Genomic DNA, 288,358 nt, shown 5'->3' on the forward strand with positions numbered 1-288,358 from the left:
TCCCCATAGCTCTGTGTGCTTTTATTGTAAAAAATAAATAAATTGATACATATGCAAATTAACCTGAGATGAGTCCTGTATGTGAGATGAGTCAGGGACAGGACTCATCTCAGGTTAATTTGCATATGTATAATTTTTTTTTTTTTTTTTTACAATAAAAGCACACAGAGCTATGGGGACTGGATATTGAGGATGTGCTAGCGGCCATCTAGCAACCCATGTCCTCAGCTCTATACCCAAAATCCCAGTGACAGGTTCCCTTTAAAGGAGTTCTCCAGGTTCAGAGCTGAACCCGGACATAATCCCTTCTTCGCTCATTCACCATGAATGAGTGGAGCATTAGAGCATTTTAATGCTGTTTTGTTTACATTGTCACACTGCTAGACGTTGGCTTCTGCCTAGCAGTGATCCTGGTGACATCACCAGCACTAATAGGCAGTCTATAGCACTATAGCAGGCTAGGGCAGCGCTAAAGACCACTCATTGGTGCCAGTGACATCATCGGGATCACTGCTAGGTGGAAGCCTCTGCCTTTTAAGTTGTGTGAGAGACTGAACTGGGACATGTGTTAGGTGCCTCCACCATTCACCATCTTTGATGGCCATTTAAACACCCTTTCTGGAGCAGAAGTGGTGGCCATGAATGTGTGTGACGCTTTGCTTTGAAGTGTAAGGATTAGTGATGAGCGAAGCAAGCTTCGGATGCTACATCCGAAGTTGCTTCGTTCAAAACTTCGGATTAATACTGTATGGCGATCTGTCTCCGTATAGTAGTAAAATGTCAGTTATTCACGAAGTCGTGTAAGACACAGATGAATAGCGTCAGTAGTGGATTTTTAAAGTGAAAAAAAAAACCACTTTAAAACTTGGAACCGAACTTGGCTTTGGTTCTGACTAGTACCTCTGAACCAAAGTAGAGTTCGGTTTCAAGTTTTAAATTGGTTTTCCACAGCCATGCCGTCAGGCTGTACCCTTGGGGTTATACCAAATTAATTTCCAGAATTGCACAAGTCATTGCCAGAGGCCCAAGGCAGACGTCCAGGACATCAGGGAAACAGGACGCAGGCAAAACAGACCAAGGACCCACAGAGAACTTATTTCAAGTGTAATAAAAGCACATAACAGTAGGCAGGTAGGCAATAGTGGTAGAACTCCCGCAGAACAGAAATCACACAGAAGGGTAGATGGTAAAAACCTCTGGGTCAGCAGCAAGAGGCTACACCTGGCAAGACACAGGACAGAAGATAGACTGACCTCCTGGGTGAGCAGCAAGGCCCTACACCCAGCAAGACACAAGAGACTGACCAAAAGCCCCACAGCTCACAGGTAGAAATTGCTGCTTAATGAGGGCACCTGATAAGTGACACCCAGGTACAGATCAGGTAAAGTTAACCCCATCAGAACAGGAGTACAGAACCACAAAACACACAGGCTGCAGTACAGGACGTTGCCCCTGGCAACCAGCATACACGGAGACGACTGCAGCCAGTAAGCCAGAGCACAAACAACCCTGACAAACAAAGAAGCATCACGGGGAGAGCAAACATTCACAGGCAGCAGTTGACAGAAGACACCGCAGCCAGCACGCAGCCCCAAGCAACCATCCTGCACAGGAGGCAGCCTGCAGCCAGTACGCAAGAGGGCATGCAGCCAGCCTACATGGACACAACTGTCACAGTAAACCGCACTGTGACACTATTGAATTTTTGCAAGCAGAAATTGTAAAAACTGCGAAAAATTGATGCATTATAATTATAAAAAGTTTTCATTACAATGAACACCTTTTTCTGCTAAAACTGGAACACCATTAAAAGTACACTTGTTATTTTATCAACTCAGCATCCATAGGAAAAAAAAAATACTATAATACTATACCATTGAAAATGAAAATGTTGTCCTTCTGTAGCAGTCATCACAAATAATAAGATCTTCTATATAGGTAGATAATTTGCTGTCAGTTTGCTGCTGCTGTAAGAAGAAGATGGTATTTGTTAATAGTAGATACGCATAATAGTAGATGTGTAAAATTAGGATAGCAATATGACAGCTTTATTGTTTTCTTGATAGGCCAAAATAAAAATGCCCACAGAAGAGCAGTACACTTATCAGTGTAATGTGATGCTCCAACCGAGTCACTCTCCCCACTCCCCTTCCCTCTCTGGTCGCAGTGAATGGTCTGACTGAGAAAGTCAGGCAAGGTTGTTTGCCATGCTAAAAGTCCAAAGGAGGAAGTTAGGAGCCAAGACAGGAAGTAGAATACATCATGGGGCGACAAACAAAAAAATATATATTACATAAAATATTCATACATACACTGGTAATGTGTAATAAAAATATTTGGATGGTAGTGTCCTGTTAAAGAGGTTATCCGAAGCTGGAAATGCCCCTGCCCCATATGCCCGGGCCCATCACATTGAATATACATACCCGCACCGCTCCTGGTCCCCACATGGCCGATGCTACTTCTCCCCATGAACAGGATGAAAAGATCCGGTGTTGGAGGGGAGGAGCCAATGGCAGGCGGTGACAGGCATGAGCTTCCCTAGCATCACCCGCGATGCTAGGGAGGCTCGTCACTGCCTACCACTGGCTCCCCCCTCCGACACCGGATGTTTTCATACGCGTATGGAGAGAAGCAGCGGCGGCCGTAGCGGGACCAGGAGCGATGTGGGGAGCCAGGTATGTAGAATCAGTGTGAGGGGCCCGGGCATATGGGGGGTCTGGCATTTCCAGACTCAGATAACCCCTTTAAAGATGAGCTGCCTGTCAACAGGGTGCTTGTAAGCCAGACTGAACCAATAACGAGGGCCGAAAATAAAATTTAAAGGTGCATTAACCACTGAAATATTGTACTTATGGCATATTGAACACACATTATATACCATTAATGTCCAGGACTCCCATCTAATGGGAGAAATACATGAAAGATACATGTGAGCAGCCACAAGACATAGACATACATGTCTATTACCAGATGGTTGGGGGCCGCACAGAATGGTATCAAGGGCCGCATGTGGCCCCCGGGCCGCAGGTTGTGCACCCCTGTTGTAAGCACTCATCTAACAGTATTTTTCCTGGTGGAATAACAGAGGAATAGTACAACACACAGTTCTCAGAAGAGATACTTTAGTATTATACTTTTACGGGAAATTTAACTGTTTACTGAAACTGACATGTCAGGAGAGCTAGTAAGGACGACGACTGCCAGCGCACTTCTCCACCGCCTTACTGAAAACCGTATCCTTGAACTGTAACTGCCAGTGCAGAAAATGCTGACCGCCTTCATGTTATGTGTTGCCATGTTATCAGTCATGTACAATGTAATATGCCACATTAAATGGGTTGTACTGGACAGGGAATTGTATGAGAATTACAATGTATTGCAGGCACTGTATTTTGTGTCTGCTGTACAGTTTACACTGGAGTGGTCGGCACATGCGTTGGCCTGTGATTGGCACAAAGGGATAACCGCCTGTGCAGTATAGAGACTGTCCTGTTACTAGAGGTAACTGCCTGTGGAGTATAGAGACTGTTCTACTACTGACGGCAACCTATTGTGTCGTTACATAGCATACCGCACATAGTGACTGTTCCATTGCTATCAGTAACCGCCAAGCCATGTTCCTCCCATTTACAGATGTAGCCGCTAAACTTTATGGTTAACGCATTAAAGGGGTTGTCTCACCGCAGACATTGGGGGCATATCACTAGGACATGCCCCTAATGTCTGATAGGTTCAGGTTCTACATCTGGGACCAGCACCTACTGTATCTTTAGAACAGAGCCGTCAAAGTGCCTGCTCTCCATTCATTACTATGAGAGCGCTTGATCAGCTATTTCTGGCAGTCACATTGAAACAATGGGAAGTGCACAATGCAAGCCTGGCCACCACTTCATTCACTTCTATGGGGCTGATGTGCAGTGAGCCCTTTTGGGACTAATGCACACTGGCGCAATACTAGACATAGTCAATAGTTTTTGTTTGTGACGCCAATTGCAATGTGCACAGGCGATAGTATCAGGGCCCTTTAAGGTGTTGCAACTCACGTACCAGGTGAGGAATGCCAGAGGGGGATAATGTCTCTATGTAGTAGATATGGTAGTGTCAATGGTGTCTCCTACCTTGGTACGACTCGACTCCTGGATCCTGGCTCACTTGCAATAAAATAAGTGCTTTGCTAGTAGGAGTAATTGAGGAACTTGGAAGCAGTAAATTAGATCCAGACTTGTGATATAATCCAACTTGTCTTTACTTTACTTAATGCAGCTTAAATCCAAACGAGTTACATAAGTAGTCATCTAGGTCCCAGCAGGTATTGGCAATATGTGGCAGGGATCAATATCTCTTCTGCTTCAGATGATATGCCTGGAGAATATGGCAGGTATCTATCTTCTGCTTGTAATGGGCCTGACTAGCTGAGGAGGAATTTGGGCTTCTCCTGGACTCTGGATATGTACTCACAGCTTGGCTCACAGGCAATGCTTCTTCCTGGAGGCTGGAGGTGGCTGCTTGCTTGTCAACCAGCTGAGGCTGATGGCTCAGACTGGGAATGTTCTCTGGTCTCAACCGAGACAAGGTCCTGATTTGGGATCCCTATAACTGGGAGCTCCAACTAACACAACCTTCCCCTAGCTGGAGTGGCTGGTACACTCACTAAACTTCCTTCTCCTTACAATGAGGCAGGATGTGGGAACATTCCACACCTCCTCAAAGAGGGGGGAACTAGCCTGGAATGTACTATTCCAGTCTAGCAATACTAAACTGGCTATGGTCCTGCTACATACTGCTGCCACCTACTGGTGCACATAGAAATTACAGCATAATACATAAAACAGGCCTAGAAAATACATAAAATGACATTAATGACAATATAATTAGATAGTCGGACAGTAACATTACACTTAACATGTTGTAGCAGGGAAAGAGAGTTTAGTAACATACTTCGGGATGTTACAGATGGACATAGCCTAGCCAGTGCCTCGGCTATTTCCGGATCCCATAAGAATGAATGAAGGGCGGTCATGCATGTGCGGTACGCCCTCTTTCATTTTGCAGGCTCCGCTTAAAAAAAGATAGGTGAGGGTCCCAGGGGTGGGGGCTTTTTTATGCGCAAGTTTACAACTTACTAATTGTAAGTACAATAAATTCCTACCTTTGAAAATACCAAGGGTATTGCACCATTTGTCTCATTCCTTTTGAAGGTCCGGTGTTTGGATCGAGAGGTCGGATACTCAGTACGAGATTTGTGGACCAGCAGGAGGTGCTTGTGATCGGTCCGTCGTATAACCAACACGTCCCAGCAGCATTTGGTTTTTTCATCTGAGTTCGGACCTGGTCATAGCTGTGTGAGATTTAGTATGCTACGTATGGATTAGTAGCAGGAGAAACTTTGTCATTTACATATGAACAGCCTGGTTTATTGAATTCCATCTTTGATAACTGGACGAGTTTCCCAATTGTTTCGTATTTGCAGGAGGTATTCACTGACATTCATTGTTAATTTTTATCTAGAGCGCGGCTCCCGCACCTTTTGACTTTATATACATAGGAGACTGAACCTACTCTTTTAAGGTCGCCGCTGCTGTTGTCCAGTATTTCCATACCAAATAATACTACATATCTTATGTCCCAGGGGTGGGACCTGCACCTATCAGGCATTGGGGGCATATCCTAACAATATGCCCGCAATGTCTGAGGTGAGACAACCCCATTAAGTAAACAATGGCAAGAGATAAACCTGTAATCGCCTGGCTCTCTGCCACAATACTATGTGTAACCATTATGTCTGGGTCTTTTCACCTTATGCTCTTTGAATCATTCTGAGTAAACCACTGTTTAAGAGAAACCTTGCCGAGTCCGTGTGAGTCACTGCGCTATCCTTGAGTGGACATAGGCTTCACTCATAAGTTTCTGGTTTCCGAACCTAAGCTAACAGTATCTTTTAAGAAAAACATTTTGGATGGATTATCCCTTACCTACCACTCATCACTTAGATTGAAGGTGTAATGATAGTCCTAAACCCCATGGGACCTGCCACCAGAGCACAGACAAAATGCTGATGCCCAATTGATCCTCATGAGTGTCCTATATTTAGTGATCACGGGCAAAAGTCTCAGCAGAACCTACCTTTCAGGTTGGCCCTAGAGTTATATTTCGATACCATACTGTATTTTATTACTTTTAATTTCCAATATGACCCTCTTAGGTTATAGACGTGCCGCAAGCCTATAAAGAGCTGGTGTAGAGGATGGGAGTGGTAGTGGCCCTGATGAGATGTTATGTCATAGTGTACTCCATCTGGCCAATGCCCCTGGGGATTGTTGCAGTAGAAAGGTGGTTAGAAGAATCAGGCCAGAAGTATAAAAGCCTCTATTCACTTAAACTTCTTGCACATCCAGCAGTATTAAGTACTAAGTGCAGTTTCTGGAACCAGATGTGGAGGTATGGTGGCTGGTTAAAAGGCAACAGGTTGGCATTAGCAGGTACTTGTGGATATAAGTGTCCACTGTGTTACAGGCTTTATGTTAGTCTGGCCTGGAGGTGTTTTGGGTGATGGGTGTCTAGGCCATAGTCCCTCACCTTGCAGCAGTGTTTGTAAAGCGGTGATTCCTCTGATCACTCTGCTGTCTTGTCACACTGATGCTTTCTGGAAGCTTTGTCTGGAGTGTTGGTCTTACAGGAGAATTGGAAATGGTTCCTAGGAATAGGAGCTGTGACATGCCCCTTCCTCAACTCCCCCTCTTGGCAGGAAGTAGGACCGGCCCACTCCTATGAAGAGGGGAGGAACAGGGTGGTTAGCTATTCCTGACAACCATTCCTTCTCTGGTGGAATAGATGGTATAAACATGACAATACATATTTATGTATTTATTATACACATACAGTATAGCGCTACTATATTCTGCAGAGCTTTATAGACATTAGCATCACACTGTCCCCAGTGGGGCTCACAGTCTAAGGTCCCCATCATTATGTCTTTGGAGTGTGGGAGAAAACCGGAGAACCCGGAGGAAACCCACACAAACACGGGGAGAACATACAAACTCCATGCATATGTTGTCCTTGGTTGGATTACTACCTAGGACCCAGTGCTGCAAAGCATCAGTGCTAACCACTGAGCCACTGTATAAGACATATTTGCAGAAACCTCCATGTCTTGAGTACTGCAGAAGAACAAGATCCCTTCAATATGCATATTCTTATACATTTGGTACATTTCAGCTTTTCCATTATGAAAGAACATACTGTGCGTGTGCAGGACAAATGCTTACTTTGTCCATGATGGTAAAAGCAACCAACATGGAAATCCCCTTTAAGACTGTTCTGACTTGTATATGAAATTAATGCAGATTAGTCGCCATTCAGATGCTGGTTTTAATGTCCTTACCTGTACTAGAATGTAATTGGCTTCTCTGCACTTTCTTACAATTTTTATATATATGCCCAGATATTCATAACACGAAATACAGTTGTGTTCAAAATAATAGCAGTATGTTTAAAAAAGTGAATAGAGCTCAAAATCCTTCTAATAGCTTCTATTTCCATACACACAAATGTATTGGGAACACTACACATTCTATTCCAAATCAAAACATGAAGAAAAATATATCAAATTTGTGTTGTTCCTCTAAAAAAAATTAAGAAAAATGAATATTAGATTGCTCAAAAAATAGCAGTGTTTGTATTCTTCTTTACAAACTCAAACATTCGATATATAAACTGAAAAATGTTTGAAGATTTTGCTTTCCTTTGAATCACTTAAAGGGGTTGTCCGGGATCAAAATTATTTTTTCAAATATAGTTTACTCACTATTACTAGCCGAGTCAAGATTCCCCCAATGTTTTTAGGTATTTTTTAACCTGCTGCATGGCTCCTATGGTCCCCCACAAATTGTTGACATGGATGTTTATTTCTGTGATGACTTCCTGCCGCATTGCACTATGGGTCGCAGCGCAGCATCTCCTGGTTTCTACTGTCTTTCAACTCGTCCCTGCACCCGCCCCCTCATACATATTCTCCTGCCGCACATTGTCCACTCCCCCATCGACCCGCCCCCCTCATACATATCCCGCCTCCAGCAGTACATATTCCTCCCCCATATTTACAGCCATAAACTCCTCCTAGCTCTGTCTTCATTCTGCCTCCATTCAGTAGAAAGATCCATGCCCGGTGACATCATCGGACCGGAGAGGCGTAGCTTAACGTGATGTCTGCAAACCTAGTTACCGCCCCTCCGTGCGCTCTGCATAATGAGTTAGACTGACGGTGACGTCACCGGGCTCCCTGCGAAGCCGGAAGAAGAGGCTTTGCTTACCTGCAAGAGACCCGGTACGTCACTCATTCTACAAAATTAGTCAATTCCGGCCAATCATTTGCAGTATCAAAACGGGGCTTCAGAAATATGTGGTGTAGGTAGGACATGCATGTGTGACATATGTATGTCACTCTGGTACTAATACAACAATGTCGCCAATCCCGGACAACCCCTTTAACTAATATTTAGCTGTATAACCGCTGTTTCTGAGAACTGCTGGACATCTGTGTTGCATGGACTCAACCAACTTCTGGCCCCTGTGAGCAGGTATTCCAGCCCTGGATGATTGGACTACATTCCACAGTTCTTCTCTATTTCTTGGTTTTGCCTCAGAAATTGCATTTTTGATGTCACCACACAAGTTTTCTATTGGATTAAGATCCAGGGATTTTCCCCTCTCCAATCAACTTTTTAATCAAGGTACTCTGTTCTTCTGAACAATGTCTGGAACGACCCCTGTTCCTCAGAATTTCTGAGAGAAATGTACTGTAACAAGTATGTACAACATTGGCTGCCTTCCTTCCTTAAATAAGGGCAATAATTGCCACCTGTTTTTCAAAGAATGAATGACCTCACTCATTGAACTCCACACTGCTATTATTATGAACATGCCCCTTTCAATACACAGAATCAGCAGCATGGATGTCATGACTGTTGGGTCTGTTGGGTTTCTATTACTCTACTGCACCTGCTAGTAAATTATTTGCCTTTTAGAAATATAATTTCTACCACAAACAGGGATTGATCAGGTTAGTGATGTCTGACTGCTATTATTTTGAACACAACTGTATGTTCTTCTGATTTCTACTAAGGAAAGAACATTTGCTGCTTGACTTTCAGAAATGCATTTGCACATGTAAACCACACTGGTCAACCACAGCGCCGAGTGGTGAGAACACTCACCAGTACTTAAGTAAAACTAGGAAAGTAATGGTTACGTGACACATTTCTGCCAGCATCCTACCCCTCCATGCCCTCCCTGCCTCGCACATAGACTGGCACACACTCACCCACCTTCCTGCCTAGTCTAATCCTTCCTGCTATACATATACCATCATGCACATATTCTCTCTCATCTTCTCCCTCCACGTGACCCAATCAGGCAATGATCCCTGTCCTCATTCCGTCCCTCCCCATCGCTGTCCCTCTCACGCTCTTCTCTGCTTGTTGCTTTGCAGTGTAATGTGGAGTGCTGAGGGGAGGAATGGGCTCTGCTTCTTCTGGGGGTCATCATGCCACTTGCTTTTGCTGTCCTGGCCTGAGGAACATCGCCTGCAATGATTCATTCATCCCCAGGCTCTGCAGTCAGGTAGGTGTCCATTGATTGGTACTATGCATCTGCAGTACATGCAGACCTGATGCTGTGCCCAGGACGTATCAGGCAGATATATTTTGTGTGAGTTAATGCAATCTATAGGGTAGGAGCATTCATTAATGGGTACACAGGGCAGCATGCAGCTGTAGTCACTGATAAAGTAATGACTATGATATATAGAGGAAGACAGTATGCGGACGTGATAATACATTGGATGCACCGTTCCCTGGGGACAGTGCACTCTACAGGTTGTGATACAAGCCTCCTTTAATGTGGGTTTATATTTCCTGTACTTACACCTTTCTATAAGGTTACTATGATTTACCTTATCGTATGATTGTAGGGAGTTTTCTTTTGAGCTATAAACATAGATGTCAGCTTTTTTGTTTCTTTTGTACTTGTTACTTACATGGATCAGTGATAAAGTCCTTTAAAGGGTTATCCCCATTCTAGGCATGTATGTCATATCCACAGGACATACAACAAGTGTCTGATAGGTGAGGGTCCAACCTCTAGTTCCAGGACGCAGGACCCCTGTCCCTACAGATGAGGCAGCCATCGACCACATCCAGATCTAACGTGCCCTGCTAAAGTAAGCTCCAGCTCATCTGTACCTTTTTTTGTACCAGACGTATACGGTTTTAATCCACAAAGTAAAAACCATCACCGTTCTTAAAATCTGTGACGATCCTTTATTGAGTACAGCAAGCACATACATGTAGTTTGTCCGAAACGCGTTTACAGTCGGGTGCCGAGATTATTTGTATGTGCCTGCTGTACTCAAGAATAAAGGATCGTCACAGCTTTTAAGAATGGTGCTGGTTTTTACTTTGTGGAGAACGTGCTCTATCCATTCATTTCTATGGAAGTTCCAGAAACACCTGAGCAACTGTAGAAACTCTGCCTACTTTATATGTAGTACCTCACCCCTGGGGGTACTACCATTGTCAATGATTTGTTGTATAATGCAGTGTAATGTTATGCAATACACTTTGTGTTTGGCAACAGGAATGGGACGTACTTTCTCATTCCTCCCTTCCTGGTAGGAGCGGGCTGGTCCGACTTCCTGCCAAGGAAAAGGCAGAGCTAGTGCTCATGCACATGAACATGTGAAGGCCGGGCCCGTATTGCGGCCCGCAAACAGCGGGTCTGCAATATACGGGCACCAGCATTTGTGCACCGCTTCCGTAGGTTTTCTGTCCGTGCCTCCACACTGACAAAAAATAGAAGTTGATCTATTTTTTTGCGGTGCGAACGGATCACTGACCCATTCAAGTTGAATGGGTCTGCATCCGCCTGCGCCAGCCACACGGATGGTGCCCGCAGCACACTTTCATGTACACGCCGTGTGCCCGCTGCTGTACAATAATACACTCAGCAGGAATCCAGGACGGTATCTCACGGTCAGTGTTCCACGGACGTGAGTTAGTTGAGAGTTAAGAAAGGAAAATGAGGAGTGAGGGCACAAGCGATCCAGCTCCCGCTCCTCCAGGCCATGTGTACCACAGAGGCAGCTCATCTAAGAGGACATTATTGCTCCATAGACTGCAGGGACCTAGGCCAAGGAAGAATTGTAAACTATGCCGTATATATGTCAGCAGAGTGATTAAGCAATCGAGACTCCGCTGCAAGGTGTTGGGAAACACGTCAAGACACCACCACTGCAGTTCAGGACAGGGGTGTAGCTATAGTGAAAGCTGCTGCTATAGGGCGCAAACTCATTAGGAGGACTAAAAGATTTATTTTATTGTCAGGGCTCATCCTCACTATCATCCTCACTAGCCACAGGAGTGGGGGTTGCACAGAAGTTGCTGGGTGGGAGGAGACCCATTCAAAAATTTGCTGTAGGGACCAGTCATTCCTAGTTACACCACTGGCTAGAAGCCTACATTATACAGTGGACACCTACAGCCACAGGTGCCAGAGTAAAACCATAAGGAAGAGAATCCAGCAGACTTCTGAGTGTCATCCTCTGCCACATTGTCAGCCACCATACCTCATTATCCTGGAGGAGAGATTGCACTTTGTATGAACTGCTGCTGGGTCTGCTGCTATTTGTAATTTGCAATCTCTGCCTGGTTCCTCCTTCACTGCACTGATTTTTAGTGGCCTTTGCAGTCATGTGTGCCTCTGTCAGCAGATCTGTACCTATGACACTGGCTGACATGTTACATGTGCTCTTGGCAGCTGAAGACATCTGTGTTGGTCCCACGTTCATATGTGTCCGCATTGCTGAGAAAAAAGATGTTTTCATATATGCAAATGAGCCTCTAGGAGCAACGGGGGCGTTACCATTACACCTAGAGGCTCTGCTCTCTCTGCAACTTCCGCACCCTCTTCACTTTGATTGACCGGGGCAGGAAGTACAAACATGATCACGCTTGACCCTGTCTATTAAAGTGCGGAAGGCGTGGCAGTTGCAGAGAGAGCAGAGTCTGATTATTTTGTGTTGTTTGAATCCTTGTGTTATAGAGCACCCCCTCCTACACTACACTAGTCTTAACACCCACATGTCACTGCTGCAGCCAATCAGCGGACAGTGATTGCATCCGTATTTTTCGCGGCCCGTCTGCGGAATCATTCATTACAATGAGTCCGCAAAAAAAATGGAACTTTGTGTGCATTCCGTTTCCGTATGTCCTTTCCACAAAAAGATAGAACATGTGCTATCATTGTCCGCATAATGGGCAAGGATAGTACTGTTCTATTAGGGGCCAGATGTTCCATTCTGCAAAATACGGAATGCACGCGGACGTCATCCGTATTTTCTGAGGATCTGTGTTTTGCGTACCACAAAATACATATGGTCGTGTGCATGCGCCCTAACAGTTCACTAGTTATTGTAGATTAGTCTCTTACATCCAATTTAATAGACATTAGGAAATCCCAAACTGAATTTATGGGAGCACTGGGCCCCCTTACCCACTGGACCGCTGTGCAGAGGTTGCACATACAGTATGGTATGTTCACCCCGTGTTACATTATATTACCATGATATTCAAATACAGTAAGCCATAATAGGATCTGCCCATCCAGCTTGCTGATGGTTTCTAGGTAGAAACAGCAAACATGTTCTACACTTCTTGGGATATACTTGGTTTTACTTTAGTTACTTAGTTTATGTTTTTTTAAGATGAAAGTCCTTATGTTTAGTATGACAGTGGCATCCTATCATATGCTGTATATTTACGGATGAACCGTATCAGTAACACAAAAAGTAAAAAGTCGATTTTGAGAACTTTAATCAAATTTGACAATGAAGTAAAAAGACAAAGTAAAAAAATCATAGACTTGTATAACATTAAGCTCCAGCACGTTCCTCCTAAACCAGCCCTACGAAATATGCAGTTGATATGTGTTATTTCGGATTCTAAATGCGTCTGCTGCCCGGTGTTTGTGAACAGTCCATGTAATGTGATACAGTGTGAGCTGGGGCCGGCAGACAACCATTTCTGGTTTGATAGCCTCGGCAGTAGTTTATATATGAGATCAGGGGCCGCAGTGAGCAAAGGCGACGAGCTTCAATGGAAATGCACCTAGCGATCAGGTCAGAAATGTCCGCAGACTCCCATTTTTATAGTATAACATGGGAATATCCTTTATGGGGGGGGGGGGGGGGGGTGATGCCTGCTATTCTATATCCCTTCTGCAACTACAACTCTTGGGGGCACATTTATTAAGACTGGCGTTTTAGACACCGATCTTAATAAGCCCCTGCACTAGCGGTGGATCGCCAAAGTTATGAAGAGTACCGGCCTCCGCCAATTCTAAACGTAAGACAGCTTCCTAGCAGTCTTATGTTTAGACCATTTTCTATTCCTAACCCAGACATAGAAAATGATTAATGAGACGGACCCCGCCTTGTTCTCTTTTTTAGACCTGTGTGAGCGGGGAAGAAGTCGCAGATTCTGCCGCAACATGGCGTGTGACAGAATCTGCACCATATATATGCCACATAAGTGACCCCCTTAATGTTTATTAGTACTGTAGGGAATTACCTGTTTAGCATTTGCACTTCCACGGTCTCAGGCTTTACTCTGACCTTTTTCCATGAATTAGCGGCGACTAACATTCGTAGACTCGTTGATGATAACTGTCCTGTGTAAATGTGATCCCCTAACCAACGGGCAAACACTTGTTCCTCGGGAGATGGCTTCCTTCATGTGGCTCCTAAAATCATTAGACTTGTGTGCTGCCAACAAACAATTAGGGCTCATGCACACAAACGTATTATGTTTCTGTTTCATTTTATTTTATGCAGCCCCTATGTGGAACTATTCACTTCAATGGGGCCACATAAAAACGGAAATGACTCTGTGTGCATTCCGTTTCTGTATGTCTGTTCGGCAAAAAAATCGAACATGTCCTATTATTGTCCGCATAACGGACAAGGATAGGACTATTCTATTAGGGGCCAGCTGTTCTGTAAAATACGGAATGCACACGGACGTCATTCGTATTTTTAGCGGATCCGTGTTTTTGCGGACCACAAAATACATACGGTCGTGTGCCTGAGCCCTTATCTGTATGGGGATGAATAATCGCTGTAATGATCGTTCACCCCATACAGAGGGCATTGTTGCTGCATGTGAATGCAGCTGAACGGGCAGGTAATGATTGGTAACAGATGGTTTCCGATCATTGCCCTGTGCATGTAAATGGGCCCTTAGAGACTGCAGATTTTCAACTGTGGCCCCTGCAAAAAGGGTAAGACTAGGCTACTGCAAACAGAGAGTGGTCGCCGACTGGTGGAGCGAACCTGTGTAAGATGAAACCGTCAAGCCAGGGGACAATGCCAGATAATAAGAGAGGAACATCAGAGGCAGAGGGAATCCAAGGACTTAATAATGTGATTTATCAGTTTATACTGTACATATATGATATGTGAGTCATTCACCGTTCTCCATTCCTCCCATAGAAATCTCATCATAGTTGAAATTCAAAAACCACACCAGGTCCGACCATCCGTCTGAAAACTGCAAGGACTGGAGACACCACCGTTACTGCCTTCTCACCATGGATCCCATATCATTTACTGCCCCCACAACCCTGGCAGCGCCTGGCTTCGTTCTGGAGTACAGACTTCAGCTGATCGGCTCCTTGACTCTCAATGCCTTCACCACAATGCCCATGTTACCTTGGGTGGTGGCAGAGGTCAGGAGGAAAAGCTTAGAGAGGTCCAAGGACTCCCCACCTGTCCGGCTGTATGTGTCAGCCACCTGTATCTGCTGCGAGCCGGACCCCGGGGACAGCCAGCAGTGGGACCCTCTCATCTGCTCTAGCATCTTTGAACACAAGCCGCAGTTGGTCCAGAAACTGATACACAACAGTCAGGATCCCAATTATTTTGCCTGTCTCCTAAAGGAGGGAGACGTCCCACATCAGCAGAGCACATGCTATGTCTTCCGAGCTGCCGACCAAGACAAAGTAAGTGACCCTGTGCAAAGCTCCATGTAAGAGAGCACAGCGATGATCGGCAATCATGTTACGCCTCTCATTTTTAAAGTGGATATTCGCTATAAAAGTTACAATGACCATTCCTCTATTATTCCTACTAGAAGCTTATAGATGAATTGCTGGCAGTCTGCAATTGGGCATTATCGGTTGAGGGTGTGTCCCTGCACAGGCTGCACTGATTGGATAGTGTTTGACTGTGCAGGGGCATGCCCCAACTGGTAACACCCAGCTGGACATTTATTACAGACTGCTGGCAATTCCTTCTCGTAGGAACAACAGAGGAATGGCATAATACAGAATTGTTATTACATGGAGAATGCAAATAGTTACTAAAACAGACATGTCAGGAGAGGGGACAGGTCCCGTTTAATAAAAAAAACAAAGAACAAAGTTATAAGGTGACCAATATAGCTCAGTCTCCTTTCACTTGAAAAATGGCCGCTGCAACTAAATTATGCAGAGATACGTTTTTCTTTGTAACATATTTTCACTAGTGATTTTTTATATTTTTTTAGTGTATTGTTCTGTGTCCCTATTGTATGTAGAATAGTTGTTAACAGTCTTTTTCCATGAAGCTGATAACAAACGGAAAGGGTTGGGGGGGGGGGGGGGGCGTTCCTGTATGGAATGCGGACGGGGCTTAACATTTCCTGTGATTTGTTTGTGAAGTATGAAATTAGTTGTGGATCTGATTAATTCACTGACACCTTAAAGGGGTTTTCTGAGACTTTTATACTAATGATCTATCCTCCCGACACCCAGGACCCCCGCCGATCAGTTGTTTGAGAAAGCACCTGCCGCAGCCTTCTCTCTGCTTTTCCTAGGCCGAATGACAACACGGTCATTAGTCATGTGGTCTAGGAGCAGCTCAGCCCCCAAAAAGTGGATGGTGCTGAGCTGCAATACCAAGCACAGCCACTATACAATGTACGGCGCTGTGCTTGGTGAGCTGCAAGAAGGCAGCAGCGGTCACAGGAGTGCCAGTGCCTTCTCAGAACAGCTGATAGTCGGTGGTCCCGGGTGCTGGACCCCTACTGATCAGATACTGATGACGTATCCAGAGGATAGGTAGGTCAACAGTAAAAAAAAAAATGGAAAACCCCTTTAAATCCCTCTGCAGACCTGGCATAAATGTTCAAAATGCATAAATATCAATCTGCATTTATTCATTATTCAGACTTTTTGGATATATATCAGGCATTATTGTGTGAATAAGTCTACCTATCTTGGGTAAGTTAACTGGCATAAGTAAACTCAGTATAAACCATAATAAGATCAAGCAGCATCATCTGGCCTGCTTGATGATGGTTTCCATGGAACAACAGATTTTTCTGTACATTACACAAAATAAAATCAGACTACTACTCTATATAGCCTATGTAAACCTATGGTAGAGCAAAGGCTAGGAAGCCATTGTTTAAATTATTGATTTAACTTGTATTTTGGGCTAAGAAAAAAAACATTTTTGTAATAGTTTTCATTTATCAATTTTGCACTGTTTGGATTCTACAGCTTTTATGTATCCCAGTACATAGCCAGCTGCAGAAAGCTATCCTGTAATAAATCCAGCAGACTGGCTGTGCACGGCCCTTCTCTCTCCTCTCCTGAATGATTTTCTAAGGCGACTTGTGACCAAATCAAAGTTCAACTAACAAAGTTCAATCAGATCAATCAGCAGAGGAGAGAGAAGTTCTGGAGACTGAGCTAGGCTGACAGAGTTCACTATGAGCAGCATCCTGTTCTGCAGCTGCTGTATTCTGCAATACATAGAAGCTGCAGAAGCCAAACTGTGCAAAATGACACAGAAAATTACAAAAATGTTTTAGCCCAAAATACATGTAGATTAGTAAAAAAAAATAAAAAATACCTCCAACATTGTCCATAGGCTATAACTCTTAAAACTTACCTCCAGTTGTTGAAAAACTGAGTTTTAGCAAACCGACCCCAAAGAAAAGAACCATTGATGTATGTTTATGAAGCATAGGAAGTTTTCTATTACTGGAGGTACAGAAATGTACGTAATGTGAACACAACATTAGATATTACTATTAATAGCTTCCGTTCTGGGCAGTAGTCACATGACCATGTCCATGCAGCACCTCCTGTTTTCCTGTGATGTTATGTCCATATATGAGCAGTGATAGGGGAGTGTCTATGTAACTGGTGGGAGGAGCTATAAACTAGATGGGTGTTAGGGGCGGTGCTGGAGCTGTGGCAGAAAAAGAAGTGCATCATGGGTTTGGTTGGCTACATAAACAGAAAGTGCTACATACAGGATGGAAACCAAACAAAAAACAAAACAAACCCATCAGAGAGATAGCAAAAATATTAGGCATGGCCAAAACAACTATTTGGAACATTCTTAAAAAGAAGGAACGCATCGGTGAGCTCAGCAACACCAAAAGACCCGGAAGACCACGGAAAACAACTGTGGTGGATGACGAAGAATTCTTTCCCTGGTGCAGAAAACACCCTTCACAAAAGTTTGCCAGATCAGGAACACTCTCCAGGAGGTAGGTGTATGTGTGTCATAGTCAGCAATCAAGAGAAGACTTCACCAGAGTGAATACAGAGGGTTTACCAAAAGATGTAAACCATTGGTTAGCCTCAAAAACAGGAAGGCCAGATTAGAGTTTGCCAAACAACATCTAAAAGAGCCTTCACAGTTCTGGAACAACATCCTATGGACAGATGAGACCAAGATCAACGTGTACCAGAGTGATGGGAAGAGAAGAGTATGGAGAAGGAAAGGAACTGCTCATGATTCTAAGCATACCACCTCATCAGTGAAGCATGGTGGTGGTAGTGTCATGGCGTGGGCATGTATGGCTGCCAATGGAACTGGTTCTCTTGTATTTATTGATGATGTGACTGCTGACAAAAGCAGCAGGATGAATTCTAAAGTGTTTCGGGCAATATTATCTGCTCATATTCAGCCAAATGCTTCAGAACTCATTGGACGATGCTTTACAGTGCAGATGGACAATGACCAAAGCATACTGCAAAAGCAACCAAAGAGTTTTTTAAGGGAAAGAAGTGGAATGTTATGCAATGGCCAAGTCAATCACCTGACCTGAATCCGATTGAGCATGCATTTCACTTGCTGAAGACAAAACTGAAGGGAAAATGCCCCAAGAACAAGCAGGAACTGAAGACAGTTGCAGTAGAGGCCTGGCAGAGCATCACCAGGGATGAAACCCAGCGTCTGGTGATGTCTATGCGCTCCAGACTTCAGGCTGTAATTGACTGCAAAGGATTTGCAACCAAGTATTAAAAAGTGAAAGTTTGATTTATGATTATTATTCTGTCCCATTACTTTTGGTCCCTTAACAAGTGGGAGGCACATATGCAAACTGTTGTAATTCCTGCACCGTTCACCTGATTTGGATGTAAATAGCCTCAAATTAAAGCTGACAGTCTGCAGTTACATCACATCTTGTTTGTTTCATTTCAAATCCCTTGTGGTGGTGTATAGAGCCAAAAATGTTAGAATTGTGTCGATGTCCCAATATTTATGGACCTGACTGTACATGAGGTAATCAACGGCATGAGGGTATCTCTTAAAGAAATCATAGTAATCCAGTTGTGTCACTTCAGTAAGTGGCATTTATCATGTAGGAAAAGTTAATACAAGGCACTTACTAATGTATTATTATTGTCCATATTGCTTCCTTTGCTGGCTGGATTAATTTTTTCATCACATTATATATTGCTCGTTTCCATGTTTACAATCCATCAGTGCTCTTGATTGGACACTACAGGAAAAAATGCCAGCCTCTTTGGTGACCAGGACCGTGGGAGCTCACATAGGCTGGTGCTTTTTTTATATTGTGCAAGCACGGCCACCGCTGATGGATTGAAGGGTGGTTGTAACCATGGAACCGAGCAGTGTTTAATGTGATGGAAAAATTAATGCAGCCAGCAAAGAAAGCAATATAGAGAATAACAACACATTAGTAAGTGTATTGTATTAACTTTCTCTACATGATAAATGCCATTTGCCGAAGTAACACAGCCCCTTTAAGGTTTGGCTTAAATCCCATTTAGCCATTACAACTGTAGTCACCTGCGGACTGGCCAATGTCCTGAGATGTCAGGCTGGTCCACATATCCTGCAGGAAAGTACAGCTGGCCGTCCAGAGACAGAGACACTTCATTACTGTCTCCACCTTCCTGATTGGCGGTGCTCCAGGAGGGCTGTATAATCCCAAATTTGTAAACAAACAAAGAGGGACACATCGTGCAGCAGTCAAAGCGCGCCGTGGCAAGTTTTGTCCGCACTAGACCACGCCTTTAACTCTGCCCAAAACATAACTATGCACCTAATCCCAAACCAGTCCCCTTAATGACCCCACATAGTATTTATTCCCCCTTCATACCCCTGCACAGTATTTATGCCCACATTGTGCCCCCTGACAGAATTATGCCCAGCTGTGCCCCAGTAATATGCCCAGTTATGTGCCCCTTCATGGAATGATGCCCAGCTGTGCCCCCAGTAATATGCCCTGTTATGTGCCCCCAGTGATATGTTCAGCTATGCCCCCAGTGATATGCTCAGCTATGCCCCCAGTAATATGCCCTGTTATGTACTCCCAGTAATATGACCTGTTATGTGCCCCCAGTAATATGCCCAGCTGTGCCCCCAGTAATATGACCTGTTATGTACCCCCAGTGCTATGCCCAGCTGTGCCCCAGGTAGTATGCTCTGTTATGTAATATTCATGAATGGGTCCGCAAATCCGGAGATGCGGAATGGTGCGGAATGGAACCACGGAACGGAACCCTACGTAAGCACTACGGAGTGCTTCCGTGGGGTTTCGTCCCGTACTTCCGTTCTGCAAAAAGATAGGACATGTTCTATCTTTTTGTGGAACGGGCGGATCGCGGACCCATTGAAGTGAATGGGTCTGCGATCCGCTGCGGCTACCCCACGGACTGTGCTCGTGCATTTCGGCCCACATTTTGCGGGCCGCAGCACAACTACGGGCCGCACGCGCCAGTGTGAAAGAGGCCTAAGGTGGGTTCACACTAGCGTTAGGGATTCCGTTATGGCTTTCCGTTATAACAGAAAATAACGGAATCCATAAGACGGAAGGACGGATCCGTTCTTCTGCCCATAGACTTGTATTATGACGGAATGCAAAACGGAAGCCTTTAAAAGGCATTCCGTTTGCTTTCTGTCCTAAAAGAAGTCTATGGGAATCAAAACGGATCCGTCTGGGTCCTGTTATGCAAGACGGAAAACAAAATCCTGTCGACAGGTCTTTGTTTTCCTCCTTGCATAACGGGACTCAGACGGATCCGTTATGTTATAATGGAAAGCCATAACGGAATCCCTAACGCTAGTGTGAATCCACCCTAAGGGCTCATGCACACAAACATTTTCTTTCTGCTTACATTATGTTTTTTTTTGCGGAACCATTCACTTTAATGGGTCCGCAAAAACAATGGAAGGAACTCCATGTGCATTCTGTTTCTGTATTTCTGTTCTGTTAAGGGGAATATTAATTATTGATATTTTGGGTAATCTCAAAAATTAATATTCATAAATAGGCGTGAGTCGTCTAGTGATGACTCCGACCTATTTATACTATAAAAGAAACTGTCTCTGTTGCCTTACTCTACCCTGAACTAAACTACGTGCGACTTACTGCTACAATAAAAGAGTATACACTGTATGTTAGGAACAAATAAATATTTATTACACAATACAAATACAGTCTATTACGCTTTATCTATATATATTTATATATCAATGGTTTTATATATATATATATATATATATATACAGTACAGACCAAAAGTTTGGACACATCTTCTCATTCAAAGAGTTTTCTTTATTTTCATGACTATAAAAATAGTAGATTCACACTGAAGGCATCAAAACTATGAATTAACACATGTGGAATTATATACATAACAAAAAAGTGTGAAACAACTGAAAATATGTCATATTCTAGGTTCTTCAAAGTAGCCACCTTTCGCTTTGATTACTGCTTTGCACACCTGAAATGGTCTTCCAGCAGTCTTGAAGGAGTTCCTAGAGATGCTTAGCACTAGTTGGCCCTTTTTCCTTCACTCTGTGGTCCAGCTCACCCCAAACCATCTCGATTGGGTTCAGGTCCGGTGACTGTGGAGGCCAGGTCATCTGGCGCAGCACCCCATCACTCTCCTTCATGGTCAAATAGCCCTTACACAGCCTGGAGGTATGTTTGGGGTCATTGTCCTGTTGAAAAATAAATGATGGTCCAACTAAACGCAAACCGGATGGAATAGCATGCCGCTGCAAGATGCTGTGGTAGCCATGCTGGTTCACTATGCCTTCAATTTTGAATAAATCCCCAACAGTGTCACCAGCAAAGCACCCCCACACCATCACACCTCCTCCTCCATGCTTCACGGTGGGAACCAGGCATGTAGAGTCCATCCGTTCACCTTTTCTGCGTCGCACAAAGACACGGTGGTTGGAACCAAAGATCTCAAATTTGGACTCATCAGACCAAAGCACAGATTTCCACTGGTCTAATGTCCATTCCTTGTGTTCTTTAGCCCAAACAAGTCTCTTCTGCTTGTTGCCTGTCCTTAGCAGTGGTTTCCTAGCAGATATTCTACCATGAAGGCCTGATTCACACAGTCTCCTCTTAACAGTTTGTTCTAGAGATGTGTCTGCTGCTAGAACTCTGTGTGGCATTGACCTGGTCTCTAATCTGAGCTGCTGTTAACCTGCGATTTCTGAGGCTGGTGACTCGGATGAACTTATCCTCCGCAGCAGAGGTGACTCTTGGTCTTCCTTTCCTGGGGCTGTCCGCATGTGAGCCAGTTTCTTTGTAGCGCTTGATGGTTTTTGTGACTGCACTTGGGGACACTTTCAAAGTTTTCACAATTTTTCGGACTGACTGACCTTCACTTCTTAAAGTAATGATGGCCACTCGTTTTTCTTTACTTAATAATACATAATACAAATTCTAACAGTCTATTCAGCTGTGTATCCACCTGACTTCTCCACAACGCAACTGATGGTCCCAACCCCATTTATAAGGCAAGAAATCCCACTTATTAAACCTGACAGGGCACACCTGTGAAGTGAAAACCATTTCAGGTGACTACCTCTTGAAGCTCATCACGAGAATGCCAAGAGTGTGCAAAGCAGTAATCAAAGCAAAAGGTGGCTACTTTGAAGAACCTAGAATATGACATATTTTCAGTTGTTTCACACTTTTTTGTTATGTATATAATTCTACATGTGTTAATTTATAGTTTTGATGCCTTCAGTGTGAATCTACAATTTTCATAGTCATGAAAATAAAAAAAACTCTTTGAATGAGAAGGTGTGTCCAAACTTTTGGTCTGTACTGTATATCTCAATGGTTATATATTAGACGCACACACCACAGTATTAGCACTACAGCCTAACTATACTACACACAAAACAATACAATTCCACCCCACAAACTAGCTATACATTACACTTACACATCAGCAGCTGCCTACCAACCTGACTCTATACTGTCCCTATGGGGTTAAACACAAAAGGTGGTACTGCAAGGTTTAATATTTGCAGGCCAGGGATATAGTCAGGGATGTAGCCGTGGGTTACAGGTTAGTGTACAGTGACTGCTGCCGAGATATACAGGGAGGGTATAGGGGTTAGGGGTATAGCAGGGGTTAACTACAATCCCAAGAGTGGGATCAGGGCAGCAAAGATTAATGCTGGGGTACAGGAATAGGAGGCAGGGCAAGTAATGATACTTAGCCAGCTGGCTGTCCATCTTCCTTCCTCCTCTCCCGTCTCTCTCTTTAATGGGGCTGCAGGGGTTAATCCTTATTGAGTGCTTCCTGCGCTCTTCCTCTGCTTGGGAAGCAGGTCAGGGCACAGCGCAGCCTGCGCTCTTCCTTCCTCTTGGGGGGATGCAGGTAACTTTGCAGCGCTACCTGCACTGTCTGTGGTCTTCCATGATGGGGTGCGGGGGACGGTCTCCTTCTCTGGCTGCAGAGCAGCCTGCGCTACCTCTTGAGCAGCGCAATGCTGCCAGCACTCTTCCTTTCTAGCGCAGCGCAGCCTGTGCTCTCCTCTTCTGGGAGGTAGGGGTTCTGTTATTATAGCGCAGCGCTGCCGGGTTATTTAAATGCGTGTGCATGCACGCCTGCAGCCAAGTCCATGTGGGCCAGTGCGCTGATGTGACATCACCGCACCAAACCGCATGCCCTGGCGCACGCTTCCAGGCGGGGGATGATTTGAATCTCCCGCCTGTGAAGTGCCCGCATACCTCCTGCTGCTTTAATTACAGCATTGGAGTTATGCGACCTACAAGGTTCTTTGTTCCCCCACCTTTGTGCAAAACATGTTATCAAAGGACAGAGGATCTAAATTTATTCTCTGTCCTTTGAAGTGGCCCAAACTGGACATAATTGTCCAGATGTTGGCCTCTCCTCAGCTGGGGGGGGGGGGGGGGGCACCCGGAACTGGGGGGAATCTAAGTGTATATAAGTATATATACATATATATATATATATATATATATAATATAGATACTTGGGTCATATCTATATACATATATACAGTCAGAGCCATAAATATTGGGACAATTCTAACATTTTTGGCTTTATTCACCACCACAATGGGTTTGAAATGAAACAAACAAGATGTGCTTTAACTGCAGACTGTCAGCTTTAATTTGAGGGTATTTACATCCAAATCAGGTGAACGGTGCAGGAATTACAACAGTTTGCATATGTGCCTCTCACTTGTTAAGGGACCAAAAGTAATAGGACAATTGGCTTCTCAGCTGTTCCATGGCCAGGTGTGTGTTATTCCCTCATTATCCCAATTACAATGAGCAGATAAAAGGTCCAGAGTTCATTTCAAGTGTGCCATTTGCATTTGGAATCTGTTGCTGTCAACTCTCAAGATGAGATCCAAAGAGCTGTCACTATCAGTGAAGCAAGCCACCATTAGGCTGAAAAAACAAAACAAACCCATCAGAGAGATAGCAAAAATATTAGGCATGGCCAAAACAACTATTTGGAACATTCTTAAAAAGAAGGAACGCATCGGTGAGCTCAGCAACACCAAAAGACCCGGAAGACCACGGAAAACAACTGTGGTGGATGACCGAAGAATTCTTTCCCTGGTGAAGAAAACACCCTTCACAACAGTTGGCCAGATCAAGAACACTCTCCAGGAGGCAGGTGTATGTGTGTCAAAGTCAACAATCAAGAGAAGACTTCACCAGAGTGAATACAGAGGGTTCACCACAAGATGTAAACCATTGGTGAGCCTCAAAAACAGGAAGGCCAGATTAGAGTTTGCCAAACGACATCTAAAAAAGCCTTCACAGTTCTGGAACAACATCCTATGGACAGATGAGACCAAGATCAACTTGTACCAGAGTGATGGGAAGAGAAGAGTATGGAGAAGGAAAGGAACTGCTTATGATCCTAAGCATACCACCTCATCAGTGAAGCATGGTGGTAGTAGTGGCATGGTGTGGGCATGTATGGCTGCCAATGGAACTGGTTCTCTTGTATTTATTGATGATGTGACTGCTGACAAAAGCAGCAGGATGAATTCTAAAGTGTTTCGGGCAATATTATCTGCACATATTCAGCCAAATGCTTCAGAACTCATTGGACGGCTGTCACGGAAGGTGTACAGGAAACAAGACAATGCAAAATGAATATATGACTCACTGGATCCAAAACTAAGGAACAAAAGGGAGACCCCTGCATCAGACCTGGCTCTCTCCCTGTCTGCTCAGCCTATGCGAAAATCTCAATGGTGGATGATCGCATATCCACGTACCTCGACTATATACCACCTGAACACCCTACAATAGTGAGGGGACACGACCACCGGCTCCCTACACTAGACACGGAGGGAGTCAGGGTCACCTGGGATTCAGCAAACAGAAAATCACAAATAAATGTACAGCACTTATCTTGTAGAAGGCTGGAAGATAGGATCAGCATGCACACACACTCCAGGAAGTTGTATAAGCCGCACACTAATGCATTATGGGGAGGAATTTAAAGGGATGCAATCAGTCCAACTACATGACAGCTGAGAGAGGCTAACGAGATGAGGAACTGAAATTCAAAACAAAGAAAACTCAAGGAGGAGGTTCTGAAAGGCTTCTGTCAGAGCTTCTCAGCTGTCTGGTTGTGACAACGGCGCTTTACAGTGCAGATGGACAATTACCCAAAGCATACTGCAGAAGCAACCAAAGAGTTTTTTAAGGGAAATAAGTGGAATGTTATGCAATGGCCAAGTCAATCACCTGACCTGAATCCGATTGAGCATGCATTTCACTTGCTGAAGACAAAACTGAAGGGAAAATGCCCCAATAACAAGCAGTAACTGAAGACAGTTGCAATAGAGGCCTGGCAGAGCATCACCAGGGATGAAACCCGGCATCTGCTGATGTCTATGCGTTCCAGAATTCAGGATCTAATTGACTGCAAAGGATTTTTAACCAAGTATTAAAAAGTGAAAGTTTGATTTATGATTATTATTCTGTCCCATTACTTTTCCTACACCGTTCAGCTGATTTGGATGTAAATACCCTCAAATTAAAGCTGACAGTCTGCAGTTAAAGCACATCTTGTTTGTTTCATTTCAAACCCATTGTGGTGGTGAATAAAGCCAAAAATGTTAGAATTGTGTCAATGTCCCAATATTTATGGACCTGATTGTATACACACACACAAACATGGGGTCATTTAGGTCCACACAAGTACATATACATACATATAGATAATTTGGGGCATATATATATATATATATATATATATAGGAAAAGAAGAAGTAGGACTGCACTCCAGAATAGTGATAAAAAACTGTGGTTTATTCACCCATATTATGGCAAGTCTTGCGACGTTTCGGCTCACAAGAGCCTTTTTTTGAGAAAGGCTCTTGTGAGCCGAAACGTCGCAAGACTTGCCATAATATGGGTGAATAAACCACAGTTTTTTATCACTATTCTGGAGTGCAGTCCTACTTCTTCTTTTCCTGTACTATTGGGTATTGCCGTTACCCCATCTTGGACCCTGCACCCACGTTCTGGCTGGTGCTCCCACTGGACTTTTCTTTCTCTCTCTCTCTATATATATATATATATATATATATATATGTACACACACACACATAATACGCAATATTAGTATATACAGACATGTGCGTAAATATAAAGGCATACGCACACATCTATATATACATACAATACCAGCCCATATGCACATACATATACAGTACAGACCAAAGGTTTGGACACAACTTCTCATTCAAAGAGTTTTCTTTATTTTCATGACTATGAAAATTGTAGATTCACACTGAAGGCATCAAAACTATAAAATAACACATGTGGAATTATATACATAACAAAAAAGTGTGAAACAACTGAAAATATGTCATATTCTAGGTTCTTCAAAGTAGCCACCTTTTGCTTTGATTACTGCTTTGCACACTCTTGGCATTCTCTTGATGAGCTTCAAGAGGTAGTCACCTGAAATGGTTTTTACTTCACAGGTGTGCCCTGTCAGGTTTAATAAGTGGGATTTCTTGCCTTATAAATGGGGTTGGGACCATCAGTTGCGTTGTGGAGAAGTCAGGTGGATACACAGCAGTCACAAAAACCATTAAGTGCTACAAAGAAACTGGCTCACATGCGGACCGCCCCAGGAAAAGAAGACCAAGAGTCACCTCTGCTGCGAAGGATAAGTTCATCCGAGTCACCAGCCTCAGAAATCGCAGGTTAACAGCAGCTCAGATTAGAGACCAGTGCAATGCCACACAGAGTTCTAGCAGCAGACACATCTCTAGAACAACTGTTAAGAGGAGACTGTGTGAATCAGGCCTGCATGGTAGAATATCTGCTAGGAAACCACTGCTAAGAACAGGCAACAAGCAGAAGAGACTTGTTTGGGCTAAAGAACACAAGGAATGGACATTAGACCAGTGGAAATCTGTGCTTTGGTCTGATGAGTCCAAATTTGAGATCTTTGGTTCCAACCACCATGTCTTTGTGTGACGCAGAAAAGGTCAATGGATGGACTCTACATGCCTGGTTTCCACAGTGAAGCATGGAGGAGGAGGTGTGATGGTGTGGGGGTGCTTTGCTGGTGACACTGTTGGGGATTTATTCAAAATTGAAGCCATACTGAACCAGCATGGCTACCACAGCATCTTGCAGTGACATGCTATTCCATCCGGTTTGCGTTTAGTTGGACCATCATTTATTTTTTCAACAGGACAATGACCCCAAACCCACCTCCAGGCTGTGTAAGGGCTATTTGACCATTAAGGAGAGTGATGGGGTGCTGCGCCACATGACCTGGCCTCCACAGTCACCGGACCTGAACCCAATCGAGATGGTTTGGGGTGAGCTGGACCGCAGAGTGAAGGCAAAAGGGCCATCAAGTGCTAAGCATCTCTGGGAACTCCTTCAAGACTGTTGGAAGACCATTTCAGGTGACTACCTCTTGAAGCTCATCAAGAGAATGCCAAGAGTGTGCAAAGCAGTAATCAAAGCAAAAGGTGGCTACTTTGAAGAACCTAGAATATGACATATTTTCAGTTGTTTCACACTTTTTTGTTATGTATATAATTCCACATGTGTTAATTCATAGCTTTGATGCCTTCAGTGTGAATCTACAATTTTCATAGTCATGAAAATAAAGAAAACTCTTTGAATGAGAAGGTGTGTCCAAACTTTTGGTCTGTACTGTATGTATATACAGATGTGTGCAATATAAGGGGCATACACCCATCTCTATATCCACATATCCACAGGCCTAGGCCCATACTGGCCATGCAGGGCCAATATATATATATATATATATATATATGTATATATCAAAAGACATATATACATATATTTGCATAATACCACTTCCCGCCACACGTTCCACAAAAAAGTAGTGCATGTCCTATTAGTGTCCGCAAATCACGGTCCGAGGCCCCATTCAAGTCAATGGGTCCGCAAAAAATACGGAACGCACACGGAACATATCCATATGTCATCTGTATTTCACGGATCCATACTGTAGAAATGCTATGCCCAGCCCATATTGCTCCTGTGTTCAGTGATTAATAAGTTACTGTTTCCGTTTCCGATACTCAAAAAACGGATCGCATACGGAAACCATACAAATATTTTTGTGGAATAGCGGAACGGAAGAGGACTTAAATCAGGGGGTAAAAACCTCAGATACGGAACCACTGGATCTGTGAAAAACAGATTGCAAAACAACAATGGTCGTGTGCATGAGCCCTAAGGCTACATTCACTAGTAGTTTTATTCCGGCTACCTCTCGGCATGTTTGCCTGTGCTGCCGCAAGAACTCTGGCCCTCCCTCATTATAGTCAATGGAGCCGGAGCAGACCTAGGTAGGCACGCGTACATAGCGGCAGCACGTATCTGGAGGGTGAACAGCCTACCAGAGAAGGCTGCTGCTAGTGTGAAAGTAGTCTAAAGCCTCATGCACACGAGCGTTGTTTTGGTCCGCATCCGAGCCGCAGCTTTTGTGGCTCAGGTGCGGACCCATTCATTTCAATGGGGCCGCAACAGATGCAGACAGCACTCTGTGTGCTGTCCGCATTCGTTGCTCCGTTCTGTGGCCCCGCTAAAAAAATATAACTTGTCCTATTCTTGTCTGTTTTGCAGCCAAGAATAGGCAGTTACTGTATATCAATGGCTGTCCGTGCCGTTCCGCAAATTGCGGAAAGCACACGGACGCCATCCGTGTTTTGCGGATCCGCAATTTGCGGACCGCAAATCACACAACGGTCTTGTGCATGAGGCCTAAGTGATATAACGCATAGTTGCCAAGCGTCCCGGCTTTGGCTGGACTACTCCTGATTTTCAGAGACAGTCCCGGGAAATTCAGGCTGTCCTGTACCGAAATAGGGCAGAGCTAACATAAACCCAGCCCATAAGTGGGGTTTCCTGGCCAGGGACAGGTCGCTTCAAGGCGCGGGGCTTAGATGCCCCAATTATACCAACTAAACGATGGTAAGTATGTATAATGTCATAATAGAGCCATCTGTCAGGACATACATCTTCTGCGTAATGCTCCTTTATTGTATGACATTGCACCATTCCAAATCAATGTAGAAATCTGGTGTTCTATTTTATTTTGACATATGTTCCTGACGCCTACGTCCCGGTGCAGGGAGGACAGTGCTGTATCAGACAGTAGACGCGTCCATTGTTATTCCAGTGCAGTTGTTTATTAGCTTCTGAGCAATGTGAGAAGCATGGTCCTCTGCTATATGAGCCACTACAGACTTGGCATTCCTCTGGATGAATGTGATGTATTTTTAACTGGGGAACGTTCAATCCCCCCCCCCCCCCCCCCCTCTCCCTTCAGTGTCCTGGGAAAAATAAACCACAAGGGGCACAGAGGAGATCCCAAAGTTCATGTCAACATATATCAAGCTTGTATGCGACTTCAAGGCCTACTGACTCCATAACTACTCATAATCTCTATCCAGAGGAGGCGCTGATGAGCCTGTACCTTTCTCCACATACAAGCAGCTGATCTGGAGGAAGGGCGTAGTAGATAACTTATAACACCCCACTTTCTTATAGACTACTTTCTACTCTGGTGGGTCTAGAACATGAGTCAGCAACCTCCAGCACTCCAGCTGTTCTGAAACTACAACTCCTAGTATGCCAAACTGGCTTGGCTGTTCTTGGAACTCCCACAGAATTGAATGGAGCATGCTGGGAGTTGTACTTTCACAACAGCTGACGTGCCTGAGGTTGCTGACCCTTTGGTCTAGGAGACAGACACTGGGGTTTGGAAGTCTTAGTAATAGACATTACATTTTGGTGGGCAGGTAGTTGTCAGTAGCAAAGGTTATAATCCGTACTGCTACAGGGCCCAAGGGGGAGGAGGGGCTCTTCTTCTTTTCTGGACAAGAAAACACAGAATTTTCATGCAGCTACCACTAGAGGGAGCTCAGTGCAAATAGAATATTTCAGCTTCCATTCCAGTAAATGGTAACTGTATAGATTCCTATGCACTGAGCTCCCCTTAGTGGTGGCTATAGGCAGCCAGCTTTGTACTAGAAGGGAAACTGTGATTTGCCAATGTATTTATGCCAGTTGTGTGGTGTAAATATATAGAAAATTACAGAGTTTAGAATAAGTGTCCATATTTATAAACCACCTATTCCACTTTTTCTGACACAGAAGTCACAGTCACATAGAAGAGGTGGAGGATGATTTTTTAAATAATTTTTTTAAATGAAAATTTCTTCCACTTAATTAAAGGCTGTATACACCTCTCTGACCTAATAAACACTCATAGCTCAATTCTTATCTTACTAGTAAGAATGTGACTTATTTATTTATGCACTTATATAGCGCTACTATATTCTGCAGCGCTTTACAGACATTAGCATCCAACTGTCCCCAATGGGGCTCACAATCTAAGGTATATGGATTGGTGGGTTTAGACAGGGCGAGGAGCAGATGATTATCGGGAAGGAAGCGTTCCCTCTCAACAACTGGCTGCTCGTTCAGCGGAGGTGAAAAGCAATATTTACATGCACCTCCATGGTATGGGAATATTCTCGTGCAGCAGATTGCTATTTAGAAACAATAATCTGCTGCCAAGAAATGATAATTTACTTGCAAGCACTAACCACAGTTTCAATCAAATAAATAAGTAAGGCTACATTCACACTAGCGTTACTATTTTCTGGTATTGAAATCCGTCATAGGATCTCTAATGCCGGAGGAAAAAAATGCTTCCGTTTTGTCCCCATTCATTGACAATGGGGACAAAACGTAACTGAACAGAACAGAATGCCTGAAAATGCATGGAGGCAAATGACACCACTCCCCCTCAACCATATGTGATTAGATAAATAAAAACACTGACAACAATTTTCTTAGTGGAATAGAAATGGCCGAAGTGCTTTATTAAGGGTAACCAAGATTAAAACCAATAAATAATTTAATAAATTAATTAATAATTAAAACCATAAACCATAACAATAAATACCAATTTCAAACCATCCATATAGACCAAGATCCACTCAGCATCAGCTGAGTGATACAGCCCCTCTAATAAAGCACAGCGACATATAGCACAAAATTATTTTTTAGGGAGGGAGGGCGGGCGCTGTCCAGATCCGCGATGACTGCCCTGAGGTAGCGGCGAACCTGGAAATATGAAGGGGACAAATTTCCCGCCTTGCGAGCAGGAACAAATCACAGAGCTGGAAATCTCCCCCAGTAACAGGGCAGCAACCAATCAGCAGCTCCGCTTCAGTTGCAATCCAGAAGCTCAAACTTAAACAGAACCAGCTCCAACCGGATTCAGCTTCTTGAGGTAAATTCACCTAAAAAATAAGGCGGGAAGGGAAAGAAAAAGGGGGAGAGGGGGGGGGGGTAGAGAACACAAACTGCCTAATAATCTTGTCATAAAATATGGGGTCATTGCCCCCATGTGTCCCCCAAGCTAATCGCTCTGGTGGGCCCTTACATTCCGGGCATTTGGTTGCATACCCATACTGGAGAGCAAACCGCAGCAAGCTGTCGTTTTCTTTTCATCATGGGATGCGGAGCAAGACAGATCCGTCATGACCCACAATGCAAGTAAATGGGGACGGATCCGTTTAAATCTGATACTATCTGTCACGTTCGGGTGTGGGAGGGAAACACCTCACCGAACATAGGAGAGAAAGGGGTGAGGGAATAAGGTCTGGAAACTAGGGAAAGGAGATGGACACCTCCTAGTAAAACCCTAATCAAAGTCCTGACTAACTACCAGTATGAAGAGACCCCAGAGGTAGGTGATTTCGTACACAGGAATACCTAGTGTCCTAACTCACCCTATAGGACCCTGGTACTAATGTCAGGACTGAGACAACCTGTTCATCCAAAAGGAAGGACGAACAGGAGTCTCCCTCAGCCCTAATACAAATGACAGGAAAATGCAACACACAAAATAAGGGTCCATTCACACGTCCGTTTTTTCTTTCCTGATCTGTTCCTGTTTTTTGCGGAACAGATCTGGACCAGATCTGGACCCATTCATTTTCAATGGGTCCTGGAAAAAATCGGACAACACAATGTGTGCTGTCCGTTTCCGTTGTTCCGTTCCGCATGTCCGATTAAATATAAAACTTGTCCTATTCTTTTCTGCAAAAATCGGATCCTGGTACAAAACAAAGTCAATGGTTCCGCAAAAAACGGATGACATTCGTATGTCATTACGTATGTCATCCGTTTTATGCGGAATCCGTTCCTGGAAATTAAATCCTGCCCACAGAAATCACTTAATCACTTTTTTTTTTCAATTATTTTTTCAAAGAAATCCAAACAACTTTATTTGCTTTGTGAAATTTATACATGTTTCCGTTTTTTGCGGATCCGCAAAAAACGGATGACATACGGAAACATTTTCTGGAACAACGGAACCTCAAAAAATGGACCGAAATTTGGGATATAGAAAAATACTGACGTGTGAATGTAGCCTAACCCAAACAAAATACAAAAGGGAAAGAAAACACTTTCTATGGCAGCACCAGGAACTCAGCCGAGATCCACACACCAGCTATCCACAACTCCCAAAGAAGATATAAACCGCATAGCATAGTGGGAGAAGCAACAATACATAGAGAAGGTTAAGTGACTATAATAGCCACACCTGGGGAAAGAAGGTGCGGCGAGCACCAGAAACAACACAGGCGTCATTTGATCTAAACGGAAAACATGTCAGATCAAACCACGTGTTGCCAGTCTCACCGATCTCCTGCCATCTGTCGCGGGAACGTCGGTGACACTATCTGACACAATAGAAAACGGATCCGCCCCCACCGACTTTCAATGTAGTTCATGACGGATCCGTCTTGGCCATGTTAAAAATAATACAACCAGATCCGTTCATAACAGATGCAGACAGTTCAGTAACGAAAGCGTTTTTGCTGAGCCCTGCTGGATCCTGCAAAAACGCTAGTGTGAAAGTAGCCTATAATGCAATCATTAAAACAAAACTGCTCTGAAAAGTGTACATAGCCTTTAAGGACAAAAAAACCTAATTAATCAGAAACCTGGGGCATTGCACTGGGAGTGATTGTCGCACATGTACTGGGAAACTGGGTGGGGCAGAGGTCCTATAGTAAGTTTTATTATGGGGCCCTATGAGATCTGTGTATGCCTCTGGTTATAATTATAATTGATCAATAACTTTTTTTTTTAAATGTACTCCTGTTTGTCAAAATTTACTGTTTACTTGGGATACGAAGCAAGAGAAAATGATGTATTGTATAATGGGTAATCAGGGTAGCTTGACCACTTTTTGGAACGTCAACAAGAACTTGGTTTTAGGGATGAGTGAAGCTAGCTTTGGATCCTAGATCTGAAGTCACATTGCTCAAAACTTTGGTTTAATGTTGTACAGAGATCTGTCTCCATACAGCATTAAAATGTATGGTCTCCGACGAGGCAAAGTCAGTTGTTCCCGAAGTCACCGAAATCGGTTCTGACTGGTACCTCGAAACTGAAGCCAAGTTTGGATCCAAGTTTTAAAATTTCTTTTTTTTTTTTCAGTTTAAAAATCAAATACCGAAGTTATTCGCCGAAGTTCTGTGAGACTTCTGGAATAACTGACTTCGCCTCACCGGAGACCATACATTTTTATGCTGTACGGAGACAGATCTCGGTACAACATTAGACCAAAGTTTCGAGCGAAGCGACTTCGGATCTACGATTGATTTATAATATTTCATTATTTTTAGATATATTTTTCACTTAAAGAGGACCTGTCACCTCTCCTGACATGTCTATTTTTAGTAAATACTTGTATTTCCCATGTAAAAAAAATCTTTTATTAGAGCTAAACATTATGCCATTCCTCTATTTTTTCTCCTTGAAATGTATAAATATGTTAACAACTGTCTGTTACCCTTGTCAAAGGGATGTGTGCCTACACAATCTGATACTGTCCGCACTGACCGGACTACGAGAGACCGTGTTGCGACTGTTAACACCCAACTGTTAATATACTCATACAGTGTTAGGAGAAATAGGAGACAGAGGAATGGGACAACAAATAATTCTAAGAATCGTAACTAGAACTGACCGGGCCCCACAGCACATTTTTGAACGGGGTTCCCCCCTTGGTCCTCTTAAAACAGACCAGACAAAAAAAAAAAACACTCACCTCTCTTCTCCTGCTGCGGCAGCCTCTGTCACTGTATCTAGGCACTCTGTAATTGTGACCTGACGTCACACAGCATCAGGTCATAGTGCGCTCCTACGCACACCAAGTCTGTCCTGAAGATGTGCGCTGCCAGGACTTAGTGCAGTGCAGGCGCCTCGAAAAGGAAGACAGGGAGCAGGTGAGCAATACCAATGCTAGGACTAGAAGTACCATAGTCACGGCTCCTTGGGCCCTGAAAATAAATCCATTTGTCCTCCTCGGGGCCCCTTTCTAAGTTCAGGCCCCGTAGTAGCTGCAGCCCCTGATTCCATGGTAGCTACGTTCCTGCAAAAGCAGAGGAGAGGTGACAGGTTCTGTTGAAGACCTTTATTTTGCTTCAAAAACTGGTGCACAGTATTAATAAATGCCTACATTAAAACTAAACCAAGCCCACCTTCCAGCAGAACAGGCAAGTTATTCTTTTTGCCATAAATATGCAATAAATGTGTCCATGTGAAAACTAACCTTAGGAAAAATAGGCCTCTATTTCTACATGCTGATTTGCCTGTTGAGCAAAAGAGGGTGCAATGAGATTCGTTGCAGCAGAGATAATAGTTTTGGCACCGGAAGTCTCCATTTCATGATATTAGTCAGCAAGTACGTCTCATAGAACTGTTTATTATCTGCGGTAACACGCAATGTGACAGGCACTGAAACACTAAATGTGCAGGATAAGGGACTGATGACAGCTGAAGAAGTCACATCTCAGCCTGGCACTGGATCATCCATATCATGACCGGATCTCTAGTGGTTCTGCTGGACACAACTTAGATCATTATAGGGTTTTACTGTTTTCTAGTGATCAGTTCAGTAGGGCTGGGGGTTTAGGTGTTGTCAGCGTGATATGAAAATAGCCAGATTATGGGGGATCACTCTAAATATAGTAGGAGGTGATACTGGAAGGAGAGGAACCTTGGAAGTCATAGATATTATGTATTTTCCAAGTTGCTATTAGAAGAATTGTTCTAAGATTTTGTAGATTATACAAGTTGTTCTTGACATTTTGCTCCCTGGGGTTGCGCCAAGTTATCCCCTATCCACTGGAAGGTCAAAAGTCCAACCAGTGGGATCCCCACTGATCCTACGAATGGAGGTCCCATGTGAACACGGTCCAATAGACTTGTGATCAAATAGGAACTGACAATACCATAAATCACTATGATCCAGTAAGTTGGTCCAGGAGATGCAGCCAATACACGGACCATGTTTCCTGGACCATGCACGGTCACGTGAAACTAATAACGACTGTGTCTGTAGTTGGCGAGAGAAATAGAAATAATATTAACCTGCTGGACTGAATTTGTAAAAGTTTTTATATGATGATGAGTCAGTGTTTGTGGGCATATGTGCTCCGAGTAATTATACCGTTGTGGGATGCTCTCATGCAGTCAGTGCTAGGACTGGTGTCGGCGCGTGTATATTACTTATAATACCTGGCTATTATTGTGTCAGGAAAGAATATAAAAGATGTGGAGTGCACTACTAATCTGATTGTCTGATGGCGGGGGCGTACACAAAGGGTGAGCGTTATGTGGTTGAAGGGGTTGTATGAGACTGGTTAAAAGTTATCAGAGGCCTGGAAATGGTGTACAAAAAGATAAAAAAAAAGCCACTCAACTTGTAAAAAAGCTCTGGTTCCAGTGTCTGTCTCTACTGCTTCTGATCCCCACCGGAATCGTAAAATGCCATCTACATGCACCTAACCAATGCCGGCCAATCCATGGCTTCAGCTGTGTGTTTCTCTGTTGTGGGGTTTCGCTCTGGTAGATAGGGTAAGCAGACGCAGTACAGAGGCAAAAGACAACGCAAAACTTCAGTGTTTATTCACACTTGAGGCCAATGCACAAAACAATGCGTTACTTTGCAGTCTTGGTGTTTATTTCACACACAATAGAAAGTACATCTTGGTGTTACTTCACACAAATTGGAAAGTTCATATAAGACAAGTCACCTTGATGTCAGTTCTGCCTCCAGCAGTCCACGGCAGGCTTTAGGGGGCCTGTTCCCTCGGCCCATGGGTCTCAGCCCTCCAACCTGGCACCAAGCCTCAGATCCCAACACAGAGGTCCTGCTGCCGAGTCCAGCTGCCTAATTAAGGACAGCCAGGTGCTGCCAAAAACCTGAATTGGCAATTAAAATCCAGTCCGGTATTTGACCCCACCTGGCTGCAAGTCAGCCCAGCAGCACACGCTGGGGGGAAAATACCTGTTTTCCCAGACCATTCCCCTCACTGTGTCACACTGTATATACACAGCCTGCGTAAAATGTGTGAATTTGTTTCAATGGCACTCACTAATTCTCTATTAAATGTGTTGTCCACCTTTAAAAAAAAAAAAAATAACATATGGAGTGGCAGTTGCAGAGAGCAGAGTCTCTAGGTGTAACAGCAACGCCCCCGTTGCTCCTAGAGGCTCATTTGCATATATTAAAACTTCCCTTTTCTCAGCAATGCGGCACATATGAACATTGGACCAACACAGTCAAGTGCACATGTAACAGGTCAGCCAGTGTCATAGGTACAAAACTGCTGACAGATGCCCTTTAATGATGGGATCAGCTAGGAGTATGTGACCCTGTGATGATACTACAACTACTACAGTTCATTGATCCACTGAAATGAACCCCTTACTGTGTCCTGCAGTCGGCACATGGGGTGCATTTTCCTCCAGCTGTCCTTACCTGCATGTTCCCCATATAGGAGCTATATCATAAATCCTGAATCCTAGTCCTGGATGATCTCCTAATTACAGCAAATTCTGCTTCTGGTGTCACTGGTACGTCCTCCTGTAATACAAGGTTGGACCTCAGTGACATGTACGGTGTAAGGCTACTTTCACATTATTGTCAACCTTCTCCGGCAGGCTGTTCCGGTGGGTGACATGTCGTAGTTTTATTCCGTCTCTCGGCATTATAGTGAATGGGGCGGGAGCGGACTTCAGGCGGCACGCGTGTACTAGCGGCAGCACGGATCTGGCAGGCTGTTCACCCGCCGGAACAGCCTGCCACTAATGTAAAAGTAGCCTAAATAATATATTGTCGTATTATATGTCCGCTGCTGGGTGACGAATGCCGCAATACAAGATAGATTTACCCTGATTTAGCTCCACTCATCCAGTCTGCCCTGTGAAAAGATATATAGGTATGCCTAGTCTGAACCCTGTGGACACACAAATGGTAATGAACAGTAATACGGGTGGTTTTATCTGATTGTATTCAGTCAGACTGAGAAAAACGGAGTAGTAAATAGCGCCACCTAGTGTTCATACCAAGAAACCAACAAATAGAAACAAAATGATGACAGAAAAAGGTTCACATAGTCTAATTATGTATTTTGCTTACATAGTGGCAACATATTCTGCAGCACTGTACAGACATTATCATCACTTGTTGTCCCGTTCAGTGTAATGGGCAGTGGGTGTGGAACCCCTGTGTCAACCAAACGGTTTGACTTTGGGCTAGTCCTAAGGGCGTTATCCTGGCAATCCCCTAGTATTCACTCTTTAACCCCTATACAGGGATCTGAACTTTGCTGCAGGGAAACCACCAGGTCACTACCTCCTGGAGTAGCTGTGGTTGACAGCTGACCCATGAGGCTCAGATACATCGGTGCGGGGCAACAAGGCATCAGGCAAAACCGTAGTCAATGACAGGCTGAGGTCAGGCTGGGCAAATCTGTGAATGGCCATCTGTTAGAGGACTACAATCCGCTGGGGGTGCTGTGGAAATGCAGATATAGAGAGAGTGAGAGAAAGGTTGCACCCCTTGGCTGAATTGAGGGGATTGTACAAGTTATCTGGAGGGGGGGACTCAGAGGGGACTTTTATACTGGTTATGCTCCCTATACACAGCCTTGGAAAATCCGTCTATGCAACGTGTGTGATAAGAACTGCGCTGCCCCCTGCCTTCATGTGTATTTATGAACTGCTGAAGTTGCTAGTAAATTGTTCACCTGTTACCCCCTTTATTGCATGTCCCACTTCTGCATTGCCGATGACATCACTGCGCTCACTGCTAGGCTGAAGCCTCCATCTAGCAGAAGCCCGGTACATAGCCGTATATGAAGAAAAAGCCCTTACCCTGCGCTATGCAATGCAGGGCAAGGGAGAGCGTCGGAGCAAGAAATACTCAAATGCTCAACTCAGAGGGGCTGAGTGGGCGAAGAAGGGGATATCCACAAAAAAACAGAAGCAACACGGACGTCATCCATATTTTTTGTGTATCGCATTTTGTGGACTGCAAAATACATACAATTGTGTCACAAGAGCCCGTACAGAGGTGTTTTAGTCTGGCAACATTATTTATAGGTAAGAATACAGGGGGTCATTTACAAACAGATACACGCCACCTTTTGGCGTATATCTGATGCAGATTGTGCTGCAAAGGTTCGTTTTTCCCTTTTCCGACGCTCACGCCAGGTCAAAAAAAAAAGAGATGTGGTGTGGGCGGGGAAAAGAGCTGGCCGACAGGCCCATTCTCATTTATCTTTTTTTTTACACCTGTTTTAGACATAGAAAATGGTCTAAATCTACTCCAGCAAGTTTAAGACCCGCTTAAGTTATGTAGAGGCCGGCGTTTCTACATTCTACATAGCTTAGGCGGTTAAACTGCCAGCGCAGGAGGGACGAAGACTGTCATCTAAATCGCCGGTTTTCATAAATGTCCCCCACAGTGTCTGCACTTTACAGTCACTTTGCAGTGAATAAGGGAATTCGTGACAACAGACTTGGAGATCCAAAGAGTCACAATAATCTGGGGAAGGCGCGTGATGGTCGGGGGAGGAAGAATCGAACTGGGCACCTTTTTAAAGTGGTTCATAGATCCCCACTGATAACTGCAGTGACCGGGTCCGCAGGAGCAACACTTGAGCAGGGTGGGCCGATGGGGATAATAGTTAATTTACTCACGGTTAGCGGAGCCTCCCTGGGCCGGCGTGCTGTGATGGTAAGGACACCAGTTTCAACAGGGCACTCTGTTTGTCCAGGGAATCCCGCCAGATGGTGTTCGAGGTGCCCTAAGTGGAATGTTTTTTTTTGTTAAGGTGCCTTGGCAGCAGGGTCCCTGGTGTTAATGACGCCAGCACCGTTAGTTGCAAAAGAAAAGTAATAAATTGAGTCTAGACCTTGTGTGAAGTTCAATAGCAGCTTTACTTGAATTATTGTTTCTCCAACAGTTTACAGACTTTATCTTGGTTCCAGCAGCAGCAGCAGGCTTTAGCATGAACTCTGGCAGACAAACTAACTCAACTCTGCTACATCTGTTTCTCTCTGGCTCTGCTGTGCTGACAGGCTCAAATAGAATCTTTGCTTCTTACCTTATGCTGCAACTTTCCTCTCTGTAGTCTGTCTCTAGATTAAAGGGATTCTGTCACCAGGTTTGGGGCTATAGAGATACGGACATGCACGGCTAGATCGCCGCTAGCATGTCTGCAATATATGTGTCCTATAGGGCTGTGTGGTTTTAATTTCTTTAAAAAAGGATTTTATAGATATGTAAATGAGTGTTAAATGTGTCCAAGGGGCTGTACTAACCTTACTTGTGCCCAACCGTGCCCAGCCACGCCCGCCTGTGAAGGAGCCCAGCACCGCTTACGTCTCCTCCTTTCATCAACGATAGATACCTGTAATCTCGTGATGCGCGAGCATGCGCAGTTCTTTCCCTGAGGCTGATGCCAGCACAGGGAAGGAACACTACACCGGCACTGCGCATGCGCAAGCTCGCGCATCGCGAGATTACGGCTATCTATAGTTAATGAAAGGAGGAGACATAGGCGGTGCTGGGCTCCTTCACAGGTGGGCACGGCTGGGCACAAATAAGGTTAGTACAGCCCCTTGGACGGATTTAACACTCATTTACATATCTATAAAATCCTTTTTTAAAGAAATTAAAACCACACAGCCCTATAGGACACATATATTGCGGACTTGCTAGCGGCGATCTAGCCGTGCATGTCCGTATCTCTATAGCCCCAAACCTGGTGACAGAATCCCTTTAATACCAGGGAATCTATACCTCCCGCTTCAGAGGCTTCAGGATTTGGCTTCTGTGTCCAGCAGAGCTGAACGTGCTGTAGCTGGCTTAGGCAGGACACGTCCAGAAGGGAAGTGAACCTGCTTCCTTCCCCAAGCAGGGGGTACTCTCCACTGACCTCTAACTAACTAAACTCCTTCTTAGAGGGAGAGAAGAGAATGCAAAAAAAGTTCCATCCTCTGCAAATGTAGCTCTGCCATGTTTGCTGCCACCTTCTGGTGAACCAGCTACATTACATTTGAACATAATAGTTACAAACACAGGAATGCACATTGTTTAGGACCTGAAATAAATACACAGATGACAGGGAATTAGCCTATAGGAGATACTAGCGGGGTGCGGTAGTGGTAATGGCACTCCGGGTCATTACATAACATCTTCAGATTTTTCTCACTGACATGTCTGAACCTTTAAAGGCTTTTTCTGTATAGCGGCATTATTAGGTTGTACAGTATGGCAGAATTATTTATGTCGACTGTATAGTGACACATTGCTCATTTTATAATAAAATCACTCTTATTTGTGTTTGAAATTATATATATATATATATATATATATATATATATATATATATATATATGTATAGCCAGGGGCATTGCTAGGGTCTGAAAAGATCCGGGGCCCAAGCCCCAATGAACATGGCTCAGTTCTCTAAGTCGCCCCCCCCCCTCCCCCCACATTTTGCTGTACTTGCTATACAGTAGCACAAACCTGTCACATCCAGTGTGTCACGGTCCCTCCTGGGACAGAGGTTAGAAGATCTGAGAGACTGGCTGCATGTTATGTTATCTGACAGCCTATCTGTTTTCACTTGTTGCAGTGTTGTTGTTGGTAATGACCACACCTCTTGTCTCAGGTGTAACTTGTGGTCATTACTGCTCCTCTATTTAGTCTGGACGCACATTTCATACCATGTGGTTGATATTATCTGCCTGGAGTTGGAAGAGCTGGTGTGTGGTCCTCATCTGAGTTCCTGCTCATCCATTTTCTATTGAAGATAAGTGTACTTCCCTTTGTATTTTGTTGTTCCCATTTGCTAGTTGTTTACTGGGCCTCAGGGAGATGCTGGTTCGTTCATCTGGGAAGAAACCAGTGGTCTCAGACCCTGTCACTACTCCTAGGGATATTCGGGGTTTCTAGGGCCTAGGTTTCCGGTGTATGAATATTCCCACCTTCTGGGTATATTCATACTGACAGGAGTCAGGGCTAGGTTTAGGGTTTCCTAGGTGGTGACTGTTTCCCTTTTCCCTAGTCGTGAGGCCTAGTTTCTGGTAATTTTCCTTCTGTTGTCATCCTATGTAACTTCCCTCCCCCTACTTTGTGACACAGTGCCTCCCAGGTGACGTCTCCTCCGATGTAGATCTTCTCTGTCATCATCTTCTTCATTCAGTCCAGACAACTTCTCTCAGCTGCCTCATCTCTGCAGAGTTTGACACACAGACATCTTAGCTTCCTCACATTTCTATCATCAGCTCCCAACCTAGATTCCCAACTGTGTCATTCTGCTGCTCCCTGTGCTCCCAAATACCCTCAAATACTATCCTGAAGAAAAATTTGTGCCCTCATAGTTATAGTGCTTCTCATAGTCCCACCTTCCCTTCTAGAATGCCCTCATTAGTAATACTGCCCCCTACAGTGCCCCTAACTGTGATAACGCTTCCCTAAAATGCCTCCTTTAGTAGAAGAGCCCTCCAGTATTAATAATATCCTCACAGAGTCCCCAGTAGAAATAAGGCCCCCTATTGTTCCTCCAGTGGTAATAAAGCTATCTACAGACCCCTTAGTAGAGCCCCCAGTAGTAATAAGAACGCCTATAATTTCCCCTGGATTTATAATACCCCACACAGTGTCCCCAGTATTTATACTGCCCCTACTGTTATAATGCTCGCCCTGAAGTGCCCCCAGTATTTATAATTCCCCCTGCAGTGCCCCCTGTAGTTATATTCCTCCCTCCGCCATTGAGTCCCATGTAAATAACATCACACCATCTCTCCGGCCCCTCCAATATAAAATCTCGTGTAAATAATATCACCCCCTCCCCAGCCACCTCCAACATGCAATCCCATATAAACTTCACCCCCTCAACATTTAGTCCCATGTAAATAACATAATTCCTCCCCTCCAGTCACCTTCAACATACAGTCCCATGTAAATAACATCACTCCCTCCCTCAGACCTCTGTAACATTCAGTCCCATATAAATAACATCACTCCTTCCCACAGCCGCCATCAACATACAGTCCCATGTAAATAACATGACCCCCTCCCCAGCCACCTCCAACAAACCGTTCCATGTAAATAACATCCCTCCCTTCAGCCCAAAAATACAGTCCCAGTTAAATAACCAAATAAATAAAATAAATAACAGCATTACTCTGCCTCTCCCTTCACTTACCTCTCCTCATATAGCAGACCTTACTACAGCTTCTTCCCCCAGGACTTCTCTTCACTGGTCACATGGTGACATAATCGCAGGTCCTTCTCAACCACTGCCCGTTTTATTGGTCACATGACCTGTGGGCACAGACCCTAAATGTTTTAACCTAGCAATACCCCTGTACGTAGCTATATACAGTGGTCCCTCAAGTTACAATATTAATTGGTTCGGGAACAACCATTGTCATAGGCGTGCGCACGGGTGTGTTGGGGCACACCCTAATCAAGCCGACTTGAGGTTCTATCACCTTTGTGCTGCACTTCCGTCTCGTTTGTAAGTAGGGCTGGGAAGCGCTGAAAGCGCTATACTCACCTCTTCCTGGTCCTTGGCGCTCCATTGTGAAAGCTGCGCACAGTGTGAGGCCGTGCTGTGACCTCACACTGTGCACACCCACACAGCAGACTGTACAAGAGATTTACTGAGCGTGGGCAGTGAGGAGCGGCGGCGTCCGGAGCAGGAAAGGTAAGTGTTTATTTTATTTTATTTGGGGGCTGATGGAGGCACTGGGGGCTGAAGAGAGGCTGCTGTGGGGGCACTGGGGGCTAAAGAAAGCCTGCTGGGGGCTGAAGAGGGGCATTGGGGGCTGATATGAGGCACTGGGGCTCTTGAGGGGCATCTGAGGTATGACTGGGGGTCATTCGCATTGGGGGCTGAGCTGAAGTCTGATAGGGTGTCTGATCTGAGGGCTTATTGGGGTCTTATTAACATTGAGGGTCTTATCAGGGCTGTCAGCTGAGGTCTGATTAACATTGGGGGTCTGACCTCAGGTGTAATAAAAAATATTTTTTTCTTATTGTCCCCCTCTAAAACCTAGGTGCGTCTTATGGGCTGGAGCGTCTTATATGGCAAAAAATACAGTAAGTTTAAAAATGATTTCTTCTCCCTTTATTATATTGATAGTGCGGGTCTGTATGTATAAAAAAAATAGAGCAGCACTCCGGTATAGTGAAAAAAGAAAACTGTTTATTCACCCAGTGGTGACGCGACGTTTCGGCTCCAACATGAAGCCTTTCTCAAGTCTCATGTTGGAGCCGAAACGTTGCGTCACCACTGGGTGAATAAACAGCTTTCTTTTTTCACTATACCGGAGTGCTGCTCTATTTATTTTTTATTATTATCCTAGGACGCTTTTCCTATTGGAGCTTGCACCCAATCTTCAAATCTAAAGGTTGGTGCTGCCATTCTTTGCATTTTTTGTATATATAATATATATATATATATACATAAACGCACGGGGCGTCTGTGTTTGTGCTTTAGCGTGCACACCCTAATGCAACAGGCTGCGCACGCCTATGACCACTTTAAGTTGAAACCATTGTAAAGGCCTCTTTACACTGGCCAAGCATCACCCAAATAATCGTTAACAAGTGTCAGCGATTAGCTGCCAGTGTAAAGGTGCTGTCAATTACCCAATGAACGAGCAAAAAGCTTGTTTATCGGGTAATATCATTTGTGTAGGCACCAAAATCGTTTTTTTGCTGACAGCAGATTGTGTCACCTAAACAGCCTCTGCTGCCGGCAAACAATAATTCAGTATGGGGACAAGCGATGGCATTAGTGATCATCCCTCCCTATACTGTTATAAATCAGTGGGTGCAAACCCCCTGTCCAACGTGACCAACTCCCTCAGAGGGCAATGTCTAAGTACACCCCTTGTTCTTCACAATACCTCTGATGGTGAGGAGAGACTTTCCCGAGGGGTGTACCAGGTGCTACCTCCAAGGGAGGTTAGGACACGAGGGAATCGGGACCCGAGTGTGAACCCACTGGACTGACCTCCAGGTGGTACAGGATACAGAGGGTGCTGGAAGGTCAGAGGCTTATCAGGTGGAAGTGTAGTCAGGTCAAAGCAGGCAGCAATCAGGCACAAGCTCCGCTCAGAGCCAGGAGGGGGAATGCCGGCAGCAGGAGTGCTGACCACAGCTAAGAACCCCGCTGCCTGTGCCTGTCAGGGAGGAGTGAGGAAGCCTGGTTAAGGGTACTTTCACACTAGCGTTGGAAGAATCCAGCAGGCAGTTCTGTTGCAGGAACTGCCTGCCGGATCAGGAAATCCGTATGCAAACGGTTATCATTTGTTTCCGGATCCAGATGTGGATCCATCTGACAAATGCATTGAAATACCGGATCTGTCTCTCCAGTGTCATCCAGAAAAAGGGATCCGGTATTCATTTTTTTTCACATTTTTAAATTAAAGGTCTGCGCATGCGCAGAACGGAAAACTGGATCCGTCAATGCAGCAATTTCCTGAACACTCGGTACCGGATCCGTCAATAATACATTTCAATGGAAATTAATGTCGGATCCGCCAAGTGTTCCGGAATTGGAGTGAAGTCTTAAGAAAAATAAGCAGATGACTAAGACATATAAACCAAGTCCTTAAGTGAAACAGACAGGACTAGATGCTGGAAGCTGTAAATGACTTTCTATGGTGAGGCAGGAGCTTCTTCAGGGTCTTGCATAGTACATACATGGAGCAGCTCCTCCTGGCAGAGACAGGGGGCAGTGCAGGACATGTAGTACCGCAGAGGAGCTACTAGACAACCAGTAAAGATGTTCTACTATAGAAAGGGCCATGTTGATTAGTTGGAGTCTGAGACATTGTATGTTGGAGTGTGGTTTCTACTTACGATGGCCCAGAAAAGACGGGGCCAGCGGGAGGAGGAGAGCGCTCGCTGGCCCTGTCTATCAAGAGGAGATGGCGTGTGTCTAGAAGCGGCAGATGCGGCGGCTACCAGCAAGTACACGTCCAACTTGCTGGTAGTGAAGGAATTTGCATATGATTTTTACAAGAAATAAGCCACAGACAAAGGTAGGTCATGTATGATTGCACTCAGCTGACATTAGCAAATAGCTAATGGCGGCTAATGAAAATTGCACATTGGGGGGGTGACAGAAGCCGTTTAACACTAAAATAAATACACTACCACTTCTCAGTTGGAAAAAAATGGCTGCAATGCTTTATTAAGGGATGTAATAAATAATTTAATAAATAATTAAAATCATCAGCATTAATAAATTAATGAACCATCATAACCATTAAATAAATACCAACATCCACTCAGAAACACTGAGTGATATAGCCCCTCTAATAAATCAAAGCGGCATTGCAACATAAGGGGAGGGTGGGAAGGGCGACGAATCTGGTCTTCTTAAACTGGCTTTACGTTTACGATATTGATTTACACTATCATTTTATTGTAAAACAAAATTTGTTCTTTGAACTTGAAAAATTTGAATAAAGAAAGAATTTAACCACTTCAGCCCCGCTAGGTGAAACCCCCTTCATGACCAGAGCACTTTTTACACTTCGGCACTACACTCCTTTCATCGTGTATCGCTCGGTCATGCAACTTACCACCCAAATGAATTTTACCTCCTTTTCTTCTCACTAATGGAGCTTTCATTTGGTGGTATTTTATTGCTGCTGACATTTTTACTTTTTTTGTTATTAATCAAAATGTAACGATTTTTTTGCAAAAAAATGACATTTTTCACTTTCAGCTGTAAAATTTTGCAAAAAAAACGACATCCATATATAAATTTTTCGCCAAATTTATTGTTCTACATGTCTTTGATAAAAAAAAATGTTTGGGCAAAAAAAAAAATGGTTTGGGTAAAAGTTATAGCATTTACAAACTATGGTACAAAAATGTGAATTTCCGCTTTTTGAAACAGCTCTGACTTTCTGAGCACCTGTCATGATTCCTGAGGTTCTACAATGCCCAAACAGTAGAAAACCCCCACAAATGACCCCATTTCGGAAAGTAGACACCCTAAGGTATTCGCTGATGGGCATAGTGAGTTCATAGAACTTTTTATTTTTTGTCACAAGTTAGCGGAAAATGATGATGATTTTATTTTTTTATTTTTTTCTTACAAAGTCTCATATTCCACTAACTTGCGACAAAAAATAAAAAATTCTAGGAACTCGCCATGCCCCTCACGGAATACCTTGGGGTGTCTTCTTTCCAAAATGGGGTCACTTGTGGCGTAGTTATACTGCCCTGGCAATTTAGGGGCCCAAATGTGTGAGAAGAACTTTGCAATCAAAATCTGTAAAAAATGGCCTGCAAAATCTGAAAGGTGCACTTTGGAATATGTGCCCCTTTGCCCACCTTGGCTGCAAAAAAGTGTCACACATCTGGTATCGCCGTACTCAGGAGAAGTTGGGGAATGTGTTTTGGGGTGCCATTTTACATATAACCATGCTGGGTGAGAGAAATATCTTGGCAAAAGACAACTTTTCCCATTTTTTTATACAAAGTTGGCATTTGACCAAGATATTTTTCTCACCCAGCATGGGTATATGTAAAATGACACCCCAAAACACATTCCCCAACTTCTCCTGAGTACGGCGATACCAGATGTGTGACACTTTTTTGCAGCCTAGATGCGCAAAGGGGCCCAAATTCCTTTTAGGAGGGCATTTTTTGACATTTGGATCCCAGACTTCTTCTCACACTTTCGGGCCCCTAAAAAGCCAGGGCAGTATAAATACCCCACATGTGACCCCACTTTGGAAAGAAGACACCCCAAGGTATTCAATGAGGGGCCTGGCGAGTTCCTAGAAATTTTTTATTTTTTGCATAAGTTAGCGGAAATTGATTTTTTTGGTTTTTTTCTCACAAAGTCTCACTTTCCGCTAACTTAGGACAAAAATTTCAATCTTTCATGGACTCAATATGCCCCTCAGCAAATACCTTGGGGTGTCTTCTTTCCGAAATGGGGTCACATGTGGGGTATTTATACTGCCCTGGCTTTTTAGGGGCCCTAAAGCGTGAGAAGAAGTCTGGAATATAAATGTCTAAAAATGTTTACGCATTTGGATTCCGTGAGGGGTATGGTGAGTTCATGGGAGATTTTATTTTTTGACACAAGTTAGTAGAATATGAGACTTAGTAAGAAAAAACAAAAGCAAACAAAAAATTTCCGCTAACTTGTGCCAAAATAAATGTCTGAATGGAGCCTTACAGGGGGGGTGATCAATGACAGGGGGGGTGATCAATGACAGGGGGGTGATCAATGACAGGGGGGTAATCACCCATATAGACTCCCGGATCACCCCCCTGTCATTGATCACGCCCCTGGTAAGGCTCCATTCAGACGTCCGTATAATTTTTACGGATCCATGGATCGGATCCGCAAAACACATGCGGACGTCTGAATGGAGCCTTACAGGGGGGTTATCAATGACAGGGGGTGATCAGGGTGATCAGGGTGATCACCCCCCTGTCACTGATCACCCCCCCTGTAAGGCTCCATTCAGACATCCGCATGATTTTTTACGGATCCATGGATACATGGATCGGATCCACAAAACACATGCGGACGTCTGAATGGAGCCTTACAGGGGGGTTATCAATGACAGGGGGTGATCAGGGTGATCACCCCACTGTCACCCCCCCTGTAAGGCTCCATTCAGACATCCGCATGATTTTTTACGGATCCATGGATACATGGATCGGATCCACAAAACACATGCGGACGTCTGAATGGAGCCTTACAGGGGGGTTATCAATGACAGGGGGTGATCAGGGTGATCACCCCCCTGTCACTGATCACCCCCCCTGTAAGGCTCCATTCAGACATCCGCATGATTTTTTACGGATCCATGGATACATGGATCGGATCCACAAAACACATGCGGACGTCTGAATGGAGCCTTACAGGGGGGTTATCAATGACAGGGGGTGATCAGGGTGATCACCCCCCTGTCACTGATCACCCCCCCTGTAAGGCTCCATTCAGACATCCGCATGATTTTTTACGGATCCATGGATACATGGATCGGATCCACAAAACACATGCGGACGTCTGAATGGAGCCTTACAGGGGGGTTATCAATGACAGGGGGTGATCAGGGTGATCAGGGTGATCACCCCCCTGTCACTGATCACCCCCCCTGTAAGGCTCCATTCAGACATCCGCATGATTTTTTACGGATCCATGGATACATGGATCGGATCCACAAAACACATGCGGACGTCTGAATGGAGCCTTACAGGGGGGTGATCAGGGAGTGTATATGGGTGATCACCCGCCTGTCATTGATCACCCCCTGTAAGGCTCCATTCAGACGTCCGCATGTGTTTTGCGGATCCGATCCATGTATCCATGGATCCGTAAAAATCATGCGGACGTCTGAATGGAGCCTTACAGGGGGGTGATCAATGACAGGGGGGTGATCAATGACAGGGGGTGATCAGGGAGTGTATATGGGTGATCACCCCCCTGTAAGGCTCCATTCAGACGTCCACATGTGTTTTGCGGATCCGATCCATGTATCCATGGATCCGTAAAAATCATGCGGACGTCTGAATGGAGCCTTACAGGGGGGTGATCAATGACAGGGGGGTGATCAATGACAGGGGGTGATCAGGGAGTGTATATGGGTGATCACCCGCCTGTCATTGATCACCCCCCTGTAAGGCTCCATTTAGACGTCCGTATGCGTTTTGCGGATCCGATCCATTTATCCGTGGATCCGTAAAAATCATACGGACGTCTGAACGGAGCCTGACAGGGGGGTGATCAATGACAGGGCGGTGATCAATGACAGGGGGGTGATCAGGGAGTTTATATGGGGTGATCATGGGTGATCAGGGGTTTATAAGGGGTTAATAAGTGACGGGGGGGGGTGTAGTGTAGTGTAGTGTAGTGTGGTGTTTGGTGCGACTGTACTGACCTACCTGAGTCCTCTGGTGGTCGATCCTAACAAAAGGGACCACCAGAGGACCAGGTAGGAGGTATATTAGACGCTGTTATGAAAACAGCGTCTAATATACCTGTTAGGGGTTAAAAAATTCGGATCTCCAGCCTGCCAGCGAACGATCGCCGCTGGCATGCTGGAGATCCACTCGCTTACCTTCCGTTCCTGTGAGCGCGCGTGCCTGTGTGCGCTCGTTCACAGGAAATCTCGCGTCTCGCGAGATGACGCATATATGCGTGACTGTGCGCAGGGCTGCCACCTCCGGAACGCACATGTGCGTTAGGCGGTCCGGAGGTGGTTAAACAGAAGCGCTGCCAGACCCACAATTTAAAGGCAACAGTTTTCCTGCCGCAGGGCAGAAGACAAATCGGGGAGCAGTATTCTCCCCCAGCAACCGCTTCCACCAATCATCGCCAGGTCTTCAGCTGCTTCCAAACATCTTGCTGTAACCAGCTGTAACCGGTCCCAGGTAAGTTACCTCAGGTAATTCTGAAAGATGAAAACGAACAGGGGGGGAGAGAGAGACACACAAACACAAAAACCCTGCCTAGTTAAAACTAACGGTGCCATTGCCACCATGCTAAACGCTCTAGGGGGCCTAAACAATCTTTAGTTTCTTCACTTACCACTGTTTTCCTTGACTTTCCCCTTTAGTTATGGCTAATATCCTACATTATAAGGATCTTCTCAAAATGGCTCCTCTGCCAGTTCTCTGAGGCCAAAACTGCATTCCCTCAGGTCACATACAAACTTGCTGTAGCCAGCAGCTCCCTGCCAGCCAATCAGATTGGACTACTGAGAGACACGCCTCCCCACTCTGAAGCCTAATACAGGCCTAATGCAGTGTGCAGGACCGCCCCTCTGTCTTCCTAGCCGGAGACAGATGAGCCATAGCAACGGTCTTTTAAGGGAACAGTAGAAAGGGACAGGGGACAATAATGAAAACTGTTATTATAAGTAGTGATGAGCGGCATGTCCCATATTCGAATCCGCGATATTTGGCGAATATTCGAATTCGAGATTATTTTGCATTTGTGATTAATCATAAATGTAAAAAAATTGTGTAATGCGAATTTCATCAAAAAAGAACATATAGCATTAAATTTAGTGCTATATATTCCTTTGAAGAATATTCTCCATATTATAAAACATTAATATATACTAATATAGCGAATAGACCGTAAAAAAAAGATTCTACCACTATATTAGTTAAATTACTATATACCGTATATACTCAAGTATAAGCCGACCCGAATATAAGCCGAGGCCCCTAATTTTACCCCCAAAAAATGGGAAAAATTATTGACTCGAGTATAAAACTAGGGTGGGAAATGCAGCAGCTACTGGTAAATTTCAAAAATAAAAATAGATACCGTACCAATAAAATTACATTAATTGAGGCATCAGTAGGTTAAAGGTTTTTGAGTATTTATTTCAAAGAAAAACAATATGGTATCAACAATAACTTTAACAGTACAAAAACCAACTAAAGCGAATATTCGATTTTTGGGAAAATACCAGTTCATGCAAATTTTTATGCGAAAATTTGAATGCGATTTTTTTTTTCTCGAATTTTCGCAATCAAGACCTAGACTCGAGTATAAGACGAGGGGGCTTTTTGAGCACAAAAATATGTGCCAAAAAACTCGTCTTCTACTCAAGTATATTTGGTATTATAAATGCTATTTATATATAAATGTTAAGCTCTTTGCCTCTCTCTTTGCCGATATTCGCAGTGCAAATAAATTAGCATTACCAAGATTCGCGCTTCCATCACTTACTCGTCAATGTAAGTAAGATTGGAGCCTTTGGACTTTTTGGACACAATCAAGAATATGTGTACTGTGAGGTCCCTTTCACACGAGCGTGATTTCCGCGCGGGTGCCATGCGTGACGTGAACGCATAGCACCCGCACTGAATTCGGCACCATTCATTTCAATGGGGCTGTGTACATGAGTGTTTTTTTTCACGCAACACTTCTGCAATGCTTTGAAATCGCAGCATGTTCTATATTCTGCGTTTGTAACGCAGGACAGGCCCCATAGAAGTGAATGGGGCTGCGTGAAAAACGCATTGCATCCGCAAGCAAGTGCGGGTGCGATGCGTTTTTCACTGATGGTTGCTAAGAGACGTTGTTTGTAAACATTCAGTTTTTTATCACGCGCGTGAAAAACGCATCAAAACGCATTGCACCCGCGCGGAAAAAACTGAACAACTAAACGCAATCGCAGACAAAACTGACTTGTTTTAGTGCCAAAATCGACACATTTTCACTGAACGCACCCTGAACGCATCCGGATCAAATCCGTCACGCTCGTGTGAAACCAGCCTGAATCTGTGTATTAAAAAAAAACACTGAATATTCGTTTTTCGAAAATATATCACTTTATTCGAAATAATAGCGAAATCAAATATTCGCGACAAAAATTTGCTTTTCGAAGATTGGCGCTCAACACTAATTATAAGGTAATTGCAAATATTTTGGCAATCATTGACAGACTAAAGCCTCATGCACACGACCGTTGTTTAGGTCTCCATCCGAACCCATTCACTTCAATAGGGCCGCAAAAGATGTGGACAGCACTCTGTGTGCTGTCCGCATCCGTTGCTCCGTTCCATGGTCCGCAAAAAAAAATATACCGTAACCTGTCCTATTCTTGTCCGCAAAATGGACAAGAATAGGCAGTTATATAAATGGCTGTCCGTGCCGTTCCGCAAATTGCGGAACGCACACAGATGCCATCCGTATTTTGCGGACCGCAAAACACAAAACGGATGTGTGCATGTAGCCTAACTCAGGTATAAATGCCTAGCTCTAATAAACTAGCAAATAAAATAAAAAATGACAGTTACCCTTTAAGCCTCATTCACACGTCAGTGTTCGGTCAGTGATTTCCATCAGTGATTGTGAGCCAAAACCAGGATTAGAGCCTCCACAGACATAAGGTATAACGCTGGGTTCAGACCTGAGCGTTCGAAATGGAGCGCTCTGTATGCGCGATTGTATCGGCGTCTGCAATCGCGCATGCAGAGACAAGCGAACGCCCATTGTCGCGCATTCCCGGAAGTCTATGTACGGGAACGCGCGACAAGACGCCCCAAAGAAGCTCATGTACTTCTTGGGGCGTTGGGCATTTTACAGCGCGATCGTACGCGCTGTAAAACGCTCAGGTGAGAACCATTCCCATAGGGAATCATTGGTTCTTGCCTGTTGAGCGTTTTACAGCGCGTAGGAACGCACTGTAAAACGCTCAGGTCTGAACCCAGCCTAAGGCCCCTTTCACACGGGCGAGTTTTCCGTGCGGGTGCGATGCGTGCGGTGAACGCATTGCACCCGCACTGAATCCTGACCCATTCATTTCTATGGGGCTGTGCACACGAGCGGTGATTTTCACGCATCACTTATGCGTTGCGTGAAAATCGCAGCATGCTCCTCTTTGTGCGTTTTTCACGTAACGCAGGCCCTATAGAAATGAATGGGGTTGCGTGAAAATCGCATGCATCCGCAAGCAAGTGCGGATGCGGTGCGATTTTCACGCATGGGTTCTAGGTGACAGTCTATTCACTGTATTATTTTCCCTTATAACATGGTTATAAGGGAAAATAATAGCATTCTGACTACAGAATGCTTAGTATAATAGTGCTGGAAGGGTTAAAAATAATAAAAAAGTTAACTCACCTTCTCCTCTTGTTCGCGTAGAGGCCGGTCTGTTCTTTAGCTGTGGCTGAAGGACCTTTGATGACGTCAGATCACATGCTCCATCACCATGGTGATGGACCATGTGATTGGAGCATGTGATCTGACATCACCTCAGGTCATTCAGTCCACAGCTAAAGAACAGACCGGGATCTACGCTAACAAGAGGAGAAGGTGAGTTAACTTTTTTATTATTTTTAACCCTTCCAGCACTATTATACTAAGCATTCTGTAGTCAGAATGCTATTATTTTCCCTTATAACCATGTTATAAGGGAAAATAATACAATCTTCAGAACATCAATCCCAAGCCCGAACTTCTGTGAAGAAGTTCGGGTCTGGGTACCAAACATGCGTGATTTTTCTCACGCGAGTGCAAAACGCATTACAATGTTTTGCACTCGCGCGGAAAAATCGCGCATTTTCCCGCAACGCACCCGCCTCTTATCCGGGCAAAAAACATGACGCCCGTGTGAAAGAGGCCTAAGGCCTCATGCACACGGTCCGCAAAAACGGGGTCCGTAGGTCCGTGATCCGTGACCGTTTTTTCGTCCGTGGGTCTTCCTTGATTTTTGGAGGATCCACGGACATGAAAAAAAAGTTGTTTCGGTGTCCGCCTGGCCGTGCGGAGCCAAACGGATCCGTCCTGAATTACAATGCAAGTCAATGGGAACGGATCCGTTTGACGTTGACACAATATGGTGCCATTTCAAACGGATCCGTCCCCATTGACTTTCAATGTAAAGTCTGGAGTCCCTTTTATACCATCGGATCAGAGTTTTCTCCAATCCGATGGTATATTTTAACTTGAAGCGTCCCCATCACCATGGGAACGCCTCTATGTTAGAATATACTGTCGGATATGAGTTAGAGCGTGAAAACTCATTTCCGACAGTATATTCAAACACAGAGGCGTTCCCATGGTGATGGGGACGCTTCTAGTTAGAATATACTACAAACTGTGTACATGACTGCCCCCTGCTGCCTGGCAGCACCCGGTCTCTTACAGGGGGCCATGATCAGCACAATTACCGTAACTCTTCAGGTGCCGCGCCGGAAGGGGTTAATTGTACTATCATATCCCCCTGTAAGAGATCAGGGCTGCCAGGCAGCAGGGGGCAGACCCCCCCCCTCCCCAGTTTGAATATCATTGGTGGCCAGTGCGGCCCCCCCCTCCCTCCCTCTATTGTAATAAATCGTTGGTGGCACAGTGTGCACCCCCCATCGCCCCCCCCCTTCCTCCCTCTATTGTAATAAATCGTTGGTGGCACAGTGTGCGCCCCCCATCGGCCCCCCCTCCCTCTATAGCATTAACAACATTGGTGGCCAGTGTGCGGCCTCCCATCTCCCCCCCCCCCCCCCGAACATTGGTGGCAGTGGAGTTCCGATCGGAGTCCCAGTTTAATCACTGGGGCTCCGATCAGTAACCATGGCAACCAGGAAGCTACTGCAGCCCTGGTTGCCATGGTTACTTAGCAATAGTACAATAGTAGAAGATTCATACTTACCTTCTGGCTGCTGCGATGTTCGTGACCGGCCGGGAGCTCCACCTACTGGTAAGTGACAGTTCATTTAGCAATGCGCCGCACAGACCTGTCACTTACCAGTAGGTGGAGCTCCCGGCCGGACACGAACATTGCAGCAGCCAGCACTTAACTATGAATCTTCTACTATTGTACTATTGCTAAGTAACCATGGCAACCAGGGCTGCAGTAGCGTCCTGGTTGCCATGGTTACCGATCGGAGCCCCAGCGATTAAACTGGGACTCCGATCGGAACTCCGCTGCCACCAATGATCGGGGGGGGGAGATGGGAGGCCGCACACTGGCCACCAATGTTGTTAATGCTATAGAGGGAGGGGGGGCCGATGGGGGGCGCACACTGTGCCACCAACAATTTATTACAATAGAGGGAGGAAGGGGGGCGGGGGCGCACACTGTGCCACCAACAATTTATTACAATAGAGGGAGGAAGGGGGGGCGGGGGGGGGCACACACTGTGCCACCAACGATTTATTACAATAGAGGGAGGAAGGGGGGGGGGGGGCCGGGGGGCCGCACACTGTGCCACCAACCTATTATTACAATAGAGGGAGGGAGGGGGGGGCCGCACTGGCCACCAATGATATTCAAACTGGGGAGGGAGGGGGGGTCTGCCCCCTGCTGCCTGGCAGCCCTGAGCTCTTACAGGGGGATATGATAGTACAATTAACCCCTTCAGGTGCCGCACCTGAGGGGTTAATTGTGCGGATCACGGCCTCCTGTAAGAGATCGGTGCTGCCAGGCAGCAGGGGGCAGTCATGTACACAGTTTGTAGTGTATTCTAACTAGAAGCGTCCCCATCACCAACGGAACGCCTCTGTGTTAGAATATACTGTCGGATATGAGTTTTCACGAAGTGAAAACTTAGATCTGAAAAAGCTTTTATGCAGACGGATCTTTGGATCCGTCTGTATGAAAGTAACCTACGGCCACGGATCACGGACACTGATGCCAATCTTGTGTGCATCCGTGTTCTTTCACGGACCCATTGACTTGAATGGGTCCGTGAACCGTTGTCCGTCAAAAAAATAGGACAGGTCATATTTTTTTGACGGACAGGATACACGGATCACGGCCTCAGCTGCAAAACGGTGCATTTTCCAATTTTTCCACGGACCCATTGAAAGTCAATGGGTCCGCGAAAAAAAACGGAAAACGGCACAACGGCCACGGATGCACACAACGGTCGTGTGCATGAGGCCTTAGGGAGAGATCTGCTCCTGTTCTGTGTTTAGAGCCGCACCTGGTTTTGTCTCACAATCACTGAGGGAAATCACAGACCGAACACTGACGTGCAAATGCGGCATTATTCTGAATTGTCATTATGTAATGATTCATTTCCCCTGTAGTGGCACTGCAGGAGGATTGAACATTTACTTCCAGATTTCTCTACAGACAACGGGACACATTTACTCTAGTATTTGCACCTGTTTTTAGGAATAACAATGCTGGTTTAGGCTACATTCACGCGACTATAGTGTATTGCGGATCTGCAAAACACGGATACCGGCCTGTGTGCATTCTGCAATTTGCGAACCGTACATGGCCGCTGCTACCATAGAAAATGCCTATTCTTGTTGGGCCGCGGAACGGAACTACGTATGCGGAAAGCACACAATGTGCTGTACGCATCTTTTGCTGCCCCATTGAAATGAATGAAACAGTCTAATTTCTATTCTACTCCAGGATTGGCATACTTTTTCTTCATCAGTTTTGAGTGGTGAAGTGTGACTTTTTTTGCATTAAGGGGGACATGCAACTTTTCACAGCTCATTTGCTCCTTTTTTCATTTGCATACTAATTAGACCAGTCTGGGTGAATACGAACCCGTCTAAGTGCGGGTTAACATCATCGTTATGAATTCTGTTATTGCTTTCCATTATAACCGTGCTATAACGGAATTCGTAAGACAGAATTCAAAACAGAAACCTTTAATCATTTAAACATTTGATCCGTCATAATAGAGGACTATAGGTAAGCCTAACGGATCCGTCTGGTTGCCGTTATACAGGACGGAAAAGAAAGTTCTGTCGACAGAACGGAAAGAATAGGCATCTATATTAAAGGCTGTCCGTGCCGTTCCGCAAATTGCGGAACGCGCACGGACGCCATCCGAGTTTTGCAGATCCACGATTTGCGAACCGCTAAACACACCACGGTCGTGTGCATAAAGCCTAAGGCCGCTTTCACGCGACAGTTTTTTTCCCGTTTACGGGCCTTTTTTTGCGTTGCGTATACATTCCATATACGGATCCATTAATTTCAATGGTTCCGCAAAAAAAACCTGAATGTCCTCCGTATGCATTGCATTTCCGTATTTCCATTCTCTTGAAAGCTAGAACATGTCCTATTATTGCCCGCAAATCACGTTCCGTGGCTCCATTTATGTCAATAGGTCCGCAAAAAATGCATCCGTATGTCTTCCGTATCCGTTCCGTTTTTGCGGAACCATCTATTGAATATGTTATGCCCAGTCCAATTTTTTCTATGTAATTACTGTATATGCCATACGGAAAAACAGAACGGAAAAACAGAAACAGAACGGAAACAAAAAACGGACTGCAAAACACTGAAAAAGCCATACGGTCGTGTGAAAGAGGCCTAATAATAATATACCTAGTCTAATTCAGGAAGTGCTGTGCCCCAACATCTGATTGCTGGGAGACCCCGCATGTGTGACCTGCTTATAGTCAGGACAGTCGTCTAAGAACCCCTTTGAAGGTTCACTTTAAAATAGGACATTAAGGCCTCATGCACACGACCGTTGTGTGTTTTGCGGTCTGCAAATTGTGGACCCGCAAAACACGGATGGCGTCCGTGTGCGTTTCTCAATTTGCGGAATGGCACGGACAGCCATTGATATAACTGCCAGTCTTGTCCGCAAAACGGACAAGAATAGGACAGGTTATATTTTTTTTGCTGACCACGGAGTGATGTCCACATCTTTTGCGCCCCTATTGAAATGAATGGGTCCGCATCCGAGACTGCAGATCGGAAGCGGACCAAAACCACGCTCGTGTGCATGAGGCCTAAAGGTATCTCTTTTTGCTGTGCTGCTAAAGGGGTTGTCTTACCTCAGACATTGGTGGCATATTGTCAGGATATGCCACCAGTGTTAGATAGGCGCAGGTCCCACCTCTGGGACCCGCCCCTATCTCTAGAACAGGGCCCCCCGTCATGCGACGCCACCCTCCATTCCGTTCTATGGGGGTTCCGAAAATAGGGCTGGCTTGGCCCATAGCGGAGAATGGAGAAGTGGCTGTGCTTGTGCCTTCACACTCTCCATTAAAGGGGTTCTGCACTTTCAATTAACTGATGATCTATCCTCTGGATAGATCATCAGCTTCTGATCGGCGGGGGTCCGACACCCGAGATCCCCGCCGATCAGCTGTTTGAGAAGGCAGTGGCGCTCCAGCAGCGCCGCGGCCTTCTCACTGTTTACCGCCGGCCCAGTGACGTCACGACTAGTATCAACTACAGTGGGCGCGGCTAAGCTCTGTTCACTTGAACAGAGCTTAGCCGCGCCTACTCTATTTGATACAAGTCGTGGCGTCAGTGGGCGGACGGCCCGGCGGTAAACAGTGAGAAGGCCGCGGCGCTGCTGGAGCGCCGCTGCCTTCTCAAACAGCTGATCGGCGGGGGTCCCGGGTGTCGGACCCCCGCCGATCAGAAGCTGATGATCTATCCAGAGGATAGATCATCAGTTAATTGAAAGTGCAGAACCCCTTTAATTTCCATGGGACCCCCGAAAATAGATGAGTGCGCTTGTTTGGCCATAGAAGTGAATAAAGAGCATGCCTTGTATGCATGGTGTGATCTCGTTCACAGCCAGGGCCCTGTTCTTGGTGCGGGATCCTAGTGATACGCCATCAAAGTCTGAGATGACACAACCCCTTAGGCAACCATACTGGCCTAGTCAGAGGCTTTCTGGATTACTCACAGGAAATTTAGAAGCCCAGAAAAATCCCTGCCCCCATAATGACTACTTTATCTCGCATGTCCCCTACATACGTAGGTGAAGGATACCATACCCATATTTTTTATATAATATTCACCTTTTCTTAGATTAAGGATTTCTCTAAAATATTTGCCTCTTTGAGATGTTTGCTAACATTCTTGTAAACCCTGTGAGTGGATTCTGCTTTATCTTGCAGTCACTTTTATCTGTGCACACCAGGAATGTTCAGCCTTCTATGGTAACAATCTTCTGAGATCTCGGAGCTGTTATAAACCAGAGGTGCTCCAAGCTCACACGAGGCTTGGCACTACACCAATGGCCCACATGTTACAGGGCACAGGGAAATATTTTATATATGATTAACTCACAGCAGACATAATGTAACGGTGGAAATCGTAATTCCCTTGGGATTGATACTGAAGATCATGACTAAGGACTCTTTCACACGGGCATCATGGATTTGGGCTGGATAAGATGTGGGTGCGTCGCGGGAAAATGCACGATTTTTCAGCGCAATTGTAAAACATTTTAATGCGTTTTGCACACGCGTGAGAAAAATCGGCATGTTTGGTATCCTAACCCGAACTTCTTCACAGAAGTTCTGGTTTGGGTTAGGTGTTGTGTAGATTTTATTATTTTCCCTTATAACATGGTTATAAGGGAAAATAATAGCATTCTTAATGCAGAATGCTTAGTAAAATAGGGATGGAGGGGTTAAAAAAAATAATTTAACTCACCTCATCCACTTGTTCGCGCAGCCCGGCTTCTCTTCTTTCTTCTTTGCTGTGCAGGAGGAAAAGGACCTGTGGTGACGTCACTGCGCTCATCACATGGTCCGTCTCCATGGTGATGGATCATGTGATGGACCATGTGATGAGCACAGTGACGTCACCACAGGTCCTTTTCCTCCTGCACAGCAAAGAAGAAGATGGGCTGCGCGAACAAGTAGATGAGGTGAATTAATTATTTTTTAACCCCTCCAGCCCTATTTTACTAAGCATTCTGTATTCAGAATGCTATTATTTTCCCTTATAACCATGTTATAAGGGAAAATAATAATGATTGGGTCTCCATCCCGATCATCCCCTAGCAACCATGCGTGAAAATCGCACCGCATCCGCACTTGCTTGCGGATGCGATTTTCACGCAGCCCCATTCACTTCTATGGGGCCTGCATTGCGTGAAAAATGCACAAAATAGAACATGCTGTGATTTTCACACAACGCACAAGTGATGGGTGAAAATCATCGCTCATGTGCACAGCCCCATAGAAATGAATGGGTCCAGATTCAGTGCGGGTGCAATGCATTCACCGTACGCATTGCACCCACGCGGAAAACTCGCCCGTGTGAAAGGGGCTTAAGAGACGGCTGGCTCGAAACATGTCGGTCTGACCAGGGACATGGAGGGACCTCTTTCACTCCACCGTGTGTACGTTTGGAATATTCAATAAAGAACATGCAAGATTTTATCTCCTTTGTGCTGGAGATCTGTTAATTTGAATAAAGATCATGTAATGTTGTAGTAGACAATATCATACAGATACGTACTGAACACTAAAGCATTGTGCTCCATAAACCACAGAGTGAGGAGTGGTTACACCTGGAAATTCATACCTGTTCAGCTCCAAAAATTGCTCAAAATAAGGCTATGTTCACACGTGGGAGAAAAAAACTGTGGTAGAAGCGCAATTTTGGCAACCAAATACACACATATGGTTGCATTTTTTCCATTGACCTCAATGCAATGCTGTAGGCCATGTGTTTGCTGTGCATTATGTTGTGTGAAACGTCTATTTTACGTGATGACATTACGTGCCGACTTTTCTCGAACACCATATTATTTTTTTAAATCTAAAACCTAAAAAGGTTCAAAATTCTGTTGTCATTTCTTCACATATCTTAAAATGGCTTTATAATGTTTCCCTAATCCTGAGCTTTAGATAACCAACATAGACAAAGATCTCTTTCACACAATCGTGTTCAGTCCGGGAAACACGGTCAGTGTGATGAGCGCAAATCCCAGACCAAGCTCTGCTCCTCCAACCTGAACCAATGATTTATGATGCTATAAGTTCCTATCTGATAATGGGTCTACTATACTGTACTCACCTAATGCCATGAGTACAGTACAGTAGGCCCACAGTCGGGGTGGAATTCACAGCAGCATAAGTGAAGATGCCCGGCCGGTGAAGGCATGTGGTGGAGAGCCAGAGGATGGCAGAAGTGGTAGTAATTACTGATGGTGCAACTCACTGTGGCGGTGGTGCCGCTCCAGCGCTCCTCTGGGCCGTGCAGTGAGATGGGGGCCTACCTGTATCCCTCAGCGCACACCCTGGTTGTTGGAAGGTGGGATGCCCATAATGTTATATGTTGGTGAGGTGCTAGCCAGGAGCTGGCCAAGGAAGGAAATGGAAAATGGAGGCACAACAAATGGTGCAGTTGAACACATAACCAGGTTTTAGTGATGTACCAGCAGTTTTCCCCTTTACATCCTTCTTTAAATGTAGGCACATCAAACCCTGGCTGAACCCAGAGAATTAGCTCCATGTACCTCATCCACATGCACGTTCTTAAAGCCAGTTGTGCTTTACTCTAGAGCAGTCCGCGGGTGCAATGTTCACAAAACCTTTCTACAATGCCCACTGCTGGGTGTAGAGCCTAGGACAGGACTTCAATATCTGTCTCTTTGGCATGACTGACATTTAAATTCAGCCAAGGAGCTGTGGAGTTTAGTAGCCAAAATACAAGCGTTACCTCCACAGTTTCCTCGCACCGTCCGGTATGGCTGCTTAACCTTCAGAGTAATAGTCCTATTCCTCACTCAGTCTGGAAGGTTTCTGGGGTCCCTCTCTGGGCCACAAGATCTGGGGTTCTGGGGTCCCTCTCTGACCCCTACTCAGTAATGGTCGCTAAGAGCATGGAATCCACCCTCTGGTACAGCAAGGAGTAACATAACATTACTACAACACAGTCTTACCTAACTTTACATCAGCAACCATAACATTGGCAAACTATTATATTAGCAGGGACACTGCATGAGCCATTACGATGGGGTGAGTTCAGGTCAGAGGAGCAGTGTTCAGTGCAGGAAATGCGACACCAGGTTTCCAGGACCAAATGCTCTCATGTGAAAAAGACTGGACTCTTTAAGGGGTTGTCTCACTTCAGTAAAAGGGATTTATCATGTAGAGAAATGTTAATACAAGGCACTTACTAATGTATTGTGATACTGCTCGCGTCCATGGTTACGACCACCCTGAAATCCATCTGCAGTGGTCGTGCTTGAATACATTAGAAAAAAGCACCAGCCTATGTGTGCTCCCATTGCCTTGGCCATCAGAGAGGTGGGCGCTTTTTTCTTAGGCCTTTTTCAGACGGGCGTTGCGGGAAAATGGGCGGGTGCGTTGCGGGAACACCCGCGATTTTTCTGCGCAAGTGCAAAACATTGTAATGCATAGTAAAATAGCGCTGGAGGGGTTAAAAAAAATAATTTAACTCACCTTAGTCCACTTGCTCACGTAGCCGGCATCTCCTTCTGTCTTCATCTTAGCTTTGTGTAGCAACAGGACCTGTGATGACGTCACTCCGGTCATCACATGATCAATCACCGTGGTAAAAGATCATGTGATGACTGTGACATCACCAAAGGTCCTTGTTGCTACACAGAGCTAAGATCAAGACAGAAGGAGACGCCGGCTACACGAGCAAGTAGATTAAGGTGAGTTAATTTTTTACTTTGTTTTTTAACCCCTCCAGCGTTTTTTTACTATGCATTCTGTATTCAGAATGCTATTATTTTCCCTTATAACCATGTTATAAGGGAAAATAATAATGATCGGGTCTCCATCCCGATCGTCTCCTAGCAACCGTGCGTGAAAATCGCACCACATCCGCACTTGCTTGCGATTTTCACGCAACCCCATTCACTTCTATGAGGCCTGTGTTGCGTGAAAAACGCACAAAGAGGAGCATGCTGCGATTTTCACGCAACGCACAAGTGATGCGTGAAAATCCCAGCTCATGTGAACAGCCCCATAGAAATGAATGGGTCGGTATTCAGTGCGGGTGCAATGCGTTCAACTCGCGCATCGCATCCGCGTGGAATACTCGCCTGTGTGAAAGGGGCCTTAGTGTGCACGCGTGTCCACCGCTGCTGGATTGCAAGGTGGTCATAACCATGGAATCTAACAGGATGGAAAAATGAATCCAGCCAGCAAAGGAGGCAATATGGACCATCAGAATACATTAGTAAGCGGCCTCTAGTAACTTTCTCTACATGATAAATGCCACTTGCTGAAGTGAGACAACCCCTTTAATGATCAGTATTTCAGTCCTAAACGACTAGATGCTTTTTAGCTATATGTTGTCGTTTTTGCATATGTTTAACAGCCCTAACATAGTGATGTTCCGTGTTCATAAAAATGATTTCTTCTTCTGATATAATACTCCCCTGCAGGAGAAATATCTTTTACTTATTGCAGCCTCCCCCAGCAAAACCGGCACAGGAAGTGCGATCCGGGACGATTAGCCGATTGCCGCGGCGGCTGCAATTTATAAAGCCTGCTTTCTCCGTTATGTACTCTGTACTATTTCCATCTCATTCTTTCCCTTTGCCGCACTTAATAAATACCTTACTGCATTGGTCTCATTTATCTACAATTTCTTATCTTGCTTCCAATAACAGCAGTGTATTTACATTCAGATACCAGAGGCAAACATGACATCACAGACGGGTCATGTAATTAATACACCATAAGCAGTGTCCATTGTGTACAGGGTGAATCACTACTACAGGGCTACTTCCCCAGACATGTAGCAGAGCCGGCGTGACTATTGGTGTGCAGTATGTACTGAGCATTGAATGGATCCTGTTTGCAGAGTTGTCAAAAATGACAGCTTATAAAGCTGGTCGTAGAGGGACATAGCAGCTACAGAGCGCCAGCCAAGAATCTCAGCAGGTTTAAAGGAGTTGTCCAGATTCAGGTGGAAACCAGGTATCCCAGGGATATACCTGTAATACAGAAGTGATCATTACTTACCTGCCATCATGGTGTGGTGGCATCATGATGACAACACAGGAGTACTGAATCCAATCAGTGTCCTCATCTGTGCACCACTGAGGCCAGTGACTGGCTGCAGCGGTCACGTTTTGTCAATGTGACGTTGTTGCTGCAGCTGGGTAAACAGAGCCTGGCCAGGACAACCGGAGCATTGGCACTGGATCTGCCAGGGAATTAATGATCACTTCTTTATTGCAGGCTGATCCCTTTGTTGTCCAGTTTCCTCCTGAAACCAGAAAACCCCTTTAAGTCAACAACTTACATTCGGTGTGACATCTGCCCCGACCCCAAACCTCTGCAAAAACATAAGATAAAAGTCAGCAGGATCAATTGATCCTGACCATCCCCACTGGTAGAAGCCAGCAGGGGCGGATTGGCCATAGATCCTACAGGAAAATGTCCTGCAGGCCGATGCCTAGGGGGGTCACCCAAGCCCTCCTCACAGTCGCCAGCCGGGTGATCCGATTCTCTCTTAGGCACCTGGCCAGATGCCGGGGGTGCCCTCCTGAATTCAACTGTATCGACGTCCTCAAGACAGAGATGGCGCAGGTGGCAGTATTTTGTGCTGCACTAGCTGGGGCGGTACATTGCTCTGCACTATGGTATTGCTGACTCTGCCTACTTCTGTTGTCCCTGCCTAAATATGTTGCCCCGCCTGCAACATGGGCCAACTTTTACCTTTTTTCCAGGGCCACTTTTAGTTCCCAGGTATAAAAGAATAAGGCATGATGAATTTTTACTATAACCAAGAGTGCTTTTGCCCTCGAAACGCGTCAGCAGTGAAAATTTTTATTTTGTCTATGTGTCCAAAGATGAAGTAAAGGATTGAAGATTTTAATGAGTACTGGCCTTTTCTCTTTTGGATGTAGGGATCTCTGGGAGCCAGCGAGGATGCTCATGACAGCATGTCAGAATGCAGCTTTTTTTTTTCTGGACAAGTTATCCTAAAATCACTGACAAATTGAAACAATAATGAATAATAAAGATTATAAGTAACACAGTCTAGAGCCCAATACACTGCACCCATTACCTGCATTTACTGCGAGCTGTGAAATGACAAAATATTCTAGTCAAGTACCACCAGCCTCAAACGGACGCATCTATTTTTTTTCCCGGACACAGGAAAAAAGTTTCCTATTTTTACGAATTGTGCAGAAATTTCTGGACAGTTGGAAAGACCCTGGTTCATGACCGTAAGCTGATGGGACTTTGCTTTCCTTCCTATTAATGTTGGCTTGTAGTTGTCTGATCCTTGGTTCCCACTGGAGATAAGCGGCCACCAGTTCATTCTGACAGCAGCTTATCCCCTTCTCTCCACTGACAGAAACATGCATGCCCAGCAGCAGGTTCATGGTTGACTCGCTATCACATGTACATGGCCAGCTTGAGACTGACCACATGTCTGTCTGATTCCCCCAGTGATGAGCTGTGAATGTAATTCTACAGACAAGACCTGGAGCAACATTACAGCCATTGTTGGTTTGTGCATTCCTCCAGATGCCCCATGACTGTGCAGTTGCCAGTCTTTTTGATTTGTGGGTAATGGGAGGTCTGTTTGGGTGGCATGTGGCAGAGTCACGATGATATCTTTGAGACCTCCTGCACCTTAGCACTGCCTCATAGGCCTTAGGCTAGCACCTTCAGCCTATGAGGAACCATGGACCAGTACCAGATGATCCACGGTCTGGTGGTTGGGGACCACTGCATTAGCCAATAGCTTCCATGCCCTGCTGCTCACTTTCATAGGCCATAGGCGGGTGGTCGCCAAGCAGCTGCCTGGGCTAGGTCTCAGGTGGCACAATGACATCATCTTGCACGCCAACGCCAAGATGCAGACGGCTCATTAACTTCTATGTGACCACCTAGGTCCAAAAGCTGGCAACTCAAGCTACATGCCAGAAGACACCAGTGGCCTGCATTGCACATGGCTGTGGGAAGTCAGGTAAGTACTTTTTTTTTGCTAACTGACATTGGGGGCTCTGTAATTACTGGGGTCACTAAAAGGCTCATAACACCTACTGGGGACACTGTGTGTATGGCTCTGTAAATATTGGGGACACTATACCTACTAGGGGCACTGTGTGGGGGCATGATAACGATAGGGGGCACTATAAGTACTGGGGGCACTACAGGGATACAGTATACTTATTTTGGGCACTACAGGGGTATTATAACTACTGGGGCACTACAAGGGACACTATACCTACTGGAGACGTCATCTGTGATGTGATAGGTACGTGCTGCTGCATAGTCCTATATGTTTGGTAGTGTCCATCCAGCAAGTAAAATATGTCTTTCATGCTAGGCTGTGTGTGTAGGGAGGGTTACTTTAAGAATTTGGCAAAAATGCATTGGGGGTCATTTTAGTCAAAAAAGTTCGCAAGTCCCTTTTTTAACTGGCCGTGCGACAATCAATTCCAGATGAGCACTTCAACAAGTGTAAACGTACCCTTATAGCCAGGTTCAGCAACCTTCGCCGCTGCAGATATGGTGAAACTACAACTCCCAGCATTCTCTATTGGATTTATGAGAAAAGCTAAACAAGACTGTCTGCTGGGAGTTGTAGTTTCACACCAGCTGGAGTACAATGCTGCTAGATGAAATTAGACTCCTGCAGTCACATTGTCACCTGAGCTCACTTTCTGAAGTTTCCCTCCATTGTCCTAAGTGTCAAGTGGCAGAAAGTGCTGAAATATTCATTGGAGGAGTGAAACCTCCTGCCGGAGAGACCTGGGGGCTGAGGCAGTGCCCACAGGAGGAGAGGTGCTCCTCAGCAGCACAATGAAGGCTTTGAGGAACTGCCCGCACTTCCTAATCCAATGAAGAGAGTCAGCTTCTTCCAGCCCTTGAACACCATTGGTCGGAGCAGAGCAGTCTCAGCTTGAAAGCCTAAAGGAGCCGAAGCGCCTCAGAAGCATGTATAGGAAGTGGCAGTTAGATCCATGAGAAGTCCTGTCCGAGAACTGGAGCCCCCCCCCCAGACATGAAGGCCAGGCTGCAGAAGCTCATCTCCATCCACCTGGACTCAGGGCAGGAGAAGGAGAACAAGGTAGGTGGCCATGGCTGTCTGCAGCCCTGGGCATACCCTCTGGCTGTCCTGAGACTTGAGGTTCTCCAGCAGCAGTGTTTTCTTGTCAGGATCTTCTTGAACTTTGTTTCCTTCACGTGTTACTTATTTACCTTCTGGAGTATGTGGACTTGTGTTGGTTCTGATGTAGCAAAGCTGACGTTGTCACTGATATGGGCTGTTTACATCAAACGCTTGGAATAATTTGAGAAAACTTTTGTATTTTATATTGGGGCAGATTTCTTACCGCTGTTTTAGACTTCATAAAGTGAGAGACCATGGCACTGGGATTTTAGATATACAAATTGCTTGTTTATTTTAATCCATCCAAATGAAGTTCTAGCCACCGGCCAACGTTTCGGTCTAGTAGTCCTAGTCTCGAGTGGATGGATTCTTCTAACGCTAGTGTGAAAGTACCCCTAAGGCGTTGTTCACGTTTCCGTGTCCGTTTGACATCCATGAAAAAAAAAACGGTCCGAGTTTCATCCGTGAAGATGTCTGTGTTTTGCTGTGCGTGTGTCGTCTGTAATCCACGGAAACTGCGCAGCTGAAAGTTAATTTCAAGAGCATTTTCTAGAAGAAACTATCTGTGAAACACGGATTGCATCCATTTTGTGTCTGTGATTTTCACGAGCCCATAGTCTTTATTGAATGTGTCCGGTCCACATCACGGACCAAAGGTGGCACTGATGGGCAGGCTTTAGTGCTGCTCGAGCCAGTAAAGCGGCTAGGGCAGCGCTAAAGTCCGCCCATTGGAGACGGTGATGTCACCGCCCGGCAGTGTGGCATTGTAAACAAAACGGCATTTGCCCCGAACGATTTAGCGGAGAGCATCGGAGCATGAACTGCTCCGTGATTTTTTTTTTTTTTTTTTTCCACTGACCTCAACAGACACACTAAAATCAATGGCTACCTGTGGAAAATGTGGATAGCGTCGGTGAACAAGGTGGTTCACACCACTGCCATTGATTTGTTCTTATGCTCATTTTAGGATCAGATCAATGAAAATAACGAACGTGTAGGCACTTAAAGGGGTTGTCCGGGATTGGGGACATACATATTACATACATGCATGTCCTACCTTTTGCCACATATTTCTGAAGCCCCGTTTTCATATAGGAAATTCTTAGCCCGAAGTGACTGTTTTCTTAGACTCTGTAATGTACCGGGTCTCTTGCAGGCGAGTTGAAGCCTCTTCTTCCGGCTGCTCAGGAAGCCCGGTGACATCACCGGCACTGATGGGCAGGCTTTAGTGCTGCTCGAGCCAGTAAAGCGGCTAGGGCAGCGCTAAAGTCCGCCCATTGGAGACGGTGATGTCACCGCCCGGCAGTGTGGCATTGTAAACAAAACGGCATTTGCCCCGAACGATTTAGCGGAGAGCATCGGAGCATGAACTGCTCCGAGGCTGAAGTCAGGGGGGCTGCCTGGGTGAAAATGGGGGTTTGTCTGGGCTCAGCTCTGAACCCGGACAACCCCTTTAACTGATTACGACAGAGCCAGACAGATCCCGTTGACTATTATGGAGTTCGTTCTGTTACCGTTCGGGGGTCCACTTTATTATGAATGCAGGCTTTTTTTTTTTTTTTTGAGGAAATCTGCAACGGAAGCCCCAAACAGAGCCTCGAACGCCAAAGTGGACATGCCCTAAGGCCAGGGATACACGTGACGGAAGATGCATGCGGTTTTTACTGCATTTCCACAGCAAAAAATGTGCAAAAACTGCAACAAAAATGCAGTTTTTGCTGTGGAAAAGCACTCAGATTTCGCCCTCTCCATTGAGAAGAGTAAAATGTGCTGTATAAACTGATATACTGCAGTACTGTAGCTTTTCTGCTGCGTTCCCCCCCCCCCCCCCTCCCCACACTTTTCTTTCCCCCATGCAGTGTGTGGATGAGCATTCTGAAAATTCCCTTAAACTTTGCTGGTACTGTACAACGCTGCGGACCTGCTGCACGGAAATCTGCGACGGTAAATCTGCGGTTAATCAGTCACACATGACCCTGGCCTAAATGTGCCGGCTGTGGTTTGTCGGCAGCTTGTTGCACATGGGGGCATGCCGTTGACAAACCATTAAACTTTCCGTAGTGTGTGTTGTGCTAATAATGGTTCATACCGGACTACACCATTAGCGATCATTATTTGCAATGCCGCAGAATATCCAGAGGGATTTTGTTGTTGCCAGTTGGACACGACTTTTACTCCATTGACTTTAATGTAAGTTGTGTGCGACACACACCGCCAAATCGCAGTTCTGAAATAGTCACACTACAGCGAGTCGCACATATTTTTGTCTCTCAACTTTTCCGGATCTTGCTGTTGCTTGACACATCGCTGTGTGGCTGTACCCTTAGTATCGCTGATTGCTGCAGGGAATAAATGTCCCTTCCCTGTGATTGTCTGCTCTGTCGGCCCATGTAGAAGGGCCATTAGTTTACAATAATCATGGGATAACTCCTTTTAATCGGACATCATATAGTACATGACAACCCCTGTCTAACAAAGCTAGAACCAGCCCTGTGCCTCACGTGGATCCAGAGATCTCCCCATTAATTGCTCTGCTAGATTTATATCAAGCTGACAGCTCAAGGGGAGTGTCTTCTCTGCTGCAGCTCAGGGGGCGTGTCCATGTTCTGCCTATCACAGCTCAGGAGGCGTGTCCATGCTCTGCCTATCACAGCTCAGGAGACAGTTGAAGGTTAAAACTGAGCATGTGCGGCCTTCTCAGAGAGCAGGACAAAGAAATGAGAAAAAGCTAAACAGGAGGTGGCGCTATACAGATTGATTATAATACATTTTTTATTACATGAAATTGCAAAAGTATTCAGATCCAGGTTTGAAAACTATAGAATATTTTATTGTATTTTTTTTGTGGGACAACCCCTTTAGGTCATACTGTACTTGTAGTACACGCCAGGGAAATCCCCTAAAGTATACTCAGGGCTGGGTTTAGGTTAAATTGTGTGTAGTATCTTTAATGGACGCTCCCTCTTGTTAGGCCATGTGCAGGTTCAGCAGTGCAAGCCATCGGGACCATTGGTGCCCCCTTCAGTTAATAAGACGTAAGTGTCCTTAACGGGGTTGTCTCACTTTAGCAAATGGCATTTATCATGTAGAGAAAGTGAATACAAGGCTCTTACTAATGTATTGTGATTGTCCATATTGCTTCCTCTGCTGGCTGGATTCATTTTTCTATCACATTATACACTGCTCGTTTCCAGGAGTTACGGACACCACTGCAGCACAAATACGAGGTGGCCCACGCTCCCGGCCACCGGAAAGGACATTGCTTTTCTCCTACAGCGTGCCAGCACGTCCACGGCTGCAGGATTTGCAGGGTGGTCATAACTCCTTGATACAAGCAGTGTAAAATGAATCCAGCCAGCTAAGGAGACATACCTTATTACATACCGCCTGCATTGCTGAGTGAATGTGTGGGGTTGTGTCTGCAGGTCACACAAGGAGCTGTATATGGCAGGTGGTGCGGGGAGTGACAGGCCCAGGGCAGTGGTTTTGGCTCTGTGTATCCACCCCGAGCAGGAGCCATCGCTGGCCTGCACTGTTTATGTGGGAGAGGAAGAACCTGGCAATGTTAACTCCCGAGGAGCTCTCCGCTCCTTCTCTGGACAGGTGTTTCCTAGTCAAATGCTTGAATGGAAATGATAAAAGAGAAAAAATTGTGAACGGCAGCTGAAATGTGGGGGATTCTGGAAGACCATTTTCCGAAATATTAATTCTATTAAAAAAACGGACGTTCACACAGCATTTCATCTGTAGCCCTGGACTGGTGCGTTGGTTCATACATCAGCTCGGTATAGTGTTGTGCGAACTTGTGTTTTCAAGTTCGGCGTACAAGGTTCGGGTTATCTAAGAATTCTGTTATGTATTCCGCTACCATGGACCATAATGCTACCATATGCTCTGACCATATCCGCTACCACGGACCATAAAGTAGCGGAATCCATAACGGAATTCTTATATGACCAGAACCTTGTACACCGAACTTGAGAACACGAGCGCTGTGTATACTGGGGGGTTCGCATGCTCCATATTCATAGTCTCCTTTAGAGATTATTAGCCATTGTGATTAAATTAATTGCAGTTCCTGCTTGTCTAGTCTACTTCGCATTTCCGTTTTTCACTGACATGTGCTATCCACATTTGCTTCGGACAGCGTACCCATTGAATTTGAATGTGTTTGTTCACACGGAGACATGCACTACGTTGGTATGTCATGTGGACCAAATACGCCCTGTGAAGTCTATGGAAATCGTGGACACTTCCAGGTGACATCCCTGTTGCATCTGTATTCGGTCCGTTTTTCACTGACCACTGATGGAAGATGCTTCATGGATGAAACGGACTGATTGATTTAATTTATTTCCATGGCTTTCAAATGGACGCATAAATGTAAACGAGGCCTTAGCGTGCTGCCACGCGTTCAGGTTCTTTTATGCAGTTTTTGAAGCCAAAACCAGGAGTGGATTCAAAAAAGGAGTCCGTGTCTGTTCTGTATACACCAGATTTTTGGCTTCAAAAACTGCATCTAAAAACCTGAATGTGTGGCAGCACCCTTTAGGCCTCATGCCCACAACCATATCAGTTTTTGCGGATCCGCAAAACATGGATGGTGGATGTGTGCGTTCCGCATTTTGCAGATCTGCACGTCCTTCCCTTCGTTAGAAATGTCTATTCTTGTCTGCTTTTTATTTTAGATAAATGGGACGGAAACTACAGTCGTGTGTATGAGGCCTTATTCTGTATGACTTTAGGCAGTATTAATACATTTGGCACTGAAGGGTTAAAGTGTTGTCCTTTGGGTCAGCTTCCAGTGTTTTTATCCGGGCCTGAGCTGCAGTTCCAGGCGCAGGACACATATGGATGCGCAACTTACTTTAAACAGTTATCCCTGTTTTCAACCAGCCAACCCCCCCCCCCCCCCCCCATGATATGAGCATTTAAAGGGCTTCTGTCACTCCCCCCCCCCCCCCCCAAAGTGTGTGTGTGTGTGTGTTTGTGTGTTTGTGTGTTTGTGTGTTTGTGTGTTTGTGTGTTTGTGTGTTTGTGTGTTTGTGTGTTTGTGTGTTTGTGTGTTTGTGTGTGTGTTTGTGTTTTTTTTTTTTTTTTTTTTTTTTTTTTTTTTTTTTTTTTTTTTTTTTTTTTTATACTGCGATATATCAATATATAGTCCTCTTACTCATTTTCGTTCAGTAGTTTCTTAAAAAAACTGACTTTTATATTGTGTAAATGACTTCTCTACCAGCAAGTATGGCGGCTACTTGCTGGTAGCAGCCGCATCCTCCTTTCATAAAGACGCCCCTCCTCATGTTGATTGACAGGGCCAGCGAAATTTTGAACGCAGACAGGGCTAGCCAGAGGACGAGCATGTTCGCTGGCCCTGTCGATCAACATGAGGAGGGGGCGACTTTATGAAAGGAGGATGGGGCTGCTACCAGCAAGTAGGGCGGCTAGAGAGGTAATTTACATAATATAAAAGTCATTTCTTTTTAAAGAAACTACTGAATGAAAATGAGTAAGAGGACTATATATTGAGATATTGCAGTATAAGGATTTTAAGTAGCCCAAAAAAAATATATGACTTTGGGGGGGTGACAGGCCCTTTAATGCTCTGATGCTCCCCCTTGCCCTTCGCTATATTGCGCAGGACAAGGCCTTTTTTGTTTACACTTTTCACTGCTAGGAGGAGGCTTCCACCTAGCAGTGTCCCCGGTGACATCACTGGTCCTAATGGGTGGGATTTAGCTCTGCCCTAGCCGTCTTACAGGCAAGGGAGCCATAAATCCCGCCCATTAGATCTGGCGACGTCACCGGGCTCGCTGCTAAGCAGAAGCCTCCTCCTAGCTTTACCCATGGGGTGCTGGTACGTCACTGGATATCCAGAAAAAGCCCTTTCCCTGCGTGATTCAGGGCGAGGGAGAGTATTTGAGCATGAAATGCTCCAATACTCATGTCAGAGGGGCTGAGTGGGGGGAAGATAGGGATATATATGCAGGTTCAGCTCTGAACCTGGACAAGCCCTTTAAGGGTCTGATGCTTTTCATTCTGCTGAATGGTGGCGATTAATACAACTACATACAGAGGGCTCAATGGCCCAAAACAATATAAATGAGTGCTAGCAATACATCCACAAAAAAAAAAAAATTTTTTTACAGACACCAGAAGGAGCGACGGTGGAAAGGCGTTGGGGCTTGTGGTGCCATTGTGGTCAGTATGTCCCTTTTTTATTTATTGTACTTGTGCTGCTCTCGGCGTGGGTTGTAATTGGTTTACACTGCGCACCCCGTTTTCATGTGGGTATGTGGCTGTAGTTTAATTATATTTTTATTATAGTGCTTTTATGAAGATTATGGAATTTTTTACTGATCCTATTTTGCGGTGTCTTTATTTTGTGGACTGGATGAATGGTGGGGGATGCCTTAAAGGCCCTTTACACGATCCAGTGATTGGGGCAGATACTGGGAAGGATTGTTCCCTGAAATGCTTGTTCCTGATAATTGCCCTGTGTTAAGGTGCCGCTAATCGCCTGATGAATGAGTAAACGCTTGTTCATTGGGTAAAGGCGTTGTCGACCTAAATCATTGATTCTAAACAGCGGATCGTCCTGTCTTCACAGCAATCTGCGGCCTATTTAAAGGGAACCTGTCACCGGGATTTTGTGTATAGGGCTGAGGACATGGGTTGCTAGATGGCCGCTAGCATATCCTCAATATCCAGTCCCCATAGCTCTCTGTGCTTTTATTGTGTAAAAAACATAAAGGATTTGATACATATGAAAATTACCCTGAGATGAGTCGGGGACAGGACACATCTAAGTTATCATATATAATTTATGGACTACTGTATAGCACATGTACACACATTGCCAATTCACCTCTCATCCATTGAAATAGGCTTAAGGGCCGAGAATCTCATAGATCATCGCTAACGAGCGTCCACAGCGATGATCTGGCGGTGTAAATGTAGCGCCGATTACCCAATGAACGACCAAAATGCACGTTTATTGGGTAATTGGATCGTTTGTGTGGCCTAGGAAATGCAGAGAGAAGGCCGTGGCGCTAATGTGAGCGCCGCTGCCTTCTCAAGCTGATCAGCGGGGGTCTGGGGTGTCGGATCAGATGAGGATAGGTTATCAGTATTAGGCCTCATGCACACGACCGTTGTTTGCTTCCGCGTCCATTCCGCCGATTTTAGTGTTTCAGGTGCGGACCCATTCATTTCTATGGAGCTGTTGAAAATGCGGATAGTTCACCGTTTGCCATCCGCGTCCATTGTCCGTGGTTCCAGTCCGTAAAAAAAAAAATAACCCATCCTATTTCCGTGGAAAACGGTTTGCGGACCCATTCAAGTCAATGGGACCGCTAAAAAACGCGGAGGCACACAAGATTGTCGTCCGCGTCTGTTTTATTCCAATCATTTGCATGGCAAACCTGTCTTAGACTTTTTTTTACAATCCTTTATGTCTAGTGGTCCTCCAAAAATAAAGGAAGACAAACGGAACAATGGAACCCCATTTTGCGGAACGTAACACAACAACGGTCGTGTGCATAAGGCCTTAGTCTCAGAAAACCCCTTTAATTGTGATCCTGTAGATCCGGGACAACTTGATATAACCAGAATATTCCTTTTTTGAAGATGTGTATTTTTTAAAGGGAACCTGTCACCTGGATTTTGGGTATAGAGCTGAGGACATGGGTTTCTAGATGGCCGCTAGCACATCCGCAATACCCAGTCCCCATAGCTCTGTGTGCTTTTATTGTGTCAAAAAAAACGATTTGATACATATGCAAATTAAGCTGAGATGAGTCCTGTCCCTGACTCATCTCACGTACAGGACTCATCTCAGGCTAATTTGCGTATCAATTTTTTTATTTTATTTTACACAATAAAAGCACACAGAGCTATGGGGACTGGGTATTGTGGATGTGCTAGCGGCCATCTAGCAACCCATGTCCTCAGCTCTATACCCAAAATCCCGGTGACAGGTTCCCTTTAAGTTCTGGTAGAAAATTGTAAAATCTGCGCTTGACGAGTTCCTTTTCAGCTCTCCTGTCTTGTCCCTGAGGTATGTTGTCTTTGTTCACGTCTTCCTGTTGGTGAGTCACTTCCTTGTGTTGTAGAGGAGGAGGAGGCCTGGCTATTGGTTACTCACTGCTCTGAGCACACACAGTAGGAAATGAATAGGAAACATAACTTGGGAGAAATCCCTTTGTGAGGCACGGCAGTGAGATCTGTTCTTGTTCTTCACATCTAAAAATCATTGTTTCCTGTTTTTCCCAATTTGATTATGAAATCATAAGAGCATATAACAATTTCTATCATTTGTGGCCTGGTTGACATCCGTGTTGAATTATTATTATTATTATTATTATTATTATTATTATTATTTATTATGTAGTGTGAAATACAGCTGGTTCTAGTGGTTCCTCTTGCAAAAGCAAGTTGTCATCAGAGGGGTTTTCTGAGACTTTTAGGCCTCATCCACATTCTCGTGTCAGTGAAGAAAAAAAGCATGCGCGTTGCATCCGTGAAGATGCCCGTAACGGGTCCATGTGTCTGTTTTTACCATCCGTAATTCACTGACGTTGCTCCAAAGAATCTCCTATCAGTCATCAGTGAAAAAAACGGACGCACCACGGATACCATCCGTAAGGTCCCCATGATTTTCACGGACCCATAGACTTCTATGGGCGTGCTTGGTCCGCATCACGGATCAAAGTAGTGCATGCCCCCGTGATTTATTTAGAATTTTTTTTATTGACCCATAGTCAGTAAAAAAAAAAATGCTGAAATGTGACACATTGAAATAAATGGGTACATGTGCTGTCCATGGAAAATGCGGACAGCAAGCGTCAGTGAAAAAACGGAAATGTGGACGAGGCCTTATATTGATGACCTCATTAGGATAGGTCGTCAGTATTAGATAGACAGGGGTCCATTTGGCCATATTGCTTTTGCCTTTGAATAGAGAAACTGGGTCGGGAGTTGCCAATCAGCTGGTGAGCCCTATGGCCTCGCAGCTTATGAAGCTCAGCAACGTCATTGGATAGCGGCTGTACTACAATGGGGCTGAGCTGCGCCTAGGCCATGTGACCGATGAACATGTGGCGTCTCTCCAAACAGCTGATCGGCGGGGGTTCTGAGAGTTGGACTCCCATGTATCTGATATTGATGACCTGTCTGGAGGATAGGCCATCAAAATGAAACCTCCAGAAAACCCTTTTAATCTTAGAACGTGTTATTATAACTAGGGATGAGCAAATCAACTTCGGATGAAACATCCAAAGCAGATTCGCATAAAACTTCCTTCTAATACTGTATGGAGCAGGAGCTCCGTACAGTATTAGAATGTATTGGCTCCGATGAGGCAAAGTTATTGCTTTGCGATGTCTCGCGAGACTTCGGGTAATAACTTCATAAATTAATTTGTACTGTAAAAAAAACATTTCCCGAAATGTTTTTTTTTACAGTACAAATTTATGAAGTTATTACCCGAAGTCTCGCGAGACATTGCGAAGCAATAACTTCGGCTCATCGGAGCCAATACATTCTAATGGCCCTTGCAGACGAGCGTTGGTCACGCTGCGAGTCCGCAGTGCAGCTCCCGGCCTGAACTCCCAGCGCTGCCGGGGGTCACATAGCTTTATATTGATTTATGATGCTATGTAACCCTTAGTTCTGGAATGTATCGGATAACACTGTCATAATGCTGTCACTGTTATCCAATACATTCCAGACCTCTAAGGGTTACATAGCATCAGAAATCAATATAATGCAATGCGACCCCCTCCTGCAGGGCTGGGAGGTCACGCTCGTCTGCAAGGGCCCTAATACTGTTCGGAGCTCCTGCTCCGTACAGTATTAGAACAAAGTTTTATGTGAATCTGCTTCGGATGTTTCATCCGAAGTCGATTCGCTCATCCCTAATTATAACTATTAAGAAAGACCTTCATACTCCCCATCAGGTAACAATCTCAACTATTAGGTCGGAGTAACGTTCCACCTTTAGTATTGGCTCTAAGACTCGCGTTACCTCTCCCTATTCAATACTATTTATTATAACGTCAGTTATGGAATATTGATGGTGTATTGACCACAATATAGTTCCGCCTATCCCCCTCAATGCTTGAGATCTCCAACCACCACGCTGACATGAGGGTATACGTTAACCTGGCGTGTGAGTGGCATAGAAGTACATTTTATTATATGCTCGGTCGACTGGGCGTTCCTCAATGTATTGCCCTCATTCCTAAACTGGCAGAGACAGAAGAGGTCTATGAAAATCTTTTAATAGCTACGAATCTGGCAATGGCCCCAGCCTCGTTAATGGGAAAACACTTAATTTCATAATGAATTTCTGAATCTGCCACAGCGTCTCCAAGCGTCCAGTAGTGAAGGAAATCCTATCAAACGCTATGGGGATGTTTTTAAGCCTATGGACCCGTTGTCTAGACTCTTTAGGATACCAGTATTCCCCATGAAATAATTCTGGAGCATCTTTACATTATATTGTTACTCTGTTATTTCTCTTGGAAACTTTATGAAACAATTGACAACTGGGTGTTACCATTCTTCTTTTGTCAAAGGGGCGTGAACCTATAAGTCTGCCACTGTCAGAACGGTTGGATATACTCCTACTGCATAGGGCCACTCCACACACAGTCAATTTCTTCATACATTTCTAGTAGGAATAACAGACCGAGGGAACAAAAGTAATGTAAGAAAACAAGAATTGTTGTTTCATGGGGAAAATGGTTTATTAAATAGACTTCAGGGGTCCTTTGTATGGCCACATTCACACAGTCAGTATTTGGTCAGGATTTTGCATCAGTATTTATAAGCCAAAACCAGATGTGACACCTACAGAAAAAGTATGATAGAAAGATTTGTGCCTTTTCTATGTTTTGCACCCCTTTCTGGTGTTTGCTTATAAATACCAATGAAAAATCGCGTGAAAATGGCCTAAGAAACCATAAGTGTCACGATGCGTGGTTCCAGGAGGTGGGGACGTCCGAGGCGCGCACGCCATCAGCACGCCTGGCGTCGCCCGTTCCCGTGGTAACCACACTGGGGCTGAGTGCTGAGCTGATCGCTCGACTGTATTGGAACTCAGGAGTCATGTGGCGCTGGCCACGTCACATGACTCCACTAGCGCCCTATTTAAACAGGCAATCTGCTGGCCACAGATTGCCTGTTATTAAGGTCCTTCCTGCGATATTTCTTACCTGGTTTGTTGGTGCTGTTAGACCCCTGTTTTCTTCCCAAAGTGGTCTCCTCCTTCCACAGGTCACAAGATATAGTTATCCCGTCTTTTTTTTCCTAACCCTAAAGACGAGCAGATATCTAGATTCCACAATTTAGGCGTTCAGTTCTTTATTATTTACACGCCACAGAGGAGTGGCGTATCGACAAATTTATTTATCCAGTTTGCAGGTCCAAATAGGGGTAAGAAGGCAGCCAAGAGCTCTATATCCCGCTGGATTAGATGCACCATCTCCGAGGCCTATAAAGCTTCCGGTAAAGAGGCGCCTCCATCCCTTAGAGCCCACTCGGTTAGATCGGTCTCCACTTCATGGGCTGAGAGCCTCTGCTTCGTTAGAACAAATCTGCAGGGTGGCCACCCGGAAGAGGGCCCACACCTTCACCAAGCATTATAGGGTGGATGTATTTGCCGACGAGGACTTGGCCTTTGGACGTAAGGTCCTGCGTGCTGTTGTCCCCCCCCCCCCTCCCCCTTTGTTAGGCCTCTTTCACACGGGCAATGCGGGAAAGGGTGCGTTGCGGGAACATGCACGATTTTTCAGCGCGAGTGCAAAACATTGTAATGTGTTTTGCACGCGCGTGAGAAAAATCGACATGTTTGGTACCCAAACCTGAACTTCTTCACAGAAGTTCGGGCTTGGGATCGGGGTTGTGTAGATTGTATTATTTTCCCTTATAACATGGTTATAGGGGAAAATAATAGCATTCTGAATACAGAATGCATAGTAAAATGGTGCTGGAGGGGTTAAAAAAAATAATAATAATTTCGCCTTAATCCACTTGCTCGAGCAGCCCGGCATCTCTTCTGTGCTGTGTGCAGGAAAAGGACCTGTGGTGCTGTCACTCCGGTCATCACATGATCTTTTACCATGGTGATGGATCATGTGATGACCGGAGTGATGTCACCACAGGTCCTGTTCCTCCACACAGCACAGAAGACAGACAGAAGAGATGCCGGGCTTCGCGATCAAGTGGATTAAGGGGAGTTAAAAAACAATAATTTAACCCCTCCAGCGCTATTGTACTATGCATTCTGTATTTGGAATGCTATTTTCCTTTATAACCATGTTATAAGGGAAAATAATAATGATCGGGTCTCCATCCCGATAGTCTCCTAGCAACCGTGCGTGAAAATCGCACTGCATCCGCACTTGCTTGCAGATGCTTGTGATTTTCACGCAGCCCCATTCACTTCTTCTATGGGGCCTGTGTTGCGTGGAAAACGCACAATATAGAGCATGCTGCGATTTTCACGCGACGCACAAGGGATGCGTGAAAATGACCGCTCATGTGCACAGCCCCATAGAAATGAATGGGTCTGGATTCAGTGCGGGTGCAAAGCGTTCACCCCACACATTGCACCCGCGCGGAAATCTCGCCCATGTGAAAGGGCCTTAGTTCTCTGTTATTTTTATATTTATTTATTTATTTATTTTTGCGGATCCATTGTAACAATGCCTAAAACGGACAATAATAGGATATGTTTTTATTTTTGCGGGGCTACGGAACAGACATACTGATGCGCGCAACACACGGTGTGCTGTCCGCATTTTTTGCGGACCCGTTGAAGGCTACTTTCACACTTGCGTTCAGAGCGGATCCATCTGCATTAAATAGTAAAAAGAATTCTAAGTGTGAAAGTAGCCTGAACGGATCCATCCAGACTTTACATTGAAAGTCAATGGGGGATGGATCAGTTTGAAAATTGAGCCATAGTGTGTCATATTCAAACGTATCCGTCCCCATTGACTTACATTGTAAGTCTGGACGGATCCGCATGCCTCCGCGCGGCCAGGCGGACACCCGAACGCTGCTAGCAGCGTTCAGATGTCCGCCTGCTGAGCGCAGCGGAGGCTGAACGCTGCCAGACTGATGCATTCTGAGCGGATCCGCGTCCACTCAGAATGCATTAGGGCTGGACGGATGCGTTCAGGGCCGCTTGTGAGCCTTTGAATGGAACTTACAAGCGGAGCCCCGAACGCTAGTGTGAAAGTAGCCTGAAATGAATGGGTCCACATCCTATCCGCAAAAAACGGAACGGACACAGAAACAAAGTTTGTGTGCATGTAAATTGTGTTCCCTGGGATATAGATTTATTGATTTATTTTTTTACAAATGGTTCTAAAGACCTGAAAGTGCTCTGTTTCTTTCATATGCAAAATTCTAAGACATAACCTTTAATAGATGCTTCTTTAAGAGTTTCCTAAGGCCTCATGCACGCGGCCGTTGTTCCGTTTTCCGTTTTTTTCCATGGACCCATTGACTTTCAATGGGTCCGTGGAAAAATCGGAAAATGCTCCGTTTGGCATCTGCGTCCGTGATCCGTGTTTCCAGTTCGTGAAAAAATATGACCTGTCCTATTTTTTTTCACGGACCCATTCAAGTCAATGGGTCCATGAAAAATCACGGCTGCACACGAGATTGTCATCAGTGTTCGTGATCCGTGTCCATTTTTTCCTATCATTTCAAAGGCAAACTTGACATTTATTATTAAAGCGCCATTCATTCCATAGCGCTGTACATATGATAAGGGGTGCACATACATAACACAGACAATTGCACTAATCATAAACAAGACGAGTTACAGACTGGTAGAGAAGGAGAGAGGGCCCTGCCCGTGAAGGCTTACAATCTACATGGTATGGGAGAAGGACACAGTAGGTGCGGGTTAAGTTGGTCATAGCGGTATAGAACCTGTGTGAAGTTGGCACCCCATGTTCTTAAATTTCAAAAAGAAATACACCATTCGTTTATGCTACGTTTGTGCTGGTTTGTGCCGCAAAAATGAACGTTTGTGCCGGTTCGGTTCCTTTGATATTGCGCGTTAGATTTTTATGAAGCCCCGCCCATTTTCCACCCCATGTTCTTAAATTTCAAAAAGAAATACACCTTTCGTTTGTGCTGCGTTTGTGCTGGTTTGTGCTGCAAAAATTAACGTTTGCGCCGCTTTGGTTTCCGAGATATTGCATGCTTGATTTTCTGAAACCCCGCCCATTCTCCACCCCATGTTCTTAAATTTCTAAAATAAATACACCATTCGTTTGTGCTGCATTTGTGCTGGTTTGTGCTGCAAAAATGAACGTTTGCGCCGCTTTGGTTTCCGAGATATTGTGCGCTTGATTTGCTGAAATCCCGCCTACTTTCCACCCCATGTTTTTAAATTTCAAAAAGAAATACACCATTCGTTTGTGCTGCGTTTGTGCTGGTTTGTGCCGCAAAAATGAACGTTTCTGCCGGTTCAGTTCCTGAGATATTGCGCGTTAGATTTTTATGAAGCCCCGCCTATTTTCCACCCCATGTTCTTAAATTTCAAAAAGAAATACACCGTTCGTTTGTGCTGGTTTGTGCTGCAAAAATTTACGTTTGCGCAGCTTTGGTTTCCGAGATATTGCGCTTGATTTGCTGAAACCCTGCCCACTTTCCACCCCATGTTCTTAAATTTCAAAAAGAAATACACCATTCGTTTGTGCTGGTTTGTGCTGCAAAAATTAACGTTTGCGCCGCTTTCGTTTCCGAGATATTGCGTGCTTGATTTGCTGAAACCCCGCCCACTTTCCACCCCATGTTTTTAAATTTCAAAAATAAATACACCATTCGTTTGTGCTGCGTTTGTGCTGGTTTGTGCTGCAAAAATGAACGTTTGCGCCACTTTGGTTTCCGAGATATTGCGCGCTTGATTTGCTGAAACCCCGCCCACTTTCCACCCCATGCTCTTAAATTTCAAAAAGCAATACATCTTTCGTTTGTGCTGCGTTTGCGCTGCAAAAATGAACGTTTACGCCGCTTTGGTTTCCGAGATATTGCGTGCTTGATTTGATGAAACCCCTCCCACTTTCCACCCCATGTTTTTAACCCTGACTCTAGACCCCCCAGGTGTGCTGCAGCTTGCCCCCCTCCCGCCCCCTTTCACAACTTTTTTTGGGGCACAAGCATATTATATATTTTTTTTGCGTATGCTGACTGTGGCCGGGACTCTTAGCGTCACTGTTAGCGCATCAGTCAAGAAACCTAGTGTCAGGCATTACTGGAGTGGGGACGTCCTCTACAGACCCCACTTTACAATTATGCAGATAATGCAGCATGTCCCCCCCCCAAGGTGATCCTGCCTATGACCGCCTGTACAAAATCAGGTCGGTCATCGATCACTTTGGGGCCAAATTTGTGGAGGCCTATGTACCTGGAAGGGAAGTCGCGGTTGATGAGTCTCTCATTGCTTTCAAGGGGAGACTCATTATCCGCCAGTATGTTCCCTCTAAGCGGAAGAGGTATGGCGTGAAGCTGTACAATCTTTGTGAGAGTACCTCAGGGTGCACTTACACGTTTCGTGTGTACGAGGGGCGTACGAGGGGCGTGATTCCCGTATCTAACCCCCAGAAGGTTCCCCCACTCTGGGTGTTAGCGGGAAACTTGTGTGGGACCTTATGCACCCACTGCTAGATAAGGGCTATCACCTGCACGTGGATAACTTTTATACTAGTATCCCCATAGTTTTATATCCGATTGTCAGGGGCTAAAATGGGGAAGGGGAACATAAATGTAGTACTCCATGGAAGTGTGGTACTCCTTGAAGCAACCAATAATGCAGAGGCCCGGATGATCGGGTCACGTGTCACATTGAGTAGTGGTGTCCTTCCGTATCCCCCTCCTGTGACACACTCTGCACCTTTTTTGGGTCCGCCCTTTCTAGTATGAGGGACCACACCTGGAAAGTGTTGGCCAGGGACGATCTGGGTGCCTCCAGTTCCCGAGGTACTCTGGCCTGCTCTTTCCCGGTCAGAAAAGATCAGGTCCTTGAGGACTGCCTCATAGAACTGGAGGAATGTCCCTGTGTTGCCAGCGCTCCGGGACAGCACAAAAGAGTTGTACAAGGCAACCTGCACCAAGCAGACCGCAACTTTTTTATACCATGCCCGGGTTTTGCGCATAGCGTTATATGGCTTGAGGACTTGATCAGAGAGATCAACTCCTCCCATATATAGATTGTAGTCGACGATGCAATCAGGCTTGAGGACCGTTGCTGCGGTACCTCGCACAGGGACAGGGGTGATGCCGTTACCGTGAATTGTGGACAGCATAAGGACATCCCTCTTGTCCTTATGCCTGACCAGCAACAGGTTTCCACTGGTAAGTGCACGGGTCGCACCCCTAGGGATAGGTACCTGGAGGGGGTGGCCAGGGAGGCCGCGTTGATTTTTCCGCACAGTCCCACAAGCGAACGTGGATCTGGCGGCAAGAGACTGGAACAAGGGGATACTAGTATAAAAGTTATCCACGCAAAAGGTGGTAACCCTTATTTAGCAGTGGGTGCATAAGGTCCCACACAAGTTTCCCGCTAACACCCAGAGTGGGGGGACATTCTGGGGGTTGAATACGGGAATCTCGCCCCTTGTACACACGAAACTTGTAAGTGCACCCTGAGGTACTCTCACAAAGTTTGTACAGCTTCACGCCATACCTCGCCCGCTTAGAGGGAACATACTGGCGGATAATGAGTCTCCCCTTGAAAGCAATGAGAGACTCATCAACCGCGACTTCCCTTCCAGGTACATAGACCTGCACAAATTTGGCCCCAAAGTGATCGATGACCGACCTGATTTTGTACAGGCGGGATCACCTTGGGGGGACATGCTGCATTATCTGCATAATTGTAAAGTGGGGTCTGGTAGAGGACATCCCCACTCCAGTAATGCCTGACACTAGGTTTCTTGACTAGGCCCATATGCAGCACGAGGCCCCAAAACGTCCTCATCTTGGCTGCACGGACCAGAGTCCAGCCACCGGGCCTAGCCAAAAAGGAGCCCGGATGTTGAGCAATGAACTGTGGGGCGTACAGGTTCGTCTGCTCCAACATCAGATTCACAAAGGGGTCACTGAAAAAAAGACTAAAGTAGTCGCATTCAGTGAAGCCCACTGTGGAAATCTGGATTCCTGGTTGGCCTACAAAATCAGGAATCACGGGCTCAAAACGCTCTGGGGTATACCAGACAAGTTCACCGGTAGGGGGCTCCGGTGGTCTTAACTGGTGGGCCGGAAAACTAGTACGAGCCCCAGAGCTTCTCGTACTAGTGTGGGCCACAGGGTCCATAGCATGGCGGTCTCCTTGCTCCACCTGGCGGCGTCTCCGCCGCCTTGGGGTCTCATCATCAAAAGGAAAGACGCGGATGACAAAAGGAAAGTGGGGTTATCCTCGTCCTCACTGGGGCTCTCGGACTCGGAGGCAAGCTGGGCATATGCCGCCTAGAACATCCGGCAGGCCATAGGGGAGTGTGTGTGTGTGATAAACTTTATTTGGTGTGCGTGTGTGTGGGGGGACGGGTGTTCGGGAACTTACCCTAAACCTTACAGACAAAAAAATAAGACCCAAAAATTTGTTTTTTTTATTTTATTCAAACTCGCTGATCAACCGTCCGAAGTTGATCAGCGGTGGGGCGTGCGATGCGCTAACAGTGACGCTAAGAGTCCCGGCCACAGTCAGCATACGCAGAAAAAAATATATAATATGCTTGTGCCCCAAAAAAAGTTGTGAAAGGGGGCGGGAGGGGGGCAAGCTGCAGCACACCTGGGGGGTCTAGAGTCAGGGTTAAAAACATGGGGTGGAAAGTGGGCGGGGTTTCATCAAATCAAGCACGCAATATCTCGGAAACCAAAGCGGTGCAAACGTTCATTTTTGCAGCACAAACCAGCACAAACGCAGCACAAACGAATGGTGTATTTATTTTTGAAATTTTAAAACATGGGGTGGAAAGTGGGCGGGGTTTCAGCAAATCGAGCGCAATATCTCGGAAACCAAAGCGGCGCAAACGTTAATTTTTGCAGCACAAACGAACGGTGTATTTCTTTTTGAAATTTAAGAACATGGGGTGGAAAATGGGCGGGGCTTCATAAAAATCTAACGCGCAATATCTCAGGAACTGAACCGGCAGAAACATTCATTTTTGCAGCACAAACGCAGCACAAACGAATGGTGTATTTCTTTTTGAAATTTAAAAACATGGGGTGGAAAGTGGGCGGGGTTTCAGCAAATCAAGCGCACAATATCTCGGAAACCAAAGCGGCGCAAACGTTCATTTTTGCAGCACAAACGCAGCACAAACGAATGGTGTATTTATTTTTGAAATTTAAGAACATGGGGTGCCAACTTCACACAGGTCGGTATAGAGGCAGCAGGGTCACTGGTTGTAGGCTTGTCTGTAGAGGTGGGTTTTCAGGTTTCTTTTGAATGATTCCACTGTAGGTGAGAGTCTGATATGTTGGGGGAGCGAGTTCCAGACTACGGGGGATGCACGGGAGAAATCTTGGAGTCGATTGTGGGAAGAGGCGATAAGAGGAGAGGAGAGAAGGAGGTCTTGTGAGGATCGGAGAGTGCGTGTGGGGGTGTATCGGGAAAGTAGCTCAGAGATGTAGGGAGGGGACAGGTTATGGACGGCCTTGTATGTATTTGTTCAGTACTTTGAAGTGGATTTGTTGGGCAATGGGGAGCCAGTGAAGGGATTGGCAGAGGGGAGAGGCAGAGGAGTAATAAGGTGAGAGGTGGATTAGTCGGGCAGCGGAGTTGAGGATAGATTGGATGGGTGCGAGGGTGCTAGATGGAAGGCCACAGAGGAGAATGTTGCAGTAGTCTAGGCGGGAGACTTAGGCCTCGTTCACACTTCAGTGTTTGGTCAGTGATTTCCATCAGTGATTTGTGAGCCAAAACCAGGTGCAGCTCTAAACATAGAACAGGAGCAGATCTTTCCCTTCTACCTAATGTCTATGGAGGCTCCACTTCTGGTTTTGGCTCACAAATCACTGATGGAAATCACTGACCAAACACTGAAGTGTGAACTAGGCCTTAAGCTACTTTCACACTAGCGTTCGATCATAATAATGCAGACGGAGGCTCCGTTCAGAACGGATCCGTCTGCATTATATTGGCAAAAAAAAGCTAGTGTGAAATTAGCCTGAGCGGATCCGTCCAGACTTTTACATTGAAAGTCAATAGGGGACGGATCCGTTTGAAGATTGAGCCATATTGTGGCATCTTCAAACGGATCCGTCCCCATTGACTTACATTAGAAGTCTGGACGGATCCACACGGCCAGGCGGACACCCGAACGCTGCAAGCAGCGTTCAGGTGTCCGCCTGCTGAGCGGAGGCTGAACGCCGCCAGACTGATGCAGTCTGAGCGGATCCGCATCCATTCAGACTGCATCAGGGCTGGACGGAAGCGTTCGGGTCCGCTCGTGAGCCCCTTCAAACGGAGCTCACGAGCAGACAGCCGAACGCTAGTGTGAAACTAGCCTTAGATTTTTTTATTTTTTTTTCATGTCCGTGGATCCTCTAAAAATCAAGGAAGACCCACGGAAGAAAAAACGGACACTGATCACGGAACAGAAACCGTTTTTGCGGACCGCAAAAAAACCCCATCAGTGTGCATATATATAAATTTTTGTCTAATATATTTGCTCATATACCTCCCGCCATTGAGCAGGGGGCTGGTACCTGCACGCTCACTACCTGTTCCCTACTGGCTAGTCCCTGGGATATTGTGCTCCAAAATAAGATTGCAAATAGTTTTGGGGATGGATAATCTATATATTTTTAGTACCTTGTGCTCTCATTGTGCACATTCCTGGTGCATTACAAGATGTTATAGGTGGCGGGCTTCTGTAACGGCAGGGGAAAGTTTGGGCAATTGGATGTACAGTGTGGTTATGTAAGCCTTCAGGCTGCCAAAAATACAACATGTAATATGATTACTGAAAACCAGAGAATAGCAGCGGCTGTTCTTCTAGAATATACACACATAGCTGTATCAGCTGATTTCGGGATGAGAGCCGCCTATTGTTTATCCTGAGAAAACCCTTGGTCGACATCTTTTCTAGCGTCCAAATGGTCAACATGGAGTTTTCCAGGACTGGATCATGGACAGGACACTAGTATCATACTTGCGGGGGTCTGACTCCTGGGACCCTCACCAACCAGCAGACTGAAGGGGCTGCGTCCCCTGTATTGGTTACCAGGCACATGCATTTTACAGCGTCTGTGTTTGGTACTGCAGCTCAGTGCAAGTGACTGGGACTGAACTGCAATACTAGGCGCAGGCACTACAATGTATCCATGCCTGGTAAAAAAAAATGTATGAAGTACGTGTGCCGAAACGCTGCTGTTCAGGTAGGGATAGGCCATCAATATCTAGTTGTGGAAAACTCTGTTAAAGGGGTTGTCCGGATTCAGAGCTGAACCTGGACATATTCCCCTTCTTCTCCCAGGCAGCCCCTCTGAGTGGAGCATCGGAGCATTTCGTGCTTCGATGCTCTGCCTCGGCCTGTGCTGAACCGCGCAGGACAAGGGCTGTTTTGTTAATATTTCTACACTGCTAGGCTGAGGCTTCTGCCTAGCAGTGTTCCCAGTGACGAAACCGGCACTAATGGGCAGGCTAGCCTAGGACCTATGGCTCCCATCTGTCCCAGATCCAGGGGGACAGACCTAGTTTTCAGATGTTGTCCAGGGACTAAAATCCTGGAGTTGTCCGGGGTACCACACGGCTGCTCAGGACTGGGCCCTTCATCAGGACAGGGAGGCATCTCTATGGAGGAGGAGGAAGATGATACAGGTTAATGTGGGTATTGAGAACCAGAGCACAGCAGTCTGAGGCACCAAAATATCTACGGGTGATGACACGCCACTTTATCAGGCCTCGACCCCTTTCATATGGCACCCTGCCCCTGATATAAAAAATACAGGTCAGCAGCATCCCCTTCAATATTTTTTTTTTGGGTGGGAATAAGCATGGTTAGAGGTGTGGCTTAAAAGGATATTCTATATCCTGTGCACAGGATAGCATACAGCTATTAGATCAGTGGTGTCCACCAATCGCGAAAACAGGGGTCCCAAAATGAGTGGAGTGACTGGTTTAGCATTTGTTATGCTGGTTCATTCTCCTCGTGATCATTGGGATCCCCCCGATCTAATAGTTATCTCCAATCCACAGTATAGGGCAGGGATCAGCATCCTTTGACACTCCAGCTGTGGCGAAACCACAACTCCCAGCATGCACACCTCCTTGGCTGTTCTCAGAACTCCCAGAGAAGTGAATGGAGCATGCTGGGAGTCGTAGTTTCACCACAGCTGGAGTGCCGGAGGTTGCTGATCCCTGGTATAGGGGATAACGTCCTAATTCCAGAATGCCCCTTTAATATAAAAAAAAAAAAATAATTGCCACGCATACTTCATGGCGTTTGTTCTCCTTCCCGGTGTCTGAAAGTTGGGAGGTACAACATAACCTCGCCGATACAATCCTCCACCCAGGCTATACCAGGTCAGTTCTCGCCCATTATACCGCTGCTGAAGTAGAGATAGTAACCAGGATAACGGTTTTATTGTGTCATCTTCTGTATTATGCAGCTAGTAAATAATTTTACCTTTTTTTTTAAAATGACTGTCGTGTATAGTTACTACTTAAAGGGGGCATTCGCATGCACATCCAATCTCCATATTTTGCGTATCGGATGCGGACCTACTCATTTTAATGTGGTTGCAAAAGATGCGGACAACACACCATGTGCTGTTCGTTCCCCACTGAAAAAATATATAAAAATGTCCTGTTGTCCAAGCTCCTTTTGAAATGACTTGTTCTGCAAGAGGACCTGTAAAAATAAATAAATAACGGAAGCGGAAGAAAAGTACATTTGTGTGCATGATCCCTATTACAGAGGGCGATCTATCTATTGCCAATTCTCAGTGCAACTCTCAAGATCTGAGGAGGACCAGTTACTTTAGAGCAGAGGTGCACAACCTGCACCCCGGGGACTGCATGCGGTCCTTGATACCATTCTGTGTGGCCCCCAGCCATCTGGTGACAACCCCATTTGTTTGAAAGCTCCATTAACCACTTCAACCCCGCTAGCTGAAACCCCCTTAATGACCAGGCCACTTTTTACACTTCTGCACTACACTACTTTCACCGTTTATTGCTCGGTCATGCAACTTGGCACCCAAATGAATTTTACCTCCTTTTCTTCTCACTAATAGAGCTTTCATTTGGTGGTATTTTATTGCTGCTGACATTTTTACTTTTTTTGTTATTAATCAAAATTTAACGATTTTTTTTTTTTTTGCAAAAAAGACATTTTTCACTTTCAGTTGTAAAATTTTGCAAAAAAAACGACATCCATATATACATTTTTCACTAAATTAATTGTTCTACATGTCTTTGATAAAAAAAAAAAGTAAAAGTTATAGCGTTTACACACTATGGTACAAAAATGTGAATTTCTGCTTTTTGAAGCAGCTCTGACTTTCTGAGCACCTGTCATGTTTCCTGAGGTTCTACAATGCCCAGACAGTAGAAACACCCCACAAATGACCCCATTTCGGAAAGTAGACACCCTAAGGTATTCACTGATGGGCATAGTGAGTTCATAGAACTTTTTATTTTTTGTCACAAGTTAGCGGAAAATGATGATTTTTTTTTTTTCTTACAAAGTCTCATATTCCACTAACTTGTGACAAAAAATAAAAACTTCCATGAACTCACTATGCCTATCACAAAATACCTTGGGGTGTCTTCTTTCCAAAATGGGGTCACTTGTAGGGGTAGTTATACTGCCCTGGCATTCTAGGGGCCCAGATGTGTAAGAAGTAGTTTGCAATCAAAATCTGTAAAAAATGACCGGTGAAATCCGAAAGGTGCACTTTGGAATGTGGGTCCCCTTGCCCACCTAGGCTGCAAAAAAGTGTCACACATCTGGTATCGCCGTACTCAGGAGAAGTTGGGGAATGTGTTTTGGGGTGTCATTTTACATATACCCATGCTGGGTGAGAGAAATATCTCGGCAAAAGACAACTTTTCCCTTTTTTTTTTTTTTTTTTTTTTTATACAAAGTTGGCATTTGACCAAGATATTTAGCTCACCCAGCATGGGTATATGTATAATGACACCCCAAAACACATCCCCCAACTTCTCCTGAGTACGGCGATACCACATGTGTGACACTTTTTTGCAGACTAGATGCGCAAAGCGGCCCAAATTCCTTTTAGGAGGGCATTTTTAGACATTTGGATCCCAGACTTCTTCTCACGCTTTAGGGCCCCTAAAAAGCCAGGGCAGTATAAATACCCTACATGTGACCCCACTTTGGAAAGAAGACACCCCAAGGTATTCAATGAAGGGCATGGCGAGTTCATAAAATTATTTTTTTTGCATAAGTTAGCGGAAATTTTTTATTTTTCTCAAAGTCTCACTTTCCGCTAACTTGGGACAAAAATTTCAATCTTTCATGGACTCAATATGCCTCTCACGGAATACCTTGGGGTGTCTTCTTTCCGAAATGGGGTCACATGTGGGGTATTTATACTGCCCTGGCTTTTTAAAGGCCCTAAAGCGTGAGAAGAAGTCTGGAATATAAATGTCTAAAAATGTTTACGCATTTGGATTCCGTGAGGGGTATGGTGCGTCCATGTGAGATTTTATTTTTTGACACAAGTTAGTGGAATATGAGACTTGGTAAGAAAAAACAAACAAAAAAAAATATAAAAATATTTCCGCTAACTTGGGCCAAAAAAATGTCTGAATGGAGCATGACAGGGGGGTGATCAATGACAGGGGGGGTGATCAATGACAGGGGGGGTGATCACCCATATAGACTCCCGGATCACCCCCCTGTCATTGATCACCCCCCTGTAAGGCTTCATTCAGACGTCCGTATGATTTTTACGGATACATGGATCGGATCTGTAAAACACATACGGACGTCTGAATGGAGCCTTACAGGGGGGTGATCAGGGAGTGTATATGAGGTGATCACCCCCCTGTAAGGCTCCATTCAGACGTCCGTATGTGTTTTGCGGATCCGATCCATGTATCCGTGGATCCGTAAAAATCATACGGACGTCTGAATGGAGCCTGACAGGGGGGTGATCAGGGAGTCTGTATGGGGTGATCAGTGGTTCATAAGGGGTTAATAAGTGACAGGGGGGAGAGTGTAGTGTAGTGGTGTTTGGTGCTACTTTAGTGAGCTGCCTGAGTCCTCTGGTGGTCGATCCAAACAAAAGGGACCACCAGAGGACCAGGTAACAGGTATATTAGACGCTGTTACGAAAGCCTGTGTGCGCGCGTTCACAGGAAATCTCGGCTCTCGCGGGAGGACGCGTATATGCGTCCACCCAGAAGAGCAGGGCCGTCGCCAGTACGGCGGTCCTGTAGCGGTTAAGGGGCGTTCCCATCTCAGACAATAGGGGCATATCGCTAGGATATGCCCCCATTGTCTGATAGGTGCGGGTCCCTCCACTAGGACCCGCACCTATATCGAGAACGGAGCCCCAAAAGTGAAGGAAGGCGCACTGTGCATGCGCAGCCGCCCTCCATTCATTTCTATGGGGCCGCCGAAAATGGCCGAGCCCTGTCTCGGCTATTTCCGTCGGCCTCATAGAAATGCATGGAAGCATGGGCTGCGCGTGCGCGGTACGCTCCCATTCACTTCTATAGGAGAGGCAGGGATTAGCGCTTGGTGGTGGACGGACCACGGGAAATCTGGGGTCCTCCAGCCACAGCGCTCCCTGCTCCGTTCTCGATATGTGTGGGTCCCACCGCTATCAGGCAATGGTATACCCGCATGGTCTATGATGGGAATACCCCTTTAACTCCATGCGCTGTACATCTAAGAGAGGTTTCACATACAGCAATGTGCATGAACTTAGTAACGACTGGTACAGAGGGGGGAGAGGACCCTGCCATCCAGAGCTTATATGGGGTCTGTTAGGTTTCCATCAGAGAGCGCAGCATTTGTGTGGACAAAATGGTGGAAAAAGTAGGAATATAAATCTTGTTTCTAATCTCCCTCACAAAGCTTTTCTAGCCTCTTGCATTAAACTATGAGGCGGCCCTTCCATTGTGGTTTGTGTCACCCGATCCATGGAGACAGGGGGCCCGATTGTCACGGTGCTGCTGTCAGACCCGCTGCTGAGACATCAGTTTCCTGACTCATGGGAGACACTTTCACCTCCCGAAAACTTTTTTTTTTTTTTTTCTGTAATTGAACAGGCGGGATCTGTGAAAACTTGCTGGGTCAACTCTTTCCCCTCCCAGTTCTCAGACTGGGATGTCTTAGGCACAATGACATCATGCTGGCTGTGGGAAGCGATCAGTCAGCTGCAGGATGGGGCTCCCTGGGGCCAGGACTTCATGTGTGACCCCTGGTCTCCAGCACGATGCCTATGGCTGTAGCCTGTGACCTGTGGAGGAGAGCTGCCCTCTGCTGAGACATGTCTCCTTTATTTAGTTGGGTGGCTAAGGTGAGTGGGATTCATTTATTCCCTGCAGACATGGTGTGTATTCTGCAGCTCGCTGCATTCGCTGCTGCACTCCTGAGCAGACACGTACAGGCGGTAGTGTTTTCTGACATCGTGCGGTTTTTAGCAATACTTCAGTGCTTTGAGGAAGTTGGTAACCATTTCCATTGAATTTGCATGCAATAGTCTTGTTCTGTAGTTGTGCTTGTATCACCTCTTAAATGAGAAGTGCGCAGCTCTGGTGCTACAAAAAGTCACTAAGGGCTCATGCACACGGATCTGCAAAACACGGATACCTATTTTGTGGAACAGAATGTCCGGCCCATAATAGAACTGTCCTATCCTTGTCCGTAATGTTTAATTATTATTTTTTTTCTATGTTCTATTTATATATAATTTTTTTTTCGGAACGGACCTATGCATGTGGACCGTACAATGTGCTGTCTAAATCTTTAGCGTCCCCATTGAAGTGACTTTCAAATGCAGTTCGGATGTGGACAAAAACAGTGGTTTTGTGCTCTGCGAAAATCATGGATACCGGCGTGTGCATTCTGTATTTTGCGGAAACAAAACAGCTGCCCCCTAATAGAACAGTCCTATCCTTGTCTGTATTGGAGTCATTTCCTTATTTTTTTTTATTGCAAAAAAACAAAACAAAAAAAAAAACGAAACGACATGGACAAAAATACATTTGTGTGCATGAGCCCTTCTAGAGGTTGTCCAGCATTAGGGAAAACATGGCTTCTTTCTTCTAAAAGCTACACCATATCTATCCCTTTGGTTGTGTCTAGTATTACAGCTCACTAATCGGGCTGAGCTGCAATACCACATACAACCAGTGGACAGATGGGGCGCTGTTTTTAGAATGAAACGGCCCTTCATTTGTAATCCTTGGCATCCCCTTTTATTAAGTTGTGCAGGCTTATAAAAAAACTGTGCCACACCTGTCCACAGGTTGTGTGTGGTATTGCAGCTCAGTGTTGTTCACATCTCCGTTTGGCCTTCTGGTAGTCTCTTCCAGCAGAGGAGCACACTACCAGAGTTACTGCATCCACTGCCGGGTTCCTCTTCCCTGTGTAAATGGTCCGGCAGGTTTCTGGCATAAATGATGGCTCTCTGCCAGAAAAATACCAGTGGCATTTATGCCAGATCCCATTATAGTGAATGGGGATCCAGCCCGGTGGCGTTTGGCCCTGCCAGGTATGGTGATTCCGGTAGTCTGCTCCTCTACTGCCGAATGGAGATGTGAACCTGGCTTAAAGCCTGTATTAGACCGGCCGATAGTCGGCCAGATCATCGCTAATGAGCGTTTGTAGGAGCTCCTGTTATCAATGATCTGGCAGTGTAAGGCTACGTTCATATCTGCGCTTTCCCTTTGCGCTATTGAGATCCGTCATAGGATCTCAATAAGCGGGGGGGTGGGGGGAACGCATTCCGTTCCGTTTGGTTGCTCCTCATCACGGAAAGAATAATTCTGCATGCAGCGTTTTTCTGTCCGCGATGTGGTGCGGAGCAAGAAGGATCCGTCCTGACACACAATGTAAGTCAATGGGGACGGATCTGTCTTCTCTGACACAAAAGAAAACTGATCCGTCGTGGCTATATTAGGCTACTTTCACACTAGCGTAAAGTTTTCCGGTTTTGAGTTCCGTCACAGAGGCTCAAGACCGGGAAAAAAAAAAAAACGCTTCAGTTTTATCCTAATACATTCTGAATGGAGAGAATTCTGTTCAGTATGCATCGAGATGTCTTCAGTTCAGTCCCGCTTGCGGTATTTGGCCGGATTAAATACCGCAGCATGCTGCAGTATTTTCTCCGGCCAAAATGACGGAACACATGCCGGATCCGGTACCAAGTGTTCTGGAAAAAAACAATTTGGTTTCCCGGTCTGTGCATGAAGACCTTTAAAAATGTGAGACAAAAAAGTCGGATTAGTTTTTTCGGATGACACTGGAGAGACAGATCTGGTATTTCAATGCATTTGTCAGCCGGATCCGTTTGTATGCTATACGCTTGCTTACAGATTTCCGCATCCGGCAGGCAGTTCCGGCAACGGAACTGCCTGCCGGAATCCTCTAACTCAAGCGTGAAAGTACCCGAAGACAGACATAATAACTGGATCCGTTTATAGCAGATGCATGCGGTTGTATTATTGTAACGGAAACGTTTTTGCAGATCCATGGTGGATCCAGCAAAAGCGCTGGTGTGAAAGTAGCCTTATACAGCACGGATTTAAAAATCGCTTGGTAGCAGCGGATCGTGCTGTGTAAACACTCTCTCTGCTGCTGGCAAACAGTCTGTATGGGAACGAGCGCTGGCATTGGCGATCACTCCTCCCCATACTGTGGAGGGTATTGCTGCATGTAAATACACCAGTCTCCTCCACTGACGAGCAGGCAATTGCCAGGAAGGAAGTCTTCCACCCCCCCCCCCCCCCCCTTCCCTGACAATCGCCTGCAAAATCTGTTCATGTAATACAGGCCTTAGCTATGTCTATCATAGGACAAAGAGGGGAATAGGCAGCGGGCAGATACTTTTGCCTTCGGTTTATCTCTTTGAGGGTATGTTCTCACGGGAAGTAATCTGCAAAGGAAAGATCTATGGCAAAATTCTAGACAATCCTGTCAAATCTTTGACAAAATCCTTTTTTTTTTTTTTGTCCAGAAGTGGATCCGAAAATGCGGATGCGGACAGCACATTCCGGCCCCATTGAAAATGAATGGGTCTGCTTACTTTGTGCAAAATTGCTGAACGGATGCGGACCCATTCATTTTGCGGATGTGTGAATGGACCCTAAATGTGAATATCTTACACGTTGTCAGATGGGGCGGCGCTGTGTGCCCACGTTAGAAGGAGCGGCGCTGTGTGCCCACGTTAGAAGGAGCGGCGCTGTGTGCCCACGTTAGAAGGAGCGGCGCTGTGTGCCCACGTTAGAAGGAGCGGCGCTGTGTGCCCACGTTGTCAGATGGGGCAGCGCTGTGTGCCCACGTTAGAAGGAGCGGTGCTGTGTGCCCACATTGTCAGATGGAGCAGCATTGTGTCTCTCCTTTATTTGGTCTCTGGCCTCTCTTAGGTAAAAAGCCGTCTGTTCTACACATAATGAAGCATCATGATGGCGGTTCGCATGTTTCCAGAGTGACTCATCCCTGAGGAATACAATTCTTTCTACTGACACCTGGGGAAATGTACGTTACTGCTGGGGACAGATCTGTGGTGAATGTGCGCCTTTTTCCCGACCTTGTCAGGTTTGGATTTGCTGTTCAGCTCTGGAAATACTTTGTGTGCGGTGGTAAGAAGCACAGGCCGGGCCCCCATGTGTTGATCGGAGATGGCGGCCTTGTCTCCCATAGCAACCAGTCAGGATCCATACTTCAAATCAGTTTAGAAAACTCCTGCCCATAGGAGCCCATCATGGTGCCAGGTTTGAGTCCTGCTGTTTATTTGCCTTTTAAGTATCGGTTTCCCATTCTAAAGCCTCATTCACATGTCAGTGTTCAGTCAGTGTTCAGTCAGTGTTCAGTCAGTGATTGTGAGCCAAAACCAGGATTGGAGCCTCCAAGACGGGGACATCCTAAAACATTTAATGTGAAAATGGCTTAATGTACCATAATGTGCCTAAACTGCAACCAATTGCCTTGAACCTTTGCACAACCTAAGATCTCAGCTTCCCAAACCTATCCTGGAAGTTTCATGGATTTTGGTTACCCACAAAGCAATTGAGTGACATTAAGGGTACTTTCACGCTAGCGGTTTTCTTTTCTGGCATAGAGTTCCATTCTAGGGGCTCAATACCGGAAAATAACTGATCAGTTTCATCCCCATGCATTCTGAATGGAGAGTAATCCGTTCAGGATGCATCAGGATGTCTTCAGTTCAGTCATTTTGACTGATCAGGCAAAAGATAAAATCGCAGCATGCTACGGTTTTATCTCTGCATTTTTTTTTTTTTCTTTACTGATCAGACATTTTTAAGGTTGATCAGGATCCTGATCCGTCTTACTAATGCCTTCAGTTCCAGTGACGGAACTGCTTGCCGGATCACTCTGCCACAAGTGTGAAATAGTGTTGAGCGAACTTCAGTTTTAAGTTCGGCGTCTAAAGTTCGTCTTCCGGTTAGCGGAGAATCCCGATATGGATTCCGAATACCGTTGTGGTCCGTGCTAGCGGAATCAATAATCGGCCGATTATTTATTCCACTACCACGGACCACAACAGTATTCGGAATCCATATCGGGATTCTCCGCTAACCGGAAGCTGAACTTTAGACGCCGAACTTAAAACTGAAGTTCGCTCAACACTAGTGTGAAAGTAGCCTAAGCTTGTTTTTTTCTCCCCTAGAGACTGAGTGGGGCGGTAGTGCGCGTGCTCCCCATTAAAACAGGGACACGGGCTCGTAGCCTTCCAGCTGCCGATCGGTAACCTAGTTTCCCTGGACCTGTAGCTGCTTGCTCACCATTAGGAGGACACTTGGCCTCCAGGTCCTGCTGTACATGGCCCCCTCTGCAGCCACATTATCTCTGCAGCTTCTACCCTCTTATCGCTGTGCGCGCTATCTGTCTCCTGCACAGCGCACCTCCCTTCTCTAGAAACGGCAGCACTACAGGATACTGATCCAAGTATAAACCAACTGTAGGTCCAGATGGGAAATTCAGTACTCGGGTTTATCAATCCTTATTTTCATTTTATTCTGCTTAAAGGTAACCTGACGTCACCCCTGACGCGTCTGTTGTAGGACTCATGCACATGGCTGTGTGTGTCCGTATTATGGCATCGGCCGTGTGAACACCATGTCATGGATGCAGACCCATTCACTTGAATGGATACGCAGTCCAGGAGATACGGTGCAGTGCAGAACAGAGGCACGGATTGGAAGCCCACGGAAGCACGCTGTCCATACCTCCGCACTGCAGAAAAGTAGTGCAGGCACTACTTTTTGTGGACCATTGGATGCAAATCGCGGATCCCCTTTCAAGTGAATGGGTCCTGCGTCTACATACGGTGGCCCTATGGTCGGCACCGGTGCATAGCGGACTGCAGTTTGGGGTCTGCACTCCGCAGCACGGGCCTGGCCGGCACACTTCAGTAAATCCAGTGCTTGCATTTCACGTGAAATGGCAACGCTGAAGGATTTTCTTTCTTAGGACTCTTTGTGCCATTCCTTGGTTATACCCCCTGGAAATGTATGAAGAGGTGTTACCAATCCTCTTGTCTATAGGGGAGTGTCCCTACACAGTGTAACACCCAGTTCTACATTTATACATACATTTCTAGTAGGGATCACAGGGGAACAGCACAACATAAAGTATTAAGAAAATATGCCCCAGTGTGCCCCGTGCCCGTATTGACTGGAATGGGTTCGCAAGATACAGTACAGTGCGGAGGCATGGATCGGAAGCACTATGACGCGCTTCTGTGGGATTTCAGTGAATGGGTCCACATCTGCACACAGACGGTGCCTGTGCAATGCGGACCACAATTTGCAGTCCACTGCACGGGCACGGTGCATACATGTTCTTGTGCATGAGCTCTAAAACGCTGAACACCTATTTTTAGCTCAGGGGGTCGATCTTTGGTTGTGTCCAACTCCCCAATCAGTTATTGAATGGGGCAGAACTGTAGGTCCTTTATATATTATATGTTCTATACATTGCATTGAAAGTTCCTACTCGCCTAAAATTTACCCCCTCTGTCTTTTGGAAGCTTGGGATACTGATCTGTCCTCCATGCTTTATACTGCAAGGCTCTTGTCTGATCATAATGGCTGCAGAATGATTAAATAAACTTAACAATGAGTATTAATTTAAAAAAAGCGTTTTCCAATACAGTTCTGTCTGCACGTGCTGGATTTGTCCTGCAGGTACTCTCCTTATGTGGAGTCTCTTTCTAATTTTGAGATGACATTTATATATACTTTATACATGGCTACATGCAAGGTTTATCTAATAAGAGGAAAAAAGGGCAAGGAAATCAATCTTCACTTCTGTTTTTATGTGGGCCCCAATGGATGATGATGCTACTGATGCACTGTACCATATTTTTTGCATGAATTCACCTTTAAGAAAAAATAAAGGCGTTATCCCATATTTAATATAAAAAATGAAAATTAGAAATCGTATAGTAAAGCTAGAACCAGCCCTGCGCCTCACATGGATCCAGAGATCTCCACATTCAGTTCTCTGCTAGATTTATATCAAGCTGACAGCTCAGGGGGAGTGTCTTCTCTGCTGCAGCTAAGGGGGCGTGTCCATGCTCTGCCTATCACAGCTCAGGAGGCTGTTGAAGGATGAAACTGAGCATGTGCGGCCGTCTCAGAGAGCAGAACAAAGAAATGAGAAAAAAAAAACTGCAAGTGGCACTATACAGATACATTTCGGTGAATAACTCAGTGGTGTATGCTAAATTCTTCATTACATGCAATTACAAAGGTATTCAGATCCAGGTTCTGGTTTGAAAATTGTAGAATTATTTTTTGTGGGACAACCCCTTTAACAAAAAAATTGGGAAATAATAATTACCACTAAAATAACCTGCCCAGGTGCCACCAGCCTCAAAAAAATAATAATGGATGCATGTATGTTTTTTCAGACTCTGGCAACCCTGGTCCTTTCTTAGGAGTATCCTTTAGGCTAGGTCTACACGTTGCACCAATGTCGCGCCACAATTTCTATAATGGTGGTCTATAGGGGTGACATGCTGCAAAAACTATTCAAGAGGGATTTTTCTGCGACTTTCGCTTTGCAGTCGCTTGTCGCAGTGCCACACCATAGACTACCATTATAAAAATTGTCACGCAACATTAGGTCTACACATGTTGTTGTGTAGACCTAGCGTTATGCTCTGTAATGCCTCATTCACACATCAGTGTTCCATCAGTGATTTTGAGCCCAAACCAGCTAATCACAGAACAGGAGCAGATCTTTTCCTTATACCTTATGTCTGTGGAGGCTCCAATCCTGGTTTTGGCTCCCAATCGCTGATGGAAATCACTGACAGAAGCTGTGATAGTTAAGCCTCATTCACAGGTCAGTGTTCGAACAATAGATACAGCTGGTGGCAGTTGACTAATAGAATTGAGCATGTGCGACCTAGTCAGTGTGGTGGACAGAGATTAGGAAGAGCGAAGAGAGTAGGTGGCGCTATACATCTACAGTTTATTAAATAATAATTCAGTGGCTATACAACATTTTTAATTACATGCTGTTGCATGAATTCAGAACCAGTTGCTGGTTTGAAAAATGTAGAATATTTTTGGTGGGACAACCCCTTTAACCAGTGATCGAAATGAGAAGAAATTGCCTTGTCATCCTCCTGATGACCTTAGTTTGGCTCTCCACCACCGAGGTGACCTAGACATGAGTCATACATTCCTTTTGTGTGTAATTGTAAGCATCGACAAGTTCCGATATGACAGATGTGTGAATGACCAGCGCTGAGGTTTCATTAGTTTTCGGCCTCTGTAGCTGTATGTTATTCTCCACTGCTTCTTGAAGAGCAGCCCCAGTGTTCTTCCTCCCCATGCTGGTCCATGTGGTGCTCTATTTTTCTAGTTTACCGCTAATCCAGTAAATATATTGTTTCGATAGGCACAACAGGTGTTCAGAGACTTCTCTGAACAGAAATGTGGGCAGAACAGTTTGCCCCCTCTTCTTATCCTTGTAGATTATTAGTCACTAGGTGGAGCCACTTGGCACAGGAGAAAGCTCATGCCAGGGCTTAGGCTGGTATCCCATCATGAATACAAAGTTGTCTATTCACTGAAGCGGGTTGTAGGTTTCTCTTTATTTAGCTAGCGTATTCTTGAACGATAAGAGGGCTTTAGAATTTATTGTTTAAAGAGAGCCTGTCACAAGAATAATGCCTGCCCAAACCACCACCAACACCTGACTGTTCTGCCTGGAGGTGTCCATTATTGCCCATGTAGGTGCCTCATTTTGCCAAAAATCAACTTTGATCACAGCTAGTGATGTATGCAGACTATCTGTTTGACATCGAGGTGGATACCCTCAGAAGTTGGGTCAAATCCTGTCCCATCTGGCTTGATGTCTCGGAGGATAACACTGGCTAGATCTCACATACATTGCTGTGTTCTAATCCTGCAGTGAAACGGGGTGTACTCCCCCTGGAGGGTCACTCATGTGTGCAAGATCCTGCAAGCCCCTGATGTTTCCTCACTTCAGGATTATCAATCAAAATTGATGGGTTCGGATTTGGCTGCAACAAGCTTGACCTGTCTCACCGCTCTAACATTTATCAGGTCCATGCTGGGCTCTACTTCCTGGTCCCATTTCGAAGACCGGAAATGCCTGAACATGCCTGCTCAGCTAATCGTGGGCCACAGGCAGGCATGTCCAGACATTACATGTGTATCGAGAAGAGAGAAGGTGTGACCCAGTATGGGACAGAATGGGATCAGTGGGGTATTCCTGAAAGTGGGCATCAATTCTTTATTTTTATCTTTTTTTATTTTAGCCTACTTTGAGCGCACCTGAGACAACTGCTTTAACTTTGCTTGTAGAATACAGTACAACATTTGCACTTTATGTACGAGAAAGGAGGATTCACTATTGCTTAAAATTGCCTTGTAATAGTAGACTTTGAGTACCCAACCAATCGCCTTGGGTCAACAGGCCTCAGGGCAGCCAATCTGTCCTGAACTACTGGTCACTTCACAACCTACACCGAACTAGCATTGGCTCCTAAAATCTCTTCACCAGATCATAGCCTTGCTTCCTGGCAGCAACACTCTGCACCCCTCCCGATCCTCAGGCCCTGTCTCTGTAACCAGCTCGTCAACTTCTCACTGCAACTGCACTCCAACCAGGATGTCCATGTTTCTTCTCTGCTGCCTGTCGTCCTTCTCCTGGTCACCACACTTGGACCTACATGCTAAGTGTATCCTAAGTAAACCCCTCTGGCTCTATAAACTGGCCGCTTGCCAGCGTCAGGCTCTGCTTGGACTTGTACGCTAGAATGGCCATAGCTGAACACTGAATTGTGTCAACCATTGAGCTAAAGGGGTTCTCAACTTTGTATAAAGTGGGGCACAGGCAGTGGATGGTATAGAATAAGCTTTACTTACATGTTCAAGCGACCACCATTCCAGTGTTGCTAATCCGGTCCTCCTCCAGTATCTTAGGCCACTGATTGGCTGCTGTGGTCACATATTGTTAATTTGACCTGGGTGCTATGGCCCTATAAACGAAGTGCCGCGGGGAGGACTGGAGTAGCAAGGCTGGAGCGGTGAACGATTTTATGTCATCCTCTCCCTGCCTGTGCCCCCATTTTTCCTAATCTCAGACACCCATTTCCATGAATACAATGCTCCCGCTGTGACACACGGGGAATGTACTGTAAATGTAGAATAATTCAGATTTAAAGGGAACCTGTCACCAGGATTTTGGGTACAGAGCTGAGGACATGGGTTGCTAGATGGCCGCTAGCACATCCGCAATACCCAGTCCACATGTGCTTTTATTGTGTAAAAAAAAAAAAAAAAAAAAAAAATAAATAAATAAAAAAATAATAATTTTTGATACATATACAAATTAACCTGAGATGAGTCCAGCGTGAAGGAGCCCAGCACCGCCCGCATCCTCAGAATTTTCTCCTTGCTCCCTGACGTCCGAAAGCTAGATCGCCGTAATCTCACGATGCGCAAGCTAGCGCATGTGAAGTTCGTTCCCTGAGACTGATGCCAGCACAGGGAAGGAACACTATGACAACACTGCATATGCGCTATCTCGCCCATCGAGAGAGTACAGCGCTCTAGCTTTCTGACGTCTAGGAGCAAGGAGGAGATTCTGAGGATTGGTATTGCGGATGTGCTAGCGGCCATCTAGCAACCCATGTCCTCAGCTCTATACACAAAATCCCACTGACAGGTTCCCTTTAAATGTGTCTTTGTAAAGGTATGGAAAGTTGGCTCCCTTCCTCCAGAGTCATGGTTGTCACCTTTTTGGAGTTGTCCGTTTCTGCCGAGCCCTGAGACCAGCGTACCCACGTTCTAATTACATCATTCGGCTGTTTTAGAAAAGACATAATGTAACTCCACTTTTTTTTTTCTCCCCCCCCCCCCTAACCTTTCCAAGTTGAGCTCCTACTTGTGGGAAGCTGACTCCAAGGCTTACTTGGCAGAACCACAGGAGGCTCTTTACGTATTTCCATTGCGCGTTGTAGATCAGTAAGTTCTGTTCTGATGTGCTGTCTGCTAACTTCTCTATGCTTTTTCTGGTTTAAAGGAGTTGTCCCTTGAAGACAACTCATCCCCTACCCACAGGAAAGGGATTAAAGGGGTTGTCTCACTTCAGCAAGTATCGTGTAGAGAAGGTTAATACAATGCACTTACTAATGTATTGTGATTGTCCATATTGCTTCCTTTGCTGGCTGGATTCATTTTTCCATCGCATTATACACTGCTCGTTTCCATGGTTATGACCACCCTGCAATCCCGCAGCAGTGGTCAGTCCGTGCACACTATAGGGAAAAAAATGCCGGCCTCTATGGTGGCTGGGACCGTGGGAGCTTACATAGGCTGGTGCTTTTTTTCTATAGTGTGCAAGCACAGGCCACCACTGATGGATTGCATGGTGGACTCAGAACCCCTGGAAATGACCAGGAGGCAATATGGATAATACATTTAGCAAGTGCCTTGTATGAACTTCTACATAATAAATGCTGTTTTCTGAAGTGACCCAACCCCTTTGTCTGATGGCTGGGGCCTCTGACGATCACAAGAATGGGGGCCCATTCTCCTCTGTCTGGATACAGCAGTGATCATGCGTGTGTATTGTCACGCCATTCAGTTCTGTGGGCTACTGACGATGGCGGAGCTCTTGTACTCTGCTACCTCCGATTGTCCCATAGGGTGGCGGACACGCATGCTGGTCTGCTGCTCCGTTCTTGTGATTAATGGGGTCCGACACCTTGGGGTAAGTTGTCTCCATGGAACAAAAACTTTTAAAGGGGTTGTCCTGTTTCAGATGGAAGCTGGACTGCAGTAAAGATTAGATCCTGTGCCATTGCTCCGTTTCTCCCAACCAAGCTCTGGTTACCCAGCTGCAGCAGTGATCTCATGTCGACAGCATGTGACTACTGTAGCCAATCACCGGCCTCTTCACTGCTGAGGCCAGTGATTGGCTGCGGTCACACATTGCCGATGTGATGTCACTGCTGCAGCCAGGTAAACAGAGCCCTGCCGGGAGAACTGGAGCAGCAGCATGGGAGCCATTTATTGCAGGTGTTACCTTCAAGCGTTTTTCACACTCCCAATGCTGAAACATTCTAATCCTATCCTATTGGTGTATAAATACTATTTGCGGCAGGATTATTGTGTATGTGTGGACAGATTAGTAGACGGATACTTTGTTCCAGCCTGTATTCTAATCCAGAGATGAATTCACCATCATTCATGCCTCAGAGCGGAGATTTTCCAGCATTCCTTGCTGGATCAGTCTCTGCACGCAGTTTGATCTGACCATTTCTGAGAATACAGTCTACACACCAGGCACTATGCAGTAATGGGACTTTGCACATTGTAGCTTGGTGATCTGGCTGACGACCAGCTTGTTGACTGTTTCCAGTGAAAACCATATCTTCGTATTTTCACATCTATTATCTGAGTTTATTATTGTGTGCATAAAATATTTATACTGAGGGGATTTGATATAGCCGCGCGTGTGAATTGGTCTCCAAATATTTGTTTTATGAGACAATGCGCAGAGACGCAGACCCTAGAAGTGAGCAGCCATGGAGGAGCTGACTGTAAATGTAATTTATTTTTTTTCTTTCCATTCTCAAAGTCGCCTTCCACAGACTGTCAAAACGCGACATGAGCAGGTCCCACGTGTGCCGAGAGAGCTTTGCATAATTGAGACATGGAGATTGGGAGGCCGTCACTTTCTAATCTCTAATTTAACATTCCAAACAAAACTGTAACGGCAGCCTGCGGTCCTGGGCGCCGAAACTGGGTCAGGAAACAGAATTTGTAATCATCTGCACAAATCGGCTTGATCGCTTGACCGGTGTTTGATCTCACAGAGCACCGATGCTTCGCATTTTTATTTATTAATTTTATTTTAATGTATCAGGATGACAAAGGTGCTCTCCCCATAAGTATTGTTCCGTGTGTGTTGTGTGTTTTATTTTTTTTAGACTGTGTCCCTGTTTGCATCCGAAAAAATAGATTAAATAATAGGAAAAGGTGGATCTATTGCATATAAACCCTAGGCCTCATTCACACGAGCATTACTGATTCTCTTAGGGTCTGTTCAGGGGAAAAAAATGATGGTTTTGCATGCAAGTTAAGTTTTGATGCGTTTTTCACGCTCGTGGGAAAAAAAAAAAGCCTGAAAAATAACAATCTACATCTCCTAGCCACCGTCTGTGAAAAACACACGTGAACGGGGCTTAGCAACGCTCAGGCCAGTGATACTAGTCGTGACGTCACTGGGCCTGCGGTAAACGGTGAGAAGGCCGAGGTGCTACCGGAGCGCCGCTGCCTTCTTAAACAGCTGATTAGCATGGGTTGGACCCCCGACGATCAGATGCTGTTGATCTATCAAGAGGATAGATCAATGAAAAGAAAAAAGTGCAGAACCCCTTTAAGGCTGCCATAGGAATACATAGAGAAACTGTCTTCCTGTCCACAAATAAGAGGTTGTGTTATTTGGAGAGTCGGAGTGTTGGTCACATGACACAGCTGAGGATCAGAAGGGAGGGGATAACTCACAAATACAGTCAGCGGTAAGTTTACTTTTAGTACAGCTTACATCCTGTTCCTATCTAACAGTTCAGAGAATAAGAAGTTTTCTCGGCATCCTTGTAACTACATATATATCAGATAACTGTTTTAAACTCCAATGCAAAATCTATATTTTCCATTTATAATACTGGGGTCTTGGATGGTACCAGGGCCATGTGAGAGGAGGCACAATTACACCCACTCGGCAATGCCCACACTTGTAAAGTGGATATTACCGTTACCATTCTGCTGATCTGATAATACAGAGCAATGAACCTTGTCTTGCTATGCGGTGACTCACACGTGAAGTACCGCCATCACTCATCCTACTGCCCTGCTACGTCTTCACTTCATTCCTTCATCTCTTGTTTTCTTTCTCTACTTGCTCTGATTTCTTCTTTGCCTGAGATCTTTAACCCCTGTCAGTCCTTCAGTTTCGCTGCCGCTTTTTAAGTAGGTGTTTATTCTCCTAAGCCTGAAGAACACATTCCTTCTACATAAGCCTCCCTCCTTCCGACCCCACATTAAAGTTTCATTGTACTATGATTGGGCGGAAAATAATGTACATTAGAAAATGTGACACTTTGTTTTCTGCTTTGCAGGTGCCTGAAATAATTGGCTCCATCAGACAAGCCGGAAAACTAGCACGGCAAGAGGAGATCCATTCTCAGTTATGTGACGGGGACGACGCTTTCTCAAAAAAGTTTGAGGTCCTGTTCTGTGGCCGAGTTATTGTGGCCCATAAGAAGGCACCGCCTGCCCTGATAGATGAATGTATTGACAAGTTCAACCATGTCAGCTGCAGCCAACAGAAAGACGTGGACGATCCGCCTCCGCAGACAGACTCCAGCACCGCAGTCACGTTCGGAGACAAACTGCGCTCTGCTTTCCAGGCGACCTTTAATGAGGACGATAAAAATAAACCCATGCGTAAATCTTATTCCCAGCCGGGCTTAAGGACTAACTTGTTTGAGAAGGAATGGGAGAATGGTCGTTACAGCCTTCCTGGATCTTTCGAGGAGCATGACAGTTCTATGGACTTAAAAAGTTCTGGTGAAGTACGGAACTGCGTGCTGCCCACTGACATGGCGGAAAATCAGACCATGCTGTTCACGGTATGAAATGCTTGATCCGAAAAAAAATTCACATGTTACAAGAGGTTAGATGTTGAAGGCTATTTAAGGCCTCATAACTTATAATTATATTCAACTGTTGCCCAGCACCCCCCCCCCCCCTCCCAATAAAATTATTCCCTCTATGCCCAAAATATCTAAAAACATCAAAAAATTATTTATTTACCCCTTAAAGGGCTTGTGTGGGATTCTAAAAATGTAATTTAATTGTGTAAATCTTGTCTAGTCTCTTACACAGCCTGACAGTGTAGCAGTCTTCACTTCAGTCTCCATGGTCCTGCTGTGCTCCATTCTTTACAACCCGAACTTGTAGGTTACGGACGTAGATGAGCTGCAGCCGCAACACTTCCCATAGCACTGTCAGAAATAAACTCCTACTACACCCATCCCTGGGCTGTAAACTCCACCCACTACACCCTCCATCATCCCCTTGTTGTGTCCTCCCACACTAATATGACGAGCCTACTCTCCTTGTGGATCAGAATCACATGGCTCTGACATCCTGACCATTCAGGAAGGGATTCTGACAGAGGGGATCATGGGAGGCCTGGTCATGATGTCAGAGGAAATGGTCTCAACAGAGGCTCCAGATCTCCAGAGTAAGACAGAAAAAAGTAGCACAAGTACATTAGTAAGTGGCGGGGCTGGCAGGGGAAGCACAGGAAAAGGGAAAAAGTTATACCCGACTAAGTGTTGCACTTGGACACGTAACCATCCAGCCAGAGTGGTGGCATGCCATACTGATAATGGTCGTCGGGCAGAATACAATTACTTTAACTGGTGGTCACCTCTGGGGCTGAACGTGGTTTTATAGCTCTTCTCTCTAGAGTGATTACAGGTCACCCAATCTTAGGCTGTCCATTTAGATGATTTGGTAGCAGCTTCATGGATTTAGTATTGTTTGGTGTTGCGTGACCTTTTACTTTATTTCCTCCAGATTGGCCAGTCGGAAGTTTACCTAATCAGCCCGGACACCAAGAAAATTGTTATAGAGAAGAGCTTTAAAGAAATCTCCTTTTGTTCTCAGGTAAGTGTGACTATAGACGATAGATGGGATTACAGGTGGTGGGGAACCTCTTAAAAAAACTCGAAACCATTCTGCATTATTTTACTTCAGATCTATTATGAAGTCCCTTTTTGTGATTGCATGGGGCACCAGATCTACAGGTATATAGATCTTCCTGATGTTTCCAAATGCATCCATTTCGTTAATGTGTGCAGGGACATTGTTCAGTCATGGTGAGCTAAAGTTGCTGTGCCATGGATCCACCAAACAAAATCCTCCTGCAATCACAAACTGATTTTAAAGTTTAAAGTGGGCTGTCTGGTTGAAGAAAATTTGGGAATTATTACAGGAGGATCCCTCATTTGAGACCTACACCCACAGCTCACTGATTTCAGTGGGCACCTCTTTTCCAATGGTAGAGCTGCAGAAAAATTGAACACGGTCAGTTTCCCTTGCAGATCGTGGATGATTTCTGAGGATCCTAGTTGTGGAACACCTTGTGATCAACTCAGAAGTTATTCTAGCAAAAAAGGCAATGACCAAAAAGGGCATCCCCTCTAATAAAATTAACTACAAATTGTTAGACTGCATTCACACCTTCTTTCTACATTTGATGTATGCACCAGAAAAGCTCCCAATTGTAGAAGGTATGCTGTATGCATCTGAAACTCCCTATTTACCTAGTGAAGGCCAAAAGATGCCCAAAATCTTTTTGAATAGTTTTCCAGTAGAACGGATCTAGCGTACCAGTTAGGAGGGAGCTTTGTCCATGCTCCAGTGGCCTGATACTATGATGTGCGCTGTCTCCACTTCCTTTTTGCTCCTCTCCTTAACATGTTTCCTAGATCCAGTGTCCATGATCTGACTTGGGATAGGGTCACATTTGTGTTCAATGGATCCAGCAGAGAACAGCCTGCTGGAGTTCACCAAATCCCACCTAGCTGGATACTGCCAGACCCCATTGACTATAATGGGATCTGCTGGGGATCCATCTGCTTTCTGGCATAACTGCTGGTTTTCTGGAGTACAAAAATGTATTTATTTATTTTTTGTCTGCCAGATCCCATAATAGTTAATGGGGTCTGACAGTTAACAGCAGTATCTGGCTAGACCAGACCGGTGAAGTCTGGCAGGCTGTTTAACTCCAATGTGAACCTACCATTACAGTATATTTGTAAGTTTTCCAGATGAACCTTTGGTCACCATGAACATGGTCTCCCATCTGTGGACAACATGTTATAGAGGAGCTGAGCAGATTGGTATATAGTTTTTGGCAAGAGATTCACTATGACTTGTGTTGTATTCATTTAAATCTCTGCACATTCTGGGCTTAGGAGTCCAGCGGGCGGTCCTTTATAGTAGCTTATAGCTGTCAATTTAAGCCCAGAACGAGCAGAGATTTTAAATGAATACAACACAAGTTATAGTGATGTCCCTATCCGCTCAGCTCCTCCTGCTCTATAACATGCTGCCCACAGAAGGGAGACCATGTTCATGGTCAACGGTTCCACAATAATGAACGGTTTTTTTTTTTTATTTTATTTTTGTTTTTTTATATATTTTAATTTTTGCTTCCATCTCTACAATATCCAGAGGTGATTTTTGTCCTTTTTGTTTTTAGGGAATCCAGCACGTCGATCACTTTGGTTTCATCTGCAGGGAGCCTTTAGACTCTGGAGGCTGTCACTTTGTCTGCTATGTGTTTCAATGCACAAATGAAGCGCTGGTAAGTGCATTGTCACACAAGTCTTTGTACCACACTGAAGGCATTCCTGGTTATATCCAAGACGTTCCATATAAAGGTTATATAAACTACTGTAGGTAAAAAGCTCTTTACATTGTACGTTCTGCAAAGCTCCAGGCACACAGTCATGTCAGAGGGACCATACAAATACAGTCAGTATTTGTATGGTCCCTCTGACATGACTTATGCCAAAAAACCTTTAGTTTTCATCTTTCTGAATAGGATAATGCACTATTCAGTGCAAAGACATCCTGTATAGGCATACTGTACTAACCCATCAACACCATGCAACGGAGGATGCAACGCCATGTGAAGAGAGTTTTAGGAGGATCTTCTAGGCGACATGCATGGCCAGTAGTGCTTGTGTGTTGATGATGGGTTAGTGGGGTGACTCTGGTTACTCACCCAGTTGATATTTGTGTCCATTCCTGGTTGACCAGAGTGTTTGATGGTACCGGTAGACAGGTTTCTCTAGTTTGGAGCGAGTCACTCATCTTAAATGACCGTATATTTAAATCTCAATTAACCTCCAACTGTCACGGAAGGTGTGCAAGAAACTAGAAAACACAAAATGAATATATGACTGACTGGATCCAAAACTAAGGAACAAAAAGGGAGAGCCCTGCAACAGACCTGGCACTCTCACTGACTGCTCAGCCTATGCGAAAATCCAAATGGTAGATGATCGCATATCCACGTACCTCGACTGTATAACACCTGAACACCCTATAATAGTGAGGGGACACGACCACCGGCTCCCTACACTAGATACGGGGGGAGTCAGGGTCACCTAGGATCCAGCAAACAGAAAAGCAAATAAATGAACAAAACTTATCTTGTAGAAGACTCAGAAGCATGCACACACTCCAGGAAGTTGTATAAACCGCAAAGTGATGCACTATGGGAAAGGGATTTAAAGGGATGCAGTCAGTGCAACTACATGACAGCTGAGAGAGGCTAACGAGATGAGAAAATGAAAGCAAAACAAGGGAACCTCAAGGAGGAGGTTCTAGACGTCTGTCAGAGCTTCTCAGATGTCTGGTGGTGACACCAACACCCATATCTTCAGATTGAAAACACCAGGTTATCAAGGGTATACAGACAATACAAGTCATACACAGATACAAGTAACACCACTAAATAAAAACTGGATCCTAAGTGTTTTGCTGCTTAGATGCTTTGGTGCCATGCAAGGGGCAGTGGTGTCCCTAGAAGACCAGGGACCCTAGAGTAAAAATTCTGATGGGTTCCTCAAGGGCCTTTTGTTTGGACTGTTGGCAAATATGAAGGTGGAACATTGGCCCAAGGGTCATGAATTTCAAGTAGTAAAAACAGTTACTGTTGAGAGGGGAGTCTTGTATAGGCTCTTCAGGGGCCCCTCATTGATTGTCTCTTTGGAACGTACACCACTGAGAAGGATAAACTCCTCCCCACTGTCAATGTGTTGTAATACAAATCGGTCAAATACTTGTTTAAGAACTGATCTCCAAATGATGAGTCTGGGGTTTCTTGTGTATTCCTTCTAGGTGACATTGTTCTATTGTTCCTTTGTTGTTGCAGGTGGACGAGATCATGTTGACCTTGAGGCAGGCTTTTAGTGTAGCTGCTGTGCAGCAGAATACGAAGACTCCTGTGCCTCTGTGTGATGGATGTCCCATGCAGTGCATGCACAAACTGTGTGAGAAAATAGAAGGTAAGCTAGTGGTCTGGGGTGAATGAAAAAGCAGGGTTTGGAGTGTTTTTGGTAGTTACAAAAGCAGACATGTCCGGCGAGGTGACGGGTCCTTTTTAAGGGATCATTTCATAAAATGGTATGTTAGAATTTCCCTAATATAATATTTAAAGTACAAACATTTTTTTAAGGGTACTATCACACTAGCGGTTTTCTTTTCCGGTATAGAGTTCTGTCCTAGGGGCTGATCAGTTTTATCTTAATGTTTTCTGAATGGAGAGCAATCCATTCAGTATCCATCAGGATGTCTTCAGTTCAGTCACTGTGTACATTTTTTGGACTGAGAAAATACAGAACCATGCTGCGGTATTTTCTCCGTCCAAAATTCCGGAGCACTTGCCGGAATGCCGGATCGCACATTACTTTACATTGAATTGCATTAATGCTGTATCTGGTCCGGTTTTGTGGTCTATGCATGAGCAAACCTTTAAAAATGTGAAAGATAAATACCAGATCAGTTTTTCCAGAGAGACTGATCTGGTATTGCAATACATTTGTGAGACTGATGTGCAACCGGGTCAGTCTACAAATGCTATCAGTTTGCATACAGATTGCTGGATCCGGTGTTCCATGAAATTATGGTACCTGTTAAAATCTGGTACGCTCGTCACTTCCGGTAGAGACGTAGGCGCACGGGAAGCTTCAAAAGGAGGTGTGATCTTAGAGCCCGGCACCTGATTGGCTGAAAAGAAGGTGTGTTGGCGCCTGCGCACAACCAACCTGGGTACCGTAATTTTACATGCAGCGCCTGTGAACGCACACAGGGAGGGAGGAAGGGTACCTTTGAGTTACGGGCCACCGCGTATGCACGAACCAGATTGCCTTGTGACGCAGACAGGGTACTGAAATATTACAGCTTCCTCACTCCCTGTCGGTGGCCGGTAAATAGAAGGTACCCTCCCCTGTCTGCTTCACGAGGCAATCTGGTTCGCGCATGCGCGGTGGCCCGTAACTCAAAGGTACCCTTCCTCCCTCCCTGTGCGCGTTCGGCACTGCATGTAAAATGACGGTACCCAGGTTGGTTGTGCGCAGGCGCCAACACTCCTTCATTTCAGCCAATCGGGTGTCGGGCTCTAAGATCACACCTCCTTTTGAAGCTTCCGGTGCGCCTACTTCACTACCGGAAGTTACGAGGGTACCGTGAAATTATGGTACCTGTTAAAATCTGGAACACCGGCAGGCAGTTCCGGCGACGGAACTGCCTGACGGAATCCAACAACGCAAGTGTGAAAGTACCCTAAGAAAGAGCAGGGGGTTTAAGATACCACACTGAGGAACCCTCATGAGTGGCGGCGCAGTAATACGTAATTCTGCCAGATTCATGGAAAGCATGTAGAATATATATTCATGGAGTCCTAAGTATCATGCCATGGGCCTTTTTTCTTTCCATGCATAGATCAGATCTGTTCAGACTTGTGTTATTGTACTTGTAAATACCTGATATAAAAGAATGCTCCCTGTTCAGTGGAATGTAGCTGGCGTGCGGGGGATCGCGCCCGTGTACTTTTGATCACACCGGTATAAAGTTTGATTTATCTCGGCAGGTCTTCCGTCATCAAAAACCAAGCTTGAATTACAGAGACACATCACCACATTAAACAATGAGGAGCAGGCCTCTGTGTTTGAGGAAGTACAGGTAAGCCTGTAAGTGATCGCCATATAGCTTCACTATTGTCCGGGTGGTATTTTATGTGCTAATGTCTTCTGTCAATTTACTGAGAGGACTTTTATTATTCATATAACCTTCAGTTTCTCCAGGGGAGATTAAAATAAAATGTTAGTAACTGTTTAGACTTGGAGTAATCCATCATGTCTACATCCTACCTGGCATGATTAGTGTGTACGTGGTCATTTGAATCCACACCATGATGACAAAGAGAACCTGTAACCTTTCTTCTACAACGGACAGTGCATACGGCTCTGATTTGGTTATGTACATACATTGCAGATTGCGACGATTTACTGTGCAAGCTAGCGCCATGAAGAGGGCGTACGGTTCGTGTCCTGACTCTGTACACAGGTCTTAGGCCAGGGCTCCACGGTGACATATTGCAGTAGGGCTCTGGAGAATGGGGGTATGCATTTTTTATTTTTAACAATTGTCCTAAAAAATTATGGCCCTTAGGTAAGCACTGGTGTGGTGGGTTTGTATCCGACCAGGGACAAGATCTACGTGGGTTTCCTCCCATACTTCAAGAATATACAAATGGGCAAATTGGCTTCCTACGAAATTGACCCAAGTGTGCGTCGTGTTAGGGTCGAGGACCTATATGGCAGCCACTGACTTCCCAGAGAGTTGCCCCGGCCACACAGCTATCTCTGCACTTTGAGTCCCCGTGAGAAAAACCTGTTACAAATGTTTGTAGCCGTTAATTGCCACAATTTCAGGAACGCATGAAACTACATATACAATATTGTGGAACCCTCTAGGAATACACCACATGCGATACCACTTTTTTTTTTTTCTCCTTAAACGTGGGTGTGTGCTCAATAAATTGCCATAGTGCTCTGCCCTTAGAGGACTAAAGGAACTGTGGAAATAAATGCTTTGTGCATAGCATTCACAAAGTTCAGCTCCGGGGGACCGTGTTTTAGCACGGCCTATGTCAGAAAATCAGAACACGTGAAGTTGCAACGGAACAGATGAAAGCGCACCGCTTATTCATCCTGTTGTATGATGCCGGAAGGAACTGTTCTGCATCAGTACAGAGGTCCTTCAGGAAGTTCTCCATCTGCTGGGCTTATCGTAGTGTTGATGGACCTATGGACTTTGCACACATGATCTAATGCTTTCAGTTTTCTAGCTCTTTCTGTGAGTGGGATCCTTGGGTTCTGCAGCTGGCTGACCCTTGATGACTAACCAGACATAAAACCTTGGTGAGACCATGATTTCTATGGTAGCGTGAAGTAATTTCTCATGTTTGAAGGTTCTTGTCCTTCTTCTGACCTTTGCCTAATGTGTATGTATCTGTATTGGTTTTGGTTAGTTGCTGTTTGCTAAATACAACGTTTGTGTCTAGTATTATTGGCTCCATTTTATACTCTGGTCCTGTGAGCTGAAATAGTCCCGTCATATGTGGACTAGGGGAGAGAATAATGTGCTGCATTTCTGAAGTCCTCTTTGCTGGAGACCACATGGCCGTTATTTGTCACATCTTTTAAATATGTCTAAAGATGTTTCTTCCATTTTTACCCCATCCGTGTACTAGGGTGAGGTTATGCTAAACTGGTCTCTATATTCGGGCCATGCAGCGAGCCAAGACCACCTTTCACTCCAGTCTTACAAACTGACGAGCAGTGGAGCAATTGTCTGGAATTTCTGGCACAAATGGTTAATATATGTGTCCTACAGTAGATGAGACTGCTTTGGCGTAGAATGCACCAAAAAAGGCCACAAATACATTGATAAATGTGGTTTTAGTGAATAAAGTACATGTCCGTGTACTCGGAAGGGGGGACGGATTGTGATTTTTGTATTTTGCTAGTGGAGAGTAAGGGCGAATGCACAAGTGGTAAGATGTATCTTTATTGATAAGAAACAATACTTATTTATAAGAAACAGTAACCTCCCTTCACACCTAAGTCTGAGATACAGTGGTGGTTAGCCACGCATTAGTTTTAATAAGTGTATTTATTTAAGTATATATTTTTAAGCATTACGTTTTACAGGCAGTAATAAATATTTGTACAATAGCCATGGCTTTGTGGATTCATAAATTTTATTTTCTTTTTTCTTTTGCCCAGTTGCTCTTTTTATATAGTGAGAAGTCCACTTACTTGGTCACCAACACTTTACACCTCACCTGGTGGTCAATGTGTAGACCCTGTAGGTGCCATTTAGATTACTTACAGGCTGAATGCCTTTGTCGTTCACAAACCTACTTCTTCTGGAATGGCTAATTGTGTTTTATGCAGCTGTGGCGCCATCTTGTGGCCTGTATGGCCAGAAATACATCTCTTATTATTTATAAAAAAAAATTTCTTCTTGGTTTTCATTTCCAATTGCATTGCTTGAGCATTAATTCTGCTTTTAATAGTTGTCTATTTTTCGGTTCTATTAGCAGTTTTCCTTTTTATCATTATTCTTCCAATTTTGTTACATGAGATCCTAAGTTATAAACCTAACTCGGGCAGAGCTAGATAGATCGTAGAAGCCACATGGCTCTTACACCTACTGTAAAATCTGCTACTGGTGCCCAACTTTTTCAACTTTTTTGGAAGCTCCTGAAATGGGACTGCTTGCTTCTTTAAAGGGGTTCCCCCCCCCTATACACACAAATTAAATATAGTTTTGGGCAGTCCTAGATTCAAATCCAACCAAGGACGACATCTGCATGGAGTTTGTATGTTTTCCTTCGGGTACTCCATTTTCTTCTCACACTCCACAGACATACTGATGGGGAACTCCGATTGTGATCCCTGTTGGGGACAACTTGATCCTAATGTCTGTAAAGCGCTGCAGAATATGTTGGCGCTATATACGTGCTTAAAATAAACAATACATTATTTGCCCAGAGTGTACCCCAAACAGTGCATATTTGGCCTATATACCGGTTTTTCATGTCAGCACTTTCCTTCCCCTGTTCTTGGCATCCCCGCATCCTGGCAGGATGTTTATATGCAGAACTTCCTGTTTCCCTCAGCTTCCTGCTGGCTTTGCTAGACAGAATAACCATCCTGCAAGAGCAGAACGATTGTCACCTACACATTACTGAAACCAGCAGCTTTTTGGTGTCTGCCTCCAGAGCGGAATGGAGGTGCAATGGAGGCAAACTGATGGATTCTGAGCGGATCCTTATCCATTCAGAATGCATTGGGGCTGAACTGATCCGTTTTGAACCGCTTGTGAGAGCCCTGAAACAGATCTCACAAACGGAATTCAAAACGCCAGTGTGAAAGTAGCCTTAGGGGCTTACCAACTGAATGATTTTGTAAATGTTTCTTCGCCTAATTTAAGCATTGCCCACCTGATGGACTATAGTTGTAGAAATTACCAGTCCTTTAGTCCATTACTTTGAGCTTTACACAATTGTGACCTTTGAGATCAACAATGTCAATGTTTCCATCAATATTTTTGAATTCAAGCCTTGGTGGTCTACTCAAAAACTGCTAAAGATCCACTGCCTGCCACCCCAGACTTACAACAGGTACATGTGTAACAGGTTTGATGTGTAAGTGTTTGAGGGGGCTCCAATTTTGGTGTAATTCCTAAATCAAGTATATATGACAATTTTATTTTTGTTGAGATAAAATTGGTAATGATTGTCCTTCAATATGAAATGGACAATAACTTGTTGCATTATAGGTAATTAGATTTATTTATTTTTTCTTCCCATCTTGGTGCAGAAAATACGTCCTCGGTCTGAACAGAGAGAAAACGAGTTCATTATCTCCCGGCTGAGATGTCTCTATGAAGAAAAGCAGCGAGATCATGTCCACTGTGTGGAACCAAAGCAGGTAGGGTTTGCATTATGACCTAGAACTGTGACTGCTCCTGTGCTTGCTTCTTACAAATGCTCTTCTGGAAGAATTTTTTTATTTTTATTTGATATAATGTATTAAAGAGAATCTGGCACCACAAAATGCAGTGTAATTTGATATATACTTTTGTCTAAAAAGATTCAGCCAAACTTTTATATTTTTATACAATTATATAAAAAAAAAAATTCTGACTTCAGTTGTACACAGAGGTGTGATCAGTGATGGGTGGTATTCTCTGTGTAAGGCCTCATGCACATTAACGTATTTTTCATCCTGTGTCCGATCCCCCCCCTTACCTTTTTGTCGATTTAAAAAAAAAAAAAAAAAAAAAAAAAAAAAAAAAGGTACTCCGTGTTCATTCCATTTCCATATTTCCGTTTAGCAAATAAATAGAACATGTCCTATTATTGTCCGCATTACGGACAAGGATAGGACTGTTCTATTAGGGGCCAGCTGTTCCGTTACGCAAAATACTGAATGCACACTGATGCATGACACGGATGCGGACCGCAAAATACATAGTCGTGTGCATGAGGCCTAAGTGTGTATACATTAGGGATCGACCAATATTGATTATTTTGGGGCCGATACCGATAATTTGTGAACTTTCAGGCCGATAGCCGATAATTTATACTGATATTCTGGGAATTTTCATTTTAAAAAAATTAAAAATTCCTACACAAAGCTGCAGAAAATTAATGTTTAACGTGTTTTTTTTTTTTGTAAATCTTTCTTTTTCATTCATACTTAATATTTTTATTTTTTTTAACTAACTTTTAGTCCCCTTAGGGACTAGAACCCTTGTTCTAGGAGCTCACACTGTCCCTGCTGCTCTGTGCTTTGTGCACACAGCAGCATGGAGCTGACTATGGCAGTCAGGGCTTCAATAGCGTCCTTGCTGCCATGGTAACCGATCGGAGCCCCAGGATTACACTGCTGGGGCTCCGATCGGAGGAGCAGGGGAGAGGAGATCCTGTGGCCACTGCCACCAATGATTAATACTGGAGAAGGGGGGGCGCACTGCGCCACCAATGTTTTTAATACTGGGGTGGGGGTCGCACTGCGCCACAAATGAAGAGAAATCTCTCATTAATTCATATACAGGAGGCGGGAGCTGGCTCCAGAATCACATAGCCGGCTCCCGACCTCTGAGCGGTAGCTGCGGTCCGCGGCACCTGAGGGGTTAACTACCGCGGATCACAGCTATTGCTCATAGAGGTCGGGAGCCGGCTATGTGATTCTGCAGCCAGCTCCCGCCTCCTGTATATGAATTAATGAGAGATTTCTCTTCATTGGTGGCGCAGTGGCCACAGCCCCTCCCCTCCTCTTGTCTTTTCTCTCCTCTCATTAGTGGCAGCACAGGGGGAGGAGACACTGCTTCCTTCTCCCCTGTGCTGCTGAGGGAACACCTAAGAGCGCTGACAGCAGCGCGATCTGTGTTCCCAATAAGTTATCGGAATATCGGCAAAATAGATACCGATAATGGTCAAAATACTGAATATCAGCCGATAATATCGGTAAAACCGATAATCTGTCGATCCCTAGTATACATGGCTATCAGACACTTATAGTTGTATATGGGGAAGGTCTTATCGGAGATTGATGGCACTCTCCGAGTAACTGTTGTGGTGATGTGTACGGTATGAGTGCTGGAAGGTGTGTATATCCCACCTAGATACCTCAGCTGGATGAGATAAATAAATTCCAGAAAGCTGCAGGGGTTTCAGCAAAGCGTAGTTTGCTTAGACAGTTTTGTTTACATTTTCTGGGCTGGATTTTATTTGGACTGGTGGATAGGTTTGATAGTGGGATCTACCAGTCCACAGCCTTCCAGTCTGGGTATTGTCTTTTACCTGAGGTCATTGCAGGTGAGACCTGCTGTAATCGAGGGATAAAACCAACCCTCTGTGTGTCAGTCAGGAGAGAGAACTTGGAAACAGAGGCCTACAGAAGCTCTGTGTGTAGTGTTGAGCGAACACTAACTGTAAAGTTAGTCCGTACAGAACTTTACGACTTTTTGTACCCGAACTTTGCCGGAGAAGTTTGAGTTCGGGCATTTAATAAATCTATAAGCTTTTAAGCTGTGTGCCCTTAGAAGCCATCACAGTCATGCTTACTAATGGCATGGCTGTGATTGGCCGGTGCATCATGTGACCCAGCCTCTATATAAGCTGTAGCACCGCCCATCAGCTCTCAGGCAGGCAGCTGAAGTGAGGGACAGTGTTAGGCTACTTTCACACTAGCGTTCGGGGCTCCGCTTGTGAGTTCCGTTTGAAGGCTCTCACAAGCGGCCCCGAACGGATCCGTACTGCCCTAATGCATTCTGAGTGGATGCGGATCCACTCAGAATGCATCAGTCTGGCACCGTTTGTCCTCCGCTCAGCAGGCGGACACCCGAACGCTGCTCTTCCAGAGATTAACAAACAGACATTAGTTTCCCACATTTCCATCATCTTCACATCTTCACATCTTCTGAACACCCTTTCCTGCCACCCCCAATACTGTGCCTGCTGTGCCCCCAATACTATACTGCAGAAACAGTCCCCCTGGAAATACTACTACCACACAGATAGTGCCCCCTTCAACAATTATTGGCACACAAAAATAACTGCGCCCAGACACTAATAGTATAAAGATAATGTCTCCCAAAAATCATTGTGCTAAGCTGATACTGTGGCAGGGTGCCCCCCAAAGTAACAGGGCTCCCCAAAATAGAAATAATTCTCTGCCAGAGCATACTTAGTAGTAATAATGCCCCTATAGTGCCCATACTAGTAATCATGTTCCTCATAGCCCCCCAGTATTAGTAAAGCTCCGCATAATACCTCCTAGTACTAATAATTCTCCCTACAATATGACAGTACATGAAATACCCCCGTTTAGTGCCCGCTGTTGAGCTAATGTCCCCATAATGTATGCCAGTATAAAATACCCCTATATAGTGCCCCAGTAAATGCCCTCATAGTGTTCCTCTCCCCCTTCCCCATAGTGTCCCCCCATAATATGCCAGTAAAAAATGCCCCTTCTAAGTGCCACCATATGCCCCAATAGTGCTCCTCTCCTCTATAGTGCCTACCATAATGTGCCAGTAAAAAAATGTCCCCTTAGTGCCACCAGATGCCATAATGCCCCCATAATGTGCCAATAAGAATAAAGGCCCCTTTAGAGCCTCCACTTCCCCTTAGTGCCCCCAAATAATGCCCCTATAGTGCCACCAGATGCCCCATAGTGCCATTCTCCCCTATAGTGCCCCCATAATGTGTCAAAAAAAAAAAGCCCCTTTAGACCCTCCAGATGCCCCCATAGTGCTCCTCTCCCCCATGGTGCCTGCCCATAATGTGCCAGTAAGAAGTGCCACCCAAAAAAAAGTACCACCAGATGCCCCATAGTGCCGTTCTCCCCTTTAGTGCCCCCATAGTGCCAGCTCCCCCCCCCCCCTCCAAAAAACAAAACAAAAAAAAAAATACACTGATGCTTACCTCCATCAGCAGCGATGCGATGCAGGCCTCTTCCGGCCTGTGTCCCTGCTGTGTGCTGCCTGGCTCAGGCGGCGTAATAACGTCATCGCGCCGCCTGAGCCGGCCTCTGATAGGCTGCAGGCGTTAGTGCCTGCGGCCTATCAGAAGAACAGGGGAGGGACACGCCTCTCCCTCTCCTGCTGCAGCACAGGCATTTGTATCGCTGTCCTAAGGACGGCGATACAGATGGATTAGATATGGAGATGAGCGCTTCCACAATGGAAGAGCTCATCTCCTAGTACTCTTACTGCCCCCCCCACCGCCGCCTCCGCAAAAACATCCAGGGCTGCGCCGCCTCCAAGGAGTTCCCTGGCGTGGCAGTTCTTCAGACAATGTGCTGACAACAAAACGCAATAATGCCACCACGTCCGTCAGTCACCAAGCATCTCCTCAATGTCCCATGGAAGCGTTCAGCTGTCCATCTCCCAAATGCTGGAGAGAAAGGAAGTACACCCCTACCCACCCGCGATCCCTGGCCCTGAATGCCAGCATTTCAAAATTCCTGGCCTTTTGAAATGCTGTAATTCAATCTGATGGAGACTGTTAAAAAAAACTTATGGCGGTGGCTGTCCCACAGTACGTCGTTTCCAGCCGCCACTACTTTTCCAGGCGAGCCAGTACGCACGGTCAGGGACGTTATATCTCCCTAACTGCACACTGGGTAAATGCAGTGGCGGCTGGGCCTGAGGCGGATAGCAGTTTGGCGCATGTCCTTCTGCCACTGATGATTGCAGGACGTTTCTCGTTGCCTCTGCCTCCTACTCCGCTTCCTCCTCTACCACGCGCAGGAGCTGTGGACGGGCATGGAACAGACCGATGAGTGGTTGGTGCCAGTCAGCCTCAAGCCCGGCCTGGTGGAGTGCGATAATAGGCGAAATCTCGTAGCGGCTCTGGGCCTAGCCGGTTTGATGCACATCCATTGTCTGGCGCATGTGCTGAATTTGGTGGTGCAGAGGTTCCTGAAAAATTACCCCCAATATGTCAGAGCTGCTGCAGAAAGTGCGGTCCGTCTGTGCGTGCTTTCGGCGTTCTTGCCCTGCTATTACATAGTAACATAGTACATAAGGCCGAAAAAAGACATTTGTCCATCCAGTTCGGCCTGTTATCCCGCAAGTTGATCCAGAGGAAGGCAAAAAAAAAACAAAAAAAAAACCCTGTGAGGTAGAAGCCAATTTTCTCCACTTTAGGGGACTATAAACTTCCTTCCCGACTCCAATCAGGCCATCAGAATAACTCCCTGGATCAACGACCCCTCACTAGTAGCTATAGCCTGTAGTATTATTAAGCTCCAGAAATACAGTCCAGGGCCCCTCTTGAATTCCTTTTATTGTACTCACCATCACCACCTCCTCAGGCAGAGAGTTCCATAGTCTCACTGCTCTTACCGTAAAGAATCCTCTTCTATGTTTGTGTACAAACCTTCTTTCCTCCAGACGCAGAGGATGTCCCCTCGTCACAGTCACAGTCCTGGGGATAAATAGCTGATGGGATAGATCTCTGTACTGACCCCTGATATATTTATACATATTAATTAGATCTCCCCTCAGTCGTCTTTTTTCTAAAGCGAATAACCCTAATTTTGATAATCTTTCAGGGTACTGTAGTTGCCCCATTCCAGTTATTACTTTAGATGCCCTCCTCTGGACCCTCTCCAGCTCTGCTATGTCTGCCTTGTTTACAGGAGCCCAGAACTGTACACAGTACTCCATGTGTGGTCTGACTAGCGATTTGTAAAGTGGTAGGACTATGTTCTTATCACTGGAATCTATGCCCCTTCTGATGCAACCCATTATCTTGTTGGCCTTGGCAGCAGCTGCCTGACACTGGTTTTTGCAGCTTAGTTTGCTGTTTATTAAAATTCCTAGATCCTTTTCCATGTCAGTGTTACCGAGTGTTTTACCATTTAGTATGTACGGGTGACTTGCATTTTTCCTTCCCATGTGCATAACTTTACATTTATCAGTGTTAAACCCCATCTGCCACTTCTCTGCCCAAGCCTCCAATCTATCCAGATCCCTCTGTAGTAGTATACTGTCCTCTTCCGTGTCAATTACTTTACACAGTTTAGTGTCATCTGCGAAAATTGATACTTTACTATGCAAGCCTTCTACAAGATCATTAATAAATATATTGAAGAGAATAGGGCCCAATACTGACCCCTGAGGTACCCCACTAGTGACAGTGACCCAATCTGAGTTTGTACCATTAATAACCACCCTCTGTTTTCTATCATTGAGCCAGTTACTTACCCACATACAGATGTTTTCTCCCAGTCCGAGCATTCTCATTTTATATACTAACCTTTTATGTGGTACAGTGTCAAATGCTTTTGAGAAGTCCAGATATACGACATCCATTGATTCGCCGCTGTCAAGTCTAGAACTTACCTCCTCATAGAAACTGATTAAATTAGTCTGACATGACCGATCCCTCACGAAGCCATGCTGATATGGCGTTATTTGCTTATTTCCGTTAAGATGCTCTAATATAGCATCTCTCAGAAAACCTTCAAACAGTTTACCCACAACAGATGTTAAACTTACCGGCCTATAGTTTCCAGGCTCTGTTTTTGGCCCCTTTTTGAATATTGGCACCACATTTGCCATGCGCCAATCCTGTGGGACATTCCCTGTCAGTATAGAGTCTGCAAATATCAGAAATAAGGGTCTGGCTATGACATTACTTAATTCCCTTAGGATACGGGGGTGTATGTCATCCGGTCCTGGCGATTTGTCTATTTTAATCTTTTTAAGTCGCTGATGTACTTCTTCCTGGGTCAGTCAGGACACTTTTAATGGGGAATTTATTTTTACATTCTGCATGTCATCTGACAGTTTATTTTCCTCAGTGAATACATTGGAGAAAAAAATATTTAACAGCTTTGCTTTCTCCTCATCGCTCTCTGCGACTTCCCCTTCATTACTCTTTAAAGGGCTGACACCTTCAGATTTATACTTTTTAACATTTATATAATTGAAGAACATTTTAGGGTTAGTTTTACTCTCTTTGGCAATTAATCTCTCGGTCTCTAGTTTGGCCGCTTTTATTTGTTTTTTACGGGTTCTATTTTTTTCCTTATAGTTTTTCAGTGCTTCCGTGCTCCCCTCCTGTTTCAGTGAATGATATGCTTTCTTTTTGTTATTTATTGCTTTCTTAACAGTTCTATTTATCCACATTGGTTTCTTTTTGTTCCTTAACCTTTTATTCCTATAAGGTACGTACCTCTCACAATGAGATTTTAGGATGTTTTTAAAGATATCCCATTTTGTGGCTGTATTTTTATTTTTGAGGACTTTGTCCCAGTTAGTTTGGCCTATGACCACTCTTAGTTGGCTAAATTTAGCTTTTTTGAAGTTTGGTATTTTTGTTCCTCCCTGTAGAAACGCTCTTTTGAATGATAATTGGAAGGTTATTACTTTGTGGTCACTATTTCCCAGGTGTCCCCCAACCTGCACGTCTGTTGTTCTGTCCGGCCTATTGGTTAATACTAAGTCCAGTATGGCCGTCCCTCTAGTCGGGTCCTGAACCAGTTGGGAGAGGTAATTGTCTTTGGTTATTGCCAAGAACCTGTTTCCTTTATGAGATATACAAGTTTCAGTTTCCCAGTCTATATCTGGGTAGTTGAAGTCCCCCATAATAACCACCTCATTATGATTTGCCGCCTCGTCTATCTCGTTTAGTAATAGATTTTCGGTGGACTCTGGTATATTAGGTGGTTTATAGTAAACTCCTATTAGTAATTTATTGTTGTTTTTAGCTCCATGTATCTCTACCCACACTGACTCCATATGTTCATGTCCCTCACTTATTGCTCGCCTGTCTGCGCTGCAGCATAACCTCGGCCTTCCCGCCTCATATGCGACGTGCCCACAAGGTGGAACTCCACCTTGCACAAGCTGGAGAGACCGTGCGAGCAGCAGCAGGCCATAGTAGAGTTTCAGCTGCAGCACGCACGGGTGAGCCGCTCTGCGGAACAGCACCACTTCACCACCAAAGAGTGGGCCTCCGTGCGGGACTTGTGCCGTGTTTCGCTGTTTCGAGTACTCCACCAACATGGCCAGTGCCGATGATGCAGCCCTCAGCGTTACTATCCCACTTCTATGTCTCCTTGAAAAAAACGCTTCGGGCGATGATGGAAGAGGGATCATTTCCACAGTTATCAGGCCAGTCATTCACAAGTGGCTCGGAGGGTGGGTTCCTGCACCAACAGAGGCCAGGTACACAATTGTCCATCCACGGGACAGTTGTGGAGGATGATGATGAGGAGGAGAAACCGTGTTCACAGCAGGGTGGCACCCAAAACAGCTCATGGGCATCACTGGTGTGTGGCTGGAGGGATACAGAGGACACAGATGATACACCTCCCACAGAGGACAGCTTGTCGTTTCCTCTGGGCAGCCTGGCACACATGAGCGATTACATGCTGCAGTGTCTCTGCAACGACCGCCGAGTTGCCCACATTCTAAGGCTACTTTCACACTTGCGTTCGGGGTTCCGCTTGTGAGTTCCGTTTGAAGGCTCTCACAAGCGACCCCGAACGGATCCGTACAGCCCCAATGCATTCTGAATGGATAAGGATCCACTCAGAATGCATCAGTATGGCTCCGTTTCGCCTCCGTTCCGCTCAGCAGGCGGACACCCGAATGCAGCTTGCAGCGTTTTCGTGTCCGCCTGGCCGTGCGGAGCCAAACGGATCCTTCCAGACTTACAGTGCAAGTCAATGGGGACGGATCCGTTTGACGTTGACACAATATGGAGCAATTGCAAACGGATTTGTCGCTCATTGACTTTCAATGTAAAGTCAGGAGTCCCTATTAATATACCATCGGATCTGAGTTTTCTCCAATCCGATGATATATTTTAACTTGAAGCGTCACCATCACCATGGGAACGCCTCTGTTAGAATATACCATTGGATTTGAGTTAGATTGTTAAAGTGAAAACTCCCTCCCCAGTATTAAATTCATTGGTGGCCAGTGCGGCCCCCCCTCCCTCCCCAGTATTAAATTCATTGAAAATGCGCGAGTACAAGCGCACGCTGGTATACGCGCTGCTGGTGGCATTCCCACCTGACACCGGGGGCACAGTGTAAGCACAAGGCGAAGGAAGAGGTCCCCAACGCAGCTGGGGCACCGCCAGCACCTCAGAAGGCAGGATTAGCATGGCCGAAATGTGAAAAAGCTGTCAGCATGCCACAACAACCAGCACCACCAGCTAATATGGAATGTCTTAGGAGGAGGCAGCATTTCAGCAAGATGTTGGAACAGTACGTGTGCACACGCCTACACGTACTGACTGATGGGTCTCCAAATTGGGCACATGGCCTGAGCTTGCCATTTACGCCTTGAAGCTGCTGGCCTGCCCTGCGGCCAGTGTATTGTCCGAGCGTGTGTTTGGCATGGCGGGGCGGGGGGAATCAGACAAGCGCAGTTGCCTTTCCCTAGCCAATGTGGACAAGCTCATGTTCATTAAAATGAACCAGGCATGGATCCCACAGGACTTATCCGTACCTTGTGCAGAATAGACAAGCATACCGGTCGCACCCAGCCATTGTTAGACACAAGCGCACTTTCTCTTTTTCTTTTTTATATTTCCCAATGTTTTGGGGTCTTCCCAAATTTATAAAAAAATAATTGTGTTGGCTACCTCCTCCACCTACACCGCCTTCTCAACCTCCTACTCCACTTTGACCTCCGCCTCCTAGTTCAAGGTCATTATTTTTAACTTTTTATTCATTTATTCTATGTTATTTTAATTCATTTCCCCATCCACATTTGTTTGCAGGGCAATTGTCCTGCTCTTACCCCTAATTTTGCTTCCTTTTGCAGCCCTCTAGCCCTCTCTGACTTTTTTTAGAGACATTTTAGTGGCCCAAAGTTCGGGTCCCCATTGACTGCAATAGGGTTGCGAACCCGAACTTCCAGGTGTTCGCTCAACACTATCTATGTGGTCTCAGCCAGGAGGGCTGAGGGGCCACAAGGTTTTGTAAAGCCTGAACTTTGGGGGGCCCAGCGACCCCCTACAGAAAGAGGGTCACATGGTCAGAGTCGGGAAGACTTCTGGACCATCCCCCCCCCCCCAAAGATGTTGTACCGTATGTGGCTGAGGGGCCACGAGGCTATGTGAAGCCTGATCTCTTCCCTTATGGACTTGTGTCTGATGAACAGACCTGCTAAGGCTTGGAGCCTGAATCCTTGTGCGGGTGCTGAACTGCCAAAATAAAGCACCAGTTTGGACATTAAGGAGGACCTTTTTATTACAATAAAAAAATCTATACTAAGCATACAGGCATGGAGAGCGGTGCCCAGGGATCTCCCTGCACTTACTATTATGCCTGGGCGCCGCTCCGTTCTCCCGGTATAGGCTCCGGTATCTTCTGATTTTTGGCTCAACTGGGAGGAGCCTGCCGGCGTCTCCTTCTCCCAGGCTGTAGCGCTGGCCAATCGCAGCGCTCAGATCATAGCCGGCAGGCTCCTCCCAGTTGAGCCAAAAATCTAAAGATACCGGAGCCTATACCGGGAGAACGGAGCGGCGCCCAGGCATAATAGTAAGTGCAGGGAGATCCCTGGGTGCCGCTCTCCATGCCTGTATGCTTAGTTTAGATTTTTTTTTTATTGTAATGAAAGGTCCTCTTTAAATCCAGTTGTCTGCGAAGAAGTCTGTGATTGTGATCCGAAGCACAGGCCATCAATGCGGAAAACCTGTTTAAAACAGTGTAAGTGTGAACACTTGTTGGCTTGTTTTACCGATGGTGACCAATCTGCAAATATCTTAGAGAATTAAGATGAAGAGGCTGCAGTGTTCATGTCTGTGCCACGTACCCTCAAACATGTGATGGTGGTGGGTGTAGGGAGTCGGACCCCCACCGATCAGATATTTGACCTAGCCTAAGGATAGGCCATCAATATGGAAAACCTACCATGTTGCCCGACCATGCCTGTATTGCGGCCTGCAGACCCACTTAAATGGGTCTGCAATCCGGAAGGATCCGTCCACACCGCAAAAAGAATACAGAATTTTATTTTTTTGTCGTGCGGACAGATCACGGACCCATTCAAGTTGAATGGGTCTGCATCAGTGTGCGGCAACTACACGGATGATGCCCATGCATTGGGGACCGCAAATTGTGGGCTGTAATGCACAGAGTGGCCTAACGCAGCATATGTGTGAACACGTGTTGGTTGATCTTGCTTTTCCACTAGTAACCAATTTGCTAATATCCTAGATAATGTATGATTTCATGCAAAAGCTAACTTTTTCCACTCCTCTGTTCAGTCTGATTACTACTGCTCTTATGTTTTGTATGCAGGTCTCTCAAATTTCTAGCAACCCTCTGAACGAGCTACAGATCAGTGCCCCCCGCTTCAGGTTGGAACTGTTTAAGAGCAAAGCAAAAAGATCTCTAACCGAATCTCTAGAAAGCATTTTATCAAGGGTAAGATCTCCAATCCATACATTCCAAAACCATTAGGTATAGCATGAGCTGTAGTGGCACTGTTACTGGAAAAAAAAGACATTGGCCCAGATTTACTAATCTTGTAGATCGGGGGTAGGCAACCTCCGGCACTCCAGCTGTTGTGAAACTACAACTCCCAGCATGCATACCTGCTCTGCTCTTCTAAGAACTCACATGGAAATGAATGGAGCATGCTGGGAATTGTAGTTTCACAACAGCTGGAGTGCCGAAGGTTGCCGATCCCTGTTGTAGATGGTGTAAGCTCAGACCTGCACCAGATTCATCACAGGGGCTCAGGCTGGACGATAGACACTTTTCTCTGACTCTCTACTAACTGTTGGTTGGCTTCAATTTTGGCACATCTTAGGTTCGTCTCCTTTTTCCGTGAAGCTCCGGACTCTTTTCACTAAGCCATTTCCTTGTTGAGATTATTGGAGGGTGGGGGGGGGGGGGGGAAATGTCGAAACCCTGGATGCCCAAACTGTGGGAGAAGGAATAGGGCTGCAAGTTCCCGACCTCGCCCACACCAAGACATTCGGTTATATTTGATCTTTTAGCTGCTTTTTAGCAAACTTCATGTAGCCAAAATGCAAAGTGACAATTTTGAACTATTCACCAGCATTATACAGGAAGAGCTTTTCCACAATCTTAGAGGGGTATGTCGGAGCTTGGCTGTGAGTTGGATCTTGGCACCTCTCAGACCGTGTTCACACACCTATAGGTAGTCTAGTGGTAGGACCCATGTCACGCTGAGATACCTGGACGGTGGTGCATAAGGGCTCTGATGTGTTCCTGACTGGAATACATTGGCTAATGTCTTAACATCAGCCTGAGGGATTAGCTAGTGTGGTCAGCTGCATATCATTGTGGTGCACCTTATCCAGTGATTTATGTATTTTTATATTTGCATCCACAGATTATCCCATCTTGTGTAGGATGCCATTGTGGTGCATGTGGTCCGCTGCCGTCATCCGCCATTGTATGCATTTTTGCTGGGGATTGCCGTTGGCAATGGATCTCATGCGGAGGAATTGCTCCCCCGGTCATAAACACTCTACAGTGTTTTGGGGTTTTTGAGCGTTTCCTCCCATTTCGGCCACTTTATGTTAGTGATTTACCAGAATACAGCGGCTGTAAGCTTTCGCATTAAGAAACTAGCTGCGTCCTGTATAGGGTGAGGGATTTGCTTCTGCTTGTTTTCTACTGAATGGTGGTGACAGAAATGGGCAGACGACGATTACAGCGACTTTGTAGGTGTCTTGGAAACGGTGAAGAGGAAAAATAAACTGTGTAGGAATGGCGCAGGGAAAGTGATGTGTTTACTTCAGTCGCCTTTCCTGAGACGCGTGTTTATACAGACCGCACAGTGTTTGTACGTCGCTTTTTGTGGGCAGCAGAGGTGACCTTTTTTTCTACAGAAGAATTGCAAAGGGAGCACGAAAGACAGCCGTTAATGCAGGCCTGGAAAAGTTCGCAGCCAGTGATGACGCGACAATACCGCAGCACGCCAAGTGGAAATTTCATCAGTCAATATCATTTGCTAGATGAATAAACAGTCATTAAGAGAATCGGATGATCACTTAAAGGGAATCTGTCACCCTCGACCTCCCTATCCTACTCTCTGCATAGACACATGGCTGTGGTTCACCTGCTAGAATGCTGTTTTTCTTTTGTAGATCAGAGGCTACTTTCCTGAGTTATGATACTTTTTTCAAAAAATATATGTAAATTAGGGCTTTGGTGCAGGGAAGGAGTCACCATTGCTCTTGTTGCACCCAAGTTTTGCTCCATTCTTTTGCCAGCCCTGCCCTCACTGCCTGGCCCTATCAATAAAGCAGCGAGGGAGGGGCTGGTCACAGTAAGGAGTGGAGCTTGGTTGTAAAAGGAGAAATGGTGACGCCCCCATTGCACCCAAGGCATGAATTGTTTAGTAAGAAAAAGTATTAACTGGGGAACAGAATCTCAGGTCCACAAAAGAAAAATGGTATTTTAATCAGGCGAACCAGAGCTATGTGTCTGTGTAAACCATTGAATACGGAGGTTGCTGGTGACAGATTCCCTTTTAAAGGGGCTTTTCTCTTTGGATTAACCCTTCCTGTATCTTATTTGTGCTCATTAATAGATTGACGTTGGCCCCTTTTTGTCATTTTTGTTCCTGATGGTGGTCACTCCCCAGCCACATTTGATTTCATGATGGATGCCACTATGGAGAGCACATATAGTCAGCTGGGAGCTGGAGTATACGTGAGACTTTTTGGGAAAAGTCGGTGAGAATGTGGCTGAAAATGTCGGTCTGCCCACGAAACATCTTTTTCTGCCCCTTATAAGTGCAAACTGCGTTTGTGCAAATACATCACAAATTTGGGAAAAATGCCTAGTCCCCTGACAAAGGGGCAAAATCACTCCACTGGTTTTGCGTTATTGTAATTTTCAATAAGTGTGTAATATATAAATAAATAAAAAATCTCTATACCTCACAGTATGTGTAAAAAAAAAAAAAAAAATTATATATACAGTACAGACCAAAAGATTTGGACACACCTTCTCATTCAAAGAGTTTTCTTTATTTTCATGACTGTGAAAATTTCAGATTCACACTGAAGGCATCAAAACTATGAATTAACACATGTGGAATTATATACTTATCAAAAAAAGTATGAAACAACTGAAAATATGTCATATTCTAGGTTCTTCAAAGTAGCCACCTTTTGCTTTGATTACTGCTTTGCACACTCTTGGCATTCTCTTGATGAGCTTCAAGAGGTAGTCACCTGAAATGGTTTTCACTTCACAGGTGTGCCCTGTCAGGTTTAATAAGTGGGATTTCTTGCCTTATAAATGGGGTTGGGACCATCAGTTGCGTTGTGGAGAAGTCAGGTGGATACACAGCTGATAGTCCTACTGAATAGACTGTTAGAATTTGTATTATGGCCATAATACAAAGCAGCTAAGTAAAGAAAAACGAGTGGCCATCATTACTTTAAGAAATGAAGGTCAGTCAGTCCGAAAAATTGGGAAAACTTTGAAAGTGTCCCCAAGTGCAGTCACAAAAACCATCAAGCGCTACAAAGAAACTGGCTCACATGCGGACCGCCCCAGGAAAGAAAGACCAAGAGTCACCTCTGCTGCGGAGGATAAGTTCATCCGAGTCACCAGTCTCAGAAATCGCAGCTTAACAGCAGCTCAGATTAGAGACCAGGTCAATGCCACACAGAGTTCTAGCAGCAGACACATCTCTAGAACAACTGTTAAGAGGAGACTGTGTGAATCAGGCCTTCATGGTAGAATATCTGCTAGGAAACCACTGCTAAGGACAGGCAACAAGCAGAAGAGACTTGTTTGGGCTAAAGAACACAAGGAATGGACATTAGACCAGTGGAAATCTGTGCTTTGGTCTGAATGAGTCCAAATTTGAGATCTTTGGTTCCAACCACCGTGTCTTTTTGCGACGCAGAAAAGGTGAACGGATGGACTCTACATGCCTGGTTCCCACCGTGAAGCATGGAGGAGGAGGTGTGATGGTGTGGGGGTGCTTTGCTGGTGACACTGTTGGGGATTTATTCAAAATTGAAGGCATACTGAACCAGCATGGGTACCACAGCATCTTGCAGCGGCATGCTATTCCATCCGGTTTGCGTTTAGTTGGACCATCACTTATTTTTCAACAGGACAATGACCCCAAACACACCTCCAGTCTGTGTAAGGGCTTAGGGCTATTTGACCATGAAGGAGAGTGATGGGGTGCAGCGCCAGATGACCTCCACAGTCACCGGACCTGAACCCAATCGAGATGGTTTGGGGTGAGCTGGACCGCAGAGTGAAGGCAAAAGGGACAACAAGTGCTAAGCATCTCTGGGAACTCCTTCAAGACTGTTGGAAGACCATTTCAGGTGACTACCTCTTGAAGCTCATCAAGAGAATGTCAAGAGTGTGCAAAGCAGTAATCAAAGCAAACGGTGGCTACTTTGAAGAACCTAGAAAATGACATATTTTCACACTTTTTTGTTATGTATATAATTCCACATGTGTTACTTCATAGTTTTGATGCCGTCAGTGTGAATCTACAATTTTGATAGTCATGAAAATAAAGAAAACTCTTTGAATGAGAAGGTGTGTCCAAACTTTTGGTGTGTGTGTGTGTGTGTGTGTATATATATATATATATATAATATCCCAGAACTGCACATTAAAGTTGCTGTCCACTTTATTAAAAATAATGGCCCTTCCTCAGGATGGGGATCACTAGCTGATCTGCATGGCACCGCTACTAGACAGCGCCATCCTCTTTGTAGTGGTCTGGGCTCGTCACTGCAGCGCTGCTTTATTTGCTCAGTCCACTACAAATTTCACAGAGCTGTCTGCTTCTGGCGTTGGCGCTATACAGCGCTGGTTGGACTGTTGGACCCACACTCCTTAGCTGAAGATAGGCCATCGCTTAAAGGTGTGCAATCCCTTTAAGTTCCTGCTGGCTGTTATATAGATTGACATCTAATTGTTGGAGTCCTGTTTATTTCATTCCTGCCTCTTGTACAGGATGAAAGTGCTGCATATTTCTGGCACGGTGGTTTTCTGGCATCTGTGCTGAACAGTCATGCCAAACCAAAAATAAACGGAACGGGGAATCAAATGTGTGATTTCTTCCAGTAATCAAAGCTTCCTAATCGCGTCAGTACAATGGCTTTAATTTTATAACTGGTTTCCTAGCTGGGGGTCGCCCTGAACAATAAAATCTCATGTTCTAATAGAAGACACTGATTTATACAACAAAAGAGGAAAGGTTTACGGCCTTGATTGCTTTTTGCTGTGAATACCATCTTTTTCATCTAGATTGAGGGGGAAGGGGGGGGGGGGGGATTTTATAACCACGTCTCAGCATCTGTCTTATGTTCTGTCCATTTTTTGTTTATTGTGAACTATGGCATATGAGACCTTTTTACCTTTTTACTATTATTTTACAGGGGAATAAAAATCGCTCTCAACAGGACAGCTCCGGGAGCATAGATTATGACCGTTCATTATGCACTCCGCTGGAAAGTAGTAGTAAGGTGAATTCTATATCCTTTACCCTCTTAATTGAATCTAATACGGATTAGTATGACGACTGGTTGCTACAGCACATGATTATTCATTGGCTTAGTTAAAGTGAGATGGACTCTGTACTCCATCCCCAAGTGTCCCCTTCCACATCCCTCATGTAAGGTGACAACTTTGCCTCATATATCAAAGATAAAATTGACAAAATCCTGATAAAGCTTTATTTATTTTAAATTTTTTCCATTTAATTATTTATTTTACGCACTTATAGCGCTACTATATTCTGCAGAGCTTTACAGACATTAGCATCAATCTGTCCCCCATGGGGCTCATAATCTGAGCTCCCTATTAGTATGTCTTTCAAGTGTGGGAGGAAACCGGAGAACCCGGAGGAAATCCACGCAAACACGGGGAGAACATATAAGCTTCAAGCAACCTTCATCGCTACCCCTCTACACAACTGCTCACTGCTCTTGCTACATAGCCTAGTTTACCACCATCACTGAAGAAAAGCTCTTGACCCTAAATGGGGTATTTCCACCTGAGACGATAGGGGAATATCGCTAGCATATGTCTCCATTGTCTGATATGTGCTGGGACCTGCACCTATATCGAACGGAGCGGAGAAGGTGGTGGTTGGTGGATCCCTGGTTTCCCTGAGTCTTGCCACCACCAAGCACTCGCCCCATAGAAGTGAATGGGAGCTCACCGCACTCAGTCACTGCTCCCATTCATTTCTATGGGGCCGACAGAAATGGCTGAGCCAGTGCTCGGCTATTTTTGGCAGCCCCATAGAAATAAATAGAATGCGGCTGTGCAAGCACAGTGCGCCCTCCACCACTTTCAAGGCTCCGTTCTCGGCGCAGGTGCCAAGTCCCAGAGGTGGGACCTACACCTATCAGACAATGGGGGCATATCCTAGCAATATACCACGATTGTCTGAGATGGAAAAACCCCTTTAATCTCCAAAAGACACCTCAACTCCTGTCCCCCTGACCCAACTGCATCCCACCCTTTCTAACCTCACCACTATAGCCATTCCTGCCCTAACCCAGCTCTTCAAGCGATTGCTAAACACTGGTGTCTTTTTTTTCTTACTCTTTTAAACATGCTACTATGATGCCCATGCTCAAGAAGCCCTCCATGGACCCATCCTCTTTATCCAGCTATCGTCCCATCTCGCTACTTTCATACTCCTATAACAATCTGTCCATCTTGATCTGTCTTCCCACCTCTCATCAAACTCCCTTTTTGATCCACTACAATCCAGCTTCAGACCCAATCTCTCCACTGAAACCACGCTAACCAAAGTCACCAATGATCTCCTAGCTGCCAAACCTAAATATCATTACTCTGTGTTCCTCCTCCTTGACCTGTCATCTGTCTTTGATGCTGTAGACCACTCTCTTGTTACAACCCCTCTCATCCCTCAGCATCAGAGACTTGTCTCTCTCCTGGATCTCTTCGTACCTCACCAACAGAACCTTCAGCCTTTCCCCTTCATACACCACCTCCTCATCACCCCTTGTCTGTTGGTGTCCCTCAAGGCTCTGTCTTGGGTCCCTTACTTTTCTCTATTTATACATTCTGCCTGGGACAGTCCTATGGCATCCAATACCACATCTGTGCTGACTACACTCAAATCTACCTCTCTGGCCCAGATGTCCTTTCCCTACTATCCAGAATCCTAGCATGTCTATCAGATATAGCTTTATTCGTCCTCTCCCGCTTCTTAAAACTAAACCTTGAGAAAACTGAATTTATCATCTTTCCACCATGTCACTCAGCCACCCTTACCTGACCTATCCACTACCGTTAACAGCACCACACTTTCTTCACTCGCACAGGTCCGCTGCCTGGGAATAACATTTTGATTCTGCCTTGTCCTTCAAGCCACACATCCAAACCCTTAACCCTTGTGGTTGTTGCAAACTAATGCATCCTGATCAGTTTTGTCCCCATTGACAATGAATGGGTACAAAACTGAACTGTTTTGGCCTAATTTTGAGATCCTCTGCTGGATCTCAAAACTGGAAACCAAAAATGCTGATGTGAAAGTAGCCTTAGACCAAAATGAGTAAAATGCAATAATAAAAAAAATGCCCCCGAAGGTATTCATGACCCTTTAAGATCCTGGTAGATTACTTCATAGAGAAATGTTCAGCTACTTGCAATTGTATTGATCCCTACTACAGTGATTTCCTACATGCAGCGCTCCACCTCTTTTGAATCACAACTCCAAGCATGCTCTGTCAGTCTGTGCTTGTCAGGGTAAGGTGGGAATTGTAGGTTTTTTTATTTTGTCATTAATTTCCAAATCTATTGCGAATTTTAGGAACCTTCCTTAAGCGAAGTGGAAGTACCTTTCCTAGAAACGCCTCTGAAGGCTCACGGCTCCATGGGTGACTTGCCAACGGTAGCAGAAGGCTCCTTCTCTGAGCTTCCTGGAGAATTATCTCATCAAGGATTCCGACGTCGAGCTAACACTTTGAGTCATTTCCCTGTCACATCTCAGGATTTACCAGAGCCTGTGCAGAAAACCCCATCTGCTCCACAGAGGAAGCTTATGCGACACCACTCCGTGAGCACCGAGACGCCGCTCAAAAGAAAGTGAGTTCTGTATAATTATCTTCTATTAAATAAGCCTTTGTTCTAGTTTCTGATTAGAATGTGTGTTCTAAGAGGAAACCGACTGGTCTTGTGGGATATTTCCATTTAGTGCTATGTGACTGTGGAGTCAGCATAGCAAATCCTGGTTTATCTGGTCTGAAAAAGTCTGACATGTGACCTGGTGAAATCAAACAGATGGCCAAGGCTTTACGTCCTACCTCTACCATCAGTATTGTATTTACTATGTGTTCTGGGCATTTTGATCAGATAGTAATTTACTTTTAGGAATTATTAGGAAATGGTAATTAACAAAAAGCATCCATCGTTTGACCTAAGGCTTGGTCATGTATAGCGTGAACATCTCATTATGGGACGTTGTAGGCAATGTAAGGATCATACAGAATCTGTGTGTAGGTTGTGCTGACACAATCGTCCTGATAAAGAGATAAGGCACTTTGAGTTTGACTTGGAAGAATTGTAATCCATATTACATATCTTTTGTAATATACTGGATTATCATGACCATTCACTTTTTGGTCACTGAGCATTATACAGAATGGGTGGTCTGCTAAAGCGGTGTTCCTCAACTCCAGTCCTCAGGGCCCACCTGCCGGTCATGATTTAAGAATGTCCTATAGAATGGGTACTTGTGGTAATTCCTGATGCAGTGACATTAATTGTATCACCTGCTCAATACTAAGGAAATCCTGAAAATGTGACCAGCGGGTAGGTCCTGAGGACCGGAGTTGCGGAAGACTGCTGAAAGGACTTGTATAGGTCTAGCAAATATAAAAAAAATTTGGAGATATAACGTCACGCTTGTCTGGTAAAGAAACTCCTTTGCAATATCTGACAATGCATGGATTAGGTAAATGATTTGGGTCACAAGGCTATATAGTGAATGTACTTTAAACTAGAAATTGTCCATTTTGGCCAAAAGTTATCTCATGTCTATGACCAGCTTTACACCGTGAGATGTTTATAATCCAACTCTTTCTAGATCTTTTACTGCAAACAAGAGAAATCTAGAACAACTGATTTAATGTTGGGGTATGTTCTTGTGTGGCAGATTTATTGCAGACCACTATCCCTATCAACCATCATCGTGTGCACTTACCTGTATAGCTCTCAAATGTCCTAACCTGTGCAGGGTTAAAGAAACGTGTATATGTGCCTACATTATCAAAGCTATCACATTATTTGGGGGTTCCTGGAGGAAAATCCCCACAGCAGAGGCAGCTGATGAGCACTTAGTTGGCATATGTCTGCAAGTCAGCACTTCCAAGTATCAAGATTTGAAGGGAGCTGTCACCATGAAAACGTGACGTAAGCTGCAGGCGGCATGTTATAGAGCAGGAGGTGCTGGGCACCTTGGTATGTAATTATATGGGAAAACATTGACCGCTATCTGTGTATACACAGTCATGGAGGGAAGGCTGTCGGTCACGGATGGGACCTCCTCCTGGACTTCAAAGCCCAGAATGAGCAGAAATTGTGTAAATGTGTAAATTTACAAGTTTTACTGAATTTTTTTTCCCCCCTATACATCAGTGTGCTCAGCTCCTCCTGCTCCATAACATGCTGCCTGCAGCTGAGACTCCATGTTCTACGTGACAGGTTCCCTTTAACATTCTAATAGTTTATTACAATAAAAACCTAGTATTAACATAGATTATACAAAGTGGTGACAGAGGGAACAGCATTTGGCTTATAAATAGTAATGTGACAACCATGCTCTCCACCTTCTGATGGAGGTAAAAAAGTTTAAAGGGGTTTTATACTGATGACCTATCCTTGGGATAGTTCATCAGTATCTGATTGGGGGGTCCGACACTTGGGACCACTCTGGTTCAGCTCTTTGAGGAGTGATGGTTGTGGCCTCAAGCACAGCGGATATCGTATAGAGGTTGTGCTTGGTGTTTCAGCTCAGCCCTATTCACTTGAATGAGGCAGAGCTGTGTCTAGGCCACGTGACCGATGTGTCGTCATTGGCCCAGGGTAAGCTGAGGCAACAGGTTTAAGTTCTAAGAATGGCGTAAAAAATACACAGATTTGTACCTATGACGCTGGCTGACCGGTTACATGTGCTTGGCAGCTGAAGGTTGTTGGTCCCATGTTCATATGTGACTGCATTGCTGAGAAATATTGTGCTTCAATATTTGCACATGAGCCTGTAGGAGCAATGGGGGCGTTGCCGTTACACCTAAAGGCTCTGCCCTCCCTGCAGCATTTACATAGGTATACAGGCATGTCTTTTTGGTGGCTTTTTTTATTTTTATTTTCTTGGAAAACCCATTTAAATTCCAGTTGGTCTGAAATGCTTCAGTGATGGAGAAACAGATTCTGAAAGAACATGCCGCCTTCTTGATATCAAAGAAAACCAAGATCTGAGTTTCCTCCTTTCCAGATGACATTCGTAAGACTAATTACGCATCTTGGAAAGAATATCTTTTATGAAAACATTCTTATGTGTTCAAGCGGGGAAAATGTACGGTACATTGCTGTCTGTTTTTATAATGGCTTAGGTTAGTCATGTTCTCTTCAACCATAAGGATTAGTGGGTGTAAGAGTTTGATTTTTAACCCATTCTGTTCTTATACTGCATTCTGTGGGAGGCTGTTTGGATGTCAGTGTATGTTAATGTCTGGGGGGCTCACAACCTGCGGTCTGCCATGCAGTTCTCTGTGCCCACCCCAAATAATCAGCCTTTTCTGTGTCCCAGTATCTTAGAAAGACAGTGTTCCCTTCTGTTACAGAGAGATGAGCTGCCATGCTGCTATATTGTAGTGTATGGGAGTTGTGTGCCGCAACTCCCATAAACTGCAGTGAGAGCTGCACTTGTGTTGAACGGGGAGTTGGGGACCCTCATTCTGCCAATAGTTTAGTTTCCTGGAAGTGGAGCCCCCATTGTTCAGTTATGGCATATAGTTTTGATATGCCATAGATGTCTCATATAGGAATACAGCCTTAAAGGGGTTGTCTCATCACAGACTATGGGGGAATATCACTAGAATATGCCCCCAATGTCTGATAGGTGTGGGTCCCACCACTGGGACCCGCACCTATATTGAGAAGAGCCTTGAAAGTGGTGGAAAGTGCACTGCGCATGCACAGCCACCCTCCATTAATTGTCTGTCTATGGTGCCGCCAAAAATTGTAGAGCTCTGGCTCGGCTATTTCCGTCGGGCCCATAGAATGAATAGGAGCCGTGCCCAATCATGCATGGTGCACTCCCATTCATTTCTATGGGGAGTGTGCTTGGTGGTGGCCAGACCGGAGTCCTCCAGCCATCACCTTGTGGGGCTCCGTTCTGATATACAGGTGAAACTCGAAAAATTTGAATATCACGCAAAGGTTTATTTATTTCAGTAATGCAGCTTAAAAGGTGAAACTAATATATGAGATGGACTCATTACATGCAAAGTAAGATATTTCAAGCCTTTATTTGCTATAATTTGGATGATTATGGCTTACAGCTTATGAAACCCCAAAGTCACAATATCAGAAAATTAGAATATTGTGAAAAGGTTTAATATTCTAGGCTCAAAGTGTCAAACTCTAGTCAGCTAATTTAATTCATATCCCCTGAGCAAAGGGTTCCTGAGTCTTTAAATTGTCTGTCTGGTTCAGTAGGAATCACAATCACTGGAAAGACTGCTGACCTGACAGTTGTGCAGAAAACCATCACGGACACCCTCCATAAGGAGGGAAAGCCTCAAAAGGTAATTGCAAAAGAAGTTGGATGTTCCCAAAGTGCCGTATCAAAGCACATTCATAGAAAGTTATGTGGAAGGAAAAGGTACAAAAGCAGGGATGACCGCAGCCTGGAGAGGATTGTTGGGAAAAGGCCATTCAAAAGTGTTGGGGACTTTCACAAGGAGTGGACTGAGGCTGGAGTTAGTGCATCAAGAGCCACCACACACAGACTGATCCTGGACGTGGGCTTCAAATGTCGTATTCCTCTTGTCAAGCCTCTCCTGGACAACAATTAACTGGTCTTTAGCTCAGTGGTCCAAAGTCCTCTTTTCTGATGAGGGCAACATTTGCATCTCATTTGGAAACCAAGGACCCAGAGTCTGGAGGAAGAATGGAGAGGCACACCATGCAAGATTTTTGAAGTCCAGTGTGGAGTTTCCACAGTCTGTGTTGATTTGGGGAGCTATATCATCTGCTGGTGTTGGTCCACTGTGCTTCATTAAGTCCAGAGTCAACGCAGCCGTCTACAAGGAGATTTTGGAGCACTTCATGCTTCCTTCCGCAGATGAGCTTTATGGAGATGGTGACTTCATTTTCCAGCAGGACTTGGCACCTGCCCACACTGCCAAAGGTACCAAAACCTGGTTCAATGACCATAGGATTACTGTGCTTGATTGGCCAGAAAACTCTCCTGACTGGAACCCCATAGAGAATCTATGGGACATTGCCAAGAGAAACATGAGACTGAACAATGCAGAAGAGCTGAAGGCTGCTATTGAAGCATCCTGGTCTTCCTTAACACCTCAGCAGTGCCACAGGCTGATGGCATCCATGCCACGCCGCATTAAGGCAGTAATTGATGCAAAAGGGGCCCAAACAAAGTACTGAGTACATATGTATGATTATACTTTTTCAGAGGTCCTACATACTTTTTTTTTATTGATTTAATGTAATATTCTAATTGTCTGAGATTGTGACTTTGGGTTTTTTATAAGCTATAGGCCATAATATTCAAATTATAACAAAGGCTTGAAATATCTCGCTTTGCATACAATGAGTCTATCGCGTGTATTAGTTTCATCTTTTACGTTACATTACTGAAATAAATGAACTTTTGCACGATATTCTAATTTTTCGAGTTTCACCTGTAGGTGCGGGTCCTAGCGATATGCCCCCATTGTCTGAGAGGAGACAACCCTTTTTAAGTTTTACCAGTGGTGCAGTCTGACAATGTACCCTTTGGACCCCAAAAAGTTGTGCACCCTGTTTTAAGACATATTTAGCAAATACAGCTCTGGGTCAAGACCAGCCGTCTTAGTTAACTTCAGCACTTCATTGGAATCAACGTTTGTCAGGACTCTCCTTCTAATCTTAGTTTTTAGGGATCTAAAAAAAATTTAGGGGAGACTACTCTTATTATTCTGAAGCAGTATTTGAGGAGGATTTTATCTGCAACTAAATCTTCCATGTATCCCACGGCAGAAACCACTGTGGACCCACTATGTTTAACTACATTGAATGTAACGAGCAGGCTCCCGCTGCAGCTTTTTGAGGGGGGTCCATGTGGTGACCGTGCCAGGAATGGACTTGTACATTCTTGGCACAGTCTTGCAAACTCTCGGTCGCATGGCCTTCTTTTTAAAACAATGGGAGAGGTTTCAGTGCAGATTTGGCCTGGTTGTTTTTTTTTTGTTTTGTTTTTTTTTTTTTTACAGCAAATCTGTGCTGAACCCCTTGCTGAAAATACTTTGAACATACCCCATCAAGGAATGCCTATTTTCCATGGTAAGCCACACCACTGTGCTTGGGAGAGCCCCTTCAGCTCTACAAAAATGGAGACCGTTGGGGAGAATGCATATTTAGCAGAATTAAAAAATAAAATAAAATTTGTTGTTGTCGCAATGGAATTTTATACAGTAGAGTTCTGCAGGGATTCGGAGACAACCATAGGTACAGTATGGCACGTAGTAATATTCCTGGTTCAGCACTAGAGTAATATAGTGGTGCTGGATCTGAGGGAGCTAACCTCAGTTTTCTATAGTAGTATATGTGTCTCCAGTATTGTATTGCCATTACTGCCCACCCTATATTAGGAGATAACTACTAATTTCTACATTTTCTGGTTCTTGTTTCAACCTGTTACCTCCATGCAGTAGATGGAGAAATATTCTGGTCATGTTGACTGTACAGAAAATGTTTTTTTTTTTTTTTGTTTTTTTTTTACCTCCTGTGTTCAGATTAACATTTTTCATGCAATTAGTGTTATACATCTGGCTGGGTTTTGAAGGTACACGTTGTCATGTATTGGAGAACTCCTTTCCAAATATATTTTCATTAGCTCAATCGCCACTATTAAAAAAAACAGGACAGATCCTGTCCAGGTGTTGCTGTATGACCTGCTCCAGGGATGGCAGGGACAATGCAACACGTCACCTTCAGCTTGAATTTTAATAACCTAGAAGAACAACAATGTATAGAGAAACCCCTAGTGGAACATTTAGTCTTCAAGCAATTAGCTTGGAGTGATCTTCTAATCTACACATCCTGCTCATGTGTGAAGCTCCTGTTTATGGCAGTGATTTGGAGACTTTTGAAGACAGGTCTGCAAGAATCGGGAAGATGTATAATACTGAAAGTAAGGCAACATCCCAGAGATGTCTCTTTAGATGGTGACATGCTGATACATGCAAACTAGTGTCAGACATTTCCTCAGAAACGTACATGAAGCTTCCAAGACTTTGTCGTCTCTTGACTCAACACCGAATCCAAAGCAAGTCGTTATACCAGTATATCTGCATCCGTGCAGGACCATGGTCTGTTAAATATAGGATTAGATGGATTTGTTAACATGGTTACCTGCAGCGCTGGGGTCAGGGGTTCAAATTCCAATAAGGGCACATCTGCATGGAGTTTGTATGTTCTCCTATATCTGTGTCCAAAAACATACTGACAGGTTTAAATTGGAGAATAGGGGACAGGTCAGTGCTGACAATCTATATGTTCATTGCTGCAGAATATGTTGGCTCTATATAAATTAGTAAAATAAAAAATTAAAAATGGTAAAGTCCGTCCCACTGCCAGCATTACATAGGAGTATAGGAGGGGAGGTGGAGGCCTGCACTGCACTCCTTTCTATGACTGTATTTTACATTCCGCTGACACATCCCGTAGACCAATATTGACACGAGCTGTGTGCATAGGACACGTGGATTTTTTGCTGTCAGTTCACTTAAGTTTCCATTTCTTTTCACTTCAGAATTGTGTCCTAAATTTTGAAGGGTGAGCAACCTACAATATTTGGAGTCTTCACCTGTGGCTCTCATTCATCTGTAATATTTGTCAGAGGCAAACTGGGAATTTTAAAGTGGCCCAGGGAAAAAAATAAAAATAAATGGCCCCAAGTTGTAGGTCAAATTTGACAGAAGGAGGGGCAAATGTGGCATAAATATCTGATGCTCCTAGCATTAATTAACGCTGAGAGCTTCAGATCACGATGTACCTGGCCAGCAGTCTTGAGGTGGGCTTGGGTGGGCCCCTGGGCATTGACCTACCGGGAAATTTTCCTGTAGGGTCTAAAATGAACCAAACAGGAGCAAAACCAAACTATGTGAAATATTATTCTCATGTTGGTGTCCTCAAAAGGTTTTTGTTTTTAATTGTGTTTTTAGAGACAGAACTCGGGCCTCCTGCACATGAACGTGTGCGCCCCGCAAAATGCAGGCTACAATGCATGAACTTCAACCGTGGGGCAGCTGCAGCGGATTGAGGACCCATCCACTTTAATGGGTCCGTAATCCGCCTGTTCCGCAAAAAGATAGGACATGTCCTATCTTTTTGCGGAACGGAAGTAAGGGACGAAACCCCACGTAGGGCTCCGTTCCGTGCTTCCATTCCGCATCTCCGGATTTGCGGACCCATTGAAGTGAATGGTGCCTGACGTGGTCCAAATACCTCTCTACCACATAAGATTCGGAATGAAGACGGAACGGTGCCCATGTATTGCGGATCTGCAAATGCGGTCCGCAATACGGCAACGGAACACCTACGGTTGTGTGCAGGAGGCCTAAGCGGAAGGATACGTAAAAGCTTCAGGCTGGGTTAATACCTGTGCTCGTATTTCATTATTTTAACAGTAAAAAAAAAAATATATAGCAGGACCCATTTTATAATGACCACCAATGGTGATGGACCCCATTTACTATAATAGTGTTTGTCAGCTTTCCATCATGTGCCCTATTTATTCTGATTTTCTCTGACAGAATCGGCAACTGATATTAGAACATTGCCCTATGTAGTTCTATAGGTATTATGGTTGTAAAAAAGAGACATATCCAAGTCAAGGATGAAGGGATGGGATACGGGTAAACTGCTAATTTATTTCCCACTCGGAGTCTGAGAGAATTCTTATATAAGGTAACCTCCACCCTCCTGACACACGGCTGCAAAGATTAGTATTCTAGTATTGAATTGATTACTTGGAATGTATAGCCATCGGTGACCGGGATTACTATATGTATTGAAATGCGGAAGTAGGAGTCTCTGCCAGGCTCTGGTGCCTGACGTGGTCCAAATACCTCTCTACCACATAAGAAGACACCAGTATTTGTCACATAGTAGGTAGGGGGATCCAGATGTTCTTGCGTTGGTGTCCAGTAGCTTTAAGTTACATTTCTGGAAGTAGAGGTAAAAAATATCCAATATCTCGTCAAATTATGGATGACAATAAATATGGCTAGAACTTCTTCTTTCACGGTGGTTGCCTTCTAACTTTTCCAGTATACTGAAAGCCAAGTGAACACGGCTTCTGCAACACTAAAAATCAAGTAAAGAGTAGCGCGAGGCGCAGCATTAGTTTCCCCCTCTTAATTCTAACACATGCCAATTGTACAGATGCCCCCGTAGCTGCCATGAAATCACTTTATAGATTGGATGGCTACTCAAGTCTGTAGCAACTACATCAAGCAATGTTTTTGCCACCTTGCGCATATTTCTGTACATGTTTATAGAAAATATCTTTGCCGTAGTTTACTACCTTGTCTATAATCTCTACCTCTCGTGAAATCTCTCTCCACCACTCCCCTCCCTCGCTGGCTGGAATGCTGGTGTCTAGTTCCAGCATAGCTTCCAGTGTGCCTGAGAGCAGTTCAGCACAATGTGACGAGGCTGCCCCTTCTCCTCCTGTCACTCCAGCCTCCTCTCCTAGATTCCTCCAAAAACTAAGGCATAACTCCGGTGGGGAACCTAGTGGTCCGGTCACTCAGAAGAGGTGAGCAGAAGAACCTGTCCTTGTGCTTGTTGTCCTGCATGGTTTCTTGCTTGGTCATATCTGCATGTGTCTTGAGTTCCAGGGAGCTTCAGAGAGCTGTGCTGTCCTTATTTCTAATATATACCTTCATCTAGTAGAAATGCAGAGATCTTGAGATTTTTCCTTGTGTGCTCTGCTGAGCTGGTCTAATAACCTGCAATTATGAATGTGTATTACATACAGCGATGTGTACGTGAGTGAACGCGTTACTGCTACTCGGATATGATCAAACTTTGTGAAATGAAGCAATGGAACTGAGGGGGCAATTACTGCTACTAACCTTTGTAATCTGGTACTAATCCTTATGGTGTAATCATCTTAACCGGTATCCGTAGTGGTTGTGCTTCTGAATGTGTCCTGACGCTATTAGTTTTTTTGCTCTTCTTCATAATTTTTTTTGTTTATTCCCCATTTGAAAGTTAGCTCAGAAATATGACCATGTATAATATACAGTGAATGGTTGTGTACAGTAGATATGTATTTTCTCTGTAAAATATCACTAGAATATATATACCATTTTCTGTTAAAGGGGTTGTCTCATCTGAGACATTGGTGGCATATCACTAGGATATGCCACCAATGTCAGGTAGGTGCGGGTCCCACCTCCAGGACCCGTAGCTATGTTCAGAATGGGCCCTCCAAAGTGAACGAAAGCAAACCGAGCAAACATGGCCGCTCTCCATTCGCTTATATGGGACTTCCAAAAAGTAGCCGAGCCTTTTATTTCCAGCAGTCCGAGAGGTGAATGGAGAGGTGGCCGTGCATGTGGGGTGCACTCTCTATTCACTTCTAATAAGAGTTCCAAAAATAGCAGAGTGCGCTCGCTGCACATGCACTGTGTACTCCCATTAATTTTAGTGGCCCTCTTCTAGAGTTCCAGGGGTGGGACTCGCACCTATCTGACATTGGTGGCATATCCTAGAGATATAACATCGATGACACAACCCCCTTCAAAAAAAAATGCAGGCAGCATGTTCTAGAACAGACTGATAAATGGTTTATAGGAGAAGATTCAGCACAACTTTGTATTCATTTAGATTTTTTCTTAGGAGTCCAGTGGGCGGTCCTATCGTGATTGGTTTTCTCTGCACAGTCATACAGGGAATGCCACTGATAGGACTGCCCCCTGGACTACTAAGCACAGAAAGAGCCTAGATTTTAATAATAAATTAAAGTTTTAATGAATCTTTTCCCACAAACTATATATTAATCTGCTCAGCTCCTCCTGCCCTATAACCTGCTGCCTGCAGATTACACTGCATATTCATGGTGACAGGTCCCCTTTAACTTTTTAATTGGTTCCATCTGTTTCTGGGGAAGATGGATGACACCATTACAGCTTCCACAGGAGCTGTCCAGTAGCTATTTGAGACTCCTCTTGATTGTTAAATCTGCATATCCCTCTTGTACTAGATCGCTGCAAAACTAGACAGAGCTAGGATTCTAGAAAAATGAGTTGCAGCCATATATGTAGCAGCTTATTTTCCATTTTCGGGATTGACAGTGCAGGAAGGGCTGCTTTCTCCTGGAAAGCTGTGCCCGAGAGATTCGGCAACTATTCTGGGAGACTGGGAAGTCTCTCCTTTTCCAGGGAACCACCCAGACTTTCCGGGATAGTTGGCTGCTGTGTCTACTAATCAACCAAATGGAAGCACATGGGGCTGCATGTTATTCAGAATGATTTACAAAATGGCTTTATTTTACATTTGTGATGCATTTGAGCCATAAAAATGTTGGTAGGGACGGGCATAGACCATAATCTTCTTTTAACATTCTTTTGGTAATCCATTAATTCAGTTGTCTGCTAAAGGCTCTGTTCACATCTGCACTTATGGGGGAGATTTATCAAACCTGGTGTGAAGGAAAACTGACTTGGCAACCAATCAGATTCCACCTTTCATTTTCTAAATGGGCTCTGAAACCTAAAAGGTGGAATCTGATTGGTTTATAAAAAAAATACTGGAACCCATCAGAGAAACCTAATGGACCCCATTATAGGTCAATAGAATCCCCCAGAATTCTTTGGGATCTGTCTAAAAATGTTTGTCATGCTGTGTATGAAGCTGTAAGGCTAATGTGAAAACAACCTAACAAATGGGCTTTTATATCTCACTATATAGACTTGGCTGAAGTATTGTGTGTGTGGTGTGTGGTTTTTTGTTTTGTTTTTTTTTACATTTAATTTGTCACTTCCTCATTTTCTGGTCTGTGCTCTCAGCCTCTTCTACCGCTCTTCTTTTCGGAAGAAACTACACTCTTCCTCTTCTGTGCCAAACTTTCTAAAGTTTCTAGTTCCGGTAGCAGAAAATAGTGCATCTGAATGTAACAAGGAATGGTAGGTGATCTGTGTGGTTGTTTTATCTAATGGTCCCTTGTGTTGCGATTTCCATCCATAATCCTGTTCATACCGGTTTTGTAAGTTGAAAATCCTTCATTTTTCCGCACCATTACACCACAAGCGGCATGACTATTTGGACTAGGCTTGTTTTATGCTGTTATTTATATTACCTTTTGTGTGTCTTTCAGTGACTTTGAGTGTAAGTCCGTCCACAGTGAAGCGGCGTGCAGCAGTCCAGTGAGGACTCGGCGGCATTCTTGGAGACAGCAGATCTTCCTGCGTGTGGCAACTCCACAGAAGGGATGCGATTCCCCAAACAGATATGAAGGTAAGCAGAGCTTTAGATCTGCTTCTCTTTCCTCCTAAAGGGGTTAGGCCACGATTGATGTAAAAAATGAAAACCAGACGTCATATAGTACAGATCTTCTAACTCGTCGGCACTGTGTAGAGCGGGTGCTCGGCCAGAGGGTCGGTTACCCTGATCTCAAATTGAAGCGAAAGACTGGCACTCCAAAGTTGCTGATAAAGTGAATGTATTGGTCACATATTACATTTGTGACGTGCGTTTCGGCACACGTGGTGCCTTTCTCAAACTGTTACTGTGGCAAAGGCACCACGTGTGCCGAAACGCACGTCACAAATGTAATATGTGACCAATGAATTCACTTCATCAGCAACTTTGGAGTGCCAGTCTTTCGCTTCAAAGTCATATAGTCCATGCCAATACCTTTCTAACAAAGCCAGAACCAGCCCTGTGCCTCACATGGATCCAGAGATTTCCCCATTCACTTCTTCTTTTACTCTGCTAGATTATCTTCAGCCTGGCAGCTCGGGGGGCATGCCCTTTCTGCTGCAGCTCTCTCCCTGTAACTGCCACAGCCTCTAAGGGTCCATTCACACGGGTGCAGGCGAATTCATTCTCTATGGGGCCGGAAGAGATGCGGAGAGCACACTATGTGCTTTCCGCATTTCTGGAGCGTGGCTCCGAACTTCCGGGCTTCAGCCCCGAACTTCTGGGCTGCGGCTCCACACAAAAATAGAACATGTCCTATTCTTGTCCGCAGTTGCAGACAAGAATATGCAGTTCTATGGGGGGTTCCGGCCGGGTGTATTGCGGATCCGCAATGCACTACGGACGTCTGAATGGACCCTAACAGAAGATATGGCTGGTGGCAGTTGAAGATTTAAACTGAGCACGTTCAACTAGCTCAGTGAGATAAGTAAAAAAAATAAGGAAAAGAACAAACAGCAGGTGGCGCTATACCGATAGATTTCAGTGAATAACTCAGTGGCTATACTAAATTTTCAATTGCATACAATTACAAAAGTATTTGGATCCAGGTGTTTTGTGTTTTGAATATGTTTTGTGACACAACCCTTTTAAAGGGAGTCTTTCACCTAAAATGACCATTATACCCCACAAACATCATGATATCCATTACATTCCCCATATTATAATCTTACCTTTCATATTGCTGTCCGTCGCCTATTCTCTCTTAAAAACGCTTTTATTCCATATGCTAATTAGGTTCTGAAGGTGCCCAGGGGGCGGCGTTTGTGCGGCCGATGCCCAGGCTCCACGGCGCTGTTCAAATCAAACCCCTCCCCTTTCAACCCTCTGGCCCGCCCTCGGTTCTTCAGATACCATCCTCCAGTCAATGACAAATCCGGCGCCTGCGCCTGCGCACTCCATTACCCACTAGGGCAGAGGCAGCAGAGCGTTTAATGCGCATGCGCCGGCCCGTACATCCCGATCTAGCCGGCGGAAGTAAACTGCCAAAATATCAGGATGTACGGGCCGGCGCATGCGCATTAAACGCTCTGCTGCCTCTGCCCTAGTGGGTAATGGAGTGCGCAGGCGCAGGCGCCGGATTTGTCATTGACTGGAGGATGGTATCTGAAGAACCGAGGGCGGGCCAGAGGGTTGAAAGGGGAGGGGTTTGATTTGAACAGCGCCGTGGAGCCTGGGCATCGGCCGCACAAACGCCGCCCCCTGGGCACCTTCAGAACCTAATTAGCATATGGAATAAAAGCGTTTTTAAGAGAGAATAGGCGACGGACAGCAATATGAAAGGTAAGATTATAATATGGGGAATGTAATGGATATCATGATGTTTGTGGGGTATAATGGTCATTTTAGGTGAAAGACTCTTTAAGTCAGATATGAGGTACAGTTCATGTACATGTATAATATTCACCCCTTAGGCCTTTTCATGGTTTCTCTTTTCTGCTGTATCATCCCAAAATCCCCACTGACCCCTAGAGTTGGGATGAGCGTCCCACCATTTGGCTAATAATTTGGAGATCTCTGTATCCCAGAACTGCTGGAGGGCCCCTGACTCTGTCATCAAATATGATCTCATTATAGAGTCCTTCACAGCACCAGAAATGACCACAATCTTTCCCCAAATTATTTTATAGACCAGAATGGTCACATGTAATACGATGGAGGTACTGGTGGCTTGTAATGGAGATGCTAGAAGAATTTGTAACTCGCTGCTTTTTGATGAAGCGGGTAGTAATATCTCTGTACACGGTTTATTGGGTTTTATGTGTTCTGTTGAAGGAAATGTGTGACAACATAGCCGGGCTTCCTGTTGTGTAAGGATGCAATACTTGAGATCACTGAAGTACACTGACTTAGCCGATTACTTCAGTATTTATGTAGTCATATAGTAAATCTAGTTAGTGTAGTTTAGATCTAAAATGACCAGGTATTCCATGAAAAATCCACTCTAGAGTTGTACTTGGGGATCCAGAACTGTTATTGACCGTCAGTCTACTGAAGATTTCAGTCCCCCCTATACCTTATGTAGGTGGTCTTGGTACAGATCCCAGATCTGTAGTACGGTGCTCATAGATGGCTATAAGCCCATACTGCACCTTTAAATGCATACATAACCCAAGAGAGAAAAGTGATGGCTTTGCCTTGTGCACGGGTTTCACATTCTTCTTCCAGGGAAAAAGACTGAATGATTATTTTCATGTCCAGATGGTCCAACATAACCCAACCTGTTCAATAATTTTTCTTAAGATGTGCATCAGATATTTGAAATATTTGGTCAGAACTTTAGAAATCTTCTGGCTGATTGTCCTTTTGATGTTTGACCAGCCTTGGGGCATGTTAAAAGGGACCCTTCAATCAAATCTTTTTACAGCCAAGATTTTTTTTCTAATGACCTATCCTCTGGTTTGATCAGCAGTTTGAGAAGGCAGCTGTGCTCCTATGAGCGCTGTGGCCTTCTCTCTGCTTATCCTAGGCCGAGTGACATCATGTTCATTGATCACGTGGCCCAGGAGCAGGTCAGCCCCATCCAAGTGAATGAGGCTGAGCTCCAGTACCAAGCCCAGCCATTATACAATGTACGGCTCTGTGCTTGGTGAGCTGAGAGAAGGTGCGCCCCTGCCTTCTCAAAACAGTTGATTGGCGGGGGTCCCGGGTGTCGGACCCCCAGTGATCAGACACTGATGGCCTATCCAGAGAATAGATGAGTAAAAAAAATCTCAGAAAACCCATATAGGTAATTTTAGAGGCCGCTCCATGTATGCTAGTTCCTGTCCAGAGTCTTGAGCTTCCCCTCTATCTAGAGTGGTCAATTGAGCAGTTTCACTTAAAGGGGTTTTCCGGGATTAGAAAAAAAACACATCACAGAGCAGGGGGATTTATAAGGGCTATTTCAGATGAGAATGTCCTGTTCAGAAATCCTTCTCCGTGTGTAAGCGTGATTCCCCACTATGGACACTGCTTGTTTAGCAGGAGAGCACAGCATTCTAATGATTTATAATGCTGTGTGTCTCTGCATAACCTTACTGATATAGAATTATGCTACAGCATTATGTCACTATAATTCTGTAGATACAGGTAATGCAGAGACACACAGCATTATATATCATTATAATGCTGTTCATTCCTGCTAAACAAGCATTATCCATAACTGAGAATCATACTCTTGCACGGAGCATGATTTCCGCACAGGACACGCTCATCTGAAAGAGCTCTAAGATAAAGGGGGGGGGGGGGGGGACCTTGCTGACCTTTTTTAATATCCCACTGATCCAGCGTCATGACACTGGTTAATGTTACCCAAGATCTGCCGTGGTCATGTGGTCTTTATCGTCCAGTGAATCACCGACCTCGGCAGTCACGTATAGTTCTTACACATGTAACTGCTAAAGCTAGTGATTGGCTGCAGCGCTCCCGTGAATATGACCACTGCAGGCCCAATAGGTACCGGAATGATGTTGACTGGTCGCCACACTGGATAGGTGGGATATTTAAAAGGTAAGTTGTGTTTTGTTTTTCTTTATGCCCCCTGCTTTGTAACTATTTATTTTTTTGCAATTTTTCAAAAACCCTTTAACATTCTATGTAAAAGTTCAGGGAGAAGTTGAGCACCGGCTTCCCTTGTGTGTGGTCAGATCCTGGCCTGATGAAGGGCTACCATTTAGCCTGAAACGTTGCCATAATTGTACATTGTGCATCATTACTTCACTAATTGTCACATCAACCCATTGGAGTGCTGTCTATATGTATAAATACTACAGGGAGAGGTGGTGAGGCAGTTAGAGCATCGCACCACCTCTATGCTATCCCAGTAGGCTTATTAAGTAGAAACCAGCAGAGCTGTCATACGGTCAGTCATTCCAATCTGCCACCTACTATACTAAGGAGGATTACCTGCCATATAAACCTTTCCCAGGCATTACCTTCCTCTCCCATTGAGAACTTTAATCTCGCTCTCGGGGAAGGTTGTTTTTGTATTTCATTCTGAACTTTTTTTTTTTCCTAGTAGAATTTTTGGCTCTTTTGATTATCCCGGATATCTCTTTTTAATGAAAATGTTCTTTTTAAGTGTAAATAAGCGGGCTGTGGGAATAGCAACCGAGCTGTGATTTACTCTCCCAGTAATTGAATCTGCATTGCTGATAACGTGTCAGTAATGTGATTATTCTCCCAGCGGAACATTTCTGCCAAGGCGACACTTTTTTTTTTTTTTTTTTTTTTTTTTGCGCAATAAGTTATTTTGCTGAAGTTGTACTTATTCTAAAGATAAAATATTTGAAAGCTTCAAGTGTGTGGAAAATGAAGTAACGTTCCTATGCCTCCCAGGCACCTGCTTAATTTATATGAACAGTAATTGCAGTCATGCATTAGGTGGGCTGCATGCGGTGAGACATTTGAAGGAAAGCAGAGCTTCTTTAAAAAATGAAGTCTGAACCTAAATGCTTATTTTACATTTCTTTTTTGTTTTCTGTGTGACAACTTGAGCAGCCATCGGCCGCCAGTTTCCATCTTTTGTATGACCTGGTTAAGGCTAACTTTCACTTTAGCGGCAGCCTTCTCCGGCAGTCTGTTCCGGGGGCTCTCGCAGGCAATGATGTACATAGAAGAGAAAGGCAGAAATGGAGCTCCAGTATGTTGCCTGGTTTTGACGCTCAGGACAGGACTTGTTGCTTGCATTTGCCTTTAATAAATGTTCTGGAGCATCTATACTTATGACTGTATTTGGCCCTTCCTCTGTTATTCCTTTTAGTACTTATGAATGAATTGCCTGAAGAGTGCTATAAAGTTCTAGCTGGGTGTTAGTTGGGGTTGTGTCCCTTCAGTCTGACACTGTCAACACTGATTGGATAGTGTCAACTCTGCAATGCCCCCCCAAACTGGTAATACCCAGATGGACCTTAATTCATAACTTCTAGCAGGAATAAAAGAGGAATGACACAACATAGTCATAAGAATAGATGCTCCAGAAATGTTACTACATGGGTAATAGTAGTTACTAAAAAACACATGTCAGAGGAGGTTACAGGTCCACTTTAAATAAGTGTTTATGAGCTGTCAGGAAAGCGGAGATAAGGGCTACAATTTGAGCCTTCAGAGCAGCTCCCTGTTGGATTTCGGTGGGCACGGACCATTCTTTCTGCTTGAGCAGTGAAACTTGAAGGCTATAGCGATTTAAAAAAAAAAAAACTTTTTTTTTCCAATAGGAAAACTTTTAGCCCATAAAAGTAGAATACGGTGGGAAAAAGAAATGCCCTCCAGGGTGTCCACGGCCTTTAATGTCTATACAGTATTGATCGTTACTACTTTTCTATCTGAATTGCTTGAAATGTCCCCAAACACCCACTGCTTAGCGTAGTAGTCACATTGGCTCACACTGTTTTTACAATCCATTTTGTGTTCCTAGGGGGGAGGGGGGCCAGGAACAAGTGCTCAATTTTTTTACAGCACACCTGGAGAAGAAGTTAAGCATGGTGTCACATTCCTTCACATAAGGCCTAACACGCACAGCAGTGTTTTGGTCAGTGGCTTCCATCAGGGATTGTGAAACAGGAGTGAAGCCTACACAACGAGAAAAGTTATAATCGAATTGTTTGCACCTTGGACCTGCACCTGGTTTTTGCTCACAATCATTGACCAAACTGACATGATGGATCCGCCACAGCAAGAGGCACTCCTGGTGGCTGCTGTCCGCTCCAACTACTATATGAGGCGCAGCATACCCTAAAAGAGTGTGTGAACATGTCAGTTTTGGCCGAGCATTGCTCTTGCTTTGAGAGAAGAACTTAAGGGCGCTGCCACATGCAACGGCTCTGCTGCATTTTTGGTGCAGCAAAAAAGCACACCCAAATCAAAAATCAGCACAACAGCAATGTGTTTCAGTACCCTTATGTTCAGCCCAAGCAGAGCTCAAGAAACTGGATCTCCTCTACTTAGCCTGGTCTTGTTTGAAGGTTGACAGTATAAGCTTTAAAACAAGACCAGAACCACAGGATCTCCTCTACTTTGGAGATATCCCTCCCAATCTGATTTCTAATAGTTATGAAACCTGACATTTCTAATAACAGCTGAAAAAAGTTTTCAGCTGTTTTCACACCCAACTGGAGTAATAACAGCTGTTATTCTGGCCTTGTTTTAAAGCTTAGGTTGTCAACTTTTAAACAAGATCAGACCCATATCTTTAGCTGCTATCCAGGCCAAGGTATGAAGCATTAAAGCAGCCCCCCCTTCAGCTGGCTGTGATCTCAGCCAGCCTGGAGGAGGAGGGGGGAAGTGGGGGAGTTGACATGCATTTTAAAATTTGCTGTTTTCACCTTTAAAACTATTTATTTAATATATATTCTATGAACCCCAAAATGGTTCATAAAAAAACAAAACAAGACCAACTCATCCCGCAAAATTCAGATCTTGTACAGCTATTTTGAAGAATATAAAAAAGTTATGACCGCTGGAACACAGGTTGAAAAAATATTACGGGTCTTTTTAAGGCTAAAATTACTTGTCAGCTAAGGGTTAACTTCAGTCAGCCTAGATTTAGGCCCCTTGTAGACAAGAGTATTCCGCGTGGGCGCAATGCGTGATGCGAATGCATTGTGCCCGCACGGAATTCGGACCCATTCATTTCAATGGGGCAGTGTACATGAGCGTTGGTATTCACACATCACTTGTGTGTTGCGTGAAAATCGCTGCATGTTCTATATTCTGCAATTTTCACGCAACGCTGGCCCCATAGAAGTGAATGGGGCTGCGTGAAAATCGCATCCGCAAGCAAGTGCGGATGCAATGCGTTTTTTTAATGGATGTTTGCTAAGAGATGTTTGTATGCCTTCATTATTTTTTTTTTTTTTTTTTTTTTTTTTTTTTTTTTTTTTTTTTTTTTTATCATGCGCGTGCAAAACTCAGTAAATCACATTGCACCCGCACAATAAAAACTGAACGCGATCGCATACTAAACTGAATGTTCTTGCTTGCAAAATAGTGCATTTTTCCCTGAATGCATTCGCAACGCATCCGGACTTAATCTTCTCGCGCTCGTCTGCAAGGGGCCTTATATTAAACATTACATTTAAAATATACAATTTTAAAAAGGTGAAATTTTCGGTAGTGGTTTTTCCGATTTTAATGTGACTGAGGGGTTAAGTACTTCAGAGGCAGCCAGTTTACTGTGTCTTCACAGGGCTGTGGAAACACTGCTTTTCGTTAATTTTATGTAATGCTATAAGGAAAACGCTCTTAATTTCCCCTTGTTTGTGACATGGCACCTGCTGAGGTTAATGGGCATCCTTTTGTATACTGTATATAGATAACACATTTGGTATTGACCCCAATAGAGGAAATTTACAAGACAATCCCTCCCATGTGACAGTCGTATGGTAACCGTTCAGTGCCTGTGATAAGGTGACGGTTTTTCCTACTATGTATAAATGTGATTTGTGTTTCCTCCTTCCATATACACAACAAAAATCGAACTTCTGCATGATGATCTGAACAGATTTTCTGGCTTGGGGTAAGTGCATACATAGGTTTTCATGGTGGTTTTTAATGCAGTTTTCTGGCTTTGGCTCAAAGAACTGCCACATCTGTGAACCCACCCATAAAGGGACCTCCACTGATCCGTTGAATGAAGTGGACAAAGCACTGGTTTAAACATCCACCTCTGTTATTTCCTTCACAGCCAGGTGGTCAGGGGTGCCGCTCTTCAGGGAACACCCAGAAATGGACCCAGTGCTGAAACGTTGCTGTGGCTCTTTCATTCTCAGAATTGATGAAAGTCCAAGGAGTCATACCCCCCACTGGTCCTAGTGATGACCTATCCAGGGACGGATTTGCCAAACACCTTACAAGGAAATTTCCTGGTGGGCTGCACAAGCCCTCCTCTCAACTGGAGGAGGAGGATGGAAAATGGCAGCTATTGATGTCCACATAGGTGTGACAGCTTTTGGGGAAATATATTGTGGTATATGGTTTTGCTGGTACGGTATATTTGCACTATGATACTGCTGACCCCGCCTACTTGTGTTGCCCCACCTTCTGTCAATTTAGACCTGCCTACAACATGGGGCCACTTTATTATTATTTTTTCAGGGCCACTTTAAGTTCCGAGTCCACCTGTGGGCGTATCCTAGAGATATAGCATCACTTTACAAGATAGGAATACCCTTTAAGGATTAAGGTATGGGTAGGGGTTGTGCAAGAATTGGGGGGGGGGGGGGGGGTTGGTTGGTAAACCTTTCAATTTGGCTGGACCTGTAAAGGGAGGATTACTTGCCTGCCTCCCAGTACTGGCTACCCACACCTTCTCCTTCCGGCCTTCGATGCTTCGTTGGGGTGACCGGATCCCCTTGCGTCCTGTGACTATTTGTTATGATATAAGGGATGATGGTCACCGGCGCGATCAGTGATTTGGCTGAAAGCGGTATCAAATCAGATGTTTTCAGAGAGGAAGCCCAGCAGAGCATCACAGGCCAAGAGGAGCGGGGAGCCAGCCCCAGGAAGCAGGCAAGTAATAAATAAGCTTCTCAGGTTTGCCTAAGTGGGGTGATTTTTCCAAAACCCTTCCCCATTCTTGCACACCCCCTTTAAGAATTAGTATGACGACTGGTAGCTGCAGCACATAATTATTATTAGTTAAAGGGAGTATTTCTAATTATCTCAAATATTCTCTGTTGAATACAATTTTATTTGTCCTTACTTCTATCGTAAACACCTTCAAAACGAAAATGTACCTTTAATAATAATAAAATCTGACGTGAGAGGTTGTGAGCGGGTCCTTGTGCTGTAAACTCGCCAGTCGCTAGAATATAGGATTCTTTCCTGGAACAGGGTTGAAGTCCTACTAGCCCCACCACAGTTGAGGGTTGGTATGTCACCACGTGTTGCAGTACTTACTTTACATAATGGGTCCAGAGTTCGGCTTTTGACTCTGTCCCTAAAGACTATTTTCCCAAATGCCAGGGGATCATGCAGGTCTTCTCCATTTGGAGTCAAATTTATCAAAGGCTTTATGATAAGTTTATGGCATGTAAAAGTCACAAACAATGGCCTACACCACATTTGCATTATAATTGACGATTCATTGCACCTCTGGGTGGGGTTTAGCAGGAGGGGAACAGTATTTCTCTCAGATTTACTAATACTTGTATATAGTCCAGAGGACTGTGAGCTTTACAAGTTGTCCACAGTCATATACTTTAGTGACCTCAAAGAGGACCTGTAACCTCTCCTGGCATGTTTGTTTTAGTAACTACTTACAGTCCCTTATAATAATTTTGGAGCATCTATTCTTATGGCTCTCTATAGTGTGGAGATATGGATGGTGTAGAAAGGACAAAAGAAGAAAGGCCCTTCACACCCGTGAAGAAAAGTTTGAAACACGTATCAGGCGCCAAATCACTCAGTCAATAGTCGTGATATAAATGCAGATGGATTCTTATTAGTATATAAGATGTAGATAAGACCTTCACCGGGGTCTGTGTGATGTTAGAGGTCATAACATAGTGATAATAATAAAATTAAGGGTAAGAATAAAATCAAGGATAAGAATAAAATCAAATCCACTCACTTCACGGGGGGGGGGGGCAGTCACCAGGATAAACACAATACACCTGGGACTATTTTTCCCCCCCAGCCAGGATCGTATGTAGAGAGGTAAATAATTGAACGCCGCCTACACATGTGGCTTCTGGTCAATCATTTTATTAATACAAGGCTCAACGCGTTTCGAGGGTCTGAGGCCCTCTTCTTCAGGAGAAATAAATACATTAATTTAGTTTTAACAGAAAAAATATATATATATGAACAGATATAAAATGAAATAAAATATATAGAAAAACATTTTTTATATATAGAAATATTTTATGGGTGTATGTATGTGTAACGCTGTGTATACGCATACTTCAATGCATACACACATAGTCACACAATCGCACCCACAGAAAAGGGGGATTTTATCTCAGATTTTTCATTGGGTGCATGGATCATAGAACATAGAAATATGTATGTATTATAGATCAGGTCTATTCAGAGTTTGAGTGAATATACCCAACAAAGAAGGAATGAATGGGACCTTGAAAAAAATTTTGCAATATGATGTAATGTAATAAAATAATGAACAATAATATCAATATAAAAATATATTCGTATATAGAGTATAAAATAATGGACACATGTTAGCTGTCCAACCAAGAGACACATATACACATATAAAAAATCTACATAGAGAAAACCTAAAAAGAAGAAGAAGACATATATGTCCATAGCAATGAGTCCAAAAAGAATTAAGTTGATCCATACCTTCAGGAGTGCTTTGGTGGATTCCAAGACCAGTCAGGAGTCATTAGGATGAGTTGTTCTAGTGAGGTATTTATAGTTTGCACGTGTAGTCTATAGAACCTCCCACTTCCTGTCTGCATGGATCAAATCAAGTCTCCCTCCAGAGTTATCTAATTCATATGTTTCATATATTCCCTAATGTCTCCTGCTACAAGCGCATAGTGGTCCCTAGTCTTATTGTTTTAAATGTAGAAGACATTACCTTAGAAGACGAACTAAGTATTCCTAATCGCGATGCGTTCCACTGTGGAACGCACCGCCATTTACTTCCGGTTGTTTGATGATAATATAGGGAATCGGTTTGAAAGATTAGTGTATGAATGAAAATCTTATTATGGGTAGTAGACAGGGAAAGGGGAAGGGGTAAAGATGGGTCCCCTCTGGTTTGATTTTTTGGCTTAACATTTTACCCACGGTTGGTGCATCGGTAACATCTATGTTAGCGATGCGTTCCACTGTGGAACGCACCGCCATCTTCTTCCGGTTTCCAGGCAGGGTAAGGGGAAGAGGGGCCGGCGTCTGATTGGTGGGTGGATAAACACGCAATGCGTGTCACCTTGGGACGCAAACCCCTTCTTAAATATCTGTATAGTACAGAAGTCCTTTTTAATATAGTGGAATCTAACTTAATTAGGTGAAAATGGGAAAAAAAAGGGGATCAAAAAGATACCCAGATGAACATTAAATATGGAAATTATGGTCTTACTATGAAGGAGTATTGTGAATCAAAGATGAATTTAAATTAAGTTATAATTACTTTGGGAAGGGGGGGGGGTCAACTAATGTCATCTATCTTCTACGTTGTCCTTGCAACCTTTTCTATGTAGGACGTACCATCCAATCAGCACGCGAAAGGATGAACGAACATAGGTCGAACATTACAAGAAAGATTACAACCCATAGTGTATCCAGGCATTTTGCGATGTTCCATGAGGGAGACCCATCCGGTCTAACAGTCACATTACTAGAAAAGGACATGAAGTCCTACCAGTCTCTATGTCGCAGGGAGATGTATTGGATTTTCTGCCTCAACACTTTAATACCATTCGGTTTAAATGAATCCCTGGAGTATGCGAACTATTAAAAACTACTTCTGAAACATAATAAATATTTTTTATTCCATATTCTTTTACGGTATATATAGTTTATACATCTGTGGCTCATCCATAGATACATTGCACATATGAATGTATTATCTATTAATGTGTCTATACACATGTTCACCAGCACCATTGCCGTCCAATTTCTCCATTCTTTCCCCCCCCCCCTTCCCAAAGTAATTATAACTTAATTTAAATTCATCTTTGATTCACAATACTCCTTCATAGTAAGACCATAATTTCCATATTTAATGTTCATCTGGGTATCTTTTTGATCCCCTTTTTTTTCCCATTTTCACCTAATTAAGTTAGATTCCACTATATTAAAAAGGACTTCTGTACTATACAGATATTTAAGAAGGGGTTTGCGTCCCAAGGTGACACGCATTGCGTGTTTATCCACCCACCAATCAGACGCCGGCCCCTCTTCCCCTTACCCTGCCTGGAAACCGGAAGAAGATGGCGGTGCGTTCCACAGTGGAACGCATCGCTAACATAGATGTTACCGATGCACCAACCGTGGGTAAAATGTTAAGCCAAAAAATCAAACCAGAGGGGACCCATCTTTCCCCCTTCCCCTTTCCCTGTCTACTACCCATAATAAGATTTTCATTCATACACTAATCTTTCAAACCGATTCCCTATATTATCATCAAACAACCGGAAGTAAATGGCGGTGCGTTCCACAGTGGAACGCATCGCGATTAGGAATACTTAGTTCGTCTTCTAAGGTAATGTCTTCTACATTTAAAACAATAAGACTAGGGACCACTATGCGCTTGTAGCAGGAGACATTAGGGAATATATGAAACATATGAATTAGATAACTCTGGAGGGAGACTTGATTTGATCCATGCAGACAGGAAGTGGGAGGTTCTATAGACTACACGTGCAAACTATAAATACCTCACTAGAACAACTCATCCTAATGACTCCTGACTGGTCTTGGAATCCACCAAAGCACTCCTGAAGGTATGGATCAACTTAATTCTTTTTGGACTCATTGCTATGGACATATATGTCTTCTTCTTCTTTTTAGGTTTTCTCTATGTAGATTTTTTATATGTGTATATGTGTCTCTTGGTTGGACAGCTAACATGTGTCCATTATTTTATACTCTATATACGAATATATTTTTATATTGATATTATTGTTCATTATTTTATTACATTACATCATATTGCAAAATTTTTTTCAAGGTCCCATTCATTCCTTCTTTGTTGGGTATATTCACTCATAAACTCTGAATAGACCTGATCTATAATACATACATATTTCTATGTTCTATGATCCATGCACCCAATGAAAAATCTGAGATAAAATCCCCCTTTTCTGTGGGTGCGATTGTGTGACTATGTGTGTATGCATTGAAGTATGCGTATACACAGCGTTACACATACATACACCCATAAAATATTTCTATATATAAAAAATGTTTTTCTATATATTTTATTTCATTTTATATCTGTTCATATATATATATTTTTTCTGTTAAAACTAAATTAATGTATTTATTTCTCCTGAAGAAGAGGGCCTCAGACCCTCGAAACGCGTTGAGCCTTGTATTAATAAAATGATTGACCAGAAGCCACATGTGTAGGCGGCGTTCAATTATTTACCTCTCTACATACGATCCTGGCTGGGGGGGAAAAATAGTCCCAGGTGTATTGTGTTTATCCTGGTGACTGCCCCCCCCCCGTGAAGTGAGTGGATTTGATTTTATTCTTATCCTTGATTTTATTCTTACCCTTAATTTTATTATTATCACTATTTTATGACCTCTAACATCACACAGACCCCGGTGAAGGTCTTATCTACATCTTATATACTAATAAGAATCCATCTGCATTTATATCACGACTATTGACTGAGTGATTTGGCGCCTGATACGTGTTTCAAACTTTTCTTCACGGGTGTGAAGGGCCTTTCTTCTTTTGTCCTTTCTACGCCATCCATATCTCTTCATAAGTGGACAAGGGCAATCCTTGATCCACTGAAACACTTGAGCTGCCTATCTTGTTCCATAACTTCAGATGAGCATAACTCCTATATTGTTCTGTATAGAACCCTCCTCCGCCCCCTGGCGCCTCTAATAGCCTCTACTCTAGGTACTACTTTTTTTGCGACTCCTGGTGCACGGTTAGACCGGGTAGTTCAAATTGTACCATAATCCTCTTTTTGTATCTCCACATTCTGCCTCTCTATAGTGTACCATTCCACTAGAAGTTCTGAATGAATTACTATCAGTTTGTAGTGGAGCTCCAGTTGGGTTGTGTCGCTGCACAGTCTTACACTGGTGGCACTGATTGGATTGTGTCTGTGGACACACCCCAATCTGGTAACACTCAGCTGGACTATCATTGCAAACTGCTGGGAATAATAAAGGAATGCCACATCATAGAGGCATAAGAATAGATGCTCCAGAATTGTTATGACATGGGGCTGCAAGTAGATACTACAACGGACGTGTCAGGAGAAGTTACAGGTCTTCTTTAACACAGACTTGGTTATAACGTCCTCTCCTCTTCTGGAAAGGCTTTCCAGTTTTTTTTTTCATGGAAATTCAGCAGCCTTTCTTTGAAATCCACTGCATTCAACCATTGCATTGCAAAGATGTGAAGCTACAGGTAGAACCCGCAGCATAACTTGACCAGCTCTAGAATGAAGCCCGCGTGGCAGATCTGTTTACGCTGCATTTTTGTTTCCACAGTTTGTGGATAAGATTTCCGAAATCTCATCCATTTCACTGCTATGTGTACAGTCGTGGCCAAAAGTTTTGAGAATTGCACAAATATTAGTTTTCACAAAGTTTGCTGCTAAACTGCTTTTAGATCTTTGTTTCAGTTGTTTCTGTGATGTAGTGAAATATAATTACACGCACTTCATACGTTTCAAAGGCTTTTATCAACAATTACATGACATTTATGCAAAGAGTCAGTATTTGCAGTGTTGGCCCTTCTTTTTCAGGACTTCTGCAATTCGACTGGGCATGCTCTCAATCAACTTCTGGGCCAATTCCTGACTGATAGCAACCCATTCTTTCATAATCATAAGTGGGGTTTTTATTTGTCCACCCGCCTCTTGAGGATTGACCACAAGTTCTCAATGGGATTAAGATCTGGGGAGTTTCCAGGCCATGGACCCAAAATGTCAACGTTTTGGTCCCCGAGCCACTTAGTTATCACTTTTGCCTTATGGCACGGTGCTCCATCGTGCTGGAAAATGCATTGTTCTTCACCAAACTGTTGTTGGATTGTTGGAAGAAGTTGCTGTTGGAGGGTGTTTTTGGTACCATTTTATTTTTATTTTTTTCATGGCTGTGTTTTTGGGCAAAATTGTGAGTGAGTCCACTCCCTTGGATGAGAAGCAACCCCACACATGAATGGTCTCAGGATGCGTTACTGTTGGCATGACACAGGACTGATGGTAGCGCTCACCTTTTTCTTCTCCGGACAAGCCTTTTTCCTGATGCCCCAAACAATCGGAAAGAGGCTTTTTTGGAGAATATGACTTTGCCCTAGTCCTCAGCAGTCCATTCACCATATTTTCTGCAGAAGATCAATCTGTCCCTGATGGGGTTTTTTTTGGAGAGAAGTGGCTTTTTTGCTGCCCTTCTTGACACCAGGCCATCTTCTAAAAGTCTTCGCCTCACTGTGCGTGCAGATGCACTCACACCTGCCTGCTGCCATTCCTGAGCAAGCTCTGCACTGGTGGCACTCCGATCCTGGTGCTTGCTGGACTTTCTTGGATGCCCTAAAGCCTTCTTAACAAGAATTGAACCTCTTTCCTTGAAGTTCTTGATGATCCTATAAATTGTTGATTGAGGTGCAATCTTAGTAGCCACAATATTCTTGCCTGTGAAGCCATTTTTATGCAACACAATGATGGCTGCACGCGTTTCTTTGCGGGTCACCATGGTTAACAAGGGAAGAACAATGATTTTAAGCATCACCCTCCTTTTAACTGGTCAAGTCTGCCATTTTAACCCAATCAGCCTGACCTAATGATCTCCAGCCTTGTGCTCCTCAACATTCTTACCTGAGTTAACAAGACGATTACTGAAATGATCTCAGCAGGTCCTTTAATGACAGCAATGAAATGCAGTGGAAAGTTTTTTTGGGGATTAAGTTAATTTTCATGGCAAAGAAGGACTATGCAATTCATCTGATCACTCTTCATAACATTCTGAAGTATATGCAAATTGCTATTATAAAAACTTAAGCAGCAACTTTTCCAATATTTGTAATTCTTTTTTTTTTTTTTTTTATCAAACTTTTTCTTTATTAATTTTCTCAAAAATCAACACAATATACAAATCAATAAAAAAAAGAAAGGAGGGACACAGTACATATTCAAATTCATCTCAAAATGTATAATCTTCCTAATATACATACTAATGAAATTCTGGCCGGCCACATTGACCTGTAAATCGATATCGACCTATAAAAAGGGCCCAAGCTAACTACTCATCTCCCTCCTTCCATAAATAAATAGTAAACCCTACCCGTTCTGCTCCCACCCCCCAGGCCAGGCCACGGCCGTCGCTAGTGTGGTGGGCGACTCCCGACTTCCCTCCAGTCTGATTCTTACTATGACCTCAAGCGCTGTACAACGTAGAATGTACTTCCACCTGGATTTCCCTTGTCGTAATCAGCTCCACTCCAGCCATTCTCCTCAGCTACGCCCTGTGTTTCTCCACTTTTCGGAACATGTGGCAAGTTTGATGTCCTCAAATTCCTTTACTCTGTACATTAGTCTTTCCCACTCCAATAGGGAAGGGGCCCTGTCCATCATCCACTTCCTAAGTATTGGTACCGTAGCCACCAAGAATCCCTTCAACCAGGAATTCTGTACACTTTTCAGTGTTCTAGATTTGCACTCCAGAGGAATTATCCCGAGAATAACAAACTTGATGGTTGGAGGAGGACTATTCTCCGTTAGTAACTCCATGCCCTGAAGTTTACTGTGCCAGAAAGTTTTTATAGCCGGGCAGCTCCAAAACATGTGAACATATCCGGCTGCGGGGTGCAGACATTTCAGACAGCAGAATTCTTTTTCTTTTTTCCCATACATTTTGGAGAGTAGGTCCGGAGTGAGGTATAGCCGATTTTATTATTTTAAATTGTGTCAACTGATGTTGGCGTGAAAGAGGCCTTCTTAATGTTTTGGTATGCCTCCCGCCACTGTAAAGAGTTACTTACCCCTAAATCTGCTTCCCATTTACCAACACTCTTGAGTTTAAGAACCGTGCTTAATTCCTTTCTTCAATATTTATGTAATTCTTAAAACTTTTGGCCACGACTGTATAACGCTGTGGATCTTCTGCGCTCAGATCCATTTTTGTAGGAATTCCACAGCATTTACAGAAACAATACATAAAATTAGATTTTTCACAATCTCGCCCAGACAATGTGGACCTTTTTTCTGCAATAAAATCTGTACATAACTTGACAGGCGGTGCGGATATTAAATGCGAGCAAAGGGTGAAATCTTTCGGAAAGCCACAGCAAGACCCACATTTTGGTATAGGTTTTAACCAGAAACACTGGATTTCCTGCTGCTTATAATCCGCAGTGGACTGGCTACGTGTGCCCCTACCTTTTAGTAGCCACTTTTATATTTTAGTAGCCACACGGTATATGAAATTCCAGAGGTCAAGATGGCAGCAAATTTTCTAGGTATATTGATAGGTGGTCAGGGATTTGTGTACCTTCTCGGGGAGCTCTTTGACTCTGTAAACCCACTTCTTGACTCTCTCTCAATCTTTGTCAACGCAGGCATATATACAGTAGTTTCCAAATGAACAGTGATACTTTAAAACCACATGGTGGCGCTGTTATACTTTTTAAATATATTTTTACATTGTGTAACAACGCACAACGTATCCCTGTCTGAGTACATATGCAGGATTGCTCTGGATTTGAGATATATATAAATTTATATTATAGTAGAACAGAATGTTTAGAAGGCAGACGGATCAGACTGTTTGATGGTTTTGGCTAATCTATCCAAATATAAGACCTTGGTAACCAAGATGGATATCCTTGGATTGTAAATGAGAAATGCTGCAGCAGAAGCAAAAGATAAAATTAATAGCTGTTGACGTTTTGGGTTTTTTGGGGTAAAAAAAAAAAATTTTTTTTCTAGAGACCTATTGGCTCTTGGAAATGTTGTGTGCAGTACAGACCTCTGCTTGAACATGGTCTTACCATAACCCACCACTGGAAATGAAGGTGGTCTTTCCACATGGTTCTTCAGTCACGGGTAAGAACCGCTTTATGCCAGTCGCTTTCTTACAGACGGTCAGTAGGGGGCAGTAGAACTCTGGTTGGATACAGTATATATTGTTTGCCAGCGTTGGCTCTTTTTTTCTTTATCTTGTGATACATTCACATATATGTAAATTTTAGAGGTGGGTTTGGTTTCATTATAAAGGACATGTAACGGTGATATGAGGCATGTGGCTTTCTTTCATGTTTTTACATGATTTGCCTTGATGTTACTATGCCTCGTATGTGGATTAGTTTTTATACATACAGTATCTCACAAGTCAGTCCACCGCTCACAGTTTTGTAACTATTTACATCCCCCTTCCTCCTGGCTAGACCTGAAACTTGCTCATGGCTGCTGGGTTCAGCTTATTCGCTTTCCCTCTTCACCCCTTAGTGACCAACCATACGCTCTTTTTTACGGCAGCCCGTCTAAGCGGTGCACAGGTCCCCCGGGGAGCGGGGGCCCGGCTTTCGCATGAGAACCACGGCCCTGCTCCAACAGCCCGGACCGGCAGGGCTGTTTAACACTTTACATGATGGCGGTAATGGCGCCCGCCGCATGTAAAGTGCTGACAGAGGGAGTGGACTCCCTCTGTCTCCCACTGGCACCCCGCAAATGCGATCGCTGGGTGCCGATGTTTGTGAAGGCTGCCTGGGGTCTGATATAGGCCCCAGACCAGTCTTGAGGAATTTCCAGCAGCCTGCTGGTCAATGTCAGAATAGCCTTGCCATTAAAACGCAATGCACTATAGGGATGGACAGCTTTTTGATTGCTTTTAAAAGGCAATGCACTGTTATAGTCCCCTTGTGGGTCTATTAAGTAGTTAAACATTTTTTCCATTAAAAGTACGCTTTTCAATGAAGAAAATAAAAATAAAAATCTTCCCCATATGTTTGGTATTGCCGCATCCGTAATGAACCGGACTACATAAATATCATGTAAATTATTTCCTACGGTGAGCACTGTAAAAAAAAAAAAAAAAAAGACAGAATTGCTAATTTATTTTTAGTTGCCTCCGAACAAACTTTAATACCAAGCGATCAAAAAGCACCATTTACTCCAAATTGATACCAATGGAAAATTCAAGTCGTCGTCCTCACACAACTCCATATCAATAAATAAAAAATGTATGGGTCTTGGGAAATGGCAATGCAAAAACATTTTTTTTTTTCTTTACAAAAAAATAGGGGGGGTTTTATTACAAAAAAGTTGTAAAAATTAAAAAAATAAATATATATATATATATATTAAAGAAAATAATGGCGGCACCGGAAGCAGACAATATTGGGTGCTAGGTCCAGGGATGTAGCTGCTTACCCCAAATGAACAAAAACGAAGAAAGGACAGCACTCCAAGTAAAAAGTAGTGGTCTTTAATCACCCATGTGGATGGCAACGTTTCAGCTCAAACAAGAGCCCTTTTCAAGCTTGAAAAAGGCTCTTGTTTGAGCTGAAACGTTGCCATCCACATGGGTGATTAAAGACCACTACTTTTTACTTGGAGTGCTGTCCTTTCTTTGTTTTTTATATATTATATATATATATATATATATATAATCGCACGCACGCAGTGGCAGTATTGCTGTTTTTTCCATGTCCCTCCCAGAAAGTTATGTGTACCCCAAAATGGCGCTATTAAAAACTAAAAGTTGTCCCGCAAAAAACAAGCCCTCATAAAGCTATATGGACGGAAAAATAAGTTATAGCTCTTGGAACTCGACGAAGAAAAATGCTTGGTCAGTAAAGCCCAAAACAGGCTGGTCACTAAGGATTGGTTCGCACGGGCGAGATTTTTGCGCGGGTGCAATGCGTGAGGTGAACGCATTGCACCCGCACTGAATCCGGACCCATTCACTTCTATGGGGCTGTGCACATGAGCGGTGATTTTCACACATCACTTGTGTGTTGCGTAAAACTTGCAGCATGCTCTATATTGTGCGTTTATCACGCAAGGCAGGCCCCATAGAAGTGAATGGGGCTGCGTGAAAATCGCAAGCATCCGCGATTATTCACTGTTATTTTCCCTTATAACATGGTTATAAGGGAAAATAATAGCATTCTTTAATACAGAATCCTTAGTAGAAGGTCAATTGAGGGTTAAAAAATAAATAAAAAATTAACTCCCCTCCTCCTCTTGATCGCGTAGTTGCCGATCTCTTCTTACTACTTTAATCATGAGCTGCCGGCTAAAGGACCTGTTGTGATGGACCTTGTAATTGGACCATGTGGTGAGCTCAGTGACGTGACCACAGGTCCTTTGACAGGTCCTGAAGAAAGAACAGGAGACTGGCAGCTACGCGATCAATTGGAGGAGGTGAGTTAATTTTTATTTTTTAACCCTCAATTGACCTTGTACTAAGCATTCTGTATTAAGAATGATATTATTTTCCCTTCTAACCAAGTTATAAGGGAAAATAATTACCTCTACACAACCTTGAACCCAAACCTGAACTTCAGTGAAGAAGTTCGGGTCTGGGTACCACATTCAGTTTTTTTTATCACGCGCCTACAAAACGCTGCGTGATAAAAACTGACTGCAATTGGGTACCTACTCGCGTGGGTTTGCCGCAATGCGCATCCTGAGCCAAAACGTGACGCCCGTGTGAACCCAGCCTAAGGGGTTAATGTTAAATGATGTGAAATTGCCTACAGCCACCAAAACCATGATTACACATTGGGTTCAACATTGCAACTGGTAGGAGGGAACCAGGGTTTTAGCATTTTTCAGAGGATTTGGAGCACTGTATTAGAACACTGCAAGTCTTGCCACCATAAAGATATATATAATTTTGGACCTGAAATGATATGGTGGCGATTCACGGTCTTCCTATGCACCACATATAGGAGTGTCCCTTCTGTTCTCTGTAGTCTAAAATAAGAAGCACTGATGGCTTCTCTTCAGAGCAATGTTATTTTGCTACTTCTCCATTAGCTGTGTAATCTGTTTACGGTGTTCAGCTTTATCATCGTGACCTATCCCCCCCCCCCCCCCCAATTCTTTGTACAAAGGCAAATCTCCATAGTTCTGGCTTATGTAATGCAATTGATTTGTATCAATTTTGTGAATGATCTAAAATAATAAGGCTACTTTCACATCTGCGAATCAGCAATACCCCTTCATCATGATAATACAACCGTCTGCATCCTTTATGAACAGATCCGGTTGTATCATCTCTAACATAGCCATGACGGATACCGCACTAAAACCATTGTAAGTCAATGGGAGACGGATCCGTTTTCTTCTGTGTCTGAGGAAACAGATCCAGCGTCATTGACTAAGGCCTCATGCACACGCCTGTTGTTTTGGTCTGCATCCGAGCCGCAGTTTTTGCCGCTTGGATGCGGACCCATTCACTTCAATGGGGCTGCAAAAGATGCGGACAGCACTCAGTGTGCTGTCCGCATCCGTTGCTCCGTTCCGTGGTCTGCTAAAAAAAAATATAACCTGTCCTATTCTTGTCCATTTTGCGGACAATAATAGGCAGTTATATTAATGGATGTCTGCGCCGTTCTGCAAATTGCAGAACACGCACTGACTCCTTCCATGTTTTGCGGACCGCAAAACACGCAACAGTCATGTGCATGAAGCCTTACATTGTGTTTCATGCTGAATCTGTCTTGGTCAGTATCCCATGACTATCTCAAAAAAGCGTTTTTCTGTCTGGTATGGGAACGCAAATCAAACTGAACGCAGTCTGGTGCACTGTGTTCCATTCAGTTTTGTCCCTGTTGACAATGAATGGGGACACAACTGACCCGTTTTCCTCCAGTATTGAGATCCTATGACTCCTCTCAATACCGGAAATGAAAAGCGCTGATGTGAAAGTAGCCTGGACCACGCCGATCAATTGAAAAATAACCTACAGGAAGAATGTGCCTACATCAGAAGTAGAATAAAATAAATCCTCTTTGATGAATGTATTGGGGAACTACAAAAATAAAAGTGCCCATACATGTTAGAAAAGGTCATCTAATCTGGATAATTTTGGTGGGATTGACTGGCTAGCTGATGTGTATTCAGGTGTCCCAGCTGTCTACCAATAACTGATTTCTGGGGAAAGAACATTTGAAAATGTTTGATTTCAACATTCCTGATCCTTTGTTCTCATAGGAGCTAAGCCAGGGGAGTCTGCCAGTAACTTATCTTCTCCCCCGTTGATTACACTTTCATGCTCGGACGATAGGATGTTTCTGGTATTGCAACTCAATATTTAAAGGGGTTGTCCAGCCTTCAGTAAGTGATGGCCTATCCTCAGGGTAGCTGATTGGTGGGGGTCCGACACTCCCCACCACCACCAATAAGCTGTAGCTCTGGTGCTGAAGCTTCACAGCACCATCAACTTTGTAGTGGAGGGAACGAACTTCTACACTGCTCCAAAAGACTTAGTGTTTTTATCCTCAGTATAGGCAGGACAACCCCTTTAAATGAGGGTTATCGCATGAAAGTGACCCTGCTTAATTCACTTCTGTGGAACTTATGGAGCACTGTCAGCGTTGGCCCCGTAGAGGTAAATGGAGTGATGGATCAACATGTTCACTGCCTCTCCATTCAGAGAGGGGAGCCGGAGACCCCTTGTTCTCAGGATCCTGAGGGGGTCCTAGGTGTTGAATCATTAGTGTCAGTGTATGTAGTGGAGAGGATTGGTGTATAAAATTAAGATTATATGTTCTCATTGCGCTCTCTCATTCATTACTGCAGCCTATATTGTCTATTTGTCTTGGAAGAGGTTATGCAAAAGAGCTCTTACCAAGTTCTGCCTCGAATGCCACCAGGGGTAAGGCATCTATCCTATAAGTCAATGTTCAACCCTATAATGCTTTGCCTTGAGACATGACTCTGATAATAAAGCCAACATCTCATCTGAAGACAGCTGTTTCAGGGTGATTGCCCCCTCATCAGTACAGAGCAGAGAGTACTGGCTTAACTGGGTGACAGGCTCAAGTCAGGATTTTGGGTGTGTGGGGGGGTGTACTATCTCTCCTTGGGGAGAGAGCACCTTAATTGGCATGAGGGGACTCATGGGCCATGCATGTTCCTCTGGAATTCTGGGTAAACAAAAATCAGGTGCCTCTGAACATGTAATGTAAGATACTAAATACTGGATTCAGTGGCCAGAAAATACAATGACAGTACTCTATATTTCTGTAAATTGAAAATTCTGCTTATTTCAGAAGGTCAAAGCGGAGACATACAGTAGTTGGGATACTGAATGTGAGGCCAGTGCTATGTAGATTAGACTGATCCTCTAGGGCCAGGCATGTCCAAACCTCGGCCCTCTAGCTGTTGCAAAACTACAACTCCCAGAATGCCCTAATAGCTGTAAGCTATCCAGGCATGCTGGGAGTTGTCGTTTGGCAGCAGCTAGAGGGCCGCAGTTTGGACATGCCTGCTCTAGGCTTTCTGAAGGGAGAATCTATTAGTCTACTGAAGAAACTTAATACTTAGATGAAGTCGTGAACCTTACACATACAAACGGCATTGCATCATTACCAATCCATTTTCCCAACATGAAGTGATGGATCAAAGTAGATTTCATAGCATCCTACCAGGCCTCTAGTTTCATGTCCAGCTTCATGTCCATTCATGTGACTTGGGGCCACCATATCACCCTACAGTATTTACGCCAAATGTCAGGGATTCTCTATCGAGTACTACTCATTCCATCCTAGGAGCATTACAACATTCATGGCTAGACTAGGATGTTGGGAATTGATCAACCAGTAAGCAGTTAAAGCTCCTGTAAGATTAGTAGCCTGTATGGACACTTTATAAAAACCGGTGAAAGGCTTGCCCATAGCAACTCGCAGATTCCACATTTCATTTTTGGAATCTGATTGGTTTTCCTTTTGCCCCAGTTTTGATAAATCTCCCCCTTTACCTTTTTCTAGGTAGGTAGGTGCAGATCGCCCAATAAGTAGGTAATAAGAGGCTTTATTGGTTGTAGTAACGAACAACGCGTTTCAGGGACGAATCCCTTTCCATTGTAGGTGAAATGAAGAATACCTGATAATGTTCCTTGTAATTTGCACTTAGTCATCTTATCTCCACCATCTCCTGTACCTTCTCCTCTTGACTGACGGCTCAGAATGAAGACTAAGCACCCTGTTACTTATCATGTAAAAACTGTACGTGACCTGTCTTTGACACACACATTCCAGCTTCCGTGAAGGGGGGGATTGCAGCAAGTCAAAAATGCCTCAGGTTAAAAATGGCTGCCATAATCGCCTGCCCTGGCAGGGAAGCACCGCTCACAAAACGCCTCTTTGTTTTACTCGTCTTTCAGAGAGCAGCTGCTGTAATAATAAATGTACATCCTTTAATTAACATCTCCTCTCTATCAATACATGCTTGTTTTCTGAAGAAGCCCCAGACTTCCAAATATTTCCCTCTTCATCGGCTACAAGACGGGACATGAAGTGATTTTGATACGCAGCTACTTTTCTGCAGACAGTGTATAAAACGCGTGTAGTGTTCCTGGTTGTTTTTACAACTTTTTGTCATTGTCTTGTAGTTTACTGTTGGTTGTGATCAACTTTTTAAATGGTTTGTAAGGGATCAGAAACCGAAGCAGCGCCACAGTTGTCCACTGGTTGTGTCTGGTATTGCAGCTGGTTTCCTTTTTGATACTGAGGAAAGACTTCGCAGAGGAGGGGGCGTACATAGCGGGGCCTCGCTGTGAACTGGTCGAGAGGTGGCTCGGGCTATTCATGGAGGCAGGCCTGCGCTCCTATAGCTGAGATTCACGCCCTGGGCACTTTGCTGCCTAATTTGCGTTTCAAAGTTAGTTTTCAGAAGATTTTGAACAGCCCCTGCCTATAACAAAGGTGCAGTTGTGGATACGGTGCAGTTCCCTTGGTTAGGTAGCGATGAATGAACTGACAGACACCCTCTAACTTCTCACAGCAGCAGTAAACTGGCATGGGTTACCTATTTATATAGGAGGTCTTATCTTTTGCACTACACTGCTACAGAATGACAATGTTGTGAACTTCATTTTCAATGGCATAGTACTGCCGATTTTAAAAAAAGGAAAAACTGCCAAAAAAAACAAAAACAAAAAAAATCCATGTGAATATTACATTTAAAAACCCCTTTGTGGCGGAAATGTCCATTTTAAATTTCTGAAGTTCACTGAAATAATGAGACGTGGACTTTGCCTGGTTACTGTGATTTCTCTGAATTCCGCTCTGGAGAGGTTTGGTTGGTAAATGTAGTACAATTGATTTGAGAACTTACATTTGATCTATATTAATAATATTATTTCTGCCCTGACAACCACACCTCTCATGCCTTAGTATCATTCGGTGGCCTTTTGTGACAAAGCATTCTGCTCCATCGGTTCTGTCCATACTGTTCTTACCAGTCCAAACCAAAGATTGTATGTTAAAGGTAATGCGTCACCAAAAACTTTATCTGGCCGTTTGAAATCAGATAGCAACACACATCCAGTTTTTCAAATTTTTTTTTTTTTTTTTTCTGTTCCTGAACATTAACTTGGGGGCGGCCACCATCTTGCCTGAGCTGCTCTTAACGGCAGTTAGAAAGTATTAAGAAAATTGCTTTACGGCAGCCCCACGGTCCATAGACACACAATGGTCAGGAGCTCACTGACTTCTATGGGAGAGTTTTCTAGGCATGCTCTGCAGAGGTCATTGTACAAGGAAAGAATAGATGAGCTCTGACAATCCCCTATGGTGGATCCTGTCTTATCTGTACACAGAGGTGATATCATTACAGGCAGGATTAGAATGACAGATAAGCGGATAACTGCAGTAAAGTCATCTGTACAGACCAAGAAATGGCAGCTATTTATAGTCTTAGTGGCTGGTGTGAAAACTGCTGGATTTGTTGGTTTTTGTTTTAAATGTAGATATTGACATGGAAAATTAAAAATAACATACCGTAAATTCTTTAAAATATATTAAACTTAAAATTGTGATTTGAACAATAGGTAATTTTCTGATGACACATTCCCTTTCTACATGCCTCATCCAGGGTGTCAGTCTGTCTCCTACACCTGAGTAAGATGTGCCCAGGCCTGTTTGATATGGGAGGCTGTTAATAATTTGAGTGTAATAATACTACAGGCTATAGCTACTAGAGAGGGGTCGTTGATCCAGGGAGTTATTCTGATTGCCTGATTGGAGTCGGGAAGGAATTTCTTCCCCCTTAAGTGAGGAAAATTGGTTTCTACCTCAGTTTCTTTTTTTGTCTTCCTCTGGATCAACTTGCAGGATAACAGGCTGAACTGGATGGACAAATATGTTTTTTGTTTTTTTTCAGCCTTATAAACTGTTACTATGCATGTCCAACAAAGCCTAGAATTGCATAATTTGAAGATTGAGTATCTCAGTTGTAGCTGACCAAATGGAAGCAACAAAAAAAAATCACAAAATAATGAAAATGTTCTGGAAAAAAAATCGCCCCTGCCGTTTGTTTTCATTGTGTGCCCCTTTAGTGTTTTAGGGTCCTCTGTAGTATCTTTTCTTACGTTGTAACATAGTTTGTAAAGTATAACAAGAAGATGGGAATCCCTCTAGGCCGCTAGATTCTGCCGCAATGTTGCTCCAGATGAACACACAAAAGATTTATAAGGCAGCCGCCAGCTTTTGTAATCCTAGGGGGGAAATCCTTCTCTGCTCCAAATAAAGCAGAATAAATCCCTGGAAAGGCCATAGTACTATATAATACAGCATGAGGCCTGCTTTATACAGGATAAATCAGGGATCAGCACTCCAGCTGCTGTAAAACTACAACCCCCGGCAGCCACATTTACTCAGCTGTTTTTGTAACTCCCATAGAAGTGAAAGAAGGCTTCTGGGAGTTGTAGTTCCAGAACTACAGGCGTTCCGGAGGTTGCCGGCTTATCAGGCCTCATTCATAATTCGGTGAACTGTCTCTGTTTCCCATAGAAGCCAGTTCGAGCTCAGCAGTAGTAGGGATGTATAAGCCCGTCATATCCTTCTGTAATGCCCTTGAGTGGCATTACTACTTTTAGCACCTCCCTCTATCTTTAATGGTGTATCCTGTGTCAACATATGTATTTATTGCCATGTCCTGCAAAATGTATATTTATTTTTCTTGCAAATGTTTGTAATGTGCCTGGTCTACCAGCAGATGGTGGCAATCTTGGCAGAGCTAGTTTCATTGGAGTGGAACCTTCTATTCCATTCCAGCCCTTTCTAGAGAGGGAGGTGTTAGTGAGGAGCAGTTCAGAGTCGCCCCTGTATGGTGGAGCAGCAGGCCCTTGTGCCTCCTGGACGAGCCTGCGTGCCAGCCAGCAGAGCACTGTCTGCTTGGCTAGGCCTAAAGAAAGAAGTACAGAGCTTCAGAGGCAGGAGGAAAGATTCCCTGGAGAAAACAAAGATAAAGACCAAGATAAGCATAAAGATACAGTTTAAGGCCTCTTTCACACGACCGTTTTTTTTTTCCGTTTTGCGGGCCGTTTTTTGCGGTCCGTATACGGTCCGTATACGGAACCATTCATTTCAATGGTTCCGCAAAAAAAACGGAATGTACTCCGTGTGCATTCCGTTTCCGTATTTCCGTTTTTCCGTTCCGTTTAAAGATAGAACATGTCCTATATTTGGCCGCAAATCACGTTCCGTGGCTCCATTAAAGTCTATGGGTCCGCAAAAAACGGAATGCATACGGAAATGCATCCGTATGTCTTCCGTATCCGTTCCGTTTTTTGCGGAACCATCTATTGAAAATGTTATGCCCAGCCCAATTTTTTATATGAAATTACTGTATACTGTATTTGCCATACGGAAAAACGGAACGGAACAACGGAACGGAAACGGAACCACAACGGAAGCAAAAAACGGAACAACGGATCCGTGAAAAACGGACCGCAAAACACTGAAATGGACATACTGTCGTGTGAAAGAGGCCTAAGGGCTCATTCACACGAACGTGTGCTGCCCATTGCCATATTGCAGACCGCATTTGCGGATCTGCAATACACTGGCAACGTTCCGTGTGCATTCCGCATCACGGATGGGACCCATTCACTTCAATAGGTCCACAAATCCGGAGATGCTGAACGGAAGCACTGAACTGTACGGAAGCACTACAGAGTGCTTCCTTGGGTTCCGTTCCGTGCTTCCGCACCACAAAAAAGATAGAGCATGTTCTATCTATTTGCAGACCAGACGGATCGCGGACCCATTCAAGTGAATGCGTCCGCTCCCCATGTGGCTGGGCCACGGTCGGTGCCTGTGCACTGCAGACTGCAATTTGTGGTCCACAGCATGGGCACGGGCTTCACACGGTCATGTTAACAAGCCCTAAGCGAAAGACAGTCTGACTACAGAAAGCTAAGGTCGTCAGAGAGAAAAAGTTCCTATGTAAATCAGCCAGCATAGCAGAGCTGAAGAGTTTAGATGTAGCACAGCTGAGAGTTTTCCTGCCAAAAGTTAAGCCAAAATCTGCTGATGACCTAATAAAAGTTTGGAAGATCGTTCCCTGATGAGTGTATTCAAGTAAAGCTGGACTCAAGTTCTTTTACCTTCACCCTCATCACCTATCTATTTTAGTTGCACCGTTGCGGACGACAATGTCTGGGGTTCCAGGATATCTAGGTAGGAGCACCATGACAAGTGTTAAAGCCACACCTAAGGGACACTATAGGCAACCCTTATACCACTCTGGCATTCCTTCATTGGGTTCCACCATCACCTTCTACATAGGGGGTCAAACTTTTAACCCACCTCTATAACATCTTAAAGGGACCCTCTGGTTGATGTCGCACCCAGTAGTGCGCTGCAATTCTTGGCGTCACGAACAGGATTCGGACCACAATCTGTGTGCCTACCAACTTTATAGCCTATTGGATTTACAAAGCCATAGTTAAAAATTACTTTATTGTGTTGATTGCGGAGCGACCCTGTCCTCACCTACAGGGAGCGGTGCTACAGACTGCAAAAAGAAAATGAGAGCTCCTCCCCTCAAGCACCTCCTTCTTCTCCAGTGATCTTGCCAAGAGAAGAGCGCTGCAAGATGGCGACAGAGCCGCACCAGGGAGAGACTATCCCAAAGTCTACTGGGGAAGAGATGCCCAGTAGAAGCGACCTCTCTGATTTGAAAGAAGCCCTAGAGGAGATCCACCTCCCGCAGCTTGTCCAGGGATCTGAGAAGGAGGTGCCCGCAAGCTCCACACCGGCTGGTGCAGTGGGGCAGCCGGAAGTCCTACTCTGCTGCTCAGAAAAATCTAACCACCCATGAAGAGTGAAAAGACCTATGCTTTCAATCCCATAGTGCCCTGGAGGGTGAAAGCCCACGTCACCAATGCATAGGAGTACCGCAAAGCAATCAAGGATTGGGTCCTCCACTTGATCGACCGCCCGCTGCCTCCTGACCCAAAACTGGAGCGCAGGATTTGAATTGTGCTGTGGTTTAACATAGACCGAGGTACAGGGTTTATTCAAGCCATATCTTCCTTAGGCCCATCATAATCTTTACAAAGGGGAGCAGGTGAAGTACACCCTTATGTGGTCCTCAAAAGGTTTCTTTGCTGCGGGAGTGGCCTACTCCATAAATCAACGGCATCCGTGTCCGAGCCGAAGCACTGGCAGGAAGGCCCAGCTGCTCGGGATCGGGTTAGCCGCCCACAGGAAGAGGAGAGTGGGGTTTGACGATATCAAGAGAACTCCGCACCTGAGCCAGAAACCCTCATACGGGACTGCCTGCACCCCTAACTATAGGCCGACAGATGGGACGCATGGACCAGACAGCCTTGATGTACAGTCTAACTATAGTGTCCTACCAATTACCTTGGAAATCCCAGCCACAGTTCATCAGAAGGGAGCATCTGGAGGTGTCCGTCCGACCCAAGTGGAGGCTTTTTTACCAACGCCACTCCAGCCAGAGGTCCTGGACCCCTTTGAAATTGCAGGAGCAGCTGCCCCAATCAAACATACGATGGCTGCGCAGATGAAGTGTGACCACCCGGTTAATTCCGGCTTCCACCACAGGAGGGCAGTGGCGTTCTACTACCCATGCTCGGATGGATTTCCAGAGGGAGGATAAACCGCTTATCCAGTTCAGTAGCTCCAGCAGTGAAGAGGACTTCCATTCCCTCCTGTAAAGAGCTGGACCATCTCTACCGTCTTCAAAGAGCAGTGACTTTGGGAGCCACCCCATGGACAGCGTCTGAAGGGTGAGGGCCTGTTGGCATATTTTATGTGTTTCTTGTTTTACAGGTTGTCTGGCTCTGCCCTCACCCAGATGGTCATGTTTGGTTGGGACTCCTCCCATTGTCCTCAGCTATCGCAATTGCCAATTTTCCCTTCTCCCCCTCCCCCCCTTTTCAGGTTATTTGGGAGCCTTTGCTAACTGTTCTCATTACCTGTGCTGCTACTTTTAGACCCATGTGGATTACAAATTACTTTGCTACCTCATTTGGATTACAAATAATGACATTATTATTCCAATGGATTACAAAGGACTGTTGCACGTAAAGTGACAGTATGGTGCACTTTGCTTTCAAGAATTGTAGATCTGGACTCTAATGTGATTCCCTTATTGCACTGATTTATTGTATTGAAAACATGCCTTTATGTATTTGCATTAAAAAATTGCACTAACTTTTTTTGAATATTCATCAATGTTCAAGTATTGTGCCCATTGTATATTCTTTTGCAGGTACAACAATGTGATGTGATATGCATTCTTGTATGGCTTATGATGTTTGCACTTTATTCAGGTCGCCAGATAGTTACTACTGTATTGCTTAGTATTATGGAATGCCTCTGAGTACATTAATATACGTTCCAAGTAGATCTAATATCGCCTTGCTCATTATGGACTACCTCTGAGGACATTTAAAACAAATGGTTCTTATGTGACCTTGTGTTGGCTAGCAAAGCCTAGGTCTAGTGCGACATAGGGGGAACCAAGTGGTTACGTCACAAGCAGGTCTGACATCGTGTAGGGTAACTTGCTGCTATTATGTATATGGAGAGATTGGAGAGTTAGCCTCATCCTCCTAGTGTATATGTTTGAGAGCCTTGTGTTGGGCCAGGGTTAAGTAAGTCCTAAGGCCTTGCATGCCGCCTTCAGGAGAATTTGTGTAGCTACCTGAGTGTTCATCAAGGTGACAAAGCGTAAAGCATTATAAGACCTTGGTGCTAAGAAGGGAATACAGGATAAAGCCATCCTTCTATCTGCGGGTGTATCAAAGAATGTGGAGGGATTACAGTATATGACACCCCCCACGCTCTAGAGTGGTGACTTTGGCCAGGTTGTCACCGGAGTGTTGAGCGCTTAGTGCATTGTGCGTACTTTAAGGAAGTACAAGTGATTTAGTTGGTTCACTGTGAGAGGGAGAACCGTTGCAAGACACCCTACTCAGTCAGGTACCAGTGGTAGCAGTCTTTTATGTTAGTCTATGTAAGTCCGTTCCTATGCAGCACTTTGTATTGGTTCAAATTGCCTGAAGAGCATATATTGGTATTTATCTGTACCTGAAGCACAAACAGAGGTCGGCTTGGTTCTTAAGTGCCGGGAATGTAATACCCCAGAGTGGCATTACTACTTTTTGCACCCCCCACTATCTTTTAATGGTGTATCCTGTGTCATATGTATTTATTGCCATGTCCTGCAGAATGTATATTTATTTTTCTTGCAAGTGACTGTTTGTAATGTGCCTGGTCTACCAGCAGATGGCGGCAATCTTGGCAGAGCTATTTTCCCTGAAGTGAAACCTTCTATTCCATTCCAGCCCTCTCTAGAGAGGGAGTTGTTAGTTAGTGAGGAGAAGTTCAGAGTAGCCCCTGTATGGGGAAGGCTGTGTGCCAGCCAGCATGTCTGCTTGGCTAGGCCTAAAGAAAGAAGTACAGAGCTTCAGAGCCAGGAGGGAAGATTCCCAGGAGAAAACAAAGATAAAGACAAAGATGAGCATAAAGATACAGTTTAAGAGAAAGACAGAGTCGGACTACAGAAAACTAAGTCTGTTAAGGTTCTCATTTATCCAGGTCATGGTATATCTGTAAAGAATTAATTCACAGAGAATTCTTGTACAGTCACTCAGAATTGAGAAAGCTCGTTGGAAGAACGAGTGAAACGTTTTCAAGAAATCTACAGTACGTCCAGTTGCCTTGATTTTTTTTCTTTACAGATACAGAAAGCTAAGTTCAGCAGAGAGAAAAAGTTCTTATTTAAACCAGCCAGCATAGCAGAGCTGAAGAGCTAAGATGTAGCACAGCTGAGAGTGTTTTCCTGCCAAAAGTTAAGCCAAAATCTGCTGATGACCAAGATAAAGTTTGGAAAGTGAAAGTGTATTCAAGTAAAGCTGTGTTCAACTACAATAAGAGTCTGGACTTAAGTTCTTCCACCTTCACCCTCATCACCTATCCATTTTAGTTGTACCGTTGCGGACAACAACGCCTGGGGTTCCAGGATATCCAGGTAGGAGCACTGTTAAAAGTGCTAAAGCCACACCTAAGGGATAGAGATGAGCGAACTTCTGTTTTAAGTTCGGCGTCTAAAGTTCGGGTTAGGATTAGCGGAGAATCCCGATCTGGAACCGGATATGGATTCCGACTTCCGTTGTGGTCCGTGGTAGCGGAATCAATAATCGGCCATTATTGATTCCGCTACCACGGACCACAACGGAAGTCGGAATCCATATCCGGTTCCAGATCGGGATTCTCCGCTAATCCTAACCCGAACTTTAGACGCCGAACTTAAAACAGAAGTTCGCTCATCTCTACTAAGGGACACTATAGGCAACCCTTATACCACTCTGGAATTCTTACATTGGGTTGCACCATCACCTTCTACATAGGGGGACCTAGTCCCTCGTTGCTGAAATGCAACTGGCGTCACAACAAACTTTTTAACCCACCTCTATAACATCTTAAAGGGACCCACTGGTTGTCACACCCAGTAGCGTTCTGCACTTCTGGCAGGACTCTTTGTGGAGGCCAGTAGTAGAAGTGTGTCTAGCCATATTCAATGCTACAAAGAATTGCTATAGTGGAGGCTTGTGTACGCACAGGCTCATTTATAGGAACAAGGAGTTTATTTCTGGACCTTCCTGTTCCACACCAAACCATGTATGCTGCTTATTTGCTGGAAGTCGGGTAACACAGGATCAATGGTCGACACCAAAAAAAGAAAAGAATAGGCTACCAGGTGTATAGACAGTCAATGTAAAAATGATCCCAGCAAGACATGGAGCCATATACTGAAATCACTTCACCTGAAGCCATACCAATTTTCAGTTGTGAAAGAGTTAGAGGGGAGGTATTGCAGTGGGCTACTGGAAATAATCTTAGTCGGACATTTGGACCTGTTGCAATAGTTCATGTGCAGTGAAGCATGGTTCCCTCTAACTTGGTGTGTTAAAGGTAATCTGCCACCATAAATTTCACTGTTATGGCCCTTACACACATGAATTTGCTCTGGTGTTTTTGTACCACTAGAAAAATGCCATAGAAACTGCAGTTTTTTATTTTCCCTTATTTCTGGCATTTTTACCTAAAAAAGACCCGTAAACCTATGAACTCTCCCTCAAACCAGATTCAATGCTTAGGGCTGTCTTAGGTTCCTTTCACACTTAGGCTGGTTTCATACGGGCGTTGCGGGAAAAGGTGCGTGTGCGTTGAGGGAACATGCACGATTTTTCTGCGCGAGTGCAAAACATTGTAATGCGTTTTGTACGCACGTAAGAAAAATGTGCATGTTTGGTAACCAAAGGTTTGGGTTAGGTATTCTGTAGATTGTATTATTTTCCCTTATAACATGGTTATAAGGGAAAATAATAGCATTCTGAATACAGAATTCATAGTACAATAGCGCTAGAGGGGTTAAAAATAATAAAAAATAATTTAACTCTCCTTAATCCACTTGATCGCGCAGCCGGCATCTCTTCTGTCGTCTTCTTTGCTGTGCACAGGAATAGGACCTTTTGATGACATCACTGTGCTCATCACATGGTCCAATCACATGGTTAATCACCATGGTGAGCGACCATGTGACGTGACATCACCACAGGTCCTTAGCCGGCAGCTCAACATTACAGAAGAAGACAGAGATCCGCAACTACGCGATCAAGTGGACTCGGTGAGTTAATTTATTTTTTTAACCTCTCCATCACTATTTTACTTTGCATTCTGTATTCAGAATGCCATTATTTTCCCTTATAACCATTCCAGCCATTTACCAATAATTACAGGTGCAGCGGAGAAGCCGGGCCGACTTCGTGGTACAAAGATCTTCAGATGAGGAATTTCCAGCACGTAGTTGAATGGAATCTTGCACAGTCCTTATTTCATATCCAAAAGGTACATGCAGTGTAGTGGACACAGACCTCCAACATCTCCCAGTAGGCTCTTAATCATGATCGTGATGCAAGATTCCATTAAACTACGTGCTGAAAATTCCTCATTTGATCCTTTTACACTTGCGGTAGGAGGGCCCGCATCCGTGATGCGGAGTGCACAACGGCCTTGTGCAAGAGGCCTTACTAAGTACTTAAAGAGGACCTTTCATCAATATAATTTTATTTAAATGACCCCCCTACCTAATAGTCCGGCATCCACTGATGTTCCCCCTTTTTTTTTTTTTTCAAATCGACCCCCGAATCTTGAAATAACAGCCTTTTTCTTCTGCTGCAGCGTCTGTCAATCAGACGCTTTTTTGTAGGGGGCGTTGCTCAAGTCTTTTCTTTGCTATTCTCCTTGGCTGAGAGCGCAGCCAATCGCAGCGCTCTCTCTCAGCCAGGGAGAAGGAGCTCAAGTTCTCGCGAGAATCGCGAGAACTTGAGCTTCCTAACATCCGGTTCCAGCGCCATCTTGGATTCCCCTGACGAGGATCGCGGCGGGTGAGGAAGCAGCGCAACGAGCGGCAGGGTAAGTATTAGAATATACCCCTAGACATCGAGCAAAAGGGGTATATTCTAATACTTACCCTGCCGCTCGTTGCGCTGCTTCCTCACCCGCCGCGATCCTCGTCAGGGGAATCCAAGATGGCGCTGGAACCGGATGTTAGGAAGCTCAAGTTCTCGCGATTCTCGCGAGAACTTGAGCTCCTTCTCCCTGGCTGAGAGAGAGCGCTGCGATTGGCTGCGCTCTCAGCCAAGGAGAATAGCAAAGAAAAGACTTGAGCAACGCCCCCTACAAAAAAGCGTCTGATTGACAGACGCTGCAGCAGAAGAAAAAGGCTGTTGTTTCAAGATTCGGGGGTCGATTTGAAAAAAAAAAAAAAGGGGGAACATCAGTGGATGCCGGACTATTAGGTAGGGGGGTCATTTAAATAAAATTATATTGATGAAAGGTCCTCTTTAATTGAAACCCCTTCGGTAGTGATTACAGCCTCCAGTCTTCTTGGGTATGATGCTACAAGGTTTGCAGACACACATTTGGGGATTTTCTTCCATTCCTCTATGCAGATCCTCTCCTGCTCTGTCAGGTTAGGTGGGGACCGCTGGTAATTGTCTGTCTTGTTGGAATGTGAGCTTTCGGAGTAATCTGAGGTCCAGAGCACTGTCGATCAGATTTTTTTTATTAAGAATATCTCTGTACTTGGCTCCATTCACCTTTCCGTCAACTATAACCAGTCTCCCTGTTGCTGAAAAACCCCTCCACAGCATAATGCTGCCACCACCATGCTTCACTGTAGGGATGGAATTGAATAGGTTATGAGCAGCGCCTGATTTCCTCTTAACATGATGCTTAGAATTGAGGCCAAAAAGTTCTGTCTTGGTTTCATCACACCAGAGAAAATTCTTTCTCACAGCCTGAGTCCTTTAGGTGCTTTTCTGCAAACTTTCATGTTTCTTTTTTTAAGGAGAGGCTTCTTTTTGGCCACTCTGCCATAAAGCCCAGATAAAGCACTACAGTGATGGTCAACCTTCTGGAAGTTTCTCCCATCTATCTGCACAGAGGATCTTTGGAGCTCAGCCAGAGCCATCATTGGGTTCTTGGTCACCTCTCTTACCAAGGCCCTTCTCCTCCAATTACTTAGTTTGGTGGGGCAACCAGCTCTAGGAAGAGCCACTGTGCTCTTGGGAACTTTAAGTGCAGTAGACCTTTTTGTACCCTTCTCCAGATCCCCCACATAACCCAGTCTCTGTGCTCTACAGGCAGTTCTTTCCTCCCTATGGCTTGTTTCTCTGGTATGCATTGTCAGCTGAGAGACCTTATATAGACGGGGCTGTATCTCAACTGAATTTACCACAGCTGGTCTCCAATCAAGGTGTAGAAACATCTCAAAGATGACCAAGAAATGGGAGGTCCACAGAGCTAAATTTCAAGTGTTATAGCAAAGGGTCTGTCAATGCGAAATTTTAGATTTTCCTTTTTAATAAATTAACAAACCTTTCTAAAACTCTGCTTTCAATTTTCTAAGGGGTATTGAGTGCAGCATGATGGCAAAATGCAGTTCACAGACCCAATGAAGTAAAAAAATTAATAAATAAAATTGTGGTTTTTTTTTTTTTTTTTTTTTTTTTTTTTTTTCCGGATCAGCGATTTGTCGATCGCAAAATACATATGGTCATGTGCATATGACTGGGTTAATTAGCTTGGATAAAGCAATTAAAGGAACCATTTTTATTTTTCAGAAATTTGTTTCTAAATGAAATTTTTTATAATATTATGTTTAACTACGTTTTATCATACGGTTCATGTTGACTGCTAACTGCAGTCTGTGAGAAGCAGTGTGCAGCTCGACAAAAATAAGAGACGTGAAGGCACCTATAGAAGCAGCGAGGAGTCTGGCCGCGCCTGTGTTTATATAATTTCCCAGTTCTCACCCATTGTATGAGCCGTTGTGTTTGCACTTCCAGGCAGACGGCTATGATGCTGGTTATTGTATAGTGTGACCTGTGAGCTATGCCTCCTTCTCCTCCACTGCAGGTAGCACCATGGTTAAATATTAAGAAGTGTCGTGTTTCTCACATTGAGTAATAGTTTGTTCACCGCACATAGCTCTTCTGCCGATCCTTTTCTACTGTTGACTGGGATTTAAAATTTCCTCATGCCTTGTTTTTTTGGTCAGTCCTTTTGAGCAAAGGGAGGGAAATTTAATATTTTATTGTAGTGCAGTCATTTAAAGGGAATACATTACCTATATTCTGTGTGTAAAAAATAAATAAAAATAAAATGATGTCTCATGCTCACTAAACCACTTTCTTTCACAATTTGAGCCCGATGAATCCTGGCATTGTCATCTTGGAATATGCCCGTGCCATCAGGGAAGAAAAAATCCATTGATGGAATAACCTGGTCATTCAGTATGTTCAGGTAGTCGCTGACCTCATTCTCGGAGCACATACTGAACCTAGACCTGACCAACTGCAGCAACCCCAGATCATAGCACTGCCCCCACAGGCTGGTACAGTAGGCACTAGGCATGATGGGTGCATCACTTCTCTGCCTCTCTTCTTACCTTGATGTGCCTATCACTCTGGAACCAGGTAAATCTGGACTCCTCAGACCACATGACCTTCTTCCATTGCTCCAGAGTCCAATCTTTATGCTCCCTACAAATTAAAGCCATTTTTTTCTGGTTTTCCTCACTGATTAGTGGTTTTCTTTTGGCTACACAGCTGTTCAGTCCCAATCCCTTGAGTTCCCTTCGCATTGTGTGTGTGGAAATGCTCTTACTTTGACTATTAAACATAGCCCTGAGTTCTACTGTTGTTTTTTCTTCGATTTGATTTCACCAAAAGTTTAAGTGCTCGTCGATCACCATCATTCAGGATTTTTTTCCCGCCACATTTCTTCCTCGAATACAATGGGTCCCCACTATCCTTCCAGATTTTAATAATGCGTTGGATAGTTCTTACCCCAACTTTAGTAGTTTCTGCAATCTCCTAGTGTTTTCTCTGCTTGATGCATGCCAATGATTTCTCAAACAGACTAACATCTTTTCCACGACCACGAGATGTGTCTTTTTGTTTAAGAAATGAGAAGCAACTTATTGCACCAGTCGGGGTTTTATACCAGTTAGAACATCAAGACTGCCTAAGGCTACTTTCACACTAGCGTTTTTTCGGATCCGTCATGGATCTGCAAAAACTCTTCCGTTAAAACAATACAACTGCATGCATCCGTCATGAACGGATCTGTTTGTATTATGTCTTCTATAGCCATGACAGATCCGCCTTGAACACCATTGAAAGTCAATGGGGGACGGATCCGTTTTCTATTGTCAGAGAAAACTGATCCGTCCCCATTGACTTACATTGTGTGCCTGGACGGATCCGTTTAGCTCCGCTTCGTCAGGCGGACAGCAAAACGCTGCAGGCAGTGATTTGGTGTCCTCCTCCAGAGCGGAATGGAGACTGATCAGAGGCAAACTGATGCATTCTGAGCGGATCCTTTTCCATTCAGAATGCATTAGGGCAAAACTGATCCGTTTTGGACCGCTTGTGAGAGCCCTGAACGGATCTCAGAAACGGAAAGCCAAAACGCCAGTGTGAAACTTTCACACTTGCGTTCGGAGCGGATCCGTCTGGTGTCTGCACAGACGGATCCGCTCCTATAATGCAGACGATGGGATCCGTTCAGAACGGATCCGTCTGCATTATAGTTTAGAAAAAAATTCTAAGTGTGAAAGTTAGTCAGACGGATCCGTCCAGACTTTACATTGAAAGTCAATGGGGGACGGATCCGTTTGAAATTGAGCCAAATTGTGTCAACTTCAAACGGATCCGTCCCCATTGACTTACATTGTAGGTCTGGACGGATCCGTTTGGCTCCGCACGGCCAAGCGGACACCGCATCCACTCAGAATGCATTGGGGCCGTACGGATGCGTTCGGGGCCGCTTGTGAGAGCCTTCAAATGGAACTCAGAAGCGGAACCCCGAACGCTAGTGTGAAAGTAGCCTTAGTCTGACCTGTTTCCATATATGAAACCACTTATTTTTAACTTGTCCTCCTAATGTCTTGCATGAAAAATCTTGATATTGTTGGGCTATTCTCAGGATAGATCATCAATATCAGATCAGCAGGAGTCCATCTCCCGCCAGCCCTGCTAATCAGCTGTTCGAAGAGACCACCATGCTTCGGTGAGTGCTGTGGCCCTCTCCTAGGCCAATGACGTCATGTGGTCTAGACCAGTGTTTCCCAACCAGTGTGCCTCCAGGTGTTGCAAAACTACAACTCCCAGCATGCCTGCACAGCCAAAGGCTGTCCGGGCATGCTGGGAGTTGTAGTTTTGCAACAGCTGGAGGCACGCTCGTTGGGAAACACTGGTCTAGACATAGCTCAGTCCCATTTAAGTGAATGGGGGGGGGAGCTGCAATACCAAACAGTCACTATTCAATGGACGGCGTTGTGCCTGGTGAGCTGTGAGGACCCTGCGGCCTCCTCAAACACCTGTTTGGTGGGGGTGCCCAGTGTCAGCCCCCGCCGTTCTGATATTGGTGACCTGTCCTGACGATAGGTCATCAGTATTAAAACCCCTTTTAAGGATGTTGTGTCAGATGTGAAATGATAGATGCATTGTATGTTGTTTCTACAGAACGTTCAGAAGTGGGTGATTTGCCCCCAAGGTCTCCTCTACAGCCGGTATTTGAAGATGGTCCATTTGGTACTCTATCAGTAGGAAGGCTCCGCACTCCTGAAGAACTGAGAGAGCTTTGGAAAAAGGCCATCATACAGCAGATTATACTTCTCAGGATGGAAAAAGAGAACCAAAAGTTACAAGGTAAATCGTTAGACTGGTGGCTTTAAACGTTTTATTTTTCTGATGCAATATTTTTGATTATCAAAGCCTGATGGGAATGTTAAAATACAAAATAAAGCTTATTGGTTATAATTATTTAAAAACGGGGTGTGCAACCCCAACTCATTTGCACAAACAGGCTTAGAGAGGTGTCCACACTATATGTTTAGTCGTACGCTACCAAACACCATATAACGAAAACAATGGATCGGTGGTGTGCTAATGTGAGAAAAGCACCCCCACTTATTTGTTCACGATCCAATTCTACCTCTACCGACAATAGTGTCTGGCTGGTCGGGCTCACAAGGGCCAATTGTATACCAACAGACAGAGCGTCACAGGACTGGTTAGCGTGTGTGCTGCCTATGACTAACCGGAACAGTGTCTGGTGGTCGGCTCACAGAGGCCAATTATATACCAGAAGACAATGTGTCATAGGACTGGTTAGCGTGTATGCTGCCTATGACTAAGGGCTCGTTCACACAAACGTATTTTGCGTTCCGTATACGGGCCGTTTTCTGCGTTCCGCATACGGAACCATTCATTTCAATGGGTCCGCAAAAGATGCAGACAGCACTCTGTGTGCTGTCCGCATCCGTTGCTCTGTTCCGTGGCCCAGCAAAAATTGAGTCCTGTCCTATTCTTCATTTATTTATTTTTTTGGACAAGAATAGGCATTTCTATAATGGGCCTCCTGTTCCATTCCGCACATTGCGGAAGGCACACGGGCGGCATCAGTTTTTTTGCGGATCTGCAAAAGACAGCACAGTCATGTGAACAAGCCCTAATAGTGAGTCTCCTAGATACCCTCGCTCATGGCTACTGCCACCATTCATTTTATCAGTCCCTAGTATTTGGGAAACCGATCATGCGCGTGACTCTGGCTCAACGTGTTTCTGTGCCTGGTCATCGTCGGCACTTCATCAGGAGCCTACAAAATGAGACGCTGCTGCATATTAGTCACTGCCTGATGCGATCAGTGACACTCCGGTTAGAGTATCGGCGCTAGGATGGCCGCCAGGGTGACACTGATCTGACGATACCTAGGCACAGAAATGTGATATGTTTCCCAAATACTAGGGGCTGATGCAATTAATGGTGGCAGTAGCCGTGAGTGAGGGTATCTAGGAGACCGTTACTATTAGTCATAGGCAGCACACACTCTAACCAGTCCTGTGACGCTCTGTCTGTTGGTTGAGCCTGACCACCAGACACTATTGTCAGTAGAGGTAGACTTTTCTCACATTAGCACACCACTGATCCATTGTTTTCGCTATATGGCAGGGATGGCCAACCTGCGGCTCTCCAGCTGTTGTAAAACTACAACTCCCACCATGCCCTGCTGTAGGCTGCTAGCTGTAGACAGTCTGGGCATGCTGGGAGTTGTAGTTTTGCAACAGCTGGAGAGCCTCAGGTTGGCCATCCCTGCCATATGGTGTTTGGTAGAGTATTACTAACCATATAGTGTGGACACCTCTCTAAGCCTGTATGTGCAAATGAGTTGGGGTTGCACACCCTGTTTATATATAATTAGAACCAACAAGCTTTTATTTTGTATTTTAACGTTAGTTAGGACACAAAAATGTTGCCAATTTTGTACATGCCTAATCTCCTATGTCGAATTAGGAAAGGTCCTTTCATGTTGGAGCTAGATTCCTGCACTCCATTACTGGGCCAGTAGCATCACTTTGATGCTATCCATGACTGGTTATCATATTCTAAGCTGAGGAGACAGTGCTGTCTTTCTCACCATCAAATCTACGTACGGTATAGTAAATTTTATAAAATGAACGCTGTAAATATGCGTACAAGTCCACCTTAAAACTGTACAATTGGTGGACATAACCTAGGACAACCCATTCAATACAATGGGGCTTCCATGTCCAGGATCCTCCTCTCTCGGCCATGGTGGAGAGCAGTTACAAAAAGCTTTTTTTAGTCTGGAGGTCTTGTCCTGCAGACAACCCTTGATTGAATGATCTCTGTGTAATGCGTAGTTTCCCTTGTGGTGGCCCTGAACACGGTCTCAGGCTTCCCCACACATTACAGCTGATCGATGGGGGACCCTGGTTAGCTTATTGTCTAACCAGCAGGGCTTGTAGAGCAGTGTTTCCCAACCAGTGTGCCTCCAGCTGTTGCAAAACTACAACTCCCAGCATGCCCGGACAGTATTTGGCTGTGCGGGCATGCTGGGAGTTGTAGTTTTGTAACAGCTGGAGGCACACTGGTTGGGAAACACTGTTGTAGAGAACCCTTTTTATACATTTGTCACCAGTGGTGTGATATCCTGATCTTTTTGATGACTAGTCTGCTTCTTTATAAATGTTCCCTGTGGGAACTAGTTGTGAAAAGACACAATGGTAACGTTCTCCTCTGACTTATGTAATTGACGAAACCAGGTAAACAAGGAAGGAGGAAAATGTCTTGTAGACAGATTTTGAACTGTATAAAAAGACAAAAATATGAAATAAACCAGCTAGGTATGTTGGCTACAAACAATGTAATTTGTACTTACCGTATATGCATATTAACGGGGATCGGTCACCATGAAATTCGCGAATAAACCAGGCATGATGCCTTGTAGGGCTAGCTCACCTGAATGTAATGATGCCTTTCACTTAGCAATCCGTTGCATCATTATGGGATAAAAAGGACCTTTCATTCATATGCAAATGAGCGGTTAAGTGCATCCAAGGCAGACCCCAGCCTCTGTGTGCACCCTTGCTTCTCCTGCTTCCTTTGCTTTCAACAGTGCCAGGTTCCTGCATAGTCATTTCGCCAGTCCTTGTCAATCAAAATGATGGAGGGGCTGTCAGAGGAAGCAGAAGGAGCAAGGGTGCACACAGTTAGGCCCCTTTCACACGGGCGAGATTTCCGCGCGGATGCAATGCGTGAAGTGAACGCATTGCACCCGCACTGAATCCGGACCCATTCATTTCTATGGGGCTGTGCACATGAGCGGTGATTTTCATGCATCACTTGTGCGTTTGCGTGAAAATCACAGCATGCTCTATATTGTGCGTTTTCCACGCAACGCAGGCCTCATAGAAGTGAACTGGGCTGCGTGAAAATCGCAAGCATCCGCAAGTAAGTGCAGATGCGGTGCGATTTTCAGTCACCGTGCAAGGAGACGATCGGGATGGAGACCCGATCATTATTATTTTCCCTTATAACATGGTTATAAGGGAAAATAATAGCATTCTTAATACAGAATGCATTGTACAATAGCGCTGGAGGGGTTAAATTTTTTTTTTTTAAACTCCCCTTAATCCACTTGCTCGCGCAGCCCGGCATTTCTTCTAAATTTCTTCTAAATTTTTTTTAACCCCTCCAGCGCTATTGTACTATGCATTCTGTATTAAGAATGCTATTATTTTCCCTTATAACCAAGTTATAAGGGAAAATAATACAATCTACACAACCCCCGATCCCTAGCCCGAACTTCTGTGAAGAAGTTCGGGTTTGGGTACGAAACATGCCGATTTTTCTCATGCGCGTGCAAAACGCATTACGTTTTGCACTCTTGCAGAAAAATCTCACATTTTCCCGCAACGCACCCGCCTCTTATCCGGGCAAAAAACATGACGCCCGTGTGAAAGAGGCCTTGGGCTTCCTCCACACACACCGTTGCCGGACAACTTCCGTGCGGCGGCCGGGATGGATCTAGACCCATTCAACTTGAATGGGCCCGTGATCCGTCTGCACTGCAAAAAAAAAAAGGTTCTAAATTTTTTGCGCTGCGGAAACACCACGGAAGCACTCCGTAGCGCTTCCGTGGAGTTCTGTGCCTCCGTTCCGCACCGCAGCCCCGGATTGCGGACCCATTCAAGTGAATGGGTCCGCATCCGTGATGCAGGGAGCACATGGCTGGTGCCCGCATATTGCTGACCCGCTGTTTGCGGGCTGCAATACGGCCACGGCCGTGTGCATGAGGCCTTTTTTTTCTCCAGAATGAGACATTTAGGCCCCTTTCACACGAGCGAGTATTCCGCGTGGGTGCGATGCGTTAGTTGAACGCATTGCACCCGCACTGAATCCTGACCCATTCATTTCTATGGGGCTGTTCACATGAGCGGTGATTTTCACGCATCACTTATGCGTTGCGTGAAAATCGCAGCATGCTCCTCTTTGTGCGTTGCGGTGCGATAATCCACACAATGCAGGCCCCATAAAAGTGAATAGGGTTGCGTGAAAATCGCAAGCATCCGCAAGCAAGTGCGGATGCGGTGCTATTTTTTTTTACGCATGGGTTCTAGGTGACAGTCTATTCACTGTATTATTTTCCCTTATAACATGGTTATAAAGGAAAATAATAGCATTCTGACTACAGAATGCATAGTATAATAGTGCTGGAAGGGTTAAAAAAAGAAAAAAGTTAACTCACCTTATCCTCTTGATCGCGTAGTTCCCGGTCTGTTCTTTACTAGCTGTGGGCTAAAGGACCTGTGGTGATGTCAGATCACATGCTCCATCACCATGGTGATGGACCATGTGATTGGAGCATGTGATCTGACGTCACCACAGGTCATTTAGCCCACAGCTAGTAAAGAACAGACCGGGAACTACGCTATCAAGAGGATAAGGTGAGTTAAAGGAAACCTGTCACCATGATTTTGCGCATAGAGCTGGGGACATGGGCTGCTAGATGGCCGCTAACACATCTGCAGTACCCAGGTCCCATAGCTCTCTGCGCTTTTATTGTGTTAAAAAAACGTTTTGATTGATATGCAAATTACCTGATATGAGTCCTGTAGCCGGAGATGAGTCAAGCGGAAAGGAGCCCAGCACCGCCCCGCGTCCTCCGAATCTCCTCCTTGCTGGCTGATGTCACAGAGCTGGAGCGCCGAAATCTCGCAATGCGCGAGCTAGCGCATGCGTAGTTCGTTCCCTGTGCTGATGCCAGTACAGGGAATGAACATGATGCTGACACTGCGCATGCGCTAGCTCGCGCATCGCGAGATTTCGGCGCTCCAGCTCTGTGACGTCAGCCAGCAAGGAGGAGCTTCGGAGGACGCGGGGCGGTGCTGGGCTCCTTTCCGCTGGACTCATCTCCAGCTACAGGACTCATATCAGGTAATTTGCATATCAATCAAAATGTTTTTTTTTAACACAATAAAAGCACAGAGAGCTCTGGGGACTGGGTATTGCGGATGTGCTAGCGGCCATCTAGCAGCCCATGTCCCCAGCTCTATGCACAAAATCATGGTGACAGGTTTCCTTTTAACTTTTTTATTTTTTTTAACCCTTCCAGCACTATTATACTATGTATTCTGTAGTCAGAATGCTATTATTTTCCCTTATAACCATGTTATAAGGGAAAATAATACAATCTTCAGAACATCAATCCCAAGCCCGAACTTCTGTGAAGAAGTTCGGGTTTGGGTACCAAACATGCGCGATTTTTCTCACGCGAGTGCAAAACGCATTACAATGTTTTGCACTCGCGCAGAAAAATCTTGCATTTTCCCGCAACGCACCCGGCTCTTATCCGGGCAAAAAACATGACGCCCGTGTGAAAGAGGCCTTAGGGGTTATCCAATGCCCCCCCCCCCATGTTCCGGGACCAGGAGGGGAGTGGGGTAAGTATCTTCCCTGTGAGGGGCCTGGTGCATTGGGGGGAGGGGAGGTTAAGGTATTGGATAACCCCTTTAATCTGAGCTAGTGCTACCAGGCATTGTGCCTAGTTTATCAGTGAATTTTCTGGTGACAGATTCCCTTTTAAAGATGAAATATAATGGGGGAATTTATCGCCCCCTGCATACCAGAATTCTGGCTTCAAAAAGTCAGTGAATAGGGCTTTTTGACTTCCTGGGGGTACACAGCTGATACCATGAGAACTAGACATTTCTCATTAATAAGACATATATTATAAAGTTCCTTTTGGACACTTGTACTATTGATTTATGCAAAAGGTTTTGTAGGTCATCGTTATCAGATGGGCGGGAGAATGGAGCAAGTACTTGTAATCGCACTACACCACCATTACACCACGCGTCATTTTTTCTGTAATGAAGAGGAACCAGTGCTCTCATAGACGCCTGCCTCCTCTTCAAACTGCTCATTGGCAGGAGTATCAGACCCCCACATATCAGATATTGATGTCCTACTGTATCCTGTGGGTAGGTCATCAATATAAAACCTTTGCACAACCCCTTTTAAACTTTTGGGCCATTTTATTGGTGGCAAGCGATTTTTATTTATTTTTGGATTTTGTCATGTAAGATGTAACGTTATGGATGCGGTTTTTCTTGTTTGTCCTGTGACGAGCACAAAGAAATATTTTCCACATATTATCAATGTTTCTGTATTTTACAAGAATTGTTTTTGAAGGGGTTTTCCCATCTCAAACAATGGGGGCATTATAGCTAGGATACGCCCCCATTGTCTGATAGGTGCGGGTCCCACCTCTCGTAAACTCAGCTAGCAAAGTGAAGGAGGGCGCACTGCGCATGCTCTGCTGCCCTCCATTAATTTCTATGGGGCAACCAAAAATAGCCGAGCGCTGGCTTGGTTATTTTCGGAGGACCCATAGAAGTCAGTGGAAGCAGTGGCCCTGCAAGCGTGGAGCGCTCTTATTCAATTCTATGGGGATTCCGAAAAATAGCAGAGTGCAGCTCTCGGCTATTTTCGACAGGCCAGTAGAAACGCTTGGTGGTGGCCGGACCCAGCACTACAGTCTACCACTTTGCCAGCTTCGTTTTCGGCTGTGTTTTATGAGATGGGTAGGACCCTCACCTATCAGACAATGAGGGCATATCCTAGCAATGTGCCCCCATTATCTGAGATGGGAATACCATAAAAAAAATTATGAGGATGTATGCAGAAGCCACCAATGTTTCCTCTCTTCAGCCGCTAATCTCTTTATCTTCAGTCTGCGTTCTGCTGCCAATCTCTCAGGGGTGTGAAAGCCACAGCAATACAATAGCTGGCTGGGAAAATTCCCTCGTAATATAATAGCTCGGGGCATACCTGTAGTTTATTTTCAGTGGATATGGGTGAGGTGTGTATGGCGAGCTCCTTTAATGAATTGACATTGCTGCAACCTTTGAGTTTTTTCAAAAATGTTGCAAGGAGATGGAGAATGTTCCTATTGAATTTTTCATTGTGCTGAAGGACAGACAACTTTTTGGGCTCAGACATTATTAAACTGGAATAAATTTGTGCTTTTTTCTTTTTTCATCAATGCTTTTTGAGGACATATAGCCCATATGCTAGGATCATGGGAATTCAATAAATTTTTATTCTGTACCCGCAAACATGACAATTATAGGGGTAGAAAGAGGAAGGGCCAAATTGAAGCCTCTCTCAAGTATTATCCGTGTTTTATAGTCGGTGGATTATTTTTTTTTTTACTTTTTGGTATCCTTTTATTCTTGTGTTTGTGAGATAGATAGATAGATATAAAATATCTCTATCTATCTATCTATCTATCTATCTATCTATCTATCTATCTATCTATCTATCTATCTATATCTCTCTCTATCTCTATCAAAAAATGGGCAGCACTCCAGAAGATAAAAAAGTACAAAAATCTTTATTTACCCAACCAGGACATGCAACCTTAAGAAAGGCTCCAGCATAGAGCCGAAACGTTGCATGTCCTGGTTGGGTAAATAAAGATTTTTGTACTTTTTTATCTTCTGGAGTGCTGCCCATTTTTTTTTTTTTTATGTATTGGACTTGCTTATATCCATATTGGACCAGCTGCAACCCCCTGTTTGCATTAGAGACGGTGCTGCCACTTTTTCTCTCTCTCTCTTTCTCTCTCTCTCTATATATATATATATATATATATATATATATATATATATATATATATATATATATATATATATATATATATATATATATATATTCTCATGTATTAAGGAAATTGGGCAAACTGTAAGTAACATTTTATAGAACAATATTGGCATATTTCAGCAAAAAAAATATTTGTGGTCTAAATATCACTTTTTGGTTGAAAAAATTATTCACTGTTTTTCCATTCTTCTGATCCCGTCTGAAGAACAGAAAAATAAAGAAAAAACTAATCCTGTAAAAAAAAAAAAAAAAATGGATCAGTTATGCACAATTAGCATCCGTTTGAGCTATTCCCATCTGAGATTCGTTTTTTAGACTGGGGAAAAAAAACGGATCTCAGATGGAAATGGTTCAAATGGATGCTAAATGTGCATAGTTGATGCACAAGATTTTTTCTTTTTTTCTTTTTATGTTGTTCTGAAGGATCAGATCAGAAGAACGGAAAAATAACAGAGCAAAAATAAAATAAAAAAATAGAGCACTTAAAAAAGGAGTCCCTCGTTCTGGACAATCTCTATTAAAGTTCAGACCTGTTTGCAATAAACTTTTTTTCTTTTCTAGCTGGGTTGTAACTTTGACGAGCTTGAATTTCACTGATTGTTACTTGTTTTACTTTCATGTTTTTACAAAGCCTCAGAAAATGATTTGCTAAATAAACGCCTGAAGCTTGACTATGAAGAAATCACTCCCTGTCTTAAAGATGTGACACTAGTGTGGGAAAAAATGCTGAACACCCCTGGAAGAGCAAAAATTAAGACCGATATGGAAAAGATTCATGCTGCTGTTGGGCAAGGTAATCATGTGAAATGCCTACAGAACATTGCAGTTGTTGATCACGTATATGTAATGCTTTATCCAAAAAGTTCAAAAAAACTTAAAACCAACTCGAACCATAAAAGACGCAAATGTTGTTGTGTTTTTTTTTTTTTTTTTTTTTTTTTTTTTATAGATTTATTTTTTATTTTTTTCCTCCCTCAAATTAAAGGGCAGGCACATCATATATTAATAACTTTGGAAGAGATGCATTTTACTAACTTTGGGTTCAAATATTTCAATTCTATTGCAATTTTCAGTTGGTCCTTATTCAGATTTTTCTAGTTTTTCCTCTACAGCTTTAAATTTCTGAATTCTGCTTCACACTGTCAGAGCTGCTCTGAGGGATAGATTTGTAGCTCTTATCTGTTCTTTCCTGCCAGCTGATAAATGCTCATTACAGCTAAATTTGTATCCGTTTAAGAATTTAGCGTAAATGAGTGTTTGAGCTGTTAGGAGTTCAGAGATAAAGACTACAGATTGAGCCGTCACAGCAGCTCGCTGTCAGATTCACTGTAAAGAAGAATTCAGAACACTAGAAAGCAAACTAAACCTGTATTTTTATTCTTAGGTGTCCCTCGCCATCATCGAGGAGAGATCTGGAAGTTTTTAGCAGAACAGTATCAGTTAAGGCATCAGGTGCCCAACAGAAGCCCTGTTAAAGATGTCCCCTATAAAGAGCTACTAAAGCAGCTGACCACCCAACAGCATGCAATTCTTATTGATCTGGGTAAGTTTTATTGAATAATAGGCTATTTTTATGTGTTAGTAATGTTCTACTAACCATAAATCGTCAGGGGTTGAGTTTGAGGTTCCACCACTTCTGATGGCAGGAGTAGATGGAAACCTCAACATTCAGTGGGGTCAGTCAGTGACTATAGATCCATTACATCATCATGGCTTCTGTTTATGTGAATATGGCCTAAAGGCCATATTAAAACACATTGTTGGCTTGTCCCCCTGAAAATGGGTTCGGACAGTTTAATGTGTTTGGGAAGCTCCTGACTTCCCCAACAGATTACGTTAGGTCATAGAAGCATTAACCATGTTTGATTTCAACAGCTGATCATTTAGAGACACCACCAGAGGTATCTCTCTTTTTCCAGTTGATGACACGTGCACTCAGATGAGTGTATATCTGTATGAGGAGAGATGGCTGACAGCTATTGAAGGACGTATGTCACCTTAAAGTGAACCTGTCACCTGCACTATGCAGTTCTCCCTTAGGGCACCATAGTGTAGTGATGAACCCGCTAATTTGGGCAGTCTGTCACTTAGAGTACTAACATGTTGAACCCCACAGCCCGCGCCAGCTTGCTCTCCCTGTCCTCCCCACCTCCAGACCATGACTGACAGGTTTCTTTCCTATGCACAACAGGACAGAAAAATGATCACAGTAGGCGTCGTACTAGGGTTCCATGGGTGCGAGGTGTGGTACCATTACACCACATAGGGGCACGGAACCTACCTTCACACTTAGCGTATCTCACGCTATAGTAGCACTGGCTGGCTTTACTGCTGGGGCTCTCCACTTCTGAAGATTTAATATAGCCACAATGATTGTGACCGGGTTTGTCCTATGCTCTGTGCAATATGACCGATGGGCAGCACTGTGGCCTTCAGGAAAGCTCAGACTATGGCCTATTTTCCAGTCTGTGCATTCTAAGAAAGCCTGAAGAGTGGATGCTACTGCACTGAATGAAGATCTACAATGGGACAGCCTCGCCACTGTGCACATGTCCTCTGGTTACAAGACCAGGTTGAAGGGCATGCTGGTTCAGAAATGGAATGATCAGTTGGTCAGAAGCTAAAATCTGTGCCATTATAGTGTGCAGTCTGAGATCGTTGAAGTTGTGGTGTCTGGGACCACCGACTATGGATACTGTGGCAGGCTGCACAGTAGGGTAGCACCAAAAATGATATTTATGATATGATGGTGGTTTTGTGAGTCATCCCATAAGAAATAATTTGAAGCCAAATCGCTTGCCACTAGGATTTTTTTTCTGCTGGACCTTTAAGACCAATACTAATCTGTTTGGGTCATTTACCGCCAGATAAAGTCAGACTTAATGGTCAGGTACAAAGATTTAGGAGCAGGGGCGTAGCTAGAAATGACTGGGCCCCATAGCAAAAAAAATTATGGGCCCCCCTCCCAGATCTCCCACCCCCACATACCTCTCAGACCTCCCACCCCTTCCAGAGCTCCCACCCAAACACCCCTCCAGTACCTCCCACCCCAACATCCCCACACTCCTCCAAGACCTTCCACCCCCACACCCATCCTAAATCTCCCACCGCCAGTCCCCAGATATAATGGTCCAGACATCAAGTGTCCTGCTCCCCCCCACAATTTAATGGTTTAGACCTTGGAGATCCTGCGGCTCCCCCCTCAATAAATTGGTCTAGACCTCCAGGGTCCTGCTTCCCCCTAAATATAATAGTCCAGACCTCCAGGGTCCTGCTCCCCCTCCTCCCAAGATATAATGGTCCAGTGTCGTGTTCCCCCCTATATAATGGTCCAGACCATACCTCCAGGTCCTGCTCCCCCCTTCTCCTTAAATGTACTGGTCCAGACCTCCAGGGTCCTGCTCCCCCCTCCTCCCTAGATATAATGGTCCAGGACTCCAGAGTAAATTTTACCAGTCCCAGAGTCAGCCAGCCTTCACCTCACAGCCACTTGAACGTCTGCGCGCCCACACTCCAGCAGTGCTGCCAGGCCCAGCAGCACGCAGCTTCGCTGTACGCTCCGCCTCTTCCACTTCCGGCCAGTAGGACTGCCGCCCAGACTGGGAGCGGGACCACTCCCTCTCCTCACTGCAGGTACACCTCTCTGCCTCCAGCCGCCCCCTATCGCACTGCCCACAGCCCACAGCCTGCAGATAGCGCTTTCTCTGTCTGTCCTGGAGGGGCCTGCGACCCCTGTAGCTATACCACATGAATTTAAAAAATTATAATAATCCTCAGCAGGCAGCCCAGGCCCCCAGTGGCGTAGGGCCCCATAGCCATTGCTATGGCTGCTATGGTGATCCCTACGCCCATGTTTAAGAGGGAACACATGAGCACTGTTATTTCAACCACTTGCCATTGTACTATTTTTTATTTTTTTTTTGTTCTTTTTTTTTTTAGGGTCTGTCTATATGGTGATCGCAACCAAAGAACGCAGCGTAGCAGGGCTGCCATAGGAATGAATGGGGTCGCAGCGTGACAAGCATGCTGGCTGCGAACGCAACACTTGAATTGCAAAAAATCCCCATCCATTCCTATGGCAGTCCCGCTACACTGCGAGCTTTGGTCGTACGGCAGCTGCCACAGTTACCGTGTAGACTAAATCATGTTGAAATATGCTCATTATTCTGACATTAAATTAACACGCATATTTACTTATATGACTTAGGGCCCTTGCAGACGAGCGATACGGATTAGGTCCGGATGCGTTCAGTTAAAAATGCGCGATTTCGCAAGCAAGTTCATTCAGTTTTGCCTGCGATGACGTTCGGTTTTTATTGTGTGGACAAAATGCACATTGATGCGTTTTTTTTACGCGCGTGATAAAAAACTTAAAATTTTCAAACAACCATCCGTGAAAAACACACGCAGCCCTATTCACTTCTATGGGCCAGCATTGCGTGAAAAACGCTAAATATAGAACATGCTGTGATTTTTACGCAGCGCACATGTACACAGACCCATTGAAATGGTCCGGATTCAGTGCGGGTGCTATGCGTTCGCATTGCACCCGCACGGAATACTCGCTCATGTGAAAGGGGCCTTATTCACATACTTATATGCATATCATATCAGCCGCTTGCAGATACTCGGCTTAGATATTAATTTAGGTTTTGATATTTCACAAGTGTTCAGATGTCCATAGTCTGCAGGCTGTGATACTGTTTCTTTGAGAAAACACTCACGAAGGTAATGATTTTGGGTAAATCTGATGTTTTCATGTGATTTTACTCCCCCATTGTGTGAATGGAGAAAATCCCGTCAGGAATAATAAAATAAATTGACATACTGCAGATTTTAAAATTCACACCGCAGGTCAAAGTCCGCATGGAAAAATTTTGCATCGTGTACATGAGAATTTCAGATACAATTTGCATGACCTACAGTGTGGATTTTCCACACACACAATCCTGATCGTGTGCATTTAGCCTTAAAGGGGTTGTGCAGCAGCAATTTATCAAGCTACAGGAAAGTGATTGCATAAAACCATTCACTTAAAGGGAACCTGTCACCTGGATTTTGGGTATATAAGACATGGGCTGCTAGATGGCCGCTAGCACATCTGCAATAGCCAGTCCCCATAGCTCTGTGTGCTTTTATTGTGTCAATTTTTTTTATACATATGTAAATTAGGCAAGTAAGAAGCCCAAGGAGCTGTTGCTAACGTTTCCGGAGCCCAGCCACGCCCACTGTGAAGGAGCCCAGCACCGCCCCGCATACTCTGAATCTTATCCCTGCTCCCCGACGTCACAAAGCTAGAGCGCCGTAATCTCGCGATGCAAGCGCAGTGTCGGCATAGTTTTCTTTCCCTGTGCTGGCATCAGCCTCAGTGAACGAACTGCGCATGCGCTAGCTCGTGCATCACAAGATTACGAAGCTCTAGCTTTGGGACGTAGGGATGCAGAGATAAGATTCGGAGGATGCGGGGTGGTGCTGGGCTCAGGGTCAGAACGCTGGACTCATCTATGAAAAACAGACAGGACTCCTCTAAGGTTCATCTACATATCTATAAAATCGTTTTTTGACACAATAAAAGCACACAGAGCTATGTGGACTGGGTATTGTGGATGTGCTAGCCGTGATCTAGCAACCCATGTCCTTAGCTCTGTACCCAAAATCCAGGTGACAGGTTCCCTGTAAAGGGTTAAAAGAGAATTCTCCAAGTTTTATTGCAATTTTGGTAAAAATAAATAAAAAAAACATTTAAAAAAAAACTTCAGCTCCACCGCTATGGATCTAGACACTGATTCATGTTGGGTGTGTAGTGATAACATGTTCATCGTTCACGTGGCTGCTGCAGCCAATCACTGACCTCAGCAGTCACGTGTGCAAAGGACTAGGCCTAGTGGGGATTGGAGTGTCAGCATGGGAGCGGCAGGGCATTGGGAAGGAGAGTTTAAAAAAAAAAAAAAAAAAAACTTGGAGAACCACTTTCATATTTTTTTGCTTTGTTTGTGGTGGCATTTTTGCCATCAAAGAAGGCTGTGAGAACACATATCTATACTATGATGAACTGTTCCAATGAGTGAGGGAATCCTCCATAGAAACCTCACGTAATTGTCGGAAACAGTTTGCGTGCAATCAGATACATCAAGCAAAGAGCAATAAAAATGAACAATAAGAAGTAATAATTTGTGGATAAAGCATAAAATATAGCAAATTTGTTGAAAGCCATAACATTCTACAAGCGTCTCAACATACCAGTAGTATTTAATGGATCTCATGCGCAAACCACCAGCATGAAACTGAGCAAGAATAACATTAAAGAGGTTATCCGGTAACCTATGGATAACCCATTGTTTATTTTACTTCTGCTGCAAGGGAAAGGTGTTATCTGCCAGTACAATAGTAGATGTAGAATTTAGGATGACAGTATGAAAAAGCTATTGTTCTCTTGACAGGCCTAGGGAATGATGTTCACAGAAGAGCAGTGCACTTATCAGTGTGATGCTCTGTGTCACTACAGGTGGGCTCTCTGACCGCAGTGAATGGTCTGGGTGAAAAAGTCAAGCAAAGCTGTTTGCTGTCCAAGCAAAGGAGCAAGTTAAAGGGCGTCTGCCAGCAGATTTGTACCATGAAACTGGCTGACATGCTGTATTTGTGTTTGACAGCAGAAGCGATCTGTGTTTTGTTACCATGTTCATGTGTCCGCATTACTTATGATGTTTTAATATATGCAAATGAGCCTCTAGGAGCAACGGGGGTGTTGCCATTACACCTAGAGGATCTACTTTCTCTCTGAAGCTGCCATGTCCTCTCTACATTGATTGCAGAGAGAGCAGAGCCTTTAGGTGTAATGGTAACTCCCCGGTTGCTCCTACAGGCTCATTTGCTTATATTTAAAAATGGTCAGCAATGCAGACACCTATGAGTATGGGACCAACACAGATGCCTTCAGCTACCAAGTACACATGTAACAGGTCAGCCAGTGTCATAGGTACAAATCTGCAGATGCCCTTTAAGGACGCATGACGTGCATGTAAGTCATGCTGATCAGGCAGGTGCAGGAGCTGATAGCCAGACCCCTGCTGTTTGCGCCGACATCAGTGAAAACACCGATGTCGGTGCATTAACCCTTGCACTGCCACGATCAGCGGTGACAGCGGCACGTGTGGGATCGTGCAGGGTGGCCATTGGGTCCCTGCGCTGCTGTGACGGGACCCGATGGCAGCCCAACGCCTTCCTTAGGCATCGTGGCTGCCTTCTGTGACAGCCTGTGAGATCCAGCCCCCTAGATCTCACAGGAAGCAGGCTGTAAGTGTATTACACTGTGTAATACACTTACAGCCAATGCATCACAATACATAGGGAAAAAAGAAAAGTAGACATATTAGGTATCGCCGCATCCGTATAGACCGGCTCTACAAAAATATCTTATGACCTAACCCTTCGGGTGAACAATGTCAAAAAAAAAACTGAACTAAAAAAAACATTTTATTTGTCACCATACATCAGTAAAAGTGCAACACCAAGCCCCCCAAAATAGTGCCAATCTAACCGTTACCTCATCAAGCAAGAGTCCCTACAATTGCCCAAGGAAAAAAAAAAAAAAACTATAGCACTCAGACTATGGAGTCATGATTTTAAAAAAAAAAAAAAAAAAAAAAAATGCTTTTATTGTGTTAAATGTAAAAAAAATACCTACACATATTGGGTAACAACCTGCTCTCTAAAAATACCACATGACCTAACCCCTCAGATGAGCACCGTAAAAAATATAAAATAAAAACATTGTCATAAAAGCCATTTTTTTTTGTCACAAAAATCGTAATGGCAAGCGATCAAAAAGTCATATGCAACTCCCTTTTTTGGAAAGAGATAAATGTAGTCATCAGATCTGTAACTCAACTATGACACTCACTCCCTCTCTGCTCTCTGGTACTACTCCAATTTGTTGGAAAACATTTGTTCTGGTAATTTGCATATTCACACACGCATGATAAATTTCATAAACTGTGGGCGCCTTGATCCAAGTGGCTAACCAGTAGGACTTCATCATAAACGCACACCATCAAAGGGCGAATAAGAAAGAAAAACGCACTAGATCTAGATTTTGTATTTCTTTTTATTCATTTAAGCAACACAGTTACTGAACCTTTTGACAGGACATTGACTGACAGGTTAAACAACTCTTCTATATTTTCAGTTTTGAGATGTGAACAGCGCTACATTATATACTGATAACATGCTGGTAATACTGCATTAATACGACCCAATTGGCTACCTTTCTTAGCCACCTTTTTGTTTGAATGTGTTTTGTATTTGTATTCTAAAATACAACGGTTAATATATCTGTATTCTTAAAAATCTAAATAAAGATTGTAAAAAAAAAAAGTTATTTGCACCCCAAAATAGTGCCAATCAATCAGTCATCTCATCCCGCAAAAAGATACCCTACCTAAGACAATCGCCCCCAAAAAAATAAATAAAATATGGCTCTCAAAATTCAGAATATGGAGACACTACAATATGATATAGATATATATATCTATCTCAGTACAGACCAAAAGTTTGGACACACCTTCTCATTCAAAGAGTTTTCTTTATTTTCATGACTATGAAAATTGTAGATTCACACTGAAGGCATCAAAACTATGAATTAACACATGTGGAATTATATACATAACAAAAAAGTGTGAAACAACTGAAAATGTCATATTCTAGGTTCTTCAAAGTAGCCACCTTTTTCTTTGATTACTGCTTTGCACACTCTTGGCATTCTCTTGATGAGCTTCAAGAGGTAGTCACCTGAAATGGTTTTCACTTCACAGGTGTGCCCTGTCAGGTTTAATAAGTGGGATTTCTTGCCTTATAAATGGGGTTGGGACCATCAGTTTTGTTGTGAAGTCAGGTGGATACACAGCTGATAGTCCTTCTGAATAGACTGTTAGAATTTGTATTATAGCAAGAAAAAAGCAGCTAAGTAAAGAAAAACGAGTGGCCATCATTACTTTAAGAAATGAAGGTCAGTCAGTCCGAAAAATTGGGAAAACTTTGAAAGTGTCCCCAAGTGCAGTCACAAAAACCATCAAGCGCTACAAAGAAACTGGCTCACATGCGGAAAGGAAGACCAAGAGTCACCTCTGCTGCGGAGGATAAGTTCATCCGAGTCACCAGCCTCAGAAATCGCAGGTTAACAGCAGCTCAGATTAGAGACCAGGTCAATGCCACACAGAGTTCTAGCAGCAGACACATCTCTAGAACAACTGTTAAGAGGAGACTGTGTGAATCAGGCCTTCATGGTAGAATATCTGCTAGGAAACCACTGCTAAGGACAGGCAACAAGCAGAAGAGACTTGTTTGGGCTAAAGAACACAAGGAATGGACATTAGACCAGTGGAAATCTGTGCTTTGGTCTGATGAGTCCAAATTTGAGATCTTTGGTTCCAACCACCGTGTGTTTGTGCGACGTAGAAAAGGTAAACGGATAGACTCTACATGCCTGGTTCCCACCGTGAAGCATGGAGGAGGAGGTTTGATGGTGTGGGGGTGCATTGCTGGTGACACTGTTGGGGATTTATTCAAAATTGAAGGCATACTGAACCAGCATGGCTACAACAGCATCTTGCAGCGGCATGCTATTCCATCCGGTTTGCGTTTAGTTGGACCATCATTTATTTTTCAACAGGACAATGACCCCAAACACACCTCCAGGCTGTGTAAGGGCTATTTGACCATGAAAGAGAGTGATGGGGTGCTGCGCCAGATGACCTGGCATCCACAGTCACCGGACCTGAACCCAATTGAGATGGTTTGGGGTGAGCTGGACCGCAGAGTGAAGGCAAAAGGGCCAACAAGTGCTAAGCATCTCTGGGAACTCCTTCAAGACTGTTGGAAGACCATTTCAGGTGACTACCTCTTGAAGCTCATCAAGAGAATGCCAAGAGTGTGCAAAGCAGTAATCAAAGCAAAAGGTGGCTACTTTGAAGAACCTAGAATATGACATATTTTCAGTTGTTTCACACTTTTTTGTTATGTATATAATTCCACATGTGTTAACTGATAGTTTTGATGCCTTCAGTGTGAATCAACAATTTTCATAGTCATGAAAATAAATAAAACTCTTTGAATGAGAAGGTGTGTCCAAACTTTTGGTCTGTACTGTGTATGTGTGTGTGTGTGTATATATATATATATGCCACGTCCGTAAGAACCTGCTGTATAAAAATAACCCATGACCTAAACCGTCAGGTGAACACCATAAAAAAAGCTATTTTTTTGTCACCGTACATCACAAAAAGTGTAATACCAAACGATCAAAAAGTCATATGCACCCTAAAATAGAACCAATCAAACCGTCATCTTATACTGAAAAAATGAGCTTTCAGAATATGGAGACTAATTTTCATAAATGCTTTTTAAATGTAAAACTGAAACGCAACCAAAAAAATATTTGGTATTGTTTCGTCTGTAAAAACCTGCTCTATAAAAATACCACATGATCTAACCTGTCAGAGGAACATTGTAAATAACAAAAATAAAAACTGTGCCAAAACAGCTATTTTTTGTTACCTTGCCTCACAAAAAGTGTAATATAGAGCAACCAAAAATCATATGTACCCTAAAATGGTACCAACAAAACTGCCACCTTATCCCCTAGTTTCCAAAATGGGGTCATTTTCTAGGAGTTTATACTCTAGGGGTGCATCAGGGGGTCTTCAAATGTGACATGGCAACTGAAAATTATCCCAGTGAAAACTGCCTTCCAAAAACCATATTCTGCACCCTGCCGTGTGCTCGTACAGCAGTTTACAACCACATATGGGGTGTTTCTGTAAACTACAGAATCGGGGCAATAAATATTGAGTTTTGTTTACCCTTGCTTTGCTACTGGAAAAAATGGAATAAAATGGAAAATCTGCCCAAAAAGTGAAATTCTGAAATTTCATCTACATTTTCCTTTAATTTTTGTGGAACACCTAAAGGGTTAAGAAAGTTTAGTAAAAATCAGTTTTGAATACCTTGAGGGGTGTAGTTTCTAAAATGGGGCCATTTTATGGGTGGTTTCGATTATTTAAGCCTCACAAAGTGACTTCAGACCCGAACTGGTCCTTTAAAAAGTGGGTCTTGAAATTTTTCCAAAAATTTCCAAGATTTGCTTCTAAGCCTTCTAACGTCCCAAAAAAAAAAAAATCTAATCTACAAAATGATCCAAACATGAAGTAGACGTATGCGAAATGTAAAGTAATAACTATTTTAGGAGGTATCACTAACTGTTTTAAAAGCAGAGAAATTTTAAATTTGAAAATTGCGAATCTTTCCTAATTTTGGGTCAATTTTGTATTTATTTTTTATAAAAATGAAATATTTTGACTCAAATTTACCACTGTTATGAGGTACAATATGTGACGAGAAAACGATCCCAGAATGGCCTGGATAACTAAAAGCGTTCTACATGATGGTAATCTATGCTTTTAGATGTTTTCTCATGAAAGCTTGTGGTGGGTTGTGGTTTCAGGCCTTGGAAACCAGAAAACACTAATATATTTTCACAACCAAGGAGAGATGAGCATGTGTCTTGTGTCACTGTCACACACCATAGACATCATACCTCACATATCAATGTGAAATATAACATTTTGGAGTCACATAAATTAGCTTTTTATTATTTCGCCCTAATTCCAGTGCTTGGGGCACATACAGTCTGTGATCTGAGGCTTTGTTAGGGAGAGGAACTGTAATCTTATATTGTAACGGCATTACCGTTGCAGCATTCCTGAAACTCGAGGGTGGGGTAGTGTTTACTAAGAGGGCTGCTGTAAGCAACGCTTCATTTACCCTTACAAGAACCCTTCCCTGTTCAGTGCTTCACGTCTGTGCTAAGATAGATGGGAGAGTGCATTAAGAATTTGCTTGCTTTTACCTCCAGCCCTATACTGTCTGGTACGTTGCCTGTTAATAATGGCTTCTGCGCCCTCCACTCCTGTATCCTCTTGTTCTTGGGAAGTGTCAAGTCAGTAATGATTTCACTCACAGAAGCAAGTCCCGACATGCTTAATTCCAGACAATCATTCATGCAACGATCCGGGGACCCAGCCCTCTGTTTGTTTTGTCCCCTACCACCACCACCTTAAAGATTTGACAGTGCAAGCATGAGATGGCAACGTGCACACAACAAGAATTTACTAGTCAAAGGTGTGCGAGTCACTTCAAGATATCAGATACCATCAGATCTGTATACAGTATCTGCAGCAAAATAAATGTCATGTTTTCTAGAACAGCTAGCCATAGACAGAAGATATTAGAAAGTGTGTGGCTAGTGATACCCTTTACATGTACATTTTCTATCTTCATCTGCTGCGTAGTGTCATCAGAACCATCCTTTGCTTTGTTCTCTGAACCACTCAATGTCTTTGCCCCCTGGATCCCCCATAAGCTGTCACTGAAACGGTGTGCAGCTGCATCCCCTCTTTTAGCTATTCTTTTTATTGTTTGATAGTATTTTTTTCCCTTTTTTGGGGGATGGGGGAACACAAATTGCAGCCAGCTTAAAGGAGTTTCCAGGATTTTTGTATTGATTGCCTTTCCTCAGGATAGGCCATCAGTATCTGATTGGCAGTACATGCACCACCACCGATCATCTGTTCCGAAGTGGCACTGGAAGTAAATGCAGTGCTGCTCCATCCACTACACAATGGACTGTGGTGTAGTTCTGGCACCGAATGCTTGAGATATTAGTGAACACCTTATCGTGGGGTGTTAGACTCCCACCGATCAGATATTGATGACCCGTCCCAAGGATAGGTGAGCAATATAAAAATCCTTGACAACCCCTTTAAAGCTATGACTATAAGCAAACCTATGGCTTACGTAACTTGAGCACAGTCCTTTGTTCACAAGCTAAATTTTGCTACTTACTTTCAATGCGCAATGCAATTTATCTAAGAACAGCGGTCCTGTCACTTAGAGCTGATACACTCTATGAACCTAGTATTTGCAAGGTGTTAAAAAGCACTGAAGTCTAAGTCATTGAAATGATGGATGGTTTTCTGCCATAATTTACAAAAAAAAACTAAAAAACTAAAGATATTAGTTTTTGTATATAATTTTTTTTACAAAAAGTGCCCAGAGGAAATCCAAAGAAATGTGAAAACAACCAACAAGCTCAGGGGTCTAGGCTGTGATGGTCAGCTCTACCATATTATTAGAGGAGGTCCTGGATTCTACCCCAGGGCTGCAATGTCCTGTCTCCACCCTCTTGCATCGAAGACATGGCTGCACATGCAGTGCCATCACTGTCCATTACAATGTAGTCAGTGTTAGAACTTGTCCTTCAGGCCACTGTAAACGTAGTAGTGGGATGGCACCATAAAGTCTGTGCAGATTCAGAGCAACAGTGATGACACATTTTTTTTTGCATTGCAGTCGTTATCAACAACCTAATAGAAAGCACATTCTGGTTCTAGCAATATTTATAAGTTTCACAGTAACTCTGAGTACCATGGTATTTTGTACTAAAACTTTTTTTTTTTTTTTCCACCAGTCACACCAGGAAAAGATGTGCACATTATATAAAATGTAACTGGTACTAAAATATTCCCCAGACAGCGCCTTTTTATTCCCATATCAGACTTTGATGGCATCTCATTAGCAGACCTCAGCTCTTTTGGAGGGACAGTCTCTATTTTTGATCCAAGTCCATCTGTCTCTGCTCTTCAAATGTCCCTCTTGTTGACTTGAGGTATAGATTTCCATTGTTTAAATTTACAATATTACATCGTAACATAGTAGCATAGTACATAAGTCCATCCAGTTCGGCCTCTTATCCTGCAAGTTGATCGAGAGGAAGGCAAAAAAAAAAAAAAAGAGGTAGAAGCCAATTTTCCCCACTTAAGGGGGAAAAAATTACTTCCTGACTCCAAATTGATCCAGAAAGTGTTTTTTGGGTTCCTAATTGTATATTAGAGCCGCCTTGTATATTATTTTATTATTTGATGCAGTTTGGAGTTTAGAAATTTCTGTATTCAGATAATTTTGCGCTATTATGTAAAACAACTATTTTAGAAGTGCAAAAATAGGCAGGAAAAATGGATCTTACACAAAATGAGCCATAAGTGTCCCTCTTTGACCGTCCAGGAATTTGGGAGGTATGCGTTAGGATACGACAGTGATGGCTAACCTCCATACCTCCAGCTGTGGTAAAACTATGACTCCCAGCATGAGAACAGCCAAGCCAGAGTACATCTTGGGAGTCGTAGTTTTGCCACAGCTGGAGGTTAGCCATCGCAGGGATATGACACCAGTGTTGGATAAGTGTGGGTTACGTGTCTGGGACACACTCCTATCTCCAGAACAGGGCCCCCCGAAGTGCACAGCAATCAGTCGCGCATGTGGCAAAAATAGCCAAGTGCTGGCTGGGCAGTTACCGGCTGCCCCATATTGGTGAATTGAGAGGTGGCCGCGCAGTGCTCTCTCGATTCACTGTTGTGGGGACCTCCGAAAGCAGCTGAGCTTGCTCAGCTACTTTTGGAACTCTCATAGAGATGAATGGAGAGCATGCCGCACACGTACGATGTTCTTCACTTCGGGGGGCCAGAGGCTGGACTCTTGCCTATCTGACATTGATGGCATATCCTAGCAATATGCTTATAAAAGCGATTCAAGGTATAATTTATCAGTGTGTGTGTGACTGGGCCGTGGTTCCTGTGAGAGCACTGAACATTTGGAGTTTGTGTTTGAGGCAGCATTAGTCAGGGACTCCGCTCACCATTGGGTGTCACTGTGGAATCTTGTAATGTCTGTACATTGGGCACATTACCAAGACCATAGAGTAAATGATCAGTGTAATACATAATTTAACTGGGTGTAAAGATAGCATGGAGCTATTTTCTAATATCTTTATCTGATGTGCTGCAGTGAACCTTATGAAGTGGCTCTCTTTCATTACCTGAGTACATAATTCATAGGGGCCAAAGGCAAGCTGATTTTCTGCTGTTTACCTAGTAATTGGTGTTGAAAGTTTACTTAAGGAGATAAAGTAGCTTCAAAAGAATCTTGTTTTTGTTTGACCTTTCTTGATAGCAAGGTTCAGGTAAACTTATTTGGATTGCTAACCTCATTGTTTTCTTAGGACGCACCTTCCCAACACACCCATACTTTTCGGCCCAGCTGGGAGCAGGACAGCTGTCACTCTACAACATTTTAAAGGCCTATTCCTTGCTGGATCCTGAAGTGGGTTACTGCCAAGGGCTGAGCTTCGTCGCCGGGGTTCTGCTGCTACACATGAGCGAAGAGGATGCTTTTAAATTGCTGAAGTTTCTGATGTACGACATGGGCTTAAGGAAACAGTACAGACCTGATATGGTCACCTTACAGGTACTGACACCCTCGTATTTGCTAGTCAATGGAAGGTTTCACCTGGTCATAGTACTAAATGAAGAAGACTACGTGGTAGAGGGCTGTTACCGGCCATATCGGTGACCGGTTGAATCATAGACTTTGGCTGGGATACTAGCAAAAGATCAGAAAATAAAAATGTAATGCACCCGCCTCAGTGTAATGCTGGACATAGACCTGTATTTATGGCCTAACCAGATTTTTGGTCAGTTCTGCTGAGAAGCTGTGGAAGTCAAACCTATAATTAAAGATGCTACTAAAATAAGCTGGATCGTCCAGTGATTAATATATCACATCTGTGGTCAGTTTAAAGAGAACATATCAGGTGCCCTATCTGAGCGCACAATATACTGTAGTAGAGGAGGGATAGCTGAGTTAGGCTACTTTCACTGGATCCGGCAGGGCTCAGCAAAAACGCTTCTGTCATGAGAATACCGGCTGCATCTATTATGAACAGATCCAGTTGTATTATCTTTAAAAATAGCCATGACGGATCCGTCATGAACACTATTAAAGGTCAATGGGGGACGGATCTGTTTTCTGTTGTGTCCGAGAAAACGGATCCGTCCCCCTTGACTTACATTGTGAGTCATGACTGATCCGCAGTGTTATTCTGTCCACGATAGGGCCGCAACCAGACTGGACGGAACACATTTTAGTGGACTCCGTTTCTTTTAGTTTTGTCCCCATTGACCATGAATTTTTCCCATGCTATTGAGATCCTATGACCGATCTCAAAAGCGGAAAGGGAAAGCGCAAAAGGTGAAAGTAGCCTTATGCGATATGATTCTTGAGTTAAAAGCAGAGTAAATTCTGAGAGGACTCCACGTAGAGACAATTCGTCCTTATTCCACCCACACCCTCTCCCTGTATCAGTGTGTACACCGAGGACTGTTAATCACGATGTGTAATCAGGACTCGCTGTCTTTCCTAGGAGGCCTCTCAGGATCTACTCTGCTTTTTAGGGCTCATGCACACTGCCATTGCCGTTTTTGTGGGCCGCAGATTACTGATCTGCAAAACACTGATGCCGGCTGTGTGTTCTGCATTTTGTGGAACAGAATAGGACATATTCTATATTTTTTTTTTTGCGGGGCTGTGTAACGGACACATGGATGTGGACAGCCATGGTGTGCTATCCGCATCTTTTGCAGCCCCATTGAAGTGAACGGTCAACATCTAATGTGGATGTGGATCGAATGCGGACAAAAAAGATATGTTTGTGTGTATGAGCCCTTACTCAGAAATTGTACTCTGCGATATTCAGGTTTATATAATCTAGAGTTCAGCTTGACTCACTCTACCATATAATACTCTCAGGAGATGATAGAGCAGTAATAAACTGACAGGTTGTGTTTAAGGGGATGTTTACGTTGCAGATCTGAATAAGGTCTCATGCACATGACTGTATTTTACTTCAATGTGCCATCTGCATTTTTCGTGGTTGGCACACTGACCCATTTATTTCTTTGAGGCCTATTACACCCACATACAGTATTTTTAGCAGATCATTATGGCCATTCTGCAAATGATAGATCAATTCCTGTTCTTGTCTATGTTTTTAGACGAGACCTTATTCAGAATGCACACACAAGTTTTCCGTATTTTGCAGATCCGTTTTTTGAGGACCAAAATATGGACAAAACCATGTGCATGAGGCCTGAGGCTTGCAGAAATCTATGCAAATGCTGCAGAAGCAACCTCGTTCTTGTGAGGAGCAGATGTTTGCATACGTTTCTGCAACAAGTCTGACACATTTGAATATACCTGTTCCTCTTCTTCGGGCTCTGACAGTTTTGTTGAAACTTGACAAAGAAACTGACTAGGCTTGAGAGAATCGAGCTTCAGTTCATAGATCTGAAGTCGATTCCTTCAAATACTTTGTTTTAATGCTGTATGGAGACCTGTCTTTGTATAGCATTAAAATGTATGTGTTTCGTGGAGGCAAGTCGCGCAAGACTTCGGTGGATAACTTCGGCCTTCAATTCTACGACTTAGGCCTCATGCACACGACAGTATTTTTTTACGTCCCGCAAAACGTGGTTCCGTTGTACCGTGATCCGTGCCCGTTTTTTCTTCCGTGGGTCTGCCGTGATTTTTGGAGGATCCACGGACATGAAAAAAAAAATCTAAGTCAAGTTTGCCATTGAAATGATAGGAAAAAACGGACACGGATCACGGACGCGGATGACAATCTTGTTTGCATCCGTGATTTTCACGGACCCATTGACTTGAATGGGTCCGTGAACCGTTGGCTGTGAAAAAAATAGGACGGGTCATATTTTTTTCACGGCCAGGAAACACGGATCACGGACGCGGCTGCCAAACGGTGCAGTTTCCGATTTTTCCACGGACCCATTGAAAGTCAATGGGACCGCAGAAAAACACGTTAAACGGGACAACGGCCACGGATGCACACAACGGTCGTGTGCATGAGGCCTTAAAAAATCGTAGAATATCCATACAGCATTAAAACAAAGTATTTGAAGCAGTCGACTTTGAAGCTATGATCTGAAGCTCGTTTCGCTCAACACTAAAACTGACCTTTCACACCTCTGCTGTGTCTGAAGCTAAATGGGAATGAATCTGTATACAGAGTTGGATTCTATTACATTATGGCCCTATACACATTAGTGTATTGTTGGCTGAACTTGCCAACAAAGGTGTCTAATATGTATGGGGCGCTCCTGATTCTTCCTCAACAGATGTCGGGGGAGAGAAGGATCAGGTAAAGTGAATGTTTTCACCAGATCCTTTTGGTCTCCCAGGAGATAAGCTGTCGCCAGAAGTGTCTGGCAGTGGCTTTTTCCACTCTGCATTAAACTCGCAGGAGGGCGTCAGGAGAGTGAGCCTGTTGGCTGACATCTATTGAATGTACAGTGGATATAAAAAGTCTACACACCCCTGTTAAAATGTCAGGTTTCTGTGATGTAAAAAAAATGAGACCAAGATAAATCCTTTCCGAACTTTTTCCACCTTTTTAATGTGGCCTATAAACTGTACAACTCAATTAAAAAACAAACTGAAATCTTCTAGGTAGAGGGAAGAAAAAATATAAAAATAAAATATGGTTGCATAAGTGTGCACACCCTTAAACTAATACTTTTGTTGAAGCACCTCTTGATGTTATTACAGCACTCAGTCTTTTTGGGTATGAGTCTATCAGCATGGCACATTATGACTTGGCAAGATTTGCCCACTCTTCTTTGCGAAAACACTCCAAATCTGTCACATTGCGAGGGCATCTCCTGTGCACAGAACTCTTCATATCACCCCACAGATTTTCAATCGGATTCAGGTCTGGGCTCTGGCTGGTCCATTCCAAAATGTTAATCTTCTTCTGGTGAAGCCATTCCTTTGTTGATTTGGATGTATGCTTTGGGTCGTTGTCATGCTGAAAGATGAAGTTCCTCTTCATGTTCAGCTTTCTAGCAAAAGCCTGAAGGTATTGTGCCAATATTGACTGGTATTTGGAGCTGTTCATAATTCCCTCTAGCTTAACTAAGGCCCCAGTTCCAGCTGAAGAAAAACAGCCCAAAGCATGATGCTGCCACCACCATGCTTCACTGTGGGTATGGTGTTTTTTTGTTGATGTGCAGTGTTGTTTTTGTGCCAAACATATCTTTTGGAATTATGGCCAAAAAGTTCAACTTTGGTTTCATCAGACCATAACGCCTTTTCCCACATGCTTTTGGGAGACTTCAGATGTGTTTTTGCAAAATGTAGCCTGGCTTGGATGTTTTTCTTCGTAAGAAAAGGCTTTCGTCTTGCCACTCTACCCCATAGCCCAGACATATGAAGAATACAGGAGATTGTTGTCACATGTACCACACAGCCAGTACTTGCCAGATATTCCTGCAGCTCCTTTAATGTTCCTGCAGTTTTCTTCTCGTCTTTTCATCAATTTTGGAGGGACGTCCAGTTCTTGGTAATGTCACTGTTGTGCCATATTTTCTCCACTTGATGATGACTGTCTTCACTGTGTTCCATGGTATATCTAATGCCTTGGAAATTCTTTTGTACCCTTCTCTTGACTGATACCTTTTAACAATGAGATCCCTCTGATGCTTTGGAAGCTCTCTGTGGACCATGGCTTTTGCTGTGGGATGCGACTAAGAAAATTTCAGGAAAGACCAACTAGAGAAGCTGAACTTTATTTGGGGTTATTCAGAGGCACTTTAAATGATGGCAGGTGTATGCTGACTCCTATTTAACATGATTTTGAATATGATTGCTTAATTCTGAATGCAGCTACATCCCCAGTTATAAGAGGGTGTGCACACTTATGCAACCACATTTTTTTTGTTTTCTTCCCTCCACTTAAAAGATTTCAGTTTGTTTTTCAATTGAGTGGTACAGTTTATAGGTCACATTAAAGGTGGAAAAAGTGCTGAAATGATTTAGGTCTCATTTTTTTACAGCACAGAAACCTGACATTTTAACAGGGGTGTGTAGACTTTTTATATCCACTGTATATGGCTGTCCTTAGTCTAAACACTGCCTCTCCTCCCAAACCCAGTGGGCAGATCCTGTCTAACATTTAGACTGCGTAAACTTGGTCCAGACCATCTTAAAATATGCCACATTTATCAGAGTGGCTTATGCTGGATGATAAATTTAGTGCATCTTTAGACATTTCAGCCTAACTTTACACCCCCTATAGTTGGCTTACTTTGCACCAAAATATACAGAGTTGTCACCTCATAAGCCACACCAATTTCCACTTTCCCGATAAGTCATGACCGCTTGTAGAACGGGAAGCAAAAAGTATGATGCAAAGCATGTACAACATTTTTATGTGCAAATTAAGCTAGAATTCTGGCGTGTTTAGCTTAAAGTCATAAGCGCAAGAGTGAGGAGTGAAGATAAAATAAGTAAGATTTTTGTCCATAAATTGTTAAAACTTGGCCATAAAAGTGATATAGAAAGAAGTATAATTTCTATGTTTACTAATGCTAAATTTGCATACAATTGTTCATTCCAATTTGCCTGCAAATGTCAGAGCATACTATTTACTGAATGTTCAGAATGATTTGATCTCTTGGATCTGGACATTATCTGACCACTAAGAAGGTTTCTGGGCTGCAGAGTAGTTGGTGGTCAGCAGGGAAGTCCTTTATGGGGCGTAGCTCGGCTGATGTGGGTGTGGGGTATAGCTTGGAGTAATCTGAATGTGAATGCAGAGCACAAACGGACCTCTCAATAATCCTCAGGTCATGCGTCTGATTGGGGAACATGAATTTGTAAGTAGATGACCCCCTGTATTGAGACTTAGGGCTGTATTAGACCTAGCGATAGTTGGGCAGATTATCGCTAATGAGTGCTCGTAGGAATGCTCATTAGCGATGCCCTGCCTGTGTAATAGTGCCGACCGTTACCTGATGAACGAGCAAATGCTCACAATTTTTAGGCAGGTTAAAAATCATTTTGTCTGTGGTAGATTGTGCCGTCTAATCACGGTCTGTTGCTGGCAAATAATAATTCTGTATGGGGACAAGCGATGGCATTGGCAAATTCTCCTCCCTGTACTGTGGAGGAGATCTCTGCATGTAAATATATCGGTCTCCTCCACTCACAAACGAGCGTTCCTTCCCAACAAGCTTCTGCCTCATCTGCTGGTGTAAAACCAGCCTTATATAACCTCTTGCAGGAATGGTATTTGATGATTAGTTGTATATTGGTTGCCATATTTCTTGGTTATATTTATTTTATGAACTTCCTAATTTCCTTTTGTAATTCCCCTGAGAATACAAACTTAACATGTACTGTAATTTCAAAAAAACTTCTAGTGAGATGTCCTTTTAACCTCTTTCTTCTCATCTCTTGCGTAGATCCAGATGTACCAACTTTCTCGACTGCTTCATGACTACCACAGAGACTTGTACAACCACCTAGAAGAGTATGAGATTGGACCTAGTCTGTATGCCGCCCCTTGGTTTCTTACCATGTTTGCCTCTCAGTTCCCTCTAGGTTTTGTGGCCCGAGTCTTTGGTAAGCTTTAAAAACCATATGTATGTTTTGTTCTTCTCAGACCTGGCGATGCAAGAGATGATAGAATTTGTGATGGAAATATAATAAATTGATCTGTCTAAAAAAACAAACCAAAAAAAAACAGATTTGCTATGTTACCAGTATACGGTTGTAAGATGAGGGATTTTGTGAACATTAGTCTGTCAATACCTGCAATGGCTAGTAGAATTTCTTTTTACTGCTCCTATTAAAATTTAAAGGAAGTGGTATCTATACACACAAGGGTACATTTTGACTAAACAGGAGTTTTCTACTGCTGTTCGTCTCTAAGGATACTTTCACACTACTTTCACACTATTAGTTTTCCGGTACTGAGATCTGTCATAGGGGCTTAATACCGGGGGGGGGGGGGGGGGGGGGGAAGCTTCAGTTTTGTCCCCAGGGACAAAACTGAACGAAGTGGAATGCACCAAAATGCATTCCGTTCCGTTTAGTTGTGTTCCCATACCGGAAAGCAAACCGCAACATGTTGTAGTTTGCTTTCCGTCCTGGGATGCGGAGCAAGACGGCATGACCCCCAATGCAAGTCAATGGGGACTGATCCGCAATGGGGGGACGGCCTTATACATACGTCGGTGATTTACATCAGTGATCGTGAGCCCAAACCTGGCAAGGAGGCTATACGGAGATGAGATATAAGGGAAATATCTGCACCTGTTCTGTGTTTAGACCCTCTCCTCGTTTTGCTGAAATCACTGACTGTGAGCATAAGGCCTCCTGGATGAAAGTCCCTGTGCACCACTTGTGATACTCCGTGTACACGTGGAGTGACTCCCCTCTTTGTAGCAGCAAATTACATGTAGTAGAATCCAAGGCACCAGAGAGCCAATAAAATTCCAAGGGTTTACCAAAACATTTGGTGAAACCACCAAATGTTCCCTGAGTGCTCTGCACAGTCGGGTTTCTTCTGCTCCGCTCGTTTTTTCCTGTGTACAGATCCACAGAAGGCATATAGGATCCGTACTCCACACACAGGAAAAGCAGAGCAGGCCAGATGACATCTGATGACTCAGAGCACTCTGAGAAGTGTTGCTGCATGATCGTGGCTTCATTGAAAGTTTATGTCCCCTTAAGTCATGTTAAGAATTACATTTCAGCCATGCAGGGCCTTTTCAAGCCAAGACCAAAGCAAACATTAACGAGAAACCTATCGTACTCCTGCTACAGTGCCTCTTGTGTAGATGCCTCACAACCAGTAAAATAATGTGAAGTCAGACTAGGAACGTTACATTGCTCGCCAATTTGCAAAGCGAGAATCTTAGTAATAAACATAAATGGTATGACACTTATGAAAGAGATGCTTGGTGGGTTCCTCCAAGGGCACCAGCTTTGCTCTTGGCACCTTCATTGTCACAAGTCTGATATCACGTCTGACACCAATATTATCCTGGGGTCTTATTAGAACATTCTGTTAAAGAGTGAACCCTCACTTTAAGGTGTAACTCCCATGCTTCTCTGAGAGCTCCATTACTCAAAATGTGAAACGTTGCACCTCTAAAAGGAATACTGATGTCAATGACACTCTGTGGTGAAAGATCAGAGACTGTGAAGTCCAAAGTTACAGTAATGAAACACAGGACGTCTAATTGTATGGCATATCGCTTGTATAGGTCTTGAGCTCTGAGAAGCTATGTTCATTTCTCAGTGGGTTGTCTTTCCATCTATTTTATGGATGTGCTGCTAGAATAACATGTTTCTTTTGTGAAACACTTGGTCATTTATGATTATTTAGGGGATATGTTTTCAGATTGTTTGGTTAACAATGCTAGAAAAGATTAACAACTAGTAATGTTGGGAATGGAGGTGCTGGAAATGGTATAGATGTAATGTGTATTTGTCTCCAGCTCTATGTAGTGTATTTCTTATTATTCAGATTGTGGGTATACAAAGAATTAGGGATCGACTGATAGTGATTTTTTTTTGATTTTTTTTTAGAGCAGATACCGATAACCTGTGAACTTTTGAGGCCGATAGCCGATAACTTGTACCGATCTTCTGTGCATTTAAATTTTAGAAAAAAATGTAAATTCTGCGTTCACCACTTTGGAGATCAATTTTTATTTTTTATTCTTTTTTTATTTTAATAGTTTGGACTTTTCGGACGTGGCAATATGTGATATGTTTATTTATATATTTTATATGTAAAATTGGGGAAGGGGGTGATTTTATACTTTAATATTTTGGTTTTACTTTTTACCTTTTTTTTTATTTAATAACCATTTCCCCCCTTAGGGGCTAGAACCTGGGATCTTTAGTCCCTTGTCCTATTCACCCTAATAGAGCTCTATTGGGGTAAATAGGACTTCACTCTCCCTGCTGCTCTGTGCTTTGTACACACAGTAGCAGGGAGCTTACCATGGCAGCCAGGGCTTCAGTAGCGTCCTGGCTGCCATGGTAACCGATCGGAGCCCCATGATTACACTGCTGGGGCTCCGATCAGAAGCTGCCACTGCACCACCAATGAGGAGGAGGGGAGGGGACTTGTGGCCACTGCCACCAATGATTTTAATACTGGGGAGGGGTTGGGGGGGTGCACTGCGCCACCAATGTTTTTTAATACTGGGTAGGGAGAGCGCACTGCGCCACCAATGTTTTTTAATACTGGGAGGGGCGGGGAGGGGGGGAGGGGGAGGATGCACTGCACCACCAATGTTTTTAACACTTGGGAGGGTGCACTGTGCCACTAATGATAATTAATGTTTAATACAGGAGGTGGGTGTGTCGGCGCAGAATCATATAGCCGGCAACCTGCCTCTGACAGGGAGCTGCGATTAGTGGCAGCAGTTAACCCCTCGGGTGCGGCACCTGAAGGGTTAACTTCCGCTGATCGCAGCTTCCTGCCAGCCTTAAAACAGATGGCTACAACATGGGGAACCACATGGTCTTCTTTGGTTGCATCATGCACACTTTAATAAGGAATGTACCCATGGGGAGGAGGCATAACCAAAGGTCGGGTGGTTTTACTGGGTCCACAAAGGTGCAAGTGGCAAAATATTTTGTGTATAGTGTTTAGATGACTCCAAATGTTTTTGTGTAGCCGCTAGATTTCACTATTCTCAAACTATTGCTGAATTGCCATGGGATTCACAGATATATCCCATTCATATTACTTTTGATGAATTATATCCTTAAGGAGGAACCTTTTTCATTTGTCATTATTACCAGATATTACTTGTATAAAGTCGTCTTCTTACTAGATTTGCTCTGGTGTTTTCCATAGTTCCTACTAATAATTAATAGCCCTGGGTTATATCTACTCCCTTAATGTTTTCCACTGAGCAGTCTGTTAGCAGAGCATTTACAGCAACTGTTCAAGGCAGGACGGAAAAGTCTTGGCATTGGGAAAGGTTTACTAACACGCACGAGGTTGATTTTGTTGGCTGTTATTACAACAGTCCCTGTGTTTTCTGAATACTAAGAAGAAATAAATCTTAAAAAAAAAAAGTTTCTTATTTTATAGATGTGATGTTTGTGGTGCTATAACAATGGGACACGGTCAATAGTGAAGTGGACACTAGATCACTGCCTATACTAGATGACAATCTATTGGGTATATGGTGGTAGATAGCAGAAGTTGGCAAGTAAAGATGTTTTCTTGTAAGGAGGAGGTGGCATTGGAACAAGTTATGGAAGATCTAAGCCAGATCATACACTTTTCTAAAAAGGTGGATTTAAAGGCTTACAATATTAAGGGTCTGGCGAATGGCATACATCAGGGTATTCGGGGGAAGGGGAGGGGGTTTCAGGTACGAGAAGTCCTGGACACAAGCATGTGAGCAATATGGAGTAAACTGGTCTTGGTGGTATACGGAGGCATCACAGTTTACACCTCCGGCTGTTGGCAAGACACAGCTGGGAAAGTAGTGTTAGGATTGGCTAGGCCTGGGCTAAACAGAATGTGCTCAGGCACTCGGCCAACTGCCTTTTTTGCACATTGCAATACTATTGTGTGCTCATTCCATTGTTAGAAGTCAGTGATATTAATTGGTAGTGAGACTCGCTAAGAAAAATATCCGTCTTTAACACCCTGCACCACCACTGATGCGCTGTTCCCTTGAAACTCCAGTGCCGTAAGTTGGCACTGGGACTTCACAGCTCCATCCATTGTGCAGTGTATGAAGCCGATAACTGCAGCGCTGCAGCCAACAAAGTGGTCCCTACCAGTCCTGAGGATAGGTCATCAATATGAAAATCCTGGAATCCCATTCATTTCTTTAACCCTTGGACAATCCTTTTAAGGCCAGTGAAGCGACCTGCCAGAATCACATGGTCTTAGTCAGTTAGCGAGGACTGAAAATCAGAGCAATTACTACAGGGAAGTTAGCTTAAAGGGCACCTGTCATCTTTATGCTGACCTCACTGAGGCCATCATAAAATAGTGACAGAAATGCAGATTTAAGTGGTATCGCTCATGAGCTAAACATAAGTGGTTGCTGAGAACCAGCATCTTAATGATTGCAGCCCAGGCCTTGAAAAGAGTCAAATCTACCTGAGAAGAGTCCTGGTTATTATAATCTCCTGCTCTCCCCGTCCATCTGCTGATGATTGGCAGTTCTCTCCTAGAGAGAAAGGGAGAAAACTAGGTAGAAGACCATCAGTCATCAGCAGGTGGGCAGGAGAGCAGGAGATTATGAATAACCAGGACTCTTCTCAGGTGGCCGGGACTCTTTTCCAGGCCCAGTCTGCAATGATTGTGATGTTGGTTCTCGGAAACCCCTTCCTTTTAACTTTTAAATGACAGACCTCTGAAATCAACTCTCCTCTCTCTACTTTATGCTGCCGTTAGTATGGGCAGCACAAAGTTGATGACAGGTTTCCATTAAACAGAAGGGTTAAGGCTACTTTCACACTAGCGTTCGGGTTTCCGTTCGTGAGCTCCGTTTGAAGGAGCTCACGAGCGGACCCGAACGCAGCCGTCCAGCCCTGATGCAGTCTGAATGGAGGCGGATCCGCTCAGACTGCATCAGTCTGGCGGCGTTCAGCCTCCGCTCCGCTCGCCTCCGCACGGACAGGCGGACAGCTGAACGCTGCTTGCAGCGTTCGGGTGTCCGCCTGGCCGTTCGGAGGCGTGCGGATCCGTGCGGATCCGTCCAGACTTTCAATGTAAGTCAATGGGGACGGATCCGTTTGAAGATGCCACAATGTGGCTCAATCTTCAAGCGGATCCGTCCCCCATTGACTTTACATTGAAAGTCTGGACGGATCCGTCCCAGGCTATTTTCACACTTAGCTTTTTTTTGCTAATATAATGCAGACGGATCCGTTCTGAACGGAGCCTCCGTCTGCATTATTATGAGCGGATCCGTTCAGAACGGATCCGCCCGAACGCTAGTGTGAAAGTAGCCTAAGTTGTAAAACCAGTACATTATTTCTTTTTAGCCAATTATAGGATCCTTTGTGGTCATTCTTAAGTGCAGCCTTAATTTTCCTGTTAAAGTATGTCACTTGTATTGTGTGAAGGTTGAAGGTACAGTACGGTATGTTAAACCTGCTCTTGCAGCCAACAGAGGCACTCCCTTACTGAGGGTTTAACTGCAGGTAAAGGAAGTGTAACATCTAACAACTTTTCCAGAAAAAGGTGCAAGAAGGGACATCTCGGCTATGAATAATCTAGTTATGAAAGGAAAAACATGCAGCTAGGACTCTGAACAATCCCCTGAGCTTACAAAAAGGGTCAAGTGTGAAATCCAGAACATGATCTCATAACCAGAAGAATGAGGTTTGAGTTATACACTCGAAGTCTGTGTCACACAGTAGCCCACATTTACTGATGTCATAAACCAATTTTGCGCAAATTGGCACATCTAGTAGTTGAGCAATCCCTTGCGCCTATCTCGCCAAGAGGCATGCCGTAACAGAAATGGGGTGTTTCCTGGCGGTAATGAGGCATGGCCTAAGATTTACCATTCTGCTCTAAAATTGCACCACAATTCTGGCAATAAATTCTGTTGCAAATGAAGACAATAGTTGGTATAAAGTTGGACAAAAGTATCTAGCCCTGCACCAAATTTGTTATATAGGTTGAGCCACTGTGATTAATTTGTGGCAGCCTGTCTACAGGATTAGTGTTGCCCCAATGTGGTTTCTGGACTAGTGGCAGCGAATGACCCTGCACCATCTATTGGGATCAGTGGCTTGTTGACCTGAGTTTTCCCATTCACTAAATCATGTCAGGTTGGTGACTTTTTAATATTCCATAAATATTCCTAGCGTTTGGCTTTATCCTAAACCCTTGAGACACAGATTGGTGAAACCCAGGGTATGCCGGTTTTCTGTGTGTCTCATAGTTTATTTTAAAAGCAAAAATAACACACAATACTCACCTCTCCAATCAAGCGCGGACACTCTGGTGGTCTTCCCCATTCTTTGTCTATAAAATGCTAGCATGTGACCACTCGGCTAATCCGTAACCATGGGGGTCACATTCAGTGCTACTGCCATCGCTGCTTAAAGGGGTTGTCCGAGTTATGAAAAATATATTTTTTTCCCTCATTTCCCTGGTTTTTTTCTGGCCCTTTGTTTACATGCAATAAAAACCATCTCTGCCCCTCCCCCTGCTCTGCTAAGGGAGTGGATACAAGAGCTGCCCTGAGTGACATGTCTGCCTGCTGGGAGACTCTGCAGCATGTTGTATGTGTAGGACTACAAGTCCCAGCTGTATAATGACACTGCTAAGGGATTGAATACAAGAGCTGCCCTGAGTGCTGGGAGACTCTGCAGCATGTTGTATGTGTAGGACTACATGTCCCATCTGTATAATGACACTGCTAATACACACAGGATCTTCCCCCTACCTTCTTGTGCAATGCTCTCTCTAGTATATCAGCTCCGGTGCCCAGCATTGTCTCCTCACTGCCTGCAGAGCTGAAGGGGTTAAGAATCCTAGCAGAGAGTAGACGACAGTGAAGGAGGGGGAGGGGGGGGGGGCGTGGCCAGCACAGTGACGTCTCATTTGCAGGCTTGTAAACGACCTTTATCAGAGCAGGGAGAGAAGCTGACATCACAGGTCATGTGACCCTCAGTGAAATCTGAGAAACCAGTCACTGGAGATAAAGTGAGTGAATTGGAAAGCTGTTACATTTGCTTAGTTAGGAACATAGAAAGAACAAAAAAATAACTTTGACAACCCCTTTAAGGAGCCATAATGCCAGTAGTATGGTAAATGGCTGCTGCGACCTTTCATCACTGATTGGCTGCAGCAGTCAAGTGCTGGCTTCAATTGGGCAAAGTCTGGGTCGACCGCTGGAGCAGTTGCACTGGATCAGGGGTCATTGGATAGATGAGGATTTTTTTATTTGCTTCAGATTTTTATTTTAAGGTTTAATCACAGGCTTTTTCCTTCTACTGAATGGCTCATCTGATGTGTGCAGTTCCCTTGATGGTTGTTTTGCCTTATACTGTTTCCAGGATATGTACTTTTTAAAAGGAGTAATTTGGCAGAGAGGATACCACCAGAAATAATATCAGTTCATAATTTTATTATTTGTGGGATGAACTGTTATTGATGGAATTTTAGAATACAGATGACTTTTTAATTCAGTCTTTTTTGGAGGCAAGGCAACCAGAAAATGGCAATCCAGGTAGTGCATTTTTGTTTTGTTTTTTGTTTTACAATATTCACTGTGCATGATAAATAACATATTTGAATAGCTTGGACATTTCTGAATGTGATAATACCAATTCTATTTAGCTTTTACATTTTTTTTTTTTGGGGTAGATTTTTTTTGTTAACCCTTGCTGTGTTGCAAGAAAAAAATTAACAGTAAAATAAACCTCAATATATATTACTCTGCAATTTACAGAAATACCCCACATATGGTAGTAAACTGCTGTATGGTCACGTGGCAGTGGTCAGAAGGAAAGGAGAGCCATATGGATTTTGGAGGCAGATTTTGCTTAAACGGTTTTTAGGCACAATTTTGTATTTGAAGAGACCCTGGTGTACCCCTACAGTGGAAACTACACCCCTTTAAAGAATATATTAAAGGATGTACTGAGCACTTTGACCCTATAAGCGTTTTACAGAATTTGGAAACACTTGGCTGTGAAAATGAAAAGTTTTATTTCTTCCAATAAAATGTTGCATTAGCCTCACATTTTTCATTTTCACAAGGGTTAACAGGAGAAAAAGCACCCCTTAATTTGTTGCCCGTTTTCTCCTGAATACGACAACACCCCATATGTGGTGGTAAACTGCTGGTGGGGCACATGGCAGGACTCAGAAGGGAAGGAGCGCCATATGGCTTTTGAAGCAGATTTTGATGGATTGGTTTACAGGTGCCATTGGTTTTTATTTTTTGAGTGTCTTATGTTGGGGCTCATTGTTTTGTGGGATGAGGTGACGTTTCCATTGGTACAATTTTGGGGTAAATAAGACTTTTTGATCGCTTGGTATTACACTTTTTGTGAGGCAAGGTGAAAAAAAAAAGGGCTGGGTTGAAATATTTTTTTTTTTTTTTTTTTTTTTTTTTTTACAGCATTTACCTGAGGGGGCATTTTATGTGATATTTTTATAGAGCAGGTTGTTACGGACACGGTGATACCCAATGTGTGTATCATTTTTTATTTTTAAGTTTACACAGTGAAAGCCTTTTTGAACAGAATAAAGCAAGATTTTTTTTTATTCTGCAGGTCACAACTAAATAAAAATCATGCATCTAAAATAAACATACAAGATACGTAAATTGTACTAGAGATGCACAATAAAACCCTTAAAACGTCACTGAAATGACGATTATAATGTTAAAGGCTGAGGAATGGGGTATTCGTTGAACCTATGTGCCCAACAGCAAATGTAGTCAGGTCATCGAATAAAGGTGACCATTCAGGCTGGGTGTCGATCAGACCATCACCATATATTCGATAACCACAAAAATTCAATGACCGCAATTCATAATACGCTCTGGTTAACAAATATAATAGTCATTCAAACCAGAATCTCGATTGGATGATCAACAATTATTCGGCATTAATAATCGCCATTAAACATGTTGTAATGCATTTGTATAATTTTCCCAGATAACAGGACGTGGTTCCAGTTCGATTATTGGCTGTGAGTCACAGGTGTTGTATCGATCCAACACTAGATATTTGCTCGGCTCACAAAGTCAATATTCCATTATAGAAACACTGTATCAATTTCACAGATTAGCTTGAATAATTCGGGATTCCAGCTCTCTGGTGGCGTCCCACCTCTTTTATGAGCTGTACTACTCCCTTACCTACAAAGCGCAATAATGCCTTTCCTCTGGTCTCTGCTGTTTCAGAGTCCCTCGTGCTCAAAATCCTTTTTTTTTTTTTTTTTAACTTAATTGTTTTTCTCCTACTCTGGGATTTCCACTTTTGGGGGCCTGATCCCCTGTACAATGCATTGTATTGGTTGTAAGTGTATTACACTGAGAAATACAGGGGGCTGGATCTCACAGGCTTACAGGAAGGCAGCCACGATTCCTAAGGAAGGCATCGGGCTGCCGTCTAAGCCATCGGGTCCCCATCACAGCAGTGCGGGGACCCGATGGAAGCTCACTCCCACCCTACACGTCACACGTGCCGCGGTAAGCGCTGACCGCGGCACATCTAGTTAATAAGCTGGCAACGGTGTTTTCACTGATGCTGACGCACACAGCAGGGGCCCGATTAGCACACCGTAGTACTACGACGCTGGAATTTTAAACAGTACATGTACAGCGCTGGTACTGTACGGGTTAAACAGAAATATGCCTAATTTAGGTGTATTTTTGTCGCAGATTGTGCCACAATCTGTAACTTCTCCCTGCTCGCACCTAAAAAAGTGGGCCCGTCTCATTCATAATTTTCTACGCCTGGTTTAGGTGTAGGAAATGATCTAAATCGAAGACTGCTAGGAAGCTGTCTTACATTTAGAAGCGGCAGTGGATCAGCCAAAGTTATGAAGGGGCCTGTGCATCTTCATAACTCTGATGGATCCACCACCAGCACTGGTCTAAACACTGGTCTTAATAAATGTGCCCCTAAATTTTTTGTCATCTTGAAAGACTTGAACTTGTTTGACCTTTTGTACTATGCCTTGCAAATACTTCTGTATTTTTGCTGATATTCTATTACACCTCGCATTAACATAGCAGGCCTGGGCATTGAGCATGCTGTGATTGTTTTCAGCATGTGCCAGTTAGGACAGAGAGAGCCCCCTGACTCTTTCTACCTGTTCCAATGCCAGGGATACTATTGACCACTGCATCCAAATGGGTTGAACTCTCAGGATCAGAGTTGCATCCCCTCCTGGCAGTGAGAGCAGGGTGTCAACTGTATAATACAGCTGGCTCCTGCAAATGATGGTTCAGGCACAGTGCCTGAGCCCACACTATCATAACGATGTACTATTACAGAAGACTGTTTTATCAGCATAGCAGGAGTATTCATTGAACTAGATGGACTTGTGTCTTCAACTTTACTATTTTACTATATTATTAGGTATATAAGTGGATCATGCATCTACTTTTCATAACATTTAAGCCTATCCACAGGTGCACTCATTTTGATTGTTTCCATATGTTGTGTGGCAGTATGCCCGCTTGCCTACCGCTTCATTCAGCTCCTCTCCCGGCCATGCTAGTGTGGTGGGTCCAGTGCTCCATGTTGCTCCAATCTTTGGATCATAGTGGTCAGATCCCACTGGTCCGTTATCACCTGTACTATGGGCAGGGCAGACTAGATGGGCCAAATGGTTCTTATCTGCCGACTCATTCTATGTTTCTGTGCTATTGGTGAGAAAACTGATTTGAAGAATGTTATTAATCTACGGAGTTACAAATGTGTCCACTCCAGAGCTGCATTCACAATTCTTTAGACTTCAGTGCTGAAGTCTCTCAGGATTTCTCATTCATTTATTGCTTATTCTGTTAATTTGCTTTCTGGGAAGTGTCCCTTGTACAGTAATCGGATGTAGGAAAGCACATGCCAACTGTTAAATAAGCTCAGCTGAGCCATTTTAGGATGTGGCTCTGTACAACTGTTCCTCAGCCACAAGTCAAGCCAGAATAGTGAATACTAAGATGCTTGTTCTATGTTTGTCTTGACTGGTATGACCTCTGAGGTTTCATTCTCGTAAAACTGATCCTACTGTGTATTAGACTTTTTTCTTCTTCTTTGCAGATATGATTTATCTTCAGGGATCAGAAGTTATCTTTAAAGTGGCCCTAAGTTTGTTGGGCAGTCACAAACCCTTAATCTTGCAACAAGAAAATCTTGAGTCCATTGTGGACTTCATAAAGAACACACTGCCAAATCTGGGCTTGGTACAAATGGAGAAGACTATAAACCAGGTAATTCCAGAGACCCGCTCCTCTGTTCAGATTGGTAACTTGAGACATGCCATTTATTTTTTTTAGCCTAACTGCAGTCAAAATCTGGGAATTGTATACTGTTAACCCCAATATAGCCACATCATACCCCCTATATCATTCCGATGAGGGATGTGGGAAGCCGAGTTATTTAACAGGATCCTGAAAATGAAGCTCTGGTGGTGACTCTTGTCACTCATGGAAACCTCACTGGTGAACACCCTGCAAATGTTTGTCCTTTTATTCCTGCCAGGCCTCATGGGCATAGCAGAGCCTGTATTTTGGAGAGAGATTCAACATAGTACTTCTCATACCTTTCTAAAGCCTCATTCACAAGTCAGTGTTTTTTGGTCCGTGATTTCCATCAATGATTGTGAACCAAAACCAGAAATGGAGCCTCCACAGACATAAGGTCTAAGGGAAAGATCTGCACCTCTTCTGTGTTCGGCTCAAAATCACAGATGGAAATCACTGACCAAAACACTGACGTGTTTAATACAGTGTCCGATGGAGCATGATACTTTGTGTTTATTACATGGCCAGTGATTGTGTGAGCCAAAACCGGGTTCGGCTCTAAATACAGAACAGGTGCAGATATTTCCCTTATAACTTATGTCTGTGATGGCTCCAGTCCTGGTTTTGGCTCACAATCACCAATGGAAATCACTGACCAAATCACTGACTTGTGAATGAGGCTTAAGAAGTTTAGGGCGTTTTAAAAATTGGCCAACTCCTTTAGTGTGGCATATGCATGAGGCCAAAAACCGCTTTCATGGTTGGTGTATTATTGGGCTGTCTGAAATTTTGCACTATGGGCTGTAGTGTATAATTTTTTATTTATGTTGGTTGTGTCCTGAGACCTAGAAAAAGTGCATTTAATGTTCTTTCCTTTTTAGGTTTTTGAAATGGACATTTCAAAGCAATTGCAGGATTACGATGTGGAATATCATGTACTGCAGGATGAACTGATCGATTCCTCTCCTCTCAGTGACAACCAGAGAATAAATAAGTTAGAAAAGGCAAATAATACCTTACACAAACAGAACTTTGACCTATTGGAGGAGTTACAGGTAGGTACACACCAAAAGATACAAATTATCCACTCTGTTACACAGATTTTTTTTTTCTTCCTGCTGAATCAGTGTTTGTTTTCTCTGATTGTACTCTTGTAAGTGTCTACTTTATGTACATGCTCATTGTTCTGGAATTTCTAACAATTACGGGTTTTAGAAGGATTTTTAGAAGAAAGATATGTACAAAACTTAATTATGGGACAAATTCAAGTCTGTTTCATCTGTACAAATGTGTTGACCAGGACTGAGTAATTAAATGTCATAAATAACTAAATGTGTAGCCATTAATGATATGACTTTAAAAAACATTTTTATTTTTATCCTTTCTTAAAAAAATATAAAACCTGGATTGTTACACCTATCAATCTGCTTAGGAGCTGTGTACAGAAAATGGTAGTATTTTCTAGGTAGCTTTTTTTTATTTTGGATGCATTGGGGCAAAAAAATAATAATTGTAAAGGTCTACATAACCTTCCAGCTGGCCATACACTTCATCCAAATGCTTTCTCACGTAACCCCCAATTCTCTTTCTCCCCTTGGCTAATCATGTGTTCCTGAATCGGGAAAGTGGTGTAAGCCATTGCCAGGCTTATCAAGTGGCAGCTTATCTCCCCGAGAACAAAAGGATCGGCATGTTGGAGTTCAACTGCTTAATCCTGATATCGCCTTGCAGATGTTTGCGGGGACCCTAACTGACCCCACTAAAATCAGTAGGTTTGCAGCAAGCCATAGGAGAGACCAGCATGGGAGGGAGTGGTAATGGCTATGCTGGTGGTATTAGTACTCACAGTTCACAGTGGCAGTCCTCACACTGGCTCTCCCTAGGCCATGCAGCAGTGAATGGAGGGCTCACCCTTTCTTTGCTTTGGTCAGCAATAGGCACAGTTCTGAGGTATGTTACAGAGTAAGATTCTCCCAGTAATTGTGTAGAGCAGCAGCAACGATGATGGCAGTAGTCTCCATGAGTCTTAGAGCTGTATTACATTAAAAGATTTTGTAGTCGATTGTCAGCAATCGCCTGCTCGTCAGTTGAGGAGACTGCTATTACATGCAGTGATCCAATCCACAGTATGAGGAGTAGGGATTGCTAATGCCAGTGCTTGTCCCCATACGGAATCATTGTTTGCTGGCAGCGGATCGTGATTAGACAGCGCGATCTGTCGCCGGCAAACAATGATTTTTAAGCATGCTTAAAAATCTTGATTGCCCGATGAACGAGCGTTTGCTTGTTAGTCAGGTTATCGCGGCAGTATTACACAGCCAGATCATCACTAACATTTGTTCCTACAAATGCTCATTGGTGATGATCTGGCCGACCATCTGCCAGTGTAATACAGGCTTTACTCTAAACACACTTTGCAATCTTTCCAAATAACCACAGGCATGTAATTCCATTTTCATTAATTCTTTCTACAATTCCTGGGCTGAGGAATGCAGATCTTAGATTCGGATGGCCAGTCCATCTCAAAGCATGGTGAGTGCCATGTTTTAATGCCAAAAAGGAGCGGTAGCTTATTGTCTGAATCCAATGTATGGCCTTGATGGTTTTAAACTAGTGTTGAGCAAATCGGTTCATTCATCTAAACAAACTTACACTTGTAAGGAAGCATCTCCACAGCTTTAGATGCTCCTTCTGCCAGGGGATTAACATGACCGCATATATTGCACGTCCTTGATGATCTTGCGCATGTGCCGTTACTTGAAGTATCGGTACATACACAAATGATATGCCTGCAAAATGAATTAGAATTTGTGCACTCACCGCCAAAATTCATGATCATCAACATTCATTGATTTGTTTTCTAAGCATATCATTTGTAGATGTGCCGATACTCGCAGTAACTGTGTGTGCGCTAGATTATGTGTGGCCATGTTAATCAGCTGGTACAGCGGGAAATCACTTGTAGAGGGACAGTCCCACAGATGGAGAACTTGTTCAGATGAATGAACCGTTTTGTACAAATAGACGCTTCACTATTCTAAACCCTCTGTGGATGTCTGGTCTTTCACTCAGGCGTAGTCTCTCAGTTGAGTTGTTCTTTGGCATCTGTTCAGTCTCAGGAATGGTGTTTCCTGGATAAGGCTGCTCTTTGGGCCTGCTTTGCAGGAGCTCACCCATGTAGGTCTGGTCTCTAGCTCTGCTCAGCTAAGACACTCTAACTAACCAGAGAAGGCCAGATCAGCTGGTCTCCATGGCACAGCATTAAGGCACATTTAACCTTTTGCAAAAAAATTTGCCTTTTAGCAGTGATCCACTAGGTCACTGCAAGTGTAGCAGATATTCACATAGGACCAGCTTTAATGTGTCTAGGTTAGCTTTTTGTTACTATGTGAAGCAGTGTTCCACTTAAATCTAGATTAAAACAAATGTTGCCTTTTTCTTTTCTTTCTGCTGCAGGTATCCAAAGGCAGAATCCAGATTCTGGAGTCAACAGTTGATAATTTACAGATTAATGAAGTTAAATTGAAACAGTGTGTCTGTACTCTAGAGCTTGAGCGATCAGCCCTGCTAACCACAATTGAGGAACTGAAAAAACAGATCCAGGAGTCACAAAATAGTCCTCTTTAGATAAACCATGATCATGAAGAACATTTCACATACCAAACAAAGCTGATTTTACTAAAAATGTCCAGGTCATGTTCTTCCTTATCCATTGCACATGCTTCCTTATTAAGAAGAAGCAATCTTCAGATAAGGGGATCTTACATCACAGGAATGAATCTTCTGGTGTTTTTTCTTTGTCATCATTGTAGTATTTTATGCATTTTTAGATTTTTATTTTCTTCTCATTCTTGGTTTCTCTTGAGTTGTAAATTTCAAAATATTTCATATTGGCCAAGCAAGGGAAAACCATTATAGAAAGGGATATATTGTAATCTTGAGTATGCAAGATCCTTTAGGATTTCTTATCTCCAAACCAAAGTGGAGCAGGCTGAGCTAATATTCAGTCCTTTTGGAAGCTATAGCCATAACATGGTGATTGGATGTTCCCTTTTAAACCAAAGATCTTTATCAAATCTTCCCTTAAAAGATTAATGCACAGAATGATCATCTGCTCTCTCTGTTCCATTTCTCCTAAGATCAGTTGAGTGGGCAACTGATGATACCCAAAAGGCTTAAGGACCATCATATGTTCCCAACAATAATGATCTAATATCTGTGGGTTCCCTCCATTAGTGGTGTCCAGCCTTTAGTTTTCTAGTTGTAGTATAAGAGCAGCTATAGAGAAATAGGCCGGACACCATTGGCCCAGATCAAAATCTTATCCTGTATCAGAAAAGAGCCATGCATCAGTAATGTTACAAGTTCAAAACTCATGTACGGAATGCTTCCTTCTACACTACTTGGTTGTTGGCTAAGCACATGTAGTCTATGAAGTGCCTTCAGTGAGCTAAATATGCCTCAGATGATGGTAACTCTGACCACCTCTGCTCCACCCGCCTGACCGGAAATGTGAACAGGGACTACAGTATATAGTGCTGGCTCTAGGGACAGGTTCATGGCAAATTCTCACAAAAATGCTTTGGATTTAGAAATATATCTCCTACTGTGTCTTGTATAAATGTGTATATGCGACACAAGGTCATATTTTGATTTTCATGTATTTTATATGAAGTTTCCCTGGTAAATATGGAACATTTTAGGTGCTTAGATGGAGCACAACCATGTGGAGTCCTAAAATTCACATTTTATCTTTTTTTTATTAACTTAAATATTTATAACTTGATATATTATTTGTATCATATTTTTAATGTGCATTATGCTTTTAACCCAAATAACAATACAGTTAGTGGTTTGCTGTTAATTAGAGCTATTTCTTGGTTTCAGTCATGTCTTCCCGATGTTGTATTCATACCAAAGCTCAGCCTAGCTAGCAGCATAAATTTCACATAAGCCACACCCAGGACTAATTAGTTGATCTAATCATATGGCTTATATTATATCGCTATGATCCTTTACGTACTGAAAATTTTAGTTCATTTTGCTTGAGTCTGCATTGATGTAATTTGGGACACATTTATCAAATGTCACACTGTTTTTAATACATTTGGTGCATCTTTAAATCTAGCACTTCTGTTTAGAGATACTGCTCCACTTTCTGTGCCACTTCTTTACTACAGGAAGATTGAGACAATTTTTGAGACTTTCAGAGCAATGATGGTGTTGCTGTTACTCTTAGAGAATCAACTCTCTCTGCAATTGCTGCCACCTCTCTACTTTGACAGGGTCTGGCAGGAGTGATCACGTTTACACTGCCTGGTCCTGTCAATAAAGTGCAGAGAGGGCAGAGCCTCTAGCTGTAAAGGCAATATCCCCATTGCCCCTAGAGGCTCATTTGCATATATTTAAACTTTATTTTTCTCAGCAATGTGGGCACTTATGGACACAAGAGTAAAATGGATGCCTTTAGCTGCAGACAGATGCCCTTTAAAAGCAAGTTGATAAATCTGACGTAAATCAGAGCAGATGGCTAACCGTGCCCACTTGACACCCACTTTTGAAACTTTGAGTGGAGTAAAAATCCAAAATTTCTCATCATTTTTGAGCACATAAGTCACAAAGCCCTTTTTGAAGTCCGAATTCCTCCAAATATACAGACATTTTGCTGTGATTTTTAAATGGAGCCATTGTTCAGGCACATTGACCTACACAGGGCATTATTGGCCCATTGTTGACAAGTTTCGGGAATGAACTATCAAACCAAGAAAACATTTAAAATCTATTTTATAAATGTTCTTACTGATAAACCACTAGTGCCTGCCAGCTACAAGTTGCTTGTGTTTTCCCTCTGGACAGAAATTTAAATGTGATGGCATTGTAGGAGTTATGGAGAAGGGGGTTTTTGACTCTGCACAACTGCCTCTGCAGTACTCCTGCTAGATGGACCTTTTTTAGTGCAGGATGATGTTATTATGCTGCTACAGACGTACAATACACTTGTGCTGAATATCAGCTAAAAAGAACATACCAGGTAATTTATAGTCTTATGCCACCTCTGACATCTGCAACCATTAACAGAATGTGGAATCCTGTCCCATGACTACAGGGAATTCTCTATTCACAGCATCTGCAGGAAGTTTATAGCATATTCTGTGTAACTGTCTAAGATGGGGGAAACCCCCTTTAAGTAGCCCATACAATATTTGGCTTTACACTTCTGGTAATTTTAAGTGCACAACTTTTGTAAAACAAAAAAAGTTAAGTATATATTTTTTTTTATTGTAATTGAACTACTGAAGCTAACTCAAAATACAATGGTGACATCCTTTATGTGACTATGTATGTAATTCCTGTAAGGGTAGTTCCACACCTCCGTTTTAGTGATCCGGCAGGATATTTCAGCAGAGTGTTCAGTAGCGGCATACTACTGGTAAGCCCTGGACTACATTGACTATAATGGGATTCGGTGGGAATCCGGACAGTTTCCGGCATGAGTGCTGGATTTCGATCAGGCAAAAAAACGGCGCATATAGTCAATGGGGTCTGGTGGTTAACGGCAGTATCTGTCTAGGCTTCATCCGGAGAACTCCGGCAGACTGTTCTCTGCCAGAACAGCCTGATGGATAATTTAAACGTAGATATAAAAAAAATAGCCTAAGGGTATGTCCGGATGTAGCATATTATGGCACAAAACTCTTACATACGGATTTCACAGATTTGCCCCATCCACATATATTTTACTTCTTAAAGTAGATTTTTTGAGGCCAGAATCCTTACTGAAAATCCGCAACAAATCCACAATATCTGAACTTGCTCAAATGGCAGGACTTGCACAGATTTAGCTGTTTTTAAACAGATATTACAATCTATTGTTTATTCTTGATAAAAAGTTTGATTTTCTTTTCTACATTTCTGTATCTGTTCTTAGGCTTCACCATACGTTTTATCATCTTGCTGTAGACAATATACATAGAGCAGTTCCATTTGGTCAGTAGAATCGCCATATATAAACTGTTTCGTTCTTCCACTTGAATAGCCATTTGTAAAAAAGAAAAACTGTAAAATACTTTTTAATTTTAATACAAAAAATTTGTACAGCTTTCTCACTCTAACATTTTAGAATCTTGTGTGAAGCAAAGTGTTGCTTAACTATAGATTAGTGTAAATGTGCTTCAGTAATTATTATTTTTCAGCACCACTAATTCCACTTGAGAAATCGGATAACACAGAAATGATCATATACATGTGTTCTATTTACTCCCCACTCTCCTGCACCCAAAATCACATTCACAGGGGTGTAAAAATATATGTGATATGCCCTCTTTAGGATCACACAACATCAAAAATTTGGTGGCCACAGGTGACGCTTTTTCATGACCAACAAAATGGCTATTCTAAATCAAGAAGTCAAAAGTTGTGCTTTGCCCTTTAGAACGAGGACATTTTCCTCTTGCTTCTGGAGATCTTTCAGGAAACTGTGCCAAGATCTCAGCTAAGTGGACTTGTATATGATTTAAGGGTATCATTACCGGTGGGACATAGTTGGCCATTGTTGCTCTCTATCATCACACCTGAATTTTCAGCTTTTGACCGAAGTTAAACTTAAAGGTGTATCTTCATCTTAGATATTTTGGTGTATTCACTTCTCTGGGACCCTTACCAATCTCCAGAATGGGGGTTCCTTTATCTCTTCCTGAATATGCACATGTGCAGCAACCTCCATTAATTCTCTGCTTGGATACCAAGGCTAGTGGCAGCCCTATCAGGCAAGATGGTGTTTGGAAAACCACAGACTGAAGGAAGGTACAAATCTGTAGGTTAGGTTTTAATTTTCAAGAACTATTTTTTAGTCAACAAGATTTGACTAGATTTTGGTCATCGAGTAGTTCAATTGTCCAGAATTTACCAAGTTGCGGTGTTTCACCGCAGTTTCAAAACATACACTAGTGGTCAAAAGTCTTCTTGACAATTGTATAGGTCTCTTTAGTGGCATTAGGTCCGTGACAGTCAACTGTTGCTTTCTTTCAAAATTTACAACCCTTCATAGCTTTTAATAATTCACAGAGGGCTGGAGAAATGTTTTCTGCACGTTTTGAAAGCGGGAATGACTGATTCACTATTTTAGTAATGCCAAATTGGAGTAAAATTGTTTCTTTTAGTAACTACTGTTCTGTAGGTACACTCTTTAGGCTTTGTCAAACCTTGCACTCCGGAATCTTATCTTTAAAAACATCACAAGACAAGGGAGGGGTTGTTCGACTTGCACAACATTTTTTCAAATTTTTTATATATTTTTTGCATTTTTAAACCCAGTTTTGAAAAGTGGGTGCGGTTAGTCTGTAAAGGAGTCTCACTCCAAATATATGATTGATTCCAAAAGCCACTGTAGTCGGGGAAGGTGCAGAAAACTAGGGTAGCATTTCTAATCGGAGCCAGATTTAACAAACAATGTGCATTGTTAAATTTGCAGCAAAGTATTCCAACGAGGACTCGAGCAAAACTTACTTCAAACATTACCCTTGTGATAAATTCCCTCTCTTAGAGTTTACTATGAATAAAAAAAAGTGGAAGAATGTAAAACTGAAAGTGAAATATGTGGAGAAATATTCAAGGAATTACAGAATGTCCCTAAGGTATCGAAAAATGTTTTGGCAAAGCAGTGAGAAGAAGGATTCTAAAATAAATCAAATGGACGTATCAGGAAGTGTATGTATTTTTTTTTCTGAGTCTGATCCCTATGGACCAGGCTAATTCCTTGTACACATTTTACTTGTACAGTGTTATTTCCTTAGTGTAATGTGTATAGATTGGCACGTGTATATATTATATAAAGACTTATCACCACTGGTGGCCTTAGTTTTTCTTATTTAGTGTGTTTTGCTTATTTTTGATTGTATTGATCTATTTTACACAGTTTGTATCATTGATATGGTTATCCCAAAGCTCTGGAAAGCAAGAATGAGAAATTGCATTTAAACATAAAATACAGTGCTGTGAAAGTATTTGCCCCTTTCCTGATTTCTTTATTTTTGCATATTGGTCGCATTTGATTGTTTCAGATCAAAAGTACTTTTAGTATTAAACAAAGATAACCCAAGTAAGCACAATGCTGTTTTTAAATAATTTAATTTATTGATGGTTTGCTGTTCAGCCCTTACTGGCCCTTTGTGAAAAAGTAATGGCCGCCTTAGGTACTAAATCAACCAGTTAACCAAGTTCAGTTGACATTTAGGTTTCTTTTCACTAACCACATGCAGGCATGATTACTGCCAGATCTGTGGAATCTAAACGTCACTTTGACAATGCCAAATAGGTACTCTATCAGGATACAACGTCTCAAAACGGCATTGGTGGGAACATCATAGACCGGCATCTAACATACCATACTGTATGCTACAATAAACGTTAACACATTAGATAACCTAGACAAGGGTTTGTTTTTTCTGCACTTTTTGAAAGCATTCAGATATGGATGCAAAACAATGTAATTGAAATGTACCAGTCTGTAAAGGGTTATAAAGCCATAGCTAAGACTCTAAAATTTCAGCGAACCACAGTGACAGCCATTATTCACAAATACAGAAAACTTGAAACAGAGCTGACTCTTCCCAGGTCATCGTCGACTCATCCAGAAGGTCACAAAAGAACTGCAGGCCTCATTTTCCTCAGTTAAGGTCAATGTACAGTAGGTGATTCCAGAATAAGACGGGGCATTGGGCAAAAATAGAATCCATAAGAGAGGCAAGGCACAAATCCCTTCTGACCATGAAGAACACAAGGATCCATCTCTCATTTGCCAGAAAAAAATCTAGACGATCCCCTGTGGATTGAGTCCAAAGTGGTACTTTCCATTTCACCACCATGCATTTCACCACCATGATGGTGCAGATATGGAGAGATTGACCTCTGTAGAGGCAGGAACAGAGAGGTTAAACTGCTCCCGCCAACCACTATTCCTCAGTGTTTTCCTGTCCTTGCAGTGGCCAGGGCAGAGAAAGTCTTCTCTGAGCAGTCAGAGAGGTGAAGTGGAAATTCCATTTATTTTTATTTTTTTGGTTTAAACAGATTTTTATTTGAACTGATTAGTATGTCGGAGGTATAGTGTGCTCCCCTTGCATATATTCACTTATCTTAACGTATCCCCTGCTCCCCGGTGGTCTTGTACTAATGCTGGGCTGTGGGAGAAGTTATGGCCTTGCTCCTGTTGATCAGGCGCCTGGTCTATATGCTACAAATGACCACCTTTCCCCCACGTGGGATAAGCTGGCAGACGCGTGCATCCACTTTTGCCCCAAGGATCTAACGTCACATTCGGGGCATGGTGGTACGGAGTGGCAGAGCACGCACGCAAAGCCAGGAATCTACTTCCGCCCCAAGAATCTGATGGCACATCCGGGGGCATGGTGGAACGGAGCAGCAGAACGTGCACTTAGAACCAGGAATGACGCATGCAGAGGTACTTATAAACTAGCGGGAACTGGCTGTAGTGCACGGAATCTGGGTTCTGTGGAGACCACGTCGGGTCCAGGTTCAGAGCCGCATGCATCTAAAGGTCTTGATTCGCCAGCCACCATACCATCTGTAGGTCTCTGATGGAGAACTTTTGCTTTTAATATGCAGCTTTCTTTAAAATCATGACTCCTATCATGATACCTGGTTGCTCTTTTGTCATATAGATCTCAAAATAGAAGAAGAAAACTAGGAGAAGCTTAAAATGTATATCCTGCTTTAACCCCCTTCACGCCCGATGCTGTACATGTACTTCATCGGTCTGGTCTTTAAACATGGTGACTGATCGCGGGTGCCATAGCCGCAGGGTTTCTGCTATTTTTTTAATTGCAGAGACTCGTGGCACATGTATGCGATCAGCCATAAGGCTGATCGCATACATTTTACCCTTCAGATGCCGTGATCAAATGTGACCACTGCATCTGATCAGTCTGGAAGCGGAAGTCGCGCACTTCCGGTCCGGTAACAGCGTTCCCCGGGTGAGATTGGGGAACCTGTTACCTCACTGAAATACACCGAAGCCTGCTTGAGGAATAGACCAATACAGGCCACTAGGTATCAACATTGTAGTGTTATATTCCAAATGAAGTGTTCAATTATGGTTTTTTTAGCCATCAATGAACACAATGGGCAATCTAATGATTGCCAGTGTCACCCTTCAAATTGGTATCGCTGAAAAGAACAGATCGTCCCGCAAAAAATGAAATACTTTCACACTAGCGGCACGGACCGCCGGCAGGCCGTTCCGTCGGGTGAACAGCCTGTTGGATCCGTCCTGCCGCTAGTGACCGTGTGCCCCCGGACTGCAGCTCCGTCCCCATTGACTCTAATGGGGGCGCGGGCGGAGTTCCGGCGGCAGCATGGCGAGAGGCTGCAGGAATAAAACTACGACATGTCCGACATTTATTTTGGCAGCCTCTCGCCGTGCCTCCGCCGGAACTCCGCCCGCCTTATAGTCAATGGGAATGGAGCAGCAGTCCGGGGGCACACTGTCACTAGCTGCAGGACGGATACGACAGGCTGTTCACCCGATGGAACAGACTGCCGGAGGTCCGTGCCGCTAATGTGAAAGTAGCCTGAGAGAAGAGCAACGCTCATGGAGGAATTCAGATGCATGATCCAAGAAGAGGTTAAATCCTCTCTGGCCTCATTGAGAGACAAAATTCTAGGCCCTCTGCCTCCTGAACGCCAAAAATTCATAGTCCAAATCTCCTCTGATTAGGAGGCTATCCAGGAAATGGATGGGGAGACAAAGCTACCCTGTTGGATGGTGTAATAACTGAAGAATCAAAAAAATTATATTTCTCATCTGAAGAAATGAATGACCTTCTGAAAGTGGTTTGGGCTACAATTGGTATAGAAGAGGCCTATGCAGAAAGAGCAGGAGCCTCATTAGAACAGATTTGCAAAGCTGGTCAAATGTTCATACCTTCATAAAGCACTATAGACTAAATCTCTGGCAAACTTCAGACTTGTCTGTTGGTCGTAAAGTCCTTCAGGCAGTGCCCCCCCCGCATAACTAGTTATTTGGTAACTCCCCATATCTATACCATCATGGTGGTGAAATGGAAAATCATAATAAGTCTTACTGGCAATTCGGTTTCCTTGAATCCGCCAAGACGGCGCCTCTAACCGTCATGGGGGAATATAGACATATACAGGCACTTTGATAATTTGGAAAACACTGAGGAATGGTGGTGAGAGGGACCAATTTATCCTTTCTCTGTTCCTGCCCCTACAGAGGTCAGGGGTAAATCTCTCTATATCTATGCCGTCATGGTGGATTCAATGAAACAGAATTACAGGTAAGACTAATTCAGGTTTTTGTTTTTTTTTTTGCATTCCATCTTAAAAACATCATACCAACAGTCAAACATGGTGGCAGTAGTGTGATGGTCTGGGTTTGCTTAGTTTCTGCAGGACCTGGACATCCTAATTGATGGAGCTATGAATTCTGTTATCTATCAGAAAATCTTAAGATCATAGTATATAAAATAATAGATTGTGGGTGGAGCAAAATAGTAAAATGCAACACCTTGATGCTGGAGTACACACAGCACTGTGATTTAAAAAAAACTTACAAAAATATATGTGCAATAAGTCATAATAAAATACATAAATAATCTGCCGAAAAAAGATAAATACATGTTACATATGTGATAAAAAGATTATATGATACACAATTACCATTTTTTTTGCTTTATAAGACTCACCCAATGATAAGACACACCCCAGGTTTTAGAGGATGAAAATAAGAAAGAAATATTTTTCATCAGCCCTCATATCTGATCCTCAGATCAGACCCCCATAAATATCAGGACATCACATCAGCCCTCCATGTCAGAACATCATCAGACCTCAGAGCAGCCCACATTGTCAGACCCCCAACAGACCTCAGATTAGATTAAAATAAAAAACTCCTCTTACTTGTCCTGCGCCTCGGCTCCTCTCCACCTCAGACAGAAGTCGCGCTCCCCTGTCTTCGCGACCTGTGCTGCTCTGTCACCTGACTGTGTGCAGCGTCAGGTCATAGTGCGCACACTACGTCCTGATGCTGTACGCGGTCAGGACAGTGAAGCACTGGCCCCAGGAAGGAAGACCAGGGAGGGCGAGTACCACAAGCGCTTGCGGCGCTTTGCTCCCCGCTCCCGACACCTAATGCATACTAGTGAGCGCTTTCATAATGGAAGCGCTCACTAGTATTTGCTTTATAAGACCCGTGGCCATTCTCCCCCCCCCCCCACTTTTGTGGGAGAAAAGTGCATCTTATAAAGTGAAAAATACAGTAATTGGCAGAATTTTTTTTATTAAAACCAGAAGTCACTAATTGTGCGTGTTTGAAAATCTATGTGAGATGGAAATGAAAAGGAGAATTCTGTATACTAATGATATTAATATTGATACATTAGTTCCTTGCAGAGATTTAAACCATTAGGGTGTCTGGTGTTCAGCGGAATATCTAATGAGCTTCCTTGTCCAATATTAAATGTTTGATGTTACCTAGTCTCGCCAGTGTTTTATTTTTTCAATTGCAAATTCAGTAAAAGACTTGTAATGAATGGCCATGTATCTGAATAAAATATTCATCTGTGAAGGATTTTCATAATTGAGGTGTTCCAAGATTCTGGTTTTAAATTTCCTCTTGGTACTACCTACAATAATATAGGTAACACCATCTGAATTACAGTTAATATATTGTTTAATAGAAAATATGATGGCATTGCCAGAATCGTGGAACTTTTTACAGGGAGTAACCTATTTGCAGGTTTTACAAGGCTGTGACGCACATTTGTGAAAACCTGTGTGTTGTAACCAAGTTCTGCTTGTGTATGTTTGGGATGAAAAAATAGGAGACAAAGAATTGCCCAATGTGAATGGTCGCCTAGAAACTACTCTGCAACCATGTTGTACTATGTTAGCTAATTTTTCATCTTCAAATAAAACTGGCAAAAACGTGTGTATAGCTTTCTTTATATCTGAAAATTGATGACTGTAGGTCAAAACAAGAGTAGGAATATCACCATCATTTTTCATGTTTTTTGTTTTTCTGTTATTTTTGTTATGCATCAAATGGCCATTGTGGCAAGGTTGTTTTTTGTCATAAGGAAACGGGAGGGATCTCCTATCCTTACTAACGATATTGAAAGCCTGGTCTATCGACCAAAAGGTATAATCTCAATCTAAATGGCGGGATTGAAATCTACTGCATTCCTCATAAGAAATCTCATCTGTACTACAGTTTCTCCCACCGGATTGGCTTTTATAGTGTGAAGGGGATGATGACTATTTGCTCAGAGAATGGTATTCCCTGCCGCAGGTTTACGATAGGTTGAAGTATAGTTTGGTGGGCGACACCCACACGCTTCAAATCCAAAAAAATGAACAGATGTCGGATCATAAAAAAAAAAGTAAATTTTAGATTCTGAAAGTTGTTAATAATGTAGTCCACAAAATCGGGTATGGCAGATACATCTCCCTCCCATATAAATAGGAGGTCATACCATACCAATTTAAACAACTCAGGATTATAAGAATTAAATTGGCTAACATATTACAACATGGTTGCAGAGTCGTTTCTAGGCGATCATGCACATTGGGCAATTCTTTGTCTCCTCCTTTTTCCATCCTAAACATACACAAGCAGAACTTGGTTACAACACACAGGTTCTAACAAATGTGGGTCACACCCTTGTAAAGCCTGCAAATATGTTACTCCCTCTAAAAAGTTCCAGGATTCTGGCAATTCTATCCACATTTGTTATCATACAACATTATACTGTTTTTCTTTTCTTTCATATGATTGTGTGTAATTACTGTGGCTTTTCAGACACACACTATTAGTGACTTCTGGTTTTAATCAGGTTTTTTCTTCTAATTGTTGTGTATCACATAATCTTTTTTTTTTTTGATCATATATCAAACATATATTAATACATTTTTTGGGGCAGATTATTTGTGTGTACTCCGGCATCCAGGTGTTGCATTTTACCATTTTGCTTCACCCACTTAATCTTTGATCTTATTCTAAGACCTGAGGGAGCATATACAGGTCCTTCTCAAAAAATTAGCATATTGTGATAAAGTTCATTATTTTCTGTAATGTACTGATAAACATTAGACTTTCATATATTTTAGATTCATTACACACCAACTGAAGTAGTTCAAGCCTTTTATTGTTTTAATATTGATGATTTTGGCATACAGCTCATGAAAACCCAAAATTCCTATCTCAAAAAATTAGCATATCATGAAAAGGTTCTCTAAACAAGCTATTAACCTAATCATCTGAATCAACTAATTAACTCTAAACACCTGCAAAAGATTTCTGAGGCTTTTAAAAACTCCCAGCCTGGTTCATTACTCAAAACCGCAATCATGGGTAAGACTGCCGACCTGACTGCTGTCCAGAAGGCCATCATTGACACCCTCAAGCAAGAGGGTAAGACACAGAAAAAAAATTCTGAGCAAATAGGCTGTTCCTAGAGTGCTGTATCAAGGCCCCTCAGTGGGAAGTCTGTGGGAAGGAAAAAGTGTGGCAGAAAACGCTGCACAACGAGAAGAGGTGACCGGACCCTGAGGAAGATTGTGGAGAAGGACCGATTCCAGACCTTGGGGGACCTGCGGAAGCAGTGGACTGAGTCTGGAGTAGAAACATCCAGAGCCACCGTGTACAGGCGTGTGCAGGAAATGGGCTACAGGTGCCGCATTCCCCAGAAACAGCGGCAGAAGCGCCTGACCTGGGCTACAGAGAAGCAGCACTGGACTGTTGCTCAGTGGTCCAAAGTACTTTTTTCGGATGAAAGCTAATTTTGCATGTCATTCGGAAATCAAGGTGCCAGAGTCTGGAGGAAGACTGGGGAGAGGGAAATGCCAAAATGCCTGAAGTCCAGTGTCAAGTACCCACAGTCAGTGATGGTCTGGGGTGCCATGTCAGCTGCTGGTGTTGGTCCACTGTGTTTTATCAAGGGCAGGGTCAATGCAGCTAGCTATCAGGAGATTTTGGAGCACTTCATGCTTCCATCTGCTGAAAAGCTTTATGGAGATGAAGATTTCATTTTTCAGCACAACCTGGCACCTGCTCACAGTGCCAAAACCACTGGTAAATGGTTTACTGACCATGGTATTACTGTGCTCAATTGGCCTGCCAACTCTCCTGACCTGAACCCCATAGAGAATCTGTGGGATATTGGGAAGAGAATGTTGAGAGACGCAAGACCCAACACTCTGGATGAGCTTAAGGCCGCTATCGAAGCATCCTGGGCCTCCATAACACCTCAGCAGTGCCACAGGCTGCTTGCCTCCATGCCACGCCGCATTGCAGCAGTCATTTCTGCAAAAGGATTCCCGACCAAGTATTGAGTGCAGAACTGAACATAATTATTTGAAGGTTGACTTTTTTTGTATTAAAAACACTTTTCTTTTATTGGTCGGATGAAATATGCTAATTATTTGAGATAGGAAATTTGGGTTTTCATGAGCTGTATGCCAAAATCATCAATATTAAAACAATAAAAGGCTTGAACTACTTCAGTTGGTGTGTAATGAATCTAAAATATATGAAAGTCTAATGTTTATCAGTACATTACAGAAAATAATGAACTTTATCACAATATGCTAATTTTTTGAGAAGGACCTGTATACTGGGTCCACACACACACCACTTTCCACCGGTTTTGACTATGGACATTTTGATATGTCCGAAACGCATTAACGGAAGCATCGGAGGCTTTGTCCTCGGACTTGTTTGTATGATTATGAATCTTCAATAAAGAATACATGGATTTTTACCTGTCCTGGATTCCTTTACCAAGACCGTATATTTGTGTCGGCATCCATTCCGCAATTTTCCAGAACCTATGTGGACCAATTCATTTCAATGGGGGCTGCAAAAAGATGCAAACAGCACACTGCGTGCTGTCAGCTTCCGTACTTTCATTCCAACGCCCCGTAAAAAAGATAGAACATGGCCTATTCTTAACCACTTTTGTGGACAGGAATAGGACCGTTCTATAGCGGGCTGACCGTTCTGTTCGGCAAAATGCGGAATGCACATGACCGGTATCCGTGTTTTGCGGATCTGCAATTTTCGGACCGCAAAACAGATACAGGCATCAGAATGAGCGCTTAAACCAAAGGTTTCCGATAATTTTATCTTAGTCCAGCATGACTTTGGGGAATTTGTGTCCAGATCCTTCTTAGAAATGCTTCAACTGATGCATCCTAGTGGGGATTATTTGCTGGTGTATTTAAAAGGGTTTTCTGGTTTATAAAGATTTTTAGGCCTACGACCTGCCTGATAAAAAAAGAAAATGTATACTTACCTGCTCCATGCAGCTCTGTTCCCTCTGCTGTCTCCATCTTCCGGTCCCCACACTGTTTACATATTATTTAATTTTTTTTTTAAAGAGGAATGTTTAACAAAAATTGTAATAAAAAAGACTTGCTCTTCCTTACCCACTTTATCTGGCTTCTATGTCAGAAAAAACTGTGCTTTACAAATATGGCGCTGATTCTGAGAACTATATTTCTCAATGTATTTACACCAGACGACTAGCATGACTACATTAATAAATCGCCTCCATATAGCCATTTCTCCTGTATATAATAAAACTGTCAGCCACCACTAGGGGGAGCTTAGTGTATAAGAATTTCTACAGCTTCCATTGATATCATTGCACTGAGCTCCCCCCTGGTGGCAACAACAGGAAAATGCCATGGCTTTATATCTGGAAGAGGAGGAGGAGGAGTTCAGTGCCAGACCCTCATTCCCTCAGTTGTGTGGTCTGCCTTTATGTCAGGTATGCCACTTGTATTCCATTGAGGTCACCATGGTGGTGAAAAAAACACTATAACATCTGGTTAGAAAAAAATAGAAGCAAAAAAAGCATGCTTAATAGATCACACATGGGCCGACACAAGCACATTCAGCTCTGCTACATTTTCTATAAACGTGTGCGAGCTGATGTAAGGGCAACACCATTCCATACCTGTCAGTTGGTTTCTAAGAACAAGGCGGCTAATAACATAGCAGTGAGATTAACCGTGTTTAGGTTTCATAGTCTTCTATGATTCAGCTGAATTCTGAACCCCAGCAGAGTTGTAATGTTTCTGTGTTACAAGGTAGACTATTGTATTTTTCTACAAATTATGTTCTATTGACCTAAGAATTACAAGCCTGAGGTCTCGTAATGTGTATGAAATAAACACGAGTAATTCTATACAATTACCACATGGTAAATGTTGATTGCTCCGGTCTACTGTACAATGAAAGCAGCGAGACCTCTGGAGCTGGACCCCGGTGAGTGTCATGTGTTTGTTTTATATTTGAGAATAGTCTTCAGGTTTTTTATATATATATTTTTTTATATTGTATATTATGCTAATAAAAATTACACATGAGCTCATGGAAATGAAATCCTTTCAACTGCAGTTATGTAAGTAATCCCTTGGAAGAAGTCCTGAGTGGCAGTATATTAACCACGGAGAATAGAGGCCAAACTATTCTGTAATGTGGGATAAAGTAGAAAAAACAGATTTATGGCACAGAAGTGGAAAGGAGTTTGGTACATTTTTTAGGAATGAAACAATGTTGCTAGTGAATAGTTTCACTCTAGTTGCCGTGGTTCCTGTAGAATGTTAGGCAACGTCCCATATCTTCTATACTTCTGCATACAGGTATGAGGAAGTGATATGTCAGTTGATACATAGGGGTATTTGGGAGTTGACATGAATACAGTCATTAGACTGGGAAGACCCTTGACCCTACTGTAGTGATGACAGTAATGGCAGTGTCATCATAAACCTAGAATGGGAAACAATTACTAAAAATCATAACTATCATTTATATTCTTTAAAGGGAACCTGTCACCGGGATTTTGTGTTTAGAGCTGAGGACATGGGTTGCTAGATGGCCGCTACCACATCCGCAATACCCAGTCCCCATAGCTCTGTGTGCTTTTATTGTGTCAAAAAAACTATTTGATACATATGCAAATTAACCTGAGATGAGTCAGGGACAGGACTCATCTCAGGGTAATTTGCATATGTATCAAATAGTTTTTTTGACACAATAAAAGCACACAGAGCTATAGGGACTGGGTATTGCGGATGTGCTAGCGGCCATCTAGCAACCCATGTCCTCAGCTCTATACCCAAAATCCTGCTGATAGGTTCCCTATAAAGGGGTTATCCAGAAAAAGATATTTATGACTTATCCTCAGGATACATCATCAGTATCAGATCTGCGGGGATGCGACACCCGGGACAAGCTGTTAGTAGAGGCTTTGAGGGACTCAACCTCTTCCTAGGCCAGTGACATCACCGTATCTCGGTCACATGGCCTAGTTGCAGCTCAGAGTTCTGGTGAGCTTGGTGGCTCCCTGTAATAGCTGATTGGTGGGGGTGCCGGAATATGGACCCCCGCTGATGTGATAATGATGAGCTATCCTGAGGAGACGTCGTAATGATCTTTTCCAGGATAACCCCTTTAACCAGTGCAAGACCAGTCCATTTACTCTCCTTCCTATGCATCATTGAAAGGCATCATTTTTTTCCCCGTTCAGGGGGTGATACATGGCACTTTTTTTTTTTTACTTTTTTTTTTAATACCCAGGAAATTGTAACAAAAAAGGGAAACAATACTATGGGGAAGATTTATCATAGACTGGCGTTTCATGCTGGTCTACGATATCTCCTGTGCTGCTGGAGGATGCACCTAACTTTTGATGAGGACACGCTTCCACATAAATTATGCGCACCCCTGGCAGTCCATGCACCAGAATTCAATCTACGGTAGCTCGGAGCTGCCATAGATTTCGGTCTGCATTTGTTACAGAAAACTGGCGCAAATGAAGATGAAGGTTTCAGGTCGACTGGCCCCACCCCCTCACCATGCCCCTTTTGTTGGAAATGGACGAGGGCAGCGCAAAAACACCACTTGCAATAAAATTTGCCACAAATGAAGTTTAAACCAGAAAACTGGTTCGGGGAGATGTTTTTGCAGTTTTTAATACCACAAATTGCAACTAAGGCTGGGTTCACATCACGTTTTATGACTCTGTTTGACGTATACGTTAGCAAAAAAAAAGATACAAAAACACAGCACACCACGTATCCTGCAAGTCCGGTCAAAAAAACAAAGTAAAGGTTTTAGTTACAAAGGTAAAAAAAACAACATTTTTTTTTTTTTACAATGGAACTCTATAGTCAATGGATGCCACTGTATGGTATCAGTCTGAGGCATCTGTTTAACGTATACTTTTTTTTATACGTTAAATGGATGGGAAAAACATGATGTGAACACAATCTTAATTTTTTTTTAATTTTTTTTATTATGTCTCCTTTCCATAATGGTTGAAATAGGGGGATATAGCTTATGTTTGCCCATAGTAGCCCCAGTTACAGGAACAATACAGCCCCCCAGAAATGTATACTCATTGATATTAAAAAAAATGAACCAAGAAGGAGTTCCTGGAATTTAATTACATTACTCCATGCCAAGTTTTGCAGAAATCCACCATTTCTCTGTAAGTGCTGAGCTTTTTTTTCTCCCAGGCTGTGAGCTCTGCGCTGCGATTGGCCAGCACTACAGCCTAGGAGAAGGAGACGCCCAGGAGAATAAGGGCAGTCTCCGCCTACTATAACCAATTGACCTAAGTCTCCACCTACTATAACCAAGTGACCGAACATACTGGAGGGCATAGCAGGAGAACAGAGCGGTGCCCAGGGATAATAGTAAGTGCAGTGAGATTCCTGAGCGCCGCTGTACAGATCATGATACTTAGTTCACAATGTTTTGGCAGATTAAAGGTTCTCTTTAAGCAGAAATTGGCATTGGCGCTTTCTGATCCATATATATAGCGCTCATTGCGAACTATGTATACAGTGATGGAGAAGGCAGTTGGTAAAACATCTTTGCCTCCTCTGTGGGGACCCCTGCTGTTATTGACAATGAAATCCAATTTCCAGCAGATGCGTAATATCTATGTAGGAATGTTCTTGCAGAGCTAATGGACTGGCAAGATATTTTTAGTCATTAGGCGGTCTGGAATTGGTTAAAAACCTCTTTAAAGGTTCTGCAAATTCTCTTCAAAGTCACTACAGCATTATCCCTCAACTATTGGCTTAGACCCGGCCCATGTGGCTCCCCAGCTGTTAGTAGCTGCAGATATTGACCTTAGTGCGCAATAATGTCTCTAGCAGTTACCACCAGGGAAGGAGCCATCACTCAGCCATACACTATATGGACTAAAGTATTGGGACATCTACATATTACACCTATAGATGATTTTATGACATCCATTTCTAAATCCAAAGGTATTAATATGGACTTGGTGCCCCTTTATAGTTAAAACATCTTCCACTCTTCTCGCAGGGAGTATATCTGTTGGAACTGTTGCCGATTTAGCCCAAAAAAGCATTTTTGAGGTCAGATACTAATATTGGATGAGAGGACCTGAATTCCAATCTCCATATAGTTCATCCCAAAAGTGTTTTATGGGGTAGGGATCTGTGGGAACCTGTACCAAACTCACCCAACTTTATGGACCTTGCTTTGCTTACTTGGGCACAGTCATGCTGGAACTAAAAAGGACCTTCCCCAAACTTGTTCCATAAAGTTGGAAGCATACAATTGTCCAAATGTTTAGGTATACTGAGGTATTAAGATTGCCCTTCACTGGAACTAAGGGGCGTAGACCAACCCCTGAGAAATAATCCTCATAGTGTAGTACCCCATAGCAGGCACTATCATTCCTACACCCTGCTACTGTCTCTAATGGCTAACCAATAATGTCATCTGTGTATTTATTCCAGGTCCTCCTACATTGTGACTTAATAACATTGCTATGAAACTGTTATGTTCATGTACTGGGCCTGGTTTACCAGCAGGTGGCAGTGTATCTAGCAGAGAGAGACCTTTATATAGAATGGAACTTACCGTTTTATTCCCCCCCCCCACCCCCTTTTTGGGCAGAAGTGGGATAGTCCTTTTTCCTACTAAGGGAGGGGTTGCAGGAAGCTATAGTGGAGTCTAGCGTTGGAAGCAGACAAGTCAAGTCATGAAATGTGCCCCTTCCTGCAGCAGGAGTCTCCCAAGGGAAGCAGCTCACAGATCATTATGACTCCTTACAATTTACAGACAGATTATTACGAAGGGATCAACAACCAAAGACACCCTACCCAAAGGACCAGAACTGTCAGAAGGTCCAGCTACCAGACCAAAGCCAGAGTATAGCCCAGCAGAGAAAGAGAAAGGAAGGTATACAGGTTAGCCTGCCAGTTTACCCTAAAACCTGCTGGAGCCAGAGAAAGACCAAATATTGTCTGGATGCAAGTTTATTTGAGTAAAGCTGTTGAACTTACTCCACCAACTGTCACTCTTCCCCCTTTATTGCTCTGGAGCCTAAGCCTGGGGAGCGACAATATCCATGTAGGAGAACCGTGACGCACGCAAACTAGTAAGGCCACATTACCACTCTGCATTCTTAAAACCTGGGACATGATTGACCCTAGGGGGTGGGCGACATGTTACAATAGAATTATCCCTCCTCCACCACACTTTACTGTTAGCACAATGCTGTCAAGCAGGTAACGCTCTCATGGCATTGGCCGTCAGACTGCCAGAAAGAGAAGTGTCTCAAGAGTAACTCAAGAAAAAACATTTCCAAGCTCCAGTGTCCGGTGGAGGCCTGACTCAAACACCACTGATAGCGGTCAGCTGAATGAGCCATCTCACATTTAATTTTTCTTTTCTATCTTTGACATAATTTTATAAAAATATTTTTTTCCCCCCTCATAATTTCTGTGACAAATGACAAAATAGCATTCTGCCTAGAAGCATTACCTATAAGGAGAATACTGTGGCATTTATAACAGACTTAAATGGAAAGTGCACAGGCTCTGTGCCTTGCCATACGCTTGAGCTGTAATGGTCTTTTTGCATAGGATGATTCTTCAGGCAATTATAGGGAGCCAATCAAATATCGCTGACAATTGGGTGCCAGCTGTATAATATGAGCACCCAATGGATGAGCGTTATATCATTCATCGAGTGATCTTCTGCACATTTCCATAGGGCAATTATTGGAAAGAAGCGTTCCTAGGAACAATCATCCCCCTTAATTGCCCAAATTGGCAGTGTGTGTAAAAGAACCTTTAAGGCCTTCAAGGGGCTCAAGCTGATCAAGAAGATTGCCCTAGTCATAGGTGATGGTATAGTGCTATGCTTTTAAGCAACAATTTCTACATTAGACATGTTCTCCAGGCTGGTGTTAGAGAGACGGTCATTTTGGCCAGTATTTAACAGTACAGTAATGGCAAAAGTCTAATTTCTTATTCATAGTGAAATGTATATATTGCTTAAGTATTGGGTATGCTTCATTGCTGGCAATATTAAAGAATGCTCCATGCCTCAGCAGCAGGTGAGACACAGGGGTGAGGCTTAGCACAAAAGTTATTTTGGCCTGATGAACCAGATCAGCTGGATCCTTTTCAGCAGGGTGGAACCCAGCAGGTTACTGCATGGCCCTGACGTATGTGCTCAAGGTCATACACTTTATCTGTCAGCTGCTCTGACCTGCGGTCATTTGCCTTCCACTCCAGCAGCCACTCCCGTACACTCCCTGACAATCACCTTGATTGTTAAGCTCTCACTGGAAGAATCATTAAATGTGAAATGCTTCTGGTCATTCGAGCTTGCTAAAAACTGCACAGAAGCACCTGGTCTATTGCCGCCACCATGGACACATCCAGTAAAAGTGAATGCCCCTTTACACGGGCCAATTTAGGCTACTTTCACACTGGCGTTTTGGTTTCCGTTTGTGAGATCCGCTCAGGGCTCTCACAAGCGGTCCAAAACGGATCAGTTTAGCCCCAATGCATTCTGAATGGATAAGGATCCGCTCAGAATGCATCAGTTTGCCTCCGTTCCGTCTCCATTCCGCTCTGGAGGCGGACACCAAAATGCTTGCAGCGTTTTGGTGTCCGCCTGATGATGTGGAGGCAAACGGATCCGTCCTGGCACACAATGTAAGTCAATGGGGACGGATCCGTTTTCACTGACACAATATGGCGCAATAGAAAACCGATCCTTCCCCTATTGCCTTTCAATGGTGTTCAAGACGGATCCGTGTTGGCAATGTTATAGATAATACAAACGGATCCGTTCTGAACAGATTCATGCGGTTGTATTATCGGTGCCGATCCGTCTGTGCAGATCCATGACGGATCCGCACCAAACGCAAGTTTGAAAGTAGCCTTAGCAGGAAGCATTCCTTCCTGACAAGTGCCTGCTCGTCAGTGAAGACCTGCATCGATCTCCTTCAGAGTATGGGGAGGAATGATCACTAATGCCATCGCTCGTCCTCATACATAGCATGATCTGCTGCCAGGAAACAACAATATTTGTGACCGCATGAATGATGCGATTACCCGATGATCGAACATTTTGCTCGTTCATCGGGTAATTGGCTGCAATTTTACACCGCCAGAACATCGCTAACAAGCGTTCCTATGAACGCTTGTTAACAAACGATTGTTGGCCATCATCAAAACGAGAATCGGCCATTGTAAAGGGCCCTTTAGTAGAGAGATATGAGATGGGTGTTCATTCAGTGGATGCCCTCACACACAGTCATTATTATTAGGTATTTCGGTGATGGCTACATTCTAGGTCCATTATGTTCCCCTTAGTTGTCATCATGATCAAATTGTGCAATGTACATCTATAATAGTGTATAATACTGTAGTGTGGTACAATCGTCCGCTGGTGGTGGTCAAAACATGAATTCCAACGTTCACTGACTGCTTCCCCCCCATAATCATTCATGTTCACTTCAATAGAGAGAGGGGGATAATAGGGGAAGTAGGGGAGGCAACTGCTTTGGGGCCCAAACTCAGAAGGGGCCCCCCACCCAGAAGAAGGACTGAAAGATATTTTTGTCAGGGCCTCCTCAACAGTATTATAAAATGACATTATATACAGAGACACTGTAGGATACAGACGGAGTGGCTGCTGAGCCTTATCTGAGAGAGCGATCTTGATTAGCCCCAGAAGTGGGGGTTGCGCGGGAGGAGCGGGGTGCGAAGAAGTTGCTAAGAGGGGCCCTGTTCAAAAATTTGCTGTGGGGCCTAGTCATTTCTAGTTACACCACTGCTTTCCCAGCTGAGAACAAAGAAACCAACATGCCCAATCTTTGCTTAACCCTAGTGGGATTGATGAGATGCCCAGGTACGCATTGGGTGGCCACTGGATACTACCGACACTGGAATGACTGCTATGGAGCCTGGCACTGAACTGCTTCCCTTGCTTTCTGTGATTCCTGCAGCCACCACTAGGGGAGTGGGAAGATTTTTATTTTTTGCATATGTAGATTTCAGCTACAATTTCCGCCAGTGTCTGGCCTATATTGTAGTAAATTCAGAGGGCTGCAGAAGGCCATGTCTCTCCCTAAAAGACTCACCCTTTTGAAAGTGGCAAGAATCTCAAAAAGTTACAAATTATGGTGCAATTATAGAGTTAATCTGTGCCACTTTAGTGACTTAAACCATTGATAAATCCCCTCCTAATTTTCTCCTTGTGAAGACTGACAAGTTTGACTAGGACTGTGATAGGCAAACTGCGGCTCTCCAGCTGTTGCAGAACTACAACTCCCAGCATGCAAAGACTGCCAACAGCTTTCAGCCTACAGCAGGGCATGGTGGGAGTTGCAGTTTTGCAACAGCTGGAGAGCCGCAGTTTGCCTATCACTGGTCTAGGAAGTCTAAAAAGGCTCTTATCCAAGAGGAAAAAATCCCTGCCACAGTGAGGTGTATGATAAGCATGCATGTCTGCTCACTAGATCTCGTAACTTGACGCTTCTGGCCCTCAATGCAACATATGTAATTTATAAAACTGGTTTCTTCTTAGTGGAGGGTCTTTGGGACTTCTCAGGCACCAGGGCTATGGTGCGGCTGCCAGCTCTGCACCACTTATAATAGTAGTGCAGGCAGATGTGGCACCAGGGCTCAAAATAATAGTATAGCCTGCATAATCTTCCTGTTCTGCCACATAAAAATAGTAATCTTTGAATAGCCACAAAATACAGTATTCTGCAAAAATGTAACTGGAAATATAAACATATAACCCGGCATTAATAATTACATTTAAGCACTTTCCGCCATGTGATATATATATCCGTCATACACAGGCGAGGTGTATATGGAGTGGGCTCATGAGCTGTGTAAAACAGCTGACACTTGCTGGCAATGACCAGGATCGGAGAAAACTCCAATCCCACTCATTTAACTCCTCGGATGCCGCTGTCGACTACTGCATCTGAGCCGTTAAATAGAGGAAGGCGGCTGTCTAACTGCTTCAGGCAGGGCTTAATAGGCAATGTGGTGACTGCAATTGTATACTACTCCTAAAGGGACTAAAAAGTAAAGTAAAAATATAAGAAAAACATTCTTTCCCAAATTTGCATTAAAATAAATAACTTATTAAAAAAAAAACGTGATAGGTCATCAATATCAGATGAGTGGGGGGTCTGACAGTTGGCACCCCATCGATCAGTTGTTTTCAGCAGCCACCAGCATTGGAAATAAAACACTTTAAAGGGAGCTGAGTTGAGCAGTACACCGCACGCCAACAACATAGTGGGTGAAGCCTTCTGTTTCTGGCTCTAACCACTGTTTAGTCGATGACCTGTCCTGAACATAGGTCCCCAATATCTCCAGCCTGAAAAGCCCCTTTAACACTTTGAGCACATGGCAATTTTCAGTTTTTGCATTTTTGTTTTTTACTCTCTCTTCCCAGGGCCATAACTTTATTTTCCCATTAACATAGCCATATGAAGGCTTGTTTAACCTCTTCCCACAGTCACAGTCTCCATACAAACATAGCTGCGACAGTTTGAGTCCTTTAGGGGGACAGAGGCTGCCACAGGAACTGAACAGCTCCCCCAATCGCTGTTAGTGGAGCCGTTCCAGCACCAGTTTTCAGTACTCAGATGTAGTGATGAACGAGCATGCTCGGCCGAACACCTGTTCGGCTCGAGCATCTTGATGCTCAGCACATGGTGGTATTCGGCCGAGTACCGCATGTGCTCGAGCGCAATGCTCGCGTGTCCGCCCCGCAGGTAAGTACTGCCCTCACTGTAATGCCATAGCCATGATGGCTGATGGCCTTATGGTGATTGGCTGGCCGGTACGCGTCATCGAGTGCTATTTTAAGAGGACGAAAATTGCTTTCTGGAGCCGTTTTTCTACTATTTTCAACGACAGCGAAGTATTGCCTGTTGGTACTCTGGCACACATGGCTAACTTCATGTTAGGCTGCCTTTCCGGCGACACGCGCGTTATACGCATTTTAGACAACATGGATTACTGGTTGTTCACTCTTCTCGACCCCCGCTACAAAGAGAACTTCTCATCTCTCATTCCTCAGGTGGAGAGGCTGAGCAAAACGGTGCAATACCAGAAGATCCTTGTTGAAAAATTGCTCAAAAAATTTCCATCTGACAACGCCAGCGGCAGAGTCCGTAGTTCCTTGGCCAACCAAGGAGGGGAGACAAGGGGAACACACAACAGTTCCAACAGAGGCAGGGCAACACTCTCCAAAGCCAGTTTCATGACACCCTGCCAGCACCCCCACCCTGATGCGCGATCGGCCCCGGGTTATCTAGAGTCACCAAAGTGGCAGCAGGCCCTCACCCATAATGTTATAGATGGTCAGATCAGAAGGCCCTTGCTCCAAATATTTTTGAGGGTCACCAGCAGGCCATCAATCATAATTTTTCAAAGCGGCGTATGATGCACTCCTTTATGTGTAACAAAGGGTGTATTGGAGTGCCATTTCCTTGTAATTTTTGGCAGCCTTGGTGCATAGGCTTTCAGTGTAGGAGTCGCACTACATGAACAATTGTACAACAATGTGAATGAGGCCCTCCTTTATGTGATATACAGGTATTATGTGATATACAGATATCGGAGTGCCTCTTCCTTGTAATTTTTGGCAGCACTTGCACTTTATATACAAATAAATATACAGGAAAGTATGTTTCCTAACAATTTTTCCCCTTAAATCGATTTTATCTTCGGTTTTGTGCGTATTATTGTCAGTCTGTAAAAGTTGCGTACTACTCGGACAAAATTGTTTGCAGCAGCGACCTGGGAGTCCAAGATGCAACCAGACATCCTCCCTATCCTGTTACCGAACCATTTCAGTGGTGTTTCCATCAATTTCTGACCTTTTCCTATGAACCAGACACCCTCCCCTCTTCAGAGCAGGGGGTGCCTAGTTTAATGCTTGGGTTCTCCCATTGACTTTCATAATATTTGGGTGCTTGGTAGAGCAAACACTTTGGTGCTCGATCCACACTACTTAGATGCCATGGACACATTTGACCATGGCATCTCTGGGGGCCAAATGTCTGCAACGGACATTATCATCGATCGCAGACCTCAACCCCAGTGTCTTCTGTGTGATACAGCAGGTACTCGGTGGCTATGGCTCTCACTTCACTCTGGTGCGGCACCATCTATAAAGATATGACCGATGTTGTCGATGGGTTGAATCTTACCTGTTGTTTCAGAAAGAGCTGCCATGTGTGTATACATGAATGATAATACTATATCTAACCATGACTCATATATGGCATTTTAGCAGCTTTCTTCTCTGCAGACTACATCTATAATTCTCTGAGCTGGTTGTTGGAGACTACGTTTAATAATGTCTCCCATAGACTACACATAGAGACAGGAGATTCTACTCCCCATTGCTCCTCCACTCATTGTCACTCAGAATCATTCAGAAGCAGCATATAGAACATTAGAAAAAAGTACTGAGCCGAATAGATGTGAATAATGCACTTGGGTGAGAGAAAACACTATTTGCTGCTGAATCATGCCTGTTTCTCTCTACCTCACTCTGCTGCTCACTTCTCTTCCCTTCTTCATAGACTTATATAGAATGATGTAATCTGATCGATCAGTCAACAGACAAAACGTATCGGGCACACAAAATGGATTTATCACAGAATTCAGAGAGAATGTCAGTTTTAGATGAGGGACAACTGATAACTGGAGAACAATGCGTTTTTCTTTGCAGTGATATATTGCAAACTTTCTTATATTTTCCTGGTTTGTGCGAAGTTGTGTGAGATAACTGTGAGCACTTAAAAACTCTTCAAGGCTATATGAGTTGTGTGAGAAAAGGTGGAGACAGCAGCAATTGCCCCTTGTGCCCTACCTATAACCTGGCCCTACATATGACCTATGATGGCATTGAATTTGCAAAAGGATTACGGAATGATTGTATAGGGGGGCTGGTCTGCATGACTGGGGATCCTCAATAATTACAGCTGATTGCAGTGTTTATTTTTCATATTAATGATTGTTACACATCTGTTCCCAATTCGTGCTGATGTCAAATTGTGCGACAGACTTCTAATTCTGTATTCTTCAAAGACAGCAAATGCAAGTGGGGTTAGACTTGTTTCAATTGGTTGTCTCCTTTGTCCATTTGTTGATTAAAGTGAGAATATGACTTTAGTTTGTGACAAACTGTAGAGAAAAATACATGGATCACACATCTACATGCCAGGCACTGATCTATTGCTGTTAAACATAGCTTATATACAGTACATGTGCACAAAGTTGTTTTTGTTGTATGTTTTGATTAAAATGCATAGGCCCACTCATGAGGTCATGGTAGCCACTTTTAGGCGGGTCTCTAGACTACACTTTAATTAACAGGGGCTGCATAAGGGTTAATGCCCACTTGGTCTCAGTCTGGTTTGTGGGGCTACATTGAAAGGCGAGCTTTGATATCTATTCATATGGTGCAGTGCTGCATGATGGATGATGGTGCTGTGGGTTGGTGTGGCCGAGTGCCATGGGGGCTTAGTCTAACAGCGGGGGTGCAAGTTCTGTGTTGCGGCAGTGGTGGCTGTCACGTGGTGCTACGCTAAATTAGTGTGGGGTCCCACTCAAAAAGAGGCTACTGAGATGTGGTGAGTGAGCATATGCATTTTGATCAATACATACAGTATATAAAGCTGTTTGTGTTCCTTGTCAAATGACATCCCCTGTACATGTTCATGGTATTTCTCAGGACAGTACATTATATTTCTTCTGATGTTTTTATGAGATTTTAAAGGAGTTTGGTTTGTTACATGTAAAAAAATGTTTCATTAAAAACACTAGGGCACCAATCAGTGATTAGTACAGATGCCTCCCCCATACCTTAAGACTCATCATCATCTTATCCATTGGGATATTTTGCTTTGAAGACTCACCAATAGATATAATTATACTGTATGTTGAATGTGTATAAGCTATGATACAATATTTTAAACTAAAGGTCCTTTTACAAGGGCAGGAGATCAGGGCAAATATCGGGCATGAGTAGCTATATGTTCCCGATAATTGTCCCATCTAAATGTGCCCCGTCACCTAAACAAATTAGCAAAATTAGTGTTTGTTGGTGATCACAAAGCTCAACTCAATAATGCTTACCTGAGTTCTATTGTGATGATGCGACAATAGGGCTAGCTTGCTTTGTACTGTGTTGATGTCAATGGTGCTTCCCTGGGATCTGCTTTGATGACGTCATGATGATGCAGGCCTGTGTTCTACTGTGATAGAAAACCTACAAAAGAACACTGAGAGCTCATAAGCTATAAAAATATTATTTTATTGAATATATAGTTAAAAATATACAAAGAGATGACAGACAAATGCACTGAGTGCAGTACAATCCTGGGAGAGTTGATGAAATACAAAAAGTGTAAAAGCAGAAATGACCCAAGTATGAATACTTCTAAATTAAACAAAAACTACCATGTAGAATATGATAGTCTCACAATTCAGCCTGACTGAGTTGTAACGTGTTAATTTTACAGTGGCTCGAGGTCATGCTGGCCTAGGTTCTGCTGTGATGCTATCACAATGGTGCAGGACTGGTTTCTGCTGTGATGCTATCACAATGGAGCTGGCCTGGGATCTGCTGTGGTGTTATCACAAATGATGCTCGCCTGGGTTCTGCTGGGGTGATATCACAATTGTGCCAGCCTGGGATTTGCTGTGGTGAGATCACAAGGGTGCATATCACAGATGCCAGTAATCATTTGTGTGATATTTATATAATAACCTGTAAATATGATAAATATCCTTGGCTGAACCTAGTGTTGCTGTACTTCACTATCTTGGATCTTCTCTGGTTTGTCTCTGAGAGGGATTACAGGTGGAGGAAACCAGGAGAGTGAGAGGCAACGCGGCCAGCTTGCAGTAATTGTCTGCGTGCTCGTGTGGAGAGGAGGACTTGGTCTTCCCAGCTGCTTTGGATTTCTGCTTCGGGATATCGGCAGCGCGGATCTAAATATCTGAACTTGTTTTGTAACACCACAGAGTTGTGTTACTAAGCTCTTTTTCCCCGCTACTGCCCTTCAGGAGCCATTCTATTGTCATTTGATGTGATTTTGATTATGTCATTCACAAAGGTGCATAAAACCATGTTAATGGTAATTTTTCCTTGTAATGTTCCAGGTTGACCAGCAAGTGGCAGCATCAGGTAGGGATAGTTTTAATGTTTTGGCCATTCAAAGTGGAACGATCCTGTTCTGTTCTGCCCCCCTGCTTAAGGGAGGTGGAGATTCCCACTTCCTGCAGCAAGGGAGGAAAAAAACGGTTAGATCCAGTTTTAGCTCTCCCTGCATAGGGAAGACAGCAAAGATCAAGTCTCATGCTGAGATTTGATCAAATTCCCAGTCTGAGCTCTGCAGCTCAGCTGGATGACACAAAGCAGAAAGTTACAGACAACTCCAGTTCCAGGAAGATACCATACCCTGAGAAGATAACTGTGAGTAAAATCCAGAGACCCAAGGAGAAGCCATTCCTCCTCAGCTAGTCAGTCCCCAGACAGCAAAAGATAGGGAGTGCAGAAGCCAAATTCCTGCCACAATATAGAGCTAACAAGCAGACGTCCTTTCCTGCAAGCTCCAGGTTGATGGAGCAGAAGAGAAATCCCTGCCAACCATTGCCAATACCTGCTGGGACCTAAGACTAAAGCTGTATCTTGCTTGGATGAAAGTTATAATCAGTAAAGACAAGTTTGAACTTCACCAAAAGTCTGGATCTCAATTTCTGCTGCAAATTCCTCTATTACTCCCACTATCACTACCCTCAATTCATTGCAAGTGAGCCAGGAGTCCAGCCATACCCAGGTAGGAGACACTGTTGACACCATTATCACCACCATACAGAGACATTACACCACTCTGGCATTCCTAACCTGGGGTGGGAGTTATACCATCCTTGGAGGGCCCTGTGACAATACCCTGCGCACGCTGCAATTGGCGTCACAAACAAACTATAGACTATTATACCCATTACCTGACCCATTGCATTAAAGTGGCATCCGTATACCCGCATCCTAGTCACTGCAGTTTGTGGTGAAGATAGCCTACTACTATATGTGACGCCTAACAACGGTCATGTGTCCCTTAAAGCAAATGTTTTTCGTGACGCCAGTTGCAACGAAGCAACAATGGCACAGGGCACCTTTTAGTGATGTAGTAGATGGTACCCAGGTGTAGGAATGCCAGAGTGGTGTAGGGTGACCTAAATGTCCCTTAATGTTGGTGCACGTGTAATGGTTCTCCTACCTGTATACGCTAAAACCCAGGCGTTGTCATCCGAAGCAGAGCAAATAGGGTGAATAATTGAGGGATTTGAAGAAATAAATTGGGTCCAGACCTTGTGATGAAGTTCAATAACAGCTTTACTTGAATAAATGTTTCTCCAACAGTTTCAGGCTTTGTCTTGGTTCCCCGCAGGCGTTAGCATTAACTCTGGCAGGCAAACAAACTCAACTCTGCTACATCTGTTGCTCTCTGACTCTGCTGTGCTGACAAGCTTACTGTATAACTTTGCTTCTTTCTTTACGCTGAAACTTTTCTCTGTAGTCTGACTCTAGATTAATACCAGGGAATCTATACCTCCTGGCTTCACAGGCTTCAGGCTTTGGCCTCTGTGTCCAGCAGAGCTGAAGGTGCTCTTGCTGGCTTAGGAAGGACATTTCCAGCAGGGAAGTGGGCCTGCTTCCTTCCCCAAGCAGGGGGTACTCTCTACTGACCTCTAACTAAACTCCTCCTTAGAGGGAGAGAAGAGAATGGAAAGAAGGTCCCATCCTCAGTAAATGTAGCTCTACAATGCTTGCTGCCACCTTTTGGTGAACCAGGTACATTACATGAACAATAACAGTTGCATAGAAATAGCAATGCACATTGTATAGGACCTGCAATAAATGCATAAGATGACACTGTGTTAGCCCATAGGATACAGTAGTGGGGTGCGGACTAGTAATGGCACTCTGGGTCATTACATATAGATTCTGCAGTTCCAAAACATAGTGGACTCTGGACAATAAGGTGTTTTATTCTTTGATTTGTGTGATGGAGTCTAAAGAACTCCTAAGGGAGGGAAGGATAGCTAGCTCAGGCATTTCCTTCTCATTAAAATGTTTTCTGCCAGGGACAGGGGCATTGCTAGGTTAAAACATTTGTGGCCTGGGCCCTGATTTTTTGCCCCAGGCCCCGAATGTCCCACCTGCCAGCCAGATACAAATGTATTGCCATCCTCAGGAGGACAATACAATTGAATCTAATGCACTGGAAATGCAGAAGGACCTGTGGTGACATCACAGGTCATGTGTGTAGGAAGAAGAGATGTGAGGTTTAATGCAGACAAAATGGAGTCAGATAACGGTGAAGGAAAGCTCCAGAGTTTTCCAGGCTGACCAGTCTAGAATCTTCCAGATAATCATTCCAGCAAGCTAAAAGGAAGATTCTAGGGACTTCTGTTTGTTGAATGACCAGTATGATAATGATGTGAGAGGGTCGTAAACCACAGTTGTCCATGCAGACTGTGGGGGTTGTAGTAGTGTTATGTAACACCTTTGTGTATATATACTGTGACTTGCAGTGATAAAATAGTTAACAGTGCTGACCACCGTGCTGTACCCTGTGCTTGTGCTGGGCACAGTAATAAAGATCTGCTTCATATATTATAAAATTAACAACGAGCAATCAGAATATTATTCTATTATGATATAACCCCTAGACGACCAAGAGCTGTCCGACACTTGATGCAGCGAGTGAGGGAGTGTATTGAGGATCCAGATGTCATGCCCTGCCCTGTGGATGTTCTGAGGAGATCTGTCAGAATTGCCCTTTTCCCTTTTTTCCTTCTGTGTCTTTTTTTTCTAGGCCTCTAGGTTGACGCTAGCTCCATCGGTTGTTGTAGGAGCTGGGTGTCTTTCCCTCTTCCCTACAGCTCTGGGTCTGGTTCAGTGTGTTATATTCTTAGATACGTGGGCATGTGCATATCTACCATCGAGATATACACATGGGCATAGTAGCTTAGGGAACGTGTTTTAGGGATTGTGGCCCCTTTGTTCCCTAGCATTTGAGGCCTAGTCAGTTGTTTTGTTTGCCTTGTCGTGTTCTGTTTCCTTCCCTTATCTTACCTACTGTGACATTATAACCCGCCGTACCATAATTTTTTCCCTTGCTGTTTGCAAAAGGGAAACTATTGATGCTTTGGTTGATCGCATGCAGGGATTGTCTTTGGAGGTAGCTGACCTCCGCAATTCGGCTGCACGGTGTCAGATTACTTTGGCGTGTGGCTCCTTCGGGGGAAACCAGGTCTGCCTGGAACCTAAGGTCGCTCTTCCTGATAGGTTTTCCAGGGAAGGTGATAACTTTGGTTCAGAGAGTCCTGTAAATTGTATTTTCGTCTGCGTCCGATTTCATCTGGAAACGAAAACCAAAGAGTAGGGATTATGATTTCTCTGCTAAAAGGTGACGCTCAGTCCTGGGCTTTTTCTCTGCCGACCAGTTCACAGTCCCTCCGGTTGGTGGATGAATTTTTCGGAGCCCTGGGCCTGATTTATGATGACCCAGACGGGTCTCTATGGCTGAATTTAAGTTGCGCAGCTTGTGCCAGGGAGAACGTACTGCTGAGTCCTATTGTGCTGAATTTAGAAGATGGGCCACTAACTCAGAGTGGAATGATCCTGCACTCTGTAGTCAGTTCTGTCAGGGGCTCTCTGAGAGATTAAAAGATGCCCTTGCATTTTATGAAAAACCTGATTCTTTGGAGGCGGCCATGTCTTTGGCCACACGGATTGATAGACGTCTTGGGGAGAGGTGAAAGGTTCCCCTCGGGCAAGGGGTACTGTCTGGTGGAGAATCAGTCCTTTCTGTACCTCGGGTACTATGACACTTGAATTAGGGGCTGGAGAGGAGCCAATGCAATTGGGTCAGGTTACTTCTTGCTCTGGTAATAGGAATTTTAGGAAGCTGAATAGTGTGTTACTTCTGTGGTCAAGAACGTCATTTCGTTAATGTGTTCCCTTTGATTAAACCTCGAAGTGGTAATGAACAACAAATGGGTGATTCCTTCAAAGAAAAAAAAGCTCCCTTACTCTTGGTAGTGTGAATGGGAAGTCAGAGCAGGCATATTCATATCCTACCTGCAGTACCAGATTCCTCCTGCCTGCCATGGTGGCGCTAGACTCTGTAAATTTTGAGTTAAAGGTATTTGTTGACAGTGGTGTAGGGGTTAATCTTATTGATTTTGAATTTTTCCAGAGTCCTGGTTTTAAAACTAGCGCATTAAGCAAAGAGATACCAGTGTTTTCTATAGATTACACCCCCCTCTCGCAAAGATGTCTAACTCCTATTGTTCAGGATATTCATTTCAGGGTGGGTGATTCTCATGTTGAGTTCATTTCTTGCTTTGTTATGAAAGGTTTGCCTGCTCCGATGGTTCTGGGTTTACCATGGTTGATAATACATAACTGGCAAACAGTGAATTTTGTATGAACAACTGTCTTAGTTACTCTATTTCGGGGGTGTCCACTAAGGTGTTGCCTCAGTTTCTTTCCGATTTTTTCAGACGTATTCTCGGAGGGTGGAGCTCAGGACTTGCCCCCTCACCGGGAGTATGATCGTGTGGTCAATCTTATCCCCGGAGCAAAAATGCCAAAATCTCGGTTATATAATCTTTCTCAACCCGAAAGAGTAGCTATGTGGGAGTATATTGCTGAGAGTTTGGCAAAGGGACATATTAGACCATCTAAGTCTACTATGGCCACTGGCTTCTTTTTCATATAGAAGAAGGACAGATCCCTTAGACCGTTCCTAGATTTTCGGGAACTGAATCTAATTACTGTCAGTGATCCTTATCCCCTTCCCTTGATTCCGGATCTATTTGATCAGATTGTTGGTGTCAAGGTGTTTTCTAAGTTGGATTTAAGAGGAGCTTATAATCTGATTAGGATCAGGGAAGGAAATGAATGTAAAACGGCCTTCAATACCCCCGAGGGTCACTTCGACAACCTAGTCATGCCCCTTGGTTTAACTAATGCTCCAGCAGTCTTTCAGCGCTTTATCAATGACATTTTTCATCATTTGGTAGGGAGGTTCATTGTTATTTACCTCAATGACATACAAATTTACTCACCCGATATGAAGACTTATCAGGATTATTTGAGACAAGTGTTATTGATCCTTCGGGAGAATAAATTGTATGCTAAGTTGGAAAAATGTGTGTTTGCGGTTCAGGAGCTGCAGTTTTTGGGGTACTTGATTTCTGCCTCCGGTTTTCATATGTATCCCAATAAAAGGTCTGTGCGGTACTGGAATGGGACCGGTCAGAGAATCAGAAAGCCCTAATGTGGTTTTTAGGATATACTAATTACTACAAAAAATTCATCCTGAATTATTCTACCATTGTCAAACCTTTGACAGATATGACTAGGAAGGGCGCTGACTTCTCTGTCTGGCCGGATGAAGCATTACAGGATTTTTCTGCTATTAAGGCTACTTTCACACTTGCGGCAGGACGGATCCGACAGGCTGTTCACCATGTTGGATCCGTCCTGCGGCTATTTCGCCGTGCGGCCGGACTGCGGCTCCGTCCCCATTGACTATAATGGGGACTGGGCGGAGCTCCGGCGCAGCACGGCGGTGCACGGCGAATGCCGCCGGACTAAAAACCCTGACATGCAGTAATTTTAGTCCAGCGGCCTTTCGCCGTGCCGCTGGACCGGAGCGGCGGTCCGGCGGCACGGCGAAATAGCCGCAGGACGGATCCAACATGGTGAACAGCCTGTCGGATCCGTCCTGCCGCAAGTGTGAAAGTAGCCTAAGAAATGTTTTGCTTCTGCTCCCATTCTGATGCAACCTGGTGTGTCTCAATCCTTCATTGTGGATGTTGACGTGTCAGAAGTGGGAGTCGGAGCAGTCTTGTTGCAGGGTCCCTCTCCTAGAAAACGGCGCCCGTGTGCTTTTTTCTCCAAAAAACTCTCGGGCGCCAAAAGAAATGATGATGTTGGGAATAGAGAGTTGTTGGCCATCAAATTGGCCTTTGAATAGTGGCATCATTGGCTAGTAGGGGCCACCCATCCGACTATGGTATTTACTGACCATAAGAATCTGGCTTACCTGCCATCCGCAAAGCATTTAAATCCTAGGCAGGCTAGATGGTCATAGTTTTTTACCAGGTTCAATTTTGTGGTCACCTATCGCCCTGGGATTAAAAACATCAAAGCGGATGCGTTGTCACGTAGCTTTGGGGGGGGGGGGGGGGGGAGAGATTCGGAGGATCCTGCTCTGATTTTGGCTGATGGGGTTGTGGTTTCCGCTCTTTACCCCGAGCTGGAGACTGAAGTGTTGGGGGCTCAAAAGGAGGCACCTGATTCTTGTCCTCCAGGCAAGTTGTTTGTTCCTTCTGAACTGCGATACAAGGTGTAACTGTCCGCTTATCATTGTGGATCTTGTTCAGCACTTACTGCTGGGTGGAACCTTTCTACCTCCCTTTGGTTCCCTGGGGAATGTTTTGATCAGCAGGATTACAAGACCTCTCCTTCTTCCTGTCTTAAAAGAAAAGCCTTTTCCTGTATCTCAGATGCCACATGTTAGCTGTCTGCATAGGATTTCATGGAAGATGTCCGCAGAAAATCCCTAAAGCTTAAAGTTTGTACCCCCCTTGGCAAGTGGATCGAGGTATGCAGAAAAGTGTGCATTGTTATAAAAGGTGTATATGTTCTAGAGATAAACCCTGTTCATGCTGTTTGGTTTTAAATACGCTATACTGTATAATCCAAGGCACTTTGCATGTAACCATGTTTCTTTGAATGTTCAATGTAATTAGATGTGTGTGCAGACAACTGTAATTAACCCTGTAACCCCCTTTTTGGTGACAACCGTAAATAAGTGTGTTGTATGTCATTTACAGTTTTCACGGTGCTATGGTACTATGGTGCTTACGATATTCATGTTTACGGTGCTCAAGGAAATAAAGAAAATAATATTCAACCCTGCTGCGCACCTTTGTTCCGAAAGAATAAAACTACTGCACCCGTCAGAATCTCTCCTCTTGTTATTTATTCGATGCCAAAGGGGCCGTAACAGTGAAAACTCGTCGCTGCGGTGGAGACTCGACATCACCAGCTGCGTCGCTGTCTTCATCGAACTGTGAGTAAAGGCTTCCCAACGCCTCGCAAGACACGTGCGGACGCCATCTTGGCAACAGAGACTTGGCTAAAAAAGTAAACGTGTCACGTGGACTTTTAAATATAGCGGGTTCCTTATATGTGATCCGGAAGCCGCCCTTAACTACTATGCGAGCCAAATAGTTAATATTTTGCTAAACCAGTGATCAAGTTATTATATTCGTGTTTAGAGGCCTAGTGTCAGATTTAAAGCAACGCTATCTTCCAAGTTCCTAATCCACTAAACTGCAGTTATTTACAGAAAGGGTTAATTGACTGGTTAGAAAGTGTCAGCAGTATATTCGTTTAAAACATTTTGTAGTACTGTATGCATTGTTTGCTAATCTTTAGTTACAAGTGTGAACACCTGTTATCTGTCGTAGCCCTTAGTAGCAAGTTTGAGCCAACACTCATTCAAGTTAGGTTTCAGGCACACTCACACTTGAAAGGCAAAGGCACACTAGAACAAAATGTTGTCACCTGCTGAAGAAACAGACAAACCCACAGAGTCACAACAGGTACGATCCAGCTCTAGAGAGCGAAGCCTAACAGAAAAGGGCAAAGAAATGCACGAAGAAACAGTTAAGAAAAATGAAAAGGCATTCAACAAGGTGTGCAACTCTTGGAAGGAGCTAGCAAAGGAATGTAGGACAAAGTTAAAAGGTTTCTGCTCAACCGAAGACCTTAATACAAGATTGAAAGAGATTAAAGCCAAAGAAGCGTTAGTGCACCAACAGTATGAGTCCATGTGCCGAAATAATTCCACTACCCCGTACGTTGTTAAGAAAATGGATGCATGCACCGCGTTAACGGATGAAATCTGCAACCTCATCAGCAAGCGGCTAGAGAATGTAGATGAAATCTTTAACGATCAACTTGAGAAGGAAAGGGTGAGGATGGTGCTTAATAAAGAAGAGCATGAGTCAGTCTTTGGAAACTCAGAAACAGAAACTGTCCTCTCAGAGCCATCACCAGACTCCAACGCAAGCTCAAGAGCTACTTCCAGATCTAGCAAACGCGCTGACGCAGAAGCAGATCTTGCAGCCAAAATAGAACAGGCAAAGGCGACGCAACAGATGCGCGAGGAGCAAGCTAAGCTGAACAAACTAGAGGCAGAAATTAAACTGAAGTTGGATGAGGAAAAGACAAGACTACAACAGCTACAAGCAGAAAATGAAGTCAAGGTAGCTGCAGCAAGAGTGAAAGCCTACAACTCTTATGATAGTCTCGAAATTTACGAACAGGAGACAGACCACAATGTGCAATACCTCTGCCAAAATAATGAACCACGAAACTCATTGAATCCAAAGGCTGTGCCATTTCAACCTTCAAATACACCACTTGGGGTGTCAAGACCAAATGAAGAAGTTAGTCTAACCCCAGGACTTGCAAGTCTGCTTATCTCCAACCGTCTCCCTATACCTGAACCAACTGTATTCACAGGTGATCCTTTGAAGTTCATAGATTGGAAGATATCCTTTATGGCGCTGATTGATCAGAAACCACTCCCTGTGTGCGAAAAAATGCTGTACTTGAAGAGGTATCTCGGTGGTGAAGCTCGTAAAGCAGTGGAAGGGTTCTTCTACCGAAATTCAGAAGATGCCTATCTAGGTGCTTGGGGAATCCTACAGGACAGGTATGGAGGTCCATTCATAGTGCAAAGAGCCTTCAGAGAAAGGTTGGCTAAATGGCCAAAGATATCAGCAAATGACCCTGTAGCATTAAGAGAGTTTGCAGATTTCCTTCAAGGTTGTGTGGAGGCCATTCCTCATGTTAAAGGCCTGGCTATTCTAAATGATTGTGAAGAAAACCACAAGCTTCTCAAGAAACTGCCTGAATGGATCGTGCGCAGATGGAGTCGCATCGCCGTGGACGAGCTGGACAAGTCCCAAGAATACCCAACCTTCGCTCGTTTCACAGAGTTCCTGCAAAGGGAAGCTAAGATTGCATGCAACCCCATTGCCTCTCCTTTTCTCCTCAGTACCAAGACGACAGATGAGAGAATTCCCAAGAGAGCCAAGGCCCTCAACACAAGCACTCAAATGAAGCCCTCTACCTTCAACGTTCCAAATATCTCAGCTTCAAGACCGAAACCACCTTGCCTAGTCTGCAAAGACGAAACACACGGTGTCGCTAAATGTCCGACTTTTGCGGTAAAGACCATCGATGAAAAGAAGGCTTTTATTCACGAAAACCATCTCTGTTTTGGTTGCTTAAGAAAGGGCCACACTACAAAAGACTGCAAAGGAAGACACGTGTAGCATATGCAGTCGACGTCATCCAACCTGTTTGCACATACAGAGAGACACTGAGCCTGTCAAGGCATCAAACGATGATTCAGTAGGCATGAGAAATAAGGCAAACGACAACGTTCCCAAAGTTATGTCCCATACTTTGACAAGACATACGTCTGCCACATCCTGCATTGTTCCAGTTCTGTTGTCAGCTACTACGGAGCCTCAGAGGGAAATCCTCACTTATGCCTTACTTGACACACAGAGTGATTCAACCTTTATTCTGGCAGACCTGGTATGGAAGTTAAGTGTGAGCACCAAGCCATTACAGCTAAGGCTCAGCACAATGACAGCGGTTGACACAGTTATTTCAAGTCAAATTGCTCATGGTCTGCAAGTGCATGGCTTCAACTCCGAAGTTCAAGTCCAACTCCGTCAAGCCTATACAAGAGATTTCATTCCAGTAGATAAGTCTCACATCCCCACTAAGGAGACTGCACTCCAGTGGTCACACCTCAAACACTTGGCAAACAAGTTACAGCCACTTCAAGATTGCGAAGTAGGACTACTGATCGGTTATGACTGCCCATCAGCACTGGCTCCCTTGGAGGTTGTTATCGGCTCCGAAAATGAACCCTTCGCTCAAAAAACTATGCTCGGCTGGAGCATTGTAGGATCAGCAAATCCACATCTTGATAGACAGGGTAGCCAGAGCTTCGTACACAGAGTCGCAGTGAAGGAAATGCCAATGCCGCCGGTCGCTGATGTGTTAAAGGCTTTAGAAATGGACTTCATTGAAAGAAATTATGAAGATAAGTACGTGTCTCAAGATGATGTTCGCTTCGTGCAGTTTCTCTCGGAAACTATAATGAAAAGGAAAGATGGACACTACGAGATGCCGTTACCCTTCAAAGACAACAGTCAACTGGCACTACCAAACAATAAGAGGCTGGCCCTTATTCGACTTCATCATCTAAAGAAAAGATTAAAGGGAAATAGACAGTACCATGAACACTACACTGCATTCATGGAAGAAACAATCAGAAAAGGTGATGCAGAACTAGCCCCTTCATTATCAGAGGAAGAGACAGTGTGGTACATCCCACATCACGGGGTTTATCACCCCAAGAAGCCAGACAAGTTAAGAGTTGTCTTTGATTGTTCGGCAAAGTTCAAAGGCATCTCCCTAAACGATACCTTGCTGACAGGTCCCGACCTGATAAACTCTCTAGTGGGAGTCCTCTGTCGCTTCAGGAAGGAAGCAGTTGCTGTGATATGCGACATTGAAAAGATGTTCCATCAGTTCTATATCCCCTCAGAAATGCGCAATTACTTAAGGTTCCTTTGGTGGGAGAACGGTCAGTTGGAAACAGAACCGAAAGAATACAGAATGGCAGTTCACCTTTTCGGCGCCAGCTCCTCTCCAGGATGTGCCAATTTCGGCCTTAAGTATCTTGCACGACAACACAAGTCAGAACATCCCTCAGCATCAGCCTTCATCGAGAAGAACTTTTATGTCGACGACGGCCTAACTAGCGTTCCAACAGTCAGCGAAGCTTCGAATCTAATCCTCGAAACTCAAGGATTATGTAAAAATGCTGGCCTACGACTGCATAAGTTCAACTCTAATAAAAGGGACGTCCTGTCCTGTATTGCTCCGTCAGAAAGAGCAACAACTAGTGTACCTGTCAAACTTAGCCCAGACTCAACAACAGAAGGACAAGTACTTGGCATTCAGTGGTCAATTGAAAACGACACCTTCAGTTTCAGTGCTGACATAAAGCATCAACCCTCAACTCGTCGTGGTATCCTGTCAGTCGTAGCCTCCCTTTATGATCCTCTAGGCTTCATAGCCCCCTTCATACTGAGTGGCAAGTGCGTTCTCCAAGAGCTTTGCCGCAGAGGCATCAGTTGGGATGAAGCACTTCCTGAGAGCTTATGTCCACGGTGGGAGGCTTGGAAGAGTAGTCTGCAAGCTTTAAGGGAAATCAAGATACCCAGATGTTACCATCCCCCAGACTTTGGTAACAGAATGAAAGTGGAACTACACCACTTTTCCGATGCCAGCAACATAGGATATGGTGCCTGTTCGTACCTTAGGTACAAAAATGACAGAGATCAAGTCCATTGCAGCTTCGTAATGGCCAAGGCAAGAGTTGCACCAACGAAGATTGTGAGCATCCCAAAGCTTGAACTCTCAGCTGCTGTCACTGCAGCAAGGTTGAGTGTCATGTTGAAGGCAGAACTTGAAATAGAAGTTGACAAAGAGTTCTTCTGGACAGACTCCCAAGTAGTCTTAGCCTATATCAATAACGAAGCAAGAAGGTTTCACGTGTTTGTAGCCAATCGTGTTCAACTCATAAGAGAGATTACAGATCCAACCCAGTGGCATTATGTGGATACGACACAAAACCCAGCCGACCATGCATCCAGGGGTCTACATGTAGCGGATATCTCCACCTCAAGTTGGTTATCTGGGCCTAGTTTCCTTTGGAGATCTGAAGTGCACGCATCTTCAAGCTCTTCAGCAGAACTAATTGTAGGCGACCCTGAAGTCAAACCTGTTACAACCCTTGCATCACAAGCCAATGAACAAACTGATACTCTAAATCGTCTGAGCAGGTTCTCCAGTTGGTCAATGCTCATTAAGGTGATTGCAAGAATCAGGAGAATAAAAACAAAGACGTATCACTGCAGCAATCTTGTGTCTGTGGAGGAACGTAAGGAGGCCGGGGAGGTAGTGATAGGTCTAGTTCAACAGCAAGTTTTCCCCCAAGAGCTAAAACTCCTTCAAAGAGGAGATAGTCTCCCAAGTTCAAGCCCTCTTAGCTGCCTTGACCCCATTCTGGTTCAAGGACTTCTTCGTGTTGGTGGAAGGCTGTCAAGATCAACTCTTAGTCAAGAAACAAAGCACCCAGTCATCCTCCCAAAAGAAGGGCACATTACCCAATTAATCCTGTCCCACTATCATGCAGCCATTCATCACCAGGGCCGCAGCCAAACTCTAACAGAACTCAGAGCAAATGGATTTTGGGTGCTTGGTGGAAGCAAGTCAGTTGCCAAGTTAATACATAAATGTGTACAGTGTCGAAAGCTCCGGCGTCCCACAGAGGAGCAGCGTATGTCAGAGCTCCCCGAAGAACGCATAGAAGTTTCAGATCCCTTTACATACTGTGGTATGGACTGTTTTGGTCCCTTTATCACCAAACAAGGTCGAAAGGAATACAAGAGGTATGGTCTAATCTTCACATGCTTCTCCTCACGTGCAGTCCACATCGAAATGCTTGAAGATTTATCTACAGATTCCTTCATCAATGCCTTAAGGTGTTTCATCAGTTTAAGAGGAGCCGTTTGCCAACTTCACTGTGACCAAGGCACAAACTTCACAGGAGCAAAGAACGAACTTAAAGAAGCCCTGAAGCAATGTGACACAAAGGCACTAGAAACTTTCCTAGCTGATAAACAGTGTGAGTTTATCTTCAATGCTCCTTCCGCAAGTCATGCAGGTGGAGTCTGGGAACGTCAAATTAGAACCATTCGTAATGTGCTAAATGCTACAACAGTCCAATGTTCAAGTAGACTAGACGATGCTTCTCTTAGAACGCTATTTTATGAAGCCATGGCCATTGTTAACAGCCATCCTTTAACTGTCGATGGAATCAATGACCCCAAGGCGCCAGAACCTCTAACTCCAAACCACCTCATCCTGATGAAATCCAAGGTTGCATTACCTCCACCTGGGAAATTCGTAAAGGAAGACGTATATGCAGCTAAACGGTGGCGTAGAGTGCAATATTTAGCAGAACAATTCTGGAGTCGGTGGAAAAGAGAATACCTCATGAGTGTTTCCACAAGACAGAAATGGCACACACCTCGACGTAACCTCAAAGTAAATGACATTGTCATAATCAAAGATGATATGTCTCCCAGATGCCAGTGGCAACTAGGGCGTGTAATTGAAACTACAATAGAAAAGGATGATCTAGTTCGTCGAGTCAAGGTGTTAGTAGGTGACAGAAGATTGCAAGATAAGAAGGACTGTGTATCAAAACCTTCAATTATTGAACGTCCTATTCAAAAGCTAGTAGTCCTCATAGAAAGCAAATAAGTTCAGTTTTAGTGATACACTAGCATACCACCACAAGACAGTAGCCAGTTACAGAGGTACCTATAAGCTAAATTGTGTATGATGTACCATGTTTTATAGCGGCCAAGGTTATGTTCTGTAAATTATGCATGACTTTTAGGTTATGTTCATTCATAACATAATTTGGTGGGAGTGTAACTGTCCGCTTATCATTGTGGATCTTGTTCAGCACTTACTGCTGGGTGGAACCTTTCTGCCTCCCTTTGGTTCCCTGGGGAATGTTTTGATCAGCAGGATTACAAGACCTCTCCTTCTTCCTGTCTTAAAAGAAAAGCCTTTTCCTGTATCTCAGATGCCACATGTTAGCTGTCTGCATAGGATTTCATGGAAGATGTCCGCAGAAAATCCCTAAAGCTTAAAGTTTGTACCCCCCTTGGCAAGTGGATCGAGGTATGCAGAAAAGTGTGCATTGTTATAAAAGGTGTATATGTTCTAGAGATAAACCCTGTTCATGCTGTTTGGTTTTAAATACGCTATACTGTATAATCCAAGGCACTTTGCATGTAACCATGTTTCTTTGAATGTTCAATGTAATTAGATGTGTGTGCAGACAACTGTAATTAACCCTGTAACCCCCTTTTTGGTGACAACCGTAAATAAGTGTGTTGTATGTCATTTACAGTTTTCACGGTGCTATGGTACTATGGTGCTTACGATATTCATGTTTACGGTGCTCAAGGAAATAAAGAAAATAATATTCAACCCTGCTGCGCACCTTTGTTCCGAAAGAATAAAACTACTGCACCCGTCAGTATCTCTCCTCTTGTTATTTATTCGATGCCAAAGGGGCCGTAACACAAGGTGTTCGAGGAACATCATGATACTGTCCTTGCGGGACATCCTGGAAGTAGATCCACGGTAGATCTTTTTCCCGGAGATTCTGGTGGCCAGGGTTGCATAAACGTGTTGAGGGTTATGTAGCAACTTGTGAGACCTGTGCACGCGCGAAAGTGGCTCACACTCGGCCATCAGGGTCTCTTCTTCCTTTGCCTATCCCATCTCGTCCTTGGACGCATTTGTCCATGGACTTCATTACTGATTTGCCGAGTTCCTCTGGGAAAACTGTGATTTTTGTGGTAGTGGACCGCTTCAGCAAGATGGCTCACTTTGTACTATTATCAGGTTTGCCCAATGCGAAAACTCTCGCTCAGGTTTTTATTGATAACATTGTAAAATTACATGGCATTCCCTCTGATGTGGCGTCTGATAGGGGGACTCAATTCTTTTCCAGCTTTTGGAGGGCGTTTTGTTCTCGTCTGGGTATTCAGTTGTCTTTCTCTTCGGCTCTTCGTCCTCAGTCGAATGGTCAAACTGAGCGCACTAACCAAAACCTGGAGACCTATTTGAGGTGTGTCGTCGCTGAAAATCAGGATGAGTGGTCCTCGTTCTTGTCTTTAGCTGAGTTTGCCTTGAATAACCGTAGGCAGGAGTCAACTGATAAGTCACTATTTTTGGCGCATATAGTTTTCACCCTCAGTCTCAGAATCTTCTGGGATACCAGAAAAGGAGAGATTCTCTTCCTCTTTGTCATCTATCTGGCAGAAGATTCAAGTTAATTTGAAAAAAATGGGTGAAAGATATAAACGGATGGCTGACAAGAGACGTGTGACTGGTCAGCTCATCTCTAGTGAAAATTCCTAGGTTTTCTAGGGAATTAATGATAATGTCCCTTATTGAGACAAAAAGTCAATGTTAATAACAACAGTGGTCTAGAGAAATGAAGAGGTTAAAGGGATTGTCCGGGTTCCGACCTAGACCCGGATATAACTTCTTCTTTACTCATTTACTATGTATGAGTGGAGCATCACAGTGTTTCCTTGCTCCGATGCTCCATTTTGCCTTGCACTGCATCACTCAGGGCAAGGTCTGTTTGTTGTGAGCCTGTGGCATATCAGGCTTCACATCAGTATGCTAGATGGAGACTTCCGCCTTGCCGGGAGTCCGGTGACATCACCAGCACAAATTGGCAGTCTATAGCGCTGCCCTAGGCTGTTTTAGAGGTGGTTGCTAGTGGTACCCTCCTCTAAAACAGCCTAGGGCAGCGCTACACCATTTGTGCCAGCGACGTCACCCGGCTTACTGCTAGGCAGAAGTCTCTACCTACCATAGTGAGAAGAAGCCCGGTACGTCGCCGGCAGCAAACAAACAGACTTTGCCCTGCAAAGTAAAGAAGAGGTTATCTACAGGTTCAACTCTGAACCCGGACAACCCCTTTAATGTCAGCCTCCCTGGTAATCTAGGGAACTGAAGGATTTAAAGGCTGCAGACACCTTTGGAGACATTTTTTATTGCATTTTACTCATTTTGGACTAAAATAATTTTTAAATAGATTTTTTCAACCGTTTTTCATCTGCACTTTTCTCTTTCAGTGGATCTGCAGACTGTTGCTTCTCCTTCTCATTAAATCCATTAGAGAGCTGGTTTGACGGCTTGATCTGTAGTCCTTATCTGTACTTTCCTAATAGCTGATAAACACTTATTATTGTTAAAATGGTTTAGAATTTAGCTATAATGAGTGTATATGAGCTGTTAGGAAAGTAAAGATAAGGGCTACAGATTGAAGTGTCAGAGCAGCAATCTGATGGATTCACTGTCTTCAGATCCACTGAAAGTGAAAGGAATTTTTTTTTAGCCAAAATAAATCATTTGTATCTCAAATCCAGTTTTAATCACATCTCTAGTTCCCAACTTCATTAGCGTGACATGAAATTAAATGTGTTCAGCCTCTACTGGGCTGATCGCTTTTAACTTCCTCTTTCTGCCCTGGTCAGAGGGATGACATAGTTCTCAATATGATTAGCGAAAGTACTTCATAAACACTTTGAGCAGAGGGATCTGGTGCCGCTAGGCTCCCATGGCCCATGTGACGCAAGGAAAGATGTATACATACAATGCAGAGACGTTTATGATCATATGTATACCATTAAGATCCAAATGACCAGGATTATCTAATTATAAATATGATACATATTTTGCAAGCCTCAAAGGATGGTGCTTCAGGCTCTATTGCACAGTCATCCAAGCAGAAATGATATAACGTTCCTCTGAGATTACAGGCTGCAGTGCTTTACTTTAATCTGGAGTGCAGATGTTAAGGGGAATAGGGAAATAAGGATCACTTTATCTAATATGTATGAATTCAACAGCACACACAATATATCTAAAGTGAAGAAGACTAGGTAGTAGAGTAGTAAAAATTGTGCTACGGAAGCATAGGCGTGCACACAGGGTGTGCCGGGTGTGCCTAGGCACACCCTAATCAAGCCTGCTGGGCGGCGAATACTAATGAAGTGCTTCCATTTTGGAAGCACTCATTAGTACCGGAGGACCAGGAAGCGGTGAACGCTATGTACTTACCGCTTCCTAGTCCTCGACTGTCGGCTGTGCAGGGCTGCGCACAACGTGAGGCGCTTTGTGACATCACGCTGTGCGCACCAGTTCAGAGCACAGCCGACAGCAGAAACAAGAGGATCGCGGGTGGCGAGGAGTGGCAGCGTCCAGGAGCAGAGAGGTAAGTGTTTTCTTATTTTATAAGAAATGAGGCTGCTAGGGGCATAATGGGGGCTAATGAGGCATAAGGGCTGATAATGGTGGCTAATGAGGCATAAGGGCTGATAATGGGGGCTAATGGGGCAGAATTGAGGCTAATGAGGCATAATGGGGGCTAATGAGGCATAATGGGGGCTAATGAGACATAAGAGCTGAAAATGGGGGCTAATGGCATAAAGGATATATATATATATATATATATATATATATATACACACACGCGCAGTGTGTGTGTTTGTGATTTAGGGTGCACACCCTAATGCAATAGGCTGTGCACGCCTCTGTACGGAAGCATTACGACAACCATCTTAGATGCTGGTCTACACTTCTACATTTTCGGTTAGGCTTCTTGGAGTAGACCCTGTGGTAGTAAGTTCAACTTCACCAGTAATATATGAAAAATATGATCTGGATACTGCCACGCTTTATTTAACTTACTTATGTTTTACTTGTCTTGCCCTGACATTTTCTGCAGCGCTTTACAGACATTACCATCACTCAAAGTCCCCATTGGAGCTCCCAATCTAAGTTCCCTATCATTATGTCTTTGAAGTGTGTGATGAAAGCGGAGGTACTCGGATGTTGTCCCTGGTGCGGATTTATCACAGTTAAAGTTGTTGTCTGAGTGTTTAATACTCAGTATCTGGTCGGCGGGGGGATCTGTTTGAAGGGACTGTGGCACTTTGTGAGTGCCGTGGCATTTTCTAGGCCAAGGGTTCAGACACTTGGAGTTCCTGTGAGTCTGTGTTCTGGAGCTATAGTCACACTATTTTCTACTATACAGTGACTTCATGCGCCTCTGGAATAAAATAGGTGCTTGAACGTCTCACAGGCTTTTTCCTCACAAGAAAAAAATTCTTAGGTATATGGAAGCACAGTATACCAGTCTGAGAGCCATGTTTCAAATCCCTACACTCCACATCTGCAATAAGGACATATCCTAGGTAGGGATGAGCGAACTTGATGTTTTCAAGTTCGGGTTAAGTGGTAATTCTGTTATAGATAGGAAACCGTCTAGATCCGTTATGCTGCCCATAGACTTCTATTATGACGGAATGCAAAACCGAATGCTTCTTAAATGCTTCCGTTTTGCATTCCGTCATAGAATCCTGTTATATTCCGTGATAATGGAATTGCCACCGAACACGAACCCCGAACTTGAAAACATCAAGTTCGCTCATCCCTAATCCTAGGCACACAGATGCCTTCAGCTGCCAAGAGCACATGCAACAGGTCAGCCAGTTTCATAGGTGCAAATCTTTGACCGATGCCTTTTAAATAATCTGCAGACGTGTAAAAAAAAGATAAAGGAGTCATTGAGAGGACTAAAAAAAAAAGATCCCCCCCCCCCAAGAAACCGATCCCCTCTTGCTCATGGACTGTGCGTCATATTGCAGCTTAGCCCCAATCACAGGAAGCTGCAATATCAGACACAGTCCATGGAAAAGTGAGGTGCTGTTTCTTAGGGATAAAAAGGGCAGACAACTCCATTAATATAGCCATAGTTCTTGTAACATAATAACTGTGTTACCCGTTGCACCCAACACTTTTTGGCCGTGTTACCTGTGTGTCATGCACCATGAGATATAAAGCAAACAGAGAAGCTATTTATGTTACTCATTTCTTTCTGCATAAGCAAATCTGTATTATCTATATGAATGTGTGCAGTGAATATTGATATTATATTTTCCCATGTTCCTGTCTGTTTATTTAATCCTTGAGGCTTAGATCAGCGATCACAACAATAGTTTCCACCTTTCTGAATGCAATGTATTAATGTCCCCACACCCACCCTCCGATGGGGCATGAAGATCACCGTAGATCAGTGGTGGCGAATCTATGGCATGGGTGCCAGAGGCAGCACTCAGAGCCCTTGGACATGCTGGGAGTTGTAGTCTTCTCTTATACCTCCTCTTATAATGTACTCTATTACATAATAACGGCTTGGGCATGCTGAGAGTTGTAGTCCCATCCTCTTACACGTCCCCCTGTAATGTGCTCTGATATTAAATAGACATGCTGGGAGTTATAGTCCTCTCCTGTTATACCTCCTGCAGAAATGTGCTCTGAATTAGGGCTGGGACAATGTATAGGGGAGGGTAGTCATCTGCCTAGGGCGCCACTTGGATACCCATAAAGGGGGACCACTCATGGCAGTCCAAGTTCACAAGCCTCAGGCCGCTAGGCCTCAAGCCTGTGAGGCATTAGAACAGAGCAAGAAGCCGAAATTATATCACTGCAACCTCCTGCTCTGGGTCTCGCATGATGATGTCATCATGTGAGACCCGGAGCAGGAGTGGTGATGTCATTGGGACCGCATGCATCAGGACGCAGCAACACAAGCCACAGATAAAACTGTGGTCTGCATCGCAGACAGCGGCGGAGGGAAGGGAGGGAGGCAGTTTTTTTTAAAATACAAAATGTCCACACTACTGGGGGCACCAGGGATGGGGGAAAGGAGATAATTATATATATTTGGCACTACTGGGGAGGAATGGAGGAGCATTATATACTGGCACTACGGTAGAACATTATATATATATATATATATATATATATATATATTGGCACTATGGTGGGAAGCATTATATATTGGAACTAGTTGGGGGTACCACAGGATGACATTAGAGCCACTGGGAGCATTATGGTTATATTATTACTACTAGGGTGCTGTAGGGGCATTATTATTATTTGATGCAATATGGAGGGCATTGCTACTAATGGGGGCTATCTTGGGGAGTAGTATCACTATTGGGGGCACCATTACTAATAAGGGCAGTATGGGTGTATAGTATAGTGTTTGTGGACATGGGGGGAGCACAACAGGCACAGTATTGGGGGTAGCAGCTTCAAGAGGTTCTACAGGTTTTTTCATATTGATGACCTATTTATAGGATAGGTCATCAATATTAGACCGGTGGGGGTCTGACACCCGGCCGGCACTCCCGACGATCAGCTGTTTGAGGAGACAGCGTGCTCACGTGCCCTCTCCCTTCTCTCTTCCTGCTCTGCTGCTGTATGTCTATGGGGCAGCAGCAGTGAACAGCACACACCGTCTCCTCAAACAGCTGATCGGCGGGGGTGTCGGACTGTGATTTTAGCACATTATTACAAGATGTGGGCCCCCTCTTTTGATTTTGCCCAGGGCCACATTTTGTCTAAAACCGGCCCTGTATACCTTCAAACCTCCCTGTCTTGTGTGCAACTGCCTGACTAAACTAATCCTTAGTCAATAGTCTCCCCATCAGTTCCCCTCTTGCCATAGTGTTGCCAGATGCATGCCCTCCACCTAGATATTGGAAGGCAAACCTGAGATCTCAGCTGTGTGATTCCAGGAGACATCTAGCTTAGTGTCGGCTGTTGGCTACTGAATCATATTGTACTTACATCAAAGTACTGGGCAGGCTAAATATTTTCTAAAGATTTAATTAAAATAAAAAAAGACTCTGCATTTTTTCAGTGCTTGGACATTTTCTTTACCTGTGATGAAATGTGATAGGTTCTCATCAGTTTCAATACTAAATCAGATATGTTCTCTCTGGGGATTGTTGTAAATCAAAGTTCCACCTTTAGAATATTGCTTGGATTAAAAAGTAATGAAATGTAGATGTCTTCTTCACCTTGTCTGAAAAGGGGGAATGTTTTAAGTAGTACAGTAGTAGTAGTAGAAGCTGCAACAAGACCCTTACTTCTGAGAGGGCTTTTTTCCCACCAGTGCTGCATGAGGAAACTATATCATTTGCATGGATGCTTACAATGTACCTAACCCTTTTGAACAAGATTGTTAAATACTATTGCCTAGTTTTTGATGGAGCGTCCGGACATAGACAGGAGCTCAGCATATCACATAGCTGCTCCGGCCTGTGCCAGCTACATTCAAACCTGGCATCGGATGTGCTATGCCAAGCTTTAGCGGAGCTGGCACAGGCAGGGGCTACAATGTTTGCTTCTGCCAGTACAACGCCCATTGTACACCAGTACATCACTGACATGTCAGCGGGGTAAAAAAGTACAGATTCCAAAGCGCTATAGACACCAAGTTCGGCAGCCAATTTTATAAGTAAAATATAAAAAAAAGTGTTTTAATACTTTTTAATAAACTTATAAACAATATTTTATTTTAGGTGCCAAATTCTCTGCAGAGAGAAGGGACTCTTGCCAGCTGGAAAGTCTCCATTAAACTAACCAAAATGCCTGGTAGTGGTGCCTCCCTGCATTGTACTCATACCTTTTTCTGCCCAAAGTGATCCTGCAATCTGAAGAAAAAAAATGTTAAAGAAAATTAGGGCTTCAGTGCATCCCTTTCTTGCTTGACAGGGCCAAGCTACCTCCTAATCTTCGTGCCTGACGCCAAAGTCCCATGCCTGCGTCATCACTCCAAACCTCAGAGCATGCTTACTACATTACTTTGTAGCTGGATAGAGTGAAAGGATAGTACTGCACATACACCAAGGTTTGAAGTGATGACAGAAGTGTGAGATTTCATGAGTTGACGGATTCTCTTTAACTTCATAATATTCCTTTACATTTGATGATGCAGGACTACTTTCCTTCCTTTAACCACAAAATGAAATGATAAAATTAACGTTGTCTGCAGGCATTCCAAGGAGGAGCTTAGTGCGTACATTAGTGGCCAAACATTTTGAGACTGACACAAATTTTTGTTTTCACAAAACTTATTGCTTGTTTTTAGATATTTTTGTCAGATGTTTCTATGGTACACTGAAGTTCAATTATAAGAATTTTATACATTTTTTATCCTTTATTGACACATGCATCAAGTTTATGCAACAACTCAATATATCTTTTGTTAACCTTTCTTTTTCAAGACTTTCAATTTGCCCAGGCATGCTGGATATCATCTTCTGGGCCAAATCTTGACTGGCAAACCGTTCTCAGGATGCTAATTCTTTACTATAGGCATGACACAGAACTCATGGTAGCCCTCACCTTTTGTTCTTCAGACAATCATTTTTTCTTGATGTCCCAAATAGTCTGATGAAGGGGGTTTCATCAGAGAAAATAACTTTACCCCAATTCTCTGCAGTCAAATCCCTGTTATTCCTGCAGAATATCAGTCTGTCCTTGATGTTTTTCTTGGAAAGAAGTGGCTTCTTTGCTGCCCTTCTTGACATGAGGTGATCCTCCAAAAGCATTAATTTCAATATGCATGCAGATGCACTCACAACTGCCTGCTGTTATTCCTTATCAAGCGCTGCACTGGTGGTGACCCTCTCCTATAGTTAAATCCTCTTCAGGAGACTGTCCTGGCACTTGCTGGACTTTCCTGATGATCCTTTAATTGATTTAGGTACAATCTTATAAGCAGCAATATCCTTGCCTGTGAAGTACTTTTGATGCAAAGCAATAATGAATACATATGTTGTCACAGACGTACCAAGACATACAGACGTCCCGAGACAGGTGGCAGGAGATTTGTGAGACTGGCAACACGTGGTTTGATCTGACATGTTTTCCTTTTGGATCAAATGACATCAGTGTTGTTTCTGGTGCTTGCCACCCTTCTTTCCCCAGGTGTGGCTATTATGGTCATTTAACCTTCTCTATTTATTGTTGTTTCTCCCACTATGCTATGCGGTTTATAGCTTTTGTTGGACTTGTGGTTAGCTTGTATTTAGTTCTCGGCTGAGTTCCTGGTGCTACCAAAGCTTCAATGAAGATAAGTGTTTCAGTTCCCTTTTGTATTTTGTTTTGATATATATGTGTGTGTTGCCTTTCCCTGTTTGTCATTAGGCCTGAGGGAGACTCTTATTTGTCCTTCCCTTTGGAGGAACAGGTTGCCTCAGTCCTGACATTAGTTCCAGGGTTAGATAGAATTCTAGGTATCTGGTGTATGAACTTGCCTACCTTTAGGGCCTGTTTATACTGGTAGTCTGTCAGGACTGGAGTTAGAGTTTTCTCTAGGAGGTGTCCATCTTCCTTTTCTAGTTTCCAGGCCTTATTCCGTTATCCCCTTTCCTTCCTATGCTCGGTGTGGTGTTTTCCTCCCACTCACGAGTGTGAGATATGTTTCCCTGGAGGTAACGATAGTAAACAGAGGAAAACATTGATTTCAAGCACTCCAACTTCCCATTTAATGCAACCAGTCTGCTCTTCTTATTCAATCAGTATTAGTGATATCAGCTGTCTTGTCCTTGTTAACACTTTCTCCTGAGCTAATGAGAAAACCACTGAAATGATGTTATTAGGTCATTTTGTGGCTGGGCTGAAATGCCGTAGAATTTTTATTTTTTTATTAAGTTAATTTTCATGTCAAGGAATGACTTTGCAATTAATTGCAATTCATCTGATCACTCTTCATAACAATCTAGAGTTAATGCATATTGCCCCCCAAAAAACTGAAGCAGCAAACTTTGTGAAAACCTACATTTTTGTCAGTCTCAAAACCTTTGGCCACAGCTGTACATATTTTTATGGGATTCAGTGTGAGCTGTATAAATTAATCTTCAATGAGCTCCCTCTAGTAGATTTACATAAATATATTACACCAGGGTATGCCTTAACAAGTGTTACATTTCTCTCCAGGTTTATGTATAGTTCTCTCTCTACTGTACCCAGCTGTGCTGACACTTAATTCTGTTATACCACATGATACTTCCCCTGGTTGGGTACTATAATGTCATTGAAACCGGCTATTAAAACCTAGCTTGGCATCAAAATCATTGCCTGGATATCAAGGTGCAGGCCGTTCCTGTTCGCTATTGTATATTATACTATACTGATATTGTGTCTTCAACTCAACACTGTTCCTAACCTGATTTTTTCCTAGGCCATTTGGACTCTGCCTTACACCTCGTTCCTGACCTCGCTCCTGTACCTCACCTGGCACCGTTGTTTTTCTGTGGTCCTGACATCTGGCTTACCCATTACTACACTTCTAGATTATTCCTAGGCTTGATGAATCCTTCCTTCCTGTTTATGAACCCTGGCTTAGTTCCTGACCTAACTACTGTCACAGTTATGTCACAGTATTATCTAGACACAGGAGCATTTGTTTCAAAATGATTCCAATTAAAAATTGTTTGTGTGATATGATAGGGAAATGCACCACTTTAATACTATGACTGTTTGTAGGGAAGTGTCACCGCCAGTTCTGTGAGAAGATCTGGCAGACGTTTTTCTCTACCTCTTGTATGGTGGTTCTTTGTTTTGGTTTCACTTTCTCAACTCCTTTCCTTCTGCCAGGTATCAGTTATTTTGACTAATCGTCTTCCTTTATAATCCCTCCCCTACTGCCTCGCTTTGCGGTTTATACTACTTCCTGAATGAGGTGTTCACTGCTGGAGGCTGCTTCTGCTGTTTGTACAGATAAGTCTTTTACTTTATTGTGTTTCCTTACTGGCTTGATTCTAGGTGACCATGACTCCGTCCGTATTAAGTGCAGGGAGCCGGAGGTCGTGTCCCCTCACTATTATAGGGTTTTCAGGTGTCACACAGTATTGGGTACGCGGGCATGCAATCATCTACCATACAGACCCCTGCATGTGCATAGCAGTCAGGGAGAGCTCTTAGGGTTTTATAGGGCTCACCTATAAGCTCCTTAGTTTGGGATCAAGCCAGTCGCTCGTTTATTTATATGTTCCAGCTATCTGCTAACTTCATCCGTGACAGGAAGCAGGTGATTTTTTGAAGTTCTGGATTTGAATAATAGAGCTCCGTACAAACAAATACGATGAAATTGTAGTACTGCTTTCCTTCACCAAAGGGGTGATTTTGCTGCCGTAGTCCTGTATCTTTCCAAATGACAGACACTGCGGTGGAACCTGATGTACCCTTTTATAAAAGATCCATAGGTTGGTGTTGTGACTGGAACAGAAAAGGGAACAATGCCTTAATCCCACAATTACAGTCGATGGAAGTAAATTTACAATTGCCATTCCCCTTGTTCATATATACAGAAAATACATATGTTCTGTCCAATGTAAAGGAGTTCTTAGTGTTTTGTGTGTAAGTACACAACGTTCCACAATGGTACATACTTTAAAAAAAAAAATGGTGTTCATGGTCATTAGAAAATAGATTTCCAGGAAAAACTTCTAAGAGTACAGTATGTGACACAAACAGAGAATGACGCCTTTAATGAGTGCTGAAACTGTAGCCCTCGGCATTGTTCTTGTGATACAAGGCTGTCTCGATGAGGAGGGGCCTGAAACATGACTTTTGACCGCCAGGTCTTGCTTTTTCACAGTAAGATACTCTGGAATCCTTCACACAGTACAGTACAATTATCAACATGTCAAAAACTCTACACTTCATTTGACATATCACTGTGAAAGATGTATATGAACAATAGTCTTCTGATGTCATATGGAGGAGTTAGAATTTATGATTTATGAGTTTACATATTTTCCTTGGGTGAAACAAACATATCAAAACAACCATAGGACATAATACACAAGTTTTCTTTTTTTATTTGCACACCATTTGTTGCAGTATTATTTTTATTCAAGTCTATCTCTAATTTAGAGGAATTTTTGGTCACTGCATTATGATCAATTCTGTAATAAAGTGGAGAATGGTCTTCTAAAGGGGTGGTCTCAAAGAAAAGTTTCAGTATACATGGGGTATAAGGTATTCTAGTCTAGATGGTGGTCTTTTAGAGGGGTTTTTCTGTATTATAAAAAGACTCCTGTGGCAGATTAAGGCAGCCAATGAGGGTAAAAATTGGCTTAAAGGGTTTTTTCCAGGACTTTGATGTATCTATAAGATAGGTCATTAATATCAGATCAATGGGGGTCCATTAGCTGGCACATCCAATGATCAGCTAGTAGCAGCAGCCGCCAACACTAGAACTAACACAGTGTACAGCGCCAGAAGCAGAATCTGGGGCAGGTCTGCAGTAACTTGGCATGGCCACTACACAGTGTATGGAGCTGTCTGCTTTTGGCTCCATACATTGCGCAAGTTCCAGCACTGATCGCAGCTGATCATGGGGGTGCCAGGTGTCAGACCCCATTTTGATCTGATACTGCTGACCTATTCCAAGGATCAGCAAGGAGCAGATACTGATGAGATGGGTCAGAACCTGTCAAGAGGGTGTCAAGAGCCACGCCTGACTCCGTTGTACCCGGGGTCAGGAGGTCGCAGCGGTTGGCTGCACGCTCTATGTCAGATAGGGAAGTTTCCTTATTGTAGCTTTCTGGGTTTGCTTTACAAACCCTTTTGGCTCACTCAGGGATCCGTAGCTCCTTCTCTCAGCTGTTCCTTGTCCAGCACTCCCAATCCTCCTTATATTCCCCTCTCACACTTCTCTGGTTGCCAGATATAGAGCTTCCTGCCTGGACATCTATTCTGACCCACTGGAGCTGTGTTGCTGCGTTCTCTGAGTGTTGCCTTAGAACGCTACCCTCCGGATCCCTGTTGGACCTTTGTGGACAATTGTTGCCGTCCACCTGGGTGTTTGTGTTTGTCTGTCCTCTCCCTGGTGTTTCCCTCTTAGTGCAGTGGTGAGGACTAGCGATCCCACCGGCCCGTTCATTATCTAGGGCTCATTTCAGGGAAAGCCAGGGTTTAGGCACGTGATCGCCGCATGGGCGAGGAACCCGTCTAGGGACGTCAGGGCAGGCAGGTGCCAGCTGCAAGGTGAGTTAGGGGTCACCACCTTTCCCTCTCCCTTGGGCAGGGCTTTCCCTGTTTTCCTCCCTGTGCGTGTTGCCGGTCATTACAGAACCAGAACAGAACAAATGGTTTAGTCATACAAGTCGAAGTCAATACTAGGAGAATCAGATCTAAAGCCAAATCAGAAACCTAAATGCAGAAACGTACCAAGCCAAGAAGTCAAATCAGGAAGTCCCATCAGGTCCAAATCATCAGCAAGAGAGGTAGTATACAGAACACACCAAGGTCCAGAAAATCCAGAGGTCAAAGCATAATATAGTAGAGTATATGAATAAACATCTAAATCAAAGGCAACTGTGGCCAGCAGTTGCCTGTTTATATAGGGCACTCCCTAAGTTACGTGGGACATCCATCAGATGACCTGTGACATCATAATGCCTGATCCTATTCCCTCTGAATGGCCACTGCTCCAGCTCATAGAGCCCAGCCCATTACTAGGCAACACTGGCATTCCAGCCATCAATGAAGCACACCTGCCGGCAATATACAGTGTGACTGATATATATCTCTACTGTGGAGATAGTACAAAGTCTTATTGGAAATTTGATATGTATTAATACATTGTTCCTTAGGGTAGACAGAATAAATCTTCTACATATCTAAATTCCCGCATTCATAAAAATAATTATGCTCATATTTTCAGTTTCAGTTTTTAAAGGGGTTTTCCAGGATTTTAAAATTGATAGCATATCCTCAGGAAAGACCATCGATATCTGATTAGGGGGAGGTGGAAAGATCTAACACCCCTACCTCAGCCTATTAGCTGTTGCCTTGTAGCTCCAGCGCCATAACTGCACAACTCCGTCCATTGAGGTGAATGGGACAAACACAGTGTTCACTATTTCTGTCCACTGCACAACGGACAGAGCTGTGTAGTTTTGGCACCAACTGCTGGAGGTGGAGCTACTAAGAAACAGCAGGTTAGTACAAATGCAGGTTGCTGGACCAAGCCCCATTAGATATTGAGGATAGGCCTTCAATATTATAATCTACTAAAACCCCTTTAAGGACTTCCCATTACAATAAATCACCATACTATCAGTTTCTCAAATCATCACCTTTTAATGATTTATATGAAATAGACCCACAGTAATGCAAATATGTCTCTGTAATCTCTTCCATACACCTTATAATGGGATATATTGTAGGGAATGACTACCTGGAGAAGTTGTGGTAAGACATCCAAGAGTATGTACATGGAATAACTCCTTCTGTTGGGTTGTATCAGCACATAATGTGGCATAGCTACCTAACCTGTAAATAGACTTCTTTCATGCACAGATTTCCAGGTGGCACCACCCATGTCGCCATCCCTTGAGTTTCGATGATATCTACCATACAAATCACAATGATTGCCATCCTAATATTCTGAATAAAATGTGCGCCAAGTCCACCTTCCCAGTAAATTCAAGAAGTTACGAAATGGCGCTATATTTTACTCCCAGGTGGTGCAATCTCTTCGGTTTCTAGAAACGTCTAGATTTTGTGACAAAAACTGGTGTCAGCACAAAGTTTCATATTTTAATGATTTAAAGAATCGAGAAAATGACATCATTAAAACCGGGACAAGTGCCAAGAGTTATTTTTAGAATGAAAAACTCTTTTTTTCAGCTTGGACTCCACGCACACCTCTAACAGTCATTTCTAAGTTCAGGCTGTAAAGAACATAGTGAATCTTGTGTTTCTGACTCCGTGGTAAGCCGGGTGGAGCCGCAATAGGATATGTTTACAGAAATACTCTCCCGGGGGTTTTGCAATCCTGTGTCTAACTGTTATTTAAGGTGAGATTCTTTTTCTCTATGTGCATTCATGCTTAGCTTCTGGAATATGGGTTGGGTCATAAATGAGACAAACAAGGCAAAAAATATGATTTTCAGTGAATGACTGTAAAAATGAAAAGACATCTGTCTCTTTTATGTGAACAACATGTGCTCATCCCATGGAGGGCATATTACTTCATGTAAAATCTTTATTTTTTCTTATACACAGTGCCTCTGGGCATTCAATACAACCATGGCAGGTCAGTGCCATACGCAGAACAGACGGGAACCTATAGCAAATGCAGCCCCTCATTTTAGGGTGCCAGGGTGCCACCCAGGAGAAAAGCGCCTAGTGTTTCTGTCAAGGAAACGTCTCGGAGTGAATGACGGATATTGCTGGGGAATAAGCCACTGTGTATTAGAATCAGGATGGTATCCTGTACAGAGAGTTGGTTTGGGGACTTCCTGAGTGTTGTCTGGTGTTGTATGTAATTTGCTGTACAGGGCTTTAAATGAATGTGACATATAGACATTGGGGGCAGATTTACTATTGCAAATGTATCAGAAATAATAAGAATTGTAGCTCAAGTATGGTCACTTTCATTAAGGTCACTAATGTGCCGCACAAAACACTTTTGTATAGTCCCCATTGTGAAGTGTTACCAAACTTGAGTATGCCCATGTACATAATCTTGTGTGATACTGTGCTGCTGACCCTTGTACTGTATCTAATCCTGTATGATACCATGCTACTGAACGGATAGAACTAATCAGTGGCAACCTTATTCTCTCAAACAGACGTGCTTTCTTCTCTGGCAACAAGTTTCAGACCTTGCATCCAGCTCTCCACATGATGTACTCTGCATACTCTGTGTTTCTATACAAGAGTTTTGCAGCTTGTGGCCATCTAGCTGGTTTGTCCCTGCTGACCTGACTGCTCATAGATCTACTGACACTGAAGGATGCAGGCACTAGGAAAACAGCACCTTAATCAGTGTGAGGAGACTTATAGGCCATACATGCTCCTCTGGAATTCTGGGAGGGATGCAAATGAGCTCTTAACAAGCTCTGCCTCTAATGCCACCAGATGTAAGGCAGCTATCCTATAAGTCAATGTTCAGCTTTTAAAATAAGCTTTGAGACATGACTTGGCTATTACATAAGCCAGCACCTCATTTGCAGACAGCTGTTTCGGGGTGATTGCCCCTCATCAATGCAGAGCAGAGAGTACTGGCTTAACTGGGTGAGAGGCCTGTGTCCGGGTCAGGGGGAAACTAACTCTCCTTAGGGAGAGAGCACCTTAATCAGTGTAAGGAGACTTATAGGCCATACACGCTCCTCTGGAATTCTGGGAGGGAAGGGATGCAAATGAGCTCTAAGCCAGTACTCTCTGCTCTGCACTGATAAGGGGCAATCACCCCGAAACAGCTGTCTGCAGATGAGGTGCTGGCTTATTTAATATCCAAGTCATGTCTCAAGGCTTATTTTAAGAGCTGAACATTGACTTATAGAATAGCTGCCTTACATCTGGTGGCATTAGAGGCAGAGCTTGTTAAGAGCTCATTTGCATCCCTTCCGGCACTAGGAAATGCATGTTACCTACCCCAGGTTACTCTTCTCTGCTGTGAGTGTTAATGC

At 43.9% G+C, this 288,358-nt stretch overlaps 1 protein-coding gene across 9 annotated transcripts; it reads left to right on the forward strand.

The window, feature by feature from the left end:
• The first annotated feature begins 9,506 nt into the window (after window positions 1-9,506).
• On the forward strand, window positions 9,507-235,848 carry TBC1D1 (TBC1 domain family member 1). 9 transcript variants are annotated; one of them, XM_044298087.1, is made up of 23 exons: window positions 9,529-9,624; window positions 10,084-10,222; window positions 14,549-15,057; window positions 105,690-106,202; window positions 107,158-107,247; window positions 108,848-108,952; window positions 110,531-110,663; window positions 112,247-112,338; window positions 116,049-116,159; window positions 127,011-127,136; window positions 132,116-132,202; window positions 134,527-134,801; window positions 143,608-143,763; window positions 146,021-146,137; window positions 146,329-146,468; window positions 186,102-186,287; window positions 194,740-194,901; window positions 195,493-195,651; window positions 209,218-209,462; window positions 215,315-215,474; window positions 226,644-226,813; window positions 227,728-227,901; window positions 230,303-235,848. In XM_044298087.1, exons 3-23 carry the CDS (start codon window positions 14,647-14,649, stop codon window positions 230,471-230,473), a joined length of 3,783 nt encoding a protein of 1,260 aa, XP_044154022.1. In that variant the 5' UTR covers window positions 9,529-9,624; window positions 10,084-10,222; window positions 14,549-14,646; the 3' UTR covers window positions 230,474-235,848. The 9 variants fall into 9 exon arrangements, with proteins under 9 accessions (XP_044154006.1, XP_044154031.1, XP_044154040.1 ...); XM_044298071.1 differs by lacking the exon at window positions 10,084-10,222 and having other exon boundaries at window positions 9,507-9,624; XM_044298080.1 differs by lacking the exons at window positions 9,529-9,624; window positions 10,084-10,222 and adding an exon at window positions 13,070-13,177.
• Window positions 235,849-288,358: the final 52,510 nt, after the last annotated feature.

The sequence above is a fragment of the Bufo gargarizans genome, chromosome 1 (genome assembly GCF_014858855.1).
Source record: "Bufo gargarizans isolate SCDJY-AF-19 chromosome 1, ASM1485885v1, whole genome shotgun sequence".
Classification (NCBI taxonomy): Eukaryota; Metazoa; Chordata; class Amphibia; order Anura; family Bufonidae; genus Bufo; species Bufo gargarizans.

What these genes read in the sequence shown, in the direction of transcription:
- TBC1D1 (XM_044298071.1), top strand. Translation starts at nt 14,647, where the DNA reads ATGGATCCCATATCATTTACTGCCCCCACAACCCTGGCAGCGCCTGGC. An exon ending in AATGCACAAATGAAGCGCTG is followed by an intron (nt 108,953 to 110,530) that starts GTAAGTGCATTG and finishes TTGTTGTTGCAG; the next exon opens with GTGGACGAGATCATGTTGAC. An exon ending in ACTGTGTGAGAAAATAGAAG is followed by an intron (nt 110,664 to 112,246) that starts GTAAGCTAGTGG and finishes TTATCTCGGCAG; the next exon opens with GTCTTCCGTCATCAAAAACC.